This window comes from Tympanuchus pallidicinctus, unplaced genomic scaffold (assembly GCF_026119805.1).
Source record: "Tympanuchus pallidicinctus isolate F22 unplaced genomic scaffold, pur_lepc_1.0 scaffold6, whole genome shotgun sequence".
Classification (NCBI taxonomy): Eukaryota; Metazoa; Chordata; class Aves; order Galliformes; family Phasianidae; genus Tympanuchus; species Tympanuchus pallidicinctus.
The window spans coordinates 34,007,975-34,296,332 of NW_026294780.1; the positions used below are offsets into that span (position 1 = coordinate 34,007,975).

General features: G+C 37.0%; 1 long non-coding RNA gene across 2 annotated transcripts; it reads right to left on the bottom strand.

Annotated features, from left to right (window-relative positions):
• Positions 1–44,560: 44,560 nt before the first annotated feature.
• LOC128092124 (uncharacterized) lies at positions 44,561–171,432 on the bottom strand. 2 transcript variants are annotated; one of them, XR_008211635.1, is made up of 4 exons: positions 171,164–171,432; positions 47,034–47,229; positions 45,597–45,692; positions 44,561–44,910 (listed from the first exon to the last, which is right to left on the bottom strand). It is a non-coding gene; the product is annotated as an uncharacterized LOC128092124 (long non-coding RNA). The 2 variants fall into 2 exon arrangements; XR_008211636.1 differs by lacking the exon at positions 44,561–44,910 and having other exon boundaries at positions 45,457–45,692.
• Positions 171,433–288,358: the final 116,926 nt, after the last annotated feature.

A 288,358-nucleotide genomic window follows, 5' to 3' on the forward strand; every position in this document is an offset into this window, starting at 1 on the left:
TGGGTTGCAATGACCATGCTCTGGTTGAGTTTGTGATCTTGAGGGCTGTGGGTCTGGCAAAGAGTGGTGTCTGGACCCTGATCTTTGGAAGAGTGAATCTTAAGCTGTTTGGTGGGCTGTTGGCCAAGATCCTCAGAAATGTTCTCTTTGAAAACAAAGATATTGAGGAGAGCTGGCTATCCTTCAAGGATGCCTTCCTGAGAATACAAGAGCTATCCGTCCCTCTGAATAAGAAAGTTGGCAGAGGAGGTGGGAAACTGGCATGGCTCAGTAAGGACCTGCTGGGCACGCTGAGGGTAAAGAAAAGTGTGTACAGGCTCTGAAAACAAGAGCGTGTCACCTGGGAAGAATACAGGGATGCTGTCTGGACTTGCAGACATGGGATCAGAAAAGCCAAGGCATAGGCAGAACTGAACTTGGCGAGGGGGAGGCAAAGCAAGTGTACCTCCTTTGGTAAACATAAAAAGAGAACTGGCTTCAAGGGACCAAGATAAGGCTGAGGTACTGAATGAGTTCTTTGCCTTGGTCTTCACTGGCAGTCCGGATTCTTGTATTTCTCATGTTCCCAAGCCCTGCATTCCTAAAACTCTAGGTGGTGACTGGGACAGTAAATTACCCTCCACTGTAAGGGCAGAGGAAGTCCGAGACCACCTCATCAGACTGAATGCTTACAAGTCTATAGGGGACAGATGGCGTACATCCCAGGATTCTGAAGGAGCTGGCTTAGGTGGTTGCCAAGCCACACTCCATCATAATTGAAAAGTTGTGGCTTGAAACTGCTTGTAAACACTTGAAACTGCTGTAAAGGCCTATTTTTCCTTGCAGCTTTTAGGAGAAAAGATGTGCACTGAATACTGATATTGGGCATGGATGTTACTTAGACTTAATTTTATTTTGATTAGACAATTGTGTTACTTAAAAAGTGAGAATGATTCACTATCTTCATTTTTAAATTGACTTTTTACTATGGTTATTATTTTGTATTTAAGCAGGGAATTTCAATCATCAGGATATCTGCTGGGAAAACAACATGATGACCTGTAAGAAATCCAGGAAACTCCTGGAAGTTGTTGAGGATAAATTCCTGGTCTAGGATTTGGACTAACCAACCAGTGGTGATGCATTTCTTGGTGCTTACCGCTGTAGAGAAGACCATTAATGAAGTTAAGTTTGGAGGCTGTCTAGGCTATAGTGACCATATCCTGGTTGAGTCTGTGATCTCAAGAAATTTGGTTCTGGCAAAAAGTGGAGTCAGGACCCTGAACTTCAGGAAAGTGAACTTCAGACTATTTAAGGAATTCTTGGTGAAATCCACTAGGAAACTGTCCTTAGGTTGACATAGGAATGGAACAGAACTGTAAGCTTTTTAATGATACCCTTCTGAAAGAGCAAGAGCTCACCATCCCCCAGCATAGAAGTAAAGCAGAAGAGGTATAAATATTGCATGGTTCACAAACGGTCCTGCTGGTCAAACTGAGGGATAAGAAGGAAATGTACTGGCAGTGGAATCAGAAATGAGTGTCCTGGAAAGAATACTGGGATTCTGTCTGGACATAAAGAGATGGGGTCAAGAAAACCAAAGCATAGATGAAACTGAACTTTGCAAGAGGTGTGAAAAATAACAAGAAGGGATTCTGTGGTTATTCAGAGGGTGGTGAGGTCCTGGAACAGCTTGTTCAGAGAAGTTGTGGATGCTTCATCTCTGGTGCCATTCAAGGCCAGGTTGGATGGGACCCTGGGCAGCTTGATCTAGTGGCTGGCACCCCTGCCTATGGCAGGGGTATTTGAACTAGATGATCATTAAAGTCCCTTCCAACCCAAGCCATTCTATGAAGATTCTCTGAGAAGGTGGCTAACAAATTGATGATAACAGGAACACTTGAAAATCCCAAACTCTCATTTTCTGGAGACTGATTACAACTATGTACTGAGGAACCTTCAGTATAGTAAGAAAACACTGATGGATATAGAAATACATAAATCTAAGATATCAAGAATGTCAAGATGTTGTTGGGAGGTTGTAGAGTCTCTCCTCGGATATCTTCAAAAGATTACTCAATGTGGTCCTGGGAAACATGCTCTTGGTTTGAGGAGCCTGGGGTGAGCAGAGGAGTGGTACCAGATGATGCCCGGAGGTTCCTTCCAACTTTAACCATTCTGTGATTCTGTAATTAAAGTTACAACCTGAATAAGTTTTTTTGCACAGTACCTTGCCAATTTTTTTAGAAATGTAAATGACCCTTTGACACTAAAGCCAAAATTTTCTTAAAATATAAGCATTTGTAAAATCCCAGAATTAGTATTTAAACAATGTTTCATATGAAGTGAATAAACAGTACTTCTGACTGGGAAGGTTTTGGGACAAAGGGCTTGTTTCATATTTTTCTTTCTATAGTTCCGGTCCATTAATTTATTCTGAATAAACTACTATCCTAGATTTTTTTGTTCTCTTTCCTACCCTCTTTTTCTAAAGTAGCAGCATCAACCTCTTATTCTCAATTAATGTGTATTTTTTTGCATTTTCTTTTCACCTTAGTAGTAAGATAGATTCATTTAAATTACTGTTTTGAAATAGATAGTACAAACATTTGAAATAAAATGTAAATTATTCATAAGCCTTAGAAAATCACACATTTTCAGAACAATGTTTGAGTTGAAAGCTACACAACTAATTTTTTATTCTTCAAGAAGATTGAAAAATGCAGGACCATTTTATCAAAGTTGTTCATGTGTTAGACTTACTTGCCTAAGTAACAGCAATGAAAAAAATGTTGTCTTCATTTTTTTGTTTGCTTGTTTTTGAATTTAAACTGCAGTATTTTAAAATATTTCCACAGTATCACTTAGCATCAAATATTTTCACAATCAAAATCATATTTTAGAGTGTACTTAGAGCCATAATTTCAGATTTTCAAACATAATGAGGGTCAATACATATTTTGATCAAGAGCTCCAGTTACACATTGAAATAATAAACTTATAGTTAACATTGATTAGTTTATACATAGTACACCTATTATGAGGAAACCAACAACTCTTTTGATCATTTTTCTATGGCATTTTTCCATTTATTTTAACTATATGCAAGTTTATTTCTGTTGTTTTTGCTTGTTCATGTTTTCATAAGAAAGCCTTTTTTTTTTTTTTTTTTTTTTTAACCAATAATTCAGGTCAAATGGACATTCATTATAAAAATTAGTAGCACTTTTTCCACTTTGTGTGAATATGCTCTTGAAAATGTTGAACATAATACAAAGTTATGAAGAAATGGTTTTATTTCAGTTCCAAGTTTATTTCACCTGCTTAACAATAAACTTGGTACCTAAGTTATTTTATTCTACCTAACTATAGACAGGCTAGTAATGTGTTGCTCTGAATGTGTGCAGTAAGCAGTGTACATTTGTTACTGATAACAGCTATAACTGTTTCCCTTTTGTACCATATTTTTTATTTATCTAAATGGCTAGAAAACAGCTCTATATCTGCTTTGAAGAAAAATAGAGAAAGTAGACAAATGTCTAAGCTCTAAAGCAATAGGAAACCAATTATATTTAAATCTTCACTATAAATATTTAAACAAAATTAGCATCCCTTTGCCAATTCTGAAAAGGTACCAAAGATTAATGGACTTGAAGTGCAAAAAGCACTCAGCAATTTAACCAGCGCTATCAAAATTTTATAAGGCAAACATGTTTCTTAATCTTGACTGTATCAGCAGACAGACAGTTTATTGGTGTTAATGACTATTAAGTTGAAGAACACAAAATGAGAAACTACTATATACCATAAAGGATTTTTTTTTTTTTACTTTTGCTATGTTGGTCTGTCATTGAGTGTTTCATCTTACCACCACTTAGTTCTAAAAGTCAAAACTCACTTTGATCACTATTTCTAAAACATCTTGCATACTTCTTCTCATTATCATAGAGACATAGAAGTTTGGGCTGGAAGGAACTTTTAAGATCATCTAGTTCCATCTCCCCTATTATAGGCAGTGAATAACCTTCCTTTAGAGCAGTTCAAAACCTCATCTGGCCTAGCCTTGAATGCTTCCAGGGAGGGAGCATTCACAGCTTTGCTGGGCAACCTGTTCCAGTGTCTCACCACCCTCACAGTGAATGATTTAAAATTTTACAAGTATAGTGTTCCAGTGTAGTTGAAATTATTGTTAAATTTAAGCAGGCACAATGAAAGCTTTCTGAAAAGCATGAGTGGCAAATGAAAGAAAATGAGGGAATAATAATCTTATGATAATAAGATTAAGCATTAAACATTAAATATTTCATGTGTTAGGATAAGTTTACTTGTGTTGCTTATATGGGATAGATAAACAAACAAACAAACAAACAAACAAACAAATAAATAGAAAACTTCATTTTTCTTCCTAGGAGGTACTACAGAAGAGCAAGTGAAGGATAAAGTACTCATGTTGTAGGAGCCACATACTGTGGCAAGGAACAGAGAATTCATAATTGCTTCAAGTAAGACGCAGGCTAAAACAGTTAAAAAACATGGCTTTATCTATTTAGCTTATGTCAGATACCTTCTACAAGGTATCTGAATTTTCTTTTAGTACATAAAAAACTGCTGACACTCCATTTCATGTTGCATTTGTAAATGAGTGCTTTAAGTTCAGAAGTAAGCAGTTATTTGTTGGCAGAAATCTCATTCAGCTGTCAGGAGAGGAATATCCTATGAGTACCTAATAAAATAATATTAGAGTGGTTAGAGCTTCTATTTGTAAAATAAGGTTGAATCAGGCACGATACTTAGCAATCAAGAACTCATTATCTTTTCAAAACTTTATAAATGGATTTAAAGAGAAAAAAATCTAAGTACTCTATAAACCAAAGATAAAATATGCAGGCTACTGTGAAATTACGGAGATTGAAGATTTTCCCATAATCTATTAGTGTTTTGGCACTTCATATTATTTATTAAGGAGATGGTAATAGTGAGGTTGTCTTGTGTAATTACAGCACATTACATTATTAAAAACAAACACCTAATCCATTTGCATTATCTTAGGAAACAGGTTTCTTATTGCTAGTTATTTATATTCATTAGTTTAGATACCAAAATATTTTTATTTAACACAGAAAAGGTGGTATGATTTTGTTGCTGTTGTTGACAGGTAGGATTCACATTACTTAGCATTTGCCTGCAATATAGATATAAGCTTCTTTATAATAAAAGGTATCATTCAACATTTTCTGAACAGCTCTTTAAAGAAAAGAACTATTATGCTTTTGGATTTCCTTATTCTGTCCATAAACCATATAAAAACCTCAGAAACACTACCTCGTCATATTCAAGTTTTTCTATATTATGTGCTTTAATCTAGCTAGGTGAATCTTAGGTCGAGGTCCCTTCCTTCTTGCTATATCATTTTAAGTTAATGTTTGCTGGGAAATCTTTTCCTCATGTCTTGGCATAAGATAAGGTATATCTCTACTGATCCTTGCAATGAAGTTGAAATTCATTCAAATCCTAAAGATTCTCAAATCTAATCAAGGATGAAGACAGATTTAGGTTTTCACAGAACTGGCCAGTTGGATTTACCTCAAATCATTTTGAACAACTGATTAACCTGAAAATGAAAACAAACATATGAAGTGTATATACATTATTAATCACAATGTTGGAAGCTGTTTTAGTTTGTTGTGTACCAGCTGATGGTCAAGTGCCACAGCCAATCTCTCCCTCCCATGACTCTAAAGAAAATGTGATGAGAAAAGGCTTTAGGGTTGAGATCACTTGCCAAATAATGTCACGGATAAAACAGACTCAGCTTGGGTAATATTAATGTAATTTTTGCCTACTGAAAACAGACTAGAGCAGTGAGAACTAAGAGCAAATTAAAAACACCTTCCAACCACCCATCTTCTACTACCTCCCATGAGCAGTGCAGACAGGGAATGGGAGTTGAGATCAGTCCATAACACTTCATCACTTGCTACTACTTCATTCTCACTCTCTTCCCCTTCTCCATATGGTTTGCAGTCCTTCCCAACTGATCCTGTTTGGGTTTCCCACAGACCGAAGTTCTCCAAGCACTACTGCAACATGACTCTATACCACAGCCCCATCCTTTGGGAGAGCAATCTTCCCACATAGATCCCCATGGGTGGAAGCTTCTGCAGCCCTCCTGCCCCCACCGTGTTCTTCTTTCTACGAGCTGCAGCTCCAGCCCAGGGCCTTCTCCTGTTGGGGGCTCTCTGCAGGCCTGGACATTTTCTCTGACATGACACACCATGAGGTGCAAGAAGACTGTACTCTGGTGGTTGAAGCACCTCCTCCCCTCCTTCTGCAATGACGTTGGTGTCTGCTGGGTTGTTTCTGTCTATTTTTCAGAATTGTCTCTCCCAGTTTCTCTTGTATAGCATTTTTCCTTTTTCCTAAATTTGCTTTCATTGGTCCAGACCTAGCCAGCAGCAAGTCCCCACAAGCAGACACTTGTGCCTGGCTCTTGCCTAAACTGATGACGATCCTTTTCTGTTCTTACAGAAGCAACAACTATGGGCTTCTCACCCCGAACAACATACCAAACAAACCCCGCCCCAATACTAAAGTCTTGACACATAGCTTTCCTTAAACACCTATGGTATCTCCTTTAATGGGCTATCATTCATTCCAAGGAAAGAGAGATTTATCAGCATGTGAAAGAGAAAAGCCTAAAAATAACAAGGTAGAATGAGCAAAATCTTACAGATCAGAATAAATAATTACTGAGTTTGGATAGAATGAGACTGTGATATGTCTTTCAAATTCAATTTTTTAAAATCAATTGCATTTTTAACACAGTTAATTTTAATCCAAATGAAACTAATCAAAACTATTTTAGAGCTTGGTCAAAACCAAAAGGCTTTGATTTCATTGAATTTTCTTGTCCCCTTAGTAAAGTTTATTTTATTTTCTTATCAATATAATTGAATTTTAGATGGAAAAATACTGACTTGAAGCAAGGTATAGTATGTTTTTGTATTCAACATTTTAGATCAGAAAAAAAGTTTGTCTTTTTCTCTATAATTATGAATAGTTTCATTCTTCTAAAACAGCTGGGTTCCAATTATTTATTATTCATGAAGATATTTTTACTGAGCAGTATTTCTGTATCAATTCCAGTACAGAACAGGAGCATACTTGAAACTGTAAGCTTTCTTAACACAAGATGATTTTTTATCCAACTCTGCCATTTACCCATAAAATCTTATCAATTTTCTGATTTGATGAGACAAATATCTTATTCCATAGTCCTGTTTAGTGCAGTTGGACACTGCTCATATTTTTAAAAATGATTTATTTCCTAATTTTTCTTTGAATGTATAATTTCTCTCTGCATCATTTTCTCTCATCACTTTTGTGATGCATAATACAAATTTGTTTTCAGTGTTTTTAATTCTTTAAAATTATTCTTAAATCACATACTATCTATTATCAATATTTCACCATCTCTCTCTAGTTTGCTGAAGATGTCCAGCCTCTATTATCTACCAGTCAAATTGTGAATTAAGAGTATATGAGATTTCTCTTAGTTATTTACTTAAACTTAGTAGGAGCTATCTCATTTTCCTCCCTTGAATTTCTATCTAAAGCCTTCCTTTGCCTTATTGCTTACAATAAATTTTTCAACATTCAGGTAAGAATTCTGGTGAGCTGATAACATTGACTTTCATAATGTCATCCTTTACTTTGTACTCCCTTCCCATCTGTTTCCATCTCTGACAGAGGTCAAAGAGTCAATAGCCATTGTTTTGTGCTTATAGAGCAATTTTCATAAGACAATTTTCTTTTAGTAGATGACTTTTTATCCAACTCTGCCATTTACCCATAAAATCTTATCAATTTTCTGATTTTATGAGACATATCTTATTCTATAGTCCTGTTCAGTGCAGTTGGACACTGCTCATATTTTTTAAAATGATTTATTTCCTAATAAATGCTCTTGTTCATCACTGGAAAAAATGCATAACTAATAGTTATGACTATGAAAAACAAACAAACAAAAAAACAAACAAACAAAACTGATTTGTAGATGAGAATTTGAATTGAATAGTTTCATTATATTGATTGTTGTTTCCATGGAAAAAAAATCAGGAGGCATTACTTTCAGAGCAATCTATGTATGTAGCTTTCTATAAATAACAGCATGAAGAGCTATCAGATTGTAATAAACAAAATTTGAAAATGTGAAAGCACTGTGCTTGAAGATATAAATTAATTTACACATTTTTTTAAAAAGGGAAAGAGAAAATGACATTAACATTGGAACAAATAAAACTCATTGCGATAATTTTAGATGATTTGATGAATGCATCACCTTATCACACCTATTTTGAGTGACTAAATATTGGTTGTCTTGTCTACACTAACTGCTTAGAATATTCTTCCAGTAAACAGAGTGAGACAAGTATTTTAAAATATGGCTCAAGACAGCTGTCTCAGAAACCAAAAGTCACCATCAATTAAAAATTGGTCTGAAGAATATGGTAATTTTAAAAGCAGAACTTTAAGTCCGTGATACTTACAAGCTAAATGATATTATAACAAAGGTGAAATATGTTCAGTGAAGAGCCTGATTCAGAATTGCATTCAGTACTAGAAACTAGTATTGCTAAATTATAGGATATTAATGCACATTACAGTCAGATTTGAACTTTAAATGTTAACAATAAAAATGGAGCAATATACGTATTCTAAAGCACATAATAAAGTAAAAGTTTGAACAGATATTCTGAAGTATTTTTAAAATGTTACAAAAGATTAAAGTGTTATAAGTACAACACCATTATTTATGCATAACTGTGAATTGTGTTTGCAAAGGACAGTGTTCTTTCATGAAATTATTCCTATCCACAAAGTGTTTATGACTGAACAGATGCAGAAAGGAAGGGACATGTATTGTTGCCTCCCCCCAGAAAAGATAGATTACATATATAATAATGTTCTAAATACTTAAGCAGAGCTGGCAATAAAAGCTCCAAGGGACAAATCAGTATTAAGGAAAAGGCTGAACTTGAGATATTACAAAGACTGCAATAACTAACAATAACCACAATAAAAATACCAATAAATAATAATAATGACAATTAAACTACTACTTTTGTGGAAAGAATGCATCACTGAGGTCTCCAGTTTTACTATCATAAGTGCCTAGATCATGGGACCCATGAAAATTTGCCATCGTTCACTCAATTTTCTGTCTTTTTTTCTTCTGAACATCAGTTTCTCATCTCTTAGAGTAGATAGGGCATAAATAATAATAATAAAACAATAAAATAAAAACAAAACAATAAGAAAACATAAATAACAATAATAAAAATAATAATAAAATTGTAGGTAAGAAAATTTCCCCTTGATCTTCAAGAAGTAAATAACAAATGTAGTGTATCTGGAAACAGAAGTTTCTGTCTTAAAATCTAGATATAATTTCTGAAAAATAATTCAGGGAAACTTGGACAGTTTTTTAAACTTTCAACTAACATAAAGGAAATTCATTTAGATTTCCAAAATAAAATTGAAATATTGAAATACTACAAAAGTACCTACAATTCCTGTTTAATCATTTCTTAATCTGAGATACCTAATTCCTCCTTTCTAATAAACTATAGATGCTGCAAACACTGACATGTTCATTTATTCATTTGTTTAAAATCTAAAAAAAAAATGCAGAAATTGATAAAGACCTTTTCCAAAGTTGTTATTATGATATTCTACTTTAATATGTATGAGAGCTCATTACAAAATAAAAAAAATCTTAATTTTTGTTGAAATATGCAGGAGTATATGATCAGGACATATTTATATGAATTACACGTTCTATCTTGGCATTATCATTTTGTTAAAAGAACCCCCCCCCCCCAAAAAAAAAAAAAAAAAAAAAAAAAAAAAAAAGAAGCAATGAGGCCATAAAAAACATCCTGGTGAGTACAGTAACAAAAATGTTCTGCAAATAAATTGGGTCACAGCAGGAAGGACTCTGTGTGTAAGCAGCAGGCTCTTAAAATTGATCATCTGTCTTACTGAAAGTTAATGGAGCTCTCTCAATATAGAAACAATATAGTCAATCATGCTTCATAGTATAATTAACTACTGATTAAAATTGAAATGAGTTGAAAATATTTCACGGGTGTGGCAGAAAGGCTAGCACAGTTGATTATATTCCTGCTTTTGTAATGCCAATAGGAGATGTTGAATGTTTGTATCAAGATGCAGTGTACCAAAGCAGAAAAAAAAAAAAAAAAAAGGAAAAAAAAAATCAAGATACAGTGTTTAATTATTTTTATATTGGTGTTAAAGTTTTAAAAGAAATTCTTCCTTCTACATATGTTGATACTGCCAGAATTTCAAATTACATATTCTATCTCCAGTTGTGCTACTTAGTCATGATGAATAAATCTAATCCTTCAAAACTGTCATTCAAATTATTGAATGTCTACATCTTGATAATTTAGAAATGTACGTGTCAGCATGTCAGCAGAAAATAAAACATCGGGAGATAATCATGAGCTGTACTTGAATGAATATAGCTAGAGGCAAACAAAAAAAAATTCTAAGACAGTAAATGATAGACTATTTTGATGACGTATGCAAATAATTGAGTCTGGAATCATGAAGTGCTACTGAAATGTCCAGAAGAAAACTGCAATAAATCCTAACAATATGTATCGTGATTCCAAACAGATATTTCAGCAATGCGAACTGGATGAATTCAAAGCTGAAACTGATTGCGCACATTATCACTATATGTTTCTACATAAACTATAGCTGAGTGGTCAGACACTTTTGAGTAGCCTTTGATAATAAGTGTTTCTTTAAATTACATAGTGTATTCAAGATCAACGCTTATCAGAACTATTTTCCAGTGGTAAAGCTTTCATGTTGGTAGTGGTGTCTTGTTATTGTTTTTAAATTAATTTATTTATTTGATTGTTTAAGTAACATGGGACACTGTTGTGAATATTTGGAGTCTTGAAACAGGAATAACCATTAATAAAGGCACCCAGATCAGGGAAAATCAACAGACCAGAAAGCAAGGACCTGCAACAATTTTCTTGATTTCCATGATTAACATTAGAGCTAACAGCAATTGTATAAGTTAAAAATGCTTTGTTAAGCATTGTGAATTTCTTTAATACAATGAATGAATTTGGACACTAATGCCGTGCAGAATCAAACTCAATATCCCACATAAGGTTGTAAAGCAGGTATGCTTATTGCGGAGGCAGGTGTGAGAGGGACATCTCCTAACTCGCATACTGAGAAAAGCAATGGTTACATATTTAAAGACATAATGTATATATATTCATTATGTTCCAAGAAATGCTCTGGAATTTTGAGAAATTATTAACATATTGTCCCACCCTCTTGAGCATGCATCCTAAAAATGTGATGGAGGTCTCTGATTGTCGTTGGATGAAGGCTAATAATCTTTCTCCCTGTGAACTTTCAACCTTTTTAGAAGGGGGTAGGGATAGACCAAACCAGCTCAGCCCAGGTGTTGTGTTCAGCTGAGGCATCTCACTGTCCTGTCTTCAACAACAGGAAATCCATTCTTCTTTCTTATTGTTATTTGCCAGCAAATTTCCATGGACTCTGCTTTCTGTTCTTGAGCTTACGTGTATGCAAGCATCCTGTACTTCAGCTTGTATACACTCAAGTTATGTGAAAAAGCTGTTCTCACAATATGGAAAAGCTGTTCTCATGATTCACTAAGTATAGGATTTCACTTTTGAAGTTAGGGATAGATTTAAAGTTGACAAAATCTCTTCTGGACTGAGACTTTTTAGATTTAGGGCAGAAAAAAAACAAACCATTCCAATGGAGGGAAAAGTGCTGTAGAGCGCCTTATGTTGAAGGTATATTGCATGTTGAACCTACATATGATTTGAGTGCAGCTTTTTCTCAACAAGGAATTCTGTCCACATTAACCTTGACACATGCTTCCCTGGAAACAGCCATTGTGACATCTTTTGACCATGTCACTCTCATTCAGAGTGTACTGGTATAAGAGTATAAATGCAAATTCTTATTCAGAGGCAATGCTAGTAATGAACAGAAAGAATGTTAAGCTTTAATCAGGAGTGTTTTTATTTTAATTTCATTACAGTTTATCTTGTGTTTATTGATAAGAAGCAAAGATGCAAGATGGGGTTAGAAAACGAATGTAATATGATACATATATGGATCATTATCTTTCTTGATGTGGCAAATAAATCTAACCTAGGCATGAATAATCAACACTGCATAGTGTATACTTTGGATAGGCATGAAAATGTGTGTGTTTCTGAAGCTTACTGAACTTTCTAATATACTATTTCTTGTTAAAGAAATACCAGCTGATTTGATGTTCTCACTGTGTGTGATCCAAATATGCAGAGACATTCAAGTTGTAACATCAACTAATTACATACATGCATCAGAGCTTTAAGATAATAAGGAAACAATGAGGGGGAAAGCTAATCAGCTTTACTCAGTTTATGGTATGAGGCTTTTCTGTAGGGTTAAGGGGAAGTGGATATATTCTAGTATTAGGCACTTTCCTTGTTCATTCATTCCTCCTGATGGTCTTGATACACATACTCTTGCAAGGACTTAATGGATTTGAAACTCCACTATCACAATTATAAGTCAGAGCCCATAGAAGGGTCCAGATAATGTAGGGAAAAAATAGTTCTCTGAGAGAAGACATGGGAGAGACTTCCTTGTTTATAACTTTTTTTACCTTAATTTCAAAAAGAAAGGAATAGAGTAAGATTAAATTCAATTATCATTTCTTTTAATAAATGGCACACTCTTAAAATCTACTGGGGAGTCGGTGTTTTTAGGACCACCACGCCAACTTAGAAATTTCCAGTACAGAACACAGCGTCTGAAATTCAAGAAAACAATTTCCTTCCCAGCTTTTCTCATTTTCTTCTCATCGTTAACATAAACATAAAAAAATTCAAGGCTGTGAATAAGCAATATCAAAGTATACAAAGTTTAGAATTTCTCTTTATAGACTTGTGATTTATAAGTAAATGTCCTTCTGTAGTACTTGCTGAAACTACAGAGGAATTATTTTCATTGACTTCACTGAACAATATTTAGACCTTGAATTTAAATAAAACATAAAAGTGGAAAGATACCACCAAAAAATGACCATTGTGTGAATAAAATTCTTTCAATGTAGAGCAGAAAAATATTTAAAATCTTTTTCAGAAAAAAAATAAATCAGTGCTTCTTTTCCTCTCCTCTTTATTTCCCTTTGCTCTTATAAACACCTTGCATGTGTTCTTTAAGTCTTCATGGATGAACAATGAGACCAATAATTCAGTCTCAGATTTTCCCTGAACTAAATAACCTAAAATCGTATGATGGCCCTAAATGTATAAATACCAATACATATATTTTTATAAATTCTGTTCATAGTTTTCCCCAAAGCAAGGAACTCCGGTTCTATGGATTTCTACTAAAAACACAATGCAGTTAGTAATTATTCTAAATTTTGTTTCACCATCCTTGGTGAAGTAATTTCTTTTAATTCAGCAGCACTCTTATGTGTGTGTGTGCATGCATTTGTTTGTTTTTTAAATCAAATTTAAATTTAAATTAAAGGTATTAAATCTACATTAGAATTGTTAAAATGGATTAGAAAAAGATTCAGAAAAATATATGCAGTCACAAAGGGTCACAAAGATGATATCCTGCAGCACCTCCCTTATGAGGAAAGGTAAAGTGAGCTAAGTCTGGTCAGACTTGAAAAAAGAAGACTCGAAGGGGATCTGATTAATGTTTATGAATATCTTAACGTGGGAGTCAAAGAAACATGGCCAACCTCTTTTCAGCAGTCTGTGGGGACAGGATAAGGAGAAACAGCCATAAACTGGAGCACAGTAAGTTCTGCACCAACATGCAAAGGAACTTTTTCACAGTAATGGTGACAGAGCACTGGAACAGGCTGCCCAAGGGGGTTGTGGATTCTTCTTCTCTGGAGATATTTAAGATCAGCCTGGACGCCTATCTGTGCATCCTGCTGTAGGGGGCCTGCTTTGCAAGGAGGTTGGACTCAATGATCTCTGGAGGTCCCTTTTAGGCCCTACAGTTCTGTGATTCTGTGAATCTGTGATTCTGCGATTCTGTGATATTAAGACAATGTAATTTAAAAAAAAAAATCTTTCGAGCTGAAACCAAACATAGCACGTAGAACTTTAAAATGTTAGTGACTGTACTGTAAAGAATGCAAAGAAAATTGCAGGAGGGTTCTTCTATGATCTGTGAATTACTGAGGAATTTTCCAGAGGACTGCTTTTTTGACCTACAGAAAATAACTTATGCTAAAAGAGATTCAGAAAAAGTTATACATGCTTGAATCCACCTAAATACAAAGCTACTTTTAAGTTCTAACTATGAATTTACTTGACTTATCTCAGGTTTTTCATTAATATACAATAATACATACATATTTGGATGAATATAACAAGCAAATCATTTCTACTTAAAATAGCTGTAATAATATGGCAAATCTAGACATAGTAGTCTTAGTGAAATCAAATTATTTGATTAATTGCTATTAATTCATAACTGCATGACTACAGCATACAAAATGCAAGCATAGAGTGTGGAAATTCTGTCAAATGCTTTTTTAACTGTCTATCTTTTTAATAATAAATAGATATTTGTTGAATTATCATAATCTTCCTCCAAAATGTACACTGTACAAAATAATTACATAGCCTGGCATGGAGAGTGTTTCTGATCTTTGGTTTTCATATCTATTCTTCAGAGTAAGACACCATATTGAATATATCTTTCACTATGCTCTGCCTTCAAATATAGAGAAATCATTCATCTGCGGGAAAAAAGTCAATTAACACAAATGAATCTCAGACAAACAGACTGTGGCCTATAGGTGGCAAATTGCTGCAACTGTGAGGGAAATGAGAAAAGAAATGTGATATACAGCTGTTCAATACAGGTCATTTTGTAAACAGATAAGGCCACAACTCAGCATCTTGCCTCTGTTACAACAGATGTTCAAATGTTAGGAGAAAAAAAAAAATTAAGTGTAAGAAGTTACATTATCTCATGCTTGATTAGAAGAAGTGAGCTTTAAGGGCTTCAGTTACATTTTCAGAGATAAACCTCCACTTCCAGCTGAGACAACCTGTATTATCCAAGACTTCTGCAGAACTGCGTGTTATTATATAGGCTTGGTGGAAATACGAGTTTTTCTGAAGTGATATCTAGAGGATACCCCATATCTATGGTTTCATTAAATGCTAGATTAAGTGATTGAATCACTTTGTAGTAACTAGCTTTTTCTGAAGCAAGCAACGCTGGTTTTTTTTCTAATAAAGGATAAAAGGAGAGAAGGCCTCCATGTCATGTGGATCCGGGGAAAAATATATGCTAAACACAGAGTGTGTGACTGTTCTGTCCTTGGAACAAGCCCCCCTACCTCGGCTGTGCTCAGACAAATTTGGTAAACCATAAATTTTTCTACCAAGTATGTTACCAGGGCTTCTGTGTTACTGTGTTGTGGAGGTGGGAAAGAGGACTTGTACATAGGATCTCCACAACAAAGCCATTATAGACTTTGTGGGTTGTGATATAAGCAAAATGATAGATTGCATTGGAAAATTACCCAGAAAATTAGCTGGAAGCTCTTCTGTGGGAGGGAATGTTTCTATGGAATGTTTCTATATTTTATTTTTTATCTCTCCATGGTTAAGAAATCATTCAGACGATCCTTGATAACTGGTCATTCCACTTCAACATAAGTGGATTACACTAATATGTACGAGAACAGTATGTTTGTGTTTTAGTTCATACATATATATATACTAATACATACATACAATTACTTAATTAGAAAGCTCTTTTCTAGTGAATTATACGGTATAAAATGGGAATAATTCAAGAATAGTGTCCAGAGTAAAAAGAATCTGCTGCAGAATGTCTGGCTGTGAATTATATAGAAAATATATAGAAATACTTAGAAAAATGAAATACCAACTCCAACTCTATTTAAGATGATCAGTGTATTATATTACTCTGCACCCTCCTATCCTAATTCCAATTTATGCTTTTCTGGGCATTTTTTTGTGCAATTTTTCCTTTAGTTTTTCTGCCTATACTTTAAATCTCTTTATTTCCATTCTGTGCATTTACTTCTTTGTCCTTTTGTCAGTTATACACTACTTTCTCACAGGAAAATGGCATAGTAGCATTATTTTACAATGTTGCTGCCAGTAGGCTGGGAAGGTTCAAAAGACAGCTTCAAAGGACTTGGGAAAGGTTTTTTTATTTGTTTATTTGTTTATGTTATTATTTTGAAGAACTGTTTTTGCAGATTTTTTTTTGTTTTAACAGAACAGAAGCACAGTAGGGATCCTCTGGTCACAAAACAGCCAGACACTGAATACACAGAACTATGACTGCAGATACAGTGATCCTCATACCATTTTCGTATGTGTATGGCTGTTGACTTCAGCAGAATTTTTCCTGATTTATTGTAGCCTAGCTGAAAGCGTATTCCAGCCCAGTTACAAAACATCTAAGGAAATAAATGCAAGTGTGTAATACTCTCACAGTTGATATTTTATTTCTTCTTCTCCACTTTCTCTTTTTGCCCCTAGTTTTCTTTTTCCCCTATCCATGCTTAAACAAAATTTTAATTAGGTTGTTCATCATTATAGCATGAAAACAGTCTCTCTTTCCAGTAAGAAATTTTTTTCTGGATATGGCATTCAATCTTACAACGCTGCATATTTTTGCAGTAAGTAATGATTATTCAGGATTATCTGAGAACACTATCTTGAATATTTAAACATAAAAGAAATATGTTACTAGGAAAGAAATTTTGAATTCGGGTATGTTTCTCCAGAAGTAATGCCTCCATTTATTTCCAACTACATGGAAACATGTAGTTTCCATGGGAACTACAACAGATAAAAAGAGCAAAACTACACCATTTGATAAGGCCAATTCTCATCTACAAAATACTATTTTTCAACAGAGTAATCACCATTAGCTATGTACTTTTGTCTGTGATGAACAAAAGCCTACAGTCAATTTTCTAATTTGCCTTCATCTACAAGAAAAAATTCTAGTGATTTTATTACAATGTACATAAATATATAAATAAAATCATTTCTATACAACTTTCTGTACAGTGTCTGGTACTTCATTTTCACATGTGCTTAGGCATACAAATCCACAAGACAAAACCTGCTGGAGATCTCTACCAAGACTAACAACAACAAAAAAACTCCTAATAGTTTCTTCTGAAACTATTTACTTTTTACTTTCATTGCTTTATTAGACAGACAAATAGTGAATTAAGTCCAACATAAAGTAAAGTCTGGTATTAATGAAAAAAAAAGAAAATCACATTAGCTTTTTTTGAAATTACCTTTTTTTGCTTCTTTTTTTTTTTTTTTTTTTTTGAATGCACTTTAACTCGGGATTTTAAATCTGTGGAATTTTGAGAAGGTGCATCAATTTTGAATTTCATCCCTAACAAATGCATATTTATGTATACATATAAATATTCATATATATTATAAGTACTAACCTATTTCAAGCTAGAAACTATTTATGGACACTTTTCTTGAAGCACAAGGTAATTTTGTCTTTAGCAATTGAACGCAAAAAAATCTGTGAAAAAAATGTGTATATTGGAGAACTATTATCAGTATTTGGCTTAACAAATAAGAATGGAATGAAAAACATTATTTTTCTACTGCACACAAAGATTTGGCAGCATGCACAAGCAAAGCAAAATAAGGAAGTCATTTAATGTGTTCCACCAGCAGATAGCTACTCAGATATTTCAAGAAAAGCAGGGCTATATCACATATAATGTTTAACTGGGAAGCAGAGGAGAGTGGCAAACTCATGTGTGTAAGCTGTGCCCAGGTGGAGGACCTCTTGCAGCAGCTGACTGACCTGAGAGGACAGTCAAAAGTCTGTGTGCCAACAGGGAGGCAGAAATAGAGAATCAGCCGCATTCACGTGGAGCCTATATTGAATTCACTGTCTTAGACCAAACAGCCCAAAATTCCCCCACTGGCATATTCCCACTTGGTAGACAAGAATGATGAGAGATGGCAAATTGCCACGAGAAAGATGAACACGAGAAAAAAGTCTGCCTCAATGCTGAGGTGCCTCTGCAGAACCACTTCACGGTTCTCCAGGCTGAGAAGGAAAAAGAAACACTAACAGGTAAGTAGTCAGAACAGAGTAAGGCAGCCAGGCCTGCTCCTCCCTACATAACAACTACTGTGACTAAGAAAAAGTGACAGGCGATAGTGATGGGTGATTCTCTTTTGAAGGGTACAGAGACACACATTAGTCATCCTGACCTGCTATCTAGAGAGGTCTGCTGCTTGCCTGGAACCTGAATCAAGGATGTGACAGAGAAACTACCAGACCTTGTACATCACACAGGCACCAGTGACACAGCTGTCACTGAAGAATATGAAGAATATAAAGAGGGACTACAAGAAGCTAGAGGCAGCACCAAAGAACTTGGGAGCATAAGTAATCTTCTCATCAATCTTCCAGGTTAGGGAAATGGAGAGGGGAAAGGCTGAGAGAATTATGAATATCAATAAATGGTTAAGGGAGTGGTGTCATGAACAAGGCTTTGGTTACTTACGCCATGGAACTAGCTTTGAGAAATCTGGTCTTTTGGGGCAGGATTGGGTGCATCTGCCAGACAAGGGGAAGACCAGCTTTGGCAGCAAGTTTTCCAATGGAATCAGGAGAGCTTAAAGTAGAGTTGCTGGGGGAGGGGATCCATCTGATGATGGTAATGGATGCCCTGGGCCTAGAATTCCATCAGGGCGGTGTTGCCCTCTACATCAATGACCACCTGGAGTCCATGGAGCTCCACTTGGGGATAGATGTGGAGCTGACGGGTTAGGGTTAAAGAGAAGGCAGAGGAAGGAGACCTTCTAGTGGGAGTATAGAATCATAGAATTACTCAGTTAGGAAAAGACCATAAAGATCATCAAGTCCATGCACAACCTAACCACACTCCTCCAACAACCCGCTGCTAAATCATGTCCCCGCTGCTAATTCATGTCCCTGAGCACCACATCTGAACAATTTTTAAACACATTCAGGGATGGTGACTCAACCACCTCCCTGGGGAGCCTATTCCAGTGCTTAACAACCCTTTCAGTAAAGAAGTTATTTCAGTATCCAATCTAAATCTTCCCTGGGGCAATCTGAAGGCATTTTCCCTCTTCCTGTCACCAGTGAGAAGAGACCAGCCCCTCTCTTGCTGCAATCACCTTTCAGGTATTTGAAGAGAGCAATAACATCTCTTCAGCCTCCTCTTTCCCAGACAAAACATCACCAGTTTTTTCAGTCTCTCCTCATAGGGCATATTCTTCAAGCCCTTCACAAGCCTTGTTACCTTTCTTTGGACCTGCTCCAGCACCTCCATGTCCCTTCTGTAATTGAGGTGCCCAAAACTGAACACAGTACTTGAAGTGGGGCCTCACCAGTATGGAGTACAGGGGCAGGATTACTTCCCTAGTCCTGCTCACCACAACATTTCTGATAAAAGCCAGGATGCCCTTGGCCTTCTTTGCTGCTTGGGAACACTGCTGACTCATGTTCAGCCAACTGTCCATCCGTACACCAAGGTCCCTTTCCCTCAAGCAGCTTTCCAGCCACTCCTCCCTAAGCCTGTAGGTTGAATGGGGTTGCTGAAACCAAAATGCAGGACTCAACACTTGGCCCTATTGAAGCTCATACAGTTTACCTTGGCCCATTGATCCAGTCTATCCCTTTCTTCTCCCAGGCAGATCAACACTCCGTCCCAGCTTGGAGTCGTTTGCGAACTTACTGAGGGTGCACTGCATCCCCTTATCAGGATCATTAATAAAGATGTTAACTACAAGTTGCCCGAGAACCAGACCCTGGGGGACACCACTCATGACCAGCCACCAACTGATTTAACTTCAAAATTCTTTGGGCCTGGCCAACCAGCCACTGTTTCACCCAGCCAAGCATATGCCCATCCAAATCACAGGCAGCCAGCTTCTCATGAGGGTCTTGTGAGGGAGAGTGTCAAAGGCTCTACCGAAGTCCAGACAGACCACATTGGCAGCCTTACTTTCATCTACCAAGCAAGTTACCTTGTCACAGAACAAAATCAAGTTTGTGAAGCAGAATCTATCACTCATGAACCCGAGTTGATTATTTATTATTATTGTTTATTTTTATATTAGGAGAAAAAAAGAGGGAAAAAAAAAAAAAAAAAAAAAAGGAAAAGAAGATAATATTGCATTATTGGTACTTTAAGTTAAATATATAATCTTCTAAATATTGAGAGATGAAAACAGATCTTCCCAGTAGTGTAGCATGAATCTGAAATATCTGGTTTCAATTTACAGAGAGAATAATTTTTTCTTGAAAGTCTCAAGTAAAATTAAAAATTTGCTAAGATTATAAAATCTTTAATGTGATAGCATGTGTTATGCCTCACTTCTCATTTAACATCCTGGAATTATTATCTTTGGCTGTCATTACTGGTGTGTATGTGTTATCCAGGGATTTTGTATGTGCATGGGTCTGGTGGTATCCAAGAGGGAATATCTACATATAAGCAGAAGGAATTTTTTAGACATGTTATTCATTAACTGTTTATTTTTATTTGCACTTTTTTTTTTTTTTTTTTTTTTTTTTTTCAACTCTAAAATTTTCCGGCTTAATCAAGATCTCTGTGTGGGTACACTCAGTCTTAATTTTACGGATCTGCATTCTGCCAGAAAAGCTGAATCCTGGGAGAAACAGAGCATTGCTTAAGGAGTGCAGTATCGCTTTGTCTTTCTTATCCTATTTTTGTTCCCTCTTAACACAGAATATCTACTAGGATGCTTGTGGCTCTGCTCAGAATCTTACCACTGTTACTACCATGTCTACAAGTGAGAAGTTTTGTCTTCTCTGTTTTGTTCCTTAGTATGTTCTCTGCAGTATAAAAAGCTATCGCTCTCCATATCTAATCAACACAATGAGTGGAAATTTAAGCTTGTTTAGGTAATTTCTTGTCGGTGGTTTACAGGCTGGTTCAGCCTGGTTCTGTGACCAGCGGGGTGGATGGATTTGCAAATCAGCAAATATGTAGGTCCCTATGAAAGTAATTTGTCTTATTTATTTCAATGGGAGCTACAATGGATACAAAGAGCACAGTGACACAGTCTGATAGAACAAATTTTCATATACAAAACACTAGTTTTTATCATTCTCATCACCATTAACTATGCACTTTTGCAAGTGCTGTACAAGAAGCTATAAGCCACTCTTGTAAAAACCTGCACCAGTGGAGTTGACCCGCTATTGCCACTGCTGAAAAGCACCACCTAGCACCTCACTGTACTCACATCAACTATTTACTCTCTGTAAATGCTTAGCAAGCATGTCAATGAGTGCAATTTTTATCTTCATAGAGGAATTCAGTTCTGCACCTGTGTTTCGTCTGTCCTTTTGTGTTAGATGCCATTTTGTCAGCCTGCCCCTCTGCTGCTGTCTGTCACATAGCAACAAAACGTATGGGAATATTGTTAGGAAAGTTTAACCTGTTATCATAGCACCAACACCCACCTCTGATGTTGTGAGCCAAAATACCAAAATACTAAAATAGGCAGTATTACTCTCAGAACAGACCTCATAAAGCATAGTTTGTATATAAGTAATAAAACATTTTACTATTATAAATTTTTAGTAAGAATCAAAGCACTTAAAAAAAAAAAAAAAAAATAACAAATGCACAGAACTAGTGGGCTATTTGACTTTATTTTTGTGAAACTAATGCATCAGTCTTGTCCAACAGCAGTAGTTACAATGCTCATATAGAAAAGAAAAAAAAAAAAAGAGAAAAGAAATGGAGCGTTTTATAACCTGTTGAAACCTGTTATAACCTGTTGAAAGAAATCTTAAAATATATCTTGGGATGCCTACCAATAATAAAGGAAGATCTACTACTGAGGTTAATTTGCACAATTTACCAACTGATGATTGCTCTGGTATCACACTCCAACCAACCAACCAACCAACCAACCAACCAACCAACCAACCAAATAAACAAAACCACATAAATAAAACACTGAAACATAAAAGACAAAATAAAACAAAAACTCCCACAAGTAGCCCTTGATCAACAAGGTTAGCTGCTTTGGAGCTGACCAGGCCAGAACTGCAGCAACTGATGGTGAAGAGGGGTTTTGTTGGTTCCTTTACCAGAAGAACCCCGAGATAATAGATGGCCCAGCAGCTCTTGCAAGAACAGCTGATGTGGCATAGGCGTTGCCAGGGCAATGGATGCACATCCATGCCCTTTGCTTTAGAAAAAGCTTCTGGGAAGGCAGCAATGCATCCAGGTGCAGTGGGGAAAAGGCAGCACTTGCGCAGCACCACAGCATACTGCAGCAGTAGGTGTGGCAGCTTGTGCAGCAGGGTGCAGATGTACTGTCCCTCCTTGCTCAGGAGATCAGCTTACCTATAGGCAGACACAGATTTACCGTGGTCTCCTGCAGGAAATGAACAAACCCCAAAGACTGTGGGGACCCAGATGGAGGCCCTGCCCAAGAATGTAGCTGTTCAGCTCTCCAGCTGAGAGGACTGCCTGAGCCTGCTGCTGTCTGGGGAGGGTGGCAGGAACTCCAACTGTGTGAGGTGTGAGCAGGTAGAAGATCTGCTCAGCATAGTGGCAAAGCTCAAGGAGAGTGAAGAGGTTAAGAACCATCGGGGAGTATGAGTGGGAGATTAGTGGAATAACTCCCTGGCATGCCAGAGAGAAAGGCATCAGGGAGACAGCACCCAGAAAATGAAGGACCCCATGCCCCATCACTGATGGGCACAGAGAGGGGACGTGAGAGAAAGGGAGGGTTGGAAGACAGTCCCAACTCAGCACCGTGGGTGAACTCCTTCCCTGCCAACCTCACTTCACTTGCTCAGGTGCCCCTAGGGGATTTGAGGCACTGGTAATTGAAGGGGAGGGGAGCAAGGAGGCACAGGAACATCTGCCTAAGGCATTGCCAAGGGTGAGGTGGTTCACTCTGTGCCTCCAGGCTCCAGAGGCTCATCTCCAGACTGCCTCTGCTAAGAAAGACAGAAGGGTTATTGTCATAGGTGATTCCCTGCTCATGGGAATGGAGAGTCCCATAAGCGGACCAGACCCGAATCAATGGGAGGTGCATTGCCTCCCTGGGGCCCGGGTCAAGAACATAACTAGAAAACTTCCAGCTCTGGTTTACTCCTCTGATTACTACCCATTACTGATAGTTCAGGCAGGCAGCAATAAGGTAGCTCAGAGAAGCCTGTGAACTATTAAAAAAGACTTCAGGGATTTAGGGAGGTTAGTTGAGAGAGCGGGAGCACAAATGATATTTTCTTCTGTTCCTTCTGAGGAGGCAAAGGACACAGAGTGGGCTAGGAAAACCCAGATAATGAATAAGTAGCTGTGAGGGTGGTGCCACCACAGGAACTTAGGGTTTTTTGACTACAGGATGATTTACTCAGCGTCTGGTCCAATGGGTGTCACTTTCCTCTAAGAGGGTAACAGACTGCAGCCCAACAGCTAGCAGGGCTCATTGAGAGGGCTTTCAGCGAGGTAGGAAGAGGGAAGGGGATGCAATGAGGTTTGCTAGGACAGAGAAAGTACTCTGGGATTTTATACTAGATCTGATGGGAGAAGAGTTGAGTGTGGTGGGACAGAGAAAGGCTTGGTGTTGCTGTCACACCAGAAGATCACTGGGAAGAACCTCTGAACTGTTCTATAGGATCTCTGGCAACTCTTCAGAGGAGGTAATGTTGCTTACCCCCTGTCCAAAACCTTCTCATGTCCCTCTAGGAAGCAGTGGGGAAAACTTCAGATTTATGTTGGAGGTTTGAGGGAGGGCCACTCTAGAAAGGTAGTGTGCCAGAAAGCACAGCTGAAGTGCCTTTATACTAATGCATGCAGTGTGGGAAATAAGCAAGAGGAGTTGGAAAACATGATGTGCTTGGAAAACTGTGATCTGGTTGCTATCCTATCATGGGAATTTGGTGGGACAAATCTCATGACTGGCATACTGTTATTGAGGGCTACAGGCTCTTCAGAAGGTGACAGACAAGACAGGAAGTGAGGCAGAGTTGCTCTCTTTGTTAGGAGGTGGATAGATTGCAAAGAGCTGTGTCTGAGTAAAAATCACGACCGGGTTGAGAACTTATTGATTAAAATCAAGGAGTGGTCCAGTAAAGGACATCTAGTGGTTGGGGCTACTACAGGCCACCTGATCAGGAGGAGGCTGTTGATGAGGCCTTCTTGCTTCAGCTGCAGGAGGTGTCATGCTCACAAGCTCTTGAACTGATGGGGTGTTCCAACCACCCTGACATTTGCTGGGATAGCGACATAGTGGGTGGCAGACAATCCAGGAGATTCCTGGAGTCTGTTGAAGATAACTTCCTGTTCCAGGTACTAGGCCCCAGGCGAAAGCCTTACTGGACCTGGTGCTCACTAATGCAGAGGAAAGCATTACAGAAGTTAAAATCGGAGGCAGAATGGGCAACTGGAATGGCTGAGCAAGGACCTGCAGCTTAAAATGAGGGAAAAGAGAGGAATGTACGTGAAATGTACATGTGTACATATGTACATGTGTACAGTGTACAAATATTGAACATGAGATTCAACAATGGCAAATGCCGGGTCCTGCACTTTGGCCATTACAACCGCAGACAACGCTACAGGCTTGGGGCAGAGTGGCTGGAAGACTGTGTAGAGGATGTGAACCTGGGGGTATTGATTGATGGTAGGCTGAACATGAGCCAGCAGTGTGCCCAGGTGGCCAAGAAGGCCAATGGCATCCTGGCTTGCATCAGAAACAGTGTTGCCGGAAGCAACAGAGAAGTAATTGTCCCCCTAAACTGGGCATTGGTGAGGCTGCACCTGGAATATTGTGTCCAGTTTTGGCCTCCTCACTGCAAGAAAGACATTGAGGCCCTGGAGCGTGTTCAGAGAAGGGCAACAAAGCTGGTGAGGTTATCTGGAGCACAGGGCTTATAAGGAGTCGCTGAAGGAGCTGGGATTGTTCAGTCTGGAGAAGAGGAGGCTCAGGGGAAACCTAATTGCTCCCTATAACTACCTAAAGTCAGGTTGTAGTGAGCTGCAGGTTGGCCTCTTCTCTTGTGTATCTAGTAATAGGACTAGAGGGAATGGCTTCAAGCTCTGCCATGGGAGATTCAGGCTGGACATTAAGAAATACTGCTTTTCTGAATGAGTGGTCAGGCACTGGAATAGGCAGCCCAGGGAGGTGGTGAAGTCACCGACCCTGGACAAGTGTTCAAGGAACATTTGGACATTGTGATGAGGGACATGGTTTAGTGAGAGCTATTGGTGATAGGTGGATGGTTGGACTGGATGATCTTGAAGGTCTTTTCTGTTTCTGTGATTCTGTGATTCTATGATCTGAATACAAAAGCCAAATCACTACATTTTCAGACCTATGAAAATATGAACGTAGCAGAGAGTATTATTTTATGAACACTGAGAAATGCAAATCATCAAAAGAGAGTTTTATAGCTGTTTTAATTTCTAAAACAGAAAAATGTATATGTAGTATTGAATTGCAGGCGAATATATCTACACAATTACTGATACAGATTTTATACTTTATTGATTAATTATTTCCAGTTCTCTTAGCATAAGTGGGAAAGGCATGTATACTGATTTTTAAATAAACTGTAAAACTATTTAGGATAATGCATATGTAATCATATTGTGTAAGCATATTGGTTCAGGAAACAGTCACTTCAGCTGTTTTAGAAATGAAAATAAACCACTGCAAACATTCAACTAGGGACTCTATTACCTGTTTTGTGAATCACTTCCTTATTCGTCAATTTGATGAATGAGTCTCTGTTGGAAAACTTTTCAGTGCCTGTTTCCAATACACTTTCTTTGAAACCATTAGAGCATCTTTCCAGGCCATAAGTACCTAGCGCTCTGTGAAAAGTGAATATATCTTTCCAGCCACTATTTGGTTCTGAAATTGAGAAATTAGTGTCAAGGTTAATTATCCCATTCAAAACCAGTTCTCACCTGAAGGCTTTCCAAAACATTTTTTAAGTACTAGAGACATTAATTTCTCAGACAAACTGTGTAATATGCATATAGATGTGTTAATATAGTATTCATCATGTATCTGGGTTCCTAAATTTTATTTCTTATGTAAAATCTTAGGGCATATATTTTCAGCATTTGCTGTTGCATGTGAAAACCTAATAACAATGTAAAACTGGTGAAAGAGCTAAGTAATAGCAAAAACATCTCTGAAAATGTTCTACCAAACACAAACATACCATCTGTTTTGTGCAGTCATTTTCTTTTCCTGTGCTTGCTGTTGTTAATATTTCTTCTTACCTAGTTAATAGATAATACATTTTGTTCCATCTTCCAACTAGTTCTAATTTGCTAGTTTCAGAATTATATTAAAAGTAGAGAAGAATTCAATCAAATTATAATGGTATGTGAAGATGAAGAAAAGTTATGTTTTACTAAAAATTAATTTTTTAATAAGATTTCCAAGCCCAGTATACAACTCCCTTGGAATAAGATTATTGGAATAAATATGTGCACTATAATTTATATTGTTTTTATAAGCTAATTATATTTTGAAATTTTTCCTTCCTTATTTTAAAGAAAATTCCTAACATTATAATTAAATTTCTCCCACAGGATTCCCGTATGAAATCTGAAAACTAATTTCTAAATAATCTCAATAAATTGCCAGCACATTCAAAATCCATGCTGAACATGATAGTTCTAAGTTGACCTTGTATTTTTAACCATCATCAATATGGCTTCAGCGATGTCTCAGTCCTGAGACTGAGGATTCCATAATAAATGTGATGAAATGTGTTAAAAATTCAGTCTGCTGCAAGAGACAATGCAGCATAAATGTTAAAACTTAAAGATGTTATTTGAGGATTGCATGAGCATCAAGGTGGAAATGAACAGCCCTGAGCACAGTATAAGTATGTGGGTGCTGACATACACAGATGCCACAATAGTTCTTAATCACATTCACTATTCAGACAAATGGTAAGCAAAGCAGCATAAGATCAGCAGAGCAGCCAATTGTAAATTCTGAAGTTTGTTATGTGGAAGCCTATAGGCAGTAATGAACTGAATTTTCCCAAATGCTAAATTCTCTAAAGAAATAAGAAGAGACTGCATAATTCATCCCTAGTCATAAAAGCTTTCATCAGTTCCCCAAAATTCTGCTATGCCATAGAGATTGCTATTACTGTCATGAAACTTAGTATGTAAGATTATGGGAGTGAGCATACTCAATCTTTTAAAACACAGTGATACTTGTTTGGAGAGTTGACATAGTGTTTCTTTGATTTCACCTTGTCATCAGCTCTAACATATCAGTGGATTACAACTGAACACCCAGATAATAGAAAATGTGATATGTTTACGAAAATGTTGTCTTGAGAGTTATATTTAAATTTAACACAAATTTGATCAAATTATTTTCCATGCAGCCAGTACGGATTGTTGAATAAATAAAATTGCTGGGGAAGGAGAAAGGAAAATGAACACAAGAAAGAAAGAGGAGGAAGGAGATCTGAAAGGACATTAGCCTTTCGTTGTTTCATTCCTCATTGACCTCACAAACCACAGCTCTTCCTTTATCGCTTTCAATAATTAAATTTGTGAAGCTATTTCTTTCCAGCGCCTACATCCAGATAATTCTGAGAACAATGAATTAGTCCAGCTACACTTTCCAAGCTTTTTCTTGGAATAACTGAGACAGTTAAAAAGAAGGGATTGTTTGATCAACTTACAAATCTGAAACTTTTCAATTCCTGTAATGACAAAAAGTAGTTCTTGCTGAAGTAAAACTGAAAAAAAAAAGTTTTAATTTTTCAGAACTTGACTATATGTTTGGATAGCATGTCATATTTTATTGCTGAGCAAAACATCATGTCATATCCGTTTGATCATAGGTGATCAGCTGGCAGACTGTGTCCCCATTCAACATCTCACATGCCAAACTGCTTGCTGGCAGAGCAGTGTGAGAAACAGAGTAGGCCTGTATCTGTGTAAGCGCTGCTCAATGGAGACTAAAACTAAAACTTGATGTGTTATCAAGTGTCTATGAAACAAATTCAAAATTTAGTAACACATGACCACATGAAGAAAATAAATTCTGTTCTAGATAAAATCAGTACCAAATAAACATGCAAACTAGCAAAGAATAAAACAAATCTCAGAGAGGCTTTTGAAATGTTCTCACAACATATTTCTACTTCTAGATTGGAAGGATATGGATTTGAAGGGTGGATTATTAGGTGGAAAAGGATTTGGTTGGATGATCAAAGCCAGAAATTTCTGTTCAATCATTTTTATGTCTAGGTGGAAGCATTTCAGGAGTGGTGCCCCCAAGGGGGCTGTACTGGGACCAGTGCTCTTCTGCACCTTTATCAATGACTTGGAGCATGGAATTCAGTGCATTCTCAGCAAGTTTGCTGGTGACACCAAGCTGAGTGGCACAATTGAAAAAACAGGAAAAAGATTCCATCCAAAGGGACCTGAACAAGCTTGAAAAGTGGTCCAGGTGAACCAAATGAAGTTCAATAATGCCAAGTGCAAGGTGTTGCACTTGGGCCAGGGCAGTCCCAGATATTACACCTTCTTCCTTGAGAACAAACCAGCCGAGAAGTACTTGGGGTTCAGATGTGAGCCGAAAGTGTACAACTGCAACCTGAAAGGTCAATTGTGTCCTGGGCTGCATCAAAAGAGCAGAGAGTGAAGGAGTTGCTTGTCCCCTCTACTCCGATATTTTGTGTCTGATAGTGATATTGGTGATAGGTGGATGGTTGGGTTGGATGATCTTATAGGTCTTTTCCAACTTTGGTGTTTCTGTGATTCTGTGGTTCTGTGATTCTGTGACAGGACAAGGGGGAATGGTTTTAAACTTAAAGAGGGTTTATGTAAATCAGATATTAGGATACTTTTTTATACTCAGAGGGTGGTGAGGCACTGAAACAGATTGTCTAGAAAATCTGTGGATGCCCCACCTCTGAAGATGTTCAAGACCAAGTTTGATGGAGCCTTGCGTGGCCTGGTCTTAACAGTTGACAACCCTGCCTATAGGGGGGAATTGGAACTAGATGATATTTAAAGTCTCTTCCAACTCAAGCCATTCTAAAATTCTTTGATTCACTGAGTATGATTCTATGATTCTTTTTCCAATATAATTATTCAGAAGGAAATTAATTTCGGAGGTTCTGTTCTTTAAGATCTCTTGCTTGTCTTGCTTGTAGAACAATTTCTGACATTTCTTGCTACAGCCAAAACTTTAAATTCTTGCTTTTATGGAGTAACCTCAGAATATATGTCCAGAAGGAAAAAAAGAAATATTGGAGTCTTTTCAATGTTTGTTGCTATTAGCTATGTAGCTATGTCATATACCTTAAGATTTCTTTTTCTTTTTTTTTTTCTTTTTCCTTTTTTCTCTTTTCTTTTTCTTTTTTTTTTTTTTTTCTTTTTTTTTTTTTTAATAGTGGAAAAGAAACAGGAAAAACTTAATTCTTAACTGTCTTATCTGATTAAAAAAAATCACTTCAGTGATAGCATGAATCTGATTCCTCAACATCTTTAGCCTGGCTAATAGACTCAATGTATCTATTTAAATTGTAACTATTCAATTAAATATTTTTTTTTTTTCTTAGCAAATTACTCTTCTAAAAAGTTACTAGAAAATCTTCAGCATACTTTTCTGGGTGGCGGATTAGCTTAATTTTGCTGATATAGTAACAATTAAATATTAAGAATAAGTTTTATATCTGGAAACAAAATAATGTATATATATATATATATTTATATATAAAGTAGGCTGTTATGGATATTTTACTCAAGACAAGCTTTGGAATAAAAGGATACCCAGCTCAAGACTTGCAGTAATTTTGTAATTTTGTGACTTTACACATCTGTTCATATGTCCTCTAGAGTGCATTTTTTTTCCTGAGAATCATGACTAAATAAAAATAATTTATTTAAAGGCCATTTATTTTGAAAGATTACATTTGCAGATAATTCACATAAGTTAGAAACATAATCAGATGCTTTATCAATGGATTAATTCTATTTCCTATGAGAGCTATATAGTAGAGTACACTGGGCTATTGCAATAGTCACTCTAATGGGATGTTAAATGATACTAATTAAATCTCAGAAAATAACTGTAATTCATCTGCATTTTATCAGATGTCCATATGCCTATTTCTTAATATTTGTTTGGCTGCTTACTCACCTTACTCTTATTAGTGATTAAGAACAATCATGCAAAAATCTTTGTTACTCAATAGTGTTACTCTTCCTTTGAATATTTTCAGCTGATTAGTCAGGAGGAATAGAAACATACACACAAATATTGAAGTATTGAGGGGCTTTTGCCATTTTTCTGTGGACTGAAAACTGTTAAAGAATGTTATTCAGTGAATATTTAGTCATGTGTGAACCAGGAAATTTGCAAATACATCAATCACTCCAAAAGAAAAGCAGCATGCCGTGCTTGTAAAAATTTGCCTGGATGTTCAGAACAATGGCTTGTCTTTCACAGTGCTGTTACCACTGCTGAAACACAGTGTCAATGAATGCAATTTTTTCTGAATTGAGGAATTCAAAGACACAATTTTGCTTCCTGCACACTTTCATGTCAGATGCCATTTTGTCAGATTTCCCCTCTGCTGCTATGTGTCACACAGCAACAAAATTTAATGGAATATTGTTGGTAAGGTTCAACCTTTCCTTCAATATCCACTTCTGACATCATGGATTAATTGTCATGCTCCAGTTCCTGGTACCTATCCCTGTACGTCAAGGAAGTTATGGGATCTGGCCCCTCCTCTTTCTTGCTCGCTTTTAGTGCTTTACAGGGGAAGTGTGTGAGAGTGGAGTGCTTCCTAGCCATCCCAAGCTTTCAGGCTTCCTCAGATTTGGAAATTCTCTCTCTCTCTCTTATTTAATTTGATTTATTAGTCTCAATTTAAATTAGATTGTATTATATTGAGTTATATTGCATTCCAATATCATAGTTAGTAAAATAAGTTTTCCTTCTTAGATCATCGCTGCTGTTCTGTTTTATTCCTTGAGCCCAGCTCTGATCTCCCTACCCCTTTTCCTTTTTCCTTCCCATTTTTGGGGGTCAGGGAACCCATAGGCCTACTGCATCACTGTCACGGGCATAGATTGATCTAGTAAAACTTACTCTAGATCATAGATTGACCTAGTTAAGTTTGTGGAACACCACAAACCAAAAATCACAAAACCATGACACTGTTTCAATTTACTAAATAGTAACTGTGTTCTTCTAAAAGGTATTAAGTTGATGATTATTGTCTAATTTTTTAGAAAATAAATATTCAGGAAACAATTGTTTCCTGAGAAACATGCTCAAGATCAAAAAATTTCCAATCAAGAAAATATCTTTGTGAAGGCTATTTTATTCATTGCTTCAATAACGGGCACACACCCGCTATTGACAAGGGAGAAATCGCACAACTAGTCAGTGAAATCCATTCTGTCATATACTGTGACTCTGATACAGGTAAAGCCTCTTCTGGCACTCATTGGTTGAGCGTCTCAGGCTCACAGTCTTCCAACGCTGTTACTACATTCCACTTCCATAGCTATGTTCACATTTCCGTAGGTATGGTTACGCTTCCACAGCTAAGGTTACACTTCCATAGCCATGGTTACACTTCCATAGCTACACCTGTTGCCAACCCATTGTCTTTGGGTAAGTTCTAGACTTCTATAGCCACAGGAGGATAATATTTCATTCATTCTGTCTCTCCTTTACCCTGGTGCTTGTGCCAATTCTACCTAGGTCGGAATGCCACAGTCTCAACTTTACTCTATTTAGTAGTTTTCTCTATCTTATCCTATACCATATACAGAAAATATGGGAAACTTCCATTGCAAAAACACAATCTACATCTCACACAATTATGCCAAATTCTGATATTGTTAATTGGAATCTTGGGATTTAATTATACAGCTTCTCATTATCTTAAGACCATATATAGAACAGAAACATTACAAGTAGTATTTATTACATACATTTTAATTAATATTTTTAATATTCTTTAAAACAATGGCTCACTATAAATGAAGTCATGATCTAAAATCTAAAATGCCTGCAGTAAAAATGTAGCCATCATCTGAAGAAGCAACAAAGTTAAGCAAACATAGCTCTAAAACATGAAGAGCATGGTAACATATCTTTCTAAAAAAAACTTGATAACAGTAGTAACAAAATGTATATGCCAAAGACTAGAGAAAATAAAGAGAAAATATGACTATGACTGGGTGACCAGACTGGTAGATGAGGGAAAGGCAGTTGATGTAGTCTACCTAGACTTCAGCAAAGCCTTTGACATGGTCTCTCACGGTATCCTTCTGCGGAAACTGGCTGCCCGTGGCTTGGACAGTTTTACCCTCTGTTGGATAAGGAACTGGCTGGAGGGCCATGCTCAGCAGGTGGTGGTCAATGGAGTGAAGTCTAGCTGGAGACCTGTTACAAGTGGTGTCCCCCAGGGGTCGGTACCAGGGCCCATCCTGTTCAATATCTTTATTGATGACCTAGATGAGGGCATTGAGTGTACCCTCAGTAAGTTTGCAGATGACACCAAGCTGGGAGGTTGTGTCGATCTGCCTGAGGGCAAGGAGGCCCTGCAGAGGGATCTAGATAAGCTGGATCGCTGGGCTGAGATGAATGGGATGAGGTTTAACAAGGCCGAGTGTCGGGTTCTGCACTTTGGCTGGGATTGTTCACCAATGCCACCACAAGCACTAAACCATATCATGCAGCACATCGTCCACACGCCTCTTGAACACTACCAGAGATGGCGACTCCACCACCTCCCTGTGCAGCCATTCCAGTGCCTGACCACTCTCTGAGAGAAAAAAAGTTCTTCCTTATGTCCAATCTAAACCTCCTCTCATACAACTTGCGGCCATTACCCCTTGTCCTGCTCATTTGCCTGGGAGAAGTGGCCAAAGCCCTCTTCACCACAACCTCCCTTCAGGAAGTTGTAGAGTGCAATGAGGTCTTCCCTGAGCCTCCTCTTCTCCAGACTGAACAATCCCAGCTCTCTCAGCCGCTCCTCATAAGACTTGTGCTTCAGACCCCTCACCAGTTTCATTGCCCTTCTCTGGACACGTTCCAGGATCTCAACAGGGATCTCTGCAGGGCCTCCTTGCCCTCAGGCAGATCGACACAACCTCCCAGCTTGGTGTCATCTGCAAACTTACTGAGGGTACACTCAATGCCCTCATCTAGGTCATCAATAAAGATATTGAACAGGATGGGCCCTGGTACCGACCCCTGGGGGACACCACTTGTAACAGGTCTCCAGCTAGACTTCACTCCATTGACCACCACCTGCTGAGCATGGCCCTCCAGCCAGTTCCTTATCCAACAGAGGGTAAAACTGTCCAAGCCACGGGCAGCCAGTTTCCGCAGAAGGATACCGTGAGAGACCATGTCAAAGGCTTTGCTGAAGTCTAGGTAGACTACATCAACTGCCTTTCCCTCATCTACCAGTCTGGTCACCCAGTCATAGGAGGAGACGAGGTTGGTCAAACACAACCTGCCTTTCATGAACCCATGCTGGCTGGGCCTGATCCTGATCCTTGCACTTGGCCTTGTTGAACCTCACTAGGTTCTCATGGGCCCACTTCTCCAGCCTGTCCAAGTCCCTCTGGATGGATTCCCTTCCCTTCAGTGTAGCAGCTATACCACTCAGCTTGGTGTCATCAGCAAAACTGCTGAGGATGCACTCAATGCCATTGTCTATGTCATTGATGAAGAGGTTGAAGAGCACCAGTCCCAAGACTGAGCCCTGGGAGACACCACTTGTGACTGGCCTCCACCCAGATAGTTGATCACAACCCTTTGGCTGTGCCCAGCCAACCTGTTCTTAATCCACCAAATAGTCCAACCTTCAAATCCATACCTCTCCAATTTAGAGAGAAGGATGTGGTGAAGGACCATGTCAAAGGCTTTGCAGAAGTCCAGGAAGATGACATCCACCACTCTTCCCCTGTCTACCAATGCTGTCATTCCATCCATCATAGAATGCCACCAAATTGGTCAGGCATGATCAGCCTTTGGTGAAGCCATGCTGGCTGTCTCAGATCACCTCTTTGTGTTGATTGTGCCTTAACATGGTAACAAGGATGATCTGTTCCATGATCTTCCCAGGCACAGAGATGAGGCTCACTGGCCTGTAGTTCCCCGGGTCTCCCTTTCTCCCTTTCTTAAAAAGGGGAGTAATGTTTCCCTTTTTCCAGTTACCAGGGACTTCACCAGACAGCCATGATTATTCAGTATGATGGAGAGTGGCTCGTCAACCACATCAGCCATCTCTCTCAGAACCCTGGGATGCATATCATCTGGCCTCATGGACATACATACATTCAATTGCATGAGGAGGTCCCAAACTTGTTCCACCAATACAGTGGAATGGAATCTGCTTCTCTCACCTTCACCTAGAGGTTCAGGAGTCTGGCAGACATGGGGAGCCTGACAATCAGTGAAAAATGAGATAAAGCACTTACTGGGCACCTCAGCTCTTTCCACGTCTGCGGAAGACACTTCTCCATCCTCATTTATCAGAGGGGGAACACTCTCCTTGGCCTATCTCCTCCAGCTTATGTACCTGCAGAAACCCTTCTTGTTATCTTTCACATCCCTCACCAAATTTAGCTCCATCTGTGCCTTGGCTTTCCTGACTCTATTTCTATATTTGCAGACGTCCCTGTATTGTTCCCTGGCTACACAACTCTGATTCCACTTCCTGTACATTTCTCTCTTTTCCCTCATCTTAAGCTTCAGGTCCTTGCTCAGCCATTCCAGTTGCCCACTGCCTCTGATGAATTTCTTCTGCTGGGGGATGGAGAGTTCTTGTGCTTTCAGAAGGGTGTCCTTCAAGAGCTGCCAGCTCTGTTTTGTTCCTATGCCCTCAAGGAGACTTTTCCGGGAGATCCCATCCGGCAGTTCCTTGAGCAGCTAGAATTTTCTTGCTCTCCTGAAGTTCAGGCTCTTGACTCTACTTTTTTTGCTAGGCCTGCATTTCTCCAGATCACAAATTCTACCAGGATATCATCACTACAACCCATTCTGCCTCCGATTTTAACTTCTGTAATGCTTTCCTCTGCATTAGTGAGCACCAGGTCCAGTAAGGCTTTCGCCTGGGGCCTAGTACCTGGACCAGGAAGTTATCTTCAACAGACTCCAGGAATCTCCTGGATTGTCTGCCACCCACTATGTCGCTATCCCAGCAAATGTCAGGGTGGTTGGAACCCCCCATCAGTTCAAGAGCTTGTGAGCATGACACCTCCTGCAGCTGAAGCAAGAAGGCCTCATCAATAGTCTCCTCCTGATCAGGTGGCCTGTAGTAGCCCCAATCAGTAGATGTCCTTTACTGGACCACTCCTTGATTTTAATCAATAAGTTCTCAACCCGGTCGTGATTTTTACTCAGACACAGCTCTTTGCAATCTATCCACCTCCTAACAAAGAGAGCAACTCTGCCTCACTTCCTGTCTTGTCTGTCACCTTCTGAAGAGCCTGTAGCCCTCAGTAACAGTATGCCAGTCATGAGATTTGTCCCACCAAATTCCCATGATAGGATAGCAACCAGATCACAGTTTTCCAAGCACATCATGTTTTCCAACTCCTCTTGCTTATTTCCCACACTGCATGCATTAGTATAAAGGCACTTCAGCTGTGCTTTCTGGCACACTACCTTTCTAGAGTGGCCCTCCCTCAAACCTCCAACAAAAATCTGAAGTTTTCCCCACTGCTTCCTAGAGGGACATGAGAAGGTTTTGGACAGGGGGTAAGCAACATTACCTCCTCTGAAGAGTTGCCAGAGATCCTATAGAACAGTTCAGAGGTTCTTCCCAGTGATCTTCTGGTGTGACAGCAACACCAAGCCTTTCTCTGTCCCACCACACTCAACTCTTCTCCCATCAGATCTAGTATAAAATCCCAGAGTACTTTCTCTGTCCTAGCAAACCTCATTGCATCCCCTTCCCTCTTCCTACCTCGCTGAAAGCCCTCTCAATGAGCCCTGCTAGCTGTTGGGCTGCAGTCTGTTACCCTCTTAGAGGAAAGTGACACCCATTGGACCAGACGCTGAGTAAATCATCCTGTAGTCAAAAAACCCTAAGTTCCTGTGGTGGCACCACCCTCACAGCTACTTATTCATTATCTGGGTTTTCCTAGCCCACTCTGTGTCCTTTGCCTCCTCAGAAGGAACAGAAGAAAATATCATTTGTGCTCCCGCTCTCTCAACTAACCTCCCTAAATCCCTGAAGTCTTTTTTAATAGTTCACAGGCTTCTCTGAGCTACCTTATTGCTGCCTGCCTGAACTATCAGTAATGGGTAGTAATCAGAGGAGTAAACCAGAGCTGGAAGTTTTCTAGTTATGTTCTTGACCCGGGCCCCAGGGAGGCAATGCACCTCCCATTGATTCGGGTCTGGTCCGCTTATGGGACTCTCCATTCCCATGAGCAGGGAATCACCTATGACAATAACCCTTCTGTCTTTCTTAGCAGAGGCAGTCTGGAGATGAGCCTCTGGAGCCTGGAGGCACAGAGTGAACCACCTCACCCTTGGCAATGCCTTAGGCAGATGTTCCTGTGCCTCCTTGCTCCCCTCCCCTTCAATTACCAGTGCCTCAAATCCCCTAGGGGCACCTGAGCAAGTGAAGTGAGGTTGGCAGGGAAGGAGTTCACCCACGGTGCTGAGTTGGGACTGTCTTCCAACCCTCCCTTTCTCTCACGTCCCCTCTCTGTGCCCATCAGTGATGGGGCATGGGGTCCTTCATTTTCTGGGTGCTGTCTCCCTGATGCCTTTCTCTCTGGCATGCCAGGGAGTTATTCCACTAATCTCCCACTCATACTCCCCGATGGTTCTTAACCTCTTCACTCTCCTTGAGCTTTGCCACTATGCTGAGCAGATCTTCTACCTGCTCACACCTCACACAGTTGGAGTTCCTGCCACCCTCCCCAGACAGCAGCAGGCTCAGGCAGTCCTCTCAGCTGGAGAGCTGAACAGCTACATTCTTGGGCAGGGCCTCCATCTGGGTCCCCACAGTCTTTGGGGTTTGTTCATTTCCTGCAGGAGACCACGGTAAATCTGTGACTGCCAATAGGTAAGCTGATCTCCTGAGCAAGGAGGGGCAGTACATCTGCACCCTGCTGCACAAGCTGCCACACCTACTGCTGCAGTATGCTGTGGTGCTGCGCAAGTGCTGCCTTTTCCCCACTGCACCTGGATGCATTGCTGCCTTCCCAGAAGCTTTTTCTAAGGCAAAGGGCATGGATGTGCATCCATTGCCCTGGCAACGCCTATGCCACATCAGCTGTTCTTGCAAGAGCTGCTGGGCCCTCTGTTATCTCGGGGTTCTTCTGGTAAAGGAACCAACAAAACCCCTCTTCACCATCAGTTGCTGCAGTTCTGGCCTGGTCAGCTCCAAAGCAGCTAACCTTGTTGATCAAGGGCTACTTGTGGGAGTTTTTGTTTTATTTTGTCTTTTATGTTTCAGTGTTTTATTTATGTGGTTTTGTTTATTTGGTTGGTTGGTTGGTTGGTTGGTTGGTTGGTTGGAGTGTGATACCAGAGCAATCATCAGTTGGTAAATTGTGCAAATTAACCTCAGTAGTAGATCTTCCTTTATTATTGGTAGGCATCCCAAGATATATTTTAAGATTTCTTAATAGATAAATATACTAGTCTTAGGTAACTTTCAACAGGTTATAAAACGCTCCATTTCTTTTCTCTTTTTTTTTTTTTTTCTTTTCTATATGAGCATTGTAACTACTGCTGTTGGACAAGACTGATGCATTAGTTTCACAAAAATAAAGTCAAATAGCCCACTAGTTCTGTGCATTTGTTACTTTTTTTTTTTTTTTTTTTTTTTTTTTAAGTGCTTTGATTCTTACTAAAAATTTATAATAGTAAAATGTTTTATTACTTATATACAAACTATGCTTTATGAGGTCTGTTCTGAGAGTAATACTGCCTATTTTAGTATTTTGGTATTTTGGCTCACAACATCAGAGGTAGGTGTTGGTGCTATGATAACAGGTTAAACTTTCCTAACAATATTCCCATACGTTTTGTTGCTATGTGACAGACAGCAGCAGAGGGGCAGGCTGACAAAATGGCATCTAACACAAAAGGACATACGAAACACAGGTGCAGAACTGAATTCCTCTATGAAGATAAAAATTGCACTCATTGACATGCTTGCTAAGCATTTACAGAGAGTAAATAGTTGATGTGAGTACAGTGAGGTGCTAGGTGGTGCTTTTCAGCAGTGGCAATAGCGGGTCAACTCCACTGGTGCAGGTTTTTACAAGAGTGGCTTATAGCTTCTTGTACAGCACTTGCAAAAGTGCATAGTTAATGGTGATGAGAATGATAAAAACTAGTGTTTTGTATATGAAAATTTGTTCTATCAGACTGTGTCACTGTGCTCTTTGTATCCATTGTAGCTCCCATTGAAATAAATAAGACAAATTACTTTCATAGGGACCTACATATTTGCTGATTTGCAAATCCATCCACCCCGCTGGTCACAGAACCAGGCTGAACCAGCCTGTAAACCACCGACAAGAAATTACCTAAACAAGCTTAAATTTCCACTCATTGTGTTGATTAGATATGGAGAGCGATAGCTTTTTATACTGCAGAGAACATACTAAGGAACAAAACAGAGAAGTGATCAATAATAAGTGGAAATTAAATCATAAAGGAAATTATTTGATTAGTATGCAAAGCAGAAACTTCTCTCTTGTAGACATGGTAGTAACAGTGGTAAGATTCTGAGCAGAGCCACAAGCATCCTAGGAGATATTCTGTGTTAAGAGGGAACAAAAATAGGATAAGAAAGACAAAGCGATACTGCACTCCTTAAGCAGTGCTCTGTTTCTCCCAGGATTCAGCTTTTCTGGCAGAATGCAGATTTGTAAAATTAAGAGTGAGTGTACCCACACAGAGATCTTGATTAAGCCGGAAAATTTTAGAGTTGAAAAAAAAAAAAAAAAAAAAATTGCAAATAAAAATAAACAGTTAATGAATAACATGTCTAAAAAATTCCTTCTGCTTATTTGTAGATATTCCCTCTTGGATATCACCAGACCCATGCACATACAAAATCCCTGGCTAACACATACACACCAGTAATGACAGCCAAAGATAATAATTCCAGGATGTTAAATGAGAAGTGAGGCATAACACATGCTATCACATTAAAGATTTTATAATCTTAGCAAATTTTTAATTTTACTTGAGACTTTCAAGAAAAAATTATTCTCTCTGTAAATTGAAACCAGATATTTCAGATTCATGCTACACTACTGGGAAGATCTGTTTTCATCTCTCAATATTTAGAAGATTATATATTTAACTTAAAGTACCAATAATGCAATATTATCTTCTTTTCCTTTTTTTTTTTTTTTTTTTTTTCCTCTTTTTTTCTCCTAATATAAAAATAAACAATAATAATAAATAATCAACTCGGGTTCATGAGTGATAGATTCTGCTTCACAAACTTGATTTTGTTCTGTGACAAGGTAACTTGCTTGGTAGATGAAAGTAAGGCTGCCAATGTGGTCTGTCTGGACTTCAGTAGAGCCTTTGACACTCTCCCTCATAAGACCCTCATGAGAAGCTGGCTGCCTGTGATTTGGATGGGCATATGCTTGGCTGGGTGAAACAGTGGCTGGTTGGCCAGGCCCAAAGAATTTTGAAGTTAAATCAGTTGGTGGCTGGTCATGAGTGGTGTCCCCCAGGGTCTGGTTCTCGGGCAACTTGTAGTTAACATCTTTATTAATGATCCTGATAAGGGGATGCAGTGCACCCTCAGTAAGTTCGCAAACGACTCCAAGCTGGGACGGAGTGTTGATCTGCCTGGGAGAAGAAAGGGATAGACTGGATCAATGGGCCAAGGTAAACTGTATGAGCTTCAATAGGGCCAAGTGTTGAGTCCTGCATTTTGGTTTCAGCAACCCCATTCAACCTACAGGCTTAGGGAGGAGTGGCTGGAAAGCTGCTTGAGGGAAAGGGACCTTGGTGTACGGATGGACAGTTGGCTGAACATGAGTCAGCAGTGTTCCCAAGCAGCAAAGAAGGCCAAGGGCATCCTGGCTTTTATCAGAAATGTTGTGGTGAGCAGGACTAGGGAAGTAATCCTGCCCCTGTACTCCATACTGGTGAGGCCCCACTTCAAGTACTGTGTTCAGTTTTGGGCACCTCAATTACAGAAGGGACATGGAGGTGCTGGAGCAGGTCCAAAGAAAGGTAACAAGGCTTGTGAAGGGCTTGAAGAATATGCCCTATGAGGAGAGACTGAAAAAACTGGTGATGTTTTGTCTGGGAAAGAGGAGGCTGAAGAGATGTTATTGCTCTCTTCAAATACCTGAAAGGTGATTGCAGCAAGAGAGGGGCTGGTCTCTTCTCACTGGTGACAGGAAGAGGGAAAATGCCTTCAGATTGCCCCAGGGAAGATTTAGATTGGATACTGAAATAACTTCTTTACTGAAAGGGTTGTTAAGCACTGGAATAGGCTCCCCAGGGAGGTGGTTGAGTCACCATCCCTGAATGTGTTTAAAAATTGTTCAGATGTGGTGCTCAGGGACATGAATTAGCAGCGGGGACATGATTTAGCAGCGGGTTGTTGGAGGAGTGTGGTTAGGTTGTGCATGGACTTGATGATCTTTATGGTCTTTTCCTAACTGAGTAATTCTATGATTCTATACTCCCACTAGAAGGTCTCCTTCCTCTGCCTTCTCTTTAACCCTAACCCGTCAGCTCCACATCTATCCCCAAGTGGAGCTCCATGGACTCCAGGTGGTCATTGATGTAGAGGGCAACACCGCCCTGATGGAATTCTAGGCCCAGGGCATCCATTACCATCATCAGATGGATCCCCTCCCCCAGCAACTCTACTTTAAGCTCTCCTGATTCCATTGGAAAACTTGCTGCCAAAGCTGGTCTTCCCCTTGTCTGGCAGATGCACCCAATCCTGCCCCAAAAGACCAGATTTCTCAAAGCTAGTTCCATGGCGTAAGTAACCAAAGCCTTGTTCATGACACCACTCCCTTAACCATTTATTGATATTCATAATTCTCTCAGCCTTTCCCCTCTCCATTTCCCTAACCTGGAAGATTGATGAGAAGATTACTTATGCTCCCAAGTTCTTTGGTGCTGCCTCTAGCTTCTTGTAGTCCCTCTTTATATTCTTCATATTCTTCAGTGACAGCTGTGTCACTGGTGCCTGTGTGATGTACAAGGTCTGGTAGTTTCTCTGTCACATCCTTGATTCAGGTTCCAGGCAAGCAGCAGACCTCTCTAGATAGCAGGTCAGGATGACTAATGTGTGTCTCTGTACCCTTCAAAAGAGAATCACCCATCACTATCGCCTGTCACTTTTTCTTAGTCACAGTAGTTGTTATGTAGGGAGGAGCAGGCCTGGCTGCCTTACTCTGTTCTGACTACTTACCTGTTAGTGTTTCTTTTTCCTTCTCAGCCTGGAGAACCGTGAAGTGGTTCTGCAGAGGCACCTCAGCATTGAGGCAGACTTTTTTCTCGTGTTCATCTTTCTCGTGGCAATTTGCCATCTCTCATCATTCTTGTCTACCAAGTGGGAATATGCCAGTGGGGGAATTTTGGGCTGTTTGGTCTAAGACAGTGAATTCAATATAGGCTCCACGTGAATGCGGCTGATTCTCTATTTCTGCCTCCCTGTTGGCACACAGACTTTTGACTGTCCTCTCAGTTCAGTCAGCTGCTGCAAGAGGTCCTCCACCTGGGCACAGCTTACACACATGAGTTTGCCACTCTCTGCTTCAGGAGAAAGATCCAGACACTTCCCACAGATCACAGGTCTGCACAGATGCATCTTCCTTCAGCTGCTCTGTTTAAGTGTAGTGTCTGGTTACGTGGGGGTTGGTGGTGCATACCACCTACCAGAGCTGTAGGCTTAGCTTGGCATCAAGTTCTCACTATACTGCTTTTAGGGTAAGTTGGAGTGAGTGCCCCTCGCTTCTGAAGATTGCAGAGACTTAGTGCCCTGCCGTGTGACCTACTGCTCTGGCTGTTAAGCACACCATATGTGTGCAGGTGACACCCATGCTCTGTTTGCCTGCCCTGCAGGCTAGTCATTGTTTTCCCTGAGGCTTCTTTTAGAGGCATGGGTGTGGTCTCCGTTGCCCTGGCAATGCCTATGCCACATCAGCCTCTCTCACAAGTGGTGGCCATTGCTGTAGAGTCATTCTGCTTTCTCAGTGTTTCCCTGGCAAAGGAAACCCCCTATATCCCTTTGTATCTTGAAATCAGTTGCTCTGGTTCTGGCCAGTCCGGCTCCAAAGCAGCTGCTCTTGAGAACTGTCATCTCTTTGTAGTCATACAAGAGGTCACTGACATAATTACACTGAGTGTATATCTTTGCATGGTCAGATAAATGAAACATAAGATACTTAGATCGAGTTAAGAAAAAGTCAAAAGCCCAAAACTCTTTCAAAATGCTTGTTCCTATGTTATAAAGACAAAACAAAACATATCTATTAGAACAAATGAACACAGCCCAAGTAAACCATAGAAACTGTTGCAAAAAGATACATACTTCCATCATTGTTTCCTACATCAAGTAAACAGATAGAATCATCTACTTTTTGTTCAAGTTGGAATCAATTAGCTGCAATCTGGAAAACAGTGTTCACTTCCTAAGAGCATTATTCTCTTGACTAAGAGTTGAAGCAGGAGTTTCAAAAATACCAATTAATGATAATGTGGTAACCCTAAGAAATATTGACACATTTTTTGTTCAGTTTCAACTTGAAAGACATTGCACACAGAGAGCTACTTGCTTAGATCTATTCACTGAAGTGCTAATGAAAGAGAAAAGAAGATGTAGTTGCTGTTCTAATGTACACTCAGGTATTCTCTCCCTTTGATATTGAGTGGTTACACTAAGTTATGACATTATTAATCTATGGCAGCAAGGTAGGCCTTTAAATATATATATATATATATATATATATATATATATATATATATATATATTGCTAAAACCTAGCTGACAGAAGATTCTTGAATAATTTTCAAGGAAAAGAAAAAATGCCTAAAACTTTTTTTTGTCTTTTTTTTTTTTTTCCTAGTAATTTAAATACATTTATGGACTACATCTCTCAGAGAAATCCTGATTATGAAAAGGGTAATTTTCATTACAACCTGGCTACTTGAAGAAAGCCAGGATAAAAAACAAAATGTTAAAATGCAGGTTGTTAGATGTTACTTTAGAATTTCAGAAAAATGAGAAATAATCAAATGTGTCAAATAATACACAGCATGCAAGAGCCAATTGTGGAAATAAGTGCCCAAGGTTAGATTGCTAAAATATTTTTAATGCAATAAATATTAAAATCAATGTATTCCTTGTCCAGTATGTGGCTATCACAAGAATTAAAGAGCTCAATTTTTTTTTTTGTAATCACCATCTAACTGTTCTGTTATAAGACCTACATTTCCCTGTAGGACTTAACTTCCTATAGGACTGTAACTGCAAAGACCTCCAAAAGTCCAAATCTACTTTGAACATTTGTGTAACTTGATTAAGAGATCAAAGGTGGAACAATTAGTTTTTATACACGTTCAGTTGAAAATAATTGACAAAATAAACTCATATTGCTGCAGCACTTTGCAGAAGAAAATCTTTCTGTCGAGCGTACCTCACTTCATTCTAATGGAAGCTTAAAAGTGCTGTACTGTAATTACATGTGTTTAGGCTAGAAATCTCTAAAACAAACAAACAAACAAACAAACAAAAAAAAACATAGCTCCCATTCCATTTTTATTTTTTGCTATTATTTCCATTTGAACTGTCATTTTGTTTTATCTGAAAAGCTATATCTAATGAAAATAGACAATGTTTTAGCACAAAAAAATTCAGCTAAATTTCAGATATCATTCAATTTTTTAAAAATCTAGGCAGATTTGCTGCTTGAGTAATGCTATAGAAAATACATTACTGCATTCAACATGAATTTAAATGTTTATTTTAAGGACAAATATTATATTCTATTTTACTAAACCTCTATTTTTGTAATTGATTTGTTTATTTTGTATGTATTTTGACAATAAACTTTTAAGTGAATGAATTATATCAAAATGCGCCTTTTGTTTTTCTTCTCCCAGATTTCTAGAGGACTGAGACCTGTAACCACTAACTCCAATGACAAGGTTCATCTAGTCTTGTCACTTTCTCCTTATTTAGCCATTTACTCTGCAAATATAATTAAAATGTAACACTTTCAAGCTCAGAAAAAAATAAAATAATGAGCAGACCTGGTTTAGTTTTACTAGCCTCTAAATGATACATAAAGAATAATCAGTAATTCATTAAAATATGTAATGTAAATGTAAACATAATGTATGTAAAATATGTCATAAGACATAGATATCCACTGTATAAGTTTTAAATAGATCTCAGTGTGTGGAATAATATTATTACCTGGTCTCATAAAAACATCTCCAGCATTAGGTAAGAGAGCGACTTAAAATTGCCATATTTGATTTTGTTAGTTTAATATTTTTGCCAGAATTGCTGTATTCTACAGTTCACTGGGGTTATATTAGTACCGAATCACAGAATCATAGAACTATGGGGGCTAGAAGGTCATCGAGTACAATGCCCCTGCAAAGCAGGTCCCCCAACAGCAGTCTGCACAGGTAGGTGTCCAGGTGAGTCTTCAGTATCTTCAAAGAAGGAAAATCCACAACCTCCTGGGCAGCCTATTCCAGTGCTCCGTCAAAATGTATTAGACAGACACTAGGAGAATACCTGTAAAGCAAACATTTATTTTTCTTGTTTTATATATATATATATATATATATATATAAATTATAGAATCATAGAATCACTCAGGTTGGAAAAGACCTTAGAGATCATTGAGTCCAACCATGACCTAACCGTACTACCTTAATTCTAACAACCCTCGGCTAAATCATGTTCCTGAGCACCACATCCAAATGGTTTTCAAACACATTCAGGGAATGTTTACTTACTTTCACGTAGTCTAAAAATTTTATTGCCTGTAAAGAAGATGACTTTCTACTTGTATCTCAGAATTTAGAAGTAAACCAAAAAGCATATGGAACTGGCAATAGACATGAAAAAAAATATATATAAAAATAAAATCCATTAAGTAAAAGAGCCATATCTTCTGAATCATTATGGCTTCCAAAGCAGTATTACATTACATATTTGTTGAAGAAAAAGAGAATCTTTGAATTCTTTGAGCTTCTGAGTACCTGATGAATATACAGGGGTTATACTGCATATAAAACTAATTAAATATAATACAAATTTATTTCCAAGCTTACTATATAATGATAAACACCAGAATCAATCATTTTATTTCATGTTAGCACTTATGATTTTAGCATATGTAGTTTTAAACACATGCCAAAAAAAAAAAAAAAAAAAAAAAAAAAAAAGATTTAACGTGGTCATAAAGCTTGACACACCTCAGTTAACAGATGGTAGCAGTCTCATTTCCACGTCACTGTGAACAAGAATCATTTGCAACCCAAAATCTCCCTTTTTGAGATAGTAGCTATACTCTGAAAAAAAGAAAAAATAAATAGCAAATAATTAAATATTTCTTTAAAAATTATAATAATAAAAAACCCTACATTGAAAAAATATCCATTATATTTCATACATCAGTTAGCAGAAGCAATGTTCACTTCCATGTGTAAAATCTCCTATATACTATAGCTTGCTTTTATGTATTTAAGTAACAAACCACCATTACTTCTTCTGGTTTTACAAAGAAAATAATAGATTACACCAAGAGTGGCACTGTCATTTTTCTTCTTTTAACTCAGACAATTTATAACATCATGTCCATTGCAGAGAAAAATATCTCCAATTGTTAAATAGCTCATATCTTGATTTCTTCTTTCCCTCAGCTTTCTGAACAAAATGTATGCTCATCTTACATTTTTCTGTTTTCACTTAACGTTTCTTACAAAATAACATATTCAAAAAGTCTATTAATCTTAATGCTTCAAAAGATCTTCTGAGCTAAGGTCAAAAAAAAAATGCCTCCAGAAGCGGTCTGATATTAACTTCAGTTGGGTCATTTATTTACTGCTCTTTCTCTGAAACACTTGATGCAACACATATGGGAAGCATGATAACCATTCTAAGGATGTTGAGTGATACTATTTTTAAATTATAGAGTAGGCTTCTGAATACAGAGATTTTATTAGTTTGTTTTACGTGCTGAGGGCAAAGACTGTTTGTACTGTATTCTTTTAATAAGACAAGTGATAATTTTATTATCTTGTTTTCTTTGTGTTCTGAGTTTCTATAAGCTAATATTTTCTTTAATGAAAACAATCACATCAAACCAGATAAAGTTCTGATTTTCTGAGTCTGAGGAAAAAAGTTTTTTCATGCTAAAGATGAGTAACATATGTATCCTATAGAGTAAGCGTAATATGGTTAGGTTGCTATGATCTTTAAGGTCTTTTCCAACCTGAGTATTTCTTTTTTCATAGAGGAGGTGCTCCAGACCTCTGATCATATTAGTGGCCCTCCTCTGGACTCACTCCTACAGCTCCACATCTTTCCTTTATTGAGGGCCCCAGACCTGGACACAGTACTCCAGATGAGGCCTCACAAGAGGGCCCCCAGGGTAGAGAGAGACAATCATCTCCCTGTCCTTGATGACCGCCCCTCTTCCAATGGAGCCCAGGATACTCTTGGCTTTCCCAGATGCAAGAGCAAACACTGCTGGCTCAAGCTTTTCATCCACCAGGACCCCCAGGTCCTTCTCTGCAGCGCTACTCTCAAGGAGCTCTCCCAGTCTGTATATGTATCTGAGATAACTCTGACCCAAGTGCAAAACCTTGCATTTTGCTATGTTGAACCTCATTAGATTCACACAAACCCACCTTTCAAGTTAGCTGAAGTCCCTCTGGATTGCATCCATTCCTTGTAACATGCCAATCATGCCATTCAGTTTGGTGTCAATCAGCAAACTTGTTGAGGGTGCACTCACAGCCATCATTGATGTCACTGATGAAGATGTTGAAGAGACATCATGTGAGAAGGAGAGTTCATATTGAGGTACCAATACTTTGATATAAACTAATTAGAGAAAAAAAAAAAAAGTTATTTTTGTTTCAGAAAGGTATTGCTATATTATAGGTACTGAATTATTTAACAGAGCTTGATAGTAAATTTTTCTTGGACAACTGAAACTATCCATTGAAAAATAATTGAAAAATAGATTTAATAGCCATATGCAGATGGCAAGTGCAAAATCTCTTTAACTGCAAAAAAAAAATATTATTTATATGTATTTTGTTTTGCTTAGTTTGTTGTTTTTTTTTTAAATTATTTCTATCCATAATATAGAAATCTGATTTAAGCAGAAGTTAAACTGTGATTCAAACGAAGGAAAAGAAAAGAGAAGAGAAGAGAAGAGAAGAGAAGAAAAGAAAAGAAAAGAAAAGAAAAGAAAAGAAAAGAAAAGAAAAGAAAAGAAAAGAAAAGAAAAGAAAAGAAAAGAAAAGAAAAGAAAAGAAAAGAAAAGAAAAGAAAAGAAATCATCTCCAAAAGGCAACAATAATAAAACCATTTTTAACTGATTTATTATTCTTGATGAAAGATTTAGACCAATTCTTCCAGTGTTTTTTTGTTTCCCACTATTATAATAGACAAAATATTCTCATTATATTTTCAAGTGTTTGCTCTTATTTTTATTACAGGACAAGTGTTGTGCTGTATTTATAATACAATTTGATGTCCTTCATACCGGTAAACTGTCCCTAGCTTTTACACAATACTCATATTTCTAAGTATGTAATGTAATCTACCCAACCTCCATTCAGAGAAATGTGATTGCATTAAAGAAGAGCTGTTTTTGTCTCTTCTCTTAAACAAAAATTGGTAGGACAAGATAAAATGGCCTTAAGTTGCACCAAGTCAGTTTAAGTAGAAAATTAGGAAAAAAGAGTTGTGAAACATTGGAGCAAGCTGACCAGAGATGTAGTTGAATCACCATCCCTGGAGGTATTTAACAGTTATGAAGATTAGGTACATGGTTTAGTCGTAGATTTGGTAATGCTAGGTTGATGATTGGACTTGATGATCTAAGACATTTTTTTTCAATCTAAATGATTCTATTTCCTGGTGCATATCTCTGAAGGAAGGTAAGAGTAAATGACCAGGTTATCTTCCTCTTTGGTTATTTTTTAATCCAAAAAATCACTACTATTTTCTAATTTATCTGTTTAACTTCAAGTCCTGTTACAAGGACTAATTTTAATACCAACATGTCTCTTGTTTGCTTAAAGAATGTATAAATTTGTTCTAATTTTCTCCATCCCCCCTCAAAAATGATGTGTCAGGATTACACAATAACTCATTAAAACGTGTAAGAATCTAAATATTCAGTAAGTGAGTTTTAAATAGATCTCAGAATGTGGATTAATATTATTATCTGTTCTCATATAATTGTTCAAACAAAGCAACTTAAAGTTGATCACATTTGATTTTTTTTAAATTTATTTTCCTCTCATTCTTTTGCCTGAATTCTAGTATTAAGTATTTTATCTTGTAAATAATTCATTGAGTTTATCTTAGTGCAAAACTTATTCCAGAAAGAATTTGGAAATTTAAAGCCAAATATACATAATGAAAGACAGAATACCTTACAACACATTCATTGTTGCATTTATAGAAACATTAGATGCCTCAGAAACTATGGCATTCTAGGTTATTATAGGTATATCAGCATTTTTGCAATTAGCAAGCAGAGGTCAATAGTGAATGCTGAAAATCAGTGCAACTTTTATATTATTCATAATCATAACCTCATGTATGGTTTATGTGAAGTAGTCCAAAAATATATTTGTGAGAACCAAACACTAACTATGAAAAAATTAAAAAATATATGCTGCAAAAGTAAAGAGATGTGATTATTCAAATAATTCAGATTCAGTATCATCAAAGCTATACTTATGTTTTAGGTTATCATATGTATGATAAAGTATCATACATATGATACATACATATATGTATCATAAAGTATTGAATTCTCATAATGCACAATTTTTTAACAAAAGAAATATGCCTCTGTGAAACTTTTTAGGACTAATGTCTGCCCTAATGCTACCTTATATGCATGAAAGAAAAATTTAAACATCTGTACTCTTCTTCAGCTATGATAACGTAAAATCACAATGTTTATAGATTTCTTCATTTCAAGCAATATGCTAAATATGACAGGAAAATAAATGAAAAATTTGTCACTGTAATATATACCCCCCCACACACCCCTTTTTTTTTTTTTTTTTTTTTTTTTTTTTTTTTTGCTATATTATCAAGCTACTAAAAACCAGAAGTTGGGAAGTTATCAGAAACTTGGGATTACATGTAAAACTCAAAGTCAAATTTTTACTCAGTTTTTAGTTAATCATTCAGAGAAAGGCTTTTTGGGTAACTTAGTTTTCTGGAGGGAGTCGTGAAATAGATCTAAAACAGTTGATTGCCCTTTATGGATAGTATGTTTGAAATTTATAACATATAAATTTAGAAGTCTGAAAAAGAGTCATCTGGCTTCCCTTCATATCTCATTCAGAGAAAGAGATACTTCTAGCTTAATGTGACCTGTTTAAACCAGCTCCCATTCATCTGTGCCAAGGAAAAAAAAAAAAAAAAAAAAGCAAAGAAAAGTAAGGAAACAGCTTGTTGTAGGTCATATTCTGGGTTACTGCATTTGGGCCAAGTGGATAGCAATCCAAAAACTTTGTGGAGTGTCACTGACTATACTATTTTGTCTGAACTATTAAGGCAGACAGCATTCCCTGTAGCACATCTGGCAGAAAGAATAATGATAGACTATTACTGGATCTCGTAATATAAACTCTATAACATCACTGCTGTGATTTAATGAATCAGGAACAGGCATAAACGTTATGTGGTTAACATCTTATTTGAAACAGATTTCAAAATTATTTGATTAGAAAGAAAATGCTGTACACTATGCTGTTATAAAATTGTTCAGTTTCACAGTCATCAAGATTTTCCTTTGAATTATGGGATCAAAGTAGATAAATATATTTGTCATATTGATTTTTTATTTTAGCTAATATTTGATTTTGTAGCAGATGACAGTATCAATTAGAAAATTCTCAAAACAATTTCAGTAGTAAGAGGTTTAGTTACCTTTTTGCTATGGCATCAGAAATGTTGAACAAACAAATAAAGAACAAACTTCCTATATTTTGTTATGAGAAACTATTTATTCAATTTTTTGTCCTGTGATCATTGTATTCATCCACTCTTTTCATTATTTCTTAGTCATATACCCCTACAAATTTGGTATGTTTTCCATTTTCCTTAAACGTGCTTATATCTGGTTACAAATTAAGCAAAATTTTATGTTAAAGACAAAATAAAATCAATTCAGGCTGTGTTTGTACTATTAGGTTGCTGGCATGTACTCTTAGATCCTGGTCTCCTGATTGCCAGTGCAGGAAGGAATTTGTCATAGTCCCTTACCATATGTCTGTCTCAAGAAACAGAATGAGATGTAGCCATGAGATACAGGAAAGAGAGAGAGAAAACTGACGATGAATGCACTGATGTACCTCTTTTGGAGTATGTACGGCCACAACATGAGCTGAAAGGAATTCAGAAGATTTTCCATATCTGGCAGATTTAATCTGATGTAAAATACTCTGGTCACAAATCTCTTGATTCTTTAACTATAGTCACAGGCAAAAATGGTGAGGTTTATGAAATGAAATAAGAAGTTTCAGGATACTCTAAAATATTTTTCTAAATGTCGGTAATACCTAGTATTCCGAGAAGAGAAGCAGTGTGCATTTTTATGTTTCTCTGTGAAGACTATATAAGCTGAGGATCTTGTCTTAGAATTGTAATAGAAATGCAACAGACATTACAGAAGTCCAAAGTGGCAAAGCATCTACTCCTTGGAAGCAAATAGAAACATAGTTCGCCATCACACAATTTGGGTATTTATAATAAAGAAAGAATACTGTGATTGATTTGTATAATTGGGTGAAATGTATGGTCTACTGATCTGACTAAATGATTTAACAGTCCCTCTGGCCTTAGAATGTAATTGAAGACTATATTTAAGTTGTTAGTCTGATCAGTCTAGTATGATTTCAACAATAACAAAATATTAATGCCTTCAGAAAAAAGAATACTTATCTCAAACCAAATCTAACAGTATGAGTATTATTCTATGTATGAAACTTGGAAAACAAAACAAAACAAAAAATGTGTTTTTTTTCTGCTCCAATATGAAAACACTTTCTGTTTGTTCCAAAAAAATTAGTTTTAGTGTAGTAAATTATCGTTTGATATATGTTATTGCTCCAAACACAGAAAACCAACCTTTAAAAAGAATTTCATAGGATTATATTTCACCTGTGTTAGTATATTGTTAATATTGTCTTTTATATATATATATAATTTATATTTTATATTATATATTATATATAATTATATATATATATAATTTCCTTTATTTACTAGTCCTTTACATTACTTCATAGTATTGTATGGAAAAAAGAAAAAATCAATGTCACATGATCCACATACTTTTACTATGAACTTCAAACACTAACAGAAGTTTAAGACAAGCTAGTTCTATCCTCTCTACACTTCTGTAATATCTCTCAGCATTCCTTGTGTTTATAGGACATGTTAATTATGCTTGTGAAAGTAGTAGGTGATTGATTATAAGGATCACTTCATCTAGCATTTTAATGAAGTAAGTCCTCAAGATCATAACAGGGCAAATGAAGTAACAAGTCAAGAAGAATAGCACATCCAACACAAAAACTAGAAAGTATGGGTGGGAAGAGAATCATTATCCAAGCTGAAATGAAGTAATGACAGCGTGAACTAGTCTAATGAGTAATACTATAGGAAATTTTGTTTCCTAGTTCTCAGTTTTGTGTGCACACGCAAACAATGGCACAAAAAGTACACATCACCAACAAGGTAATTCTCAGTATAAAGCAAAGAACAAAATAATTATATATTCCTACCTTAAGTAACAAAAAAAATTGCTGTAGCATTTTTTTAACCATAGCTTTGAATTATGTAGAAATATTAGACACTGCACTAAACTATTAAGGATAGAATTTATCACATCTAACCTCAGTTACCTCAAGTATAGTCACATAGACTTAATTACCTCCTTGTTCAGTTAAGATTTAATACTTTCTCCTTTCTCTCTTATGCCCCTCATTAAAGAAGCTGAAGGTCTCTTACGAGATACACAATATTTAGATAGCTATCATTAATGAATTATCTCCTCATGGACTGACCTCTCCTGAAGTCTTTGCAATCTAAATTAAAAAAAGAAAATAAAGGAAAAAGGAAGGGGAAAAGGAAAGAGAAGATGAAAGGGAACGGGAAGGGGAAGACAAGACGGTGTAAACGGTTTACGGGCTGGTTCGGCCCGGTTCCGTGACGAGCGGGGAGGAGCGATCTGCAGATCCGCACCTCCAGAAAAAAAGAAAACAGGGGACCCCAAAATAATTAAAACAGCGGCAATGATCTGAGGAGAAACAAACTAATTTACTAAATATAGTATCGGAATGCAAGATAACACACTATAATACAATATAATCAGAATTGAAGCTAATAAATCAAATATAATGAGAAAGAGAATGTCCGATAGGTGGATAGGCCTCACCACAACACGGAGGTGAGATGCGCAGTCCAGTTGAGCAGCAGGGAAACGAGGCAGCGCCCACGAGGAAGGGCAGGCGAGAAAGAGAGCGCATCAGGTGACCTTGCCAGGACTTAAACCTCCTCTCCCTGACCGCAAAGTCCTCTGGGGAATGGAGTTCTTCTTCTCTTCTGGGCAGGTACCCAGGACTTGAGCACTGACAGTTAAAGTCCCAGTGCCCCACATGATGTTATGATGTGGAATACCGAAAGGCAAAAATCACAAAACCATGACAGACGGGAAGTTTGGTTTACAGCCTACACTATCAGTACAATGCCCTGTATCATGTATGCTGCAGTTTCTTTCAGTTTTCAATGATTTTCAGATGCTTGGGCGGTATCTTGTATACTTATCTCTATTCTATCTTCCTGGACCCACGGAAATGGCCACACGTTTTACCAGAGGAGATATAAATTAGATATAAGGAGAAACTTTTTGTCTCAGAGAGTGGTCAGGCACTGGAATGGCCTGCCCACGGAGGAGGTGGAGTCACCATCCCTGGCAATGTTCTAGAGGTGTCCAGATGAGGAGCTATGAGATAAGGTTTAGTAGCTTGTGGTAGTAAAAGTAATGGGAGAACAGATGGACTAGATTATCTTGTAGGTCCTTTCCAACCTTGTGATTCTATGATTCTATAATTCTATGTGTTATAGAGAAATAAGTATTTTCTCATGAGTAGATATGACAGAATATATTTCTTACACAGCCCACGAGGTTTAAATGTATCATTTCTTCATTTTGTCAGGCTTAAAAATCACTTTCTTGTTATTAAATTATAATATAAAGCCAATTCAACATTTTACCTAACTTGTTTAGACTAATATGTAGCCTGCAGTTCAGCATGATTCCCTGACAGTGTTGTATTACATATGTGATTACACTTGGCCTGAACACATGCTGCCTTCTTTGATAAAAGTCTTTTGGATATTCTTGTCTATGTGATGAGACAGCTGATAGCATAGGCAAAATGTTAAGGCCTATATATTTGGCAAAGAAATATACACTCAAGTATACTCAAACGGGGAAATATTCCCCAGTCTCTTATTAGAATTAGAATTCCGTCAATCGAGAATTTGGATTTCCTTTATGAAAAGCAAAGTACTGAAGTGAAAAATGATGTTCAGGACAAGGAGGATATGTCAAGAACATTTCATTGGAACTTAGATTTTCAAGTTCTTGAGTTGGTGGTTCTGAATGAGCTTCAGTGGGGAAATAAAACCGATAAAAGTGTAAAATAGTTGTGTGTTGAAAATCAACAAGTTGTGAATTTCCAGAGGTACATTTATTGAAAAGATTTTGTGAAATGTTCCCTATTTCAGTGTGATTTGAAAAAGAAACATGTACGAGTTCTTTCAATCCTCCACATCTTTCCACAAACTAATAATTTTCAGGATATAGTTCCATAGGAACTATTCTTTTACTCTCTTATAAAATATTGCCAAAGGGAGTTGTTTTGTCCTTCACTCTCTGAACTCCTCCAGTCCTTGCTATACATTTTAATGCCTTATTTTCCCTTGGCATGAGTAGATAATCATGGGAGCAAAGTTTGCCGATTATGAAGTGTAAGATGGTGGTGCAATAGATGCATATAAGATAATATAAGTAAGTTTTGATGTGTGGAAGGTTATGTCTTTCTACAGAATGTCCTCCTAAATTTCCTTTTTCCCCCTGTATCAAGATGTTTTTTTCCATTGCAAACACACAGCAAATTTGGTACACAAGGAATCTTTCTCCGAAGCCATTGTTTTTTCTTTTCTCATTTGAAATATAAGAGAAGAAAGGAAAAAATGAAGTTTGTGCTGAACCAATACGAAATGAAGGGACATTTTTTTTTTTTGTTTTTTTTTTTGGCATTCAGTACAGAATAAGAAAAAAAAAATACTTAAAAAAAAGTAGAAATAGTAATAAAAATCATTCTAAATATTCTAAAAGTAAAATAGAATTGCTTTGATATATTGTCCTCTTAAACTTGTGCTGGTTTCACACTGATGGACAGCTGAACTCCACCACAGTGTTCTTTCACTCTTACTCCTCCTCAAAGGAACTAGAGGAGAAAATTCAATGAAAAAGGGCTCAAGGGCTGTGATAAGGTTAGGGAAATCACTCAACAATTAATGTCATGGGCAAAACAAATGGGGGAAAGGAATAATAATGTAATTTATTGGATATTACTAACAGACTAGAACAGTGAGGACTAAGAACAAATTAAAATAACCTTCCCTCCAATACTCCCTCTTCTAACTGTTACCCCCAGGCAATACAGGGAAATGTGAAATAGGGGATGTATTTTATCCATAATACTTCTTCATTAATGCTCCTTCATGGTCACTCTCTGCCCTTGCTTCAGTATGGAGTCCTTCCCAATGGATGCCATCCTTCCTGAACTAATCCTGCATGTGTTTCCTTTTTCTTTCCACTCTTTTAATACACAATATTCTTTCAGGCAGAGAGGGCACCAAAAAATAAAGATTTGATACCACTCATTTGATACCACTGAATACTTGTTCCTTGAAATATAATCCAAAAGCAGAATGAAAACACATGCATTACTGTTACTCAGATTGTATGTGCTGGCAAAGCTGTCTTAGATTTAAAGACAAAAGAAAAAAAAAATGTAATGTGAATTGAATTGATGCTCAAAGGAAGATATTTTCCCAACTTCATATTTAAACTTTGTACTTCTTTAAAAGTGATGTACTTTAAGGTACCAGACAGTAGCAAGTTTTGAGGGTAATTGATAGATAAATGAAAATGACAGCTGGAAATAGGATCTAAGGGGGTGTTCATGTGGTGCTCATATGGAAAGGTCGTTACTATTTTCTTGTGCTCTTCCTTAGACATTTGATTATGGCCACAGTCTCAAAGACAAAATGCTAGGCTAGATGGGCCTTTACTCTTTCTTCTGCAAATCTTTAATATGTTTCAAAATGGAAATATATTTTATATCATAATTAATACACCCGCACTTACTTGAGAAAAATTTGAGAAGTAAATTTCTCTGTCATTCTCTCTGTGATCCTCAACATTACAGAAGGTGGTGGTAGATAAATAGAGCAAAAATAGATAAAAATTATTTTGAATTAAACAAGAATAAATGAACTACAGTATTTCAGTGTTATGAGCCTCTGGGGCATTTCACATTTGCTTTCTTATTTAATACAAACATACTGAAATGATAAATTCCTTGGGAATATCAGCAGCATGTTTTCAAGAAGTTTCTCTACTAGTAAGACATTAAATGCTTAAGATATTTATGTAATTAAAAACAGATTTATAAAATAAAAGAACAGATTTCACCTAAACATGAATACTCTTTTTTTAAAACAACTAACACATAAATAAGCATAACAAAGTGATGCTGAAAATGTGGAATTCCTCCTAATACTGCAAGAAATTCAGATTGCTGATCTTGCACTCAATTTTCACCAGTCTACAGGGAATTTTTGACTTTTATATATCTCATGTAATTACTTTCTTGGTTTCGACTGGCGATATTTAGAACAGAAAGCACCACAAATGTTATCTAAAAGAAAGAATTTATTACAATTTTAATGCAAATACTGTAAAAATATCATGACTTTTGGTATAATGGTGAAGTAAATAATTACGTAGAATGTTTTCTGTATATTGTTATAGTAGTGATTCTGTTAAACGACAACAAAAACAAAAACAAACAAAAAAACCCTGCTCAAGTAGCAACATCTAGATTGTTTACAAGTAATTTTTATAGATAAGTAATCCTAAGCATGATTCAGCACACTAAATTATTCTCTCTATCTGTCCGCTGATTTTCATTGTTATAGAACAAGTCTAGGGGCTTCAATGAGGCACTTAAGTGGTTCTTTTTAGGAATGGATGACTCCACAGTTTTGCAAGACAAGTTACACTTTTCTTATGTGTTGAAACACCAATAAACCGCCAGAAGATCAAGGATACATATTTTCTTAAGTACCAAACACGATTGATTTAGTTTCTCATTCAGTACTTTTGCAGCTATATTCTTGATGCAGAGATATTGACGTTTTAGTAGGGACGTAGTAGGAATAGTCACTTAACTGTTTGGATCTTTTATGGTGTGTCTATGTGTGTGTGTGTCTGTGCGTGTGTGTGCTCTTTTTGCATAGGACAGAGAGGAATAGTTTAAAACTAAAGGAGGGGAGGTATGGATTAGATGTCAGTGGGAAGTTTTTACTGAGAGTGGTGAAGTGTAGGAACAGGTTGCCCAGAGATGTGGATGCCTCATTCCTGGAGGTATTTAAAGCCTGCTTGGATGGAATCCTGGGCAATCTGATCTGGAACTTGATATAACAGTTGGGAACCCTGCCTGTGGCAGGGGAATTGGAACCCCTGGGTTCCCTTCCAACCCAAGCCATTCTGTGATTCAAATTGCACATGGTTCAAGAAGGCCAAGCACTTGGCATTGCATTTGAATCAGGGTAATCCCAGACATGAGTAGAGACTGCAAGAAAAACTGATTGAGAGCAGCCCTGTGAGGAAGGATTTTGGGTTTCTGGTGGATGAAAAGACTTGAGGAATGTTTATTCAACATAGGTGTAGATGACATACGTGGTTCAAGAGGCCATACGCTTTTCTGCTGAATCATATCTACAGATAAGCACAATAGTTTCTAATCAAGAAAGAGGAAGATTTCTAAGAGTGATCATCTGCAATCTTGTTCCAGTGGCATTACCTCATCTAATTGTTGGTTGTTTCTTTAATTTCAAAATTTAATTTTGAAGATTACAGGTGTATAGAATTTTTACAGGGAAAGTTCTACAGTTCTGAATGCATTTTAAGTATTACTGAGAGCTTCTGAAAAGGAAACAGTGTTTAGATATAATGCTGAATATATATGTTGTTGAACTGATTTCAAAAGAAAAAAAAAAAAAAAAACAAACAAAACCAATAAATATAAACACCTAATATAGGTGTTCCTGCTCAGGCAGGGGGATTGGGCTAGATGATCTTTCAAGGTCCCTTTCAGTCCCTGACATTCTGTGATTCTGTGATAAACCACTCCTCTCACCAACCCCTCACTGCCCTCCTTCCCCCTCAAAAAAAAAAAAAAAAAAAAAAACCCACAAAAAAGAACCACTGCCACCACCACCCCCACCAAACTAAACCAAACAAAAAAACAAGAAGTGAAGAACTCATACAATCTACTAAAATATTTTATTTTTCTCCTGTGGCCTTTTTTCATTAAGTCAGTGTTCAAACACATGCCAGAAGTCTAAAACTCCTGTTTAGTATAAATGTTTCGTTAGTAGAGATTCTAGTGACATGAAAATGCATAACAGTTTAAAACTGAAATAAAGTTCTTCATGATTAAAGTGCCGAGGTGCTGGAACAGGTTGCCAGAGAAGCTGTAGATGTTCTAGAAGTCTTCTAGAGCAGCTTGGATGGGGCTTTGTGCAATCTGATCTCCTGGAAGGTATCCCTGCCCATGACAGAGAGCTGGAACTGGATGATCTTGAAGTTTGCTTCTAACACAGAAAAATTTTCCTGTTCTACAACTATCTCTATGCAAAAAGAAAGTATAAAGAGCGTTAAAAAGTAAATGTGATTTAATTCTCTAATGTTCATACCATCTATAAGAGCCGAATAACAATGAGTATTAAGCTTATATTGAGCACTGCTCAAGGACAAGAATAAATAACTCTTGACTTCCTAGTTTTCATAATTTTGTTTCTTTAGACAGAAAGTACCCAAAGGATGTACAATGTCATTTTCATTTTGCACAAACAATATTTTTTTGTTTGTTACTTTTGTTTTAATTTAGAGGTTGGACTTTACAAATCAGGCTATATTCACAGAATATAAGATACAGTCCATTCAAAGCAATTGCACAGTATCTGTTCTTCATTAGGACAACATACAGTACATGTGGATTAGATGCAATATTATTGTTTGCTGCTCCTTCTTGAAGACTTTGAGTCCTACAGTAAAACTTGACAATACAGATAGAAAACAACATCACTTGAAAAATTAATTGATTTGAAAGGAACTATAGTATTCATGTCACCAACAAATGTGTTTCCTCTTCTTTTATGTTATGCTGGTACTAAATGACTTTGTTGTATTATTCAAGCCTTAATTTCTGTTTTCAGAAATACCATCTGTGTTGTCATTTCCCGGGACACATTTCTCATTTCACTGCTTTCTGCTTGAGTTGAAAGGAGCTTGAACCAGTAAAACAAGAACAGAGATTAAAGCAAGAAAGACTAAGGGAGTGTTTGTGTGGAATTGCTCAAGGAGGGAAATCTTCTTAGGACATAACTGGAGTTGTAGAGCCTTTTTCCACTGACATTACAAGTGCTGCACAGATGCTGTTATACAGCAAGGTGAATACAATAAAGCCAAGTTGCAGTGCTAATGGCTCCATCACCCTATTAAATCATAAGGCCTTCAGAGTCATACTCAGATAATGATGTTACAGCTGTGGTTATGGTTTATTTATTTAACCAAGGGCAAAGTTGTTGAGGCACAATTTAATTTTTAAGGAAGCCTGACAAGGTAGGTGGCAGTAATGGTATAGGACAAATGAACTTCTTCACTAGCCAGCCAATAAAAAATAAAACACAGCTCAGAAGGACTGAGTATGTGTTCTTAAGAGGAAACATAAAGCAATGAAATGAAATATCTACTGAGCATTAATAAACCCATTAGTGAACATTAATAAAATAAAAAGGTTCCCTACTTTACAGCCCCGGGAGTAAGCAGTTCTAGTCTCCGTGAAGTATTTAGTGGGGCTGGAAGAATGATTTGAGGGGGAGAGCTAGGAAAAGAGTAAATCAGGTGGAACATTTCAGCTAATGGGTAGGGACTGAATATAGCTAAAGGCTGAATCAGCTGAAGTGAAGGTTGAAATGAGTCTATGAGGAAATTAATAATTCTGTATACAGAAAAAGGTTTCAACAACATGCAGCAAATAAAGACTAGGGACATGTCCTGAGCAGTGAGGAAGAAACAAATCATTGAATAGCTGCAATCCCCAGTGTCACTGTCTTTCCTGCCTACATGAGGCAAAGGTGAGGTAGAGAAAACAGTAATTGAAGACCACAGCAGAATGAGATGGTATCAAGGTTGGAGGTTTCCTTGTTTAGATTTCCCACTCCAGTCTATTACTCTGCCAAACTCTGTCTGGATTTGTACAATCTTCACTGTTTCTTATTTCTCCTCGTCTGTTCTCAGCCTCTGATCTTTACGACAGAGTTCCTAGAGTTATTCTCTCCTACCATCTAACTTGGGCACATCTCCTTCCAAATCCAGCTGCATGCAGTCCTCAGACACCATATGCATAATTCTTATTACTCCCTTCTGCTCAAAAGAGTGTCATACAAGAAATTGAAGAGAATTGATCTAATTCATTCAGTATATGCCAGTAATATCTTTTTCTTTTTTTTTTTTTTGTCACAGTAAGGGGATTATAGAATTCATAGAATATCTTATTTTGGAAGAGACCTTAAAGATCATCTCATTCCAACCCCCCTGATATGGACATGGACATCTTCTATTAGATGAGGCCGCCAGGGACCCATCCAATCTGGTGTAGAATGCTTCTGGTTTAAACTTTCTTTTTCTTAAGTTTTAAACCATTTCCCCTTGTTCTGTCAATACATTTGCTGACAAACAGTTTCTGCCCAACTTTCACATAGGCCTTCTTCAAATACTGGAATGCTGTTATAACTCTCCTCAGAGCTTTCTCTTATCATAATCCCAAGAATCCCAACTTTCTTAGTTATTGCTTATAGGAGAGGAGCTCCAGCCTCCTGATCATCTCTGTGGCCTTCTTTTGACTTTCTCTACTTGATCTTTCTTATGCTGCAGGCCCCAGAGGTTAATTAGATAACAAATTTGAGGCAAACCTGTGCAACTAGAGAAGGTATGAACAATAAGATCTTGAGAAAAAGTCAGAAAAATTTTGTTTTTCCCCAAATTTAGCTTATATTTGGAAATTCTATTTATTTATTTGTAAATAGGGAAAAAGGAATCAAATGAAAATTTGTCTTTATGAAAAAAAAAAAAAAAAGACTCCAAATGAATCACAAAAGAATGTTTTAGATGAGACTTAAAAGACCTCAACTTGAGTACAATAAGTAAATTGGTCTCTCCAAAAGTAATGTCTCCTAATTATTTCCAGGGAAACTACAACAGGTAGAAAGAACACAGTTACAGTATGTGATAGAGAAAATTCTCAGCTACAAAACATTATTTTTTCAGCAGTCACCACAATAAGGAATTAATGTTTGCTAGAGATGATCAGGAGGCATACCACTCATATAAAAAATTTGCACCAATGCAGGTGATCCACAATGGCTCTTGCCCCTGCTGGAAAGCAGCACTGTTATCTAACTGCTTACATCCACTGTGTGGTCTCCAATAAATGTTCAGCAAGCATCTGTGAATATCAAGGAGCAAAAATTTTTCTGCATACATACTCAGTTCATATGCACTTACATGTCAGGCACTATATTGTTGAGAAGGTTCAGCCTCTACTACAATACCACTAACATCTGTCTCTGACATTGTTAGACAATATAATAAAATATTAAGTTCAGAGCAGCCCTCACAGAATTAATTGGCTTTTTTTTCCAATACATATTGTTGATTTTATTTTTCAAATACAATTCAAGAAGTTTTCCAGTAAATTTAAGAACAGTAATAAAAATGTTCATCTATTTTTTTCCAGAAGTTAATATACAGTTTCCTATCCCCACAAGTTTTACTCAATTCAATTTTTTGCTAAAATACATATCTTTCATCCTTGGTTGTTCTATTTATACTTAAGCAATACTTTTACATTTGGGAGATGATGCAGTTGGTAGCATGCTGTTATATCTAGTAAGTCAAGATTTCTTTCAATTCAATAATAAAATTAATTCCTTTATTATGTGACTAATAAAAAAATATCTTGAGAAGTGGTGGGAAAAAAAAGGATGAACCTCCTATTGTGAAAGAGTATTTGAGTGACAGATATCCAGACAGACCAGCATAAACAACTCTAAAATATGTTGATTATATGGAAGGTAACTTTCAGCCTCCTTACTGAGTGACAGAGGCCTAGAATACAGCTGTGGGAAGTAGAATTTCATTTTACATATGAAATTATCAACATTACTTGTATTTCTGGCCCAAGGGATTTAAACCTCAAAGTGTGCATAAGATTTTTGTATAACATATTCTACATCAAATGGCCAAAAGCATATTGCAAAGCTTCTAAGTGTGTAAAAATCAGTTTCTTAGAAAAAAGGAATAAAAATAATTTATTACAGAAAAAGTAGATATGATTCTCTTCTTGCTTACATTAATGTAAATGAATCAGATAGAGCTAGCACAAAAAGTTCTATAGGAAAAGAGTAATTCTCACATATTTCAGTTGGCATATAACAATGCAATGGAAACCTTCAAGAAGGAAATACTTTATTATCTTATATCATTTTTTTCCTATATATATTTATAATAAAATGAAAATATAAGAATTAAGGTATGTCATTCTCAGCAAAGTCGCAGTAGAAAAAAGACACTGCTGCTGTTGGCTATAGTGGTGATTAGTGTTACACTGTTAATTCCATATATATGCTTATGTTAATAACAGAGTAAAAGCTGACTTAAGTGAGACACACTTCAACACACACACACACACAAATTTGTCTTTTCAAAGATTCATGAAAAGATCATTTTTCAGTGTATAACACAAACCTTATAAAATGCAGTAATACTATATTTTAAAAGATACATGTGTATGTAGAATCTACTGCTGAGAAAAACTTTTCTGCTTTTAATAAGTGTTTCAATTATTTTTTCATAATTTTGCCGTTTTAAATGTCTTTTTACTACTAACAAAAATTCCTATATTTGTTTTGCTCATCACTTGCTTTTATTACTATCAAACAAATCTGGTAAAATGCTTAAAAAAACAACTTGCTGTCATGTTTGAAGATGGAGAACCAGATTTAAATGCGTTTTGTTTCTTTACTTGTTCATTTATTTTAAAATCTATGTCTTTTGGTCAACCTATCAGAGCATAAAGCACAATGTCACAGTTCAAGATTCTTTGTTTCCTTTTATTTTCCAAGGATAACCTTTTGTCATGGGGGTATGCAGATCTATCTGTGTCTGTGACAGATGCACAGCAGGACCACAGGCCCAAAAGGGGCAAGGGAGTAGTTCGTGGGCTGGTTCAGCCCAGTACTGTAACTACTGGGGTAGGGGACTGTTTGCCCCTTTCCCTGAGAAAAAGAGAAAAGAGGAAGGGTAGGGAGAAGAAAGACAGCCCTAAAAACTAAACAGTGGCAACAATCTGAGAAGGAAAGTTAATTTACTTAATATGATACCAGAATGCAAGATAGCACATTATAAAACAATGTATAATTGGAACTGAGACTAATAAACCAAATAAAATGAGAGTTTGAAACTGAAGGCTTTACTCTAAAATGAAGGCAAAATTGCTGGGGAGCACATCCACACACTGACAGGCAGTGAGAGAGAGAGGCAGCTTTATCTTCCTCCTCTGAACACAAAGTCCTCTGTGTTATGTAGTTCTTCTCTTCTGACTCAGGTATTCAGAAAATGGGCAGTCTATGGAAGCAGAGCATTAACTCTTTCACTCCCAGTTCTTTACATGTTGTTGTGATATGGAATACCAATAACAAATCATAAAACTATGACATCTTTTTCTTCCGGATTACTTAGAAATTACAAGAAATTAGTTAATATAACTTCACTCGTTAAGTTTAACAGTTACTAGAAGTTGTAAAAAAATAACACTATATGTGGTCTTTACACATGATCAAACGTGTAAGCACCTCACTTCAGCACTAAATGTTATGTTCCCAGTCATCTACACTACATAAATAAAAATTCTGTTCTGAGATATCATCTGGAATGATATGAACCAATGATGCAAGTTTCTTTAATAATATAGCATACCTACACTGCAGTATGAGCATTCACCTGTAATTATGTGAAGCTATAGTTGAAGTGGTTGGATTTTTCTGATGTGGCAAAGTGGAGCCTACAACTATATAAAATGAAAGCAAATTACAGGAAACTAAAGTCAAATCCTTTTTGGTAGTGATTAATAGTTACACAGAGCAGTGGTCACAGATAACTATTAAAGTATCAGCTTGACCATAAGGGGAAAGATTTCTCTGAGAGGAACATAAACACAGTGGGACCTTTGACTACAGATATTTTGAGACCAAGGCAGAGAAAGGTATGTTTTACCTGATCCGGTGCTGACAATAGGGGGAGGTTGAACCAGAAAATATTTTGGAGTTCCCTCACCTGATATTTCTCTGATTCTGATTACTCCATGCTCAGAACAGGTGACCATCGAAGATTACTGTTACAAATTGAGGCACACATGAACCACATAGTTTGTATACTTACAGCCCATTCTGACTTGCCCATGCATTCTAATGTATGTTCTTCCAGGAAGAGCCATGAAATCCACCAAATGTTTGTTAGGCAAGATTCTTCATAGCAGTGGGAAGTCAAGGGACAATTTTTACAGTGAGAGAAGTCCATACTTAATAGAAGTAAAAACTTAATCACAGACAGTAATGGAGTCCGGTAGTGGATCAAGTTTCTAGATATTCTCTGTCTTTTGGAGGTTTTATAGACAGAACAGGAGAAAGCCCTGAGCAGCCTTGTCTGATCTCATAGGTGACTCAGCTGTGGGAAGAAAATCGTAGCAGAGATCTGTCCAAGATCCTTATTGCCTGAATTATTCTATGATCTTATGCTCCTGCAACAATGTTGATGTATAAAAGTAAACTACTGTTTCATGCTGATCCAATCTCTAGCAGTGATGCCTTCATGGTATTCCCATGGGTCTAGCTCCAATTTATGGGAAGGAGATGAGGTTCTTTTAATATCTGTATACCCAGCTAGAGATTAAGAAACAACGGTTCATATGTTAGTCCAACCTGTTTATTACAAAACCTAATCAGGGAGATGGGGAAGGGAAGGAGGGCGATAGGAAAGGTAGGAAAGAAGCAAGAATTGCGTAAAGTAGGCATAGTCACCACCAGGATCCTGCAGCGGTCCCATTGCACAATGTTTGAAGGTCTGAGGCAGAAGCAGCAGGGGGGGAAGCAACAGTGTGGCCGGCCTTGGACAGCAAGCAGGCAGCGGAGGCAGTTGCGGAGCCCCAATCCTAGAGGAAACAGCAGCGCTCAAGCAGCAGGCCCAGGAGAGTTTGTCAGCATACAGGCATCACTTCATGAGGAATCCGTCAGTCAGGAATCCTATGTTCTTCTTCATGAGGAATCTGTTGTCAGAAATCCTCTGTTCTTTTTCATACGGAATCTGTTTCCAGAAAAACTAGCCTCGTGGTTTTCGATTCCCCTTTTATCCTACTTGTTCTCCCGCCTACGTGACAAGGATGGGCTTTGAGCAAGAATCACTGAGTACCCCCTGAGATGGCCATCATCCTGAGGTAAGTCCACACAAAAGACCACAGCTATTTAGCTGCAGCTCATCTCTCTCTCCTTGCCCCTGGACTTTTCCTTCTGTGTCCCCCAAAGGATTTCACAACTCTTGCCCAGGACTTGTCCATCAAAGCTCTCCAGAGAAAGGATTTCACAACCTATGCTCAGGACTTACCTGGACTTGTTCATCTGTGTCCCCAGCAAGCTTTGAGACAACATTGTAAAAGAATAATCTATTACATCATATAATCTAAATTAAATTATTGATGGTAGGAGAGCAAAATATGAGTAATTCTATTCACAAATTTTGGTACAGTTCTGCTGTGGAAAGAATACAGCTGCAAAGATCTACAATCTGATTTCTTGCATGCTCCCCAAAGAGGTGTCAAAACAGGAAGATGTGACCATCAAATCAAAGATTAGTGTTTTCCTAAGAGAGAGAAAAATTATTTTCACTGAGCAACTTTGAAATCTTTTGGAAAAAAAGTCAACAACATGCACAGACATAAAAGCTACTATTTTGCTGTTAAAGAGCGCTAATGTGAGTTTCCTCATTTTGACTACTACCCTTCAGCAACTGAACTACATTATGTGCACCTTATATTAACATGACAGTACAGCTTCTCTCTCCCCTTTCTTCTCCTTCTATTAGACCTCCCACTATCTTGGTATGATTCTTCTCTTTAGACAAAAGACAGAGAAAACAGTACGTGAAAACATTCCTCCTTGTGCCTAGCACCTATCCTCCCAATAATTACCACAAGCTGTAGATCAACTCATTAAATCACCACACCCTCTTCACATATCTGTCTTCTGCCCCTCCTTCCACCACTTAGAAGTAATTATACCTAACTCCTTCTCCTCTAATCACATGAAACAATTATATCTGATTCTTGCTTCCTCCCCCTTCATCTGGGAACAATCATCTCCTGATAGCTAATACATCTATGCCTGGATCATGTTCCAAGGAGGAAAATACAGAATTTGTAAATCTAGCAAATTCTGGGGTTTGCTCAACTGGTGGAAAGTGTCAGAGTATTTCACCATCTAGGGGGACTAGTATGGAAAAATACTTGATAGAAATAAATTATCTGAATCTTCATGAATAGCAATTATAAATGAGATCCTTCAAGCTTTCAGGGATTACAGAAGGCTTGATCTCCCTTGAGCTTCTCCCCTAGCTTGAGTACCTCCTGTGTACTGCCAAATCCTTGAAGCAAAGTCATTCTACTCAAGTGAGTCACAATCATCACTCATTGATGAATGCTGACATACTGTACCTGCTGTAATCTTAAACAGAGGGAAATTCAAAGTATAAGTTAGCTCTTCTTTTATTTAGTTCCCTACTGTTTTAATAATATACATTTGTTTCACAAGCGAGAATGTTGAGATGTTTGTACTTGATCTGCATACTTGTCTTTATCTATGATGTAAGTATAGATTTCACAACCGAACATTGATTTTTAGGATATCCTGTTAGTAAGCTGTGAATCTAGTGTAAATCTTGTCATCCATTAACCTGTAGTCAGATTTCAATTTCACGTTTCACCAAATCACCTTAGTAATATACAAATTAGTTAATGAATAAGTGGTACCAAAACTTAATTATTCAATCTATCTCATAATATCAATAAAACTTAAGTAACATAAATAACTTAAATACTGCAAAACATAGTCACGTGAAATATTTGTCATCTTCTGCAATAATAAGTAGGATGCCACTGAAATTTTTCTGTGTTTTTCTAGAATGCTCTGCAACATGTGCCCATTTTACACATTATGACTTACATCACTTTGGTGATTGGTGAATATGGTCTTAAAGTTGAGTTAGTAGGAGATCTGCATTTCCTATTACTTTCTTTAATTTAAATGCAGTAGTGTATTTAATCCACAATCATGTAGGTTTGGGGGAATGTGAAGTTTAAGAAAAATAAAGTCAGCATCACAGAACTGCAGGGGTTGGAAGAGTCAAGTTCGATTGTATTACGTACATTATGTACTACTAGGCCATGCTGCCCAGGGCTCCATCTAGCCTGGCCTTTAACACGTCCAGAGATGGGGTCCACAACCTCTCTGGGCAGCCTGTTTCAGCACCTTACCACTCTCTCTGTGAAGAACTTCCCCTTGATATCCAACATAAAGCTTCCCTTCCTCAAAACTATTTCCCCATTTCCTGCTATTCTCTATGCTTGCCAAGTGTTGACTTCTCTCCTCTTTGTAGGCTTCCTTTAGCTATTGGAAGGATACAATGAGGCCACCCTGTAGCGTTCTCTTTTCCAGGCTAAAAATACCAACTCCCTCAGCCTGTCTTGGTAGGGGAGGTGCTCCAGCCTTCCGATTTTTGTAGCCTTCCTCTGGACCCTCTCCAGAGATCTGATTCTACAGAATCAGAATGCTTCAGCCTTTGAAATCAAGACTCTACTACTACCTCTTTATTCATTATTTATTCATATTTATTCATCCCCATTTATCTCCTTTTTAATGATCTTTTACGAAGATGCTTACTCTAATCTTTAAATTTGCCCAGGAAAAGGGCTTGAAAAACTGAAGATAAGACTATACAAATATTGTTGTAATTTAACAAACTCTTAAATAGATGTCATAATTCTTTTGCCACTGTGAATTTAATTATTAAATATTATTTAATTTTAATGCCGAGTGCTACCGATTGAAAAAAGGTTTTTTGTTTGAAGAAGTCTTACTAATACTTAACTGTTATTAATACAGTTCTTTCAATAATTTACATTATCTATTAGTTACTACTGGTATTTTTTCTGTGAGATATAGGAAGTTGTTTGCTGAAGCAGGTCTTCTGTTATGATAATAAACAGTACTACTCTCAGGTTCAATTTATGTGTATTTTGCCTTATACTACACTGTCTGGAGTGAAATAGCATTACTGGATTTTATAATGTGGACAATTTAATTTAATTTTATTTTTCTGATGGATTGACCTTTTTCTAGCTTCCAGATGCTCACTCAACTGTTCTCTCATTCTCTGTCTTCAGAAAGGACAAGGGGAAGCAAATAAGATTAAAAATCTTGCAGGTTAAGGCAAAGGTAGCATCACTTAACAGCTACCATCACAAGCAAAAATGAATAAATAAATAGGGGGTAACTGATACGATATATTTCCAAGTGAAATATATTTGAGTAGGAAGAAATGAGGAAAGTAATTAAAAAAAAAAAAAAAAAAAAAAAAAAAAACCCTCCCCTATTTCTTCATAGGCTCACTTCTTTCAATTCTTCACTCCTGACCCTTCTCCCCCATCACAACCCTAAGTAGCATGAAGAGGCTTATGATCAGCCCATGGAAGCTCCTCTCTGCCACTCCTTCCTTCTCACAGTTTTCCCTACTCCTGTGTGCATCTCATCACAGGCCTTAGTGAAAAGAATTCTTCCAGCATGGTCTCTTAGTAAGCTACAGTTCCTTCAAGAAATATTTACTTGCTCTTCCATGCACTGTGCACATGCAATGTGGATATCTTCTCCAGCATGGTCCTTTCCACAGGCTGCAGGGAATTAACCTGCTCCACTGGGGTCTTCTTTATCAACATCAAGGAAGTCTTTGCTCCAGCATCTGGAGCACTTTCTCCACCTTCTTTTTCCCTGATTTTAATGCTCACAATGTTGCTTCTCTCCCATTTTTCCATAATTATCTCTCTCATCCACTGCTGTGCTGCATTTTGCCCTTTCTTCAATATGCTTTCCCTGAGGTGCCACCTTAGCTGCAGGATCAGATGAACCCTGCACATGTAGTCTGTAGTTGAAGCTGGTTGGAACTGGTACTGTTAGGGCGTAGGCAGTCTCTGTCTCCTCACAACACTCCTAAAACCGCCTTCTGCCAGTGCCTGAACAACTGTACTCAGTGTGTCCTTTTTCTTTTATTGAATTTAAAGCAACCTTCTCTAGCTGATCCCACTCTGTGCATGGGTTTAGACTAGGTAATCATCAGAAGTGTCTTCAACCTGAGCCATTCTGTGATTTTATTTTGTTCAAGTTCCACCTCTATAACAGAAATTTTGGTTTTTAAAAGGACAAGGACTGACAATTTCCTAGGTAGCTGTGAGTTGCCTAACAATATTTAGATTTCCGTAGGCATCAAAAAACCACAGAAATTAAAGGATGGTAACATCAATACTTATAAACATTATTATCTATATATATAGATAGATATATAAATTAAATAGCATTAGTGGCAATGCTACCATACTTACTCTGCTGTCATGAATTACATGATCCCTTTTAATACCTTAATAATCTCTCATTTAATTGCATACTATTGTATTTTCTTCAGAAGAGGCTCTGCTCAGTGATTCAAGTCACAGTACGAAAAATCTGAAGCCTTATGTGCATTTTCATTTCCAACTATCTGATTGCATATGTGAGAGTGCAGATTCTAGTATGGTGCCTTTGTTTAGCAAATTACTAAATACATTTTTGGCATTTGGATAGTAATAAAAACCACCATAATGGCGAACTGTGACAGTGTGTTCCATCTGTAAAGTGGCATGTACATCCACATGTACAGTGGGTGTAAATTAAAACCATGCTCCAAGGGCAATATGCTACATAATCTGAGCAACTGAAGAGTTGACATCATATTATGACACTTGAGCAAATTTCATGCTGCAGTAGAAAGATTCGAAGCACAAGTTCTAAAATCTATTTTTATGAGGTTGTCCAGGATGATAGGTTTTCTGGAAAATTCTCCTAGCCATTTCTAACAGATGCTATGTTATGTTGCTGTCAGTGCAAAGCTTGCATTTGTTTTGGCATTGGGAACTCTATGAGTAAGTTGTTTTTCTAAGGCATTCAGTTGACACTAAATCATATTCCTTTTTTTTTTTTTCCTTCATTCTTCACTTCTGGCAAGAAAAAAATTAGGAAAATACCGTTTTCATGGCTGCTAAAGTAAATGTAAGATTTTAGAGCTGCAGGTATATGATTACTCATGGGATGAAAAGGAAACACAAGAAAATTTGGGTTTGTACCAATAGTCTTGGGCAAGAAAAGTCATTACATTTTGTGTATAATTTCAAATTGCTTCTCTGTGTTGATGAAATTCATAAATGTAATGTAAAGCATATATATTTTTTAACAACAAAGCTAAAGTTACGTACCTCAGCGAATGGCAAAAAAAATGTTTTGCTATCTTGCAATTCTTATAGTATGCATTAAGGAATGTGAAATAAATATGTATGCAGAAATAAATTGGAAAAAAATTAAACCAGAACAAATCCAACTAATGAACATCCTGTAGTAAATTTTACATTTTATGCCCAGAATCATGTTATATGGAAAGAGTTAGTGGTCCTTTTATTTTTCATATCTGGAAACCTTGGTAGTATAATTTAAATTGGCCTTGTTTTGTTATTATTCCAAGATCACAGATACCATATAATGGTATCGTTCCAGGTGTACTTTATTCAGCTTACCATTTGCTGAATATTTGGATTCAGCTGTAAATGTTGATACTCATGCCCTATTGGGACTTCTTGCTGAGCAATCATATACCTTCCTTAATAAATTTTGAAAGTTAAATTATCATGTGTGTAATCTAACTTAGAACAATATATGTTAACAACTTGATTTCCGAAAATAACATTGTTGTAAACAAATGTATAATAATTATTATATTATTATAATTATTAAATTTTGTCATACAAATAGGCACATGTCAAAACTACTGCCATTATAATGTTTTTCTGTCTAACCTCACATAAATTATAATTGCAGAATGTTCACAAGAACAATATTAATAGAAGTCACATTAATTAAATAAACCAGTCACTGTTTGAGGTGCATAGATTTAAAAGATTTGTTCACAGAGAGAGAAACATTGTCTTCATTTTCTTTTATAATAATCTACATCGCCTGTTGTTCTTTTGCTCTTTTTTTTTTTCTTCGTTTTTTTCTTCTACAGTACTTCTCTATGTTGGAAGCAAATAATAGCTTCAGTAACCATATATTATCCAAGAAAAAGTAAGTAGGGATACTCACTCTTGCAGTAGGTTAAAATGTTGTGTTTATATTAATTTGATTAACTCAATTTGTATGTATTAATATTATTATTATTTTATCACTGGAAGAGTAATAAAAAAACTTATGGGGGTTCACTAAGATGAATAAATATTTGTCTATTCTTAGGTCTTCTGTGTTGTTGTTGTTGTTTTGTTTTTGTTTGTTCGTTCTTCCCGGAAACAACTTAATCTCCAAGTGTGTGCATTTGCCCATGTAGCTTCTGAAAATTTGCCCAGAAGTTACTTTGCTTGTTTCAATTGATACTGCTAACTAGAGTTTTTAACATCTGAATTTGACAGAGATGTTGAATTCTTTCAGCTATGCACTGAATGATTGCATCGCTTTAAATATTAAAGAGAAAAAAGGAAAATACAAATTTTAGCTAGGTTTCTCTCAGAAATTGTAATTGTGAATGCAAGTATCTTATTCTTCTCCATTTCTTTCATCCTGTGTGATCTTGGGTAAACTATTCTTTTCACTATGCCTGTAAGCATGTCTTCAAAACAATGCAGATTAAACAAGCTGTGTCCATGTGACCTAACCAAGAATAAGAAGCAATGAAAAGAATAAAATACTGAAAATAGAGCTGTACCATTTCCATATACAATCTGGCTCTACAAAATGGAGAATTATGTGTTTTGTTAAATAGTATCTCTTAGGATCATTCTGGAGTTCTGATGACAAGCGTATAGACCAGACTACAGCCAGAATTCTTAGTGCTAAATCTTTATAATACTGATCACCTGTATGAAACGGAATGAAATGGTGGATATACTACAGGGCCTTGCTGCCATCCAGGAAGACCTCAGCAGGATGGTGATGTGGTCAGACAAGAGCCTCATGAAATGCAAAAGGAAAAGTGTAAAGTTCTGTATGTGGGGAGGAATGACCCAGGCACAAATACCTGTAGTACCTAGCTGGAAAGTAGCCTAAGAGACAATATATAAACATTTTTTACTACACAGCTAAAGTAGTTGTATATACAAAATGAGTATTGGAGTACTTGATGTCTTCTGGCGCTCCTTTTTTTACTAGCAGGGATGTGTAATGTGGGTATGAAGTATTTTACTCACTGAAATCAGACAGTGAAAAATGTGTAGTCAAAAGTTGTTGGGTTTTGTTTTTTGTTTTTTTTTTTTTCTCCAAAACCATTTGTAGATGGCGCCAGCATCCAAAGTACATTTGAAGATTCACATAAGCTTGTTTCTGAGTAATGCAAAAGATCTCTTTACTGATCCAAAAGTAACTTCTTTGTGTCAGAAGAAAATAGTAAAGTGATGATCAACTGAGAACTATCTGGACAGAAAATACGTGATTTTTAAACATATTCTCTGTGCATTCTCTTATGTTTAATATAATGTCAATGAAAGAAGCAGAGCTTAATAAATTGTGCTTTCTTTCATCTGAAGTTAATGAAAAAAAACATTTGGCATTTCTTCTCTTTTACAGACATATGGCCATCTTCTTCACTTATAGCTTTACTTTTAACCCCTTCAGTTACTCATTTTAATTAATAAATATACTTTCTGTGTCTTTGTAACTCACTTCACTTTCAAAAAGTTAAAAAAAAGGAAGTATACATGAATTTTCAGTCATGTGAATATATGATTTAAGACAATCAGAAAAATAATTCCTAGCTTACAACTAACAGAAAAAGTGGCGGTGGAACAAAAGGTTAAAGAAGACTTTCAGGTAGAGTTAGATCTTCCCACTTCCTCTAAAGTTCTAGAAGTACACAAATGCTGCTCAACATAGCAATAGCTTCTTCCCTAATGCTACAGAAGAACTTTTAGAGTAGCTTTGTTCCTTTTATGTGATATGTTGTGATACATCTGGCTATATATATGGCTTTTAGGTGTCTTCAGTTCTTCCAGAATTTTCATATTTGAAAAGAAATTTCTGTCCTCATAAATGTAGTGTCCTTTGTCTTTTAACTAGTCTTTTATTTCTAATCTAAATCTCTGGCCATTCAGTATCATATGTAGTGCCATTTTCCCCCAATCTATAGTACATTTTGCTTAAATTGGGAATACAGTGCTTGAAATTTCAGTTCTAAATGATCTATCTAGGTATTAAGGTTGCATTTAAGTACTCTGTAGTGATGGATAATTGATCCCTTAAGTTTCCTCTGCCTTTTTGTTACTGGTTTTCTAGAGTTCATTTGAAGGTAAAGCATCATCAATGAGAGATAATTGTGGGGCACTGGTTGAGAGTGGAGCATACAGTAATTTACAAAATCTAATGCTCTAAAACCCTGAATATATTTTGAGAGAGTTCTGTCAGGGTAACCAATGTAAGCTTATTGTGGGTATAGAATTATAGCTACTATATTGCATTAAAATCCCCACAGATAGAAGGAGTGCACACATAATTTAGGAAATAATAACTACTAAATTGAAGAAATGCTGCAGTTGCAGTTTGCATGTACTGTGGTCACAAAAGAATAAACTGAAATATATTAACCTTTTTAAACAATTACAGGCAAGATTGTAGTGTCTTGTACTGAAAGCCTTTTTAGGACATGTATGTAATGTATTTTGGATTCATGTTTTTTAACTATAGCCCATTAAACAATATGATATCATAAGAATTACTACAGCACTGTATAAATTAAGTTACCTTGGGGACTGCAACCTTTCTTATTAATAACACATTGTGGAGCTTGAATACTTTCTTCTACATTTTGCAGACAATAAATGCGTCTGATAATAATTAAAAAGAATAATCTCAGTTTCTGTAAATAATACAGTTAACCAAGCTTAGATATCAAGTTTCACTCAGACTACAGGAGTTTTAGATGCTATATTTTAAAGCCCCCACATGTCTGTAGTGAGAGTCCAGAGTGGATTCTCTGTCACATTTAAAATATTGTTAGATGGGTAAATTAAGACCGTGGAACCACTAAACTCACATGGTAGTGAATCTGAATCCAACTGAGTTATCCAGTTATCCATAGTTTCTCTGTGCTGTGATTGTCAAGCTAATTCTCTTTTCTCATGCTTGGCTGTGAGTGGATCTAGCGAAAGAGAGCTTAACCTGATTTTTTTTTCTTTTCAAAATTGCCTTTAAAAACAAAAACAAAACACTACAGAAGCTCTGGCAGTCTACTGCAAGAAGAACATCCAGAAGGAATAAGTTGAGACTTTTTCACTGATGTAGTAATCCCAGTTCTATGCCTTTGTACATCTAGAAACTCAGCAGATGAATTTGCTTGCTTTTGATTGACCAATTAGGGTTTTTGTTTTGTTTTTCAATTATGATTAATTTACTAACATCTCTTTGCATAACTCCACTCAGAGAAGAACTACATGACCTAATTACACAAAGCCTATTTCCAGTGTACACTCCTTCCATCCTGATTCCTAACTGTGTTAACAAATCTGATCATCTTGCAGATATTCACATTTTAGATGTTCTATTAATTTGTTTATTCACATTTTACTAATTGTTCATATACAAAAACAGGCACAGAAAAGTAACTTCATTTCAATGACTGGAAAACAATTTGTTAAAATCAGCGGGATCTGTTTCAATTTTCTCATTTGAACTAATCTCTTTCAATCAGAACTGTGGAAATCCACTTATGTATTCTATGTTCTAATAACCATTTTTAATAGTTAGCACATTCCATAATTTAAACATATTCCCAGATGAATCCTGAAATATTGTTCAATTTTCATATCCTGACATTTTATTACAGAGACTACAATAGCATTTAAATCATATCACAAAGGCTGAGGTGGCACAAGAAAATAGGTTTGCAGCAAATATAATGAAGATGAAGTGCTCAGCGATATTTTTCCCTTAGTAAGATTTTCTGTTAGTAAGTATGTACATGTGATAAGCATACAAAATCAAGACTTCTTTTATTTTAGTCATTGTTTTGGCTGAGGAAGGGAGATCTGGGATCTCTTACTCTCCGAGTAAGAGAGATCTGGGAAAACTAAATAGATATTGATTCCTGCAGCATCCATTGTGGGATGTTTACTAAGTCTGGTAAAACAGCATATATTAATTGTGAAGAATTTACACTACACACTCAGACAGGATAGGCAACCAGCCTATAAACTGGTAAAGAGAAGGCTAGAGACAGTATAGTTTTGGCTCTTCACTGCAGGAGATGTTGAGGTCCTGGAGCGTGTCCAGAAAAGGACACAAAACAAAACTGGTGAGGGGTCTGGAGCACAAGTCTTATGAGGAGCGGCTGAGGAAGCTGGGATTGTTCAGTCTGGAGAAGAGGAGGCTCAGGGGAGACCTCATTGCATTCTACAACTTCCTGAAGGGAGGTTGTGGTGAAGAGGGATTTGGCCTCTTCTCCCAGGCAAATGAGCAGGACAAGGGGCAATGGCCGCAAGTTGTATCAGAGGAGGTTTAGATTAGACATAATGAAGAACTTTTTCTCTCAGAAAGTGGTCAGGCACTGGAATGGCTGCACAGGGAGGTGGTGGAGTCGCCGTCCCTGGCAGTGTTCAAGCGGCGTCTGGATGACGTGCTGCGTGATATGGTTTAGTACTTATGGTGGCAATGGTGATGAGGAGACGGTTGGACTGGATGATCTTTTAGGTCGTTTCCAACCTTGTGATTCTATGATTCTATGATTCTATTAATTCAGCAAAGACCTTCATTATATATATGTATGCCTGAGACTTTGAGAACTATTTTTTAAATAAAACCATATTGTACTTACTTGAAGAATGAATGACCCACTTCATAGAAGAAAAAGAGGGGGTACTTCTTTGAAATTAGTCTGCGGTAGAAGAAAACAAAGCTAAAAATATGCAAAGCATCATCCTTAGGAATGGTACTGAAAACAGCACAGAAGATAGTATTTCGACAGTGTATCAAATCTTGATTTGCCTCAAAAACTGTGCAAAGAGTTTGACATAGAAATAAATATTTTGAGGTAATCTTAACCTTCAGTTCTTGAAACAAATATAACCTCAGTCTCACTTTCCTGTTCTTTTTTTCAAATATGATCTGCTAAAAGCAGATAAACAGATATTTGTGATGATTAAATTGAATTGTGGGTTTGAAAATGTTTTAATGTAGAGAAAAAAATATGTGATCAAAAAAACATATGATAGTTGTGCTAAATAATTATAGGTATTTTTGTAAGTTTGAACACAACAACAACAAAAAAAGCCAACAAATAGATGAGAGAAGAAGGAAATATATTATTCTACTAAAAGATGGGATAAAGAAAGAAAGGAATTGTACAATATTTAAAATACTGCTGAATTGAAATAAAACTAGAGTGCTAGAGAACTCATAACTGCAGTCCTACTACTTAGCTTTTTCCAGTTCCAGCATCCCCCTTCTCCAGAATAGTCAGTCCAATGTGAAAAGCAAAGTTTTTTGGCCCAGCGTAAGTAGTAAAAAAGTTACAGACTTCTTTATCTCCTTTGATCTGAGTTTAAGATGTGGCCATTTTGGTAGGATATTTCTAACTTTTTTTTTTTTTTTTTTTCAACAGCAGACCATAGTGGATTAAGTATAGAACTGAATTTTGCAATTTTGCATTTTAAATAGTTGTGATTTTTCTAAACATTTACAAAATTTCTTCAGAATTAAGATCATTATAAAGAAAAGTGCAAACATTTCTTAAAAATCTAAACGAACAATGAAAGTCGTTATTACTGGCATAATAATTCAGGTCAGTCAATGTTTTTCATAATTCATGAATGGTAGAGATAAACAGGTTTGTACTCATTATTAGATTGTCAATTTTCCACATTTTCTTAAATTGTACTTCAAGAGAGAACTTCCATTCAAATTAGCTTAATATTTTATTTAATCAAAGTAGTAGCTACTCTACCTTGCCTTATCTACAACAAAGTTAAGGAAAATGGAATTAATTTGTTTTGTAAGGTTGTACTTTCTTGTTCTCCCATTGCTGTAGTTGCTCATCAAGGAGAAAAATGTGAGGATATCAGACCCATGTTCTCATTAGCCTACTGAGAAACAGATGCAAAAAGGTTCTGTTGGTTATTTTTTTCTGCCAGCAGGCATTGTTATATTTTTGCTAGCAGGCATAGAAAATAACTATGAAAAAAAATTAATAACTATAGATCTGCTCTGTTGGTTAGAAGGTTATAAGTATGCTGGGGTGATCAGCAATACATTCTCACAGGAAACTGGTGGTCTAAGTAATGTGAGGGTTATTTTACTGCAGTTAATTCAACTAAAAATAGGAAGAATCAAATTAAAAGGAAGTTGTTTCCACCAGGTGACCCATTAATAAATAAATAAATAAATGAACCAACACAGATATTAGATGATATTCTATGCTTAATAATGATGAATCTTAAATATCTTACTGTTATGAAATAAATAAACAAACAAATAAATAAATAATCTAACCCCCACCCAAAACCCTTTCAATCAACTAAAATACTTTAACAGATGTGTAAATATATTTGTATTTACTGATTACTGAAGATAATGAAGAAGATTTAGAAAATGGTTTCTGTTTCTTCTCTTTCAGATCTATGATTTGTTTCTGGTGGAGTCACTTTTAAATGTTTAAACTCAGAAATAGTCTTTTGTCTTGAACTGCATGATAATATTCTGAATTTCAAAGTTTGGCAAAAGTTTGCTTTCTGGAGATATCTGCACTTTCTGAGATTTTTTTACAAGGAATTGTATGTACATACTGCATGCACCAAATTTTGAAAAAGTGCAGGCTATAGCTGGCTGTTCAGACATGGAAACAAGCTGGAGTCTGTGGTACATCTTATCAAACTCATACATTTCAACTTCCTTTATGCTCAGTTCAGGACTTAATGAGGAACAAGAATGAATCTAAATGCATGATCACGGATCAAGTCAACCAGGCCCAGGGCATATTCTCAGATCAGATCAGGCAGACTGAAGATGCTGTCTAGGACACTAGTAGAGATCCAAAGATCAAGATGATGCTTTCTTCATTTTGCAAACATTTATATTTCTTTGGAAAAATATTGGAGTCATAAATAAATCTGAAAATAGATAATTCTTCTATGAAATGAAGACATGAGCCATTTTGAAACTTGAAAATACAGAAAGGTGACAATGATAATGTGCAGTAAATACATGGTTCAGTACTTCAAAGTATGTTATTAACATTTCAGCCAGTTCTGGAACTACTTTTAGATCTTTTACCAGTATTGAAAAATAAAAATAAGCCTGTACCTATTACAGAATCACAGAATCACAGAATTGTAGGGGTTGGAAGGGACCTCCAGAGATCATCGAGTCCAACCCCCCTGCCAAAGCAGGTTCCCTACACCAGGTCGCACAGGTAGGCATCCAGGCAGGTCTTGAACATCCCCAGAGAAGGAGACTCCACCACCTCCCTGGGCAGCCTGTTCCAATGCTCCGTCACCTCACTGTAAAGAAGTTCTTGCACATGTTTGTGTGGAACCTCCTATGCTGCTGTTTCCCCTTGTCCTGTCTCCACTCACCACTGAAAACAGTCTGGCCTCGCCATTCTGCCCTCCACACCTTAGATATTTATAGACCTGGATCAGGTCCCCTCTCTGTATTAAGCTACATATTTTCAATCTGCTGGAAAACAAAACAAAACAACAAAAAGCAACTTATATAAAGGCAAAAAATAATCATTAAAAGTTTCATAACCTGGATCCACTAAGACTCTATGTACTATTTTTAAAATCAACAAATTCAGACTATACAGAACCGGCTAAATAGATGTATTGTGAAATTAAGGTTCTGGTTTTTAGCAAAAGTCCACTGCAAGTACTAAATGTACCAAAGCATGTCCAATTTTCTTTGGGTAATTGAGCCAAGGCGATTTGTTCAACGTAGCCAACTTCAGAATCATGAAGTGATGAGATCTAAACTAATAATAAACCTGGAGAAGAGATAAATTAAATTTTAAAATTTACTAAAGATTAGCTTAGATAGTATGTTACAGTCTTACAAGAGAATAAGAGGATTTGGAAAACTGTAAGCCATGATATATTAAAAAAAAAAAATAATAAAAAATAGAGCTACACAATTTACTTATGGGTAACAGTATTTCTTTTGTTTTTAGGCTTGTCATTGCTACAGAGAGTAGACATTTGATTTTCTACCAATTCTCATTTTTTAAATTCATACCTGCGATTAATACATTTAGACATGATTATATTTAGATGTATTTACATTCACAAGTGATTTAAAACAGAGTGTCTATACACTCAGTGGGACAAAATAAGATTCATGATTACCATTTTAAACAAAATTCTGAGTTTGCTACCATTGTCTTGTATTGTTAAATATAAGAAGAGTTTAGTTTTAAACATCCATTTCACGGATTCCATGAACTATTTTTAGCTGTTTTAAAGGGTTCAGTTTTCTTCTAATCTTAATTGATTTTCCTTGATGCTTTCCATAGCTGTAGTTGTTCTGATTAAATCCCTAACTTTTTAAAGTAATCATGATGATCTAATTAAGATGTTATAGTTAATCTCTGGTGGTGTTTTTTTTGTTTGTTTGTTTGGTTGGTTGGTTGTTTTTTTTTGTTTGTTTGTTTTTGCTTGTTTCCTAATAAAGGTCTTTTATGTAAGAAAGCTTTAATCATTTGTAGACTCTTGTTGATGCTGATCTCTACCTCCTCTAATTTTATCTTCCATACTATTTTTTGTTTTCTCTTATTGTCTCTCAGCAATAAATCAATTTACACTTATTCTTGCCTGCATTGTAAAGACCAGAAATTGTATTCTCACAGCAGAATGACTCTCTTATGACAGCAGAATCCTGGAGATTTAAAAAATGAGCTTTGACAAAAAAATGTAAAAGGGTTCAGCAATAAACTGTATTTTGACTATAAATTCAGGAAAGTTCTACATTTCTTAGATGCTTTAAATCGCAAATCTGACATCAATACATTTACATTCAGGTTGACACACTCTGGAGTTGAATGCTATCCTGTTCTTTTGCACATTGAAGTTAGATGCTTTTGAAAATATTGAATTAAATTTACTTTGGTAAAAAGTAAGATGCCAAGAGATTAATTTCAAAGTACGGTATAAAGTAGCACCCTCTATTAGCCACAGAACAAGAATATAGTTTATTATTATTATTATTATTATCATTATCATTATCATTATTATTTCCAAACAGCGTGTGGAAAGGCCTTATGAGGAGTCGCTGAAGGATCTGGGATTGTTCAGTCTGGAGAAGAGGAGGCTCAGGGGAGACCTTATTACTCTCTATAACTACTTGAAGGGAGGTTGTAGTGAGCTGGAGGTCGGCCTTTTCTCTTGTGTTTCTAGTGATAGGACTAGAGGGAATGGCTTCAAGCTGTGCCGGGGGAGATTCAGGCTGGACGTTAAGAAATACTACTTTTCTGAAAGAGTGGTCAGGCACTGGAATGGGCTGCCCAGGGAGGTGGTGGATTCAATAGCCCTGGAGATGTTCAAGGAACGTTTGGACATTGTGTTGAGCAACATGGTTTAGAGAGAAATGTTGGTGATGGGTGGATGTTTGGACTGGGTGATCCTGTGAGTCTTTTCCAACCTTGGTGATTCTATGATTAGGGAAAGCTGGTGTGCATGACATGATTACAATATGTTGATGTTTTAGTAATGGTATACTCATAGTAAATTTAGCAAAAATTATGCTACATTGTGTCCTCATATGAAGCCTTGAACATTTGATTACATGTCTAATGAAATCTCTGTATACAATTGTCAACATTTTATGGGCTGGTTCGGTCCACTAATAGGGAAGGGGGACTGATAGACCCTCGCCCTAGGAAAAGGGGAAAAGGGTAGGGAGACGGGCCTAAAAACAAAACAATGGCAACAATCTGAGGAGGAAAGCTAATTTACTAAAAACATATTGGAATGCAAGATAACATAATATAATGCAATATAATACATTTGAAGCTAATAAATAAAATGAGAGAGTGTCCAAAAAGCTGAAGGCCTTACTCTAAGTAAGCTGAGGTGATATGGCACCCACAACAAAAGACAAACTGAAGATCAAAAGAAAGAGATCTCATATCTGCAAATGGATTTTATCTTTCCCTCTGAATAGAAAACGGTAACAGAACAGTGAACAGTCCTCTGAAGGATGTAGTTCTTCTTTTCTTCTGGGACAGGTGTTCAGAACTATTCATGATTCACAGAACTGGAGCATTAACTCTTTAATTCCCAGTGCACTACATGGTGTTATGATGTGGAATACTAATAACAGAAATCATAAAACCATGACAACAATTTAGAGGAGATATGACGATTCAAAAAGGGTAGGAGGCAATGATGACCCTCATATGCAAATGACACAGTATCACATGGTACTGTCTTTTTTGGAATCATCACATTATCTTTGCTGTTGAGTAATGTAATTGACTAACATTCTGATCTGATGCTCCAAACTGTGGAGCAAAATCTTCTGATTAGCTGTGTTACATGGATTTCAATACATTTTACAGACAAATTCTGTATTGTTACAATGCATTGTCTTTTTTTTTTTTTTTTTTCTGTAGACATTTCTCTAAAAATCTCTCACTTGTTAGTATTATCAATTCAATGACATGAAGATTCACATCCACATAAAATTATTCACATTATTCGTTCTTGGTTCATCTTAAACAAGTGCTATTCAAAAAGGAAATTATCTGAAATTAAGAATGTATGTCTTGAATTTAATCTTCTAGAATGAGGTTTAAATATGATTAGGAAAAAATGAAACGTGGGAGCATTATTTTCATATATTATGATCAGATTAGAGTTGCTTCCATAAATCTCTTCTGCTCGAGACAAAAAGGGAAACTTTCTGATGTATGTTAACATCATTTTAATTTTGTTAACATCAGTATTCATGTGTAAATAAACACATTATTATAGTGCATTTGCAGAGAAGCATGTGGTTTAAATCTAAACCTGATGTAAAAAAAAATCTCTGTTGAGTGGAATGAATAATATGAAGGGTAAGAGAGGAAGGAGCAGAAGTACCAGCTGAATTTATTGCAGGAATTTTATATCTGTGTTCAGTTTTCTCACTTAAAAACATAAAATTTGACAAAGGTCTGTAACAAGGCTTGGAGTGATTGGTACATCAGACTGATATTCTGAAAAAATAAAGCTAGTCAAAAGCACATCAGATGTTTTATCATAGAATTATAGAATCATTTGAAATGGAAGAGACACTTATAGGTCATCTAGGCAAACTTCTCTCAATGAACAGGGGCATCTATAACTAAATCTGGTTGCTCAGAGCCTGATTCAGCCTGTCCTTGTATGTCTGCCACAACTCTGGGCAACCTGTTCCAGTGCCTCACCACCCTAATTGTAAAACACTTTTTCCTTATATCTAACCTAAATCTACCCTTTTTTAGTTTGAAAAAAAAAAAAATCATTTCTCCTATCACAACACACGCTGCTGAATGGCCTGTCTCTTTCCTTCCTTATAACTTCCATTTAGATATAGAAAGGCTGCTGTCAGGTTTCCATGGAGCCTTCTCTTCTCCAGGCTGAAGAGCCTGTCCTTGTAAGAGAGGTGTTTCATTCTTAGGATCATTTCTGTGGCCCTCGTTTGGAGATGCTCAAACAGGTCTTTCCTCTCCTGATGACTGCACATCTGGATGCTGTACTTCAGGTAACGTCTCACCAGAGCAGAGTGGGGAGGCAGGATTACCTCCCTCAACCTGATCACTCTTCTTTTGATGTGGCCCAGTATTTTGGTTGGTTTACTGGGCTATGAGGGGCACATTGCTGTCTCATGTACAGCTCACCATGCACCAGTACCCTCAAGTCCTTTTCAGCTGGTCTGTGCTCCATACTTACATCCCTCAACTTGTACTGATAGCTAGGTTTGCCACTACCCAGTTGCAAGACCTTATACTTGGATTTGTTGAATTCCATGATGTTCATCTGGGCCCACTTCTCAGGCCTGATCTCTTTCTCTCTATATGGAATCCCACCCCTCAGGCATGTCAACCATACCACACAACTTGGTATCAACTGCAAACTTGCTGAGAATATACTCGATCCTACTGTAAGTGTCATTGATGAAGATGTTGAGGAGTGCTGGTCCCCTAACTGACCCCTGAGAAACACCACTTGTCACTGATCTCCATCCAGACACTGAGCTACTGACCACAACTCTTGGTATGATCTCACAAGCAGTTCCTTGTCCACTGAACAGACCAGCCATCAAATAAATATCTTTACAATTTGGAGAGAAGCTTGTTGCGGGGCACAACATCAATGCCCTTAGTGAATTCCAGACAGATGACACGAATGGCTTTTTCCTTGTCCTCTGATGCAGTTATACCATCATAAGAAGTATTGTTTGGTCACATATGACCTGCCCTTGGTGAAGCCATGCTGGTTATCCTGTATCAACTCTCCCTTTTCCATGTGATTTAGCATAGCTTTCAGGAGGACCTGCTCTTTGATCTTCTTCTGCACAGAGGTGATACCGACAGGTTGTTAGTTCCCTGGTCATCCTTTCTACTGTTCTTAAAAATTGATGTTATATTGCCATAACTTCCCAAATATCATGGAGAGTTGTCCTGTGGCATGGAATATCCCTTTATATCAGTTGGGGTCAAGTGTCACAACTGTGTCCCACTCAGTGTTCTTTTCACTCTCGTTTAGTCTTGGGATGTTAGTTAGGAAAACTGAAAGCCTTGATGCTATGCAAGCACTGTCCACCAGACATTGGTGTGCTATCAACACTATTTTAACCACAGACATAAAACACAGAACTATACAGACTGCTCTGAAAAAAAGTTAATTATCCCAGACTTATTTAGTACACTCATAATCAAATAAAATAAAATGAAATAATAAGCCTGAGTCACAGAGAATAAAACCATAGAGAGTTAATTATGACAAAAGTGGGAATCTCACATGATTTTAGTGATGTGTTTAGACTACCATAATTTTGTAGAATCACTTTTTAATAGAGAGGCCTAAGTGCCTAAGCATAACAAATGTCATGGTTTGCCCTTTGCAGTTGGGTGTCCCTTTTCATTTATTATACAAGTAGTGTAAGAGAAGAATTAATTTAACATAGACAACTAAGCTCCTTATGTTTTCTTTAAAGTCAATGAACAGAAAAAAATCTCTGCCACAGAATCAAAGTCCTATTTATTTATCATTTTAGAGTAAGTTGGAGCACATCCTGGATCCAGCTTTTTGAACTGTTGTATGACATTTGAATACAAGAGTTTTGATGTAAGCATTTGGTTTGTATTTATTTGAAATTAAGAGAAATTATTCCCACCCTAAATAATTACTAAGAATAAAAAAGGAAAAAAAAAAAAAAAAAAAAAAAAAAGAGAAAGAAAGAGAGAAAGAGAAAAGAAAGAGAGAAAGAGGGAAATAGAGAGAAAGAGAAAAGAAAGAGAGAAAGAGGGAAATAGAGAGAAAGAGAAAGAGAAAGAGAAAGAGAAAGAGAAAGAGAAAGAGAAAGAGAAAGAGAAAGAGAAAGAGAAAGAGAAAGAGAAAGAGAAAGAGAAAGAGAAAGAGAAAGAGAAAGAGAAAGAGAAAGAGAAAGAGAAAGAGAAAGAAAAGGGAAGGGAAGGGAAGGGAAGGGAAGGGAAGGGAAGGGAAGGGAAGGGAAGGGAAGGGAAGGGAAGGGAAGGGAAGGGAAGGGAAGGGAAGGGAAGGGAAGGGAAGGGAAGGGAAGGGAAGGGAAGGGAAGGGAAGGGAAGGGAAGGGAAGGGAAGGGAAGGGAAGGGAAGGGAAGGAGAAAAAAATTACAACAAATAGAATAAATAAAATAAATGTTACATAGTGCAATTGCATACCACCTTCTGACCGATGTACAGCTGAAAAGTTGAAAAGTCCTTGACAGTGTAAGCACTGCTCCTTAACAACTAAAAGATCAGTGTGTTATCAACATTATTCTTATCCTAAATCAAAAACTCAGTCTTGTGCCAGGAAGAAAATTAACTATCTCCAAGCCAAAACCAGGATAGAGAGAAGGAAGGCAAGGAACTTGGCAGGGAATAATGGTATAAAGGTATAAAATCATGTCTGGTCATTCTGATACTCCTATGGTGATTTACATGAAGAGGTTCACAGATGGGAGCAGGAAGTGTGCTTTACTTCAGTTTTAATTCAGGTTTTGACCCATAATATTCTTGTACCAGTGTTAATACATTGCAGTCAGAAAGAGTGGACCATGAAATGCATAAAAATGTGGTTGAATCATCAGGAATTGATTAAGGTTAGTAGATCTTACTCCATATGCTTTCAACAAGAGGGGTACTTGATATGTACACATGTACTGACATGTTTCTTGTTCAACATGTTTATTAGTGATCCGAAGGAAGTTACAAAATGCACTCTCAAATATTTTGCTGATACCAAACTGGGAGGACCAGTAAATATGATCAAGGACAGGCCTGCTTCTCAAAGGGACTTAGGGAAGATGGAGGAATGAGCTCATACTGAAATTACGAAACTCAGCAAGGACAAATGTAATCTTACACCTGGGAAGGTAGATCCCAATAGTGTTGCAGATTGGGGACTGAGGAACTAGAGTACAACCTTGAGGAAAGTTCTGAGATCTTGCAGGAAAGTGATTGAAACTGAGCGGGACTGTATCCTCACAGCAGAGATGGCTAACAGCATCCAGAGCTGTGTTAAGTGGAATATATACAGCAAATCAAAGGAAGTGATTATCAACTTCTCTGCATTCATTAGACAACATCAATTAAGAAGTATTCAGCTTTGGGAACCCTGAGAACAAGAAAGCTGTCAATAACTCAAGCAAGTTCAGCTGAGGACCATCAGAGCTGAAGTACTTGCCAATTTGAGGAGAGTTTGAGAAAGTCAGAAGCAGCAGCTTCAGGAGACCTAACAACATCTTCTATATACCTACAGTGAGGTGACTAAGGAGACAAAGCTAAGCTCCCATGCATGGTAGGAGGATTAGAAGCAATAGACAATAGAAGAAATAGACATTAAACAAAAGAATTTAAATTTAAGATTTATGAGAAGAAACTGGTTATGGTTATGAGAAGAAACTCCTTTTATTTATTTATATTTTTTCCCTGAGAAGACATTAAGATAGAGGCTTGTATGTCCCAGAGAAATAAAGCAGTCGCCAGATTTGGAGGTTTTCTAGACTTGGTTAGCTAAAACCCTGACTTGGACATCCATAGCTGTATCTTGAGCAGAAATCTATCATAGATTCGTATCGTATATCTCTCCTAACCCATCTTATCAAGAAGATATCGATATCCTATGAAATTTTGACATTATATTTGATTCTTTAGGCACATAACTTGATAGAGTTTCTCTGGAGACTTTTAATAACAGAGGAAATGTTTATGTGTGCATAATTACTAGCACTTTTCTACCTCTCCTTAGAGAGAGAAAGACTATTACTGAGACAGAAGCAATTGCATCTTCTTACTAAGTTATTAAAATGAATATCGTTATTTCTTACTAATTGAATTACGTGCTAACTAAGTCACCTTTGGGTATATCTTTTTTGTTGTTTTTGTTTAAAATAGCAGCATTTAGTGATTGTCATCCTCTATCTTTGTGAGCTTGTAAACAGGAGAGAGATCATATTTTTATAGGATTTGATAGTGATAGAACAATGGGGAATGGTTTCAAACTGAAAGAGGTGGAATTTGAATTAGATATAAGGTGGAATTTCTTTAATATGAGGGTGGAAAGGCAATGAAACAGATTGTTCAGAGAAGTGTGGATGCCCTGTCCCTGGAGGTATTCAAATACAGGTTGAATGGGGTCCTGGGAAGCCTGACCTGATGGATGGCAACCCTTTTATAGCAAGGGGGTTGAAACTAGAGGATCATTGAAGTTGCATCCAAGACAAGACATTTTGTGACTATAATACAAATAATGTCACTGTAAAGGAGATGTCTACTTAGTACTGATTTAGAGCCCCCCGTCTAGATAATCCAGTAGATATTCTGAAAGCCTTTTTTCTAAATAAAATACACAATTAAAAGTTTTCTGAAGACTACAAGCTTACAAGTGAGGGTAACTAAGGAGAATTGTAACATACTTTATTAAATGAGAAAAACTAGCAAGTCAACCATAGAACAGATTTACAAACCCTGTCCTCTTTATAAAAATGAGTATGAGTGCTTCTTGCAGATATTTTCACACTCTTAAATTCAGATTAAAGTCTTAATTAAAGTCTTGCAAGCTATTAGTTTACTTATTACATTAATTATATCGGATCTATGTCAAATGAAAATTATAAATCTGATGTTTTGTCTCTAGTTTCACCATTTATAGCTTCATTATAATAATTAAGGCATAAAAGCCACAATTAGATTTCATTGCTTTTGCTGATATGTGCTAAAATTTTAGTGTTAGCGCTAGAGAAATGTGTTTTACCAGTCTTTGTATGTGCCATAGTACAGCAGTGAATATCTGTACTTTTTGAGCTTAACATCATTAATGAGGGCATTAAAACATTTCATGCATATCTTTTCGATTCCAATGACATAAACCCAACCAATCAGCATCATGAAAGTATCAGCACTAAATATCATGTAATTAGAAAAACTGTTTATCTTTCCTTACAACTTTGAAGAGCTATCAGGCAGTTAAAATAGATTTGCATGTAAATTTATACAGCTTCAGTAATTTTAGCATGTTAACTTGCTTAAAGCTTGTGAAAAGCAAACGAACAAACAAAATACATGGATCAAGTCTGGTAAATTGGATATTGTTAAACATACCTGATTTTTTTTTGTTTGTTTGTTTCAATTATTAATGGTTAAAATAGCTTTAAGAGGAACTAAGTTATGCCAGCTTTCTGTTTATTTACATTACCTGTCTTATTGCTGTATTATAAATCAACCTTAGGAGAAACTAGGAGCAACCTAGGTCCAGTGTGAAGAGCTCATTGTTTAACACACTTGATTATGCAATACTTATTTACATAAGTGATTTTCAGTTGCAATATTGGGTTGGCATTCACCTTTAGGCCATGAGTATCCCACTTAGGAGAATAAAAGGAGATGACTTCATAGAAAACAGGATTCCAGTTCAGTAACTCTCAAACAGGTGTCCATTGCCATCTGAAATATCCCATAGAAACTGAGGCATCCACATAGAACTGCCATGTATCATAAACATACAGTTTACTAGAATTACAGCTGGATCTAATCTTCCATATATGATATAATCAAACCAGGTACAGTCACTCCCATTTACATGTGACAACAGGCAAATGGTGTCTCTTACTGTATGTATATGCACTGTATTCGTCTTATATATGTACATGTATTTTGAGCTGCTAAGGTATCTCAAGCAAAAGGTGTATATATTTTCTTTCTCAAAAGGTATCACTGCACACCACTAGTATTATTTATTATTCCACCTCCCCAAATCTCTCACCTGAAACATTTGGAAGATATAGATACTACCTTGTTCTTCTAAAATTGGGTACAGCTGAAAGATGGTTCAGCATTCTTACACAGATGCCATAGATAACTAATAGGTACATTCTAATCCTTAGATTAATCTCTCTAAGAAATGTAGAAATTCTGAAAGAAGGATTCTCTTTTGTGCTACTGTCCAATATACTAATTTTTGTCAGGGATTATCTGGATATCTGTGTTTATCTGTGTCCGTGATAGGGGGACAACAGGCCCACAGGCCCACCAGCCCCAAAAGGGGAGGGGAGGGGGATTGTCAAAGGTTTACAAGCCAGTTTGGCCTGGTTCTATGTATAATGGGGCAGGAAACCCTTTTCTCCTTTCAATGGGAAAGGGGAAAGGGAAAGGGGAAAAGGTAGGGAGATGGATGAAGGGTCTAAAAGCAGAACAGTGACAATGATCTGAGGAGGAAAGTTAATTTACTGAATATGATATCAGAATGCATGATAGCACAATATAGTACAATGTGTGTTGGTTAGAAGTGAGAATGGGACTAATTTTTATCTTGCTTATACTCCCTCCTTTTTCTTTTTTTTTTTTTTTTTTTTTTTTTTTTTTTTTTTTAACACCATCTACTAGGAAGATTATCATGTTGAACAGTTACAATACCTTATTTCTACAAAAAAGTTACAGCACATGAAGTTTGCAAGGTTTTGTGCTGAGTTTGGCTAGGATGTAGTTAATTTTATTCATGACAGCTGGTAGGCTGCTGTGCTTTGGATCTTTGACCAAATCAGTTCTTTGAGTCCTGCCAGCTGGTGAGAGATTTGACAGGGACACAGAAAGTACAGCTGACCAAATTGGATAAAGAGTTATTGTATACTGTGCTATTTTTTGTTCAGAAAAAAATCAGTATGTATTTTGCGGGAGGAAAGGGAGGAGGGGGGGTTATTTCCAGAGAAGCCACTGCATGGGTACCAACTGGGCAATCTATCTGCCAAGTGTTTTTTTTCTATCCTCACTTGTTATATTGCAGTCATCTCAGCCCACAAGTTCTTGAACTGAACTGATTTTGTCTGGGATAGAGTTAAGTAACATAAAAGATACTGTGTTTTGGATTTGTGACCAAATAGTGTTGATAACGTGTGTATATTTTAGTTGCTGTTAATCAACTTATGCTAAGTCACCATCTCTTCTGCTTCTCATTTTGCCTTACTAATGAGGTGGCTGGAAGTGCAGAAGAGGATGATAAGTCATATAGTCAGGACAGCTAACCAAAGGGATATTCAATACCATATCTCATTATCAGCAATAAAATCTGGGAAGAAAAGAGGAAGGGATGAGGGAGGAGGGAAAAAGAAACGGAAAGGGGAAAAAAGAGGAGAGAATAAGTATGACTATGGCATTATGTGTGATGGCATTTTTCTTCCCAACTAATTATTACAGGTGATAGAGCCTTGCTTTCCTGGAAATGAATAAAACAAATCATTTCCTTGTTTTGGCTTGCTTGCACAAACTTCTTGCTTTATTTATTAAACTGTCTTTATGCTAATAACTCAGAAGATTTCTCACTTTTGCCCTTCCAGTTGTCTTCCCTATTCCACTGTGGGGGAGTGAGCAAGCAGTTGTGTGGGTCTTAGCTGGGTGGGACTAGCCCACCACATAAATTTACTACTAGCATGAAACAAAACAAAGCAAACAAATAAATAGCACTCTAGAAAGAATCTGTGTAATTGTAACCATGTAATTCTGACTTTGGACTCTGATGAAAGGATATTGACTGTTATAGAATACCACTGAGCACCTGTAGAACTCAGGAAGACAATGCAGGAAGTCTGTCTCTTTCCTTCTCATTGCAGATTGTGTCAAAAAGCACATCAGTGAAGGAGCTTCAGTAGACAAAGTATACTATTTGGTTTTTCTGACAATTTTCCTTACTAAAAGTTATTACAGAAACAAAAGTCACAGAAAAGCTTCAGAGTGTTAACAATGCCCTATCCCTGGAGGTATTTGAGGACAAATTGGATAGGACCATAGGCAACCTGATCTAGTGTCTGATCGGCACTGAGTTGGCAGCCCTGTCAGTGGCAGGGGAGTTGCAATTAGAAGATCTTTAAGGTCCTACCAACCCAAGCCATTCAAAGATTCTATAATAAAGTAGAACATCTAGGAAAATCATTTTGTTAAAGATCATAGAACTATAGAATAGAATCACAGAATTGCTCAGGTTGGAAAAGATCTTAAAGATCATCGAGTACAACCACAGCTTAACCATACTAGCATACCTCTAACAACCCTCTACTAAATCATGTCCCTGAGCATCACATCCAAAAGGTTTTTAAACACATTTAGGGATGCTGACTCAAACACCTCCCTGGGGAGCCTATTTCAGCACATAAGAACCTTTTCTGCAAAGAAGTTTTTCCTAATATCCAACCTAAACTTACCCTGGTGCAAATTAATACCATTTCTCCTCATCCTGTCACTTGTCACCAGTAGGAAGAGATCAACCATGCTCTCGCTATAAGCACCTTTCAGATATTGGAAGAGAGCAATGAGGTCTCCCCTCAGTCTCCTTTTCCCCAGACTAAACACTCCCAGTTCCCTCAGTCGATTTTCGAAGGGCATATTCTCCATTCTGGCCAGCTGGTCAGTGCTTCACCCAGCAGAGTGTACGTTCATTCAAACAGCCTGCTTCTTCATGTGAATGTTGTAGGGGACAGTGCCAAAGGCTTTACTGAAATCCAGGTAGACCACATCAATGGCCTTACCCTCATCCACTAAGCAGGTCACCTTGTCATAGAAAGAAATCAGGATTGTCAAACAGAATCTACCATTTGTAAACCCATCCTGAATGAGCCTGATCCCCTGGTTGGCCTTTAATTGGTCCATTAGGGCTCCTGAGATTATCCGTTCCATAATTTTTCCTGGCACTGAGGTGAGACCGATAGGTCTGTAGCTACCAGGATCATCTTCCTGGCCCTTTCTGAAGATGGGCATCACATTTGCCAGTTTCCAGTCCACTGGGACATCCCCGGATAGCCAGGACTGCCGAAGAATGATAGAGAGTGTCTTGGCAACCACATCCACCAACTTCTTCTGCACTCTGGGGTGCAATCCATCCATCCCCATGGACTTGTGAGCATCCAGCTTTTGGAGCAGATCCAAAGACATCTCATCATGGATTATGTAGGGCCTATTCTGTTCCTCCATCCCTATCTACCAGCACAGGGGGCCTTGTTCTAAGGAGTAACAAGTCTTACTGTTAAAGACTGAGGCAAAGAAGATGGCTGAACTCAGTTAGTAAGCAGGTGAATTGAGCAATGTATTATTTCTGGTCTTCACGTCCAACATCTATAGCAGGAAACAGCCTCGAATGCACCCCAGGAACGTGGCTGTCATTTGCACACCACTGTATTTTCCTATCACATGTTCAGGTAACTGAAGTTACCCGTGAGGACCAGATTATGTTGGTCTTAGTCTTCCTTGAGTATCTACAGTAAGGTTTCATCAGACTAATCATACTTGTTAGGAACTCAGTAACGTATACTTAGCATAAGATCCTCTAGATGATGAACCCTCTAATTTTGGTCCAATAGCATTTGGATCAAACAGTTTGCACAGCCACAGTATTTACATATCACTGGAACACTGCAAAGACGTCATCTAAAAGAAACTCTGAGGCAAGTGCAATGATAGTAGTAACTATAAAAATAAATTGAACTAACTTAATAAATGATTTCATGGAATTAATTGTAGTAGTGGTTATTGAATACAGATCCTGCTGATACAACTGCTGAACTTTAAAAGATTCAGCTCAGAAAAGCAATATGCACAAACAGAAGTCACAGCAGGTGACTATTTCTTTACAAATGGTGAAACTCAACCAAGCAAGCTGCATTAGTTATGAAGAGTTGTTTTACAAATGACTGTACAATCTCATCCCAAATCTATTCCCTGGGGTGACAACCAATATGACTTGTAATTTAAATAGACACAACTAAAGACTGAGACTAAGTGAGTCCGATTTAATCACCCTTTTTTTTTAAAGTAATGAAAATGAATTAAATATGTTCAAATACTCTGATATGTTTGCATACTGGTTCATCTGAATATCTTAGAGTGGAATGACATCATAAAAGTAACATTACTACATCAGTTTTGGACCATGTTTCAAAGAATAAAAGAAACGAAAGGCTGTCACTTGCTGTCAAGACCTCAGTTTTTCTTCATTCACGTTCTTTAGCAAAGTCAAAGGCCAAACAATGAAAATACATTTTTAATTGAATTTTAAAACTATACAGCCTAATGAAGTCAGTGAAGTGCATACAAATCATATCCAATGCAGCTAGAAGCTTTGATTCATTTTGCCTTACAGCTAAAGAAGAAAGTGTGCTCATTGTAGTAGTAATAAACATGGGTAATTATGCACAATTATGGAGATTCCTTTCCAATTAAAGTTTAATTTCTGTAACAATTTTATCCAAAAGTCTTTTAAGTTTTTTAGTAGCAGTAATGAAGGTAACTCAAGGTAATAAGGATTCTTATGATAATAGTCAGAAAATAAATAAATAAAACTGCAGTCCTGGGTAGTATGAATGCTTTGTCGTCAGCATTAAATTTTAAACTTCATACTTACTTTTGCTTCAGCACTTTAAACAATTCCTTATAGAATCATCATAGGTCAGAAAAGTGTATTCTTAGATTACATATACATAGAAATATTCTGCTGGACTACTGAAAAAACGTTTCTTTTTTGTTATGTTTTGCATTTGATAGAAGAAAATTAGGAGTATTTGCAACGCAATTATTTATATATTTGCCAGTCCTGTAAATCTTGTTCCACCTGAATTCCTTTATTTTACTTTATATTAACTACTTTAATGAATATATATATACTTAATATACTTAATATGCTTAAAATATTTCTCATTCTATTAATAAAAATAATACTAAATTACAAAAATATAAATTATGACAATTAACATTTCCACATAACATTTTTTAAATTTTTTTCCGTAGTAAGGGTAGTGGTAAATGGCTCAATGTCCAAAAGGAGATCACTGATGAGGAGCGTAAATGACAACCAGAAACAGGTCAAGGATGGTGATTCTGCTTCTCTGATCTGTGCTGATTATAACTCGTATGGAGTACTGTGTCTAGATGTAGAGTCTCAGGTACTGACCTGAGAGTTGAAGGTTGGAGAGTTGGAGTCCATCCAGAGGAGGTCCATGGGATGAAGCATGATTTGATCCAAGGATGAAATACTTATGTAATGTTCAGATGATTTTTTTTTCCCGAGCTTTTGTAATTTCAAGGTCTTGTTGATATCAGTGTTTTCAGTTACATATGCACATAATTATTTCCATTATGAATTAAAATAAAACAGGTTAAATTTTATGTAAAATGAAACTTCATGAAAATAGGACTGTCCAGCATAAATCAAAATATATTTGGATGATTTAATGTATTTTATTTTATGTCTATAAGAACATAAGTATGAATCTTTTTGTTTGTTTGTTTGTTTGTTTCTAAGTGTAAGTAAATATGTCATTTCATACATTTCATCATTTATACGTATATATATATAATTTTATCAGGGTGTTTGTTTGATCATAATGGATTTTAACAACATGAAACCTGGTATTTTCATGTGGAACAGTTATATTATATCTCAACCAATAAGATAATTGCAAAGTTTCTACACATCTTTTTTGTTCTGTTGCATTTGTTTATTTGTGCAATTGGGTTTTCTAAGTCTTATAATACAGGGTCATGACAGAAAAGAGATTAATACCTTTTATATGCAGCTATAGCTGTATGTATCCTGATCTTACATCATTTTTGCATACTGTCTATATTTAGATATGATGCCATGTTATGCATGACATTGCCCTTTTATGCAGGAACCTAACCCCAAATGGAAATCTAGACCTGCAGATTTTTGCCAATATAGAATACCAAAGCCATAATATATATGAGGTAAATAAGGCCATAATTGATACCAAAATTAGCAGCAGGACACAATTAACAAAAGTAATAGAATTGATAATCATACCTGACTGTTAATCAAGGTCACAGAAGATGTGACCCTTAAAACTTCAAGAAAACATAGTTTCTTTTCCTACAATTAGTATGCATAATTCAACCTTTTCTAACATGACCATTGTTATATTAAAGATTTAAAAAAGAAGCATATTACTTGGTTATTTACTGATAATACTCAGGTTGAGAGGAAAACCCATTTTTGTTCCTTTCTTTCTTTTTTCTCTTTCTTTCCTTGTTTTAATTCTTTTTAATTGATTCTTGTTTTAATGATATTATTGTCTGAAATTATGATACAAATTTAAAGGCAACAAAAGGTTTTTGCCAAATTTCTGTTGGAGAAATGAAATTGAAAACTTAAGCAGATGAGAAAGACTAGGGATGGTTAAAAATACGACAAATGGAGATTACATTATTTTATTCGCTGTCAGCGTAACACATTGGATAAATCTGTTAGGATTCATTGTCTTGTTAAGGAGAAGCTTTGTTTCCTTTTTTTATAGAACAAGTAGAAATTTTGGTACATATGATATGATAGCAAGTGTTCCGTATAGTAATGTATGATTTAGAATAGGGTATGATAGTGCTAAGGAGCTAAAAAGCAAGTTGTGAATGTGGCTCTACCTGTTCAGCCTGTAATACAGAAGATTACTAGTAAAAATGGTTTGTAAAGTAGTAATAGTGAGAACATAATGACCATAAAGCATGGTCTACAATTTGTTGATCTTTTCCTGGTAAACACGTTCTGATTCGATGACTCAATCAACTTTGTACATCTCACTTTTCAGCTTTCTCCTCAGTTGCCTTACAGTTTCTTTTTAAATATCACTGACATCTTTATAGGTTCATTACAAGGCTATTGCAATGGAACCAAATTATTGTATTTAAGAGCAACAATGTGGAAAGTCTATAATACTTTATTAACACTGTTCAGCAATAACTGTTGAGTGAACAGCTCACATTTTTCTGAAGGAAAACATGGATGAAGTATGCTACAGCTTGTGGTACAATGATTTTAATTTTGCCTGAAGAAAACTGGCTTGATTATGCCTAGTAAGACACTATGCAATAACTTTTTTTTTCCTATTCATTGTACACAACTTTAAAAAGTTGATATAAAACATTATGAATAAATGGAAGGACATGCAAATGGATATTGTATTAATAATACATGTGCATGTTTTCCTTCAGTATCTCTTGCAGAAGTACCATCTTTGAGATTCTAAGGTTTCCCAAACATATTAATTTTTCTGATTTGACTGTGTTGGAGTCAGTCCTTGGAAATGATCAGACTTCAGATTCTCATGATTTGAAAGTGATTCAAATGTAATTATTGTAATTTAATAGATATTAACTGAAAAACAAGGATGTTTTCATGTTTGATGAATAAATAACAAAACAGTCTCAAGTAGTGCTGGGACATGTTTAGATTGTAAATTAGGGAGCATCTCATCATGGAGAGAATGGTCAGATATTGGAGTGAGATGTTCATGGAAGTGGTGAATTTCCCATCTTGCGAGGCATTTAAAAGAGGTGTGGATGTGACAATAAGGGACAGTGTAGTGATTGGACTCTGTAGGTCAGGTTGTCAGTTGATGACCTTCAGAAGATTTTTTCCCAACTTAAATGACTCTATGATTGTGAAAGTAATCTTAATGTATAGTGTATGATAGCACTGCCATTCTGATATTCTGAGCAAAACTGTGTGGTATTTTAATCCTGAGGAGGAAACCTTGTGTTAAGGCACTGCGACATATGCCTATCATATGTGCTCTCTGCTCTCTGTCTTTCTCTCCTTTCTTTCCATCCTCTCTAAAACAAAAGGCAAAATAGCTGTTCTCAACAGAATAAGATATTCATTTTTAAATATATTGAAAAAATATCTATTGCAATTTTCTTGTGGTTGAGATACTCTTGTTCTTCATTTCTGTTTTTCTGTTTCCTATCTGATTTAATATCTTAAGACTTTTTTTTTTTTTTTTTTTTTCAGGAAACATTATAGGTTAAAATTTGAATGAATAATACAGAATGTTATTCTTTAGTTCCCATCTTTTTTGTTTTCTTCATGAACAGCTGAAGGAATATCACTTAGGAGTCAGAATGACTATTACTGAATTTGTGTTCTTGCTTCTAATGTTTCTGATTTCTGTTTTATTCTCTGTCTTTATTTCTCTTTTTGTATAAATATTTACTGTAATTAAAATGTGATATCAGTATGTTTCACCCCTCATTTTTAAAAATTAATTAATTTATTTTTAATAATCCATCCAACAAACTGGCTGTGTGACTTTCTCCATCTTTCATGAAGATACTGTGAGGTCATAGCAGAGTTCTTTTTTTTTTTTTTTTTTTTTTTTTACTGTTTATTTCTGAGCTTTGCATTCTACCTAAGTATATTTTAAGTGATTGTTTTAATTATGCAAATCTGTTTATTTCAATAACTCAAAGGCAAGAAATGTTTTTACTACTTTACTATTCTATATGTAAAGGAATAAAAAGGCAAGAGGAAAATCAGAAGTACGAGCATTAGAAGTTGATTCGTGCTGTCTAAAAATAATACATAAATATACAGTGACCTAACTCCTATTCAAAAATGATGTTCTTAAACTCTACTTACTTGATTTTCATAATCAAATTCAGATTTCATAGAAATCATTTGACTAAACTGAACAAATATCCTTCGTAGTCACTGCAGAGAATTTGTTTTTCTACAATCTGTGTCTTCCAATCCAAAGGAAGAAGTAGAGTTGAATGTAAATACAAATTTGATTAATTGCCTACTAATAAATAAATGCCCTATCTTTTTAGTGTAAATGTGAAGTGTGCACTTCTGCATATGAACTTAAAGGAAAGTAGGAAAATTCACTGAGCCTAAAACACATAAGATGCCTATGTTTAAGATCTTGGGCAGTGGCTCCATGTCCAAGTGGGGACTGGTGACAAGAGGAATTCCTCAGGGATCAGCTTTGTTACCAGTGTTATTTAACATTTTTGTGGCAACATCGACTGTGATTGCACCCTCAAGAAATTTGCAGATGACATCAAGCAGACTGGTGCCGCTGACACGCTGGAGGGAAGAGATGCCTTCCAGAGGGACCTGGACAGGCTTGAGAAGTGGGCCCATGGCAATATCATGAAGTTCAATAAAGCCAAGAGCAAGGTCCTATACCTGGGTTGGGGCAATCCCAGGTATTGGGATCCCTATACCAGGGATTGGGGCAATCCCAAGCACAGATACAGGCTGGATGGAGAATTGCCTGAGAGTAGCCCAGAGAAGAAGGATTTAGGAATGTTGGCTGATGAAAGACTCGACATTACCAGCAAAGTGCACAGCAGCCCAGAAGGCCAACCATATCCTGGGATGCATTAAGAGAAGTATGACCAGCAGGTCAAGGGATGTGATTCTGCCCATCTACCCTGATCTCATGAGACCTCACCTAGAGTATTGCATCCAGACCTGGGGTCCCCAACACAAGAAGGACATGAAGCTGTTGGAGTGGGTCCAGAGGAGGACTACAGAGATGATCAGAGGGCTGGAGCACCTCCCCTATGAGGACAGGCTGAGAGAGCTGCAGCTCATCAGCCTAGAGAAGAGAATGATCTTGGGGGTACCTTAAAGCGGTCTTCTAGTACCTGAAGGAGACCTGCAGGAAAGCAGGGAAGGGTTATTTTTATAAGGGCATGTAGCAACAGGATGAGATGAAATGGTTTTAAACTGAAAGAGGGTAGGTTTAGATCAGATATTAGGAAGAAATTCTTTACTGTGAGGGTCGTGAGACACTGGAAGGGTTGTCGAGCAAGGTTGTGGATGCTTCCTGCCTCCTGGAAGAATTCAGTGCCAGGCTGGATGGGGTTTTGAGCAACCTGGTCTAGAGAGGTGTCCCTGCCTATAGCAGGGAAGTTGGAACTAGATGATATTGATAGTTTCTTCCAATCCAAACCATTCTATGATTTCATGAAGTGAATGCTGCTGTAGTAACTAAGTAAAAAGCTTAACGTGTTTAGATCAAGAACTTTGAGGTAACATGTAGAAGGAGTGTCTCGCTCCAATTTCTAGGAGGGAGAGGAGGTTCTTTTATTATCTGTATACCCGGCACGAGATTAAGAAGCAACGGTTCAAATGTTGATCCAACCAGTTTATTACAAATCTTAATTAGGGAAATGGGGAAGGGGAGGACGGACACTATTATGAATTAGGGTAATGGGGAAGGGAAGGAGGGCGATAGAAAAGATAGAAAAGAGGAAGCAAGGGGTCTTTATAGGCAGCAAGAGAGAGATAGTCACCACCATGGATCCAGCGAGGTTCGTAGTTCAGTCTTTGATCTTCAGTAGCGGTGGGTCGTCAGGCAGAGTTGTTCTATTGACAACGATGACAGTGAGAAGGATGACGAAGCACGACAACCATGGTGATGATGGCCCCTTTTCAATAGTTTCAGAGTGGTCGAGTCAGCTGTCTTTAGAGTGACAGCTCAAATCCAAAGTGGTCGAGTCAGTTGTCCTTTTAGTGGCAGCTTCTGGCTCTGGGATCTCAGCAGAAACTCCTTTGTTCCCATCTTCTGGGCCTTGCCAGCAAACAAGAGGGAGCAGGGATGCCCATCTGCATCCTGTTTTTCACAGAACACGATGGTATCATTCCCCAATTTTCCCACAACTAGCTGGAGCTGTTTAGTCACAGGCCAGATCTTCCGCCAGTAAACACTCCTGAGCACTCTCATCCGCTCTTCTACAGAGCAAGCAGCTCTAGAGGAAGGGGCTTTCAAATGTTCCCAAAGCGATATCGATTGTCACACAGTTAGCACCCATTAGTTGCCTCCTCAACAAATCACTCAGAGTCTTATCACAAGAAATACCTCAGGAAGCAAGCTTTGAGCCAAAAAACAAAGAAGGATTCTCACAAGGAGTCATATATGTCAGCTAAATTTCTGAGTCTCTATTATTACTCAAAAAAGTTCTAGGGCATTACTTGGTTACATACTAATAGTTGTGCAGTCAATTAATGTGCCATAAACATTACTCTTTTATACCATTGCCTCAAAGCTTGATGAGGACACAGGTGAACAAGTCCAAGCAAGTCCTGGGCAAGGGTTGCAAAACCCTTTGTCTGAAGGACACGGATGAACAAGGCCAGGAGCAATGAGAGAAAGGTAAACCACAGATTAATGGCCAGGAAGCAGCCTTTTGTGTGGGTTTATTTTGAAGAAGATGGCTATCTCAACAGGCGCTGCACATGACTCTTATCCAAGTGCCCAGGAATCCCATGCTGGCAGAAGGATAAAAAGGGGACCTACGAACATGAAGATAGGTTTTCTGACAGCAGATTCCTCACGACCTGAGACCTATATGTTGAAGAAAAACAAGAAGGGTTTCTGACATGAGAAGCCTCACGACCTGCCTCTCCCTTCCAGATTTGCTCTGTGCTTTACCTGCTTGCTGCTCTTCCCCGGCAAGGTGTCTGCCATCAGGTTCCTCGCTACTGAATGCCTGCATGCTGACGGACTCTCCTGGGCCTGCTGCTTGAGACCTGCTGCTTCCACCTGGACTTACCCAGTGGCTTCTTCCTAGACCTACTGCGTTGCTGCACCTACTTGCTGACAAAGACCAGCCACACTGCTGCTCCTTTCCCCCTTTTGCCTCAGACCATTGGAACGGTGTGCAGTGGGACACTGCTGGATCCTGGTGGTGACTCTTCCCACTTTATGCAATTCTTGCTTCTTTCCTATCTTTTCTATTGCCCTTCCTCCTATCCCCATCACCCTAATTCTTAATAGTTGCCATCCTCCCCTTCCCCATTTCCCTCGTTAAGATTTGTAATAAACTGGTCGGACCAACATTTGAACCGCTGTTTCTTAATCTCACACCAGGTATACATATATCAAAGAAACTCCTCTCCGATCACAGAATCACAGAATCACAGAATTGTAGGGGTTGGAAGGGACCTCCAGAGATCATCGAGTCCAACCCCCCTGCCAAAGCAGGTTCCCTACAGCAGGTTGCACAGGTAGGCATCCAGGCAGGTCTTGAACATCTCCAGAGAAGGAGACTCCGCCACCTCCCTGGGCAGCCACAGAAATAGTGTTAGGTGCGTATATATGGAAACAAAAACAAACAAATAAACAAACAAACAGATCAGTTTTATTTAATTTATGAAATCTGTGCCAAGGAAGAAAGGAAAAGGAAAAGGAAGAAAGAAAGGAAGAAAAGAAAAATAAAAGAGGAAATGTAGGAGGAAAGAAAAGGGAGGGAGGGAGGGAGGGAGGGAGGGAAGGAAGGAAGGAAGGAAGGAAGGAAGGAAGGAAGGAAGGAAGGAAGGAAGGAAGGAAGGAAGGAAGGAAGGAAGGAAGGAAGGAAGGAAGGAAGGAAGGAAGGAAGGAAGGAAGGAATTACACATTCAGTTGTCCATTTCTTTTTTCTTCTGCCCTTCAGCATTGAATTGTCTAGGTTGCCAATGCCATATGGATTTATAAGCACAAGGGAGAGACAGAAAACAGACCTGTGAATCAAAGCTCAATACCTAGAATACTTACAGAGAGGATTATCCTGTATGCTACTGAAATGCATTTAAAGAACAAAACCATTATCAGACATGATCAATATGTGTTCATGAAGAGAAAATGCTACTTTATTAATTTTATCTCCTCCTTTGATAAGTTCACCAGATTCGTGGATGAAGGAAAAGCAATAGATGAAACCTTTCTGAATTTTAGTACGGCCTTTGATACCATCTCTCAGAGTATCTTTCAAGACAACTGACTAACTATGAGATAACAGTTTCACATTACAGTCTGCAGTTAGCAGGCTGAATGTCAGCTCAAAGAGTAGCGAATGGAGCTACATCCGATTTGTGTCAATGTCTCTGCTCTGCTCTGCTCTGCTCTGCTCTGCACTGTGCTGCTCTGCTCTATTCTATTCTATTCTATTCTATTCTATTCTATTCTATTCTATTCTATTCTATTCTATTCTATTCATTTCCTTCCATTTCATGTCCTTTTAAATTTTATATTCTATTGTATTGTATTATATTTTTTATCCTATCCTATCCTATCCTATCCTATCCTATCCTATCCTATCCTATCCTATCCTATCCTATCCTATCCTATCCTATCCTATCCTATCCTATTCTATCCTATCCTATCCATCTGTTGCTCTCCACAACTACCTGAAAGGTTGTAGTGAGTTGGAGATAGGCCTCTCCTCCCATTGACTGAATGAGAGGTAACAGAATCACAGAAACACTAAGGTTAGAAAAGACCTACAAGATCATCCAGTCCAACCATCCACTTATCACCAATATTCTCACTAAACCATGTCCCTCAACACAACATCCAAATGTTCCTTGAACACCTCCAGGGTCAGTGACTCCATCACTTCTGGACAGCCTATTCCAGTGCCTGACCACTCTCTCAGAGAAGTAGTAAGTTGTGTCAGGGGAGGATCGGGTTGGATATTAGGAAAAAAAAAAATTATTCTCAGAAAGAGTGGTAATGCATTGGAACACACTGCCCAGGGAGGTGGTAGAGTCATTACCCCCTGGAAATATTCAAGAGAAGGGTAGATGTAGCACTGAGGAATATGGTTTAGTGGGTGTGATGGTGATAGGATGACAGTTGAACTAAATAATCTTTTTTTTTTTTTTTTTTTTTTTTTTTTTTCCCACTATGATGCTATGATTTTATCCTATCCGATTATTTCCTATCCCATCCTATTTATCAGATGTCGACCACTGCTATGGATCCTGGATGCTAAATAATTATTTGAACTCTATGGATCCTGGATGCTAAATAATTATTTGAACTCTATTAGAGAATTCTAATTCTGGAACACATTATTGAAAAAAATATTTTTAACTTCTAGTATGTTCTACTAGACATACAGTATAAACCTGCAAATAGATTATTTGGAATTAACAATTTTTTATTAAGTTTAAATTGCACTGAAACTGTTTGGTCCCCATTATTCCATCTTGCTCTTTTTTTGGTTTCAGTTATGAAGTCCCAAATATTGATGAATCTGCCTGAGAAATGAAATTACAGTTACTATTCTTGCATCATGTAAATTAGTGAACTTGAAAATCCTGATGAAATAAAAATTTAACCATATTAATTATGTGTGTGAATAATATCACTAAGACCAGGATTGTAATGAACCTATTCAAGCACTGTACAAAGTTCTTCCTTTCACACTTTTTATTTCTACAAAAACTTGAAATTCTATCAATTCAATTACATATAATGTACAATCAAATATACAGAAATTAACTTTTATATATGCTTTTTCTCCATCAGAAATAGCTATGCAAAACTTCTGATGCTAGTGCTAATTCAAATCATTAATTCTTTTAATGTAGTTAAAAATTCACATTCATTAATTCACTCCTGAAAATATTAACAAATTTGTTAAGTAGATTTGGCCCCTGGAACTGCTTTCTAGGGAAGTATGTACAATATTTTTTATTTTACCTTGCAGTCATGTATACATTTTCACTACATATTCTTAAAAATACTACTTGTATAATATTGCTAGTCAAATATATAGATGTTAAAGATCTATTGCTTGAATTTCAATTCTTATTCTAGCTCATATAAAGGGAACAAAAAAACAAATATACAAAGAAACAAACAAAGCAACCACAACAACAAAAACAGCCAACCAATATTACATAGTTTACACTTAATAGGAGCAGGGGCATTTTCAGTAAACCATGTGAATAACACGAAGTCTGAAATTGATAGTAAAAATCAAAAGAAAAGGAAGTAAAAAAGAGTTACAGGAAAAAATAAGAAATACATCTGAAACTATCATCTGTTTAATTTATGCAGTAAGTATTAGCTCCCATTTCTGTACATGCCAGTATATACTAGCAATATTACTGTTTGAGGTAAGGTGACTGGTGCCGATTGCTCTCCCCTTCACAAAACTTGGTCTCTGGTGGCTAATTTCTAATACATTTCAGATGATATGTTTAGAGAAGGTAAACAAATCTTTAGTTCCTTCAAGGAGAATATGTGAGATTCTAATTTTGTATGTGTCACTTCAATAGCTAAATAATGAAAGGAGTAGATGGGATCCAAGTATCAGAAACCTACACTTGCATAAATGTGCAGTTCTAGTATTTCTAATAATCAAATATTTTCTTTATCATGCTTTCGTACGAGAATAATGCAGTTCTTAATAGATAAAAAATTCCGAATCATTTTAGGCAATTAAAACATCAGGAAATTGAGCAGACATTCTTCACTGTCCTCTATCAAGCTCCTTGAAAATGGAACAAGAAATTTTTAGGTAGAAACAGGTAACAAACTTTTTAATAGTTAGTGATTTATTTTTTTATTATTATTTTTTATTTTTTATTTTTATTTTTTTTTTCAGAGCACCAGTGAATTAGAATATTCATATGATGATTTTTATTATCTTGCATTCATGCAAACTTGTCTACCAGACCTCTTTGATCCTGGATTTTTATATAATTATCTATATTTTTTTTCTGATTTTCCTTAAGAAGTTTTCTTTACCCAACCTTTTTCTCCTTTGTGTTTTCATTTATCTTGACATTGCACTACTGAGCCTGGGAGCCTTTTCTGGGTTAATAGGTCCAGGTGGATTAATTTGGCATCTGAGCACACAACTGTTTTTATATTGCTGTGAGCTTTTCAGGGTCACATTAGGAGAACTGTGTTCAGATACTTAAAAAAATAATAAATCAGAAATATATTTTCATTATTAGTTTTCTTAAATGCTGTGCACAGTTCAAATCTCTTTGAATGCAATGGCTTAATTCCCATTAACTTCATTGGCTGTATTATCAGGTCTGAACCACATAAATACATGTGTCTTAATTAGCATATTCTAGACAGTGCATTAAAAAGTGTACACTGAATTGGTGCTTTGTTTCCTTCTTTTTCTTTGCAAGAATACATATTTAGATACCAAACATATCCTATTTCTGTAATTTCACTCTTAAAGTATTTGTAAATCTTTTTTTTTTAACTTCTGTGATCAATATGCATGGTCCTGGACACGATATTCCCAGATTTTGTGAATAAATAAAGGCAGCATTTGTACATTATATGCATAAATGCTAAGGCTGTTTATTAGATGGATGTGTATTATCAGTGATAGATTTATCCAGCAGTTTATCTTCTAATCATTAGAGATGATGCAGTACTCAGAAAGGGAAGTGCTATGATACCAATGCATTAATAAGAGACAAAGAAAAGGTTCAGATCATCTATGCAATACAGTTTAAATGTTTGGATTTATTATTATTATTATTAATTATTTTATTTCATTTTTTTGTATTTCGAAATTTCTTGATGTGTAGATAGTAATACAATCAGAACCAGATATGTAGATTTAATTTTGCCTTTTTCTACTAAACAAAAAGAAAAATTTTGAAAACTGATTCTTAAAAATAGATCTAGATATGCATTTCAAATATTTCTTCAATAAGGAGTAGAGACTTTTGTGAATTTCTGCAAAAAAAGTCAATATTTCTTCACAATAAATCACCATAGTTTCTGTTATATGCTTTTTTTTCAGAGTAGCTTGATCCTTAGGCATCCATAATGGTTCTGTGTAGCTAACAGAGAACATCTCCTGCTCCCATTGCTGATATCAAACTTTATTATATACTTTAAATCCCATTTATTTTACCAAAAATGTCTATTCTCAGTCATACTTTTGCCACTGATGATATCTTCACATAATTACAATGCAAATCGTCAAACCCTTGTTTCAGAGCAATGGTAGGTAAATCTCAAGATTTTTGAACTGTGAGCAGTTGTTTCTGTCTGTGCACGTATAGGCTGTGTAAGGTATAATTACTCTTGCAAGAATGAATATAGTTTAGGGAAATAAATTCATTTAACGAATACTGTCAAATGGTGCCAAAGGCACTGAGGAGAAAGATGTAAAATAAATACTTCATTAATTAGCTGGGATACAGTAGGGATTGAAGGTAGTTACTACTTAATCTCCATCAGAACTACAAGTTGCCTAAAATTTCTTTAGTTCTTTGTGGTTGGGGCTATGTCTTTGGAAAACCTTAACTTTAATAACACATTTCTTAACATGTTTTTTTTTTTTTCTTAGCCATGTACACAGTTCTAGTTTTGCAGAAAAATGAAAGCTGGAAAAAACAGGACTCACAAGATATGAGACCAGGGGAATGATGCTTGAGCTGGGAGTGAGGCAGATTTCTCAGCTGAAGTGCATCTACAGCAACGCACGCAGCATGGGCAACAAGCAGGAGGAGCTGGAATTGATTGTGCATCAGGCTAACTATGACCTAGTTGCTATTACTGAAACATGGTGGGACCACTCCCATGACTGGAGTGCTGTGATTGATGGCTACAAGCTTTTCAGAAAGGACAGATGAGGAAGGAAGGCTGGTGGTGTGGCTCTTCATATTAAAGAGTGTTTTGATGTTGAAGAGCTTGGGGTTGGGAATGATAAAGTTGAATGTCTATGGGTAAGGATCAGGGGGAAGGTCTGTTGAAGCTAGCCAAGGCAAATGCATTTGAAAGGAGTCAATATGTATTCACAAATTTTTAGCATTATTCTCATTGTAGACTGCCAACATTCCAATATTCTATTTGTTCCTTCAGTGGCTCAAATTCAAACCATTCAAAGTAATTGATAATTTTGATATTCAGCCAATAAATGCAATCAAATTGAATTGAAATAAATTGAATAAATGCAATTGAATTGAATCCTAGAGTAGGATGGTTGTAACGAAAATGTGTTTCTTATGAGTATTATGGAGGGAAGTCTTGTAAAAAAACATTTACTAAATTTGATAGAATAATAATATTTTCAATCTGGAGACATGAATTTTATTAATAGTGAAGGGTTAAGCTTAGTATTTAATGATGTTTTGCTTTTAATATGTTACTTACACTAGATGAATCTCACCTGCTGTTCTTTCCAGTTCTTTATCAACAGAATCTGCAATAGAGCAAAGTCAGGGGGATACAACAAGCTAACCTTAAAATAGATATCTAGCAGTGATTTCTTAGAAGGGACTTTAAAATCTGTCCAGGAAACAGTAAATGAGTACATTTGGTTCTGTGAAGCTAAGAGGTGTTATGTCACTCACCCTTCTTATGCAAAAAAACTAAATCAAGGGTAGCCCAATTTCACATATGTACTTGTGGGCATATTGTAGTAATCTCTATAGATTACAGTATTCTGAAAAAAATATCCACAAAAAGATTATGATTTTCTACATACAGCAGAAATTCCACAATATTTCTCTGGTATGATTGTTAGTTCCTAATATCCTTAGATTGTTTACCATATCATTTTGCTCATCTTTATTAATATTGGATCACTGAATTAGAGGAACTTTTTCCCTAGCTAGGGAACTTTCTAAATGTTATATTATTTTGTAATGTTAGATTATTTCATGTGAAACATGTTGAAACTACTGTCAAACTGACTTAATCGTTTAGGAAATTAAGCTGCATTATCTCATACAGTGCAGACTTCTTATAAAAGCAGCAAAGCAAATCTAGTATGTAGCTGTCAGGAGATAATCACCCCCCTTGGGAATTATAGATATTCTGCTAAATCCCATATCATTTACAATCTTAGAATATGATTATATTATGACAAGTATACCCCTGTTGCAGCACTTACATTTTTTATCCAAGGACTACCCACAATGATCTAGTTGAAAGACCCTAAAAGAGCATTTATTTATGCTATTAGATTCCAAGTTTTAATAACAAAACTAACTAATGAAGTGAGAAAAAATCCACGATTTAGCTACAGAATTCCATAACTTTGTTAAAACTTTGTTAATGAAATAATGTTTCTGTAAAAATATTAATATTATTAAATATTATAAAAAGAAATTAAACAACGCCAATGACTGTCTATAATCAGAATCCTACAAGCAATTGGAACAGTATTAGTAACAACAGAATTTAAAATTTTAAGTTAGAAAAGATACTGAAATTTTAAAAAGTATTATTTATTTTTGGTTTTCAAAGATTTAAACATACATAACTAATTTCAAGATCAAGCAGTACCTCTGAGCTGAATAGAAAACAATAATAGGAAAACTGAATTGTAGAATTCTGGTACCATTTTGACTATGACTGTGTCTGAGACTGGAAGGAAAAGTCTAAAATCAACATGAGGCAAGAAACACACTTTGTGGACCATTTTACATTTGAAAGCATTTCTTTGTAGCTGTTTGCCTTCAAATGGGAGGGAGGAGGAGTGCAAAGCTTAATTGTAATGCAAGTTGAAATACAAAAGGAATGGTTTTCAGAGGCATCTGTGAAATAACAAACAAAAGGCTTTTAAAATAAAAAAGGCCTTAGTCTCATTTCGATCATGGAGAAGTAGTGGGACAAATCTCATGACTGGAATATTGTCATGGATGATTGCCTTTTCAGGAAAGACAGACCAGAGGGGCAAGGTGGTGGAATTGTTCTTTATGTGAGAGGGCAACTAAAATGTATCAAGCTCCAGGTGGAGATGGATGATGATGAAGTGGAAAGGTTGTGGGCAAGAAATAAGGGGTAAGCTAATACGAGTGACACCATTGTGGATGTGTACTACAAGACATGTTATCAGGAGGAGGAAGCTGATGAAGTCTCCTACAAACAGCTGGAAGCAGCCTTACAATCCTGGGCACTGTGTTATGATTTTAGGATTATGTGGGACTTCAACCACCCTGGTATTTATTGGATAAGCAACATGGCCAGACATGCGCGGTCCAGGATGTTCCCGCAATGCATTGAAAGTAATGTTCTAATGCAGGTTGTGGAGGAGCCAATGAGGAGATTTGTGTTGCTGGATCTTGCTCCACTAACAAGGGAGTTCTAGTTGGGGATGTGAAAGTTGGGGGACAGCTTGGGATTCAGACATCATGAGATGGTGGAGTTCAGGATCTTGTGTGGAAGAAACAAATAAGTAGGATTGCAATCCTGGACCTCCAGAGAGTCAATTTTGACCTGTTCAAGGACCTGTTTGGAAGTATCCCATGGGCTACAGTTTTGGAAGGAAAGGGAGCCTATAAGAGTTGCTTGACAATCAGACACCACTTCTTTCAAGGTTAAGATCAATGCATCCCTAAGAGTAAGAAATCACGAAGCAGTGGCAGGAGAACTGTGTGGACAAGCAAGGAGCTCGTGCATAGATTCCAAACAAAGAAAGATGTCCATGCAATGTGGAAAGATGGCCTGTCCACTTGAGAAGAATCTGCAAATCTTGTCAGGGCCTATAGGGCTACAATGAGGAAGGCTAAGGCCCATTTGGGATTTAATCTGGAAAAGGAGGTAAAGGATAACAAAAAAGGTGTTTTTGTTTGTTTGTTTGTTTGTTTGTTTTTTAAGTATGTCAACAGTAAAAGGAAGACTAGAGAAAATGTGAGTCCGCTACTAAGTGAGGTGGGTGCCCTGGTAATAGCGGATGCTGAGAAGACAGAGATTCTGAATGCTTTCTTTGCTTCTGTCTTTACTACAGAGAATTCCCTTTGGGAATCCTGGATCCTGGAGGTAAGAGAAAAAATCTGGGGAATAGAAGACTTCCCTTTGGTCAAGCAGGATATGATCAGAGACCATCTAGCCAAAATCAGTGTGCATAAATTCATGGGACTTGATGGGATGCAACCATGTGAGCTGAGCAAGGGGTTCTCATGGTTTTGTGATTCTTGGTTTTCAGTATTCCACATCATAACATCATGTAGGGCACTGGGAGTTTAACTGTTAATGCTCAAGTTCTGGGTACCTGTTCAGAAGAGAAAAAGAACTACATTCCCCAAGGGACTTTGCGGTCACGGAGAGGAGATATAACTCCTGGCAAGGTCACCTGATGCGCTCTTTTTCGTCCTCTCTTCTTCATCGGCTCTCCTCCCGTGTCCCTGCTGCTCAACTGGACTGCGCATCTCACCTCAGCATTATGGTGAGGCCTATCCACCTTTCGGACATTTTCTCTCTCATTATATTTAATTTATTAGCTTCAATTCTGATTATATTGTATTATAGTGTGTTATCTTGCATTCCGATACTGTATTTTATAACTTAGTTTTTTTCTTCTCAGATTGTTGCCACTGTTTTTAATTATTTTGGAGTCCCCTGTTCCCTTTTTCCAGAGGCACAGATTTTGCAAAATCTCTCTGCCCCGCTGGTCACGGAACCAGGTAGAACCAGCCCGTAAACTGTTGACATCAATGACATGGATGAAGGGTAGAATCCACCAGCAAGTTTCTTGATAATATGAAACTGGGAGGAGTGGCCAATATGCAAGAAAGCTGTGCTGCTGTTCAGCTGGACCTGGAAAGACTAGAGAGTTGAGTGCAGAGGAACCTGATGAGGGTTCAACAAAAGCAAGTGTAAAGTGCTGCGCCTGGGGAAAAATAAATGCATGCATCAGTACAAGTTAGGAGACAATCCGATGGAGAAGAGTTCTGCAAAGATCTAGGGATTCTGGTGGATAACAAGTTGCCATGAGCCAGCAGTATACCCTTGTGGTGAAGAGGGCCAATAATCTCCTGGGGTGCATTAAAAATAGCATGTACTGCAGGTCAAGGGAGGTGAGCCTCCTCTATTCTACCATGGTGAGGCCATATGTGGAGTACTGTGCCCATTTCTGAACTCCTCAGTTCAAAAAAGACAGAGATCTCCTAGGAGTCCAGCAGGGGGCTACAGAGATGATACCGTAACTGGAGCATCTCCTGTATGAGGAAAGACTGAGACACCTGAGTTTAAAAAATGTTTAAAAATATCTAAAGTGCATGAAACAACTGGATGAGGCCAGGCTCTTCTCTAACACAGGAGAGCATCAAACTGGTCTCCATCAATAGTAAAACCACAGCTTGAAATTGATTCCCCCCCGATATGGACCCTTATCCTCCACTACTCAATTTCCATGCCTGTGTGGGAGAATGAGGGTGATGATGATACAAAAAAAGCAGACCTTCAGGAAAAGGCTGCTGGGCTGAATACAGAATAAAATCCCTTACCTGCTGATCACAAACTTCAGTTAGGACATAAGAAAGACATTGGGCATACTGGGCACTGCAGCTCCTATCCTTTTTGTCTTACAGCTGATTTTAGACTCTGAAGGTCCCTCAACAGTTATTCCAAGGCCACTAATTCCCGCCACTCTGCTAGCAACCAATGAGGCCTTTGGATGATTTATTTATTTATTTCCAGTGTGTGTCCTTTACCTCTTGTCCTGTCTGCAAGAGCCACTGAGATGAGTCTGGCTGTATCTTTTACAGTAATTTCCATCAATTTTTTGCACTCATCACTGAGATTCTCCTTCTCTTCTCCCAGCTGAATAATTCCAGCTCTTTCAGCTTCTTCTTGTACATAAAATTTTTCAGTTTTTTAATCATCTTAATGACGCTGAAGTCTATTCTTAATGAAAATGGTGACATGTTTCTGACAATTATTTATTTATTTATTTTTATATAAGTACAAATTCCACCACAAAGATTACAAGTTTTTTAATTATTTCCATTTTTTATTATAGAATCACTCAGGTTGGAAAAGACCTTAAAGATCATCAAGTCCAACCACAACCTAGCATACTACCCTAACTCTAACAACCCTCCACTAAATCATGTCACATCCAAGCAGTTTTTAAACACATCCAGGGATGATGACTCAACCATCTCCCTGGGGACACTATTCCATGGGCAAGTTTAATTCAGCTTTACAATACATAAATGATTTTTTAAATAAAATACAAGTGGTATTACATTTTTCTTGTTTTGTTTTCTTATGATATTACAAGCAGGATTCAAACTTTTTTAAAAAAACTACTAAGTGAATGCTATTAAAGATTTTAACTTGATCAGAAGTTGACATTTCAGTTTCTGTTCTTGATGTCTATATACCATATTAGCAGGTTTACGTTATGAAATACGGTTTGTGTTTTAAAAACAAGATTTGGAGAGCGGGAGAATGAAACAACATCAGAAGAAACTGTGAAATTAACAGTGCAGTAATGTAACCCAAACAATGTTATTAAAAAAAAAAAAAAATCTAATGTACTGGAAACTGCAGTGGATAGTTCATTAACACCATCAGATCTCTTTTATGCTATGTTGAAATTTGTCAAAAGTTGAAATAAGAACTAAAGATATCAATACTGAATAAATTTCAGTAACAATTAAGTTGCTATAATCTCTTTTGAATTAAACATATTGATATTCCAAATATGAGATACCTACACTAAGTTACTTAAATGCAATATCTAATGAATGTCTATTCATTTTAGCTGCATGATAGTCAACAGAAATCTGATCAAAATTCTAAAATCCTATTCTGCTATCCAAGTATGAAAGTCTAAATTGTTCTTTCAACTTGTCTGCGTACACGTTGTGAAAATATCTGAGATTTCATAACTTTTTTTTTTTTTTTTAAAGGCAACCTAGAGCATAAATGAAGTTAGTGAAAAAATAACAGTAATGATAGTAGGTATATAGTGTGCACATATGTTAAAATAATGCAGGCATTCTGCTGGTCTGTTCAAAGAAGAGAGAAGCATTCTGATTCTAACAAAGACAAGTGTGCATTCTGGGGAAAAATATACTCAAGACAATCAATTAAAAGTTAATAAAGCCAGGTACCAATTCCTGGGATGGGAATCAGTGTATTTTTAACTGTTGTAATTGATGGGAGTAGCACACACCCAGTATTATTTTAGCTAGGAGTAGGAGATATACACAATTGAACTGCAAGCTGCTGGTCAAATGGAATGTCCGTTTTTTTTTAGATTAAGCTTCTCATTCACACCTCTCCTATCTTAGTTAATTTTTCCACCACAGTAACAAGCTCTTTTACTCCACAGCCACCTCTCAGCCATAGATATACATAATGAAGATTTTATAGCATAAGACAAAGTATCAAAAACAAATTCAAGCTTAATGATATCTGTAGGATTCAATGTGCTATATTTTTAAAGGCACAGTACATCCTATTGCAATGAATGGTGATAAAAGTACTTACGTTGCTTTCTGTTGGAACTAGTTTAGAAAGTAAACGAAGTAGCCAATTTTTGTGATTTGTTTGTTTGTTTGTTTGTTTTGGTTTTAATTTGTACTACCTGTATACCCTTAATATTCTTATTTCAACTCTATTTGTGTAGACAGGAAGGCTGCTCAATCTCCAAGACAAACCATAAACTGATTTTGCAACATATCTTCTTTTAAAAAAATGTACAGCTATTAACATCCCATTCAATTTATTTCAGTTGCTATAGAGATCTCTACAGGAACACACATACACACATAAAAAGGTAAAATTAATCTACCTCATAGCTTAGTTGCCTAGAGTGCACCCCCTATAGAGAGAGTGAAATAATTAAACCTTATTTACCGTTATTTCCATTAACTTTTGTTGTTACTGATTATATCATTGCCTGATTGATTTTTCAGGTGTGGAAAACAACAGCAAAAAATTGCTTTAATCTTAATGAACAAGTGAGATGTGCATTGTGAGCTGCAACACGAAATACTTCATGAACCAGCTGGAGCTTTTCTTCTTGCTCTTCATTTTATTTCATTGTATTATTGAACCTATTTTGAGACAGAGAAAATTGTTTCTATCCACAGTTTTTTATTTTGTATGTGATCAGTGTAAGAGAGAGAATGAAAGGATTTGTACCTAAATTACTGTTACACTACTATGTTACAAAATAACAGCAGGAAAAAAAATGTTTTTTTTTTATCACCAGGAAATGTGTTTAAGGAAAACAGTGGAACGGATTTTACACTGCACTGAATTCTAATTTGTGGTACTAAATGAATCAAGCAAGATAACAAATGGATTTCACAATCTGTTTTACTGCTTCATTAGAAATATTTTACATATGTATTTACTATAAGAAAGGGCATGCATCAGATTTTTTTTTTTCTCATGCTCTACTGTTATTTGCAATACAAAATTTATTACCATATAAATATTTTATTCAGAGCTACATTTATTATTACTTTCCTGAAGGAAAAGACTCACGTACTTTTACGAGACTTCTACAAGATATGTGTATTGAAAGTACTTGAAATATAGCTTAAAAAATACTTTTTAAAAAATGAAATACAATTCTAAATGGAATTGTTGGAAAGCAATACAAGATAATATTTTATGTAACTAAGTAATAGCTGATATATTCCTTTCTCTGTATTCTGTAGGTAATGTATTTTGTTTTCTATCCACAGTAAATATTGTTACATCTTTCCACTACATGCAGCATATGTGCAGTTGCAGAACTATTTAAGCTTTACATGCTTAATCATAAATAATTTTTGTGGCAAAAGCATTTAAAGTTTGAGGATATGTCTAGAACCTCCACACCGAAATCCTCAAGGTGACAAAAAATATATTTCAGAATTTCTAAAGACAAAATTGAAAGCAGTCACTTGGTCTAGACAAATGCATCTATAAGAACAGGCAACTTAAAAGAAAACATACTCAAAAGGTACATCTGCTAAAATTCTTTAAGAGCTAGCCTTGTGAATTCAAACATAAGAAGAGGTTATGCTTTTGTTATGCAGCACCTCAATTTAGCATAAAGAGTAGGCAACACTCATGCATACATCTCATACAAATAAGTCTATTTTATAATCACTGTGGCCTTCCAGTACTTGAAGGATGTATATAAACTGGAGGGGGAACGGCTATTTGCAAGGGTAGATAGTGATAGGACAAGAGGGAATAGTTTCAAACTGAGACAGGGCAGGTTTAGTTTAGATATTAGGAAGTTTTTCACACTGAGGGTGGTGATGCACTGGGACAGGTTGCTGTGAGAACCCTTTTTTGTTTTCTTGCTCAAAGCTTGCTTCTTGAGGTATTTATTGTGATAAGACTGACTTTTCTAGGAGATGAGAGGTGGGTGTTGCTGTGTGGCAATCAACATTACTGTGTGGAACATTTTATATTTAAAGCATTTCTTTGGAGCTGTTTGCCTCCGGAAGAGAGTGCTCAAGACTGTTTACTGACGGAAGATCTGGCCAGTGACCAAATAACTCCAGTTTGCTATGGGAGACTGGGGGATGATACCATTGTATCCTGTGAAGGCAAGATGCACGTTGATGCCTCCATGCTCCCTCTTATCTGCTGGCAAAGCTTGGAAGATGGTAACAAAAGGAGTTCCTGCTGAGATCCAAAAGCCAGAAACTATTACTCCAAAAGGAGCTGACACAACTACTTTGGACTTATTTACAAGTTGTACTGCCATTGGAAACTGTCACCATGGTCACAGTCATCATCATCAACAGAACAACGATGCCCAACAACCCACCACTTCTGAAGATCAATGGCTGAACTACGAACCACGCTGGACCCATGGTGGTGACTATCTCTCTCTTGCTTCTTATAAAGACTCCTTGCTTCTATTTCCTATCTTTTCTATTGCCCTTCTTCCCTTCCCCATCATAATAATTCATAATTCATAATAGTGTCTGTCCTCCCCTTCCCCATCTCCCAGATTAAGATTTGTAATAAACTGGTCAGACCAACATTTGAAACACTGCTTCTTAATCTCATGCTGGGTATGCATATATCAAAGAACCTCCTCTTCCTTTAAAAAATTGGAGCAAGACAGTTGCCCAAGGAGGTTGTAGATGCCCCATGCTTGGAAGCATTCAGGGCCAGACTGGATGTGGCTCTGGGCAGCCTGGTTTAGTGGTTGGCAACCCTGTATATGGAGGTGGGGTTGAAACTGTATGATCACTGGGTCCTTTTCAATCCAGGCCATTCTATGATTCTATGATAATAATAGTTTGGAAATATTACTGTTTACTCTTCAAGAATGTTATAATCATTTTATTTGAGGACTTCCAATATTTTATAATCATATTGTCATGAAAAAATCATTTGTCTTCATATTTCTTCAGGATCAAAATGAAATTAATCTTCAGTCTTCAAGGAAAAGTATATTAATTTATGTGTATTTATAAGTTTGTTGCATTTACAGGCTGGCTAAGAAGTATGGCTAGAAAAATCAGAAAAAGATTGTAATAATTGCAATTTGAAAGTAATAGCTATTGTTCTTTATCTATTAAAAACTACTACTAATAACAAAAAATACACAAGTGTGTAGGGAACCTGCTTTAGCAGAGTGGTTGGATTCAATAATCTCTTGAAGTCCCTTCCAACCTCTGCAATTCTGTAATTCTGTGAAAAATGTTCAGCCACTTCCAGGAAAGTAGGTTCCATCACATGTTGCAATCTCTTGGGAAGACAAACACTATTCTGAACATCCTCTCCTTCTCCCTTCTTTACCATTTATAAGGGAACTGCTATGTCACAGCCTGAACTGATGATTGGGTACGAGGTGAATGGGGTGGCTGGCCCAGGAAGCACTGGTGCAAACAATTCACTTGTGCTTCCCACATGACTGGAAGAAGTGGACTCTGGATCATATAAGGGTTAGCAACCAAAAGGAGAATGTGTCTTGGATGAATGCTACTTCCTGGGAAGGAGTGTGCTGTAACTAGAGACCATTATCATCAGTTGAGTGAGTCAACTTTTCAGTGTATCGGTTATCAATTTTTCTCAACTACATTTTGCCTTATACTGAGGATGATACAGTATGGAATATCCCTTTGGTCTGTCTGATTCGTCTGTCCTGTCTGTGTTATCTCATAGCTCCTGCACTGCTGATAGGGCAACATGAGAAGTACCAGATATGCCCAAAAAGTAATCCTATGCCTCCTATCTTTTTATGTTGGCCCACAGTATCAGAGATGGATGTTGGAGGCATGGAAGTACAAGGTGAACCTTTTGGTCAACAACCTGTTAAATTTTGTTGCTGCACTACAGATAGCAACAGAGGGGAAGTCTGACAAACTAGTGTCTAACATGTAAGTGCATGCGAAGCAAATAAGTGTAATTGAATTTCTCTTTTTCTTGGAGAAAAAGCTGCACTCATTCCCATTCATTTATGCCTGCTGAACACTTACAGATACCAAACAGTGGACGTGAGCAGAGTAATTCAGTAGGTAGTACATTTTGGCAGTGACAACATCAACAGTTGGTCATTTCTCCTGATGCAAATTTGAACAAGAGCTGTGCTCCTAAATTGCTGGTGAAAATGCACAGCTAATGGTGGTGACTATGTTGAAAAACAGTGTCTGGAAGCTGAGATTTTGTTCTGTCAAATAGTGCTATTATGCTCTTTGTATCTGTTGCAGTTTTCATGGAAATAAGCAAGAATCATTACTTTCAGAGTGACCTATAATGAAAAGTTCTTGGCTCAGTTTAAGCACTGCTCTGTAATAATTAAAGTATTAGTGTGCTAACAGCATAATTTTCATCAAAAATCCAAACCACAGCATCATGCAAACATGTCCTTTCAAACAAAATTAACTCTATCTCAACCAAAAGCATGATACAATCCAAGAGAATAAACCTTCTAAAATATGATAGGGCAAAATGTTCTGACTGCCTCTCCTAAAAACAGAAACTGAGAGAGTCAGGCCTGTTCAGTCTAGAAAACAGGTGGTTCAGTGAAGATCTTATCAATGTCTATAAGCACCTGAAGGCAGGGTACAAAGAAAATTAGTATTACTCAGTCTCTCTTTTGTCAAAGTGAACCAGGAACAATTCTGCATGTCATTCCTGTCTGAAGCTATTTATACAAACCAAAATGCATATTACTTATGAGCAAAAAGATAGAAAAATGCTACCATTTCCTTCCTTTTTGTAATATTTTCTGCTGTGTATATGCAGTTGGATTTTTTTTTTCTTATTTGCATTATTTTTATTTTATCTTTTAAGCCTCCAATAATTCAAAAAGAATTTTAGCTGAGAAATGAAAGATCATTATCTCTACTATTCTTCACCAAGCCTTGGGTATTATGTTATATTTCCACTTTTCTGAGTTTGCAGGGTTCTCCAGTTTTGTGTGGAAGGGCATTTAGTTGAAATTGTTTATAGATTTTGGAAGCTGTAATTTTAAATATGCATTCCAAAATACGGCTAAAACGTACTGACATTAGAACTTTATTATACTTTCCACATGAGCCTACTTTAAAGTGCAACAAACCAAAGTATTAGTTTTGATTCTCTCTAAAAATACATCTTATGAAAGACACTAGAATAAATTACAAATATGAAATTTTCACTGTTTGCTCAGATTAATTTAAAAAATAGAAGAAAATTTGAAAATGCAAATGAAATAAGCTGCTGTGCTCTGATAAGTGACTCGGAGCAACTTCAAATATTTCTATTAAAGTAAATCACTGTACTTCCTGCAGCTGACTCACTATCTATTCCGCCTCTGAAATGTGGTGTCGTTTTTGTTCTATGACATATAGTACTTGCCTGTAGAAAACACATTTTTTTAAAATTTGTTTTGTTTTCTTTTCTTAGCAGTAACAGAAACAAGGAGCTAAAAGTTGCATTAGCAATTGTTTTATCTTCTGAAGATGCAGAAATTGTACAAATATCCATTGTGGCAGTAAATATTTGGTGTTTTAGAGCAATCAAAATTTTTATTTTCACCATATATGATATTAGTGTCTAAAATGACTAACACAAACTTACAGGGTCAAAAACAACAGAAAGAAGGGGTAAATGACTGGCATAAACTGAAACAGCCAACAATTATGACATTTCAAACACTTCTCTGTGTATTCAGCTAAAATGACAGAAGCAAATGCATAAATCTTGCTCAACGTTTCCTTTTTTTTAAAAAAAAAAAAAAAAAGGAGAGAGAGAGAGAGAAAGAGAGAAAAAGGTGATTTTTACATATCAAATGTTGGAATAACAGCTCTGCTGTATAATTCAAATCCACTGATAGAAAAGAATAAGGAGTACTATGAATATGTCCTGATGGACAAAATGCTGACCATGAGCTGGCAATGCACCCTTGAAGTGAAGAAGGTCAATGGATTCCTAGGGGGCATTAAAATGTGTGGCCAGCAGGTTGAGAGAGGTGTTCCTCCCTCTCTACTCTGCCCTGGTGAGGCGACATCTGGAGTACTGTGTCATTTCCTCAGTTCAAGAAAGACGGGGAGTCTTAAGAGTCTAGCAAAGGGCCACAGAGGTAATTAAGAGCCTGGAGCATCTCTCTTATGAAGGTGAGAGACCTGGCACTGTTTAGCCCAGAGAAGAGAGGACAGAGGGGTTCTTACCAATGTTTATAAAAACCTAGTGGGCAGGAATCAAGTAGATGAAGCCACGCTCTCTTCAGCAACAGAACAAGGACAATGGACGCAAATGGAACATACTAAGTTTCATATAAACATAAGAAAAAACATTTTAATGTGGAAATAATGTTCTATATTGTGAATATAGTGACTACAGATTTTTTTCTGCTTTTGGCTGCTATTCTCATAGGTACAACAAAATCCATCTGTTTTCTTTTACATTATAGCTTGGATTATTATAGCACTAAACTTGACTTATAGAGTAGTTTTCAAGTTTTGTGGTGTTTTTTTGTTTGTTTGTTTTGTTTGTTTGTTTGTTTTTGTTTAATTTTTATGGCATTTAGGTACTCACTCTCATCTCACTCTATACTTCATTGGTTAATCCTGGATTTTCTCTCAAATATTGCATCTAATTTCCGGTAGTTCTCTTGAGATATTAACTAATTGAACTCAAACACTATCTTGACACTTAATTGGTGTTTAAACTCAATTCAAAAATCTTTTTTGACTTTAACAATCTGACGTCTTGTTTTGATCGCAACAGCCTCCATCAACAGCCTCCACTTCTTCTAAATTGTCTTGTAAGAGAGTTTAAAAAAAAAAAAATTGTTCAGGAAGTGACTCATTTTAACACCCTTGTTAATGTCATAACCCTCATTATTTAAGCACAAGTTTCTATCCAGAACCCTGAAGTTTTATTAAATCAGTGTAAAAGTAAATGTTAAATCAATCATAAATAAGCTATCAATCATTTACATTAATATGTGCAATATTTATTATTAAAATGTCAATGGTTTAAGGGCTGGTTTGGCCTGGTTCCATGGCTAGTGGGGCGGGGGAACCCACAGATCCACACCCTGGAAACAGAAAAGGGAGAAGAAAAAGGAAAAGGGTAGAGAGATAGGCCTAAAAACAAAACAGCAGCAATGATCTGAGAAGAAAAAAATTACTAAATAAGATATTGGAATGCAAGATAGCAGTACAATATATTACAATATATATACAATATAATACAATGTAATTGGAATTGAAGCTAATAAATCAAATTAAATGAGAGATAGTGTCTAAAAGCCAAAGGCCTTACTTGATTGCTGTGACAAGACAGAACCCACAACAGAGAAGAGCAAGATGATCGAAAATGCAGTAAGGTCAAGTGACCTATGAGAGGCTTTTATCTTTCACTCTGAGTAGAAATGGTAACAGAACAGCACACAGTCCTCTGGGGGACGTAGTTCTCTTCTGGGACAGGTATCTAGAACTGGAACATTAACTCTTTAATTCCCAGTAAACTACATGATGTTATGATGTGGAATACTGAAAACAAAAATCATAATACCATGATATAAAAGTATTCCAATGTAAGTACATATAAATTAATTGGATAAATATAGATATTTTCACTTACTTCTAGGCTTCTTTTTATCTTCTTGTGCACTTCAAGGTGCACAAGTACATGAACCTGAGGTGACTTATCCATAAGCTCTGAGGGAACTGGAGAATGAAGTTACCATGTCATTAGCTGTTATTTTGGAAAGGTCAAGGCAGCTTGGTGAAGTTACCACTGACTGGAAAAGGAAAAATGTAATCCCCACTTTTAAGAAGGGGAAAGAAGATTCAGAGAACTACAGGCCAGTCAATCTTAACTCAGTGCCTGGCAAGATCATGGAACCAGAAGGCCCTACTAAGTCATGTAAAATAAAAATGAGGTAATTGGTGGTTTGACCAAGGGCAAGTTATGCCTGACAAACTTGGAACCCTTTTATGATGCAGCATCAGTGGATAAAGGAAGAGCAACTGATGTGATCTACCTCTACTTGCACAAAGCATTAGACACTATCTCAGACAACGTCCTGGTCATCAAATTGGACAAAAATGGATTTGATGAATGGACCACTATGTGAATAAAGAATTAGCTGGATGGCTGCACTCAGAGTTGTGGTCAAGGTCTCAAAGTCCAAGTGGAGACTGGTGATGAGCAGCATTCCTCAAGGATCAGTGCTGAGACCAGTGTTATTTACCGTCTTTGTAGGTAACATGGACAGTGGGATCAAGTACACTCTCAGCCAGTTTACAGATAACACCAAGCTGAGTGATGTAGTTGACACATTAGACAGAAAGGATGCTAGCCAGAAGGAACTTTACAGGATTGAGAGGTGGGCCCATGCCAACCTCATGAAGCTCAATAAGAGTGAGATCCTGTATCTGGCTCAAGGCAACCCAAGCACAGATACAGGTTGGGCAGAGAATGGCTTGAGAGCAGCACTGAAGAGAAAGATTTGGGAGTGCTGACTGATGAAAGACTCAGCAAGAGCCTGCAGTGTGTGCTTGCAGTTCAGAAGGCCAACTGTATCCTGGGTTGCATCAAGAGAAGTGTGATCAGTATGCTGAAGGACGAAATTCCGGTCTAGAGGGAGGTATATCTGCCTATAGCAGGGTGGTTGGAATTGGATGGTCTTAAAGGTCCTTTCCAACCCAAAACATTCTATGCTGATTCATTAATATTTGATTTTTGTTTTATGTTGTTGCAAATTCTGTTAACTGCTACATGTTTGTTCTGCTCTGAGGAATATATCATTGAAATGCCAAAATCGCTATTAAACATATAGAGCCCTCCACCCAGTTCCATCTATAATATGAGGATTTATTGAAAGATGAGATTCTTTAGGAACACAGAGGAAAAAGGAAAGGAGGAGAAGACTTCCTGATAAAGAGTAAATAATCAGTGACAGGAAAACAAGAGTAAGGAGAGAGAAAACATTTGAAAGTATGCGGGAATATTTCAAGAAACACTGTCCAAAAACTTAATAAATTTAAAGAGTTAGGTTAATGAAGAAAAGTTCGGCCTCAAAAGAGATCTTTAGCCATGCTCTTCAGAGGAGACATCAAATGAAAAAATTATCAAGATGAAGTTGGTGAGCAATAAGTAATTTAACATAATAAATATCAGGCACAAATAAGTGAATAATAGTTTCTAAGGACTAATAAGACAGTATTTGCTTGATAGCTTCTTAGAAGTTTTAAAATGGCAGATGAAATAAATTATATATATGTATATACAGTAAATAATTTTGGAATAAAACTTTCTAAGTCAAGAAAATTTTATTGTGTTGGTAGAATTTTGTGATTAGTATCTATAAACAATGGAATGCAAGCAATAAACAGTAAGATTAGTGTTTATACTGAAGCAAATAATTTTAATGAGTGTTAATACTGTAAAAAAAGAAAAAAAGAAATACAGAAAAATTATGTTAAGAAAAAAGTAATAGCTGTGAAAAATTAGAAAATTATATCTTGCATTCCAATTAAAATAAAAATCCTAAAATCCTACCAAAGAGAATGTGACGTATGTCTTGGCACTTTCACTCTATTTGAGAATAGAAAATAGTGCCATTTATTTGTTAAATGACAAAAAAAAAAAAAAAAAAAAAAAAAAAAAAAAAAAAAAAACTTAAGAAAAAAATCTTGTCATTATGTAATAAATAAATGACTCAGCATCAGTAACCACATCAAATATGCTTTTTACCAACAAGTGGTCAGTTCAAGTTCAGGAAGAATTACATCTCACTAATTGTGATCCCACTGGAGTGAAAAGTCCTCATTTTTTAAAGAGGCTAGAGACATCACTTTAAATTCTAATTGAATATTACTGATGACCAAATTATAAACCAAACTCTTATTATGTTTAAGTCTCCATGTTTGTGATTAGTTTCTTGGTTTTCCTTTACAGATGTCACATTTTTCTTGACTGTGTCTTCACAGATTTTCAAATGAAATCTTATCCTTCATGTACTGTCGCTAACATTTCTCTAGCCCTTCTGAAATAAATCATTGTATGTAATGGTAAGTTTACGTTTCCCTTTGGTGTCTTCTTTTATTTTCTCTGATGTCTTCCTGTCATCGACTTTTGCCTGATGATTCCAAAAAACAAATCATATGAATTCTAATCATTTTTAAATGACTAATTTTGAGATAATGTGACATTCTTATTCATTATATTTACACATTCAACAGATATGACATTTGTTTGAGTCTAATATGTTGAATGTATTCTATAACCTTGGTACAGATTGATCTATGGAATATTTATATATGATTTCTTTAACAAATCTGGCCATATTTCAAAATAAGTAATTCTAGTGTGTAAGATTTTGTCATATGACAATGATTTTACTTTTTCTGTAAGAACGTTATCAGTGGTCAGAGAGAAAAAAAAACATCAGCAGATGTATTATCCCACATGACACATAATCTTTGATGTATCCACACTTACAAGTCAGATTCTGAGAATAGCAGGAGGATAGTTTGCTTTAGGGCTTTTCTGCATGATTGGTATCATTCTGCTACTCTAGAAAGTGCTACCTTCCTTCTAGGAAGGAATTTTAAATCTTTCATGGCATTATGTTAAATAGTATCCTAATTTCAGTAAAAAAATTATTATCATAGAACAGCTTGGGTTGTGAAGGGCCTCAAGGATCATCAAGTTCCAGATATGGTATTACACCAGGCTGCCCAGGGCCCCATCTAACCTGGTCTTGAACACCTCCGGAAATGGAGCATTCAGAACTTCTCTGGGCAGCCTGTTCCAGCATCTCATCTGGACAAGCCCAGAGAGACCATCCTGCCAGGCAGTGCTTTATGAGAAATAAAAAAAGACTCTAATAGGAATACAATGGATACAGTTTTCATTTAAGGAGCCAGTTTGTTACACTGCACTTGATATCAGTTTTAGCTCTGAAGCATGTTTCTTGGATGCTGACAACATTAAGAGTAGTTGCCATTGTTTCATAAACTCTTGAAGAGCCTATGAAACTAAACGTGTGATGTAGATTCTAAGATTACAGTCTAGAAAGTAATTGGCGTACTCACAATCACCTTTCTCCTATTATAGGCCTATAAAAATGGTAAATGTTTTTCTTACATTTGGTGTAGATATTATTTTATTTTCTCAAATTTTTATTCTGACATATTTTTCAAATGAAATATGTAAAGCCCAAATTCCATTAGTAAAAGACTTGGTTAAAAAAAAAAAAAAAAAAAAAAAAAAAAAAAAAAAAAAAAGACAACAATTTAAGAGTGGCATACTAAATTCCTTCTATTAATAATGCCAGATGTCAGCCAGGTTCTTCAAAAAGGATTCCAAAGTAGTAAATTTAACACCTAAAATTGACCTACTTTGCAAAGTACTTTCTGCTCTCCAAGCCAAAAAGTACAGAATCACTAAATCCACAGACAACATAATACTACAAGAAAAACCTGCTTAAGTCTATCCTGTGCACTACTTGGCCTCACAGAATCCCTAACTCCTGTAACATTAAGGCACAGTAGTTATATTTTGAGTCTTTTTCTTGGTTCAAAGTGCTTTAAATCATGTGAAAGTAATACTGCATCTCTCTTAAAGTCACACCTAATACCATCAAACTGAAAGCATATATGCTATGCTCTGGGATGTTGCATCGAGATTGGTAGATGTACTTCAGGACCAGAAACTCACTGCACAGATTGAAAGGAATCAAACATTTCTGTTTTTCTTCATGCTAATTAATAGAGAAGGTTTATAAACTTGTATCATTCAGGCAGGAGTTTTAAAGATTATGTATAATGTAAAGCATGATGTTAGTTTTGCCTTTGTTCAGTTCTAAAAGATGATAATGAACCCTGATCTTCTGAAAACACACCGGATCCCTGGATCTAACTGTATGGAAATACTTCCCTTTGATACTAAGCTCCACTTTTACAACACTGTTACAATGTGGGAGTCCAGACAACTTCCTCTGTATAGCTGCTGAATAATTTAACTGGTTAACTCTAGGAACCTTCCTGTTTCCAGAGACTCACAGCTGTGACCAATTCTTATGGCTTTCTTCATGAACAATTTGACATTTAAATACAAAATTGAAACTTGGAAAGAAATCTCACTTAAATTTCCTTATAAAAGTATTATTAAGATTTTATGAAATTTTTAAAGAGAAAGGTGAATGAAATCTCAGTTTGGATACTTCAGAAAAAACATATACGTATAAATGGAAATGTACATGTTTTCATGTATTTTAGAGAGATACAGACAGAAAAACAAAACAAAACAAACAAACAAAAAAAAAACAAATAAAAAACACAACCATCGTATCTAATAAAATGTTAATTAGGTTTGAACATATTTGCAATTAATTGAAAATAACTATGAACTTAGAAAACTGTAATCTATAATTTGGAGTGTGCAAACCTGTCATTTATAGTTTGTTCATCAACTCTTGACATTTCTGTTATTCATGTTTTGTAACTTTTCCTGTCATTCTACAAATCAACAAATATGTATAATCAGCATTACTTTGCTCTAGATCAAGTTCAGACTACAGAATTAGTTTAGATTATTCTGTTGTAATTGCATTCACTATTTTCCCCAAAGCGTTTGCAATGTTATTAACATAAATAGTCATAAAATTGAATTAATGAATGCTATGAAACAAAAAGCAAACTGAAATAAGATAATTATCTCTTTCAAATACATTTTGTCTTTCCACTTCTTACTCATAGCTATAATTATTTTCTTGGAAAGGCTTTTTATTTCAGCAAATTCAAACGTTACCACTGAGAAGTATTGCTTTCTTCACTTCAGCTAACTATTCATAGCAGGCTTATAGTAGCATTGTCTGAGGTACTTGTCAAGAGTTAAGTTGTAAAATATCGCATAACAAAGTAAAAATTAATCTTCTTGGCTTATGCACAGACAATATTAATAATCAATGGTTGGGTTGTTGCTGAGTGATGGGTGCATGTCTAGGACCAGACAAGGCTTCTCAGCTGTGAAGAGACACCAAAATTATGGCAGCTAATTTCTTTCCAACATAATAGAAAACTCTGTCATTCTATCTTCCTGCTGGTTATTCCTAATGAAAATAACCCTTTTCTCTTAATCTATTGGATGGTTTCTCTGGATATAGGTCAGGTGTATGGGATATAGGCTGTCATACTTACATATGTTGCTTGTTTCTACTGTTTTGTAGAAACTGTTGCTTGTTTTCTACTAATACATTTAGAGCATTTATTCATACATGAGTATATGTCAAGCATACATGTAAGAGAAAGTTAAATATTTCCATCTTTCTGTATGAAGATGATGTATCTAAAAAAAATTACACTGGATAAATATGGCAAATGCTACTAATTATGCTATGCTCATTCGGTTCATCCAAGTTGGTCACTCCTAAGAATTTGAATATAATCTGAATACTATAAAAGCTTTTTCATTGTTATCTTAAATTTGCTACAGTTATAGTGAAATTCCCAACTTTTAAATTGAATAAGATACTATGCTGCTCTTAAAGTACTTAAAGGAACATAAAACCGACAACATAGGGTTAAAATGGATTTCTGTATTGTACCTTAAGCCAGATTTGTAACTTTTTTTCTATCTTCTTAGAGAAAGAGTTTCATTTTCTGGTTCAGTATAAAATATAGATAATATTCATGCAAATCTTTTTGTTGGTTGAGACAGATAATTAGATTTTAATCTGTGCTGGGATTACCACCAAACTTGGGATAGCTTCACAATGAATATCTACAGTTAGGTAAGTCATTTAGGTTACATTTAAGTTAATAGATAGAAATAGACTCTTTATTGTTAGTCCAATCTTTCCTAGTGTTCTCTGTTTGGCTAACATGATGTGAATTCGAGAACTATTCCTTTCTCTCTTGATTCCATCTCAAACAAGACTATTTATGATTCAGATAATCACATGGAAGCATCCTGCAAACATCTCTTAGTGAGAAGAATCCATTCATTTTAGATCACATTGCATCAGTAATAGAATAAATGAAATAAATAGAATAAACAGATTTACATATGCTTGAAAGATTCAGGCTTAATTCTATGGAATATGTTGACAGGTGAAAATATTAAAACAGCTGTTTGGATGTCCACCTGAGCGGAAAGTCAACAAGTCTTAACATTGCAAAGAGATTTAGAAATATTTACGCTCTCGAAGGTGAAAATACTGGCTTGACTACTTCTTTCTTTTTAAACTTCATGGAATCATAGAATCATAGAATCATAGAATTGCTCAGGTTGGAAAAGACCTTCAAGATCATTGAGTCCAACCACAATCTAACCAAACTACCCTAACAACCTTCTGCTAAATCATATCCCTGAGCACCACATACAAATGGTTTTTAAACACATTCAGGGATGGTGACTCAACCACCTCTCTAGGGAGCCTATTCCAGTGCTTAACAACCCTTTCAGTAAATAAGCTTTTCCTGATATCCAACCTAAACTTAAGCTGTCACAACTTAAGGCCATTTCCCCTCATTCTGTCATCTGTCACCAGTGAGACCAACCCTGCTCTCATCGTAAGCACCTTTCAGATATTGGAGGAGAGCAATAAGGTCTCCCCTCAGCCTCCTTTTCCCCAGACTAAACAACCCCAGTTCCTGCAGTCGTTCCTCATAGGGCATATTCTCCAAGCCCTTCACAAGCCTTGTTGCCCTTCTTTGGACCTGCTCTAGCACCTTAATGTCCCTTCTGTACTGAGGTGCCCAAAACTGAACACAGTACTCGACGTGAGGCCTCACCAGCGCTGAGTACAGGGGCAGGATGACTTCCCTAGTCCTGCTCACCGCACCATTCCTGATACAAGCCAGGATGCCATTGGCATTCTTGGCCACCTGGGCACACTTCTGGCTCATATTCAGCTGGCTCTCCATCAGTATACAAAGGTCCCTTTCCCTCAGGCAGCTTTCCAGCCACTCTTCCCCAAGCCTGTAGGGTTGCCTGGGGTTGTTGTGACCAAAATGCAGGACTCAACACTTGGCCCTGTTGAAACTCATGCAGCTTACTTCGGCCCATCGATACAGTCTATCCAGGTCCCTCTGTAGTCTTTTCTCCTCTCAGGCAGATCAACGCTTCCTCCCAACTTGGTGTCATCTGCAAACTTACTGAGGGTGCACTGCATCCCTGATCATTAATAAAGATGTTAACTAATAGTTGCCCCAGTACTGAACCCTGGGGGATACCACTCATGACCAGCCGCCAACTGGATTTAATTCCATTAACCACTACTCTCTGGGTCCGGCCATCCATCCAGTGTTTCACCCAGGAAAGCATACACCCATCCAAACCATAGACAACCAGCTTCTCCATGAGAATGTTATGGGAGAAAGTGTCAAAGGTTTTACTGAAGTCCAGGTAGACCACATTGACAGCCATACCTTCATCTACTAAGCAGGTCACCTTGTCATAGAATGAAATCAGTTTGTCAAATAGGATCTACCATTCATAAACCCATACTGACCGGGCCTGATCCCTTGGTTGACCTTTAATTGGTCCATGATTGCTCCTGAGATTATCCCTTCCATAATTTCTTCCCAGCACCAAGGTGAAACTGATAGGTCTATAGCTACCAGGATCATCTCTCCGGCCCTTTTTGAAGATGGGCATCACATTTGCCAGTTTCCAGTCCACTGGAACATCCCTGGATAGCCAGGACTAAGAATGATGGAGAGTGGCTTGGCAACCACATCTGCCAACTCCCTTAACAGTCTAGGGGGCATTCCATCCAGCCCCATGGACTTGTGAGCATCCAGCTTTTCCAACAGATCCAAAACCATCTCATCGTGGATTATGCAAGGCCTATTCTGTTCCCCAACCCTATCTACCAGCACAGGGGACTGTGTTCCCAGGGAGTAACAAGTCTTACTGTTAAAGACTGAGGCAAAAAAAGGCAAAAAAAAAAGGTAACAGCCTTCTCATGATCCTTGGTCACCAAGTTGGCCTCGCCATCCAACAAAGGATGGAGATTCTCCTTAGCCCTCCTCTGATGTATTTAAAGAAATATTTATTGTTGTCCTTTATCTTAGTGGCCAAGTTCAATTCTAGCCGGGCTTTGGCTTTTCTAATTTTCTCCCTGCACAGCTTCACTACATACCCATAATCATCATGAGTAGCTTGCCCACTCTTCCACATAACTTTCCTTTTGCTCTTAAGTTCCAGCCAGAGAACTCTGTTCAGCCAGTCTGGTCTCCTTGCCTGTTGGCTCATCTTCTGTGACCTGGGGATGGCCATCTCCTGCACCTTTAAAATTACTTTCTTAAAGTATTCTAGCTTTCCTGGGCTTCCCTCGCTCTCCAAAACTACCTCCCAAGGGACCCTCTCAACCATGGTCCTAAAGAGGTTAAAGTCTGCCCTCCCGAAGTCCAAGGTGGCAGTTCAGCTGACTCCCCTCTGTGGTTCAACAAGGATCAAGAAATCTAGCATTCTGTGATCACTATGTCCCAGATAGCCTCCAACCTTTACATCCCCTACAAGACCTTCTCTGTTAACAAACAGCAGGCTCAGGATTTTGCTTCCCCTTGTTGGCTCCTTTACCAGCTGTGTCAGGAAGTTATCTTCCACACACTCTAGGGACCGTTCCCTATCTGCTGTATTATAAATCCCCCGCAAGAACAATGGGGAGAGATCTAGAAACCTCACCCAAATGTCTATAATGTGTCTTGTCCACCTATTCATCCTGGTTGAGTGGCCTGTAGCAGAATTCCATGATAAGTCTTATTGGCCTTTGCTTTTATTCTGACATATAAGCTTTCAACCCTAGCACCACCATCATTAGTTTCCATACATTTGCATTCTTTCTTAACATAGAGGGCTACACCACTGCCTTTCCTGCCTTGCCTATCTCTTTTGAAAAGTTGGCAGCCATCCATCACAGCACTCCAGCTGCGCAAGTCATTCCACCATTTTTCCATGATGGTGACTATATCATAGCTTTCTGAACAGACAATGACCTCTAGCTCCTCCTGTTTATTACTCATGCTGCATGTGTTAGTGTAAAAACACCTGAGCTGGGCCTCCTTTTGAGTGACAGTAGTCCTAATACCCTCACAACCATACTCAACCACTCAAGTGTTTCAATAGCCACAAACCTCACACCAATCCTCATGTTCATCCTACAAAAGGGTGAGTCGTACTCCTCCTTCACCAAGACTGTGGGATCTTACTAGGACAGCCCTCTCCTACAAGCACTGGGACTTTACATACAGGCTCCGTTCTAGTAACTCCAGTTACATCCCCACTCCCTTTGTTCCTAGTTTAAAGTTCTATCAATGAACCTTCCCAACTTCTGTCTTAAGACCTTTTTCCACCATTGGGAGAAGCTACTCCTATTGGTTGCCAGCAGGCCTGGTCTTGTGCAAACAGAGCAGAGGTCAAAAAATCCAGTTATTACCAAATTGGAGCCAGTTATTAATCCGCTGACCCTTCATATTTAGTCCCTCAATATCCCCTGTAACTGGAGGGATAGAGGAGAACACAACTTGTGCTCCCAAACCTTTTATCTATTGCCCCAAGGCTCTGAAATCCTTTTTCATAGTCTTCAGGGAAGTTCTTCCTGTATTATTGCTGCCTACCTGAAACAAAAAAAGGGGGTAGTAATCTGAGGGCCAAACTAGGGGAAGGAAGTTTCTTCCTTACACGTTTAACCCGGGCTCCTGAGAGGCAACAGACCTCTCTGTGTAGAGAGGTAGGTTGTAGGTTGTAATATGTAGACTGTGTAGGTCTACATACTGGCCCTTCTGCTCCCTTCAGCAGAGTCACCAATGACAATGACCATCATTTTTTCTTTGCTGACAAGGTTTTAATGCCAAGATCTGGTTAGACTTTGATAACTACCACTGGGGAGAACCATCATCACAACCATTGTCCAGTTGTCCCTGCAGAGCACTGTACCTGTTCCACAGGGGAAGCTGGGGAGGCAGGGAAATCTCTAGGAAGGTGTGCCTGCCTTGCTGAGCAGGGGTATTTTGCCACTTCCCCACGCCCCCTGATGCTTCACCGTTGTTGCTACGGGGAGGAGAGGACAGGCGACTCATGGCAGCAGGAACACTGCCTGCCTGCTGGTTCCTATCTATTGCCTGTTTGCGAGATGACAGAGGGTGACATGCTCCATGTTGAGCCTCAGCTGGCTGCCAACATCTTGGGGCCGATAGTGTTTGGCACCACTAATCAATGTCCCTCTCACATTCCTTTTTGCTCCTCAGCCTCTCCGCCTCCTCCTTCAGGTCAACCAGAAGGCTTAGTAAGTCATTTAGCTGGCCACATCTTACACAAGTTCTGTCTCCCCCACCTAGCATTGCAAAGGCCAGACTTTGGCACTCACTACAGCCAGAGACCTGCACACCAGCATCTTGTTTAGGAACCTCTGTCTGGGTCTCTACATTTTTCCTAGCAGTAGCCTTCCGCCAGGGTGCAGTCATGGCAAACCAGTAGACTCACTAGCACTATTCGGGTAGTCTTAATGAGCTGCAATGATCAGACTTGCCCTGCTGCCTGTAGTGTTGGCATCATCCTCGCCATGTTACCAGCCTGTTAACAGGTGCCCCTGCACTTATCTCTTCACGGTGATAACAACCTTCCTCACTGTGTAGTCACCCAAAGAGATGATTCTCCGCACTTGAATGGCTCATGTGATTCACACACCCTGACTCCTCCTGTCTGTCCCTGAGGCTTTCTTAAGGCAGTGGATGTGGATGCAGAGCTGTTGCCCTGGCAACGCCCACTTCACATCAGCCACTCTCAGGAAAACTCCTGGGCTGCTCTGTTGTCTTGGGGTACCCTGGATGAAGGAACCAGCCAAAACCTCCCTGTACCTCGCAGTCAGTAGCTGAGGTTCTGGCTGGGACAGCTCTGAAGCAGCAAACCTTGGCAATTCAGTGACAGAACACTGTCTAGATACTAGTTTTGAATCACAGAATGATAGAATTGTAGGTGTTGGAAGGGTTCTCCAGAGATCATCAAGTTCAATTTCCCTGCAAAGCAGGCCCCCTACAGCAGGATGCACACATAGGTGTCCAGGCAGTTCTTAAATATCTCCAGAGAAGGAGAATCCACAACCCCCTTGGGCAGCCTGTTCCAGTGCTCTGTCACCATTACTGTGAAGAAGTTCCTTTGCATATTGGTGCAGAATTTCTTATGCTCAAGTTTATGGCCATTTCCACTTGTTCTGTCCCCACAGACTGCTAAAAAGAGGTTGGCCATGTCTCTTTGACTCCCACATTTAAGATATTCATAAACATTAAGCAGATCCCCTCCGAGTCTTCTTTTCTCAAGTCTGAACAGATCCAGTTCGCTCTGCCTTTCCTCATAGGGGAGGTGCTGCAGGCCTTTTATCATCTTTGTGGCCCACTGGGATGTACTGGAGATCCCACAACTGAGTACCATACTCCACAAGAGGCCTGACCAGGGCAATGTAGAAGGGAAGGACCACCTCCCTTGACCTGCTGCTTTTAATGCACCCCAGGATCCCATTGCCCTTCTTGGCCACTAGAGCACACTGCTGGCTCATGGCCAACCTGTCATCCACCAAGACCCACAGCTCATTCTCCACAGAGCTCCTCTGCAGCAGGTCATGTCCCAACCTGAACAGATAGTTGTGGTTATTCCTTCCCAGGTGCAAGATTTTGCACTTTTGTTAAACCTCATCTGGTTTAATGCTGCCTAGCTCTCCAGTTCAGTTCTTGTTGAATGCCAACACAGCCTTCCAGTGTGTCAGCCACTCCTCCAAGCTTTGTATCATCAATGTATTTACTGAAGGTGAAACTATTCCCTCACAAAAGTCATCAATGAAGATATTGATTAAGACTGGACCCAGAACCTACACCAGGTGAACACCTCTTATTACAGGTCAACAACTCTTATTACAGGTCTCCAACCATATCCTGCTTCACCAATCACAATCTTCTGAACTCAGCCAGTCAATCAGTTTTCAACCCACCTCACTATCCTGTTTATTTCCCCTGCTACTCACATTTTTACCCACTTAAGGAAAGCAGTAGGTGCAGTTACTCCTAGAGGGACACAAGAAGTTTTTGGACAGGGTATTGACAATATGGGCTTCTCTGAGGAGTCCTCACATGATCCTATGGGAAACCCCAGTGGTTGTTCCCTTCAATCTATAACTGTGACACCTCTCAGCCCTTCTCTGTCACATCTAACTCCCCTCCCCCTTTGGACCTAATTTAAAAATAATCACTCCATAGAGTTTGCTTCCTAGAGCACTTGTGCCCTCCTTCACGAAATCACAGAATCACAGAATGGCCAGTGCTGGAAGGGACCTCAAGGATCATGAATCTCCAACCCCCCTGCCACATGCAGGGCCACCAATCTCCACATTCAATACTAGACCAGGCTGCCTAAGGCCCCATCCAACCTGGCCTTGAACACCTCCAGGGACAGGGCAAATAACAACATAGTAATAAAAAAGAAAAGAATGAATGTAATTGTCCCATCTGATGCTGCAACTGGGGTGTGCAATTTTTTTTTTTTTCATTGAGGAAACTGAAATATTCTTTTTTCAAATATTTTAATACTTATTTCTAATCTTAACCAATGCTAAGTTATTTTATTTATACATACATATGTATAGTTTTAATGTAAATTTTATTCTGAAATTCTTTATGTTTGTCTTAGAATTTTGGGAATAAAAATATTTGTTTTGGACATTTTTGTTTGGCATGAGCATAATATTTTCATATTGATAATGTGTAAAAGGGAGATTTAAACAAATGCAATCTATGCATGAATTTTCTGTGGATTGGATGGATTCTACACCGAAGAAGCGTTTTTTCGACAGGAATAGGGAGTAGAATGAAAACATGAGATTCTAAAGGTTAACTGAAGAAATACTATCCTTGGAGAATCCTCGTAGCATTCATAGTGTACGACAGCTTTTGTGCTATTTCCACATTAGAAATGCTTATTAAAAAGAAAAATAAAATTATTCTAGTGTGAAAGAGAATAAAGCTGAAAGCTAATGTATTTATAATAATATTTCACATTTCATTCACATTAGCATGTACTATCTCCTATGCATAGACACAAAGCACAGACCTCCTGGGAATTTGTTCATTGTGATTGTGCTATTAATTTTTGCTTTGTATAACTGCTGTACAATGAAAGCTGACTTAGAAACTGATGAGAAGACTGAAAAAAAAAACAACTATGAATGTAGGAAATTCTCTCATTTAATCCCCATTGACTATGTAGCCAAGGGACAGGAAGGATTTTAGTCTATTTGCACTTCTCATTACATCTTTGCATTTAATACATGGATTTATAATTACAAGAAAACTCCCAGGGAAAGATGACAGACCTATTGTGTATGCTTAATGCTGTTTAGCAATTTTTTGCACATCTGACAGAAGAAGCAATAGTGGCATCAATTGAAGTGATACATAGGTCAGTAACATATAAGGAGAAAAATTAAAATTTTTCCAATTAAGAATTACAGAAAGACTCAGAATAATACGACTGGGGCCTAGGAAGACATCTATCATGTTTTATGTATTTTTCAGCTTTTTAAATTCTTTTTTCAGCTTTTACTTTTTATGTTTTTTCAACTTCTTACTTGGAAGAGTAAATGGTTGTTCCATAAGAACTCTTTTAGCTCCACCAGTCTTAATTTATTAGAAAAAAATACATTTTGAAATCTCATATGGTCTCCCTTTGGATAAGTAATCTGCTCCCAAAAATGAGTTCCTGTAAGTGTTTTAAAATAAATTGCCTCCTGAAAATGTATATTTCTGTCTACACAGTATAAGATTATGGTAAACGGCTCTGATTTGTATGTATATATATTTTGACAAATGTATGCATGTGTATAAATATATATTAAAAAATACTGAATAGTATGAAAATATGTAATTGTGTAATTATTTAAAATTATAATTAAATAAAAATGAGTGTCTACTTATGTTCTGGGGAGCCTTAGACTATTAGGAAAAGTGTGAGTCAGTGAAACTGGAAATATATTCATATTTAATTTTTGGTGTGGTCCAGTGACTATCTCAGCATCACACTGCACTCTGTATTAAATGCTTATCATTCCCTTTCCTATGATATTCTTGTGATTTACCACTGGTCTCATACCATTTCATTAGGCAAAGAAATACTACAAACTTTCTCTGTAAATTTGTGCCCTTCTCTATCCTGAAACATACACTGTGTCTAAATTTCCTTCATTCACAATTTATTCATTCACAATTCTTTTCCATAAGAAAAGATGTCCGTCCTTAGAATGGCACTGTCCATGATTATAGAAAGAGGTGTTAAGTGGCCCCTCACTGCAAGAAAGATATTGAGGCCCTGGAACGTGTTCAAAGGAGGGCAACAAAGCTGGTGAGGGGTCTGGAACACAGGCCATATGAGGAGAGGCTGAAGGAGCTGGGAATGTTCAGCCTGGAGAAGAGGAGGCTCAGGGGAGACCTCATTGCTCTCTATAAACTTCCTGAAGGGAGGTTGTAGTGAGCTGGGGGTCGGCCTCTTCTCTCGTGTCATTAGTGATAGGACCAGAGGGAATGGTTTCAAGCTATGGCAGGGGAGATTTAGGCTGGACATTAGGAAATATTACTTTTCAGAAAGGGTGGTCAGGCACTGGAATGGACTGCCCAGGGAGGTGGTGTAGTCATCGACCCTGGGGGTGTTCAAGGAAAGACTGGATGTTGTGTTGAGGGACATGGTTTAGTAGGAGCTATTGGGAATAGGTGAACGGTTGGACTGGATGATCTTTTAGGTCTTTTCCAACCTTGGTGATTCTATGATTCTATGATTCTATGACTGATGTGGAAGCTGTAGTGTGTTCATTCCTCTGTCTTCTGCCAATGTGGTTAATGCTTCCTATCATCTGCACATTAGAACAGTTGATAGTATCTGGTTTTATTGTTTCTTCACAGGATGACTGAGCTTCTTCTTGAGACTAAAGTTCTAGCTCTCTCATGAGGTGAGGTGCTCCAACTTTCACCATCTTTCATTGGATGTCTAAGGTAGCTCAATCTCTCACTTGTGCTGAGGCAACAGGGATGGGGAAGAACTGGACAGTATTCCAGGTATGGCTCACTTCCATCTCCTTGCTGGCACTACTTTGCCTAATGCAGCCCAGAATACACTTAGTCTTCTTAGTAATAAAGGGACTTTTTGACTCATGTTCAACATGAGTCAACATGTGTTCACTCTGGTGTCCATGTTAAGACATGTATGAGACAAGGAAGTGATCTGAGAGAACCAGAACAGCTTCAGAAGAACAGATCATTCATGATCAATCTGGTGGCTTTCTACAATGGAGGAACATCATTAGTAGACAAAGGAATGGCAATTGATGTCACCTATCTGGATTTTTGTAAGGCCTTTGACATAGCCCCCCATCGCATTCTTATCTCTATACTGGAGAGGTATAGATTTGAAGGCTGGACTATTGGATGAATAAAGAATTGTTTGGACGATTGAAGCCCACACTGATGAGCAACAGGACCAATAAGGCTTCACCTCCGCTCAGTCTGTTCAATACCTGGACCAGGAAGTTTTCATAGAATCATAGAATGACTTGGGTTGGAAGGGAATTCAAGGATCATCAAGTTCCAACCCCCTGCTGCATGCAGGGCCAACAACTTCCATATCTAATACTAGACCAGGCTGCCCAGGGCCACATCCAACCTGGTCTTGAGCACATCCAGGGACGGGGCATCCATAGCATTTCTGGGCAGCCTGTTCCAGCACCTCACCACTCTTACCATAAAGAACTTCCCCCTAACATTCAACCTAAATCCCTCAACTTAAAACTATTTCTCCTTGTCCTGCCATCATCTGCGCTTGTCAAGAGTTGACTCCCCTCCTATTAATAGGCTCCCTTCAGGTACTGAAAGGCTGCAATTAGGTCACCCCGCAGCCTTCTTTTCTCCAGTCTGAATAAGCCCAGCTCCCTCAGCCTGTCTTCATAGGGGAGGTGCTCCAGTCCCCTGATCATCTTTGTGGCTTTCCTCTGGACCCCCTCCACCAGTTCTCTGTCTTTCTTGCACTAGGGGACACTGACCTGGATGTAGTAAATAGAGAGAGGGAAAATCACATTCCTGGCCCTGCTGGCCACCCCTCTTCTGATGGAGCCCAGGATACCATTTGCTTTCCAAGCTTATGTAACTCCATTTACTAACCCTTTGATCTTGACCCATTAACTGATTGTTCACCCATCACCTCATGTTTTTGTCTACATATACACTGGACTTTTTCTCCAGAATTATGATGTGAGAAATATTATTATAAATTTTCCTGAAATTCAAAATGTTCAAATTGATTTCCCTTGTTTAACTAGATGAATACCTTGTTATAAAAGGAAATTAAATTAGTTAAATAGGAGTTTCCCCTTGTGAACCCATTTTTACTATAACCAATGACTGCAAACAAATCTGATTTTAAATGAAATAAATAAATAAATAAAAATCTTAAATATAATTGTAATGTTGAATAACAAATGAAAATAAACAATATAATTTTGACTATTAAAATTTGTTTTAGTGCTGAGTGTAACAGCGCAGAAAAAAAAATGGTTGAAATATGACCCGCGGAGTTTCAGTGATACTTAAATATTTATCCCAAAGTAATAACACATAAGTGAAAATATTCCTATTTTGTTAATGACAAACTAAATGCATATTCCTAGCAGTCTCAGCAAGGAGACTCCATTGACTCCTTGTCAGTATGTGTACAGTTTCATCACCATCTGAGGTAACAAAGCTACATGAAAATAAATTGAGTGGAACATTTAGTATCTGTCAATGGTTTACGGCTGGTTTGGCTCACTCCATGTGGGGGGACCCATGGACCCACTCCCTGGAAAAGGGGAAAGGGGGAAAAAGGGAAAGGGTAGGGAGATGGGCCTAAAAACAAAACAGCACCAATGATTTGATGTGGAAAACCAATTTACTAAATAAGATATCGGAATTCATGATAACAAAATATAATATAACGAATTGAAGCTAATAAATAAAATGAGAGAGAATGTACAAAAACTGAAGACTTTACTCCAATGCTGAAGGCGAGCAAATACTCTGCTGGGATGAGCAGAAAGGGAAAAAAGAGAGGCACCTTATGATCTGTGAACAATTTTTATCTTTCCCTCTGAACAGAAAACAGAAACGTGAAGTCCCCTGGGGTATGTAGTTCTTCTTCTCAGAACCAGGTACCCATAAATATCAGCAGTCCATGGAACTGGAGCATTAACTCTTTAACTCCCAGTGCATTACATGATGTTATGATGTGGAATATTGATTTATATATATATATATATATATATAAAACCATGACAGTATCCAATCTAATTCACTCAAAACAGTACACTTTTCTACATTCAGAAAACAATAGCTATAATCAAACGTTCTTCCAGGAATTCTCATTGGAACATTTTAACTCCTAAACTCCTCCTGGCAATCATTTAAGAGAGTTCTAGTCAAAAGGACAAAACCAAGAAGTCACTAGAACTAAACACTGCAGGGATCATGCTTAATTTACTAAAAAAAAAAAAAAAAAAAAAAAAAAAAAGAATATTAAATTTGTATGGGCTACCAAACAGGAAACAAAAGAAGGGCAACAAATTGTACTGCTAGGTAGATGATGAAAAACTTGAGTAAGGGCAGCCTATTGCCTTTAAGAATTTGCTCCTCAGACTTTGGGAAGTTCACTCTGACTTATCTCGAGTAGCTAGCGCTACAACAAACTTTAGCTGAAAAAGCTGTGGTCACCATTTGCCATCCTCTCTTCAGTTACCAGTAGAAGGGGTTTTGCTTGATTCCTTAGTGACAGGAGAAATACTGAACTATTTAGATAACATTATCTGTGTTACACTAAAGTCATAGATATGCATAATTTCAACTAATATTGTCATTTCAGGTAACATCAGCTTTGTACTTTTAATTTAAAACTGATCCTCATAGCTAAATAAAAAGAATTATCAAATCAATGAAGCTCAATAATGATTAAAAAAAAAAAAAAAAGATTTATTTTTTTCTTATAGGCCAAGGCCAAGTTAGCATATTCAAATAAATAGAAATGGATATTGGAAAGTGATGGTTATTTTCCATGCAAAATTTCAAAGGACGCTGTAAATACCAAAACACATTGGAAAATGTAGTCTTTTTTTTCTTTTTTTCTTTTTCTTTTTTTTTTTTTTTTTAAGAAAAATATGTTGATTTTCATTTTCAGTTAACAAGTTTTTCTTTAGTTACAGAACTTTCATCAAATAAAACTTCTGAGATTTGAAAGGAACAGTAATTTCTCCAACTTAAACATCTACAAGAAGCAGAAACTCAGCCCGCTGAAGACCAAGAAAATCAGGCAACTGTTACTTCAGTGGAAGATAAAGCTGAAGCACAACATCAATTTATTCAAAAAGGAAAACATTTAGCATCTATTTAAGAAGGGAAGTGGTGCAGAAGCAAAGGATAGGAGGACTTGTGCTTGTGCTTGCCTGTAGATATAGTCAGCAGGAGAGTTCTTTCTGCTGAAGTAATGAATAATTAAAATATGTTCAGAACCTAGCATATAGGGAGACAGGATGCTATCAAACTAACTGTTGGAAGCAACAGAAATGGCATCCTGTTGTCTACTAATTTGGAAGCACGGAAAATACTGGAACTTAAAGCATTACAAGAGAGCTGAGAAACCTGAGGGTAGGGCTTTATTTTCTGAAGTTTATTACAGCAAGCCAAGCTATGAAGGTAACATTATAGTAGACAAAAATTCCCACCATCATGGTGACTTAGAATAGTTGATACTACCTTGGGATAGAGAAATAGAGTAGCTGATATCTTATTATTTCTTTCAAAACTTTATCTTCTTTTCCCAATGAGAATTGAATAAATAATATAATTTCATTTACTTTTATATCCACTCTAGTGCCTGAGAACAAGAAACATTAAATTTTAGTTAAACATGTTAATGTATTTTTCAATTGACATGTAGAGACTTGTAACTATTAATCAGAACAAATAGAGAAACGTCAGGATTTAAGTCCTTAGTCTTCCTTCTTTAAAACTGATACAGCATGATCCCTTTTCCCAGTCTTTGGGGACTGGTAGCGAATGGCATGTACTTTCACAAATAAATGACAGCAGTGTTGAAGTTTCATTAGCCAGTTCTTCCAAATAACTTTAAATGATTTTAAGGCTCAATAATACACTAAAAAAGAATTAAAATCTTCACAAATTCTGTACAGATCTTTTCTTTATAATTCAGTTTACTAAAAAGTTTCTTGCTTAGTCAAATATACTTTCTGCCAAAAATTTCCAGATATCTTGAGTGCTTGCCCTTCATCAGATGATGAAAAACAGTCTTCTGACCACCTCTCATCTTAATCCCTATATACAGAAAATATACCTTTGATTTCATACTGCACCACTACAACCCAGAGACCTTTTTTACATGGACTGTAACTCTCTCACCTCTTCTCTACTTATACTTCAACAGTCTAAAGTCATAGAATCATAGATTCATAAACTGGCCTGGGTTGAAAAACACCTCAAAGATCATGTAGTTTCAACCCCTCTACAATGGGCAGGGTAGTCAACCCCTGGATCAGGCTGCCCAGAGACACATCCAGCCTTGTCTTGAATGACTCCAAGGATGGGACATCCACAACCTCTCTGGGCTCCTGTTCCAGTCAGCACTCTCTGAGTTAAAAACTTTCTCCTAATATCTAACATAAAACTCTCTTGTCTCACTTAAAAACCATTCCTCTTGTCCTATCGCTATCAACCCACGTAAAAAGTTGTTCCTCTCCTGTTTATATGCTCCCTTCAAGTACTGGAAGGCCACAATGAGGTCTCCCTGCAGCCTTCTCCAATCTAAACAAGTTCAGTTCCCTCAATCTTTCTTCATAGGAGAGGTTCTTCAGCCCTGTGATCATCTTAGTGGCCCTCCTCTGGACCTGCAATAAGAGCTCCACGTCCTTCTTGTGTAGGTTGTGTGTACTTGATACAGTACTCCAGATGGGGCCTCACAAAAGCTAAGGGGGCCACCCCTTTTATAATGCAGTCCAGGATATATTTGTCCTTCTGGGGTGCAAGTCCTTCAAGAGTTTCTTGAAAGTCCTAAACACTGTGATTCCCATCATGACACAGCCTTGTGTCAGCACACAAATTTTGAGTTCTTTCTCTTCGATTCTCTGTGTACTTTGTATCAGTATAAGAAAAGCTTCTGAATGTCTTTCAAAGAGGAACGTAAAAGTTTTCCTTAGTTCACAAGAACCTCTCCTTTCGTGCTTCATCTTTACTCTACCTGTCCATCTTCCAGGCAATGTTAAAGCTCTTCTCACTAGGTTAATAAATAATCATTCCATCTTTATAAGATATATTTTCATTTACTGTCACTAGAGCATCTCCTTCAGTAAACTATGTATAATTGTTGTATAGGCTAAAATCATGTTTACTGACACCAGAGGGTGGCTTGCTGAGAGAGCTGCTCTTACCTTACTATTCTCTCTAGTCTGAAAATATTGTCCAAACAAATAAATAAAATCAGTTCTTTACATGTTCTCCTTTCTCAGTTTCAAGATTCTTGCATATGTTTTCTAGTCAGTTACAAGTAGAAAGCAAACCATCACTACCAAACTATCACTAGCAAAAGTAACCAGCCATTTGAGGAAGCTTTTTATATCTTTCCATCCTCTGTTATGGGGCTTAGGCCACTGTCTCTGTCAACTCTTTTTGGAGATTCTGTTTATTTTCTGTCATTCTCTTGGGTACAAAAAAACATGTTAATACTTTCTTGCAGTTTTCTCAGTTCCTCCATTCCTAGAGAAATGAAAATTGTAGTGAGAGGAAGAGAAAAACAATACTGCATATCAAGGCTATTAGTAAATATATTTATTTCCATTATGTTACCTTTAATCTGGATTTAAATTATTTTGGAATTATATTGATTGAGTTTTTTCAAGCTAAAGAGGAAATTGGTGAAGAAATGGTATAAGTATATAATAAATATGTAAAATTTATAGAATATATAAATATATAAAAGCATATATTTGAAACCAAAGTGGAAGGAAAGTAACACTAAAAAGTAGTCTGGTAAATCTAAAAGAATAATAATAATATTTCTTCCCGTCAGAATGTCAATTTCGCACAATTTTCTTAATAACATTAAACAAGTAATTTGTATTCAGCTATTATCATCATGCTTATGTTTGTTTAGAAAGAAAAGATATTTTAATTAAAAAAAATTTTAATTGTTAACATTCTATTTTAATAATATATAGCCAAATCACTGTTACTTCACAGTCTGCAATAAATGTAAATTAAACTTATACAGAAAATAAAAGCGGTATTTTTATACTTCTACATATTCTTAGCAACATCTGCTGGAATCATGAATATCACTTCAAAAAAACCTTGTTTAAAGTTTTGACAAGTAGAGAGTATCAATTTTGCCTGAATGAAACAGAATCAATCAAATCAATATATTTGAAAAATATAATTTCGTCACTAAAGGACATAAATTTGCTGGCATTTCTCCGTTGTTTTTGTTTGTTTATTTGTATGTTATATAAAATTAAATCTATGCAGCTCAGAAAAGACTTTTCTTTGTAAAAGATTCATGTAACACTCACACAAATTAACAAAAATTGCCACCATGTGTGGGTGTGTTTCATTGGTTTGTTCTTTGTTTATTCTTGTCTTTGTTGTTTGCTTCAATCTTTTTTTTTTTTTTTTTTTTTTTTGTACTTTATGCATTTTCTTTTCAATAAGCTTCCTTTGATTCCATTCCCTTTTTTATGCAATTCTTTCCTCAGTGCCTATCACCACTATTTCCAGAAGCAAAAACACAAATTTATGGAAATGTAGAATAACTTTAGTCTAAATATTCTGATAGACTCTTGAACATTGGCCGTATAAATTCTCCTTATGAACACTGTCTTCTTTTTCTTTGCCTATAAATAATTTAAATAGCTCCAGGTTTTTCCTCCTTCATTTTTTTTCTCAACAATTAACAACAACAGAATGTCTCATGATTATGGAATATCCTTTATTTTATTTTATTTTATTTTATTTTATTTTATTTTATTTTATTTTATTTTATTTTATTTATTTATTTTCTTTTACTGGTGATATTTACAACCTGTATTGAAAATGAGACTTCGTTTGAAATTCAGTTTCTTTTTACTTCTCCAGGTTTCCACTGGATTCCTGATAAAATATGCCACAAAGAAATAATGATAATTGGCAATAGTAGTTAGATTTACAAAATTCTCAAAAAGGCATCCGATTTCTTTAGGCTAAGCAGGAAAATATAGTAACAAGCTAATTATAATGGGAAAGCAAGGAAGACATTTAGTTCCTGATACATTTAGATGGCTTGTCTGGAATTTTGACACATTTGATATAATAAATTAAGCCAAGGGTCAGATTAGTTCTATTTTACATCTGGACATTATTTGCTTTTAATTTTGAGAAAGATATAAATTAGTTCTTAGCCTTGAATATAAAATCAAATCCTCATTGTATGTCTTATTCAGAATATAATATTGGAAGCCTAGTTACTGAATGAATTCTGAATTCCTCTTATAAATGATGACTGCCTTCCAGCAATGCCTGATAATTCAGCATTTTCAATTTTACTCCTTTTTGAGTCACAAGAAATTGTAGTTCCTCTAACAGAGCCAGAAAACAAATTTATTCTTGAGCTTTATAAAGCTTAGGTCTTTATCTTCACAAGCCTAATTTAAGTATTTTAATTAATATTCTAATTGTTCGTAGATAGATTATTTGCATGAACTTATGGAAATAACATATATCTGATTTACAGCACATTACACAAACCAATCTTTCAAACGCTGGTTCAGAAAGACTGAAGTTAATTCAGTGTTACTGAAATGAATATTGTAACTGGTGAGATTTTAACAAAATCACTGCTGTAAATGTGGTATCCATTTCAACACGATATCATCTAATTTGTAAGTATATGAAGCTGCTCCAAATGTAATGCCTCCTTTTTTATTATTTGGCTTATTATTTGGAGAATTTGCCCCATCAAACTGTAGTATTGTTCTCTTTGTATCTGTTACAGCTTCCATGGAAACAAATAGGAAACACTGCTATGTATATATAAGTTCACATGGACATAGATCGTGAAATAATCAATATGTTTTCATTAGCTATTCATACAAATCACTATTTAATCCTCTATTTTTCATCAAATTATTGCACTTTGAACTGACACAGGGTATAAAAATTAAACAAGTATCAAAAGGGTTTTGAAGATAACAGTAGGCTGGGTTTCAACCCAAATATTCCTTCCTAGAAACTAGGGATACCTAGCATCATGACAGTGAGTATATTATTAAGATAGTAATAGGATCACATTGGGATTGTGAGGTAATTTTGTATGGTAATGCCTCTACTTTGTTAAGTGCAGTTTATATTCATAATTTCATCATATTTTGTGTCACTTAGCTAAATCAGAAATCCTATGTAATATTTACTATGCCTAATACACACACACACATATACATACATATATATATATATATATATATATATACACATGTATTAAACATTGCACCCTCTATGCACAGAACACCTAAAAGTAGCTGGTCCAAGAATCTGGAACTCTGACACTGCAACCCAGTAACCCAGAGGAATGAGTCAAATATCTCCCTGTCATGGTTTTATGTTTTTTGGTTTTCAGCATTCCTCATCATAACATTATGTAGTGCACTGGGAGTTAAAGTATTAATGCTCCAATTCCAGGTACTCATCCCTATACATTATGGAAGTCATGGGATCTGGCCCTTCTGGGCGGGGCAATCTCTTACTGCCTGGCAGTGGGTGCTGGAGGGTGCTTTCCTAGTTTCCTAGCTTTTCAGGTCTGACTCGGTCTCAGGAACTCTCTCTCTCTTCTATCTTATTTGATTTATTAGTTTCAATTTCAATTAGATTGTATTATATTGTGTTATCTGGCATTCCGATATCATAGTTAGTAAAATAAGATTTCCGTAAATAAGATTGTTGCTGCTGTTTCCTCCCACCTTTCCTTTCCTTTCCTTTCCTTTCCTTTCCTTTCCTTTCCTTTCCTTTCCTTTCCTTTCCTTTCCTTTCCTTTCCTTTCCTTTCCTTTCCTTTCCTTTCCTTGCCTTGCCTTGCCTTGCCTTGCCTTGCCTTGCCTTGCCTTGCCTTGCCTTGCCTTGCCTTGCCTTGCCTTGCCTTGCCTTGCCTTGCCTTGCCTTGCCTTGCCTTGCCTTGCCTTGCCTTGCCTTGCCTTTTTTTCCCATGCATAACGAAGAACCCAGCCTATATGTTTTACATCTTATTTTCTTACAATAATCTGAAAATTAATGCTGAAATCAAGTAAGTATGATCTTCTGAATAAAGAACATTTTCTTTTTAATATGGTCACTACAGTATACTGTATATAGTTCTCATTTGTTAATTAAAAAAAAAATCAACATCAAAAAAGTACATCCTAGATGAGTTCTAAAAATATATATTCCTGAAAAATCTCAAAATGAAACGTTTTTAAGTATCTCCGTCTCTCCTCTGTGTTTTCTGTAGGACTGAAACACCTAAAAGTGTTGAAATTGTAAATCTCTGACAGGTTTTCAAGCTTGCTATTGTAAACATACATTTTATATTAATACAAGGACAAAAATGTAAAAATACTAACCTCTTAAAGAGAACAGAAAACTTAGAGGACAGAACCAATTAAAAACATTTAAATTTCTGTTCCAAAGTGAAAACAAAAGATTCCTAACTCTTTCTCTCTCTGAAAAGTTTGAGTTGGAAGAGATCTTAAAGATTATTTAGTTTAAGCCCCCCAGGCTTTCAAAAACAGTCTTCTAGATCAGGGCTCTCAAGGACCCACTGAACCTGGACCTGAATGCAAACAGTGTTTTTTTTTGTTTTGTTTTGTTTTTTTTTTTTTTTCCTTTTTTCTCTTCGTAAAATGTATGTATCATACCTTCCAAGAATATACAGGAAAAAAAAAGAGCTTTGAACTACAGGTCAGATTCTGTATAGTTAGTAATTCAGAGTGCTGAAGGTTATCTTTGAGATATTAACTGTACTACATTTAAATTTCCATTGATGAAACGTTATTTTGAATGAAGAATATGAGCATATGAATATTTCAGGAGTAATTTCTTTTTTTTCTATCTGATTTATGTGTATGCATGAGGATAACAATTCACAAGAGATGTACAAGCAATTTATTTCCAACAACTGAACTAAAACTGGACAATAATTTCTTTGACTTTCGATGTGATGCTGTTGCTAAGAAATAAATGACATTGAGTGATACTTAAGAATTGTCATTTGGTATTTATCTTTGACTCAGAGCACTTTAATATCTATTTTTCTCGCAAGACCCAATTATCTCTCCTTTTACACATATGTGGAAATACAAATCAGATATTAAATGGAAACCAAATAAGCAACAGTCATAGTTGATTTCTTTTATTTAAATTAGACTGCTACAAGCTGCAATCAAAAAAGACTAAAAATATGATAGTGTTATGAGGTACTCTGCACAATTTAATGCTCTTATTATCCTTGCCACTCTTTATAATCAGTGTATTTCAATCTGTGCAGAATTTAATTTCTTTTTCTCTGTAGAAATAAAGGACTTCAAATGTGTACTGATTTTATTCAGTATATTGTAATAACATATTTTTGCATATTGGTGATACTATTTGTATTCCATGAAATATTTTGTCAAGGATGGATTTAATTTCTCTATAGCTGGACATGCAATGGTATACTTTGCATTTTAGATCATATGGATGCTTTAGCTATTGTTAAGCAGGGCTTACATAGAGTCAAGATCTAATCTTCTCATGCTGCCCTTTCAGTAGAGAAGCTGGAGAGGCACAAGGATCTAGGAAGGGACAAAGCCAGAGCCTGTGAACCTAGTGGATGAAAGGGATATTATATAGCATACAATGTCACACTCAACAATAAGAACTAGAGATAGAAGGAGGAATGTGTTGTGTTCAGTTAAGGCATTTGTCTTCCCAAGTAACCATTACACATGATAGAGGTTGGCTTTTCTGGAAGTAGCTGAACATCTATCTGCCTGCAGATGGGAAGCAGTGAATTAATTTTATACTTTGCTTATATTCACAGCTTTTGCTTTACCCTGGATAACTTGCAAAAATCAATCATGAAAAATAGAGTTCCTGTGCTTCTTGCTCGGACAAAACCTGTGACTCCTAAGAGGATCTGTGAACATTCAGAATGACATCTTAAAATGGAGCAGAGTAACAATAATTGCATTAGAAGTTCAAAGTCACTCAGAATATCTGAACAATTTTTATTGGGATTCCAATCCTGAAGAGCATCCAGACTTGTTACTAAGTGAAAAATTCTACTAAGTCAGGAGGAATTATTTATACATAGTGCTCAGGGAGTTCTGGTTAACAGGAATCACTGTGTTTGGCTTGAATAGAGATATTTTCTTCAAAGCAGCCTGTGTGCTGCTGTGATATCTAATAACTTGCTAATATATTGGATATTGCTGAACAGTGCTTGTATGCCATCAAGGCTTTATCTGTTTCTTATTCTGCCTTTGCCACTTGTCCCTCTCCAAACAGACAGAATAAGTAGGCTGAGGGTGCACAACAAAAAACTGAGAGAACACTACCAGGACAGCTGTTCCAAGCTGACCAAAGGGATATTCCATATCACGTGACATTGACATCAGAAATAAATTTTCAAAGAAACAAGGAGGAAGGGAGTATATTTATGGTTCTGATATTTGCCAAGTAACTGTTATGTGTGCTGTGAGTCTGCTTTTCAAAAAGCAATTAAATGCCTGTGTTCCTAGGGAAAATAGCAAATAAATTCCTTCTTCAATTTTCTTACCTATGCAGGTTTTTCGGTGTTTTTTTTTTTTTTTTTTTTTTTTAACCTATTGAATTATTTTCATGTCAACCTGTGAGTCTCCTGCCTTCCTTTTATTTTCTGCCCAACCTGCAGAAGAGGGGACTAAATGAAAGACTGTGTGGGTGTCTGCTTCCTGGCCAGTGCCAACCCACTACACGCTGTGAAGGTTACAATTCCATTCTAGGTTAATTATCTGTATTCTATTCAGATGGCATTTTTCCTTATCCTGAATGTCTAACATGCACAAGAAGAGTCATTCTCTGGTGTATAGAGACTGTATAGAATTACTAGAAAGTTAGCACAGTGTACAGTCTGATCTTACTTTAATTAAGGTAAAGAAGTTGAAGTATCTTTATTCTTCTAATAGCAATCTTACATTCAGGTCATAGTACTGAGATTAAATAGCTAGTAAGTATGTTTAATTATTGAGAAAAAAAAAAAAGGACAAAAGATTTATTTCCTTTGTTGTTCACAGCAAGGAGCATTAGCAAGCTTACAAATGAAAATATTTGAGATAGACGGTTTTATAATGTGCAATGAAAATTGTATTAAAAATTGCTGGTATATATCAGATATACCTTAAAAAAAAAAAGGGGGGGTGGGGGGGTGGGGGGGGTGGGGGGCGGGGTAATAGAGAAGTTAATCAAGAAACTAGAAAGAAAAAGATAACATAAAATGTACTTCTCAAAACTTGGAGCAGGGTATATTTGGATACATGCCATAGGGGAAAGATAAGCAACAGCTTTTGATTCTACTCAGCATATTTGAACATTGGTTTGTATTGGTAATATATAGTCTCTGGAGGAGTTCCTAAAAAACACTGATTCGTAATGAATATCTGTCTAATCCAAGTGTTCCATTACTTATTATCAAATAACTTATTTCCCAGGAAAAACAGAACACAAGGCCAACTATACAGTGACAGATAGTACTGTTCCCTGAGATTTAATGAACTTCAGAGGCTCACGAGAATCAAAATTTTTCTGAACTATTGTTGATATATTTGCAGTGAAAAGTTCTCCAAGATTTCTTTTTCTGAGTTTGTCTAACTGCTTACTGAACTTGTTTACACATCATAATCTATTTCATTGCTTAACTACACATTACCATGAGCTTTAATTTTTTTACTAGTATATTAGCCTTATGGACTAAGGTTTTGGTAGTGGAATTCCACAGAGGTGGTCTCTGTGAGAAGAGTCCGGATGCTCCAGATTATATAAAAGTTCCAGATGGCTACAAAAGGAACCCACCACTCATCAAAGCTGAGCCAATGTGAGACATTGTTTGCACCCCTGTGATAGCATATTAAAGGACAAAACTCTTGCCCCATAGCTGCTGGGAGAGAGTAGTGAGATGATATAAACAATCTTACACCAAGGTCTATGTAGGAACAGGAGGAGGAGGTACTGGAGCAGATGCTTACCTGCTTACCTGCAACCTGCAGAAAGGGAGTGAAATAGTAGAGCAAGGGAGCTTAGATATTTATTAGTATTAAATCATTACAATTTGAGAGTTTCATGTTTTGGTCTCCAGTTCATCATTTCATTATTTTAAAAGATGCTAGTGTGATGTCTATTAAAGCACATAATACTGCCAGCAGTGACTTGTATAATTCATATTATTGCTAATAACAGCTATGCACATAAATTTCCTCTGATCTGAAGGAATAAATGATTTTGAATTTTTGAAAATGTGTATTACTTAAACAGCAGACTATAACCAGTCTTCAGAAGTCATAACACTTCACTGAGTAAATTCCTATTTAAGCATTTCATGGTGGCGATTTTTTTTTTTAACTTCTCAACAAAACCTCTCTTCTTAATTTACAGTAATTATAAATTATTGTAACATTAATGTAATTTCTAACACAGTTCAGTTAGATGACTATATAGCTCCCAGCTCTGAATATCATTTCTCTGAAGGTAAACTTGCACACTATTGGTAGCATGATTATGCCTATGTTTAGTGAAATTCATCAAACTAGAAGTATGCTGGGAACCTTCTAGTCACCCACACATAAAACCTCATACAAGCCAAAAATGTACTGAAGGGTATCTACGTAATTTTTTCTGAGTCTTTCCCTTGGTGCCTGACTTTTCAGACAAGCAGAGTTAAAAAGTAAAAATAAAATAAAATAAAATAATAGAAAATCCTTCTGTGATAGGAAAAAGACATAGCTAGTTTGTTGGTTTGGTTTGTTTGTTTGCTTTCATTTGAGTGATAAATTTACAAGTAAAATAAATATATTTTTTTCCAAGTGACATTTTTCTAGCTTTTTTTAGAGCTAAAGAAGAGCTAAATAAACTAATATCTAACATAAAGAATCAGGGGTTCCTTTCTCCCAATTTCCTTCTTTTCTAGAATTATGGCAATAGCTGCCAGTGGAAGTATTTACACAACTGGTTATGCAAAACTGCAAACACACATTAGACTATGTCAATAGTTTATGGGCTGGTTTGGCCCAGTTCCATGACTAGTGGGGTGGAGGGACCCATAGATCCATGCATTAGAAAAGGGTAAGAGAAAAGGATATAGAGATGGGCAAAACAGCGGCAGTGATCAGAGGCAAAACAAACATTAACCAAATAAGATATCAGAATGCAAGATCATGGAATCATCATAGAATCATAGAATGGCCTGGGTTGAAAAGGACCACAATGATCACTGAGTTTCAACCCACCGTCATGTGCAGGGTCGCCAATTACTAGACCAGGCCCAGAGCCAATCCAGCCTGGCCTTGGATGCCTCCAGGGATCCCTCCTTGGGCAACTTGTTCCAGTGTGTCACTATCCTCTGAGTTAAAAACTTCCTCCTAATATCAAACCTTAACCTTTCGTCTCAGTTTAAAACCATTTCCCCTTGTCCTATCACTATCTACCCTTGTAAATAGCCGTTCCCCCTCCTGTTTATACACTCCTTTCAAGTACATGGAGGCCACAATGAGGTCTCCCTGGAGCCTTCTCCAAGCTGAACAAGTCCATTTCCCTCAACCTTTCCTCATAGTAGAGGTGCTCCAGCCCTCTGATCATCTTAATGGCCCTCCTCTGGATTCCCTCCAAGATCTTTACACCCTTCCTGTTCTGGGGACCCCAGGCCTGGACGCACTACTCCAGGTGGGGCCTCACAAAAGCTGAATAGAGGGGGACAATCTCCTCCATCTCTCTGCTGGCCACTCCTTTTTTAATACAGCCCAGGATATAGTTGGCCTTCCGAGCTGCAAGTGCACACTGCTGGCTCATATCTAGCTTCTCGTTCACCAGGACCCCCAAGTCCTTCTCCGCAGAGCTGCTCTCAAGGAAATCTTCCCCAGCTTGTATAAGTACCTGGGATTGCCCCGGCCCAAGTGCAGCACCCTGCACTTGACTTTGTTGAACCTCATTAGGTTTTCATGGGCCCAATTCTTGAGCCTGTCCAGATCTTTCTGAATGGCCTCCCTTCCTTCCAATGTATCATCTGCACCTCTCAGCTTGGTGTCATCTGCAAACTTGCTAAGGATGCACTTGATGCCATCGTCATTGATGAAGATGTTGAAGACCACCTATCCCAAGACCAATCCCTGAGGGACACCACTTGTGACCGGCCCCCACCCTGACAAAGAACAAGTAATCACACACTATAATACAATATAATACAACAGAGTTAGAATTGGAGCTAATGAATTGAATGAAATGAGAGGGATTATCCAAAAACTGAAGGTTTTACTTTAATGCTGAGATGAGACATGTAGATGGGACGAGCAGCAAGGAGGAAAGCATGGTCTCGTGACATTGCCAGGGGCTTTGCTTCCTTTCTGAACACAAAGTCTTCTGGGGTATGTAGTCTTCTGGGTATGTAGTCATCCTTCACTTCTAGGACAGGTATGCAGAACTGGAGCATTAACTCTTTAAATCCCAGTGCACTACATGATGTTATGATGTGGAATAACGATAACCAAAAATCATGAAATCGTAACGGACTACTTTCATGAAATACACATTTTTCCATACGTCTGCTTCCTGATGAAATAAGAAATTCCATTTTAGAATCTTTTAACATTAGCCTGTTCCTGATGCATGCTGAGGGATTTGAAAACTTTGTTCTCTATTGTCCTTCAGGACATAATTGCATGAAAACCATATCACAAGGCAAAATTTTATTCATCTTTTAGTCTTGGTACAAACTGATATAATCTAAATGCAGAGCTGCAGTTTGGGAATGAATTATCTGATAACATTTTGATCCCAATTTCTATGCTATTCTATTCTGTAGTAAAAAAAAAAAAAAAAAAAAAAAATCTATTTGGAATGGATACAATAGGAATCTTCAATCTTTTCTTCATGAACGATATCTTTTATATTCTTTTCCAGTTAGGAGCAAAGAAGGCTTACAAAGAGAGCAGCAGAGGAGTTCCTGACTTAGGATTGTTCTTCCATAGAGAAAGGCCATAGGTCTGGCTGCTTTTAAATAAAAGTCCCATTCCTAAAGTTTTGTTTTGTTTTGTTTTGTTTTGTTTTGTTTTGTTTTGTTTTGTTTTTTACCAGTTATTTCAAGGATTTCAAAAGCCCAAGCTGCTCAAAGCTTAATTTCTTGCTTGAGGTGTAGTTCACCTGAAAGTGAGTTGATCCACTTGAAGACTGCAAAAATTGGCATATTAGGCGATATCATGTCTCCTCCTTCTTCTCCAGAGGGCATGGAATATTCATCTCTCAAGAAAGGGAATGAGAGGATGTTTTAGTGATGAAAAATGTAGTGGTGCTGCCACAGATGCATTCAGAGTTAACAGCCATCTCTCAACAGAGAGCCAAACTACTGAAATACAAAAAAGGAAAACTTTAATCAAGTGCAAACAATTCCCTTTAATAATAATAAAATAATACTTAGTTCTGAACACTTGATTCCAAAGAAGTAACTACTACGCAAAAAGGTGTTGTTGTTTTTTTTTTTTTTTTCTGGTAGTGTTATATATACTTAAAAAAACCCTCCAGTTTCCTGCTTGTTAAAACAACTTCACTAAGGTTTTGTACAACAATAACCATATTTATTTGTTGTTCCATTTAGCTCCATGCTATCTGCTTTCACCTCATTTCTGAACTTCAGAAATTCAAGGCTTTTACTGTCTTGCAGACCTGGAGAAACATGCTTCCACTGTAAATCATTGTTGCTCAATAATTCAGATGTTCTAACTTTGCATGTATTTAACTCCTTAAGAAAGTTCTGAGAGTAGAAATGAAAATGTTGAAGATACTTTACATGGACCTGTTATGTCTGACATGAACATTGCTTATATCAAATAGAAGAAAGCTTCATTGAATTAATTTGCTGACAGTATTTAGCAATTATGGAACTCATTCACACTAAGCAATCCTCAATTGTATCTTCATTAAATAGTTTTAATACACATGTCACAGAATCACAGAATTGTAGGGGTTGGAAGGGACCTCCAGAGATCATCGAGTCCAACCCCCCTGCCAAAGCAGGTTCCCTACACCAGGTCGCACAAGTAGGCATCCAGGCAGGTCTTGAACATCTCCAGAGAAGGAGACTCCACCACCTCCCTGGGCAGCCTGTTCCAGTGCTCCGTCACCTCACTGTAAAGAAGTTCTTGTGCACATTTGTGTGGAACTTCAGATGCTGCAGTTTCTGGCCGTTTCCCCTTGTCCTGTCTCCATTCACCACTGAAAACAGCCTGGCCTCACCATTCTGCCCCCCACACCTTAGATATTTATAGACCTGCATCAGGTCCCCTCTCAGTCTTCTTTTCTCAAGGCTGAACAGACCCAGTTCACTCAGCCTTTCTTCATAGGAGAGATGCTTCAGGGCCTTCACCATCTTTGTGGCCCTCCCCTGGACTCTTTCCAATCTGAAATATATCTGAAAATAAGGACAGATAATCTGGGAGGAAAACAGAAAAGCTATATGAGTAGTCAGGGCTCAGGTTAGGAAAGGCAAAACCCTGATGTAATTAAATCTGGCCAGGTATATCAAGGGCAACAGGAAATCTTATGGGTATGTTAGTGATAAAAGGAAGACTAGGAAAAATGTGGACTCTCCCCTGAAGGAAATAGGAGAACTAATTATCCAGGATATGAGGACGGGTGACTTTTTTGTCTCGTTCTTTATCAGCAAGTGCTCTAGCTGCACTGCCTAAGTCACAGAAGAAAAAGGCTTTCTGTGAGAATGAAGAACCACCCATCAGATCAGGTTCAAGACCATCTAAGGAACATGAATGTATGCAAGCCTACGGGACTATGTGTGATGCATCCATGGATCCTGAGTGAATTGGCAGACAAAATTGCTAAGATACTGTCCATTATAGTTGAAAAGTTGTGGCAATTGACTGAAATTCCCACTAACTGGAAAAGGGAAACGTAAGGCTCAGTTTGAGAGGGGAAAAAAAAAAAAAAGAAAAAAAAAGAAAAAAAAGGGAAGACCTGGAAAACTATTTTTCATCTCTACCATGTTGCTAATCAACATTTGGAAGACATAATTTTGATCACTTATGCCGTAGCATACATTTTCAGAAAACAGCAATGGACTTCAAATTTTCAATATTTTTCCTCTACATTATTTGATTCAGTTCTTTTCTGTGGTTAGCACTGTTCCACCTAGTTATTATTCTAGCCATTGATCCCCTCTTTACAGTTATATTAGTAACAATATCCTAAGCGGGGGGGCGAGTGAGGGGGAATAGAATGTATTATTAACTTATTGTCTTGAATTAGTTGCTGTAGTTGATGGAAGACAGTAAATTTTTCTACAAATCACCACCAACAGCAACTTTAATTATCACAGTTGGTGGTAGTTCAAGCAGAAAGGCTTGAACTGAAAAGACAAAGTATTCTGGCTATTTGAGACAAACCTTCAGATGAAAAAATTGAAACATATTGGAACAACAGTGTGAAAGAAAACGGTGTATCTTCTCCCTTTGATGAATGAATTACTTCAAATCACTGGCTTTTAATGAACATTTGAAACACTTTTACATTTTAGTGCTTAACTAAATATTTTTTATTTGGTAGTTAAGACGAGAATTACATACTTTTAATCAAAATTTAAATGTAAAAAGCATATTTTTTCAATAGTAGATGTTCATAATTCTATCTTCGGATCTGTTCATTTAAAAGTGTGCTTTTCAAAGGTGTAATAGATACTAGTGAAGTTGGTATACATTTATGTGCCACCAAAGTTCAGCATTCTGATCCAATGAGAGAGCTGCAGATCATTTTTAAATATGTATTTGTAATTATGAAACATTGCTATGAAAGCCAAGATGTCATGAAAACTTTTTCGATAGAGAATATTCACTAAGTCTGAAAACATTTGAAATGTCTATCTTAATGCATATACACTGGCTCTGGAGATTGAAAGTATACTTCTCATAGGAAACTATGTATGTACAAATAAGCACAAGATGTAGCTATTAAGGCAATCCACTTTTAAAGCAATCAAGAACAAAAAGGCTTAGTATATATGACCCAAAATTGAAAACAATGTGCCAGTTTTATCCAGTATTTGTCAGCCTTTCCAGATGATGTATCATTTCAATGAAATAAAGAGAACTATAAAAATGTACTCTTGTGGCTATTAAGAACATAAAATGGAAATGAGTTAATATACAGTATGAAAAATACAAAATCCTATTTTTGGTTGGAGTTGGACACATGTCTCACATGGATGTGCATGTGTACTAGTCAGTAATAGAATATGTGGAGATTGTAAATGAGATAAACAGCAAACTAGAATCAGTCAAAAGGGATGCACGGGTATTATCAGTTCCTGGCTCCCTACAGAACTACTCAAAAAGTAAACCACATGTCTTGAGATCATTTTTCAAAAGCTTTTTGAACTCCATCAGATGTAGCACCATGACGATTTCCCTGCAGAGACTGTTCCAGGTCCTCACCATCTTCTCAATGATAAACCTTTTTTTGGTACCCAACATGATGCTGCTTCCATCAGGTCATGTCTTTAGGTGTGCCAGCGAGAGGAGGAGTGCCTTCCTCTTTGCTCCTATGATGAAAAAGCAGTAGAATAAGATGAGATTTCCCCTTGGTCTCTTCTCTAGGCTGAACAAACTAAGTGACTTCAGCTGTTCCTCATCACACAGAACAGCAGGATAGAGCCTTTCCCTTGGCTAGCTAGAAATGGTGTGCCTGATGCATCACAGGGTACAGTTGGACCTTTTAGCCTCCAGGGCACACTTTATATCAACTAGAACCCCAAATCCATTTCTGCTGGACTGGAGAGGTTAGTGATTGGCCAGCTCTGTAATTTATAAAAGTATTGAAGAGAATTTGCCCTAAAAATGAAGGCCTGGGTCATCCAACTAATGATTGACAACCAACCAATGATTGACAGATCTTGCTAGCACACAGTCCCTGCAGTTTTGGCATGCCATCTCATAGCATATCACTGGTAAGCACAGTTTTATCCAATACCTCCTTCAGATCTAGTTTAAATCTTTTTCAATCTGTCCTGATATCTCCTGCAATATGCATGTTTTCAGTGTAGGAAGCTGTAGGTTAAGGCATTTAGACCTAAACATCTTCATAGAAGCACCTTTATCAGACACAGTTTTCATTCAATTTCCTAAACATAAGGCAGTTAGTACTACTTAAGATCACAGAATCACAGAATAACAGAATCACAGAATAACAGAATGGCCTGGGTTGGAAGGAACCTCAAGGATCACGAATCTTCAACCCCCCTGCCTCAGGCAGGGCCAACAACCTCCACGTTTAATGCTAGACCAGATTGCCCAGGGCCCCATCCAATTCGGCCTTGAACACCTCCAAGGATGGGGCATCCACAGCCTTTCTGGGCAGCCTGTTCCAGCACCTCACCACTCTCTCTGTAAAGAACTTCCCCCTGATATCCAACCTAAATCTCCCCTCCCTCAACTTAAAGCCATTTTCCCTTCTCCTGCCATTATCTACCCTATCTAAGAGTTGACTCCCATCCTGTTTGTAGGTTCCCTTTAGGTGCTGAAAGGCTGCAATTAGGTCATCCCATAGCCTTCTTTTCTCCAGGCTGAACAAGCCCAGCTCCCTCAGCCTGTCTTTGTAGGGGAGGTGCTCCAGTCCCCTGATCATCTTGGTGGCCCTCCTCTGGACTCTCTCCAACACCTCTCTGTCTTTCTTGTACTGGGGGCTCCAGACCTGGATACAGCACTCCAGATGGGGCCTCACAAGAGCAGAGTAGAGGGGGACAATCACCTCCCTGTCCCTGCTGGTCACCCCTCTTCTGATGGAGCCCAGGATACATTTGCTTTCCGAACCGCAAGGGCAAACTGCTGGCTCATGTTAATTTTTTATCTGTCAAGACTCCCAGGTTCTTCTCCACAGGGCTGCTCTCAAGGACCATTCCTTCCAGTCTATATGGATGCCTGGGATTCCTCCAAATGAAGAGGCATTAACTGTGGTTATAAAAAAGACAGGGTGACTTCACTGCAGCCTTTCAGTACCTAAAGGGAGCCTACAAACAGGATGGGAGTCAACTCTTAGATAGGGTAGATAATGGCAGAAGAAGGGAAAATAGTTTTAAGTTGAGGGAGGGGAGATGTAAGTTGGATGTCAGGGGGAAGTTCTTTACAGAGAGAGTGGTGAGGTGCTGGAACAGGCTGCCCAGAGAAATTGTGGATGCCCCATCCTTGGAGGTGTTTAAGGATTGGACTGAGGCCCTGGGCCCTGGGCAACGCGGTCTAGTATTAAATGGGGAGGTTGTTGGCCCTGCATGTGGCAGGGCGGTTGGAGCTTGATGATCCCTGAGGTCCCTTCCAACCCGGGCCATTCTGCGATTCTGTGATTCAAGGGCCTACTTAACAGATTAGTAAATGAAATATTACATAAGAGCACTGATGATGTATTTCTGCAGGTACAATCATGGATTAAATATATGTTCTAGAGCATTCACATCTCTATGTGGATGAACACCATTAATACTGCAAAGGATTGGACAATTCATAGAAAGATGAATTCAAGAGAATATCAGAATGTGTTAGTGCTATGCGTAGCAGACATCAATCACATGAGAATATAAATTGCTTTTCAAAGAGATTTCAGAATATTTATGGTAAATAATAAACTATATTGACAAGTTTTTTGAAATGATGGAGATTTATCACAACATTAAATTGGGCCAGTGCAAGTATTTGTAAAAATCAGAATTACACCAAAAATACTGCTAATATTAACTTAGATCCTTACATCAGTGAAAAAAAATAATTATTTTTCAGCGAGCTCCAGCTCTTGACTCATTATGCAAAGTTAGACAAGTTATGGAGTTAGCATAAGCAAAGTGGTACTGACAAGGGCCTTTAAACAGTTAACAGCTAAAAAGTATTGTATATACTGGAAATATGAAATAATCCACTGTATTTTCAGTTTCACTCTTCCAATTTGGCTTACAGAACTTGTAATATTAGGTTGATGACCTAATATTTTCATTTTGCAGAACAAAATTAATGGGATAAGCAAATGATGTGTGTTTCACAGTACAAATGAAGCATAAAAAAAACCTCAGTAATATATGATCACATGTAGTATATATTTTGAAAAATGAGCATGAACAAGTCCTTAATAAAGTCATCATTTCTCTTATCATAAATCAGGAAGGATTATTTTTGCCCAGTAGATATAAGCCAGTCAACGACAACTCTTTAAATTTTGTCCTTGCTTGTAATCTACTGCACAAGATGTTCCACAATTTTTTATTTTTTTACTAGTACAGAGCAGTAGTACGCTATGTGTTATTATGCAGTGCAAATCATTTAGTAAGATAAATAGAATTTCCACTCTAGAAAGTGCTTGCAAAATACTATCAGTGTGAAGTTCAAAGTACCAGTAAAGAAGGTACAATCAAACGTATAAACTCTACAAAAATTGCAGTTTATCTGTATTAGAGGACAAATTTTGACCATACTGTTTGTGTCTCATAGTGACCATTACTGTCTTCTTTGGTCGCTGTTAACGAAATCTGTGGTAATTGCTGTTGTATGAGTCACTGAGTCTGTTTAGTCTCTTCTGAATCGTAAAGATTAAGAATCTTGGCCTGTACCTTATTTCACAATGAAAAGTTTAAATAAAAAAAAAAAAAAGTGTCTGTTTATCATGACAGATTTGATTTTTCTCCTATTTTTGATGCTTTTTGAAGGTTGACCTCTCATCTTTTGAGAGCTTTTTGAGAGTTTAAGCTTCTTAGTTACTAAGTTAAATTCCCAATGCAAAAGAGGCTGCCATGTAAGTACGAGGACTCAAACTAGGCATCCTTGCTGTTTGGAATATCTTTTTTTTTGGAATATCTTTATTTGGAATATCAGATTATTTATCAGATTAGTATGATTTTCTACCAGAACATAAGACCTCAGATGCATTTATGAAAAAGCTTTACTTCTGAAATGCAAAAACTGCTGTTTACAATGATATGTCATAATCAAAGGTTTTCAGAATATCTGTGCAAGGGTAATACTTCATAACCGTAGTCTCAATAGTCTATTTCTGAACAGTGAGAATCTAAAATTAGTCCACACATTTGTTCCAGGAGGTTAAATAAGGAACAACAACTATCTTAATCTCCTAAAATGGATACAAAGATCCCCTGATATTTTGGTGAAGTTGATTTTTTTCTCCTTTTTTTCTTCCATTCTTTCACTCATCCTAATCACCCCATCCTTGTGCTCCCTGTAGTACTGCTTTCTGCTTTAAGAGACAATAAAAAGCAATTTCTTTACATAAATTTTAAGTAGATAAGCAAGAATTAATATCTTCCCTTCACTCTCTAATTCTCATCTTGTATTGAAATTTCTGCTTTACAGTCTTTCTGTTTAAAACAGATAGTTAAAAAGAGTTCAATATTCTTTTTTTAAACAAACAAACAAACAAAAAACCTGACTGCAGTCTGTTGTTTTGTTTCATCTTCCTCATATATCTATTGCACATTTATGTCTATCTCTGACTTCAGTACCTCTGTTTTCATTTCACTAACTCTACTTACTTCTTAAAGCAATAGCATTTCTATTTGAACTCCTTCTAGCTCTTTCTATCTCTTTTGAAACGCTTCATGATTGCCTAAAGCTTTGCTTCATAATTTTTTTTTTCTTCTTCATTTCAGCTTCTATATCTCTCTCCTGAAGGTATGTAATATTTACTAGTAATATTTATTAGTAAGAAGTATGAATCACAGCATGAAATTATCATGAAATTTTAGTATTTTTTTAAAGCATCACATTTCATAAGAAATGACCCTATAAAGTATCTGTATTTGTACAGCTTATGTTTACTAGTACTAATAAATCATTCTTTTTCATAGTAACTAGGAGATTCAAGAAACTTCAATAATTGATGTATTTTTTCTTAATCCCATTGAGCACTTACTAACATAATGGAGACATCATCATAACAACAAGGCTAGTTAATTTAAACATCTACACTGGGATAACTTTGGTAATCTTGAAAGTATTCATATTCTTGCTATTCTCCTTCTTTCAAAGAACTCTGAGATTACCCCCAGTGCTTTGAAATGTCCAGTTTAACTTATGATTATCCATATCCTTTGATCACTGCTACTGTTTTCAAGAATTTCTGCTAAGGTACTGGACTACACCATTACATCCGATATCAATACAAAATGATGCAAACAAAAGGAGATAAAAACATCACATAATGTTAAAAAAAATATACTAATAAGTGATGACATTACATTGTGAATAATATAAATATAATATCAACAAATAAATTCATATTATAAAAAATACAATTCTGCCAGATTTTGTACATGGGATATAGTAATACCAGACACAAGTAGGAACTGGGAAATTCATGACTGAAAAGCAGCTCAACAGAAGGAGACTTGGGGTTGGCAACTGACAACAAGCTCAGAATAAGCTAGCAGTTTGCCCTAGCAGCCAAAAGGGCAAGCCACACATTTGGGGTGCATTAAACATAGCACAACTGATCAAGAGAGGCAATTCTCCTATTATATTTAGTGTTGTTGTAGCCTCACCTTGAATGTTGCTTGTAGTTTTGGGTTTTCACAACATAAAAACGACTCTAAGGTCCTTGAAAGCATCCAGAGAAGGCCAAAGCTGGTGAAAAAAATTTATAAGGAGGAGATGAGAAAATTTTGGTTTAGTATGGAGAAAAGGAGGCTAAGAGGTGACCTCACTGATTCCTCTGATTCCCCAAAGGGGAACAGGGAGGGAGGTGCAGAACGCTTCTCCCTAGTAATGGAGAAGCATTTTAAAGCCCATCAAGAGCATCAATTCCACCATTTTAGCAAGGACCCTTCATGAATTGACTGCAATGAGGGATCCTAGCACAGAGGTAAATCAGAAACAACCCCCAAAACTGTGGCTTGACCCACTGTGCAGAGCTGTTTGGTCAGCACAGCCCACCCTGAGCAGGCAGGACCCATGCCTGTGCTGATGTGGGCACTGACACAGTGTGGGCAGAGGCAGGAGTAACAGCAGCCAAACCCCCTGCCTGTATAAATGCAGCCTTTATTGAGCGCAGTGAACCAGATGTGCAAATAGGGCGTGCTTGGCAGTTAGCACAGGCAGTTCATGCATGTCAAGGAGGGTCCTCTTTTCTTCTCTCTCCCCTCCTCTGAGAACTCTAGGGTGTTACTGCCTCTTTATTTATCGTGATGGACATCTGCCGCAGTGGCTGGGCTGAGGCAGCAACACAGCCTCTCTGGTCTCATTCATGCATGCAGGTGGACAACCCCTACTGACTGTGTGGAGCTCTGTAATCTGGAGATCTCCGTGGGTTCTGAGGGAGGAGAGGGCTGTCATGGCTGCAAGTGTGTCCTGCTCAAGGAGCTCCTTGAGCAGATGGCCTGGCTGCAGAGAGATCAACAGACTGAGGGGCTCTCAGGGATCTCTGAGGGAGACAGATAGCAGGAGGTGTGAATCTACTCCCTCTGCAGACACGCAGCCTCCTCCTAAGTCCCTGCAAGTGGAAGTAGCCAATCCAGCTGCTCACATGCAGGGTTAGACAACGCACAAGAGGAAAGGGGCTGGATCCTCATGGCTGCTGAAAGCAGGAGACATCGCCCCCAGCACCCATTGTCTCACCAACCCCTGCAGTTTTCCTGGAGTGTCCCTGAGTAATAGATTTGAGGCTCTCAGGCCAGACAGAGGTGAGGGTCTGGAAAGTAGTCCAAACCCATGCCATTAGAAGCACATTGAGAATACAGGGAGAATACTGGAGCTGTAGCTAGTGAAGGAGCTGTTGTTGTTGTTTTGTTTTGTCTTGTTTTGTTTGTTTGTTTTTTAAGTATGTTAACATCAAAAGGAAGACTAGGACTCCTGGACCTTGGAGGGAAGAGAGAATCTGGGAAATGGAGAGCTTCCCTCTGACTGAGTAGGGGGTGGTCCAGGAGTGTCTAGGTGGTGTCAGTGTGTACAAATCCATGGTTCCTGATGGGATGCAACCATTTGTGCTGAGGAGCTGGCAGAGGTGACTGCCGAACCGCTCTCTATCAGATTTGACAGGTCTTGGAGAACAGAAAAAGTGCCTGAAGACTGGAGGATAGCCAGCATTACTCTGATCTTCAAGAAGGGCAAGCAGGAGGATCCAGGAAGCAACAGGCCAGTCAGTCTCACCTCTGTCCCTGGAGGACAATGGAACAGCTTGTTCTAAATGCCATCTCCAAGCAATTGGAAGAGAAGGTGGTAATCAGGAATAGTCAGCATAGATTCACCAAGGGAAGATCACGCTCAACCAACCTCTGTGATGGTATCTCCAGCTGGGGAGATGAGGGGAGAGCAGTGGATGTAATCTACCTTGGCTTCAGCAAGGCTTTTGATACTGTCTCCCACAACATCCTTATAACAAAAGTGAGCAAGTGTGGGACAGATGAGTGGACACTGAGGTGGGTTGAGAACTGGCTGACTGGCTGAGCTGAAAGAGTTGTGGGGCAGAGTCTGGTAGGAGACCTGTGACAAGGAGAGTTCCCCAGGAGTTGGTGCTGGGTCCAGCCTTGTTCAATATCTTCACTGATGGCCTTGTCCAACTTCAGTAAGTATGCTGATGATAAAAAGCTGGGAGGAGTGACATACACACCAGAAGGCTGTGCTGCCATTCAGCAAGAGCTGGACAGACTGGAGATTCTGTGAACCTATGACACAGAGGAATGGCACAGTGCTGAGGCAGGGGAGGTTCAGACTGAACACTAGGAAAAACATTTTCATTGTGAGGGTGGTCAAACACTGCAACTGGATTTCTAGTGAGATGGCTGTTGTGCCATGCCTGTCAGTGCTCACGGAGCATTTATAATCTCCTCAGTAATATGCTTTAACTTTTGTTTATCCCTGAAGTTGATCAAGTGGTTGGACTTGATGACCTTTGAAGGAAGTTCTATCTGAACTCTTCTACTCTATTTGAAAGTTAACAGTGCTTAGCAACTACTGTTCACATGTTCTAATTAATAGGAAAAGGTTTCAGAACACTTTGCTGGATGTAAAATACAGTTTAAAAAAAAAAAAAAAAGTGTTTTTGGAGATTAATCTGCAGATGAGAATGTTTAAAGAGAATGAATACAGAAGAAAACTAAGTGATCTTATGGCAGAACTTGTAAAACAGGTAATGTTTTACTATCTATTGACAGGAGATAGAGGCAAACACTACCTGTCCAAAACAGTGAAATCTAAATCTTCACTTCTTTATTTCACACATCTGATAATAAATAGGGAAGTAAAATATTTATACGGGGGAAAAAAAGCATATTATTTTTGCCTTAAATGAAATTGTGGAGAAATCATATACATATATTGTGTGGAGGAATGAGATGACACAGTGTTTAGATGCTCTCATGCATTTCTTATAACATTTGTCATTTTGGAGTTTGGTTAACCTTTCTGCATAACCTTCTCAGATTCTGTTTATATCAGTATAAGTTGAAAATCTCTGGTGTTTTAAATTAAGGTATTTTTCCCTAGGTAATACTGTTACTATGACAGCACTTTCAATAGTTTGTTTGTTTTTCCACTAAACTGAATACTGTTTTTTTATTTATTATTATTGTTGCATTCAATTTCTTGACACTAAAAGATAGGGAAATAATATGCCCTTCCATCCTTTAATTGTTTATTTTGAAGAATGCAGAAATAGTTCTTAACTAATAGCTTTCTTCATTTCCTTTACAGAGGACCAGCCTCATGTCTAGGTACAGCAACATGCTGCTTTTTTCTTTCACCATTCACATTTCTTCATCACAGTTACGCAACAGATGGCTTCTCTTTACCTTATTAATGCCTGATCCAATTTGATTTGCAACATGTTTAGAGATTGTTATAAAGGTGGTATCAACTTAGTCTAGGATTGATTAAGAACCCCTATCTTCCTGTGCAAGCCCACTGGAACACATACACACTGCAATGAGCAATCTCTCATCTCAATTTCCGGAAACAACACAAACTTCTATTTCAGCATTACAGGCTGCTTCAAAATGACAGGCTTTTCCTTGAATTCAGAATCCACCTTTGTCTTGTAGGACATTACAGGTTATTCCAGCACTGAGTAGAAATCCCCTCTCTTTAGAAAGTAAAAGGAAAAAAAAATGTTTTCTGAAACAAGGAAAATAATATCCATGAATTCCTACCAACTATTGTCTCATTCAGGATGTCTTATAAATCCACCGAGAGTTATATGTGATCGTGTTACTGTGGAGGGTGTGAGTGGTAAATAATGGATAAAACTTGTAGATTCGTTTTTTTTGTAGACTGAAATTAATTCAGTTAAAGCATATTAGACATACTACGACCAAACTTACCAGTTCACAACAAAGAACAAAGCAAACAAAAGAAATCCTTAAAACTGAAAACATCCTGCACAGTACTAAACCTTTCAATGGCTGATTTCTAAACATTTTTAATGGCTTCAGAGATTGTTGTTCTTGCTTTTTCTTGAGGTACAGCTAGACTACTGTATACGTATTAACGTGCATTTTATCAGTTTATACCAGTCATGTCTGATACTGCAGAAACAAGATTTTGACAGAAAAATATCTGTTTACTCAAATATTAGTTCCTATTATTCAGTCATAATTACACAAGTTTGTTGTAAACAGCATTTTTCAGAGTAAACAAAATTTTCTTTTGTCTTGTTTTTTTCTGTGGTTCTATTCTATAACATAGGTCAGGTGTTTTTTTTCTGTATTTGAAACCACAACTCAATTTCATCTAAGTATATGATAACTGTATGGCAGTGTCTAGAGCCCTCACCAGTTTGATCAAATCAGGAAAAGAAGGCCACCCCAGTTCCAACTTGCTGATAAGGATATACAGTTCATTTCATAGGAAAGCTTACAGCAGTGCTTATAGATCAGAAAGCTAACCTAGCAACTTCTTATCATTTTAAATGATTGTTTTTGCGTTCCATAACACCGAGAACACCCATAGAAGCAGATTATTTAAGAGACACAGGAAAGACATAAGAGTATCAGCTACTCTGAAGTAGTTTCATAATACCCTTCTTACCTGCATCTACTGCATTTCTTATTTATGATTAGTAGCAAAAACTGTGTATGTATATGTATATACATACATATATAAATATATGTATATAAATACGTATATATATTCTGAACATTCATGAGACTACCTTTAGCTGTAGAGAAAATGGGGAGTAAGGGCTTAGTCTGTTATTCTTACCATTTTCATCATAACTAATCTCAGTGATTTTTTATTTTTAACATAGTCATATTAGCATATATACACATAAATAACCTTATTCACAGACGAAAAAAAAAAAACCCACATTAAGATTAACTCCAGTGTTTACACACAAGTAGGTAGCGTTTGTAAAAAAGAAAATTAAAAACAACAACAAAACAAGAGAATCTCTAGGAGGCACACTCTAAGAGAAGTTTTATAACAAGAAACCTGCCTGATGGAGGATTATTTCTCATTACATAGCTGTCACAAACAGTATGACACTAATCATCCTCTACAGAAGTTTAACAAAGCAGCTGTGTTAAATGGATGTATAAAACACTCTTTGGATACTGATTCATAATTAACAGTGTGGGAAGAAGAGAATACCCTTTCTTTGCAGCTACTTTTCCAACAAGTTGACATTTCCAGAATTGCATATAACTATCTATATAAACAGCCCAACAGTTACCACAGTAAAAAAGTAAGCCTAGATTCAACCTACTTTACACTAGAAAGCTAAAACTATGGTTTAATTAACAATACTGCAAGGCTATGTGTAAGGAGATTGTCTGCTCCTTGAGTTTAGTCAAGAACCATTTTAACGCAGCAAGCAAAAACAGGAAAAGAAGGAAACCATAAGGAAGTTCATGCATGAACACAAACCTGGCTGACAAGTAAGGGACGCCAGGACGAGAACCAAATCTGGTCAGAAGCACTAATTCATGAGGGTGGATAGGAGTGTCAGAATTTATGCTGATCAGATGTTACGTGATCAGGAAAACAAAGAAACAAACCACCACCAACAAAAAATTTACACACACACACACACACACACAAAAGATAAGAAAACCCTAAAAATGAAAGAAAATACAAGGTAGATAATTGTAGATCACCTTGTAGATGAATGCATCCTCAATTACTATTTTGTTTTATTTTTTTTTATTCAATGTCCCTGCACTGTCCATCTAGGAAACTGTACTGCCTTCGCACCTATTTTGAAACAAAGCCTTCAAATAATGGTGGAAAACATTGGTACAGGGAAGATAGGAATAACACTTACAGGTACTTCCACTTTGCTACCACACTTCATAAATCCTTCTATATTACCTTTCATTTATTTCTTCTGCTTCCTTAGCAGTCTTGCTAGATCTCAGAGTTCTCCAGGACACCATTAGTAAAGAGTAGTATTAATAGAGCCTCTTCTGCATACTGATGATAACTGTAACTGACACCTGATCATCACAACTGAAATGGATCTAGCATATCAGGAAGAAATTATCAGGAAGTACCTAACAATCTTAGTGTTTTTCTCCTTCTTTGTTGTAGATTGGAATATGAATAGGGTTTTTTTTTGTTTGTTTGTTTTTGTTTCATTTTGTTTTATTTTGTTTTGTTTTGTTTTTCTTCTGTCCTATAGGTCAAGCTTTTATGGTTGTAACCTAGTCAAGAAATAAATATAGTAATTTTTATTTGTTTTGCTAATAAGACATGTTTTCTTTCATCTGTAAGTAGGATTCTTCTGTGTTACTTATCTTGATTTATCCATTCAGCAGAGCAGACACAGAGGCTTTGCAACCAAGTAGACAAACTGAATTTTTCTGTCCTAAACATGAGAAAATGTGAAGTGTTAGGTATAAGCCTGCTATTGCAACAAGAGCAGATGATTGAGTATACTCAAGTCAGGGGAAAGGAATGAAAATTATGTCTAGAAGAATGGATTTTGTTGTTCCTATGGGGATTTTAAGGTTAGTTATTAGTGTTGCTGTTAGAGAGTATATTTGCTAACAACTGCAAAACTGCTGTTCCACATACCTGAGATACATCTTCAGCAGCTCTCATCCCAGTTGATAGCTTGGTTTACCAGCTGCTTTAAGCAACTACCTTGCATGTCCTCTTCATATCAAGCTGTTTTTGTTTGTTTGTTTGTTTGGAAAGTGAATACACTATTGTCCTAAATACTATAACTGGTTGTGAACACTGAACCTCCATATCTAACAGGCTGTCCAGGACCTCATCCAATTTGGCCTTGAACACCTCCAGGGACGGGGCATCCACAATCTCTCTGGGCAGCCTGTTCCAGCACCTCACCACTCTCTCTGTGAAGAACTTCCCCCTGATATCCAACCTAAATCTTCCTTCCCTCAACTTATAACCATTTCCCCCTGTCCTGCCAGTATCTGCCCTTGTAAAGAATTGACTCCCCTTCTGCTTCTATGCTCCCTTTAGGTACTGTAAAACTGCAATGCGGCCACCCTGCAGCCTTCTTTTCTCCAGGCTGAACAAGCCCAGCTCCCTCAGCCTATCTTTGTACAGGAGGTGCTCCAGACCTCAGATCATCTTTGTGGCCCTCCTCTGGTCCCTCTCCAACAGCTCTCTGTCTTTCTTGTATTGGCGGCCCCAGACCTGGATGTAGCACTCCACATGGGACTTCGCAAGAGGGCCCCCAGGGTAGGGAGGGACAATCACCTCCCAGACCCAATTGGCCAGCCCTCTTCTGGTGGAACCCAGGATACCATTTGCTTTCTGAGCTGCAAGAGCACACTGCTGGCTCACGTTAAGTTTTTCATCTACCAGGACCCACAGGTCCTTCTCTGCAGGACTACTCAGAAAGATTGCTTCTCTCAGACTGTATATATGCCTCCAGCCCAAGTGCAAAATGTTGCACTTTGTTATGTTGAACCTCTTTAGATTCATCTGGGCCCACTTTTCGAGTCTTTTGAGGTCTCCCTGAATGGCATCCCTTCCTTCCGTTGTGTCAACATATGAGATGTGCTCCAGCTCACTGATCTTTGTGGACCTCCTCTAGACCTGCTCCAACAGCTTCACATTCCTTCTGTACTAGGAGCCTCAGGCCTGTACACAATACTTTAGATGGGGCCTCCCAAGGGCAGTATAGAGGGAGACAATCACCTCCCTCACTCTGCTGGCCACCATCCCTATTGATGCAACTCGAGATACTACTGTCTTTTCAAGAGTAAGAGCACACTGCTGGCTCACATCCAGCTTTCATTCACATCATTTCAGGATTTCTGAATCCTTCTCCACAGGGCTGCTCTCAAGGAGTTCTTCTCTTGGTCTGCACACATATCTGGGATTGCTTCAACCCAAGTACAACACCTTTCACTTGGCCTTTTTAAACCTTATTAAGTTCCTGCGTGCCCACTTCTTGAGCCTGTTCAGAACCCTCTGGATGGTATCCCTTCCTTCTGTTTTATCAACTGCACCACTCAGCTTGGTGTTAACACCAACATTTCTGAGAGAACACTCAATCCACATAGTCACTGAGAAAGACATGGAAAAACACTAGTCCAAACATGGACCTCTCAGGGACACTACTCACAGCTTGCCTCTACCTGGACCTAAAGCCACCACCACCAACCCTCTGGCTACAAACATCCAACCAATTATTTATTCACTGAATAGTCCAGACTTCAACTCCACCTGTTTCCAGTACAGAGAAAAGGCTATGGTGTGGGACAGTGTTAAAGTAGTTATTCAGAAGGTGAGAAAAGTTGGTACCCTTTTATATTCCATTTCAGTTCAAGCTGAAGAGAGCTCATAAACTCTGTATATTTAGTGGATCATAGCTTTGGGAGAAATCAAAAGAAATCATCTATGGAAGCTGAGCTTAAATTTAGAAAGTATATTGGTTGAAGGCTGATGCCACTCCTCTGTCAGGCTGGCTCATCAAGAGTACTTTCGGTCCCATCCAGAAGTTGACTAAAAAGAATAAGGGATGAGGATAGTGAAGTGAGGGGAAGGGCCTATGCTCTAGTGCACTGCGATGGTTAAAAGCATGAATGAATAGATTAGCTACTCATGTAAGGGATGTTGTCTGTTGGAATGTGCTGAATTCAATTTATAGCTACTGTAAATAAGTAAAACTACAGTTGAATAAGATTTTATCAGTTCCAGGTTCTTGTGTTGTTTCTCAGATTTCAGTTCTGATCCTTCACATTAGGTCAGGACCTTCTTTCTGTTGTGTTGTTCCTTCCTCTGCAATGTCTATCAGTCATGCATTATAGGCTTTTAAGTATACATGGAATGAATTTCTTCCACCCAGTCACAGTCTTTATTGCATCTTCCACAGATGGCTGACCTTCACTTTGCCTTCCCTTCTACATGTCTTTAAACTGCTTCAATCTTGTTTATGAGTTAGGTTAAATACCTGTAGAATATTTTTTGTCACAAGGTCAGCTTTTCTCATTTTCTTGCTAGTTTACTTGGCTTGATAGTTCGGAGGATCAGCAATCTTCTCTGAATAACAATACCATCTATAGTTTGTGTAAAGTTTATTTATAAAATATATGCTTTTTACTGAATTTCATTTCTCTATTTCAGATTATTTTTTCCCAATTTACATAGCTTATTTTAATTTTTAATTTTCCTATTGTTTATGCCCTTAATTTTCTGACTTCTCCATGGGACATGCCAAAATGTTATAATTTTACAATTCATCCAAGTTTTGGAAACAAAAGCAGTAATAAATTGAATGACATCTTAAAGACTGTGTTTAAAATACTATTTAAGTTTAGTGGGAATTTCACTATCAGTGATATTTTGAAATTATATTTTCTTTTTCCTAATTGGCTATGCTTTTGCTTTAGCCACTTAAACCGCCTCCTTTTTAGGAGTACTGACAACGCATGATGTATTCATTTTGTATGAAATCTTGAAATACTTCACTTATATAAAAGTCAAGTGACATAAATGAAGCCATAATTTCATTCATAGTTCCTTTCTGAATCAGATCCAAATTAATTCACTTTTTTGAAATCAGAGCCTATTCAGTATAAAAGGGAAGGAAAAATATTTCTTACTCTTATTCATTTCATAATAACCTTTGTCACACAGATTCTTAGAAAAGTTTAAGAAAGATCATCCATACCAAGGAACCTCACAAAAATTCTAGTTCTGTCATTGCAGCTGTTTCTTTCACAACTATAAGGAACATAACTAGAGAGTTAGTTGAATGCACCACATTCTACTACAAGTGGAGATACTGGCACCAAATAAAAGAGAAAAGTATGTACAATACACGTGGACTTATTTATTTATTTAATTTCTCACTGTTCTGCTGCAGTTGAAATAGTCCTTGCTTAATGGGGTATCATCTTAAGCTGTTTCTTCATATTACTGACTTGGTAGCTTCTCAAACTTACTATGATAGCTATCCAGAGGTATCTTTTTTTTCTTACATTGATAATTGAATTCTTTCACACCTTCAATATTTGATGTAAATAGACTAGATATTCCTTTTTAAGCTTTACATTAGCTAAAGAAAAACAAAAGAGAAAATGTAATAATTAGACACATTAATATTAAACAACTAAAAATTTATAGTTTTATATAAAGTTAATTAAATACTATATTAAATAGTACATATTATTTAAATAAAAAAAAAAAAACAGAAAAAAAAGAAAAACAAAAAAAAACAAAAAAAACCCCACACGCCTTTGAACAGACAAGTCTGTAAGGAAGTTAGAAAAGTAAGAAAAGCATCTGTCAGAAATCATATAAACATAATTATTATGCTTTTGGCTAGAAGTTAAACTACCAACTTTGGTAGTTTTTTTCTGTTATTTTAAGCTACTAATAGTGGAAAATCTTCCCAATAAAATAATCAAACTAATTACAAAGTAAACAAAGTAAAAAAAAAAAAAAAAATTAAAGTTATTTAGTAAACAAATAACTAATCTGAGCTCCTGTAAATCATTAACATTTAGAAAAGTCATTTTCCTGAAGACTGCATTTCTGTACTTCTGAAATGTTTCACAGATTCCGATGTTAGTTTGTATGATGTCAACGGTTTACGGGCTGGTTCGGCCCGGTTCCGTGACCAGCAGGGCGGAAGGATCTGCAGATCCGTGCCTCCAGAAAAAAAGGAAACAGGGGACCCCAAAATAATTGAAAACAGCGGCAATGATCTGAGGAGAAACAAACTAATTTATTAAGTATAGTATCGGAATGCAAGATAACACAATAATACAATATAATCAGAATTGAAGCTAATAAATCAAATATAATGAGAGAGAGAATGTCCAAAAGGGTGGATAGGCCTCACCACAACGCTGAGGTGAGATGCGCAGTGCAGTTGAGCAGCAGAGAGACGGGAGAAGCGCCCATGATGAAGAGCAGATGAAAAAGAGCACATCAGGTGACCTTGCCAGGAGTTAAATCTCCTCTCCCTGACTGCAAAGTCCCCTGGGGAATGTAGCTCTCCTTCTCTTCTGGGCAGGTACCCAGGACTTGAGCATTAACAGTGAAACTCCCAGTGCTCCACATGATGTTAGGATGTGGAATATCAAAAACCAAAAATCACAAAACCATGACAAATGGTTTGATTTTGAATATAAACATTAGCACAACAAAATGATGACAGGACTTTTATCAAAACAAAATGTCTTGCTCTTGAAATCACTGTCCTGGGGCTCAGCATTTTTGTTGATGGATACATCTTTCTTGCTATGTTATGGTGAAATAGCCCTTTACTGGCATAGTGAACTTTGAAGTGGATTTTGTTTTTGAAAGCAATTTAACGTTTGCTGATAACTTTGATTGGTACTTTGTCAGTGTTAGCTTTTAAGCTTCTGTTCTGGTCTGCTTAATTTTTTGAAATAACTTATTTGATTAAGTGATGCCTTACCACCAGCAGTTCCACTGGCTTTTTGCTGATAACTGGATTTTCTCTCTTCTGTGCTATTTTACACTCACTGAGTCTCTTTATCATCAGAATTAAAAAATTACTGCTTAGATTCAGACCACTTCATTTCTTCCCCTCTCTGCTGTTCTTTTACCAGATACATCCTATCACATAGTAGTACATCCTATCACATAGAATCACATAGTCAATCAGTAGTTACACTAGTACTCCTATCTCTCTAGATGCAGGTACATTTAGGATGCAGTTTTTGGCCTCATCTGTTATCTTGCTTTTCCCAACGTATATTTTGTACTTTATAGTAAAATTTTCTAGTCTAACAATATATTTCCATTTCCAGTTTAAATACATCTTTTACAACAAAAAAATAATCATAGAATTTGTTATATTCTATTTATTTTGAATTTATTATGTAATTAATAATTCAAATAATCTCACTGTATTCAAAGGCTAACTATGAACAGGAGAAGGTTCAGCAATCTAAAGATTCAAACGTATAACAGCATGGCAGCCTAGCATTAGTATTTTATGTGAAATGAAGTAGATAAACAACACTAATATTCCTAAATACTTCTTAGAGGTGAAGTTTGAATGTCAAAAATTAACATTTTATATATGAAAAAAAGCTTATTTTTAAGTGTCTGTAAAACAATACTGCTACAGTAAATTTTTCAGATAGCAGCCCAGATGCAAACTATGTTCTTGGCTGCATTGAAAGACAAGTGGCCAGCAGGGAGAGTGAGGTGATTGTCCCCCTTTACACAGCTCTTGTGACGCCCCATCTGGATTACTGCATCCAGGCCTGGGGTGCCCAGTACAGTAAGGACGTGGAGCTCTTGGAGTGGGTCCAGAGGAAGGCCACTAAGATGATCAGAGGGCTGCAGCACCTCTCCTACAAGAAAAGGTTGAGGGAACTGGGTTTGTTTAGGTTGGAGAAAAGAAGGCTCTGGAGAGACCTCATTGTGTGCTTCCAGTATTTGAAAGGAGTGTACAAGCAGGAGGGAGAACAACTGTTTATGAGGGTGAACAGTAATTAGACAAGGGGGAATGGGAATGATTTTAAACTAAGACAGTGGAGATTTAGGTTAGATATTAGGAGGAAATTTTTCACACAGAGGGTGGTAACACACTGTGATAGGTTGCCCAAAGAGGGTGCTCCATCCCTGGAGGCAATCAAGGCCAGGCTGGATGTGGCTCTGGGCAGTCTGGTTTGGTTGGTGATCCTGCCTGTGGCAGGGAGGTTGAAACTAGATGATCTTTGAAGTCCTTTTCAACCCAGACCATTCTATGATTCTATGATTCTATGATTCTTTGATTCTATGATTCTATAATTCCCTGAAACAGAGAATGGACTTTTGTTGTGAAACCTAGCCCAGCACACATCTTAGAAATTTTAGAAAAAATGGCTATTACTCTTGGCAGCAGAATAATTTTTCAGCTAACAGGAAAACTAAATTTTGTGAAGATAGATAAATATACCCACATCGAAAATAGTTAAAAATTATTTGGCAGCATTTATAAAAGACTGTTATGGTAGAAGGTACTCTCAATATTTCAGAAATAGTAATCATAAATGAGCACACAGAACTATTACAAATACCAGCTCTTCAACCACTGACCCTTTCAAATGCAATGACTTGAAATTGTAGTTATTATAATGACTAACATTTTATGATTATATACCATGGCAAAAATGTAGAAGAATACTGAACACAGTTTTCAGCTTGCTGAAACACAAATAAATGAGCTCAGTCTTTCAGGCATATGATTTGTCTGAAAATGAGTGTCCAATTCTGTCTTTACTTCAAAAAGAGTGTACTTGATTTCTGAACAGTCCAAGAACAGTAAAAGAAAATATGGAAATAATATTAGATAATTTTTCTCATACATAAAAAGGGTATTATAATTTGTCCATAATTTACAGAGGTTGAGCAGTTCAGAATGAATAATTTCGGTAAGCAGGAGAGGTTAAGAGAGCGAGAGTTCTGAGTGAATTACAAGTGGAAGAATAATAAGTTTGTTTTACTCTGCTAAACTGTCCTGCTGAAATTACTGTGTTAACAGTGAACCATTTTTCAAGATCTTCAAGAAATGTCCAGGGTTCTATATTGGTCAGGATTCATCCCTCCTTTAACAGATTTGTCTCCTTCACCTCTCAGTACACTTGGAGAGAGAAATGCAAACTAATAATAAGTGATTCAACTCACAATCTGTGATATTTGTAAAAGGTTAAATTTCTAAAAATGTTTATGGGCGTGGTATTTGAAATTGGTTGATGTAAAATCAGGTTCTGTCTGAAATGTTTTTGAGATGTTTAACTCTTTGCTATTGCCACAGAATCACAGAATGGCTTGGGATGGACATCAATGAACAGATAGTTCCAACCACCCTTTTGTGGGCACGGCTGCTATCCACTAGGTCAGATTACCCTGGGCCCCATTCAGCTTGTTCTTGTTCTTCTCAGGGATGGGGTATCCACAGTTTCTTGGGGTATAATCTTCTACTGCCTCACCCACCTCCAAGTGAAAGATTTACTCGTAAAATGTAATTTAAGTCTCCCTTCTTTAGCTTCTAGAACATTCCCCCTTGTCCTTCTGGTTGTTTAAAGAATTATTGGATTAGGTTTCCTGGGAAACTGTTCTTAGGGACAAAGGAGTAAAGCAGAGATGGCAGTTCTTTAAGGACACCTTTGTGAAAGCACAAGAACTCTCCATCCCCTAGCAAGAGAAATCAAGCAGAGGAGGCAGTAAACAGGCAAGGATGAACAAGGATCTGCTGGTCAAAGTGAGGGAAAAGAGGGAAAAGAAAGACAGTGGAAGGAGGTATGTGTGACCTGGGAAGAATACAGGGATTCTGTCTGGACTGCAGAAATGCAAACAGAAAAGCCAAGAAGCAGATGGAACTGAACTTGGCAAAGCATGTGAAAAATAACAAGAAGGGATTCTACAGGTACACTAGTTAAAAAAAATAATCAAAAAACAAAGACAAACCTACAAGGAAAGTATACTCCCTATGAGAAAGGAGAAACAGAAACAATTAACACATTGAAGGCTGAAGTACTCAACAAGTTCTTCATCTTCACTGGCAGTCAGGTTTTCCATGTCTCTCACATCCCTAAACCTCTAGGCAGGGTTATGAGAGTAAAATCACTCCAACTGTAAGCAAAGAACAAGTTTGAGACCACCTGATGAGACTGATATGGGGCTTGATAAAATACACCCCTGGGTCTTGAATGAACTGGCTGATCTGGATGTCAAGCCACTATCAAATTCAAAAAGTTGTGGCTGTCAGGTGAAGTCAATGGTGACTGGAAAAAGGAAAACATTGCTCTCATTTTTAAGAAAGGGAGAAAGGAAGATCTGGGAAACTACAGGCCAGTGTGCCTCATGTCTGTGCCTGGGAAGATCATGGAACAGATCCTCCTGAAAGCTACTTTAAGGCACATGCAAGATAAAGTGATCTGAAACAGTCACTATGGCTTCGTCAAGAGTGGGTTGTACTTGACTAATCAGATGGCTTTCTACAATGGAGTGACAGCATAAGTAAGCTAAGAAAGAATGACTGATGTCATCTACTTGGATTTGTACAAGGTCTTTGATACAGTCCAATATTGTATCCTTATCTGTCAGTTAAAGAGATATGGATTTGAAGACTGGATTATTTAGTGGATAAGGAATTGTGTCGATGTTTGCAGCCAGAGGGTTGTGGTCAATGGCTGCAGGCCTGGATGGAGGTCAGCAATGAATGATATCTTGTGGCCAGTGCTCTTCAATGTCTTTATTAATGATCTAAACAACAGAATTGAGTGTACCCTCAGGAAGTTTACGGGTAACACTAAGATGAGCGGTGCAGTTGACATAAGAGAGGGATGCCATCCAGAGGGATCTGGACAGGCTGAAAAAGTGATAAGAACCTAATGAGATTAAAATAATCCAAGCACTACAGATTGAGAGAAGAACTCCTTGAGAACAGCTCTGAAGAGAAGGATTTGGTGGATGAAAAGCTTGATGCTGAGTCAGAAGTGTGCTCCTACATCCCAGAAGGCTAACAGTATCCTGGGCTGTACAAAAGAGGAGTGGCCAATAGAGCAAGGGAGCTGATAGTTTCCTCTCTACTGTGCCCTTGTGAGAATCTGGAATATTGCATCTTGGTCTGGGTCTCCCAGTATAAGAAGTTTTTGGAGCTTTTGGAGGTCATCTAGAGGAGGGCCACAAAGACGATCAGAGGACTGGAGCACCTCCTTTATGAAGAAAGTTTGAGGCAGCTGGACTTGTTTAGCCAGGAGAAAAGAAGGCTCCAGGGAGATATCATTGCGGTCTTTCAAAATTTAAAGGGAGCTTGTAAACAAGAGACCAACTTTTTACACAGTTTCGTAAGACAAGGGGGTGGTTTTAAGCTAAAACATGCTAGGAAGATTTGTCAAACCACATTCAGTTCATGTGGGCGTGCTCAGGTTTGTTTAGGTAATATTCATGGTAAATAGGAAATTACACTAGCTTCTACACAAACACTGCAGTGGAGTCAACTCTTTGAAAACATAGATAACAGCAGGACAAGGGAAAATGGTTTTAAGTTGAAGGAAGAAAAATTTAGGTTGGATGTGAGGGAGAAGTTCTTTCCTATTGAGAGTAGTGAGGTGCTGGAAGAGGCTGCCCAGAGAGGTTGTGGATGCCCCATCCCTGGAGGTGTTCAAGGCCAGGTTGGATAGGGCTCTGGGCAGCCTGGTCTAATATTAAACATGGAGACTGTTGGACCTGCCTGTGTCAGGGGGGCTGGAGATTCATGATCCTTGAAGTCCCTTCCAATCCAGGTCATTCTCTGATTCTGTGTAATTCTATGATTCTGTGATTATTTTGTTTGGGTTGTTGTTTTCTTTTTGTTGTTGTTGTTGTTCTCTTCCTCTTTTCAAAAAGCTTGAATCTATCTTTTCATTGTTAACATTTTGAGAAAATTATGATACATTATGATTCATTAATTTATTTAAATTCCTTTTTTTCAAATCTGATTCTTCTTTGTTTGCTAGTTTTAATACTAAGAATATTTCATTATGAATTATAACAACACAATACACTATACAGCATACAAGAGTACACTGAAAATTTTTATGTTTGCTCAAGCAACAGCACACATATCTATGTATGACATCCAAATGTCAGATTGTAATACAGATTGTATTCTCTTGAAGATACCATCATTTCATTTCTAGCAGAAAAAAAAATCTGATTAATGGCTTCAGTTTTTGTTAGATGTTCATAGAAATTTTCCTGCATCATTGAAACAAAGTATAATAATCTTTCAGACCAGATGCAGCTCACTTTAGTACAATGTTACAAAGTATTTTCATTGTTTATCATGAACAAAGCTTATTCATCTACCAATGTGAATACATCATCAACATATTTTTCATCATATTGCAAAATAATATCCTGTATCTTTCTTACCAGTAGGTTGAAAGTAGGTCAGACTTAATAGAAAAAAAGACAAATATTTGATAATTATACAATTAGTAATTATAGTTAAAAACTGGGCATAAGAATACTTGCAGAATTTTGATTTTGTATACATTTAATACTGTTCATAAGTGTACTGCAGTCTAGAACATATGTAAAAATCTTTTCAAGAAATCACCAGGTTTAAGTACATGTGGCCTCTCTGACTTCTTCTGAATTATAAGATACTTCGTATAATGATTCAAAAGCTGTATGCAGACTGCAGTTCAGTAATTCAGCTAACGCATGTATTTTTGATGTCTATTTTCAAGCTGCTTCCTGAAGAGCCATTGTATCTACTGGAATATTATATTTTAATCTTACGTTTTCTTTCAAGCCAAAGTGGTAAATTCTAAAACATAACAGATTCATGTGTTTTGTTGTTGTTGTTTATTATTTTTTTCCACAAAGGATATTTTCCAAGAGCTCATAGTAAAATTTAAGAGCACTTCTCAAAGAAGGTAGTCTTCCCCTTGTTTTGATGAAGACATTAAATGGTTGCAAGTTACTTAAAGGTAAGAAAATCTGCAGAGTATTATTGTTATTCACATTTATCTATAAAATCCCAACTGCTCTTTAAGCACAAATCTTCGTGCCTTCTGCTCCGTTTCAGTTCTTACGGGAATAAAATGTATTTGTCAAATAATTTTCCTGACACAGAATGAAATTTGTACTTATTTTCTTTATGGACATATCTTTATGTTTGTATTTATTACTCAAAGGAGATTTACAAATAAATAAAGTAAAATTGTACCTGTTTTGCTCAGTCAGCAATCTCCAACTCAGAAAGTGTTCCTTGGTGTGAATAAAATGTATTTGAAAGTAAAATTTTGCTTTATAATTGGTATATCTGAGTCACTTTCTTGCGTCAGGCAATATGCTGACAAGACAGTGGTAGAATACTGCCTTCTACCCCTTCTACTAAGAAAAACAAACAAACAAACAATAGCAAAAAAAACCAAACAAACACTCAAACAACAACAAGAAAGTTTTTAATATTGCGCTGATGTATTAGTTGATGTTAGATTTGAATTTTCTTCTCTACATTGCTCACCAAAGAGGGGACTATGGGTTTACATGCACAGAACAGACCCACATTAATTGTGACAACTAAATGAGACAACTAAATGAGTAATTCATTCTAGAACAAGACAGCCAGATAAAAAAAGATCAATTTGTGTGAATAATAACATTTGGACCTTTGAGTGTGGGCAAACAGAAATCAAGTATTTGTGTAGTGATTGATATCCCAAGTATCTTTCAGTATTTTATTTTAGAGGGTATGTTTACACACTATATTTAAAACAGCTGTCTGCCATCTCTGACCTGCACAGAATAATGCTGACCTCAGACAAACAAATGTTAATTGTAAACTGATATTTCATTTAAGATTCGTAGGAAAGCTGCTGCAGAAAACAATACAGGTGTGACAATTAGTAGTTCCAATAACATTTTATCAATTTTAAACAAAGCTATGGCTTTTGTATAGATACCTACAGCAAATTAGGGTCAGTATGACATTATTACTATTTTCTTTAATGTTGATTACAGAAACATTACAGAAATAAAGTTGTTCTTTCGCTATGCCACTGTTGAGAGATTGTAGCATATTGCCTTTTTATACTCTTGTCAACAGTTTATGGGCTGGTTCGGCCTAGTTCAGTGACTAATGGGGCAGGGACACCCATGGACCCATGCTCTGGGAAAGGGGAAAAGGGGAAAGGAAAGTCTAAGGTGATGGGAGATAGGCCTAAAAATAAAACAATGGCAACAATCTGAGGAGGAAAACTAATTTACTAAATAAGATATAGCGGAATACAAGATAACACAACATAATACAATATAATTAGAATCGAAGTGAATAAATCCAGTAAAATGAGAGAGAGTAAAATGTCCAAAAACCAAAGGCCTTGCTTTAATGCTGAAGGTGAGACAAGCACATGTACTGCTGGGATGAGCAGAAATGGAAAAAGAAGAGAATGTCTCATGATCTGTCAACAGTTTTGTTTTTACCCTCTGAACAGAAAACAGAAATGCAAAGTCCCTGGGGTATGCAATTCTTATTCTTTTCTCAGAGCCAGGTATTCATAAATATTGGCAGTCTGTGGAACTGCAGCATTAACTCTTTTACTCCCAGTGCACTACATGATGTTATGATGTGGAATACCAATAACAAAAAATCAAAAAACCATGACAATCTTCCACTTTTTCTTAATGAGAATGTGTATTTCAATATGCAAACACTTTCACTTTAATGCTAGCATCATTAGTAAGGTCACTGGAAGATTATTTGGATTTATTATCTGAATACTTTTGTTGGAAGAACATTGATTCCCTTCACTTGGAAGGAAAGAATGTTGGTAACACCATTATTCTGCTGCAGTATAACAGCTGGAAAATCTAGGATTAGTACTTGTCTATACTAGCAAATCAAATGTTACTAAGAATATTCTTGGACATAGAAGATAGCTAATATGGCATGGCCCCTATGCAAGCTGTTTCCTGAGTACATTACAGTTGTTCTAGTTTCTGAGTAATGTCATGGATAGTTTCTGATGGAACTAGCAGTCACAGCTCCTGGAGTGTCAAGGTGCCTTCTAACACCTCCACAATATGGTCTATTGATCTATTGAGTAGTGATGAACTTATTAGTATAGCTAGGAAGTCCGTGATGTATTTCCAACTTTGCAGAGTCAAATAAACAGAAAACAGACCACTGCCACTTACTGACATAAAATTCGGCAAATCCATTGAGTAGATTTAGGTGCTAGATTTTTTTCTGTCATTCAGTAGATTATACATCTGATGATAAAAGGTAACATAGATACAAAGGGCATGGCATTTTCAGCACTTTTTTTTTTTTTTTTTTTTTTTTTTTTTCCCCTTGACAGTGGCATTTGAAACAAAACACGTGCTGCTCTTTAACAGAAGAGAAAGCACAAGTCATAAATACTTTACTTTGATTGTGCACTCCAAGCATATCGAACCAAATCTTACCACAACCTAGAGTATTGTCTGGCTTGCTGGAAGCTTGTTCTCAGCTTTAACCATAGTAAATATGACAATATGAATTCCTGCTCCATGTCCAGATGGGTACAATACTTGAGAACCTATGCATAATCTAAGCATTTTGGCTAGGATTATGAATTCTTCTAAACTGCAAAATGTTGAAAAGATAAATACTGCTATATTGAACCTTTGTCATGGTTTTAAGATTTTTGGTTATCAGTATTCCACATCATAACATCATGTAGTGCACTGGGAGTTAAAGAGTTAATGCTCCAGTTCCAGGTACCTGTACCAGAAGAGAAGAACTACATACTACATACCTGAGGGGACTTTGCATTCAGAGAGGAGAGAAAATCACCGACAAAGTCATGGCACCTCGCTCTCTTCCCTTTTGCTTGCCCCGACTGCATGTCTCACCTCCGCACTTGCATAAGGCCTTCAGTTTTTGGACACTCTCATTTTATTTTATTTATTAGCTCCAATTCTAATTATATTGTATTACAGTGTGTTATCTTGCATTCCAATATCTTATTTAGTAAATAAGATTGTTGCTGCTGTTTTGTTTTGGGGCCCATCTCTTTACCCTTTTCCCTTATCTCTTCTCCAGGGTACACATCCACGGGTCCTTCTGCCCCGTGAGTCACAAAACCAGGCCAAACCAGCCCGTAAACCCTTGACAAGCCTTAAAGAATCAAACTCGATTTTATATATCTAACCCCCATCTTTAACTTAATGAGACCTTTTCATGGCTCTAGGAATTTGTCCTGATTTTGTACACATAAACTTCAGTGAGAAATGTCATCATTTTCAGTTGGAGCATTTTCAGGATTAATAATTCATTTATTCAAGATGTAGTTTTCATTGCTGTAGTTGTAACTGTTTGTTTTATACTTCCAAATAAGGGATCTGTAGATATTTATGCTATTCCAAAATAATAATACAATTCTGCAATTCATAATAAAATAATACAATTCCGCAAACAGAACTGGTGAGAAAATGCATGCTTTCTGCTGGAGGCTTAGAACATGGCACTGTGGACGGCAGTTATCGTCACTTCAGCTATCCAGAAGGCAGTCACATCTGTGTTATCATCTTAGGCCTTCATTTGTCATAAAAAAAGAAAAGTAAGTACTTTCTGGACAATATTTTTCTATCTCATTTAGGTTTCTACCTTAGAAATAAATTATGTTCTATGTGTCTTAATTTGTCACACTTTATTTAAAATGGCATATAAATAAGTAGGTCAAACTGTCTGTAGTGCAGGTATTTACATTTACTCCAAGGAATCTTACCCCAGATTTCTAAAATAATAGTGCATTTGAAGCCCAGGACAGCATAGTACCAAGAAAGAACATAGTCATATTGTATATTCAGTTTTGCCATTGCCATTTTATGCCTTCTTAAATAATATTAACTTTTTTGACAGCTTTAATTAGTCTGTAGATAATTCTATTCTTTAAAATCAGCAGGATATAAATAATTAGTGAATTATAAATTATTCAGGTAATACGTGGGGGGGGGGGGTGCTCTTAGAAACCATACTTCATCAACAGTGAGAAACATTGCATCAAGGATTCCAGCCATCTTCCTAATAAGAGAATTAAATATGTAGTCAAAACATGAAAGTCTGAGACCTGACATCCTTTCAGAAATATTAATAATTTATCAATTTATCTATCAATTATCTATTCAACTCAATCCTTCAGCATGTTCTTCAATTTCTGTAGACAGAGATGACATAACTCAGATAATTACAGAAGACTGCTAGCATGGCCATGCAGCTTGAATAAACTTCCTTGGCTGTTTGTTATTCAGATGGTGACAGGAGCACTTACCACAATGTACTTTCAACAGTATATTAACAGGGATTAGGTGAAACTTTCCAAATTGTTCTAATTCATATAGTACAGGCAACTAATGGTTCTACACCACTACTTCAACAAATGTACGATCTTTGTGCATTGTCTTATGCTACATACAAAATATCTCTTTGCTGTTTCATTATATAAAACAGACTGAAATGACCAAATCTGCAACACTACAAACATTTATACTAGTCTATCAGCACAATTAAGTTCACAAATAGCACCTACAAACTCACTGAGGTAGAGTCTGGGAGAATGTCTGTACCATTTAATCAAATACTTTATTTGAGAGTACTAGGAGTTCAATCAAACATTTTCTCTCAAGTCAATCTGCTGCATTAAATCAGTGGAAACGAGCTGAGGAGTTTCTAGACAACATAGGGAACTGATGGCTAAGAGCAAGACCATGTATATGGGAACAGGCTTCATACCCAGCTGAACCACAGTTATAACTATACAGTGAACATAAATTTTATCCTTGTACCACAGTTACAGCTTAAACTGCATGCCTGCAGAAATACACAAGTCACAGTTAAGTGTGTAAAGCACAGAAGAGCTAAAAATAATGCTCAGGGATACCTCTTGAAAAGGGAAATGTGCTATTTCAGTGCTCTTCAACCCTCATTCTGAATTCTGTAATAGACAGAATACTTGGAAATCATAAAACAAGAAATTGCTATCCAACTGCATTCATCACTATACTAGCCCAATTCAAGAATTTCTGGAGAAATTATGTGTTAAAAGTTGAAGGGTAATTTTTTGACTTTTTTTATATGTCTTAGTACTTATATACAATATTAGAGTCAATATCAGCACTTCCAACCCCTTTATTATGAACAACTTTTTCTAAACATGGATAAAAAAAAAAAAAAAAAGCGTTCAGCTTTATATCATTTGTATTGATTATATTGTCTTTCATTTGTTTTATGTGAAGTAAAGTAAACTTGGGAAATATTCATTCCTATTGTTCTTACACTTTTTTTCACAGTAATTGTTTTTATTACAAAACTAATTAAATATCATTTTGAAATTCTCTCTTTTAAATGCAATTACCTTTTAATGAAATGTGCATGTATTTCTCTCTAGTATTGGTTAGCATTTAACTACTTTTTCTATTTCTCTCTCGTCTGCTTTTTACCACAATTACACTTTGAATTTACTAACACGAAAATCCTGAAATTGGCAAAAAAGTGCAGTCTTTACAGACTGAATAATCACTGTGTTGTTAGATTCTACATTTCAAGAACAAGTCTCAGATTTTTACCTTAACATTTTGATCCTTCCTTATCATGCTTCATCCTTTCTCACTCGAGAATTCACGTATCTTGCATTTCTGAATGACACTGGAAATATCAATTCAATAATCTGGCAGCACAGTAAACCACTAATCCATACTGAAGTTGCTCTTGTAGGTTTATTTTTGAACAAGTAATCTGATCATGGCTGTATACAATCATCTCTACCAATTTGTTATTAGCATCATTTGTTTTGTGATAGATACATTCAAATTTGCTTCAGCTCATTTCTTTAGGGCTAGTGTTTCCATTGTCTTCTGAGCAATAAATGGGTGCAAATACATGTGTAAAGTATTGATTCAGTGTAAAAGAATTTAATGTTTATTTTGTGGTCAAGCAGAAAAATATATAAAAGTTGTCTAAAGTTTTTTTTGTTTCTGTTTTTGTTTTTGTTTTTAAGAAATGAGTGATTAGAGGGCTGGAGCATCTCTCCTATGAAGAAATATTGAGGGATCTGGGCTTGTTTAGTTTGGAGAAGAGAAAGCTCCAGGGAGACATCACTGCAGCCTTCCAGCACTTGAAGGGAGCATATAAATAGAAGGGAGAATGGCTGTTTACATGTGCTGATAATGATAGGACAAGGGGGAATGGATTTAAACTGAGACAGGGAAAACTTAAATTAGATAAAGTTTTTAACTCAGAGGGTGGTGACACACTGGAACAGGTTGCCCAAGGAGGTTGTGGATGCCACATCCCTGGAGGCATTCAAGGCCAGGCTGGATGTGGCTCTGGGCAGCCTGGTCTAGTAGTTGGCAACTGTGCCCGTAGCAGGGGGATTGAAACTCAATGATCACTGTGGTCTTTTTTCAACCCAGACCACTCTATGATTCTGTGATGAAAAGGAAAATTCACAAATCTGTCTGTCTTTCCTGAAGCAATATCACCTGTACATCTGCATAGAGGTTGGCTTTTGCCAGCACACAGACACATCAGCTCCTCTTCTGTTGAGATGTTTAATTATTCATCACATCTACTGCACACTGATGTTTGGCTAACACACTATGCAGAATGTACAGAGAATTTTGTTTCTGTAGAAAGAGTTTGCAGGTGGGTTAAAGACTGAATGACAGTTTACAAACCAAAATCTGTGAGGTGAATCAACAATTTTAAAATTATGTATGATTGATTACTAGCATAGGCGCTTATTTATTAGTGTGAAAGACGTGCATGAAAATTGTCAGCTATATATCACATTTGGATTTATATATTTGATCAAAAAGCTTTCATAATCTACACAGCATTAATGTGTTTCTGGAGCTGACTCCCAACTCACTTTTCAAAGCTCTTTATCTGAAAACAAGAAGTTTGACTGCTTTGGCAACTGGTCACAATTATCTGTCAAATAACGCCTCTCTGAATTTTTATATGAATGGCTGGAAGGAATGCTGTTTTATAAAAGCAGTGAAGTGGCAAAGAAACAACGCTTCTTAACAGCTAAGTACATGAAATCACACAACACAGAATCTTGGACTGGACTGCTAGTTCTAACTATAAGCAAACCTTTTATTTCTGAATTTTCTGAATACAATGAAGAAAAATCTCAGTCTTTCACACCTGTGATACAGAGTTGTATTAATTCTTTATGTCTAAGGATGTCAGACTGTTTAAAATTTAATAATCAGAAATGTAAATGAGCAGTTGGATAATAACCTGGACAGCAATAGTGAACAGTCAGAAAAACACGTTCTAATGTTATCGGGAAATTACTTTTTTCGTCTGCTTATGAAAGAAATGTTTTTTAATTCCCAGTCAGTATTGGAACGAGTTCAAATTATTAAATCAAAATAAAAAAAAAACTCTAACTGGACTCTTTTTTTTTTGTTGTTTTTTTTTGCCAAGACAAGTAACAAGGCCAAAACCAAACTACCAAAATGCATTTAAAATCTTATGTGAATTAACAGATAATCATAGAATATCCAGAATTGAAAGGGACTGACAATGTCAAGTCCAACTCCTAGCTCGACACAGGATCACCCTAAAATCAAACCCCATGTCTGAGTGTTATCTGGATAAGCAAATTTAAGAATGCAAGAAACATTCAGAATTGTAAACATTATTCCAAGATTCTCTTCTTAATGTTTTGAAGATGACTATTCTAAACTGCAATAAACTCTTTCAAGTATGCATAACAGTACAGGTATCAGTGGAGTTACATTTGCCAAGATCTGGAATACTTGAGCAGCCAGAAAGTTTTTTTTTTCTTTTTGACAAGTACATTAAATGTGCATACAGGGTTTTTTAAAATTCTGTAGAGCTATTTTCACACTATTTTTAATGTAGGCTGAGGACATGGTACATTACTTTTGCAGAAATATCACCTGGTCATCTATATGCACAGGTTGTACACATACATTATCAAAACTAGGGTAGAAAGCTACAGTTTGCAACTCAGCAAGAGCATGCTAAATTATGGTGTTTATGTGTATACAGAGAGGCTGAATACATTCAGCAGTTCATTCTACTGCAAAAATACATGACTTACATGGTTACTCCCTTTTACTATAATGTGAGCTCCTGGGTATTCTTAACCAAAGGAGGATTTAATTTTCTTCCTCCCCCCACCTCCCCCAACACACACACACACACCTCGGGTTTCTTCCTCTTCAAAAGATCCCTAAGGCAAAAAAAGATATAGGAGGGCATTTTGATTGAAGAAGACCTCACTGAGGAGTAAACGCACATGTGAGGAGGATGAAGAAGAATAGTTAAGACCAAACTCCTCTCTGTGCCTCTCAAGTTTAAGGCAAAGATAGCATGAATTATGCAAATTTTAAGGCTGTGCTTCTTAAATTTGTCCAGATAGATGCATTTAAAACATATTTTGTAACACTGAAAATAGAAAATCCTGCACCTGCCCTCTGTTATTGAGCTACGCTATAGCATGTACATCATGAACATACTCTGTGAAGAAATCCTGGTGATAATATAAGTTAAAAGATTTGTGACATTTGTGATGTCCAGTAAGATCATGTTACCATTCATAAACAGAGTGTTGCTGTTTAATACTTGGTCACTTTTTTTCTTTTTCTTTCTTTTTTTATTTTTTCCCTCAAATGTAGTCAGTGTGTTTTACAGTCTTCCCATACTCCCCATACTCTGTTGAATACATGGTCAGCTATGCAGTGTATAAATATGTAAAAGCAATCCATATTATCCTCATGGTTTATAACCTAGTACAAAGAAAATATCAGTGCTACAGGAAGCAATGCCATTTTAAAGTCCAAAAGCTTCATCCAGCTTAGAATTTGCATCTTCAGCACCTACTATAGAATCCTGAGAGCCCATCATCCCTGACACCTTCCCTCAGGCAAATATTCTCTCTCATAAAAGGCATGTGATGCTTCACTTATTCCCATCTATTCAAATCTAGAAAATAGCAGTCCTCAGTTTTAAACATATTTTGACAGATGAAGAGTGGACCAACAACATTCAACCAGTAATCACAATGAACTTCAGTCATGCTAAAAGAGAGCAAGTTGAGCAGCTCCCTTCCAAAGTAACATCCACCATATTTCCAACACAGGATTTTCAGATTGTAGGCCTATACTAGCTCTTTGATTTCAAGTTGTGAACCATTTCGGGACAGAAAGAAAGATTTATTGCATCAGACTTATCAGCCTTACTGAATCGCCAAGGGGACCTACAGCCATGAAGTGAGGCTTTCTGGCAACAAACTCCTCATGAAGAAGAAGAGGTTTCTTCCATGAGAAGCCTCACAACCTGCCTTTCTTCCTCATGGACTTGCTCTGTGCTCTACCACAGTGCTGAAGAAGAACAAAGGTGTCTGCCATCAGATTCCTCACTACAGAATTCCTGCATGCTGATGGACTCTCCTGGGCCTGCTGCCTGAGTCCTGTTGTTTCCTCCCAGATTGGCTCTACAACTTCTTCCTGCTACCTGCTTGCTGCCCAAGGCCGGTCACACTGCTGCTGCTCTTCCCCCCTGCTGCTTTTGCCTTGGACCATTTAAAGAGCGTGCAACGGGACCCATGCTGGATCCTGGTGGTGACTATGACCACTTTACGCAATTCTTGCTTCTTTCCTATCTTTTCTATCGCCCTCCTTCTCTTCTCCATCTCCCTGATTAAAATTTATAATAAACTAGTTGGACCAACATTTGAACTTTTGTTTCTTAATTTCATGCCGGGTATACAGATATTAAAAGAACCTCCTCCCCCTCCTATAAATTGGAGCGAGACAGCAACCCTGCACATAGCAGGGGAGTTGAAATTCAGTGATCACTGTGGTCTCTTTCAACCCAGGCCATTCTATGATTCTATGATAATATACAACAGAGATCATCAAAATTCAGCATTCTGAGTAGCAAGCACCAAAAGTCAGCCTAACAGCAACTGTGTTGGAGAAAAATATATCTCAAATTCCACTTCTCACAGTCATTTTGCTCTATATTGGAAATGGATTATCTTGTCTGGCTCAGAGTCACTATCATAATGTCTACTTTTTCATCTAAAATGAAGGCAAATTTTCTCTCATAATCTCAGCTAAAGCAAGAACAGTCATATGGATATCTGCTGATCCAAGTTATCTTAGGATTTATTGGTGAGATCTTCAGTTCATCCAAAGATTTTTGCACAATGATGTGGGAATCAAATGTTGTTTCTGCATTAGAATTGGATAATATTTATTATTATTATTATTATTTCGTGATCTCCGCTGTCATAGTTCCTTTTAGGAGTCTTTCTACTTCACTTGGGGAGGATGTCTGATAGTTTACATCACTTATCCTCTAGACAAACCTTGCCAGGAATGCAGACTCTGTATGTAGGTGTATAATATATTTTGTTATACACATTGCAAGAATATCCTGCACAAGATTGATCAAACCAGAGAACAAATCATGGCATGCCCAAGGAAGTGCCTGAAGAGACATCGGGAGACCTGGCATCACCCCGCCTCGTGGTGCGCTTTGTTTAATGGAAGACTTTGAAGAAAGTCACCATATCAGTACAACAAGAAGAGCACTGAGGAAACACAGGATGGCTACCGACTACCAGATAACACATGAATTAACAGATGTACACTTTGATAAGATTGTGAACATGGAGTACCCAGCCAACGGGGAAACAGGGCAGGGGGATGGTAAAGGGAAAAACAGGGTATAAAGACATGTTGTCAGGTTGTGTCCATAGGCGCTCTCCTGCTTGCGGGACGCCTGCCATTGCAATTGTGAATAAAATCTGCTTTTGTCAGAGATACCGTCCTGAAAAAATTATTTGGATATTTCCAACAATGAGAAGGCTAAAATACTCATGGGAAAGGCTCTTGGAAAAGGGCTGAAATGGTCATCTCATAAAGTCACAATTGACACAGAAAAAAATAATTATAACCATGTGTAATAGTTTTGGAGGTTACTTACTGAGATGCCCCCATCTATAGAGATGGTACAGTGCCGAAGAAGCCGCTAGGGTGAGATAGAGTAAATATGCAAATAATCTTTTCTGTGATTATTCTTAGGCAGCATAACCAGCAGCTTTTGACTTGGCAGCACTGAAGGATCTTGGTGTGCTGACTCTACAAGAAACAGCAAAGAGGGTGGAATGAAATGTGAAACTTCATAGCCAGGCTCTGTGATAACACAGCAGGGATGGGCACTTGACGGTATTATTGAATGATAGACTATGTAGTTGGTACCCTGAGAGAACAGCTTTTTTTTTCTTTTTCTTTTTTTCTTTTTTCTTTTTAGTTTAAACATCCCTGGGTTATCTTTGCTCATTATAACCTTATTATTAATGCCAAAACACACTTCTATCCCAAAGGCTACCCATTGCTAAGGTGCAACCTCACTGAGCATGCACTCCGAATTTTTAGTCTTTAAAAGCAAGGCAAGATTTTACACCCATGTCAACAGAAATTATGAATGACTGGAATCATCCAAGCTCCACCTGAAATTAAGAAAACAGTATAAAAATGACTTAAAAGAGAAGAATTTAGGTAAGACAGAAGCACAAACAAGGTGGGAGGACATTCCTGACTTCTGGGATACCTTTCCTCCACAGGGATACCTCTTGAATGAGACTCTTACACAATTTTACTGGCTGCTTCCCCTGAAAACTTAGAAATCTTTACAACTTTATTTAATAATTTAATGTGCTTATGGTCAGCTATATGTTCACGTTCTTGTTGCTTTCACATACTCTGCAGACAATGTATCAACAGCAATCAAAAAGAATTTCTGTTCTGTTGCTTTGATAAACAGTATTATTCACTAATCTAATTGTGAAAGTTCTCACTGAATGCTATCAAACTCCTTAAGAGGAAGGTCAAGTTTGTTCACTTGAGTACAACTATGTTGAAAGTGCATCATGCTATTTATGCATCTGCAATCGTAACATTTCAATATATTGAATACAACCAGATTTATAGTGCAAAATTGATTATCACTCAGATTCTCCCAGCCTCTGATATCTAAGGATGAGCTGGAATGAAAGGGGGTGTATTTCCTGCTAGCCTTTTACACTTTAATGCAACAAACAATAGTTTTGAAGATAAAATATTGTCTTTAGGTACTAATACCCTCAAGGTACAGAGATAGTCCTCTCAGCAGTGGATTCAATAGCCTGACTTTTAATAACAGAGTGACTACCATATGCCAGACACTTAAATAAAACTCACTGAGCATGTAAACTATAATTCATACTAGTATTCATTCATCTATGCTCATTGCTCCTTGTGCTATACCACACATAGTCAAGCAAAATATAAGCATTTATTGTAGCTCTTTACAACACCTGTAGCAGTTCATTCCTTTCCTCATGTAGCATGTATTTCTGACTGCTGTGTGTTAAGCTGAAGCAGGAAACAGAAATGGAGAAAATATTTTAGTAGTTATGGCAACTACTGTGCAAAACCAAGAGTTGGATAAAGCATGTGTCATATAATAATGGAGTTCTATTGTTTCCTAATGCTAGAAAACTCAGTTGTTGTTGCTGAATATTGATTTAATGTCTTCCTTCTATTTTGTAAAATGGATTTAGTATATACTATCATCTTGTTTACTAAAAAGAAATTGTAGATTTAGTGGTGAGTAGCAGGGAAATATCACTGTCATATTTACAGACCAATAGGAATTTCCTTGGAACATCAGGATCACCATTTAAGATACGAGTGGAAGAAATCCACCACTTCTATAAAACACCCACATCAGTCTTTTAAGAACCAGGAACACCGACTCATCAGGATCACAGAATCCCTGTTTAAGAGGTCATATCACCAAGTCAAACCACTCAAAAGGAAGAATAAATACAACTGAATCTCCCTAGTTATCCCTATTGATTCTATCTTTTAAAACACCCAGGAAATAAAATATTAATAATATTTTTATATTTATTATTACAAATAACTCAGGCAGAAATTAAAAATAGTTAATAAGTGACTGAAGCCCACACTGTATAGAAAATTGCAATTAACCTACATAGTTTTGTCTGTCTGTTTTTTCTGATATGAGCATATTCTGTAAGAAAATACGTATGAATTTTTAATTTTCTATGTTTCATTAAAGGAGGCTTGCAGAAAAACCATTAGGAATATTTCAAGAATTAGGAATATTTCTAAGTTTCTAATAGTTCTACTGCTCTATGACAAAGTCATACTAGATAGAGTTTATCTGAGTAATGGTAGATTCATCCTATAACAGCTTTCTAATAAAGGAGGGAAGAATTACATCTCTAAGTGTTTAACAGCACCTTGTGTAAAGGAAGCTTAGGTTAATTACTTCAGATGTAGAAGCCTACACCATTATTATCTGAAGTTTGGTGAGAGAAATCCAGTCCTATGGCTTTTAATTATATGGCTCAAGCTCTTGTTTAAGAACTGAATTCAGAAGCTAAGCCATTGCGCAGCCGGCAGTTGGGTGTGGAAATGGGGAAACTACTGAACTTGTCTGGAATAGAGATTATGGGCAATATATTACATGTGTTTATTTATTTATTTTGTTATATTTTGTATACAGCAATCACTGATAACTTCTCTTTTTGCTGGCAGCCTTTTCTGCAGTGGATTGATAATTCCCAAGAGGAAATAAAACTATGAAAAGAATAATTTTCAGGCTACAGAAACTTTTTTATTTTACTTTTAATGCAGCCCAGAACACAGGTGGCCTTCCTGGCTGCAGTCAGACTCTGCTTATGCCCAGCTTCTTGTCCACCAGAACCCCGAAGTCCTTCTCCTCAGGGCTGCTCTCAAGGAGATCTTCCTTCAGTTTGTATATATACCTGGAATTGCCCTGACTCAAGTGCAGCATCCTGCACTTGACCTTGTTGAACCTCATTAGGTTTTCATGGGCCCACTTCTCCAGCCTGTCCAGGTCCCTCTGGATGGATTCCATTCCTTCCGATGTATTGACTGTACCACTCAGCTTGGTGTCATCCACAAACTTGCTGAGTGTGCTCTCAATGCCATCGTCTATGTCATTGATGAAGATATTGAAGAGCACTGGTCCCAAGACTGACTCCTGAGGGACACTGCTTATGATTGGCCTGCACCCTGACAAAGAAATGTTGATAACAGCCCTTTGGCTGCATCCAGCCAGCCAATTCCTAATCCACTGAATAGTGCATCCTTCCAATCCACACTTTTCTAATGTAGAGAGAAGGATGTGGTGAATGACCATATCAAAGGCTTTACAGAAATCAGGTAGATGACATCTATCACCCTTCCCCCATCTACCAAAGTCGTCACTCCATCATAGAAGGCCACCAGATAGATCAGGCGAGATCTGCCCTTGGTGAAGCCATGCTGGCTGTTTCAAATCACCTCTTTGTCTCCTATGTGCCTTAACATGTGCCTTTTAGGAGGATCTGCTCCATTATCTTCCCAGGTACAGAGGTGAGGCTCAGTGGCCTATAGTTCCCTGGGTCTCCCTTTCTCCCTTTCTTAAAAATGGGAGTAATGTTTCCCTTTTTCCAGTCACCAGGGACTTCACCCCATGATTTTTCAAATATGATGGAGAGTGGCTCAGCAACCACATCAGCCATCTCTCTCAGAACCCTAGGATGGATATCATCTGGTCCCATGGACTTACACATGTTCAATTTCATGAGGAGGACTCGGACTTGTTCCACCATTACAGTGGGACAGAAATCACTCCCCACACCCTCACCTAGAGGTCCTGGCACACACAGGAAGCCTCATCACCCATGAAGTCTGAGGCAAAGCACTCATTGAGAACCTCAGCTTTTTCTATGTCTGAGGAAGCCAGCTCTCCATTACCTTTCATCAGAGGGGGAACACTCTCTTGTCTTGTCTCCTCCTGCCTATGTACCTGAAGAATCCCTTCTTGTTATCTTTCACATCCCTCACCAAGTTCAATTCCATCTGCGCCTTGGCTTTCCTAATCCTATCTCTACACACGGACAACAGCCTTGAATTCCTCCCAGGACAGACAACCCTGCTTCCACTTTCTGTACATTTCCCTCTTTTCTCTCAGTTTAAGCTGCAGGTCCTTGCACAGCCATGAGATGGTTGCCTGCCTCCCCTGCTTGACTTCTGCTGGGGCAGAAGTGCCTTTGTGCACTCAGAAGAATGTCCTTAAGAGCTGCCAGCTTTGTTCTGTGTCCATACCCTTGAGGACAGTTTCCTAACGGAAAACTGGGAAACTATATTTTAGTATATTTTAGTATATTTTATTTATATATTTTTATTTATATTTTATTTATATTTTGTACTATATTTTAATATATTTTAGCTCCTCTATACATTAAATGTCAGGCATTTTGTTCCAAGCTCCAAATTTTATTTGCTACTTATCTGTGTATAAAGTGCATACCACAAAACATTATAACTTGTCTTAGCTTATTTCTTCAAGAATCTTCTGGCCTTGTTAATCTTTCTGTGGTAAGTATAAGGAAAGATCCTGTAGAGGGAGAAAAAGACCTCAGTATAAGTATATTAACAGCAATTGCATGCATAAGCAGAGATAGAAAAGAGTTGTGGTTGTGCAGTGAGTCTTAGCAACAGAATTTTCTAACTTGTGTATTTGAATCTGTAAACATAATGCATTTGTAAACTTCTCTCACCCTCTCCCCTTTGCCTTCCCTGTCCACTTCCCCGTCCCATACATACATACATTTAACTTTGGTTATTATCTGTAATATCTAAATATATATACAGATAACGGCATTTTGTAGAAAACAAATCTTTCTCTTGACCGGTTCTTGAGTAGTTTCGGTTTCAGTGAAATAAATAAATAAATAAATAAATAAATAAATAAATAAATAAATAAATCTTATTTACTAACAATTCTTGATGGATGGAGACATCTCCATCCCTAGAGCCATTCAAAGCCCGGCTAGATGTGACTCTGAGCAGCCTGGTTTAATAGTTGGTGACTACGCACATAGCAGGGAGGTTGAAACTCCATGATCATTTATGGTCCTTTTCAATCCAGGCCACTCCATGAGTCTATGATCTAGTCCTTTCTTGATTAACTAAGTATAATATAAGCCCCGTTTAACACAGGCTCAACATTTGTTCCGAAAAATTCTGTGATACACTGCCTGTGTGGATTTTTTTTTTTTTTTTTTTCACTTCGCACCTTTTTGTGAGCACAAAGTTATACATACATAAAGCCAAGAAAATATTACTGGTGTACTTTAAATCTGGAGTCAAGCTAAGGTACAGTTAGCAGTTACTAACAATCCAAACAGAATGATTTTGATACAATAGCACTTAGAGTACATAATATCTAATTAATAAACATTTGTTAATAATTCAATTGAAACTTTTAGGTAAGAAACAACACACACAAGAAAAAACTGAAATGACCAAAAAACACCACCAAACATCATAACATAATATCTTAATATCTACTTGTAATGAAATGTCACCAGCACTTCTGTGTAAGGTTTACTGATCCCAAAAAAATATACACGAAGGCAAGTTAACAGTCATTGGTTTAATAGAGAAGTACTCATGTTACCATGGGCAGCCAGATGGTACAGTTTCTGCCAAGTGCTCACTACTGGTGGCAGCTAGCTGTTAGATTGGGATTCCCTAAGCACATAACAGTGGCAGCAGGCTGGCAAGATGCAACCCTTAGCACCTTGACCATGTGTGTAACAGTGGAAGACAAAGTGTTGCGCATCAAGATAAGCAAGGTCATTCACAGAAGGCAGGGATGCTTAGATACAACTACAGTGCAATTTCTCATAACGATTTTCTTCTAACTACATTCAGAAGCTATAGACAGTTTACTTGTGTTCCCAAGCTAATACCAGACCTTTCTCACAGACTAGTCATTCATTCGGAGTGTGATCTGTGTTTTTTCACACACTATCCCATTTTCTATCATATTATGCTCATTCTTCCTCTGCACTCTAGGCAGTTTAAAGGATCTTCAGAAAAGGGGACAAGGACACTCAAACACTCAACAGTCATCGTAATGCAAGGAGTCTGTTGTTTTAATGCATGTATTACCTTGTCCTGTTTTTTGGGATGAGATCGATGTTTTCCTTCTCCTTGCTCCAGGACCCACTTAGAGCTATTTTTATATATTTCTAATGCACTTAATTGAATCGCTACAACTTGCTATATCTAAATTCAGCATGTATGCTTCATTTTGCACATATTAGACAATTGTTTCTTGCTCTCTTTGTCACTAAACTGCTTTTCTTACATCTCTTCTGTAGCCATGAAAAATTGACCATTGATGATCTGCAGCTTTGGGGAACAGATAAGTTTGGAAACAGCTACTTGTCATAGAATCACAGAATGGTAGAATCACAAGGTTGGAAAGGATATACAAGATCATCTAGTCCAACCCATTACCATTGCTACTACAAGCTACTAAAACGTATCTCGTAGCTCCTCATCCAGACGCCTCTTGAACACGGCCAGGGACGGTGACTCTACCACCTCCCTGGGCAGGCCATTCCAGTGCCTGACCACCCTCTGAGAGTAAAAGATCTTCCTTATGTCTAACCTAAACCTTGTCTGGTACAATTTGACGCCATTTCCCTGGGTCCTGTTCATTGCGTGGGAGAAGAGGCCAAACCCCACCTCAACACAACCTCCCTTCAGGAATTTGTAGAGTGCAATGAGGTCTCCTTCTGAGCCTTCTCTTCTCCACACTAAACAATCCCAGCTCCCTCATAAGACTTGTACTCCAGACCCCTCACCAGTTTCACTGCCCTTCTCTGGACATGTTCCAGGGCCTCAATGTCTTTCTTGTAGAGAGGGGCCCAAAACTAAACTAGAACGCACTCAAAGCATGAAAAGCTTTAGCTCCAAGGATTGCCAAGTTAGCACAACTGTAGCCTTTCACTAGTATTGGCACTTGTTTAAACATTAGGCTAAGAAATATCTATGACAATAACTTATTTATTTTCAATATGGAAAATATCTCTTGCAATATTAGTGTTAGAAAGAATAATTGAGTCTTTGAACAAAGATTACATTAACTACTATCTGTCAGTGGGAAAAGTTAAAAAAAATAATGGCAGTTCATGAGTTGTGAAAGTTCTTAAATGGGACAACATCTAAAAATATCCTAAATCTAATTCTTACTGTGGAATAAAAATATCAGGAGAAAAAAAAATCATTAAAAATATAAAAACAGATTACAGAAAGATTTTAATATGCATTCAGCCAAGCTGGCTACCTCATTTCGTTTTCAGTAGTTACCACCCAGCGTGTTCTCCTGAGTCACAAATATACACAGCTGAAATTACTGTCAATTTAGTCAGCTGTAAACTGCATAACTTCCCAAGCTGTGCATGGTTTATATAGGTGTTATCCCTTCAGTATATTGGCAGTATCACTCTTATAATAACTATATTATAATAATATTATAATAATAACTTATAATAATGCTGCAACTGAGATAAAAATGTGAATACTCACATCCACATTTTGAGTGTGAGCTCAAAGTTTTTCAAGAAAGAAGAACTTTCTTTTGTTTATAGCATAATAGTTCATTGTTCTCTAAGTCTCTTATTTTAACTAGGGATAGGCTGTCTACAAAAGTTTGCAAAGATGTAGTGACTGTTTTGCCAATCGGCTTTGGGGATTATGTTGCAGCTAGGACCAAAATGTGAAATATAAAAATAGAAGTATCACAGAATCAGCAAATCGCAGAATCATCCAACCCCCCTGCCAAAGCAGGTTCCCTGCACCAGGTCATGCAAGTAGGTGTTCAGGCAGGTCTTGAATATCTCCAGAGAAGGAGACTCCACCACCTCCCTGGGCAGCCTGTTCCAGTGCTCCGTCACCCTCATCATAAAGAAGTTCTTGTACAGGAACTTCCTAGCTGCAGTTTCTGGCCGTTTCCCCTTGTCCTGTCTCCACACACTGCTGAAAAGAATCTGGCCTCGCCCTTCTGCCCCCCACACCTTAGATATTTATAGACCTGGATTAGGTCCCCTCTCAGCCTTCTTTTCTCAAGGCTAAGTAGGCCCAGTTCACTCAGCCTTTCTTCATAGGGAAGATGCTCCAGGTCCTTCACCATCTTTGTGGCCCTCTGCTGGACTCTTTCCAAGAGATCCCTGTCTTTTTTGTACTGGGGAGCCCAGAACTGGACACAGTACCCAGATGAGGCCTTGCCAGGGCAGAGTAGAGGGGGAGGATCACCTCCCTCAAGCTGCTGGACACGCTCTTTTTAATGCACCCCAGAATGCCATTGGCCTTTTTGGCCACAAGGGCACACTGCTGACTCATGGCCAACCTGTCATCCATGAGAACACCCAGGTCCCTCTCCGCAGAGCTTCTCTCCAGCAGGTCATCCCCCAACCAGTACTGGTGCATGCAATTATTCCTCCCCAGATGCAAGATCTACACTTGCTTTTGTTAAACTTCATCTGGTTTTGTTAAACTTCATCACGGCCTTCAGGCGTGTCAGCCAATCCTCCCAACTTCATATCATCAGCAAACTTGCTGAGGGTGGCCACTATCCCCTCATCAAGGTCACTGATGAAGATATTGAACAAGACCAGACCCAGCACCGACCCCTGAGGAACATCACTGGTTACAGGCCTCCAACCAGACTCTGCACCACCAACGATGACCCTCTGTGCTCTGCCAGTCAGCCAGTTCTCAACCCACCTCACTGTCTACTCATCTATCCCACACTTCCTCAGTTTTGTTATAAGGATGTCATGGGAGACAGTATCAAGTGCCTTGCTGAATATATATGTAGAAAGTAGAATGTTGTTAATAACAGTGATGGAAATTTAAAGAGGCCTAAAAGAATTAAGGCTCCATTTTAAAATTGCAATGTACATAACATTCATATCTTATCCCACCATTTCCTAATCAACGCTGTCCTCCAGCCCTTCGTGTAAATGCCTAATGCATTTTTAGGAATGTGTAAGTACAGACGCAATCTACCTATACAGAAACTGAAAAGGCTCATGAGTAGAAGGAAACAGTGGAATAAATTAGTTCATTTAGTTTGTCTTTGATGAAGTAGTTATCAATAATTCATTCTTTACCTGCAATAAGGTACCATCAATGCACGCTGGGGAACTGGTGGGTTTAATCCTATTCATTACTGATGTAAAGATTGCCTCTTACATTTTAGAATGATGCAGATAAGAAAACTTCAAGTTCTGAGTAGAACAAAAACTGGATTTGGTTGGGACCAACCAAACATATCAATGGTCTGAAATGAGCTGGATGGGATTAAATGGAAACAAGGGCAACATGCAGCATTTAGTATCGCCTTCAGACCCATGCAACTCAAGGAACTAGCACACCAGAAGTTTTCATAGTATAGAATATCACAAGTTGGAATGGACCCAGGAAGATCAATCCAACCCCTGGCTTCATTCAGGATCATTCAAAAATCAAACTGTATATTTGAGAGAACTGTCCAAACGCTTCTTGGATTCTGGCAAGCTTGCTGATGCAACTACTTCCCTGGGAGCCTATTCTAATGCCCAACCACACCCTCTCAGTGCAAGTCTTCTTTTCTAGAAGAAGAAGAATCTATTCTTAATATCAAACCTGAACTTCCCAACACAGCTACACATAGCTCCTGGTCTCCAGGGCTCCCTGTTTGTGGCTCAAGATTCTATGTATAGTCCCCAGGGCCATGAGTCCCAGCGTCAGCAAGGCCAGCAGCTGGGCCAGTCTCCAGCACCCACAGCCTTGTCCTTGTTTGGCCGTGAGCCCTACAATGCTGGATCCACCTGCCAGCCCATTTCCCTGCCCAGCTTCAGCCAGGATCTGTCCTCAGGGAGGTGTCTGCCCAATGCCCTAGGGCTGTGGCTGCCCTTCTTCTGGCTGGATGATGGAATGGGATGGGTTGTCAGGCCCTGCACTTACAGATGCTGGAGGTGCTTCCAGTGCCCAATCTCTGGTCTACAGAGAGACACTGGGACCCACTGCAGAAAGGTTTATCATAGGCACTTGATATTAAACTTCATATATATTCGCTAAAACTTCACAAATAAAACATTATCTTTTTTTGCATGTAACAATGTAAGAAGTTTTCTCTCTTCCTCTCCTTCCCCTCCCCCTGATAAGGGATAGTCAGAGTAAAAAAATAATAATAATAATAAAAAAATCAATGTTTTCCTTTAAAAAATATATATAAAGAAAAAAAAAAGGATTTGGATATAAATATATAATGACTCCTGAAATGTTTTCTATTATATTTCACTGAAATACACAAGTCCTTTAACATTTTTCAAGCAGAGGAAAAAATACTATTTGACAAAATTAAGCTATATTTAGAGACTTATACTATAATAAGTATAAACTGAATCTTTCTACCTGTTTTCAGATCCATTTTATTCATCATTTCAGCAAGGAACTATATCATAAACCATGGTAAGATTAATGTTTATTTTAAAAAATACATTAGGCAATGTTCAGTATAAATTATCCAGTTTTTATGGCTAATTTAATGTGATGTCTGTAATGCATCTATTTTTTTTCCATAATATTTTGTTCATTATTTATAAATGCAAGGAAATGCACTTGATTTTTTGCTATGTAAAATAATTTTTGCTAGTAGAATAAGAACCAAAAAAAAAAAAAAAAAAAAAAAAAAAGGTCATTACATGAGTTATTTTTGTTATCAGTATCTTTTAAATTCTTTTACGGGTGACTGGTGTCTCAGGGATTGCATAAATTATAATCTCTTTCAGTACCAGTATTCCACATTCTCAAACCCATGCAGTGATTTTTTTTTTGTGGTGTGTTTGTTTGTTTGAATGCTAACTTGCATTGCAATTTTATGTGCTTTTTGATGACTTCCCCTTGTATTTTCTTTCTCTCTTGTTGCACATCTTTTTAAAAATTCTGGTATTTTGCCAATAATGTTTTTTGTTGCACTCTATATATTTCCTAAGATAGATATCCACTGCAGTTCCTAATGTATTGTTTGACACCTTCTACTCTTCTCATGGAATAACATTCTACTTAAAATGACTTTTATTTCACTTCATATGATTAACTTTGTAATAAAGGAAGAACTGAAAACAGAAGGTGCCTTCTGATTACAGATATTTTCTCTCTGCTAGACTGGAGAAAATCAGTGAAAAAATAGAAATAATATTTATAATAAGTGAAATATCCCACATAGTTTTACATCTGAAGTAATAGACTCTCTGCTTTCAAACCATGATGACTATATGCAAAGCCCTGCTGCAAATGGTCTCTGTACATACTGAATGCCAGAAAATTCCAGGGAATTGCTCAGAAGCTTGTTTGTTGGAGTAGGATAAATATACATTCGACAAGGGTGCCTACTTACATTTCAGTTTGGGCAGAATTTACTGTTTAAGTACAGTTACAACATTTGTGCCTCTACGAACCATTTCTCCATCAAAATGATGTGATGTGTGTGCATGAATACATTTGTAGGATTATTTTTTCATGTTAGATAAGCTGGGAGAAATTTTTCTTCTACAGTTTGTTACATCTAATAGCAAAGAAATCAAACTCGCTTTGTAGAAATGAAGCTAAAATATTTGCACAGAACTTTTTTTTTTCTTTTTTTTTTTTCTTTTTTTTTTTAGTATTTACTTCTTTCATGCTCTGTCATAAATTTTAGATTAGAAGTGTAGGAGGAAGTAGAGTCTGGCAGTATCAGCAATTACAATAAAAATGAATCAAGGCCAGGAACTAACAGACAGTATGAGAAATTCCCTGTCAAGCAGAGAATCTTATAGAGTAATCTCACAGCTGGCTTCTAACTTATCTGGCATCTAAGAGTACCAGCAACCATGACTGATGCAAAGTCTGTGTATAAGCAATGGAAACAGTTAATCTTGCAGTCAGTGCATTGATTAAAGTAAATAAATAAATAAATAAATAATCTAGAGATGAGTACTAGTCACAGATAAAGCCTGCAGTAGCAACTATGCATCAAAGGATATGGTCTCTAGCCCTACTTGGTGTATCCAGTTTAGACCATTAATTACGATCTCTTGGTAGTGCCACTGTCATTACAGCCTCATACTGTAGGGAATGACTGGTGCCTCAACAGTGACAATTTCACCTGTAGCCCATGCCATCTGATACAGATACAGTTCCTTCACCTGGCATTATATTAGAGAAACCATGATGCAGATTGATTACACTAGAGATGATGAACAGGATACAGATGAGGTTGCATGAGAAAGAGTCTAAGCTCTGTACAACTCGGAGGAAAGGTATGATTCATGCCAAGATGCTATTTCTTGTAGCAAGAAAAAAAAGGTTTTTACTGGATTTCTTTTTTTTTTTTTTTTTGCCAGTGTTAGATTATGTGATTAAAAGCTTACCTGAAAAAAATAGATGGCAATTGATGGAACCCCTTTAAACTAACTGGAGCCCTGGCCCAAAGACTATCAGTGTTGTCGAGCTATCAGCCCATTGTCTAGCTGCGAAAGACAATAACATGCGTTAAGTGACAGCTACTCTCCTGTTCACCTGAGGGAGAACTGGGAGGTTACTAATTACAGAGGTAAATGGGGAGAGAATGTTCAGATTGAACAAGAGTTACTGAGTTTGTTTTTAGTGAAAAGGACCAAAGGAAAGAACAGGAAAAGAACAAAGTAGCTTGGGGAGTAGCTTTACAAGTAAGGTATGTGGCCAGGAAAAGTAAATGAACTTGTGCAGTTTTATTACACTAGTGATGACTGCCAGAAAGTTCAATGAAATGTGCAAAAACGTTCCTATGTAAAAGAAGGACTAGAGTATTCCAAAGGCATCTTACATTTTCTATCTTTTTTAAGATGCAGGCCAAAAGCCAGATTAAGATTTTCATAGAAGTGTATTAATCTGCCTCTCAGAAGATAATTAAATTGCTGTGTGAAACTTAGGAAAATAATAGTTTGCTAACTCTGTATTTCTGTAAGCCAAAAGTTAGCGTTTTAAAAGCATTCACATTTGCCCTGACTTGCTCTCAAAGGCAGATTTTTTTTATTCCTTTAAAATGTGCACAAATGTCAAGCCAAAAGATGTATCATTCTGTTTTTTCATGTAGGAAGTAGACAGGGTCATCTTGGACTAGGGCCAACAACTTCAGTCAGTTACCCTGTGGTTCGTGTTAGAATTGTAATTACTGCGTAACATCCATTGAAATTATTCCATGAAAACAATTTCATACAGCTTGATTACCACCTGGAGTCTCCTGATTGTAATTGGTTAAGTGGTAAACATGGAAAAGAATTAAAAATAATAAATAAATCAAAATAGTCTGCATTCCATCAAGGACTCCCTGAGGAATCAGTCACTAAGTGACTGAAAAAAAACAACAACAAAAACTGACCAATACCTCAGTTATGAATATGTATCCAGGGTTGTGGTTGTACATCTCCTTCCTTCCTTCCTTCCTTCCTTCCTTCCTTCCTGCCTGCCTGCCTGCCTGCCTGCCTGCCTGCCTTCCTTCCTTTCCTCCTTTTGAGGGAAGAAGTGGTCATTCTGTAAATATTTCTATGCAATATTCCATGTCATGTTCAAATTGTAACAATTTGTAGGATAGGCAAAGGGTAAAATCTTGATATGATATGAATCCTTTATGTTAGTCTTCATTATTCACATTGATGAGCTAATGATTATACTCATTATTACTCATACCATAGATTTTACAGAGTTGCTCATTAGTCAAAACATGAGCTTTCTTACAGATATGTAGAACATAGGGCAGACAACAAGAGCTAGCAGTAACCAGTCTTTTCTTAGGACTGAAATACTCTTATCTTGCTGATGTTGCAGACTATCTGAGCAGACAAGCACTCACAGAGACACTGCAAAGTAAGGCTGTTAAGTGAATAACATCATAGTGCTACAACCATGCCAGTTAAGCATGAACTAATTTTTGTATTTTAATGTGAGGTTCAGTGGCAATTAGTGAATCTGCTGTATTCAGATTGTGCTATTTAAATTATTTCTGCATATGACTCAACTACATGATCAACAGCCAACCGTTAGCCCTGTCCAAAGTTGATGAGCAAAGGAATTGATGCTAGTAGGTCTGTTTATATAAATACATACTTCTGAATTGGTTCTTTCTTCTGGTCATCAGTTCTGTAATTTAGTCAAAGCTATAAAATATTATTTTGAAGAAGCTAAAGGGTCCTCAGATGCTTATTCACTAGTTTATGCAATTTTCAGTAGCTTTGGTGTTACTGTTTGTACAAACATAAAGGATAATTTTTCTGTTACTAGAAATAGTTTGTATGCTTTCATCTGTTTTGTGATTAAATTAATAATAATTATCCTTTAACTGTGAAACAGTCCAGCTAAAAGGTATATGACTACAGTGCAGATATACATATTTTCCTCTTTGTGGTAATTAACTTCTGCAAAGATTCCAAGGCCTAGAGGAATGTGGCTGAAAAAGAAAAATAGTACATATCATAAAGAAACAAGCAAACATTTCTTGCTTCATGCAAAGTCTAAATAAGCTTTGTAAAATCAGGAAGATTTGAAAAACACCATGTGCACATTCAAAATAAACACTTGCTTGACATGTATTGCCAATCAAGAAGCATGTGGATGGGAAAGAAAATGGTGGAAAACATAACTAAGTATTATATAACTCCATTTTATTTACTCACATATATATACACAAAATATTCATTTCTGGGTACAATGTTTCAGAAAGCTATGGATAAGGACTTAGATTTCAAATTGGGTGACAAAAGCAGTTGGAAATTTCAAATGATATTTACAGTGAACAAAAATAAAAAGGCTGGGATTTAAAGAAGTTTAGAAAGGAGATGAATAATAGAAAATGTGACAAGGACACACAGTATAATAGAGTGAAATGAACAAGCAGATTAGTACATGTATATACGCATATAATGGTCCCTTCTAAGTGGTAGCCGCTCCTGGGAATATTATATATATACTCAAATCATACAAGAGAGAGATCTGTACACAATACCAAAGAGAAGTTAGATTAAAATATCTGTTATAGTGATATTATATAACCAGCTATTTCCCATGAATATGAAGGAAAGAAAGCGGTGGTTTTTTTGCTGTTGCTGGTGGTTTTTGTTTTTTGTTTTTGGTTGTTGTTGTTTTTTGTTTGTTTGGTTGGTTGGTTTTGTTTTTAATCCAGGAAAATCTAGTAGAGATATTCTAAAAGTTCTGGCTGCTGTGTTGCTAACAGTATATAGAAAGACTTTCTATGTTTATTGTTACAAGAAAATTAATACACGGGAGCAAACAAAAGATTTATTAAACATAGTAATTGCTGAAGAGCACTAATACTGACTTGAAGCTCCAATTTATTCTACCTATCTTAAGGCAAATAGCTGAGGGAGTCTGGAGTGTAAGTGTGCTCAACTCCTGTGTAATCAAGGATGAGAGAGAAGTAGATAGATTAATTCATGTCTTAGTTGGGTAAAATCACACGCTGCAGGTGTCTGTCTCCACTGGGACTGTATGCAGCTAATATCTTCTTCTGAGGAGCAGTTAGATCTTATAAATCAATGCAGAAAAATACAAGCACTTTGTAATTAAGTGCTATAAAGTTCAGTGTTTGTGGAGGTGTGCAAGCCCTTGAAAACACTATTTATTGGATGGTTATTGTAATATGGAAACAAAGCATGTTTGCATGTATAAGTTTAAAGTTGTATTTTTTGCTTACTTGAAGTTATTGGTAATGTTTGTTTTTGAGAAAAGTGTAATAGAGTAATAGTAAAGATTTATGTATGATTCTTCTGTAAACTTTATCTTGCTCACTGTATTAGTTTATAAAAGCAATTACATTTTGAACTGAATTGTTTTTCTGTTGTTGACAGAAGAGACAAATCTGAAAATTCTTGTGTGTGTTGTTAATTAGTCGTGTGAAAAGGCTAAGATTTTAGACACAGTTTATCTCTCTGAGTAAACATAAAATATAGAGGGTAGCCAGTCAGACATTTATTGAACATACAATAACCAGCACCCTTGAATAAGTAGTGATCCACTCAGTCTCACCAGCCATTTCTTCTGTTGAATACTTAATCACCAGATGAATATATCTCCTACTCCTATTCCCTATGTATCACTATTCCATGTTTCTCTCCTCACAGTGAGCCTTCAGACTTATTTCTTGTTTAAAAATATTCTGCTGTTCTCACTTCTCGCTTCTCTCTCCATTTTGACTTTCACTGAGCAAAAAGATACTTTGAATAAATCCTGTTTATGACAATTTGTCCATTTATATATTACTTATTAAAATTCAATATATTATTTATACATAAATGTGAAAGTTACAGTGCTTTCCCCTACATTGTTCAGTGTGTGAAAACCAAGAAATAATCTTTCCTGATATTTCTTCAGTACAGTCTTTTTGGTGAATTAACAATCAACAGGTACCAGTCTAACTTCTTCCCATGACAACTTTCAATACTGCATTCCACAAAGTATAATGGATCACATACTGTAGTAGTGGTTGAGATTAGCTGAACATTGTTAGAGGGCTTACAAAGAAAGTTGATAAAAGCTGCCAATTTTGTGAAATAATTTCATGGTACTCAAGAGAGAGTAGGCAAGAAATAAATAAATAAGCAGTGTGGTTTGGCAAGAGGAGCAGTTCCTCAGTACTAACTGAGAAAGTCTGAATCCTCTTCAGGGTTACAGAATCAGCGAATCACAGAATCGTAGGGTTTGGAAGGGACCTCCAGAGGTCATTGAGTCCAACCCCCCTGCCAAAGCAAGTTCCCTATACCAGGTCGCACAAGTAGGTGTCCAGGTGGGTCTTGAATATCTCCAGAGAAGGAGACTCCACAACCTCCCTGGGCAGCCTGTTCCAGTGCTTCATCACCCTCACAATAAAGAAGTTCTTGCACACATTTGTGCTGAACTTCCTATGCTGCAGGGTTACCGTACTGATTGTTACCTTGTACTACAATTTGACCAAAAAAGAAAAAGCTAATGTATTCTCCATAGTAGAAAGCATCACAGAATCACAGAACAGCTTGGACTGGAAGGGACCTTAATGATTATCTAGTTTCAACCTCCTTACTCTGAACAGGGTTGCCATCCACTAGATCAGGTAATATATACTGTCATAGCTTTAAGGTTGATATTAACAAAAGGTGTTTGTGGCTTGTTTGTCTGTTTCCCATTTAATACAGAGCAGTTTCAACTTTCTTTTAAATGTATTTAGCTCCTATTACTCCCTCCTGGTGTGAAAACTGCCATATCTTTTGTGCTCCTAGAATACCAAAGCACACATATTTCAAGATCATAACTGCTATTCATTACTGTGCTTTACTGTTACTGTTACAGGTTTGTCTTCACTTTTAAGAGAATAGCAGTTTTGCTACAACAGTTCAGTAAGAGTCAAAGAAAGTATTAAAGCTCACAAAAAAATCTAAATTTTCTTTTGTCTTATATTTAACTGAAAACATTTTTTAAAATTATTTGAATATGAAAATTGAATATTGAAAACTTTTACTGATATTCCCCATGTTATTTTAACTACACAAATACTCAAAAGTAAATTAATTTTGAAAATTCTCATATTTTATTATAATTCCTGAGATGAATTATTGATTTATCAACCACATCTTGAATTCATTAGAAATGTTTTCTCTCAGAGATCAAGTAAATAAGAAAAATGGAAAATGCCTGTAATAAGAAAAAAAAAAAAACCCCACACACATCATTTATTCATATTTCTGAATATGAATAATAATCTCTGAATTAAATAAATAGAACTCATAATATGTCTGTTTTTGTTTGAGTCTTCACTAATGGAAGATCTTACATGCTGAAATAAGCAGTAAAGTCAATATCTGGAATGATACGGTCTTTATGAATACCTCTATTTTCTGAGATAAATCATAATGCACATCATTTGAATTTTGGTGTCCTCAATCTAAGTGAGGCTTTTGGTTCTAGATCTTTGAAAAGAAAAAGAAGATTGTTTTATTTCCATATAAGCTGTAGATACAAAAGATATTTATTTATAACATCACTGCATTTAAATAGTGATTATCCGACCAATTTCAGTGGCATGCCTAATCAATATATGGTGTACCTTCTCATTCTGAAGGTCTATGCATTTGTGTAAGAAATCAGTCACTCTGTCATGACCAGAATTAAAGCAGACAGTTGCCTCTGTTTTTGCACTTTGAGGCTTTACAGCTTCACTAAATCTAAACTACATTTGGTATGATTTCAATGTTCACGATGAATAATTGATGCAAGATTACAATCTCAAGTGAAACACTCTAGAAGTATTAGTCAGAATTAGGTATACTGAAAGGAACAAAGTACAGGAGTCCTCACAGTTGTCGATTGTTTCATCTCTATCTTGACCTGCAGCTCCCTTGATATTCCATTCCCTGCTTTCCCTTAAGGAAAGACTGACAAATATGCCAAATAGTAACAGATTGTGCTGCACAGACATCTCTCTATCTCTCAAGAGTTTATAATTATAATTACAAAATAAACATAAATGAATCCTAAGATAAAACTTGAAAAGACAGAGATTTTAACTGAGATCTAAGATAAAGGAACAATTCCAAAGTACAGAGTAAGACTTATATCCTCATCTCAGTATGTCTACAAACATTAGTATTTTAGATACTTCTACACAATGTTCATTGTGAACAAAATACAGGTTTGCTCTCTTATAAAAGCTGTGTTAACCATATGTGGGTTTTTTTATTTATTTATTTATTTATTTATTTATTTATTTATTTATTTATTCTGTGTGCGCGTGTGTGTAGATTTAACTGTTCACCTTAGTCCATAAGTTTATATATTCTGTTCTCCTGTGTTTGCTTTTACAGGCTTTTCTCCCAGACTGAATATCCATTAATGAGGTTTATCCCCATATTTTCAGGTGCCATTTAGTTATTTCTTTTCCCCCTTTCTCTAATGCTGTCCTTTCCCATAATTTTAAGCTTCTTTCTATTTTCTAATTTCAGAATTGATCCATCAGCTATGATATCACAATATCATAGAATAGCTTTGCTTGGAAAGAATCTTAAAAAATATTCCAACCCCACTACCATAGACAGTGTTGCTAATCATGATGTTAGGCACTAGATGAGGCTGCCCAGCATGCCATCCAACCTGGTCTTGAACACCTCCAGGGATGATTCTTTCAGACAGGACAAAAGCTGAAATTATGTGAAATAAGGAAGTGCTATAAATTGTGCTGAGGGAGGAAAAGGAAGAGGATAAAAAATCCAATAGTAATGGTTTCAGCTTCTTGGAAACCATTTAAACCTGGTTTGATCCTTTTAAAATTGCCAGTAATATTTCCTTTACTACGTGTTGCCTACAAGTAAGGTGCAGGAGAAAATGAGGAATGAGAAAATGAGAAAAAGTGGAAGCACTAAAAGGGTACTTTATTTATCCTAGGATGCAAAACAGCTTTTGGTGGCTGTGTTGTCAGAAGCTTATTGTTTCTTAGCAAGTCAGTTTCATGAAAACTGTTTTTATGGCCTCTGCAATAATGGTTTCCTTGCTTTTGAGATATAAAGAAATGATACTTAGGAGAAACTATAACCCTTGTGGAACTTACAAATATATATATTAAAAAAAAAAAAAAAAGACAATGTTCTGCTCTGAGCAAAAGTGCTGACATAAGTGGTGATTCATTAAGTTTACTGCTGCTTATCCTAGATTAGTAAGCACAAAACTAGATATCACTAAATAGTGAAGGAGGAACGTGCTGAGCATATTACTAGGGACTAATATTGAATTATTTGATTTTAGGTGAGGCAGAACTGGTTCCTCAAATGCCATGCATATGTACAATTTCATTTATATCCAGTTACTATTAAACTTGTAAAACATATTCTCTATGTGTCTATAAGATGGTAATTTCATAGCAGAATCCAATTCTCTTAATTCTGAATCTTTGTGTAGTTTTCAGCAACGTAGTGTGAAAATATAAACACAAATTCAGCTTCCTCTTAAGATCTTCTCATGCAGAAAATTTTCAATTTAGACCCTTTACAGTAATTTTCATTACTAAAAGTATAATTTCACTAAGGCTTGTGATATGAAAACAGGAGTTGTAATTTTCTAATTCCAAAGAGGTGTTTGTTTTTGCCCCCCCCCCCACCCTCCCCCTTTAGATAATGGTAATATATTTCTGAAGAAAAAACATTCAGTAACAGAGAACATGAGTTATTACGTGAATGGTTTCAAACATATGTTTTGGGCAGCATGATCTGTTTTGTTTCGGTTTGTTTTTTTTTCCCTCCTCTTTCTCTTTTTCCTAGACCTACTTTGATGTATATGTCTGAACAGACTAGACAAGCAGAGAAAGATAAAACACTTTTCCAGCCAAAAAACATCTATAGGAAGAACCTGAAAGTAAACTATCAATGAAGCAATTTCATGCAAACTATACTACCTTTTTGGAGGATTAAACAAATTCACCACAAGATGGCTCTCCAGTTTCTCCAAATGTCCTTTTTTTTTTCTTTCTTTTTTTTTTTTTTTTTTTTTTTTTTTTTAAATCAAGCTACTCTCCACTGAAGGCATTGATTATCTTACTGAAGTCTGGAGTACAGCTGAGCAGGCTGTGGATTAGAGCTATGTCTAATAAAATAATAGCTATTTTTACATTAAAGCCCTGGAGATATCTTTGAAAGGTAATTCTGTTACTTTAATTTCTGTACCCCATAAAAGGCTGTTATCTAGTTTGTGCCTCTGTTCATTTTTTTTTCTAACAGACAAAGATTGGTTCAGAGAATTCAAACTGATTTAGAGTTTAAGCCTCCTGCTTTTAAAGGCTAAGTAGCTTAAGCTCCTATACTTTCTAAGTTTCAAAAATATATTTCTGAATAATACATATATATGTTCCTATATATAAATTGAATCACTTTTTTTTTTTTCAGCCATTAGTTTTCAAAAAGTAGAAGTAAAATAAAAGGATGTATAGAATGATATAAAGTTTTTTAGGACAAAGTATTCCCCAAATTATTTGAAAATGTGCTAGAATAAAAACTACCCTCAAGTAAAAGACAAGGTAATGATTTGTGGATTTCAGTCTGAAAACAAAATAAAAGCACTATACCAGTTACTTAACACAGTTTGCATACTTTTTAGAATAGAATAGAAAAACCTTGGGAGGTAAGGAGTGGGAAATGTATAATTAAATAAGTAGTTCATAACAGCAAAAAATCTTTTTTGGTGTACAGTAAAAATATAAGCTTGTATTTATTCAGAATAAGAATCTATATTATTTCACAAAGTATGTCTGGAAGGCTTTTCACACAGGAATCATGACTGCATTGAAGTTTTCTGCAGTCTGCAAAGCTACTAGAGAGTGGTATATTCCTGAAAATTTTCACTTCTGCGAGGTCAGAGGTGCAAGTTATGTTCATTATGTCTTCTATTCCTGGTTCCAAATTTTTTTTAGGGTCAAACTCACTGATTGAACACCTTCTCTATACAGGTTCACTGAACCATAGGGTGGCTTTTTACTGGTCAAATTTGATCCTTATACTTAACAATGTAGTGATGAAAATGAGTTCCCTGTTCGGCTCTGGAAAGCTGAATACAAGCAAGAGAAATATTTTATTAAAACAAAGCTGCCACTCTCAGTTATACCAGGGGCAGAACATGAAAGAAACTGGAATTGAAAATAAATTCATAAAACTGAAGGAAAATTTCTTGAAGACATAGAGTAGAAATAGAAAATCAAGTGCTATCAAGAAGACTAGTTTTGGGTATAACTGTGTTCAACACAGAAGGAACCTATAGCTGTCTCTGATATTCAGTTTAAATACATATCTATTTCTTATCTGCCTCTTATGCTGGTAAGTGTGAAAGAATAAAGCTCATGTTATTAGGGTAAGCAGCAACCCCTGTTAGTAGCAAACTCTGCCCACCCATTTTTGAAGCTGCCTACCTATACTATTAAATCTTACACAATACTGTTTTCCATAGACAAAAGCTTTCTATCCAATTTGGTACAATATGGGTGCAATACGATATTGACATCTCTAAGTCAGACCAATTCTACTTGCCTCTATCAGAGAAAATAATAGAAAAAGTTTCCATTTATGACTCATGTCTAAGAACATAAAAATGTGGCGTGCTTTGTGACTGTAGCCAGCAGAAAGTGCAAAAAAGATGGAATACGAAAACCCCAAGGCAGGAAAAAAGAATACAAAGTCAGAAACTTAAGACATTCTTGTTGACTTTTGCACTGAATTTTCAGTGTCATTGCTTTGTTTACAGTCTCCAGATGCCATAATATACTTAAAAAAGAAATTTTTGACTAAAGTTTTTATGCTTCCATTGTTTCCTTTTCAAAATGAGAAAGTTCATATAAAATGTATTCACAACTATTTTGCAAATTATTTGGTACATCTGGATCTCAGTCAAGAATTGCAAATGCAAAAGTAAACTGCAAATAGTGAACTCATTGACTTACTGAGACATTGAAGTCCAGCCTGTCAGCCTTAATGTGGTCAGCCAGAAAGACATGTTTCTTTAGCAGTGTTGAAGGTGCCAGAAATTCCTTAGAATGCAACAGAGTAAATTTCTGCCTCAAGAGCAAACAATTCTAAAGGATAATGCATCTCAGAATCACAGAATCACCAAGGTTGGAAAAGACCCTCAAGATCATCCAGTCCAACCATCTACGCATCACCAGTAGTACTCACTAAACCATGTCTCTCAACACAACATCCAAATATTCCTTGAACCCCTCCAGGGTCAGTGACTCCACCACCTCCTCCCTGGGCAGCCCATTTCAGTGCCTGACCACTCTTTCAAAAAGGTAGTATTTCCTAATGTCCAGCCTTAATCTCCCCTGGTGCAGCTTGAAGCCATTCCCTCTAGTTCTATCATAAGAGAAGAAGCCGAACCCCAGCTCACTACAACCTCCCTTCAGGTAGTTGTAGAGAGCAATAAGGTCTCCCCTGAGCCTCCTCTTCTCCAGACTGAACATTCCCAGCTCCTTCAGCCGCTCCTCATAAGGTCCTGTGCTCCAGACCCCTCACCAGCTTTGTCGCCCTTCTTTGAATACGCTCCAGGGCCTCAATGTCTTTCTCGCAGTGAGGGGTCCAAAACTGGACAGAGTACTCAAGATGCAGCCTCAAATCTGGGGCTGTATTTATTTAGTCAGTTTCAAAAGGTGGTATTTTTAATTTCATGGAATGGCCTGCGTTGAAAAGGATTTCAAAGACCACCTAGTTTCAACCTCCCTTCTATGTGCAGGGTCACCAACCAGTAGACCAGGCTGCCCAGAGCCACATCCAGCCTGGCCTTGAATACTTCCAGGGATGAGGCATCCACAATCTCCTTGGGCAACCTGTTCCAGTGTGTTACCACTCTCTGGGTGAAAAACTTCCTCCTAATATACAACTTTAAACCTCCCCTGTCTCAGTTTAAAACCATTTCCTCTTGTCCTATCACTATCCACCCTCATAAACAGTTGTTCTCCAACCTGTTTAAACGCTTCTTGCAAGTACTGGAAGGCCACAATGAGGTCTCCCCAGAGCCTTCGCCAAGCTAAACAAGCTCAGTTCTCCCAACCTTTCCTCACAGGAGATGTGCTTCAGATCTCTAATCATCTTAGTAGCCCTCCTCTGGACCCATTCCAAGAGTTCTGTGACTTTCTTGTGCTGGGGGCCCCAGATCTGAACACAGCACTCCAGATGGAGCCTCAAAGAGCTGAGTAGAGAGGGACAATCACCTCCGTTTCCCTGCTGGACACCCCTTTTTTAATGCAGCTCAAACACAGTTGGCCTTCCAGGCTGCAAGTGCACATGGCTGGCTCATGTCCAGTTTCTTGTCCACCGGGACTCCCAAGTCCTTCTCCTCAGGGCTGCTGTCAAGGAGATATTCCCCCAGTTTGTATAAATTTCTTGCTGCGGAGACTTGCTTCTGAGCAGGTAAGTCTGTGTAGGCAAGGGATCGGAGTAAGAAAAGGCCAACCAAAAAGCTCTTTTTAAGGCTTTTTTAGGACTTTTTTTGAGGCTAGCATCAGCACTGCGCTTGAGCTGGGAGCTGGCAGGGACTTCACCTGTGCAAGGTGTGAGCAGGTGGACGAGCTTCTCAGCCTGGTGGTGGAGCTCAAGGATGAGGTGCAGAGACTTAGGACCATCAGGGAGTGTGAGTGGGAGATCTACTGGTGGAGTGACTCACTGGCTTACCTGAGGGAAGGGCCCCGGGAAAAAAAACCCAGACAGTTTGTGGACCCCCTACCCTGTCACAGTCGGACAGACCTCACTGATGAGGAAGGTTGGAAAAGAATCCCGACTCGGTGTCACAAGAGACACCCCCGCCTGCCTAGCCCAACTCCACAACTCCCTCTAAGTAACAGGTTCCAATTGAAGAGGAAGTGACTGGAGAGGTGATGCAGGATCAGCCTAGGAGAGAGCCCAGGGCAAGGCTGTCACCCCCATGCCTTGAAACTGCCTCTGATAGTAAAAAAAGAAGGGTGGTCGTGGTGGGTGACTCCCTTCTCAGAGGAACGGACGGCCCCATATGCAGTCCTGACCCAGGCCGTTGGGAAGTGTGCTGCCTTCCTGGGGCTCGGGTCAGGGACATAACCAAGCGACTCCCAAAACCGGTTAGGTCAACTGACTGTTTTCCGATACTTGTAGTTCAGGTGGGCAGTGATGAAATCACTCAGACAATCCTACACACAATGAAAAGAGGTTTCAGGGGTTTAGGGTGTTTAGCCCATGGAATGGGAGCTCAAGTGATCTTCTGCTCTATACCTTCAGGGCCAAGGAGGGATTCCGACCAGGATAGAAAAACACAGACGATGAATAATCGGCTCGGAGGCTGGTGTCGAGCCAGAAACTTTGGGTTCTTTGATCATGGGGCAGTTTACTTGGCCCCTGGCCTGCTGTCTGCCTGTGGAACCCACCTATCTTGAAGGGGGGAACAAATACTAGCTCAGGAACTAGTGGGGCTTACTGAAAGAGCTTTAAACTAGCTATGAAGGGGGAAGGGGACAAAACAGGCCTCTCAAGAGATGAGCCTAGGGGAAAGATGCTCGAGCAGGGGATGAGGCAGACGACTAGTCTGAAGTGTGTCTTTACCAATGCACGCAGCATGAGCAACAAGGAGGAAGAGTTGAAAATGATTGTGAGTCAGGCTAATTATGACCTTGTTGCTATTTCCGAAACATGGTGGGACCACTCCCCTGACTGGAGTGCTGAGATAGATGGCTACAAGCTCTTCAGAAGGAATAGATGAGGAAAAAAGGGTGATGGTGTGGCCCTTTATATTAAAGACTGTTTTGATGTAGAAGAACGTAGGGTTGGGAATGATAGAGTGGAGTGTCTATGGGTAAGGATCAGGGGGAAGGTCTGTAGGGGCAGCATCTTGGTGGGGGTCTGTTATAGATCGCCTAATCAGGACAAAGATTTGGACGAGGCATTCTATGAGCAGCTTGCCGAAGTCACGTGATCGCCAGCACTTGTTCTAATGGAAGACTTCAACTTCCCTGATATATGTTGGAAATATAATATACCGCAGAGGAAGCATAGGAGGTTTCTAGACTGCGTGAAAGGTAGCTTCCTTACGCAACTGGTAGAAGAGCCTACCGGGGGCGGTGCCCTGCTGGACCTGGTCTTCACTAACAGAGAAGGACTGCTGGGAGAAGTGAAGGTTGGGGACAATATCAGGCAGAGTGACCACAGAATTGTAGAATTCTCTATTCTTGGGGATGTCAAAAAAGTGACCAGCAAAACTACCTTCTTGAACTTCCAGACGGCATATGTTCAGGGAGCTTGTAGCGCGGGTCCCTTGGGAGTTGCTTCTCAAGAGTAAAGGGGCCCAAGAAGCCCGGATGCTCCTCAAGACTGAAATCTTAAAGGCACAAGAACAGGCTGTCCCTGAGTGCCGTAAGGCGAGCCGCAGGGGAAGACAACCGGTATGGATGAGCCGGGAATTACTGTTGAGACTCAAGGAGAAAAAGAGAGTCTACATCCTCTGGAAGAAGGGACAGGCTGCTTGGTGAGATTACAAGGAAGTAGCTAAGGTATACAGGGAGGAAGTTAGGAAGGCAAAAGCCCACCTTGAACTCAGGTTGGCCAACTGCAGTAAAAGACAATAAAAAAATCCTTTTATAAATATATCAACGGCAAAAGAAGAACCAAAGATAATTCTCTTTCTCTACTTGATGCAGCTGGGAATGTGGTCACTGAAAACAAGGAGAGGGCTGAGGTCCTCAATGCCTTCTTTACATCTGCCTTTAACAGCCAGACCAGTTATCCTCTGGGCTTTTTATGACCCGATCTGGAAGTCTGGGACACGGCACAGAATATGCCCCCGCAATTCCGGTGGAGAGAGTTAGAGAGCTTCTCCTCTGTCTGAACTGTCACAAGTCCATGAGACCGGATCGGCTGCACCCTTGGGTGCTGAGGGAGCTGACAGAGGTAATTGCCAAGCTGCTCTCGGACATCTATCAATGCTCCTGGTTAACTGATGAGATCCCAGAGTATTGGAGGCTTGCTGATGTGACTCCCATCTTCAAGAAGGGCCGTAAGGAGGATCTGGAGAACTATAGGCCTGTCAGCCTGACATCAGTACCAGGGAAGGTTATGGAGCAAATCATCTTGGATGAGATTGCACGGCATGTGCGCAGTGTCCAGGGGATCAGGCCCAGCCAGCACGGGTTCACAAAAGGCAGGTCGTGCTTGACCAACCTCATCTCCTTCTATGACTGGGTGACCAGTCTCGTAGATGAGGGAAGGGCTGTTGATGTAGTCTTCCTAGACTTCAGCAAAGCCTTTGACACGGTCCCTCACAGGCTTCTTCTGGGGAAACTGGCTGCCCGTGGTCTAAACAGATATACACTTATTTGGGTAAGGAACTGGCTACAGAGCCATGCCCAGCAGGTAATGGTGAATGGAGTTAAGTCCAGCTGGCGACTCGTTTCAAGTGGTGTCCCCCAGGCTCGGTACTGGGGCCCATCTTGTTTAATATCTTCACTAATGACATAGATGAGGGGATTGAGTGCACCCTCAGTAAGTTTGCCGATGACACCAAGCTTGGAGGTGGTGATGATCTGCCTGAGGGTAGGGAGGCCCTTCAGAGGGATTTAGATAAGCTGGACCGCTGGGCTGAGGTGAATGGGATGAGGTTCAACAAGGCCGAGTGTTGGATCCTGCACTTTGGGCACAACAACCTCATGCAGCATTATAGGCTTGGGGATGAGTAGCTGGATGAGTGTGAAAAAGAGAAGAACCTGGGGGTGTTGGTTGATGCTCGGCTGAACATGAACCGACAGTGTGCCCAGGTGGCCAAGAGGGCCAAAGGCATCCTGGCCTGCATTAGAAATAGTGTGGCCAACAAGAGCAGGGAGGTGATCATCTCCCTCTACTCAGCACAGGTAAGGCTGCACCTCAAGTACTGTGTTCAGTTTTGGGCTCCTCACTACAGGAAAGATGTTGAGGTCCTGGAGTGTGTCCAGAAAAGGGCAACAAAACTGGTGAGGGGTCTGGAGCACAAGTCTTATGAGGAGCGGCGGAGGGAGCTGGGATTGTTCAGTTTGGAGAAGAGGAGGCTCAGGGGAGACCTCATTGCACTCTACAACCTTCTGAAGGGAGGTTGTGGTGAAGAGGGATTTGGCCTCTTCTCCCAGGCAAGGAGCAGGACAAGGGGCAATGGCCGCAAGTTGTATCAGAGGAGATTTAGATTAGACATAAGGAAGAACTTTTTTTCTCAGAGAGTGGTCAGGTACTGGAATGGCTGCACAGGAAGGTGGTGGAGTCGCCGTCCCTGGCAGTGTTCAAGAGGCATCTGGATGTCGTGCTGCGTGATATGGTTTAGTGCCTGTGGTGGCAATGGTGATGAGGAGACGGTTGGACTAGATGATCTTATAGGACGTTTCCAACCTTGTGATTCTATGGTTCTATGAAATACCTGGGATCATCCTGGCCCAAGTGCAACACCTTGCACTTGGTCTCGTAGAACCTCATTTGGTTTTCATGGGCCCACTTCTCCAGTCTGTCCAGGTCCCTCTGCATGGCTTCCCTTCCTTCCAATGTGTCGACTGCATCGTTCAGCCTTAGTGTTGTCAGCAAATTTCCTGAGGGTACACTCAATGCCATCATGCTATGTCATTGATTAAGATGTTGAAGAGCACTGGTCCCAAGACCAACCCCTGTGGGACAACGCTTGTGACCAGTCTCCACCCTGACACAGAACTGCTGATCACAACCCTTTGGCTGTGTCCAGCCAATGAATTCTTCATCCACCCAACAGTCCATCTTTCAAATCCATACCTCTCCAATACAGGGAGAAGAATGTGGTAAGGGGCCATGTCAAAGACTTTGCAGAAGTCAAAGAAGCTGACATCTGTCACCCTTCACACGTCCATCAATGCCATCACTCCACCATACAAGGCCAAAAAATTTATGATAATTAAATGGGATTAGCTTCCTCTAAACTTGTCTCTGTAGACAAAAAAGGAATAAGAAGACCAATTAAACAACAATTAACAACCAAGTTAAATACTGACAGTGAAATATGATGTGGATCACCAGTTATCTGAAACTTAATCTGTGTCATTATGGTACAGTGACTTCAGGCCACTATGTTGGCTTTAAGTTCCAAAGAAAAATTCTGTCCCTATATCTCAGAGAAGTTGATAGCATTCCCTTTTATAAAATTTCTCCTGGTGTAGATTTTAAACACCTACTGGATTAGCTAGAGGAAAAAATAGTACACAGTATCACAAGAAGCATTAGTAACTTTCTTGAATTATTCATTAATCTCATTTATATAACATATACAAGAATAACTAGAATATGTGGGGAAGGCTTAACTGCTCAGAAACAAAGTATGAAAGTGTTGTTTAATTATAAATAATAACAGCAATTTCTGAAAAAGAATATTTCCTTAAATTCCTTGAGTAAAATACTATCCCTAGATAAACCAAGTAAAGTTATTTCACTGGCTTTCTGAGCCATAGTTTAACCTCATGACTTCATTAATGTTTCTACCATTACATATAATGTTTCCTTTACTATGTTCCTGCAAACATAAAAATACTAAACTGTATAAATTTAATTTACTCAGCAAGGAGAAATATTAATTCTTTTTGCTATGAAAATGTTACTCAGTTGCAGGAAAAATAAAAAATAATTGTACTGCTATCTAGTCCATTCACAGGATACACAGATGGGCTCATGCATATTTGCTAAGGATTTCTTCTGCCAATCAGAGCAGACTGAGCTGTTTTACATATAAGATAGCTACATATGTTCATGTATATTACATACTATTAAGAAGACAGTTGACAAACAATTTTTGTGCAAAATAGAAGTCTGAAAAATGTAGCTTTTTCTAAGATTGACAGTGTAACTGATTTTCTTTTTTTAATATATTTTAATGAAATGTGTATAAAAGCTATTCTTTTTACATAAGGTTTTCTTTAAAATAAATGAAGATGTATATCTTATTTTATTAAATCATGCGTGCAAGTGGGAAACAGTGAAATGTGGAGTCTGTACAGGTGCATTTTCTTCAACTCTTTATGGAGCTGAACTTGTTAAAAGTTCACCTGAAGCTCTCTGAAATTCATGGAAGATTTTGATCATTATAGTCTCTGTGTATTTGAGATCAGCAAGGAAATGACACTTTAAACTAATTTTTAAAGAAAGCAAAACTGCAGCCATGTTTTGATTCAAGTATCCTTAACCTGCTAAATATATCATCATTTTAGAGAACTAAATAAGCAAACTCTTCAAACAAATAAGCTCCACTATTTTATTTACAAAGACCAAAGCTAACCTGTATCTCTTACATATATTTAATTTTAGTTGAAACTAGATTTGTATTGTTTCACGTGAATGTTGAAAATGATAACCATTCTGTATAATTAGAAGATTATTGGTTTTACACTCAAAAGTTTTTAGTGCATGGTGATAATGAAGGTTGGTTTCACTGACTGGCTTTTGTATAACTATCTAATTGATTTCCTTAAGCTAGATAATTAGAAGATTCTTTACCACGTTATCATGTCAAGCTATGTCATTTTTTTTCATTCTACTATTTTAAATTACATTCTAAATAGAAACATGGAATACAATAATGTATTTTGAATGGTACAGGTTGAAAATTAATAGATAATTAATTCTCCAGAGCCTTACAGTGAAAATATTTCTCTAACCTCTTCAAATAATCCATGAGCAAAAACTTCTCACACATTGCAGTTAGGATTCAAATAGATCTCTGTCTACTCAAAGTGGAATTGTGTTAGATTTAGTCACTGAGTTGAACAAGAGTTCCTGGAACTTAGCTATTACTTTCTTCTGTTTCCATAGAAACACATCACATATAGGCATGATGAATATGAAGAAACGCCACGTTAAAACAATCTCAATTTTAAACATAAAAGGAAAACAAACTTGTCTAAAATGGCAATTACATTAAAGCATCTTCTTCTATTTTCATTTAATACAATAGCAGTTGCCATGAAAGAGGGAATATGAGCAGTAACCACAGCAAGACAGCCAAACATCTTCAGTTTGTTGAGTCAAGTTAGTGGGTGGAAACAGAACCTCATGGATTAAGACAAAATCCAAAAGTTTGCATAAGCTTCAGATGTCTTTCAAGACTGCAGTATAGCACAATAGCTCTATAAATTAGTCTTGATGTTTAAACACAAAGTCTTCTGGAATATTAGTTCCTCTTTTTGATGCATTCTGTGACTAACACAGAAAGTTAGCACAAGTGAATAAAGTTAGCAAATAAGCCTTCTACTTTGTATTCAAAATAATTGAAAAAGGAAAAAAAATTGAAAGTCATTTGACTCCTACATTGCTTTTTTTTTTTTTTTTTTTTTTTTTTTTTTTCTTTTTTCTTTTTTCTTTTTTCATGTATCCAGAGCTATTTTGATCCATAACACTATTCAGAATTTTATCTTGGTCTCTGAACAGAACAGATAATGAAAATAATGACTACTGATGATCAAAAAAGGCTTTATACTACTGTAACAATCTAAATAGAATCTTTACCTTTGTACTGTAAGATCTGTCTAAATTGTAGACCAAGATCTACAGAAGTATATGCTCTTTCATGATGTCTGCATATCATTTACTGACGAAGCTTTTAAGGAACAGACAGTGTATACTTCACTTGTATTTTAAACATTAACAGCATAATAGGTAGTATTCATTAATATCCTTGCAATGACAGTAAATTGAACGAGTAAACTTATTCTACATGTTTAGTGATTGGTTTAATGAAAGTTTGCCAATATTATGTTAAAAACATAAATTTTTATTTATCCATAATAAGATTGCCAGGTTTGGGCTCTGTATATTTCTTCAGGAGCAATACTTTTGAAAACAGCCAGTCTTTCCAATGGTTTCTTTGAAAACTGATATACTCTGGGCTTTGTGGGAGACACAAAATCAGATCATATTCTTGTCTCCTGTATATAAATCTTAGACTGTCTTCTCCAAAAGAAACTGTGGGAAGTTCACTGAGATCCAAGTTTGCTTCTATATATCTGAAAGTAGGAGATTTCTAGATTTTTTAGCATTTATATCTCCTTCTCATATATATATATATATATATATATGTATACAATGCTTTAATTTTACCTTATACTTTTGAAACATTACATGATCATGTCTTGCTCATGAAAAAGCAATGGGCTTAATATTTGGTTTTATATTATTTTGATTATGAACATGAAGAGATGTGATTCTGCCCACTGGCAAAACTCTAAATGGCTCTTTGTGTAATTGAAGGCTGAGCTATTTTCCAACCATAAAGGACAATTATTGAAAATCAGTGTATTTTCAATATTTCTCTTCCACAGAAGACAAAAAGTGATTTAAACAAACAAGCAAACAAACAAACAAACAAACCCTCTGAAATCTCACTATTACTTTATCATCATATTTATCATAATCACCATCTAGGTATGGTAAGAATACTCTCCTGACTAAAAAAAGAAAGACAACACTTAGACTGTAACTAATCTGTGGAATTAAAAAGCAGAAATCCTAGCAGGCATAATGGAAACAAAGTTGTCCTTATGTCTATTTCAGTAAGTTTCAATGACATGGTGAAATCATAGAATCATAGACATTGTCGGTTTAGGTAAAAGTTGATCTATCTGTAGGAAAATTAGTTCTTTAGATTAAAGAAATTGCATTATATCCCAGACAGTAACTTCCTCATCTAGAATAGAATGAAAAAGATTATGTTAGATTCAGCATTGAAAAAGAATCGATTTTCATTCTCAAATAAGAGTAGCCTCCATATGAGACATATTTGGTTCTTTTCTACTCAGAGAAAATTCACTGAAGGAAAAACTACCACTAGGTAACATGAATGATTATTCAGCAGGAACAGCAAAACATGACTGAAAGAACACAAATAAAACAAACACTCTATCAAACACACACAAATACAAAAAAAAAAAAAAAAAATAAATCTGCAAATGCATTAACTAACCTGTTGGATTTACGTAGCTTTATCTTAATAATTCTGAGAACATATGATAGTTCATGCTGTTTTGGGTATGAGCTCAGGAATACAGCCTGGCTTATTAGAGAAGCTCTTAAACTATCAGCATCCTTGCTGAGAAAAAGATTTATGGCTAACCTTTGCTAGGTCATTGACAATGAGACTGGGAAAGTATTTTTTAGAGAAAAGGCAGTCAGATGGTACAACATGAAATTAGATATGTTGCCAGACTCAGCAGGTAGATGATAATATGACTGAAATTCAGAGTATGTATAAAGAGAAAATTGTGAGAGGCTTGTAGTCTGGGTCATAAGAAATATGTTTTCTCCTGTGATATTTTCGACATCCTGCATTTATTTGAAATATACATACATTACTTTTTATCCACTATGGAGCAGAGGCTATTTGTACAACACTTCTAGACATCGTTTTCAACTGTGCTTTATTGAACTAATGTGTTTTGCTCCCATCATCAATGTTGAATACTGTAAGTACAGTCAATACATTTCTAGTAAATAATGCAATGATCCCACAGGTGGATCCTAAAACTTATCTAAAATATCCTCAAAGTAAATGAGAATTTGACTGGATTAAGGAGATTTGGAGAGTTTTCAACACTTCCTATCTATCTTTGTAAATATATAAGAAGTTTTAATGAACGCTAAAACATCAGTAGCTGGAGTCAGGAAAGGTATACAAATGAAAGTCATTTTTATATTTTATACTACTTTTCCTTAGGTGTCTTTTACAAGACACAAATTAATACTGATCTAAATGGGACTGAACAAAAGCAAGGTGGAGAATGGCATTTTTTTTGTTGTTGTTATTGGTGATCATGGAATATGCCACTGATTGTAACTATAGGAAATTAAATTATTTAGATTTAGGCCAATAGGAAGAGTGAGATATGATTTCTGTATGAATAACTTGTTCAAAATTGCTGTTTGTAGCTATCAGGTAGGGAGAGCACAGCTACGGGGACTATATCCTTCAAATTACACATGCTTGTGACTACTCATTGGCACTGAAAGTCATTAAAGAAAGGCACACAAGATAATTTAAACTCCTTTACTTCTTAAAATTATTTACCCGTATTAAAGTGCCTGTTAGAAATGATCCATATTTTGAATTTAATACCCGATCACACCTGAAAAAATACTTCCTGGCCAGAGTTGAAACTAAGCCAGGAGATATTCTAACAGTTTTAAACTTACCTGAACTAAAGGGAACAGACTGCCTGAAAGAAGCACCCAGGAAGCGAATTCATCTGATCAAATATTTGCATCTGTAGTACAGATATCCACATCTGATTTAGATATTCAGACCTTCTTTATAATCAGAGGAGAGAAATAGCCATCTCTAAGGGAATAATTCACTCTATCATAAAGCAGATACTTCACATTATCAGATTAAGTCTTCCTTTCAGAAGCTCATTTTTCTCTCTTCACTATTAAGAGAATTCAGAAAGACAAATATACATGTCTCTGTTGTAAATAGTTGAAGATAAGACAAATGAATTCCACACTAAATGCACGAAGATGGGCTGACTGAGTCTGTGTCTTTCTGCCTCCATAATTCAAATTCAGATGGAGTAAGCCTCAGACTAATAGACGACAATAATTTATTTCAATGCATGTAAGTATAACGTTCCTTCACAGATCCCCCGCATTTTATTTTTCACAATAAATATATGATCTTCTGATTCTGAATTGGAAAATCAGAATTTAATTATATATGTCTATTTTGAAGAACCTGTTTATTGTCATTGTAGAGGCTTATTTTCAGCTGTTGACTTTTATTTACTCATAAATAACTAATTAATGAAATAAATGCAGTAAGAGAAATTTTCTAAGGAAAAAAAAAATGAATCAAATATTTTTCAGATCTTGTAACTTTCCAATAAAGCAAGAAGATGTTTTTCATGCAGGAAGACAGTATCTTTTCTAACAGTCCAAGGTTATACTTGTTTCACACACAAAACAGTCAACAATATACATACTAAGCCAACGTCATCCATTAATCAAGGCTTCTTTAAGTTAATGGTAGTTACAGCAATGAGCTGTGAATTATACATCTGCCATCCTTGAAATCCAATAAATAGAACATATCTGTTAATAAACAAACAAAAATATATACATACATAATCTCATGGTTAAAACACTAATAATAATTTTGCCGGTCATCAATTCCTGTCTCCTCTGTAGCTTTCCAGTGCAATATATTGATTGGTGGCATTCAGAGTCATTGAGTATTACCTCTCCATAAATGAACAGTATTTGTTAATATTTTTATTTACCAATAAGTGATTGTCTGAAATTTTGTTGTCAGAGTGAATCTGGCATTATTTTATATATATATTATTGCATCAATAAAAATATCTCAGAAAATTTCAATATTCCCAATTATGTTTTTATGGGAGCATTCTACTAGTTCCTTATCTTTTTTCTGCCGCAAAACAAAATCAGATGAGACGAGATTTGAGCAGCCTGAAGACAGACAGAAGATATAAGAAATTTAGATTATTATTAGAAAATAAGTTATCTAGGTTGATTGTTTTGGACCTATCCACATATGTAAGTACTTTTCTAAATTAAAGAAATTACAGAAATGTATCTTCTTCAAGTTAAAATAATAATCCATTTCCTGTGAAGATGTTCCCATAAATCATGGTGCTATTGTATGTCAGAGATTGTACGTTGATTTACTTATTAAAGAGACAATTAACTTTGACTCATAGATTATAAAGGTCATTTCATTCTTATATTTTATATTATGTTTTCTATATCTTCAACTTCTTCTAATTTCCAATGTAATGATAAATATATGTAAGATATACATATATAACTGCATGAAAAATATAAATTAAGTAAGAAACAGTCATTCACATGATACAAATGAGAACTTATTCTGCCTTTTGCAATTTTTTTGATTTGTTGATTATAAACATGACAAAGTAAGCAAATAAATCCCTGAACTGATGAGTGAACTCACTGAATTTTGTCAGACTAAGCCTCATTTCTAATAAATGTATGACATACACAAACTGTCCAGAAATATCTTTCATTTTTTCTCAAGTTTTCATTTTTTAGAGACTGACTTGTTTGCTGAACAGTTATCACTTCACTTAGATTTGCTTGGACAAAGATTTAGGAGTTCAATTATTGTTTTGAAGTATTTATTTCAATATTCCCAAGTAAGTTTTCACAAAGATGAAAAATGCTTTTTATTATATAAGTTAACTCCTTTCAGCGTTCTTGGAGTTGCTTAGAAGTATTTAATTCTGAATTAGGAAGCTTATTTCTGTTCCTTGCATTACAGCAATTACAGTGAGTTGCTGCAAACATATCAAATGTAGATTTATTTCAATGTCCATTCAAATACGGATTTAGAAAGATGAGGAGGAGGGAACAAGTTGGTATTTTTCTTAGTAGAACTCAGTAAACATTAAGTGCCCTCACCTAAATGTCATGATAAAACATTTATTTATTTATTGTTAATAAATGTATATGCTTTTATAATTTACATAGTAGAAAAACTGTATGTATATATATTTATAATTTATCTATTTTATTCAGACAAAGTGAATTGGTTAAATTTTTTGGAATCTGATTAGTTGCACTCAGATTATTCATTTCCAATATTTTTGATTTGTTGACATAGGATTGGTACCTTATGTGTTTATAAATAGTATTTTATAAATATTTAAAGAAAAGTTTTGTCACATGACCTTCTAGACAAACAATTGCCATTCAGACAATAAGAAATTATTTGAGCAGCAACTAAGCAGAGCTGGATTGCTTTCCAGGCATTCTAAAGCATATAGAAAACCTCTTATTTTTGCAAAATCATGCATTATATACATGATGCCAAATATAATGATGTATCATTTCAGAACTTATTTTTCCTTACCTTACTAGCAAAGCAGAAACTTTGCATTTTGCAGTAGGTATACAAGCTTCAGCTAAGGATGGAGGAGGTATGGAAACTTTCAGGAATTTCTAGGTTACATCAGATGTATTTTAAAGTTTTTATCTTAAAGTGACTGAGAATCAGCAAAAAACATAACTTCTAAGTCATCCTGAATCTTCTCTTAGAAAGTAGCTCACCAGACATATAAACTATTTTTTAGCATTTTAACTTTTTTTTCCTTTTATCTCTGTACTTTCTCCCCTCCCCCCTGGGGGTTTTATTTGTATTTATTCTATCTCTTTCAAGCTCTGTCTAATTTGGTAAGAGGAAAATTACATACTAAGAAGTACTATTTGAAAATTATGAAATCATTAAATAATATGATTACACTAACAAGGTAATCTTGATATCTTATTTACTCCTATCACTCCAGCATTAAATCAGGAGTTTGTTAGTGATATTTACAGTATCATAAAATCATTGAATGACTTAGGTTGGAAGAGACTTTAAATATTCTCTAGTTCCTTCTACCTGCCATGTGTAAGGTTGCCAGCTGTTAGGTTGGGCTGCCAAGGGCTCCATCCAATATGGCCTTGAATGTCTTCAAGGATAGGGCATCCATAACTTCTCTGAGCAACCTGTTTCAGTGCATCACCACTCTTTGATTAAATAATTTCCTCCTAACAACTAACCTAAATCTCCCTTCCTTTAGTTTAAAGACTAAAATTCCCCCTTATCCTGTCATTATCAGACCATGTACAAAGCCCATCTCCCTCCTGCTCCTCATACACTGATTGGCTGCAGTAAGGGCACACCAGAGCCTTCTCTTCATCAGGTTAAGCAAGCTCAGCTCCCTCAACACTCCTTCAAGAAGTATTAATCTTTTACATTAATTTCATCACTATTTTGAAAGAAATTAAGTTTTTGGAATGGATATTTGAATCACTGTCCTGATAGACTTCAAAATTGTATTCAAACCTTTAAGGGTTTTGTTTTAATTTTATAGCTTTTTAAAGATAAATTCAGATGCAGATAGTTGTTTGCTCTCTATTTTGTTGTTGTTTTATGTCTTATGATTGCTTGTTGGGCAGAGCATTTTCAAATGTAATATTCATCCAAAAGCTTGTTTTAACATAGCTTGCATGTGGAACGTTTATGTTCAATTAATACCATAAATCACTGGAGGTTAAAGCAAATGCACAGAGAATAATCTGACAAGATACAGATTGTATTATTTAATTGTCCTCTGTGTTTATAAAATGTGGATGGTAATGTGCAGTGACGACACATCAAATAAGGCTCATAGAGGAAAAAGTGTTAAATATGAATAACAAATTATATGAAAAGGCAGTGTAAGAGATTGAGTTAATGTCTCAAATACATTTTTTTCTTAGTTGCAATATTCAGTTGTACTTTTTAAGAAAAATGACCCAGTTTTCTAACAACATGTTGGCAAAGCCTCAGTAGGGTAAAGAAAAATACTTACTATGGATCCTTTGATTTCACTGTTTTTCTTAGAAGGGATATGTTTTTATACTCATGTTTCTTCTAGCTTGGTTTCATTTTGCCATGTTCTTTCTTAGATGGCCTGGAAGTGCTTAGTGAGAGAGGGAAATATATTGTGTATTTTTTTGTTTCTATTTATTTATTCATTCCCCACCTTTTCTCTGCTTTAGTTACACTAGTGTAAGAAATAATAATAATAATTAAAAAAAAGAAAACAAAAGAAAACTTAGAGAGTGTTTCATTTTTTCAAGAATGAATATTGCTTAGTCTGGTCCATGTATTTTAATATCTGCTTTTTTTTTTTTTTTTTTTTTTTTTTTTTTTTGTGGCATTTTTTTCTCAATTGAAATATTTTAAAACATGTGGAAATCAAGAACTAAAATCTAGTTCACTTAGCCACATTATAGTTTCCATATCAGAATGTCCAACCTATTAGGAAACAGTTCTTTTTTATTTCCAATTCTGAATGCATGCAAGACATAAATCAGAATCAAAGTTACTTTCTCATTCCACAGAGAATCCTGCTGTTTCAGGTGGAAGTTTCAATAAAATGAGGCATAATGTAATACATGGGTTACTAGGTTCACCCTGTAAGTATAGATAACTAAGTCACAAGTCTCATATAATGAGATGATGTAATCTAGCAGCAAAGCTAATACTTGTGTCAACCATCCTAAATTACTCAGTGGGTGTTAGAAGTTTCCAGGAGTTTGAACTGGGATGACTTTTCACACAGTTGTTAGATTCCAGGTAACATCCATCCTATCATTTAACAAATACCATATAACCCCCATTAGAGTCTTTTTTAAAAACATGACTGCTTACTACTATTTTCTACATTCATATCACTGTTTTAGCTGTTCTTATCTCCTATGGAATGACACATAGCTGAGTATAAGACATGAAATAGGTAGATAATGTTTCTTTTAAATGTGGAAAAAAGCTAAATGGAAGAAAAGCTAATTAGCAGTGCTTGAAGGGTTGTGCTGTAAAAGCAGTTTTCTTTTTCTTGACCTGAGGCTTGTCCTCTGGCTGTGTCCTAACTACAGAGCAGAATGAGATCAAGTGCATACTTTTCTTCCCTTTGCTTCATGGATGCCTTTGCACAAAAGAGCACGCAGAAGAGCGCATGCGGCAGCCTGAGCCAAAAGATTAGGTAATATGATGGCAATTAACATGATCTACTTGACAGAGAATGTGTCTGTCCTGCAAGTTAGATGCATCTGTTTCCTCATAAAACCAAACCAAAATAAAACAAACCAAGAACACCTGTGTGAAGAAATGCAGCAGATAAGACAAAACACTTGCTTCAACAAAGTGATTTCATCAAAAAGTCCTAGCATTATTCCTTGTCTACAAAGTGCCTGAAATACTGGTAGCACTTTTCAATAATTCAGTAATTAAATAAATAAATAAATAAATAAATAAATAAATATACATTAAAAAATTAAAAAGCAAACAAGATTAAAAAAAGAAAAAACACACACAAAATCATATAACGCAAAGTCTTCATAATCAAGAACCAAGAAGGAAACAATCTTTATATGGGACTGTTAACTAATTGCAAAACAGATTAATAAATATTCTTCTGAAACTGTATAGAAATGAAGAATTCTTTCTAAGCAATAATATCTGAATATATAAATGAAGGAAAAAAAAAAAAAAACAACAAGCAAACAAAAGCATGTTTCATGAAGCGAATGTTTTAAATGGCTGTGAGATATTAAAGTGGACTAGTATGATTTGGAATGCTATAATTATTGAACAGAAAAAGAAAAGTGCGAGACCTGGACAGGCTGGAGAGCTGGACAGAAAAAAACTGGATGAGGTTCAACAAAAGCAAGTGTAGAATCTTCCATCTGGGGAGGAATAATTGCATGCACCGGTACAGGTTGCGGGATGACCTGCTGGAGAGGAGCTCTGCAGAGAGGGACCTGGGTGTCCTGGTGGACAACAGGTTGGCCATGAGCCAGCAGTGTGCCCTTGTGGCCAAGAGGGCCAATGGCATTCTGGGGTGCATTAAAAAGAGCGTGGCCAGCAGGTCGAGGGAGGTCCCCCTCTACTCTGCCCTGGTAAGGCCTCATCTGGAGTACTGTGTCCAGTTCTGGGCTCCCCAGTACATAAAAGATAGGGATCTCTTGGAAAGAGTCCAGCAGAGGGCCACAAAGATGGTGAAGGGCCTAAAGCATTTCTCCTATGAAGAAAGGCTGAGTGAACTGAGTTCAGCCTTGAGAAAAGAGGAGATCTGATCCAGGTCTATAAATATCTGAGGTGCGGGGGGCAGAATGGTGAGGCTGGACTGTTTTCAGTGGTGAATGGAGACAGGACAAGGGGGAACGGCCAGAAACTGCAGCATAGGAAGTTCCACACAAATGTGTGCAAGAACTTCTTTACAGTGAGGTGACGGAGCACTAGAACAGGCTGCCCAGGGAGGTGGTGGAGTCTCCTTCTCTGGAGATATTCAAGACCTGCCTGGATGCCTACCTGTGCGACCTGCTGTAGGGAACCTGCTTTGGCAGGGGAGTTGGACTCGATGATCTCTGGAGGTCCCTTCCAACCTCTACAATTCTGTGATTCTGTTATAAAACAATAAGAAAAAATAAGTTAAAGAGGAGCATTGCAGAGAATTATTTCATGAACATAATAAACACTTTGTTAGGAACTCTTTCACAGGACTTTAGTATCAAAAAGTGTTTTATTTTTTGATGGTAAATTTAAACACATTTTCAAATTCAATTAAATTTCATAGAATCATAGAATCAACAAGGTTGGAAAAGACTTCCAAGATCCTCCAGTTTAAACCGTCCACCTATCCTCAATATTTCTCACTCAACTATGTCCCTCAGTATAATGTCTAAATGTTTTTTGAACACCTCCAGGAACAGTGACTCTACTCCCTGGGCAGCTCTTTCCAGCACCTAAACATTCTTTCAGAGAAGAAATTTTTCCTAACGTCTAACCAGAATCTCCTCCGGCACAACTCAAAGCCATTCCTGTAGTCCTATTGCTAGTTACATGGGAGAAGAGGCCAGTTCTGGTCTCCCTAGTTCAAAAAAGACAGGGAACTTCTGGAGCATCAAATTCTGGCCTGAAGTATCTATCTTATGAGGAAAGGCTGAGAGACCTAGGTCTCTTCACCTTAGAAGGCTGAGGATCTTATCAACAATCATAAATGTCTGAAGGAAGCGTGAACTGGATGGGGCCAGGCTCTTTTTGTGGTGCCCAGTGAGAAGGGCAACGGCACAAACTGGAACACAGAAAGTTTCGTCAGAACACAAGAAAGAAGTGTATACTTTGAGGGTGATAGAATACTGGAACAAGCTGCTCAGAGATTATGTGGAGTCTCCTTCTCTGGAGACATTCAAAACCCCTCTGGACGCTTCCCTGGACAACCTAGTTGAGAGAACTTTTAGAAGGGGGTTGGACCAGGTGATCTTCAATCCCTAGAATTTTGTGATTCTGTAATAATATGATCTTGATTATATCAAAGTGAAAATTTTCTGTTTTTCTGTTTAAATGTATTGAGAATGAAATTCAGATATAGATTTTTAGACACAGTATGGGACTTGTCTACCTAAATACTGCTTTCTGGGATGACTATGCTTCTAATGTTTCTTCATGGTGGTGACAAACATGACAGTATACAGAATATAATTTTTTAAAAAGCAGTTGGAAGCCAGGTGAGATATATTGAGAAATTTCAAATACTACTGGACGTCATTTGTATTTAAACTAATTGAGATTGAAAGTATTCTTGTAAAAGTAGTTAAATATATCTACATTAATAAAGTAGTCAGCATAGAGCTTGGAATTAATTTGTCCAAACATACTTGCTAATGGAGTTCAACATGCTATATAGTATTGAAGATGTCTTATGCTGTTATTATATTGACACAGAAACAGAAGGAATGTCCTTCTGTAGCAGTGGTTGAAGTTTCACAAGATATTCTATGATAACTCAAAGGCAGTAGACATCTTTGAGTTAGCAAGAGTTGAGTAATACACTGAAGAATTTTGATACGACATCTATTATAATTTGATGGTTGGACCAGATGACCTTAGTGGTCTTCTCCAATCTTAACGATTTTATTATTCTGTGTACTGCAGGATCAAGATGTTGATAAAGTAACTGAAAAAAATCTAAGACTGCATAATTAATGGATATTAAGATGTTACAATCACAAAATAAACAAGAGAGTTAGGCGAAGTAGATTATGATAATTATGATAACAAAAGAGAATAAATGGAAGGCTTACCCTTAGTTGGGCTCGCCACAAAACACCAGAAATAGGGATCTCCAGATGAGATCCTTCTCCACTCGTAGCAAGCTCTTAAATAGGTCTAGGAGCACGGGTGAATTGCCTTCACCTGTGCTCCTCTGGCTGACTCATGGCTCACCTCAGGTGGTCAATCAGAGGTTCAGGCCGTGACTCAGTAGTTCCCATACAAAGACCAATACAGATAAAATAATAATTAATACAATATATAGAATATACTGTAGAAAAAATGAAGAATAAATAAGTAAGTAATCACTGCTATCAGGAGATCAGCAAGATGATTAATACCTGGCGCACTAAAAAGAGAAGAAAGTATTCAGCATCTCACACTGACTTGATAGCCACTGACCTAAGTATTTAGCAGCACTCTGTCTTACAAACTAACAAACTTGATGGTACTTTTTTTTTTTTTTTTTCTAAGTAAGAGAATCAGCAACTTTTCTTATTAATAAAAAAAAAAAAACAGTCTGGCATTTTCAAAAATGAAATGCTACTTCTGGACAAGATGAAAAATCGTCTTTATGGATTAAGTCATATGTCTGAATGTTGTAGAGAACTATTCTCTTAAGAATGTACTCCAATATTTGTGAAGAATAATAAACAAAATATTTAACAATGCAACTTGGAAATTCTGAGGCATATTTGTAAGCTAGAAATTTTCTCTACATTCTCATAGCAGCAGCCATCACTGAAATATATGTGTGAAGTGAAAGACATAATAACTAGTTACCAAAGTTGCACTGAAAGTAATGTGTTTAGTTATCATTTTTTTAAATTATTTTTTACTTATTTTTAAAGCCTTATTGCTATAAATACTATAAGAAGAAATGAGGAATATAGACTAGGGGCTGTAAGAGATTATTCTCTTACATCATTGTCTCAAAGCTTGCAGGAGACACAGATGAACAAGTCCAAGCAAGTCCTGGGCAATGGCTGAGAAATCCAAGGGTTGTGAAATCCTTTTCTGAAGGACACAAATGGACAAGGCCAGGGGCAACAAGAGAGAGATAAACTGCATTTTAATGGTCGTGAAGTGGTCTTTTGTGTGGGTTTATCTTAAGGAAAATGGCCATCTCAGGAAGTGCTCCACATGACTCTTACCGAAGTGCCCAGGAATGCCACACTGGCAGAAAAAAAAGGACCTATAATCATGAGGTTTAGGTTTTCTGGCAACAGACTCCTCATGAAGAAGAAGAGGTTTCTGCCATGAGAAGCCTCACAACCTGCCTTTCTTCCTCATGGACTTGCTCTGTGCTCTACCACAATGCTGAAGAAGAACAAAGGTGTCTGCCATCAGATTCCTCACTACGGAATTCCTGCATGCTGATGGACTCTCCTGGGCCTGCTACCTGAGTCCTGTTGTTTCCTTCCAGATTGGCTCTGTGACTTCTTCCTGCTGCCTGCTTGCTGCCCAAGGCCGGCCACACTGCTGCTGTTCTTTCCCCCTGCTGCTTTTGCCTTGGACCTTTTAAACAGCATGCAATGGGACCCATGCTGGATCCTGGTGGTGACTATGACCACTTTATGCAATTCTTGCTTCTTTCCTACCTTTTTTATCGCCCTCCTTCCCTTCCTCTTCTCCCTGATTAGGATTTATAATAAACTGGTTGGATCAACATTTGAACCGTTGTTTTTTAATCTCATGCCAGGTATACAGATATTAAAAGAACATCCTCTCCCTCCTATAAACTGGAGTGAGACAAAGGCCTAGGCAATCAAAGTCTAAACTCCACTGAACTTAGGAAACAAGTATATGTTCTCTGGAGCTTAGGAGGCCTAGGGCAGCAGCAATGAGGCAGTTTAATTCAAATTTTCTGTAATGCTAGTGAGGGGCAAAATCAGGATGAACTTACTTGCATTTTCTTCTGTGGTGAACTGCAAACATTTGTGATAAGTGGTACAAATAAATCTCTGTCCAAACTTAGATTCTGATACCATTTTTAAAATAAGAAATGCCTTCTCATCTGCCAGTTGCTTTGGATCAACAAACACTAACATTGGTATTTTAGACAGTTTTTGTATGTGTTTGCAATAAAGAAATAATCAACTTCCGCCACCCTTTGATTCTCTGACTATTCTATGCAGTCTATGAGAACAATAAAAACTTGCAGTTCATGAAATATTGGAATCTTCCCTTGTGCCCTACCCCCCACAGCCCAAATAAAATAAAACTCAGAGTTTTATATCTTAAAATGTAAGAAAAGTCTTTACTAATAGCCAGAATCTTTTGAAAATGCAGGTCTCTTAGGTGAATTGGCGTTTCATAGAAGATAAATTATACTAAGAAGCCAGCAATCCATTCTAGCCTTAAACTTCACAAAATTTCACAGATTAATCTCAGTATAAATTTAAACAAGAAAAATTACACAAGAATACTTGAGCAGTAGTGAAGTTGGAAACAGCAGAAAGTTACTAAATGAAATATAGATGAAAATGTATTCAAAGATAAATGATGTAAACTGACAAACCTTTAACTGTAGTTAAAAATATAGAGGCTTCTTACATTTGTAGACCTTTTTCTGCATCTGCCCAAACCTTCATTTTGCTACATGCTCCCAGCTTTCCTCTTTCTCAGTCCCTTTCTTCCAGTTTTCATTCATCTGCAAAGCTCTTCTTCTGTCAGAATAACTACATATGTTGCTAGACAGAAGGGATGGAATGGGATTCTCCCAGGGAAGCTAGGGAGAAATACATAGAAATGTAACAATTCATATGAGGACAAGAACCTCGTTGACCTGCTTGCACAAGATAAAAATTAGGATGGGGAGGGGTGTGTTTATAGAAATAGGAATAATCCAGTAAATCAACTTATTTAATACCATTTTCCCTTCAACTGCTTGACAGCTCAATTTTCTTTGATTTTTGGAATACTTTATTCTATTATTTCATATAAATTTTAGATTTTTTCTACATCAGTTGGAGAGAAAGAGAAGCTGAGGCTGCATCTTTGTTGCTGGTAAACAGCTTGAACAGCTTGAACTATTGAGAAATAACTGTACGCTGATTATGCAAATCAGATAAACTCAACCAATCAGTGTGCAGAGAAATGCATAGCTAAGGAAAAATCTATACAGGTACACATCAATGGCTGTTCAGTTACTTGTGCTCTTATTGGCTAGAGCAAGTCTATTTCTATGTGTTATTCTTGAATTGGTGAAAAGCTAAGAGACATACAGGACTGATTCTCAAAATGTTTGGACAATTATCTTGATTGCCTAAAGTATTTGTCTGTATAAATGCACAAGAGACAAATTTAGCCACCAATTTATTCTTTTTCATGAACTAGATTAGTGCCTTTTTATATATTAACTGCTTACAGCTGCAATTCAGTTGAGAAGGTGCACAATTAATAGCTTAAATTTTATTTGGAAAAATTACCTCAATTCAATGGGACAACATTGTCCACCATTGCATTATAAGCTTTCCAAATTTGTTATTTAAATTATCTGAATATTTCGTAAGATAAAATTTCCATCTATAGACTTCTGTTGGATGTGAGTTGTACTTCATTTTAATATCTTACATTCTTTAGTTAACTTTCAAACTTACGTGGAGCAAGATTGAGGTTAACCAAAAACTCAAACACCAAAGAAACCCTGTGTTATCAAACAAACCATCAAAGAAACAAAAAGCTTTTGCAATAATTCTCAAATACATTAAGTTCCTAAATCCTACAGCAACACAGCGAAACTAATTTTTTTTTGTTAGAAGCAGCAACAAACTAATTGTAAAGCAGTACTCCTTTGCTGTTTTCCTACAGAATCATGTATTTGCATTCCCAGGACTTCAATATTTTATCTTTATATTTTCAGTTAACATGTGTAATGAATTTTCTAGCCATGAACTTTGTGCTAATTTTATAAAACACAACTTTGAATTTGTAATCATACAAGTATGTACCTTGATTGGCTGCTTGGCTGCTTTGGGGCAAGAAGAGATTTCCCCTACTGATACCAATGGCCTTCAGAATAACTTTTACATCTAGTTATTTTTCCACTACTACCCTCATTATTTTTCATACTATTAACTATTTAAGGTGAGAATAATGCTCCTTTTTGTGTGGCTATCTGCAGGCAGGCTTTATACACAGTGGGAGAATGAAACAGTGGAGGAGCAGAAAAAAAATCACTGTATGGTACTCTAAATACTATAATTTATTTCTGAAACAGACAGTATGATTTTTTAATTAATATGTTACAATATCAAAACAATTGATGATTAGAGACTAAGGCTGGAATATGGTTCTATTTTAAATACAGATATTGTAGATTTCAAAGCCTGAATCACAGCACAGTTAAATGTCTTCTGTTGGAAAGACATCAGAAAACTTTATTTTGAAAATATACATACACTCTCTATCATTACATATATACTATTAGTAAAAATGACATAGTCAATATATAGTTGTCGCTCTGAATTTTGTGAGAATTCTTATATTTTAACCCTTGACATGAATTCAATAAAAAATAGTTTCTAAAAAGTGGGTCAGTTCTGGCTGTCACTGATCAATGAGACTATGTCATACCTCCTTTTATATTTTTTGGCTTACTCTAAGCTGAATATGTGATTTCTCTCATACTGCAGAGAAACTGTATTTGACCAGTGAGTTCAGGGGAATCAGAAGTGGGTCCTCACAGTACTAGAAACGTGATACTGTCATCTGTATTGTTGTGTGTCCATAAGAACTTAACTAATAAATAGTTGACTCATGGAATCAGACTCCGCAACCCCAAGTTAGATTATGAAGCAGATACGTTTTAATCAGTGCTGCACAGACACTGCATACAAGAGTGATATTTCCGTCTATCTTGCCCAACATAGGGCAAAAGCTTGGTACAGATAAAGGCTGAACTAATACAAAAATCAGTGATTTTCCAGGGATTTGTATACATATTCATTACATTTCCAAGAACCCATCGGCATATGGTCCCTCCCTCTTGCACGTGCGCCATGGGCAGTGGGAGTCTCCTTCTGGTGATCATGGGATGAAGGCTCATTGTCTTCAACAGAAGTAATGCGATCCTGACCCGTTCCTTGTGTAATGTTTGTTCAAGTTTACAATAGAGTTTCGAGATGTTCTTTTCTTATCTGGCCTCACACACTGCTTACCTGCAAATCTATACAATAGTTAACCCTTATCTTGTCCACTCCTTACTCACTTACATACGAAGTGCACAATAACACTATTTGATTGAGCAGAATCTCAGCTACAAAACAATATTTTTCAACACATTCAGTTGACTGTCCATTAGCTATGCATTTTTGCCAGTGATGAACATGAGCCTGCTATGCTTGTAAAAACCTGTACCAGTGGTGGTGACTCACTGTCACTGTTGCCACTGTTGAAATGCACTAACCACCACCTCACTGTACTCATAACCACTGTTTGATCTCCATCAATGTTCAACAAGCACCAACGAATGTCAGTAGATGCAATGTTTCCTCACGGAGGAGTTCAATTACACAACTTTGCTTCGTATGCATTTCTATATCAGACACCATTTGATCATACTGCCCCTCTGCTGCAGTCTGTCACAGGGCAATCTGATATTACTAGAAAAAAAATGTACGTGTAAATGTGTAGGAAGAAAAAATGTGTTTTCATTACCATCTCCAACAAAATGTAGTAATTCAGTTTAAAATTTATGGTTCAAATAAATTGATCTACAATTTTTTTATTGCATATCTAAAAGAGATCACGATTTGGTACTACTTCAGCAAAAATATATATATATATTAATAACAGTAATAATGAACAATTGAGATATGAATACAAGATCTAATTCAAACTATAATGTTGTCGGCACTTAGTTGAGTTAGAGAGCTCTCACAGTCACAGTAGCATCAGAATAGTTCTCCTTTATTGTGTTCAATGTACATCTTATATACCATTCACTTAAAACAAGAAATTCCTGTTCCTCTAACAGATCCTCTAATCAGTTAATTGGCCCTAGCTTCTCCCAAACAACAGTGATAAAGGATGAAAGGTATCTCAAGTGTAACAAGATTAACAATGCATACAAAAAGAACCTCCTCTTTACCCTGAGAAGCAAACAAACACCATTTACTCTCTGTCTTACACTCCAGTCTCCCAGGGTTTCACAGTGATAGGGTCTATCAAGGAGTATTATAAGCTCTTTGGTGATTCACTGAAAGTTACATCTCCTCCCACATAATGAATTATTTAAAACTCCACTAAAAAGGGTATTTTCTCACCTCCAAGTAGCCCATACGGAGTCAGTATTGTCAATAACAGTCTAGATGTTAAACTGTTATGTTTACAATGAATTTCAAGACAGCACCTGGGAAACTACAGTCCTGTCAACCTCACTTTTGTCTCTGTGAAGATGATAAAGAAATATATTCTGGACGTCATCTCCAAGCAGGTGGAAAAAATTAGGGTTATCAGAAGTAGTCAACATGTTTACCAAGAGGAAATTATGCTTGACCAACCTGGTAGCCTTCTATATATATAATGACTGTCTGGGTAAATGAGGGGAGAGCAGTAGATATAGTGTACCTTGACTTCAGCTGGGCTTTAAACAGTTTCCTATACCATCCTTCAGAAGTCCCTTCCAACAGCTATTCTATCATTCTGCAGTAGCTTACTGAGTAAGGTGATGACTGATACGACGACAGTTTTGGTATAGCATATACTGATTATTCAGACATTTAAGACAGTTTGTGTACTGTTAATAATTGTATACAACTATTTTATACATACAGTATTAATAACTGTCAGTATTATAATATGCTTTAAGAATTTTGTAAGTGTTGAAGGCGGATGACACAAGAGAATGATGAAGCCCATGAAAATCTCCTTTCTCACACAATAAAGCAGAGTCTGATGTATTCTCAGCACCCTCTCCAGCAAGGAAGAAGACAAGATGCTGTGATTCCCAGACCCAGCTCTAGATAATAACCATATTGAACAAGTTTTCTTCAGCAGTATGCACATGCTACATATAAGTAAGGTCAGATACACACAGCAAAACAAAAGGTAGCACCTACCCTCATATCCACATGAAGAATTGTATGGGAACTTGACGCAGACACGCCACCATTACAGTGTCCCTCATCGTAGGGGCTAGTGATCTCTCCTTGCTCTACCCGCAATCACTCCTCGCTAGGACCATTGCAACACAGGCACCAATATGGAGGATGCTGCAAAATGGCATTTATTGAAATTCAACAGTATCTTATAGACCCTCCAGAGTCCACTTGTCAGAACCTTATTGGTGGGTATCAGTCCAGGCTGCCCAACACCAGTCCTACCATTAGCCCTTTATTGTTACATTGTTCCATAGTGGCCATCTCCAGGTGGTGTCCATCTTCTTGTTCCTTCAACTCCTTCTTCCTCACTTAATTTCTTCCTTAAGGCCAATGGATGTACTGTTCCAAGCACCTAAATAACTCCCATATGTGCTTATCATGAAACAGTCCAACTGCCTGCACCATAACAGCCCAAATCCCCAGTTAGTTGCCTAATAACAAACCCAGCAGGAACTACTGAATCATGGCCTGAACCTCTGATCACCTGAGGCAAGTAATGAGTCAGCTTCAGGAGCACAGGTGAAGGCAGTTCACCTGTGTGATCAGAAGGAGTGCAGCCTGGCTCCATTTCTCCTAGACCCCATTTAAGGGCTGACTGCCACTGAGGAAGGATCTCTTTCTGGAGATTGCTTCTCTTGGACTCTTTTTCTATGAGTCCAGGATATAGGTAAACTTTCCATTCATTTCCAATTATCTCTTTCTAATGCAATAATCTTTCCAGCCTAACTTTTCTGTATGCTTATTGATTATATATGTATATATGTGTTGATTATACAAGAATGTAATCCAATCCTATATCATTTCACTGTTAGATAAGAACTGATCAATTATAGAATAAATACATCTCCTTAGAAACAAAATGAGTATCTTCAATAGTTTCCCTGTGTGTGGACCACAAATCTCACTCTCCTTCAGCTGATGATACTTAAACCTGCGTGTTCCTCTGACTTATGATCTCTCACTCTGGCAGCTGGCATTCAGTTCTCTTACTGGACTTGCCAGCTAGTCTGACATAGAGTTAACTAGTCCTCATGTGCATAGACTCATTATCAAGAGTTTACTCACACAGAACATAGTTAGGAATTAATGAGAAAACAGAATAAACTGTGAAGATCAAGCGTAGATCTCAGACGAGCTTAAAGAGAGCTCCCTTTCCCACATTTCAATCCTTTCTTTAAATAGCCTATGAAAAAAAATTGCATAATCCCAGAATGTTCTCTAATCTGCTCCCACATTCCTTTTCTCCTTATACTTAGTTGTGTACCCCTTTTGTTTGCATGGCATTATGAGGGGAATTTATTTCATCAGATCTTCTTGGTAGGTTTTCTTGTGGCCAATTCAGTGTACTCTGTTTTCACAGACCAGGTTACTAAAATTCCTCCACCTGGTTGTGTTTGTTTGTTTGTTTTGTGTGTGTACATATATGTGAGCTTACTATGCTTAGCCTTTAGTCAGATATTCTAAGAGTAAACAGCAAATAAAAAGAAATCTTGTCAAACCACAAGGAATGGGCTAATGAAGAAATGATTCTGTATTTGCCTTTGAGTCTGCTATTGTGATTCTTCTAAAATGTCTATCTGCAATGTCATTTAATATATCCACTATATAATCTTCCGCTGACCCATACAAAATTTCCATGTTTTTCTAGTCAACCTTAAAAAAAAAAAAAAAAAAAAAAAAAAAAAAGTCTTAGTTCTTCATGCTAAAGTAGTTTTTCATAGGCTTATGCTATAATTTATCTTTACTTGCTCTGTTATGTTAAAAATTGGGAAAGAAAAAAAGCATCTATGGAAATTTTGAACCTCTAAATTTTAAGCTACACTAAGCTAATATTTCTCATGCTAGACTTTTAATATTAGAAATAATTTGATGTAAATTATTACATGCAAATAAGTTTTACTGCTTAGTTATCTATTACGTATTTTACTAAGTTCCATCCTTATTTGAATTCTGATCTTATAATTGTCATTTTATGACTAGCTTCTCTCAAGATGATCTGGAGAACCTGAATGAGAAAACCACCTAAATCTTGTGAATCTGTCTGGTTTATAGTACAAATGGTCAGAATAGATTTTCCTAATAGTAACTGTAGTGGAAACAAGAAATGAAAGTCCAGATGGCAGCTATCTTTCTTCTGTGGAAACAAAACTGAAGATTGGAAGATAGCACATATTCATTGACCATAAATCAGATTTGGAAATGTCTGGGAGAAACATAGGAAGCACTAAAATTACTTCTAGTTTTACAGGATGATTATTATCATGTCTTCAATTATAAAATCTCATTCTTTAGTGCATGGAGAAGGCTAATCAACTAAGAAGATAATCCATGGAAATGAGTAAATTGATGAAGAGAACTGATTCTAGAATTAAATTATTCTAATGGTGATTATGATAGTAGATACAAAGGTAGCTCTGAAAGCAATGCCTCCTGTTTATCCTGGACATTACTACAGATATGTACAATGCAATGTCACTATTTGAAAGAGCAAAATCTCAGTTACAAAACACTATTTTTGAGCATAGTCACCATCAACAGCAATGCATTTTTTTCAGTGATGAGCAAGAGCTGGCATTCTATGCTTGTAAAAGACTGTACCAGTGGAGGTGACCGACTGTTTCATAGATGGCATGATGATGTTGTTGAATGTTGCTGAAACGCACTATCCACCTCTTCACTGTACTCACATTTATTGTTGGTTTCCATAAACACTCAGCAGGCATCAATGAATGCCAATTGGTGCATTTTTCTACATAAAGGAGTTCAGTTATACACCTTTGATTCATATGCACTTCCATGTCATATGCCATTTGTTATGACTACCCCTCTGTTGCCATCTGGCACACGGCAACAAAACATAGTGGAATATTCAGCCTCTACTGTCATGCCACCAACACCTGCTTCTGATATTGTGGACCAGTATAATAAAATAGGAGGCATTAATTTTGGAGCAAGCCTCATACTTTGAATCTACTCAAAATTCTACTATTTATGAGTTAATTCCAGCTGACAGATCAGTCCCATACAGCTGCTTTCTAACTTGGATAAGGAAGAAAACTGAGAAGGTAAAACTGTCATATATCCTGAGGAAGAGTTAGTCTCATCTAGCCCATATTTCAGTGAGGAATTAAGTTTATTTTATTAGACATGACTTATACAAAATGGAATATAGCATATTCAACATCTATTCTTTTTTTTTTGCCTAATTTTTATTTGCCTACTTTTAAAAAATTTATTCACTTCTATACTTTTTCCAGGGAAATAAATAAATCAGTAATTATATAATAGATGGGGCTTTGAATGTTTGAACTTCATAAAAAACAAACAAACAAACAACAAAACAGTGCAAAACTTCTAAGGGAAAGAAGCTTCCTCAGGAAAGAGCTTGCTTTTAAATTTTGCACAAAGAAAGTGTAAAGCATAAGTGATGTATAGCTTGAGCAAATTCAGGAAGCACTTCATCCAAATGTCATAGACCATCAGGCTTCTCAAAGAGACAGGAAGAATCAGTGTGACAGTGGTGGATTTGAGAGGAGTGTGAGTTCCTTGTAGAGCAGCCTGGGAGCCCAGAAGCCAAACATTGTTGCCTCAGATGTTGAGTGCTGCAGCTAAAACAAGGTCTAACCACATGTTTGCTGGAGATTAGCAGTGCCAGTGCTCTGCTTGTTGGTCAAGACTCCTCATTGAATTTTCAGCTCAAGTGCAATGTGTGACCAGCTTGTACCTTGAAGCTGTGTATTATTAAGCCTGTCCTTATACAAACACTTATCCTACTGCATTTTTTATCACAGTAACATCAGTATTCACACAGGAGTAGTTTTGACTGCTTATAATAAAAAAATAGCTGCTGGCTTTCTTTATAACACCTTTGTCTATGCAGTTATTGAACACTTGACTGTTTCATTAAATGGCAAGGAAGAACAAACCACTGATGTAAATATGTAAAGGTCAGTAACATGAAGTTATTGCTCTGAGAACGTGGCAGACTCTCTTTCTTGTAAAGTCTCCTGCTGAAAATCATTAGATAAGAAAATCATTGGCTTGAAAAGGAAAGAAAAGGACATGACAGAGTGCATCAAAGCTGGCATTTTGCAGAAGGGAGGTAGGACATATGTCACTACTAAAGAATTAACAGAAACACATTTTTCTTCATGAACAGAATTAGAAATTTGTGCTGATAGAACTGAGAGCCAAACTGGCTGATAGTTTGCTTTTCATTCATCACAACTAGTCCTCAGGAGCTAGTAGAATCTTTATAAGAGGTAGAATTTTTAGAAGGTTCTCTTCTGCTTTATGCATATGTTGTGTTATGCTTGATGATAATTTTGAGTGTTTTATCACCTGTTTACAACAGGTGTTTACAACCTGTTTACAACAATTTTTTCTTGTTGTTTATATAACATTGGATGTTGATCTCATGGCATGGACTCCCACAGTGAATTAAATACATAGTGATTATGCAAATGATTCCCCCTCAACTAATTGAAGTGTGGTAAATTGCACTGATTATAAACTGCGCAGACATGGGTCACTAGCAAAATTTTTACCCTCAAGAAGGCTGAAACAGTAGTATTTCTAGGTGCATTTAACTATATTCCTAATATTTCTACCAACAGTATTTATTATTATGTTCTGTGATAGAAAAATATCCAAACTTGTTCAAAATCTTATTTTTTCAAAATTTTAACGATTTTGGAAATAAACAGATGGAAAATATGTAGTTAATATTATCATAAGATCAAACAGACCTCAAGAAAATAATTTACAGGGCAAAATCTGTATTAATGTATAAAATGTGCATTCGAAAGTATTATAAGAAAATCTTGAACAACTTTTTCATAATTATAATAGGTGTTCATTATAAACAACTAGTATTTGAGAAAATCACAAATATATATGTTTTTATATATGTATGTGTATAAGTATTGTAAGAAAAAATGTCAACATTAATTATATATACTCCTATTGGTATAGCAATAAATGCACATAATTTACATTGTCCTGCATTGTTGCTACAACATTCTTCTGCAGCATCAACAGCAACTCACGCAACATACCCTAGAATTATAATTCCAATTGTCTGACAGTTCTTATCTTAACTTCCTAGCTTTTATCATTATTCTAATTGCAAATGGGCCAATTAGGAGAAAGCAAGGTCTAAGAAGATAGTTGTCAGAAATAGGCTTACAAGCATAATGCGATTGAGAGTTAGCTAAAAAGCTTTTGCAATTTGGTACAATATAAAATATTCCCGCATTTAAACTGTCAAAAGAAATCAAATTTTGGGAATATCTTATATTTTACTCTTTACTGTTTATATTGTAGAAATATCAAATGCATGAAAACTCATAAAAAAAAGTTATGCCATAACCTGTAATTGAAATAGACAGTAAAACAGAATAGACATAGATGCTTCAGGTCATACATGAACTTTCCAATTAACTTTCTAAACAACCTGGAACAATTGATTCTGCTGAATAAAAAGCAGTAAGAGTAATTATATTAAAAGTAACAGAAAAATATTAATATTAACAAATACTGTTAATATTAGTATTAACAAATTGATGTTTGATTTGTAAGAACTTTCTGTCTTTTCTTTTGATTTCCCAGCATTATTCTCACTGAGAGTGTGATTCAATATCAAAAAAAGAACAATGAATTTATGTGGATAAATAGCATATTTTAGACTCAACTGTAGTAATCATGCACACTTGGAGGACTGCAAGGAAGAAAAACAAATGGACAAAGAAAAAGAAGCTATAATCGTTATTTAAAAAGATAAAGTTCAAATCTAGTTAAATAATTATATACTGCAGTATATTCTAAAGACCTCATAATAGATTTCTTACAGAGGAGAAGATGCCAGCTTCTATTCTTATTCATTAAAAACTCAAAGGAGGACTGAGGATGTGTCAAATGCATAAAGGTTAGGTTTTTGTGTATGCCGTATAATGGATGCAAAAGCAGAGTTGATTTGTCACTTGAAAAACACCTAGTCTAAACTGGTTTTCTCTGGTGGACCTAGTCACAAGTGTATCTGCTATGTCTTTTCAACCCTATTTTCTCCTTGTATAGTTGCTCAGTGCTTCTCAGTACTGATCGAACGTTACAGATGAGACAGATAATTGTAAATATTCATGACACTGGAATAGAAAGAATCAGGCTTTGAGCAAACAGAAGTTATTTAAAAGCTTAATAGGACGTTCAGACTATTCTGATATGAGAAGAGTCTAAGACATTATTTTGATTGGATTTGCATACAGAGGAAAAAGGAATGTTGGTGACCCTTTCTTTTCCATACATTCTTGCTATCACTTCTTCAGAGATTATGTTTTCGCTTCAGCCTACTCGCTACTCTCCATAAAGAAGGTTTTTTCCATGCTAGAAATAGCCCATGAACAATTTTGTGAGTTCCAAGGAAGACGGATTAGAGCTGTTTCTAGTATAACAGTAGCACAAAAAGGACTGAGTACTAGAAGAGAAAGGTAGAGTTTTTTTGCTTTGATTTCTACAGTGACGAGGATGAAGTGAGGAAGAAGAAACATGCACAAGCACAAGGTCCTTTCCTTCCATCTCGGTAGAAAGAGGAATAGCCCACATTAATAGAAGGTGGAGAAGGAAGAATTCAGTCTAATGGATCCCAAACTTCTTGACCAAAGGTAAAAAATAACTGGTTGTGTAAACATAAGGCAACTTTTCTCATGGCACGGGGGTTAGACATATTTATTTCTTCATAAGAAAATATCCCTCCTCCCTCCTTCGTATTTTCATTTTTCTCCAAATCAAGAAAGTCAGTGTTATTCTTTTCTTCCTAAAAGCTGCACCCACCCAAAAAATAACTGCTATACAAGCCCCAGATAGGACAACTTTCCTTTGGTGACAAATGCGCTGAACAATTTATTTTTGCAATTTAGAATAACATCATCGTGCTTTCAGCCAAAGTTTCAATTAATAATATGTGCATAGAAGGAGGTTTTTTTTGTTGATGTTGTTTGTTTTCTTTTGTTTTACTTTTGTTATATTTTTGTTTTGTTTGTTTGCGTTGTTTTCTCTTGTATATAAAGAAATAACATATTCTAGGACTTATTGTTCTGGGAAGCCTGGAAAAAATGGAAGAAACATGAGTATGAGGGAATTGAGATTTTAATCCATGCACAAAGAAACCAAGAGTAAAGTTTTAGAGAGAAAAAAAGAAAAAACCCTATGCAGAGCAGACCTATAATTATGTTGGCTGAAAGGAGGAGAAACATTGGAAAAATCTGCATAGAAGGTTAAGATATATGTGTGGAGTTAGCCTGGTAGTCAGAGCTATACGAAAACCTTTTCAGTAGTCCTGCTCTTGGGGTAATGCTGAGTGTTCTGCCATTAATGAGGTAAGTGTTGTGTGTAGTGTTAGCATATGATAAAATCTTGCAATCTATCACTCTCCGTGAGGTGAATACAAAGCACACGCCCACCTTGTGATTTAACTAGAAAGATATATGTAATTACAATGAGAAATATATGGATTACATTTGTGAAGTTTATTTAAGTCCTTGCATTTGAATCAATTACAAAAAGTTATGATTGCCATTTTTATTTTCTTTTAATTTGTCAGATTGATTTTCAGAGTTTTGAGCAGGATTATAAAGTAGTTAAAAAAAAAGTATTGATGATGTCATTTTTTACTATGAGAAAAGACAGTAAAAATAATTTAGCTTTTTAATAACAATCAAAATAAACTCTAGTAGGACCTTTACTCATTTTTTTTTAAATCTTTCTTGGTAATAAAGTATATACTCATGGATTAAATTAGTTTGAGTGAGAAGATATTTTCCATTGTTAAAATAATACTGCATTAGGAAAGATTTGGCTCATCTAAAATAAGTGAACATTTGTATCCTGCCATTTCTTCCTCTTGGAAATACCTAATTTTTTTTTTTGTGCATGCTCACAATTGAAATTGTGAAACAGCACAATTTGTATCAGTGCTAATAGTTGTTTCTGCACATTTCTAACTAGACAGTCTGTCCCAGATTCCTCCATGCGTAGCTTTTGCTTTCCTAGAGAGGATGTTACATCCATTTTTTTAACATATTGACCTCTAACGGATTTTTTAACACCTTTCATAGTTTTTAAATCTTACTAGTGTCTTTGTTAATTTTTCCAGGGTCTATTCTCATGCTTATTAATCTCATATATGAATGTCCGTAATGATTACTAAACATATCATGAATATTAAGAGTTGGATTCACAGCAGTTTTGCACTATATGTTTATCATTCATACCTATATAACATGAGAGTATAATTGACAAGAAATAATGCAAGGTAGTGAAAATTTAGATGATAGATGTGAAATTATATTTAAAAAGAAAATAAATGAAAAACTCTTCCAAATTACAGCAACACATATAATGTGAAATCAATAAACTGTACTTTTCTTTAAAGAATTAAGTGCAAAAAGAAGCTTATTGTCATGCCTTCAATGTCAGAAAACCTGAAGTATATTGCAGAAATAAGCAGTGATTTCCAGAACCAAGGGTAAAACACTGCAAATTCTTTTTAGCTCTGATAAAATTGAGGTTAGTCAGGTTGAAACTCACGCTAGATTTCAGTCATTACTGTCTGTTACAGAAGATCTTCTGGTTGCCACGGGACTACTAGACTAAACAAAATAAACACAAAATATTCACTTGTTTCCCGAAATTAAAAGTGTGACAGATAATTGGAGAAAATAAAAAAAGAAAAAATGCTATTCTTGTTTTTCCTTTTAATATGTTGCATGATTAAATAAATGTTTTCAGTTAAAATATTACAGCCATGAAAACCTGAAAATATGAGAGGAAAGTAAAAAGAATTAATGCATAAGTAAATGAAATCATGATAAGCTGACTGTGCTGCAAATTCCTGCTGTTCATTCAGTAAGAAGCTCTGTTTTGAAATGTTTTAAAACTATCAAAGGATTCTCTGCATTCACATTGGAGCACTGCAGAATTTCAAGCACCTCACTCAGAATTTTAATCCAGCTTGCCACATAGTACACACACATAGAGACTGTAGAGAATATCAACAACATTTATGGACCACAGTTTGCACAGAGACTCTCTAATTTCCAACAAGAGGTTGGAAGGAAGTGAGCTTTCAAATTAACGACATGGCTGGAAACTGATGGATTGAAAAAAAAAAAAAAAAAAAAATCAAAATCAAAGTACTGCTTTTTGAGATGGAGAATGTTCTGTTCAGGGAAATCTTTACATTTTGCAAATGTGATGTTTAATACTGATTAGGACAATATGTATGTCAACTACTGCAAGAAGTTAGAAGAAATATAGTTACAGCAAGCAGCCAGCAAGCTGAAAAGACAGAGCAACATAGAGGCAACATCGTGAATATATCAGCTATGAAGAAAGCAAAAGAAGGAGTTTAAAAAATATTAAGGGAAGAACAAGAATAAATGGCAGATAAAAGTAGTCTGGCTTAACAATAAGATCAGGTGTGATCAGGCCCAGTCTTGCAATGCCCTCCGAAGAAAGGCATTATAAGACATTGGTAATTATGATTGGGAATTCTGTGCTACTGAAGTTACTACCATGGGACTTCATGTATGAAATTAAAAAACATGGATACTGGGAAGAGAAATAGAATGAAAAACAACTACAGAACTAAGCAGAGGCAACAAAAACCCAGGAAATTTTAACTCTCTGGTACCATCTGTGTCCTAATGTTTATTGACAAAATTAGCATTTTTTTTCCCTGGCAGTTAGATGAATCAATGCACAGAAGATGAAATTTCTGAGATGTGAATATATGAGATAGGCAAGAAAGCACAGACACTGTGAAGTAAACGGGAGAGCAAAACTGAATAGTTTCTTTTGCACAATAAAACATCTCAAGTTTTCTCCAAAAGTTATTGCCTATCAATGTTTAGTGTTTCACCTGTCTCTGATTCAGAATTCATGCTCCTTTTCTGTAAGCCAGTGATAGCAATTGTCTTGCCTTCATGTTGCAAAAACAAACAAACAAAATACTTTAGTAGAGTTTCATTCACTATGTGTCCAATTAGGAAATTTTTGAGTGTTCAAGGTGTATGCATTCAAGCAGAAGCAGGAGAGCAGGTTGGTGTTTACAATTTACCAAATGGGAAATTTGAATGATATGATCTGTGTATGCAAACAATGACTTAGCGGAATAGACCATTCAGAGAGCTCTGGATGAATGTGGAAGGATGAATAGAGAAGATAAGAGGAAGAACAACTGAAAGCTAGAGCTGAGATGGAAAAAGAAATTTTTGGATACTAAGATGCTTATTGCAAAACAGATCTTGCTAAACAGAAATTGTGGAATAAAAAATTATGCTTACAAAAACCAGTTAAATGAAGAACAAAGAGAATGAATGGATTTAACAGAACACTTTTCTACAGAAAAAAAAAAAAAAGAAAAAAAAAGAAAAAAAAAGAAAAACGAAAAAAGAAAAAAAAAAGTAAAAAGTAAAACCCAAGAGTAATAACAACAAAACACCATCAAAATACAGATACTATGTATTATTGATTGAAAACAAAAATCAGAAATGAAGTTAAAATATAAAAAGAGATGGCTGAAAATGTTGGTTGCCAAAAATTACCTAAAGCACCAGAGTGTCCTCAGAGAGCTTAGACTACAATGTTCCAAAATAATTGTCATCTGATGTTTGCAAGTGATTTAAGTATAATTACTTTACAGCACATATTACTTCAAATGACATGGTATATGTCTTGCAAAAACACCCTAATTTTTTGTTTGTTTATCAAGAACTTTTTTTTTTCCTCTACATTTATAAGAAAGTACATTTTCAGGATCTCAGTTCTTCCGTGGACGGAATATTTGGCTACAATATAAATGCGTTTCCATTTTCTGTTTTCAGTAGTGATAGAGTATTCCAGAGTACTTGCAACTGGAGATCTCTGTATTCCATTTACCTGAGTAACATGGGGTTTGTTCCTAAACGATCTGATCTCAGAAAGAAATAGGAACTTGAGTTACCCCTTTATTTTCAACAGAACAAGAAATAGGTGCCTAATAGAAAATGAATCTATATCTCCCTGAAAAAATGTACATCTCAAAGGTGATTTCTATTTGTCTAATAACAGATCTAAGCTGTAAAAGTCTGCATCTGAGTTAGTCTTCTCAGCTCAGTGGACAGAAATAAGCTGTTCTAGAACACAATTCATCTCATCATAAAGCAGCTAACTAAAACAGATCAGCTATATTATTTCTATTTCATATAATTCCTCCTTTATTTTCAGAGGATTTGAAGGAAAGAATACAAATTTTCTTTAGAAGTAAATCCCACCCAGCCATTCTGGCACAGGAAGTTCCTACAAGATTCCTGATAAAATAGTGGCCTAAATGTCAAATGGCATCCTGGAGTTCATTAAAAAGAGTGTGGCCAGCAGGATGAGGGAGGTGATCCTTCCCTCTACTCTGCCTTGGTAAGGTCTCATCTGGAGTACTGTGACCAGTACCGGGCTCCATAGTACAAAAAATACAGGGATCTCTTGGGAAGAGTCCAGCAGAGGGCCACAAAGATGATAAAGGGCCTGGAGCATCTCCCCTATGAAGAAAGGCTGAGTGAACTGAGTCTGTTTAACTGGGCCTTGAGAAAAGAAGGTTGAAAGGGGACCTGATCCAGATCTATAAATATCTAAGGTGTGGGGGCAGAGTGGCGAGGCCAGACTATTTTCAGCAGTGTGTGGAGACAGGACAAGGGGAAACAGCCAGAAACTGGAGTGTAGGAAGTTCCACACAAATGTGTGCAAGAACTTCTTTATGGAGAGGGTGATGGAGCAGTGGAACAGGCTGCCCAGGGAGGTTATGGAGTCTCCTTCTCTGGAGATACTCAAGACCCACCTGGACACCTACTTGTGCAACCTGGTTGTCATGGTTTTGTGATTTCTGGTTTTTAGTATTCCACATCATAACATCATGTGGGGCACTGGGAGTTTAACTTAAGTTAATGCTCAAGTTCTGGGTACCTGTTCAGAAGAGAAGAAGAACTACATTCCCCAGGGGACCTTGTGGTCACAGAGAGGAGATATAACTCCTCGCAAGGTCACCTGATGTGCTCTTTTTTGTCGACTCTTCTTTGTCGGCTCTCCTCCCATCTCCCTGCTGCTCTACTGGACTGTGCATCTCACCTCAGCTTTATGATGAGGCCTATCCACCTTTCGGACATTCTCTCTCTTTCATTATATTTGATTTGTTGGCTTCAATTCTAATTATATTGTATTATGGTGTGTTATCTTGCATTCCGATACTGTATTTTGTAAATTAGTTTGTTTCTCCTCAGATCATTGCCACTGTTTTTAATTATTTTGGGTCCCCTGTTCCCTTTTTCCGGAGGTGCGGATTTTGTGAAATCCCTCTGCCCTGCTAGTCATGGAACTGGGCCAGACCAGCTCATAAACTGTTGACACTGGTATAGGGAACCTGCTTTGGCAGGGGGTTGGGCTTGATAATCTCTGGAGGTCCCTTCCAATCCCTATGATTCTGTGATTCTGTGATTCTGTGATAGTGGGGAAGAAAAATGCCTCTTTATTTTTGAAATAAAGGACCAACAGTGGTAAGAAGAGCTTTTATATGCTGCCTCAATTCTTGACAGGACCATATCAAATGTTATTCTCATCAGGGAAAAAGATGACATGAGACCAAAAAGAAAATGGAAGCCATAATCGTCAGCTCTGTCCAGATTCTGCCTTTCCACTTGACATCTATCACATCTATTTACTGAGTAATTATTTTACTCAGTCCAAGGATAACATCGTGTTTGATTCACGTGCTTACCATCTGCTTTGTGAAGGATTCTTAGTTTGCCTATTCCCATGTTAGATTAACTACTGGTCAGCATTTGCTTCAGTTCCTTTCTCAAACTTATCTATTACTCAGTACTAATCAGTTGACAGTACATGCATCTTGGCTCCTTTACTAGTAAGCGTATTAGTTCATCCACAGCTATTAGTTTGATTAACATTAAAACACAACTGATATAGCTAAGCAGGTAGTTAATAGACCACTTTAAGAGTCACTCTTGCTTTCTATGGCTTTGCTTAATATTTCCTCTTGATTACAGCAGAGAAGCCTATCTTTGGCAAATGAAAATGTCTGAAAATTTAATGTACAATATAATCTTTTCCTTCCTTCCTTCCTTCCTTCCTTCCTTCCTTCCTTCCTTCCTTCCTTCCTTCCTTCCTTCCTTCCTTCCTTCCTTCCTTCCTTCCTTCCTTCCTTCCTTCCTTCCTTCCTTCCTTCCTTCCTTCTCCCAACTCTGTAGAAAAGCTTAAAATTAAATGCTAAAGAAGAATCAAGGCACTGTGAATTTTTTTTTTCCTGACTTTCAGTAGGCATATGCTATCTTGCATTTTCACAAATGCATTTATGGGGGAAAAAAGGAATTAATGAAGGGCTTGCATCTCCCTGGTTCCTTTGCAAGTGCAGATTATACTGAAGAGACCAATAAAACTACTTTAGCATTTGTGGACAAAATACCACATATTTTCCACAGACTGAATCCAGCAGAGCAATTTAGTTTGTTCTATTTTATTGCTTAATTTCCTTGTTTGTCTTGTTTTTCTGGGCTGCTAGAAAAAATATTCTTCTAATGTAAAATGTTTGCTTTTTTTTTTTTTCTTCAACAAAGATTTCATTATTAGTTGACAGATAAGCTTCCTGAAATATACCATGAACTAGAACCCACATACACATACAATATCTGCTTACAATTACTTGTCATCGGTTCAGGATGCTCGTAGCACAGGTCCTTTGGGAGTCATTTCTTAAGGGTGAAGGGGTCCAGGAAGCCTGGACGCTCCTCAAGATGGAAAACTTAAAGGCACAAGAACGGGCTGTCTCTGAGTACCATAAGGAGAGCAGTGGGAGATGACCGGTGTGGACGAGCCAGGAATTACTGTTGAGACTCAAGGAGAAAAAGAGAGTCTACATCCTCTGGAAGAAGGGACAGGCTACTTGGGGAGATTACAAGGAAGTAGGTAAGGTATGCAGGGAGGAAGTTAGGAAGGCAAAAGCCCAACTTGAACTCATATTGGCCAACTGCAGTGAAAGAGAATAAAAAATCCTTTTTTCCACTGGCAAAAGAAGAACCAAGGAGAATCTTCATCCTATACTTAATACAGCAGGGAATGTGGCTACTGAGGATAAGGAGAAGGCTGAGGTCCTCAACGCCTTCTTTACATCTGCCTTTAATAGCCAGACCAGTTATCCTCCGGGCATTTTACACCCTGATCTGGAAGCCTGGGATGCTACTCAGAATATACCCACAGCGATTCAGGTGGTGACAGTTGGAGAGCTCCTTCTCCATCTGGACTGCACAAGTCCATGGGACCAGATGGGCTACACCATCGGGTGCTGAGGGAGCTGGCAGGGGTGACTGCTGAGCCCCTCTCAGCCATCTATCAGCGCTCCTGGTTAACTGGAGAGGTCCCAAAGGATTGGAGGCTCACTGATATGACTCCCATCTACAAGAAGGGCTGTAAGGAGGATCCAGGGAACTACAGGCCTGTCAGCCTGACCTTGATAGCGGGGAAAGTTATGGAGCAAATCATCTTAGGTAAGATCATACAGCACATGCATGGTGTCCAAGGGATCAGGCCCAGCCAGCACGGGTTCACAAAAGGCAGATCGTGCTTGACCAACCTCATCTCCTTCTACGACTGGGTGACCAGTCTGGTAGATGAGGGAAGGGCTGTTGATGTAGTCTTCCTAGACTTCAGCAAAGCCTTTGACACAGTCTCTCACAGGCTTCTTCTGGGGAAACTGGCTGCCTGTGGCCTGGACAGGTATACCCTTCTTTGGGTAAGGAACTGGCTAGAGGGCCGTGCCCAGCGGATAGTGGTGAATGGAGTTAAGTCCAGCTGGCGACCCGTTTCAAGTGGTGTCCCCCAGGGCTCGGTACTGGGGCCCATCTTGTTTAATATCTTCACTGATAACCTAGGTGAGGGGATTGAGTGTACCCTCAGTAAGTTTGCAGATGATACCAAGGTGATGTCAATCTGCCTGAGGGTAGGGAGGCCCTTCAGAGGGATTTAGACAGTCTGGATCGCTGGGCTGAGGTGTTATATGGTAGAATGATTTCTTTTCCTGTGATAAATTAATTAGACATAAGGATGGAACCTTCTTTTTTCTGAGTGGGACAATAAGACTAGAGAATATATGTAAATACACTCTCTCTCTCTCTCTCTCTCTCTTAGTTGTGAATGTTTAAAAAAATTGTGATTCAGAAGGTAATCAAAATGTTTTTGATCTTACATCCTATTTTATTTATAATCTTCCATTTTGCTTAGTATTTTCTATTTAATGAAATAGTAATGAATGCAGATGAGATTATACTTACAGTTCACCTTTGCATTCATCACAGAGTGACAAATCATGATCCACCTTATCTGTGGATCTCATTCTGTAAGCAAATTGCCATGTATGGTATTTTGGTGCTGCATGACTGTACTTGATTTGTAAATCAGGTCAACGTTATAGGCCATATTCAGACCATTTTATGGTTGTAACTTTGTTTTGAATTGTTATTTACTGTTACTTAGTATTTATTTTTCAGTATTTTATTTGCTATCTAATTTGTTTTAAAAAGCTCCTTCATACTGAGCTTCAATCCTTGTTAAAATTCACAGCTGTCTTCTCTTTACCTAGTCAATTGGTCTATAACAGTATAGTATGACAAACTGTTAATGAACCTTTATCAATCTGATGTTATAGGATGCTTTTGAATTTTTAAACTGCTACAATCATACTCTTGGTGGAGCTTTTGTTTTATTTATCCGATTTTGCCATGTATTGGTATGCAGTTTCAATGTCAGTAGAGGAAAAATGATCTAATAAATCTTACTGTTTTTCAAAGAGAGAATTGTGTCATACACAATATCATAAATAAAAAACCATTTATTTCCGCATCCAAAAATGTATTTCTACAGTGACTATTACTTTCACTTTTAATATTTGTAAAACACAATTTTTTAGAAAAATGTCTACTTAACTGCCAAAATTCATTGCTTTAGAAGAAGATATTGGAACTGCTTCAGGAAAATTGAAAACTTGAAACTATGAGAAAGAGATATTTAAATATATGCATAAAATGTTACCTAATGTTTTAAATGAAAGCGCCAAAGAATGTGGAACTTTTCTTTCTCACAGGTTTTTTGCCGTGTTTTGTGCTAGAGGAATCTTATTTCTTTTCATGGAGCAAGGCAGTTCTTAGCCAAAAATCAAAAAGCCACCCTATTTTCATGCATATGAAAAGAGTTAGTACTGAAGATTAGAGGATATGTCAGGATTTTTTTTCAGAAATGATTCAGTTTTTTTTCAATTAATCAAATCCTCACTGAGCAAGAAGAAACCTAATTGAATATCCAAATATTTGCATACTTACCTATAGATTGCTAAACATGGAAGCTAATGTTTCCACACTGAGTATTCTTGGTATTTCTCTTTCAATTGTTCACTGAAGCATACAGGTGAGTACCCTAACCACCAGTTGAAGAGTTATGGTTCATTTTTATCCCAGTTTATGTTTAATATATTAAGAAATTGGAACAGCTTTAACATAAGAGAACGAGTTCACCCAACAGTCACTACCACTGCAAAATGCTTTCTATCCTAGTGCTCTTAGCACTTGGGAAATTGTTTCTCAGTACTACCTGTGAAAGAAAAGAAACAGCTTTAAATCTCCTCAGGCAGACAAAGAAGACATGGGCCAAGGACAGACTAACTCAGCGTGACTTTGCACAGCAATAAGGACGTGTGCTAGATCACTCCAAAGTATCAGTAATTAAAAGGATCATAGAATGAGATATTTTCTGTGTTAAAAGGAAGCAAAATAAATAAATAAATAAATCACTATATTCAGCTTGCTCTTTAATTTTATACTGAATTTATTTGAATAACCTTTTTTAATTAAATAGATAAAACAAGTCATAAATTTTACTAGGATTTAAAATCTGTTTACATGCTATTATGTAGGATCTCTCTGGGAACAGTTTTGACTTTCATAAACTGAGAACAACAGAAATTGATATAAGTTCACTGAAGTGTAAGTGCAATGGAGTGTGAGAAGAAAAATATACATAAATATTAATTTAATTTTTTTAACCCTATAAGCTGTTTAAAACACAAACTGCTTATATCTAAATTGGTTAAGAAGAGCTTTAAATGCACACTGTAAATACATACTTAACTAGTTTATTATATAAATATGTATGTAAGAAATATACTGTTTGTAAATAAATAATCTCACTTAAAATTTTGTATGAGATTAAAACTCAGTGAAAAAAAAGAAGAAAGTGGAATGATAAAGAGGTACAAAAAACATTGTCTACTGCATAATTTCAATCTGATAATTGTGGTTTCATAAGATAAATTTCCTATTCTGACATGTGAACACCCACACAGTTAAGAAAGAAAAAAAATAAAATGAAGAACTGAGTTTTGCATTAAGGAAGGAGGTGTAGGAGTCTGCACATTGTTTCTGCTCAGGTGTCAGCCACCAGAAAACTTCAGTCTTCAGAGTAGATGCAATTCGTTATATTTTCTGCACTTGGGAAATTTTAAAATTATATTTTCATTTTCCTTCCTAGGAGATGAAGGGAATCTTTTTTCAGCAAATAATGAACAATAGGTTACAACACTGAAAATAACCAATATATAATGCCATTTTTTGCCTTTACCAAATTGAAAAGAAAAAAGAAAGCAAAAAACCACATACTACTAATGTACCCAAGAAACAAACCAAAGAAAAGAAAGCTGTATAATCAAATCAACTATCTGAAGTTCTGCAGACAATTCAGTAACATTTTAAGAATTCTCAGGTGTGTAAAGACGAAGAAGGTAAGACTGATCTATGTATTAGTCATGGATCTGCAGTGAGTGATTCATTACCCCTCAAAACACTGATCTTGTCAGTATAATTTGTTGTGCTTTTATCTGTGCATGACAATTCAGTGATCCATTACTTCTTATTTCTGATTCATCTGCATTGTTCTTTTGAAGTTGTCAACAGTTTATGGGCTGGTTTGGCCCAGTTCCGTGACCAGCGGGGCGGAGGGATCTGCGAATCTGTGCCTCCCTAAAAGGGAAACAGGGGACCCCAAAATATTTGAAAACAACGGCAATAATCTGAGGTAGAACAAACTGATTTACTAAGTATATTATTAGTAAAGTACAATGAGAGAGAGAGAGTTTGTCTGAATGGTAGAGAGGCCTCACCACAATGCTGAGGTGAGAATTGCAGTCCAGTTGAGTGAATGAAGAAAAGCAGATGGCAAAGCGCAGATGGCGAAGAGCAGGCGAAGAAGAAGGAATCAGGTGACCTTGCACAGAGTTATATCTCCTTGCTGACTGCAAAGCCTCATGGGGAAATGTAGTTCTTCTCCGTCGGACAAACATTCGGCACTCGAGCATCAGAAATCAAACCCCCCAGTGCATTACATGATGTTATGGTGTGGAATACTGATAACCAAAAATCATAAAACCATGACAATGGAATTTTCAGCTTATCATGCAATTATAGAACTACCTGGGTACAAAAGGACCTCAAAGATCATCTAGTTTCAACTCCTCTGCTGTGGGCAGGGTCACCAACCACAGGCTGTCCAAAACCGCATCCAGCCAGCTCTTGAATGTCTCCAGGGATGGGGCATCCACAACCTCCTAGGGCAACTTGTCCCAGTGCATCACTACCATCTGAATGAAAATTTTCTCCTAATATCTAACCTAAATCTTCCCAACATTGGTTTAAAATCATTCCCTCATGTCCTATCACTATTCACTCTCGTTAACAGTTGTTCCCCAACATGTTTGTACGCTTCTTTCAAATATTGGAAAGCCACAATGAGTTCTCCCCAGAGCCTTCTCTTCTCCAAGCTAAACAAGCCCTGTTCCCTCAACCTCTTCTAATAGGAGAGGTCCTCCAGCCCTCTGATCATTTTAGTGGCCCTTCTCTGGACCCACTCCAAGAGCTCCACGGTTAGCCTTCGGGCTGCAAGTGCACTCTGCTGGCTCATGTCCAGCTTCTCATCCACCAGGACCTCCAAGTCCTTCTCCGGAGGGCTGCTCTCAAGTAGTTCTTTTTCCAGTCTGTATAAATACCTGGGATTACCCTGGCCCAAGTGCAACACCCTGTTCAACCTCATTAGGTTTTCATGGGCCCACTTGTCCAGCCTGCAATATGCTATGGAAAACAAAATGAGGAAAAAAAATTAACATGAATGCCCCCTCAACAAAACAAAACAACAGCAACAAACAAATAAAAAACAATTTAAAGACAATTAAGCTTTTAAATATATTATTATGAATGTTTAAGTTAATTCTACATGCTTTTGAACTTAAATATAACACAAATTTTTCTTAGATTAGCATAATATAAAAAAATTAGAATTGTACTAGGCAACCTTAGTGATTTTAAGAAGGCAGTCATCCCTGTAGATCTTACAAACATCTTTTATCTGGAGTGATGAACAGCAGCTCACATATGCTGGTAAGTGATCTGTCTGTTCACAATATTCATACTTTGATTATCCATTATTGCAGTTCCAACTATAACTTGTAAGAGGTATATGTAAAATACTGTATTTACCAATGTTGAGAGGATAAGAACTTTGAAAGTAGAATTTACATTTAATATATATCGTTCAAGTTGATACTTTCCTTTTTTTCTTTTCATCATTTCCTTTAGATGAATGGGAAAGAACAAGCAGATTAACAAACGGAAACTTGTGATAGATCCTCAGTTTTCAGTGAAAAAATGAGGAGATAAATATATCTGATTAAAAATCAGATGACTAAAATTGACCTAATCATTGTAGGTTTCTTTTATAGCTAATGATGACACTTCTAAAGTACAATTTAATTCACTTTGAAGTGGAAATCTTAAATGAAAATTTTCAAGTTGCAAATTTACCTGTTTATTTTATTACATGGACTCACATGTTCAAAAAGAAACAAGCATATAGTCTCTCTTCTGCAGCCATTTACTGAAACATGTCTTAAAATTCATGCCTACTTTTTGTGTATATAAGCCAAGAAATTTACGCTGTTTTGTAAAGATTCCACTGGCTTGTATTCCAAGTCTGCGAGTAAGAAATTGTGACACTGACTACAGCTGATGTTGAGCATAAAAACATAAAGCCAGGTGAAACTTTCCCTTTGACCTCAACTAAGTGAAATACATATTTTTTTAATGGAAGCAATTTAATTAGTAGATGCTGTTACACTCCACTGTCATTTTCACTTGTACATTTCTGCTGCAACAATATAAACTTTTATTTGCACCCCTCAATCATCCTGTAAAGACAATGTAAATATATTACTCCCATATCTGCTCTGAATTAGATTTAACAGATTGCAAAAATAAAGAAAATGAAGATACAGCACAGGATGTTCCTCATTTTATGTCATTTTCTCCAGTAGTGAAATTGTTATTAAAGGTAGTCAGATTAAGGTCTCTTTCTGTTCAATTCAGCATATGTGTGTTAAGGTAAGTTTTATCCCTCCTTTTAAAATAAATTAAACTGAATTCTAGATAAGGCTGCATCTCTCCATTGACTCTAAAGGAGTTACTAACTGAAATGAGGATATCTATTCTTCAGCTGAATACATCCAACAGAACTAACTGAATCATAGAGTCATAGAATAGTAGAGGAGAGAAGGGACTTTTGGAGTTCATCCAGTCCTCCTCAAGCAAAATCATCCAAAGCAGATTTTCCAAGACCACGTTCAGATAGCTTGGAAATATCTCCAATAGTGGAGACCCCACAAGCTCCTTGGACATCCTGTTCCAGTGTTTACTCACACTCACAGCAAAAACATGTTTCTTGTAGTTCAGTTTGTGCCCGTTGTCTCTTGTTCTGTCACTGAGCATCAACCACCTAAAAGAGCTGACTTCACTCTTCCTTACATAATCCCATCATATACATTGATGAACTAATCCATGAGCCTTGTCTTCTCTCTCAACAGTCATAGCTCTCAACCTTCACTCATGTGAGTTTCTCCAATCCGTTAATTATCTTTGTAGCCCTATGTTGGACTCCACACAAAGAAACTGTAAGATGTTTGATAAACAGAAAGAAATATTTTCAGATGTTCTACTAGAGTCCATCAATTAGTGAGATTATCTACCACCAAGGAGTGTCTGTACTGCAGATACAAATAACCCTTCAAAGGTAGTAGCTTTTCTGAATCTACTCATTTTTTTCTTCATTCTGTCCTCTATAGAGTTTTTCTGTCTTTTTTTTTTATATACTTCTTATAGAAGAGGTTTAAATTTATCTTTAACAATTAATTTATCAATTACCTTTCAATTTTGATTCACTTTTCAATTTTTCCTTGAATAAATACAAATTATTATTCAAATGAGTTGCTAGAATTTCTGAATCATTTTCTCTTTGTACTCTTTCTGGCTTTATATATTTTTTATAATGCAAGTCTTTAGTTCGCAAAGCATTTTCATGTTGTTACACCATGCTAAATCTTTTAATTATTCAGTTCAAATTTTTGGGGGCTGACCTCAAGAACTTATTTTCTATGGCTATGTTCTTTCACATATATGTATGGCAATGACTTCAGTAAATAATATTAATTACATTATTTATGGAAGAAGAAAGTAGCAGTATGTTATGAAACATCTCCTTACTCACTGTACTTGGACTTTTTTGCACTAGGAGAGCTGAGTTGATATACTACTGAGCCTGGCTGGCTGGAGTTAATCTTTTTGTAGCAGTCCATACAATGCCGTACTTCCAATTTGTAACTAAAACAGCACTGATAACAGCGCACTGGTGTTTTCTTTTTACCACTCTGTTTCTGCAGAATGTAGATGCAAGGTACACGAGAAACTAGAAGGAGACACAACCTGGGACAGTTGACTCAAATTGGCCAAGTATATTATCTGTATCACAAGACATTGTGCCCGATAGTGAAATCTTGGGGAAAGAAGAAAGAAGTGGGGATAGTTTTGATTGTTACACCTGTCTTTCCAAGTAACCATTACATGTGTAGAAGTCGTGTATTCAGAATTCAAGTGGCTAAGAATCATAGAACTCTTTGGAATTTAAACACTACTCTACGTGTATGCTATCTTTGGTAGAAGTAACAAAAAGAACCTTAAAATGATGGGAAAAAAAAATCCTTAAAGCTGGTGAAATATAATAAAAAACACATTGATATAAACTCAAACTCTTATTTAAAAAAATCACTCTATACTAACCCTTACACAAATATTCCAAGATATTTTAATTGGTTTGTAAATCAAACAAGCCTTTTAACTTTTTTTTTGTGAGTATTTTCTGGCCTACTGTTTTATTTTACTGAAATCCTTTTTTTCATCATTCAACTGTTACTGTTCATGAGTAAGGCATTATCAAATTTGGAATTAAGAATGATGATATTTATGTGGGGGTGTCATGGAAACTTTGCCTTAGTCCCATCTTTGATGAGTATAATGCCTAATATTACTGCTTTAGATAAAGCCTTGATATGACTAGATTGGCAGATTTAAGATGGAAATGAAACTCCAGCTTAGCATGCTAAATTAACCACAGTAGGTTCTTAAAACACTGAAGCCATGGACCAGAGGTAAAAAATGCACTGCCCAGTGTATCTATTCCTAGTGTTAGAAAATAAATATTTGTTCCAAGTTTTAAAATAGTTTCTGCCTTACTAAGATGTCTTCTTCAGTATGCATTACTAATAAGTACCCCTAGGAGATCTGTTAGATATATTAAACGCAGAAGATACACTTCCAAAAATAGTATGCAATCTACTATGTGATATGGGATTTAACTGACCTATATTTAGATGTCTGTGTGTGACCTGGATACCAACACAACTACTTTTGACACTGGAAAATTAGTCAATAACTTCAGTGGAGTCTAGAGAACTGTTCAGTTTACCCTAAAGCAGGCACTCCCATGTGATGTCTAGACACTGTATCTCAAGACTTCATCAACTGTATTCATTCAATTCTAAGACCTCCACTGAACATAGTTGGTACTTAATATGTAGTTCACATGTAGACCTTTCCACTATAAACAAGAAGTTAGAGACACCTGAATCCCACCTAAATTAGGGTAATTATTATTATTTTACTTGTCAACTTAGGAAGATAAAATATTATTATGTGTTTTAAATATGTTATTTTGAATAGAAGGAAAGAGGGAAGACTGATAGAACTGAATTGCTGCTAGTTTGATTACTGGAAAAGGATAGTATCTCTAATAGCATGACACAGAGCACTATCACTTGAATAAGAAAAACAAAAAAAATTGTATACATTTAAACTGTGAGAACAAGACATATGTCTTCTATGTCTTAGTACACATTCTGCTTCTTATAGAATTTTGCAAGTGTGTTCCAAAACTATTTGCTATCTAAGATTAAGATCTAGAATTCTTGCTTTAGGGTTTGTATGTATATATATATGAACAATAGCGTATATATATAAAATAACAATCATATGAAGAATTTAGCTATCATTCTTTATTCTTACATTTATAACACAGTCTGATTGCTAGCAGTGAAGTATTAAACACAGAGATGAGATGCTTGGTATACCAATTTCTAGTGCAGTAACAGAACTTGTTAACTCTCATTGACTATTGAGTGAGATAAATGATGCAATGAGAGACTACACTCAAGTTTTCTACTGTTATGATTATATCTCTCCCTTGTTTTAAGCAATTCAGCAACTGAATCTATATTATCATGCAGCTTCATCTGGCTTAACTGCTTCCTGTTCATGTAATAATGAAGGATTGAGCACACTAGTATGAATGCCAATCCAGAGCTGTGCAGTTTAGCAGAATTCAATATCTACGTGAATGTTTCCAGAACTTCCATTCTGTATTTGCAGATAAACTTTGTGTTCTTGTCCTACTTGGAAAATTCATATGGACCTTTTGTCATATTCAGAAAAGATGAGAGTGCTCAATTTTGGTTTTGTAACATTTATTTATTGATTAAATCTCAGCATCTGTAGTCATGTTGTGCTGCAAGCTTCCAACTTTCATTCTAGTAAAACTTACAATAGTTGATTTCAACAGACGCTTAACAGTGAAATCCAAGTTATCTTCTGTTTCTAAATAATTAACCAATAAAAAGAATCAAATTTCATATTATTTTAAAGTCAAATTTATTGAATATGTTCTCTATTTTTTTAAGAAAGTATAGCTATTTTATATGTGACTTTTCAAAAATATATTATCCAAACTTGAAAACAACTTGTGAGAACAAATAGCGTTTTTCGCCAAATTGAGAATAACTGGAAATTGGACCTCACTGTGAAGTTATGATGAATAGTCTGCTTCTACAGTCAGTACTTCTTGTGGAATGTTGGATGCAAAAGTAACAATGTGGAGTACTCATTAGGAGATTCTTCAATGAAGTTTTGCTTTTCACAGATGGAGTTGTCATTGTGAGTATGATGTTGGAATGTATGGCTCTTTGGTTATATCTGCATTTTCCAAAGAGAACTGGAAGATGAGGATGTTTTCCTACACATGTATATGTGTATATTAGCTGTTGCCACACAGCTCTGAAAATACCAAGGCTGAAATTGAACCTTCAACCATATCGGCTATATAGACAGAACACTGGCAATATCAAATAAAAATATGAAGTCCTGGTTTATCGTTGATTATGAATATTTATTTTTCATGCAAGACAGTGGGACAGAGTGTTGAAAAAGAGGCCAGAGCTCTGTTTACTACAGTAGTTGCCATGGAAGCCAGAAATGTAAGAGATGTGATGAACCCCTGGTAATGTCAAAGATGGTAGTAGAGATTTGGCTGTGTCAAATGGTTACTATGGAACACTGATTTCATCAGAGATGAGATTAAAGCTCTGACTGTGTCAGAAATGAGAACAGAGTTCTGAGTATCTCATTATTTGCCTCTGATATGTGGATGTATTATAGATAGATAGACAGGAATGGACTGTTTCAAATTTGAGCAAAGAGCTGTGGCTATGTCAATAGTTGCCTTTGAGTTATTATTTTATCATCATACAGGAATACATTTTCATCATATCTACTATTTATCTTGTATGTCAGACAGAAGAATAGATTTACTTTTATATATATATATTTGAGATAGAGATAGATATCTTACTGTGTCAAAGATTTACAAGGATCTCTGGGATCAACATTGATATATCAGAAACATAAAGTTGTATCCATATAAGAGCACATGACAGGAGCTGCTTGTTTATTAAACTATCTTATACATAGAAAGATGATATAATTGGGAGGATAGTACACACAGAAAATTTAAGAATGTAAGAATGAATCTTTATACCTATGAAGAATTAAGCTTGTTTTTGTCTAAATCATGCGTATGTACCAAGTTACATTAGTACAAAAATCTAATTATGTACTGGTCATTTAATGCCTGTTTTGCTGAACATGATAATGCTTATATATGAAAAATAGGAATGTGTTCCTATTTTTGCCAGATGTGCACTTGACTATCTTTTCTCTGCTGGATTTCTTGTTTCCAGAGAGCAGCAGGAAGCTCTTAAAGTGATTTTGTCCTGAAACTGCAATAAAATGCATATATTGAAAAAGTTTTAATAGAGTTTCTGATTTTGTTTTACAAATATCTCTGTACCAATAAATGTAATGGGAATCCCCATTTTCAATTAATTAATTAATTAATTAATTAATTAAATCTGAACATCCTCATTAAAGTTGTTCAAGATTATGAAATAGTTAAGATAGCAAAAGATTTTTAGGAATTTTGTGTATAAAATAACAGCTGTACAAATCTACATTTGAGGAGGCTGGGTTATGAAAACTTAGGCTATATCAAGGATGCCTTTATAAGGCAGTGATTGTTTTAAAATAAATTAGGAATAAATATTTGGAAAGAAAAAAATAATGAAATGTATCTCCTAACAGGCAAGGAAGATGGACCTTTCTATGTGGAAAAAAAAAAAAAAAAAAAATAGAGTAAGAGAGTTCTGTTAATATTTGTTATGGATTTATTATGGTTCTTATAAAATATGACCAAACAACCCCAAATACTTGAGGTATACTTAAATGTTCTGTTTCTTCTTTTTTTTTCCCAAAATTACTGAGTGTTTTCTCTAGCACAAATAATAATGGTCATAGTTAAATTTTTGGTGGAAGATGTAGTTTTGTTTTCCTCAGTTGAGCCTAATCAGTAATTTTGCCCAAGATACTGTATATGACAACATTATGACTCCTATTTCTCTAAAAAACTTCTTCTACTCTACTTTTAAACATCACTCCAGTGCAGAACTGACTGGAACTCAAAGGAAGACAGTATTGGGAAACAAATAGTCTAGCTGAAAAAAAGGTAACTTTCTGAGATGAAGAGAAGAGAGAAAGGTCATGTTAAGCTTTCCTGTTCTTGTGCAATATTAATTTATCTTTTTTGTTCTAAATATAGAAATTAATACAATGCATATGATTAACTGAATTTTGAATTGTTGTGGTCAGATTTATGCCAGATGACATTGCTTTGTCAGATCTATGCTAGGTAACATTGTACTATATTATGTGTACTCGTTAAGACAACTATTTAAATTGTAAATAAAGCTGAATTAGAAGTACACAACATGTCATTATAAAACTCATACTTTTCACTTTATTAATTAGTACTTTGGGGTTGTTTATATTTATCCATCAGCTCCATCTGGGCCAGCAGCAAGGTACCTCATAAAGGTACAGATAATGAGCTGTTATACTTCTACATAAACATCTTGTGTTTTGTTGTCAAAGTCTGTTTGTAAGCATGTTCAGATTTTCAGATTGAGGTAGTGTGATACAAAAGAGAAAATATGAAAACAAGTAAAATTTTCCCTCCTTTTTATAATGAAGTGATGGATTGAAGTTAAAAGGCAAAGAGGAATTCTCAAATTCACAGCCACTGAAAATTCTCTGTGGAATTTCTTCATCAGCAATTTTCCATTTTTTTTGTGCATGTGTGTCTGAAATTAGCATTTTGAAATCCATGGCTTGAAGACTAATTAAAAGGCAATATTAGATTCAACCTTCTCTTCCTTCAGAATCAAAACATCCATCTGTTCTTGGACTTAAGGTTTATGCTGTGTTTCTCTATCAAATATGACAACTACGGAAAGATTCTTCCCAAACTCAAGGAAAAAAAGTTTTCCAAAGATTTTTGTATGATTCTTAAATATATGACTGTGTTTTGCTTTTAATATGGATTAATGACAAAACAATATGGCAGAGTACAACTTTTCAGGATATGTAGGTTTTATTCCCTGAAGCCATGTTATAGTACTCAAACTGAGGATAAAGACCAGCCTTTCCAAATGACAGTGTATATAAAATAAGTAAATGAAAAATATTTACACTGGGCCATTACGACCTCTATGCTCTTTGTTTTACATCACTTGTCTAAAATAAAGTTGTATACTATATTTAACACTGTTCACCTGTATATTCTATTATACTCAGGTGCGTTTGCAGTGACAATTTCTATTTATCAAGCAACCTGCATTTTTTAACATAGCTGCAATGGAAATTAGAAGTCAATAGAAAAAGAAGCATTGCAGAGGAAAGTATAGTTCTGATACTAGATGGCAGGAGTTTGTCTTCTGACATTAGAAATTAAAGAACTCACATGCACAAAAGAAAAGTATGGCATACTTGCTCAGAATACATTTCTCTGACAAGAGAAGAGAAAACCAATAGTCATATAACTAAGAATTTTTTAAATTGAATTATTTTCAGCTATGAACTCCCAGAAGAAAACTTGGTCAAAAGAAGACAAAAGAATTAATGGCAAGAGATAATCAACAACCAAACTAATTTAATAGTCAGAGGGTAGAACAAGACAGATTGAATTACTGACTTTATATACAGGTTAGGCCTCAAAGTTTGTGTTGTCATTTAAAACCATCTCTGTACTTAAATCCTTTAAGAATGATGTTTCAAAGGGTACTTTGTATCCAAGGTGTTATTTATTTCTTTCTCCCTCTTTTTTTCTTCAGACACTGTTTTAAATATCTTATTTACAAAGAAATAAACATATTTATCTGACCTTGTACAGTTCAGTACAGTCTGATTCTTGCAGAAGAAGATAAGATTCTAACAACAATTATACTGTGTGAAGCCTTTCGCCTGCGAAAGACCTCATACAGGTGTTCGCGATCGTTAGGGACTCATCGGTCTGTCCATTTACCTCGGTGCACACCAATGTGATGTATGGTAAAATGGCGTTTATTTGATCACAACAGAAACTTATATAGCCTTGTACAACTTCGTCTACGCCCCTCTGACTCCACGTACAACTTCCCTATCTGGTTACTATTAGCAACTACCCGAGGGTGGAATGCCTCAGGGTCGTCTCCTGGCCAATGGACATGTGGAATGTCCTGTTTCCTCCTTATTTGGTTTATCTTGTTCTTCTCCCTTATCTTCAGGCCATTTGTTGTCATGGTTTCGCAGGGGCCGAGGGGCCCCTGCCGACCCTGTTCGGCAACATTTCCCCCTCCCTATGCATAAGCGTAACTACTACATTCTGAGAGGACCCTAACCGCGTACAACCCGAAATCCCCGCATTGCGCCTATACATGCCATTGTCCTCTCAGTTAAGCCTTGCCCCGTTACATTGTAATGCACCAAATAATTCTACTCTAATAACCCTATGACCTATTAATATAAAAATCCTAATGTCTTAAGCGTGAGTTCTACATAAAGTTATATATTGCATTCTTAGACGATGCTCATTCATTCATCTTAGCGCTTCCCACCAGTGGTGTTCTCCGTCCTTCTTTCCTCTCTCTAGGACACGATGTATCTCTTCTGTGTCGTGGTGAACGGTGATCAAGGTTTTCTGTCCATTGTCTCTGACGCGTTTCAACAATTGGTGCAGGTCATCATGTTGCAAAAGCTTCCTTACCAAGTTCCTTCCTTGGTAAGCCAAAGCGAGATTCATCCCACTTGGAGCACGTGATAGGTCTTTAATCACCACGTAATTATCCTGCAAAAACTAATGTGATGTCGCCGACACTTAATAATTAAAGCCACTTCCTACAATACTAGTAAAGTTATAGGCAGAGAGATTAGAGATTAGAGTGATTGCTGATAGCTCTAGTGGCACTATCTATGCCCAATATATACCTACATTGTCTCAGGTACCTGTTGGAATGTACCTCAAAAATAACAAACATTTGTTCAATATCAAGGCAGATGTCTCAAGCCTTGAGAGCATTGCTCTCACAAACCAACCATATGGAATTGCTTGTTCTCCAGGCCTCAATCTGGCCACCTGTCCATGAAGGGAACCCATTCTGATGCCCACAGTGCATACTGCACTGGCTTAAGCACCATGCACATCAAATTTGTTACATGCTGAAAGAGAAGGCCTGATGCTGTCAGGACTTCTAATGCATTTAAAGCGAGGAGTGATTTCAATTCCCGTTTCTCTGCACAATCTATCAGATGTGTGATGCCTTTCAGATCAAGAAGTACCCCTTCCGGGTCTCTGTTATCATTCCCTACTATCGGGAAGGTCTCTAGTGCTCTTCCTTCCTTTATCAGGCTAGATCTAAACTTCCCACACTCGGTTAGTGCATCTCTCTTAACTCCCAAATGCGAATTCACCTCTCTCCTTTTGCTATCCTTTTCAGACACAGCTGGAACCTGAGGGCTCCGCACTGCTCCCACTGTGCCCATCTCCCTTTGACCATGCACTGATTGTTGTAGAGGCTTCTGATTGGTTGCATGCACACTCGATCTTGTAAAAGGATATGTGGGTCGAGTCAATGGGTCTGAACACTGTGGCAAAGAGTGGGTCCACAGACTATCGTTATTTCTTTCTCCGGCGGGTGCAGCCTCAGCAGAGGGTGCCGGCCGGACGCCACCTACACCTTCAGGTGCAGTCAGGGTGGACAGTGCTAGCCGTACACTATCATCCAAGCACCTGTAAGTTACATCTCTTCCCTTTCTCTCTGCTGTTTTTTCTTCTACCGCCTCCTTAACTTTTGACCAATCCATACCCGAGCCTTGACCGTAGTTCCCACCCCCCTGAGTGTTGCTGCATTCCACCTCCTGAGAGGAGACAGTAAGTGTCCCATCCCAGCTAACTTCTTTCCCTGCCCCCGCAGGTGGTATTAGATTACACAGAGACAGCGGTTGTTGTGGATACAGTGGAGGGGTTTCAACGACCTTGCATTCCTGCACTTTAGCCGTTTTGCAAGACAAACGCGCAGACAGTTGAATGCCTTCTTCTACTTGTTTATGCGAAGCTGAAGTCGAGGGGGGGGTGAAGTGGGATGCCGAAGGTGCTGATGAGATGTTAGTCGCTATAGCTGAGGGCATATTTACGGTGTTCTCTTCCTCAGGGGACCTGCAAGAAAGTACGCTCCCCGCACAAGTAAGCATGATCCTGCCCAAGGGACGCTCTCCCATTCCCATGGTTAACGCCACTGTGGGCGAAGGGCTCACTGTGGTACGAGACCCCGACCTTGGGTAGGCAGAGCCGCATTGTCTGGCCCATTTGGTGTTCCGGGGGAGGGGCCCTGGGCCTAAGGCACCCTCCCTTCCTCGTTTCCCTGCGGCACTATGACAAACTTCTGACATTGGCGTACAGTGTGACTTGATCTCCCGCAGGCTTGGCAAGCCTGGTCTGGCCCTGCTTCCCCTTTAGGACATTGCGCCTGGTAATGCCCCTGGGATCCACAGGAGTAACAACGCCCCCGAACGCGATCACCCGATCCACCGCGTCCGTCCCTTTCCTTGTTGACTATCGCCATGACTAAAGGTTGGATGGCCGACGACATGGCCGCAGCTATTCCCTGGTCCGTGAGTGGAGCAATCTTCTGTCTATCTAAAACATATTTAATTATCTCTCCTGGTGTTGTTAATGTGGAGGGCGCTGCTCGTATAAGTTGCTGGACATCTGGGTGTGACTTCTGCCTAAAGCAATCTATAATCACGGGGTCCCGTGCTGAAGATGGAAGATCCGACCCTTCAACCGCCTTTATGAGGCGATTGGCAAAATCCACAAAGGACTCAGATGGCCCCTGTGTGATATCTGCCCAAGGTTGTGTAGGCTCCGCTAACCGGGCGATTTCTCTGAACGCCTGGAGAGCTGACGCCGTGATAGCAACCAACTCCCCCGGTCTCAAAAGCACGGCCTGGCCCTCTGGATTCCCGGCCATCCCATCCGCCAGGCCCTTTAAACGATCCAAGTTGGTCCGTTCCCCCCGCCCCTGGCCATTCGCAGGATGTCGAGGGTCTCGGGTGGCCGCCGCTATAACCGTCTGTAGCTGGACACTCCACGCATCCATCCACAGAGCGTATTGTGCGGGACCTAATATGACCCTCATTAGATTTGTGACATCATGCGGCAGCAGCGGGGAAGACATAAGAGCTTCCACTTCTGCTATAGTGATTGCGGATCGTAAACCCTTGGTTCTGACCGTGTCGGCCAACCGCGTAATCAGTTTTGGCTCCAGAGGGGTCCAAGCCGGTCCCTCTGTTTTTATCACCACAGGCATAGCCACCACGGACGGGGCCGCCGTTACAAGCTCCTCCCTGATTCTCGCCCAGTCAGTCAGGGCTGGCCCGGGGGCTGAGCCAGGGTATCCTGGCTCCGCCCCTCGTTCCACCCTTCGGGGCGTACTGTCCCGCCCCACCGGTGACATAACTACACCCTCCCCCTCCGGCCCTCCCAACCCCTTCAAAGAAGGATATAGGCCACTCCCCACATAAGGAGGAGGGGCGGAGGGGGCTGCAGTGGCACAGCTGCAACCAATATCTGTTTTGCAAAGATAACAGGATGTGCCAACGGTTTTTTGCGCGGTCGCCTCAACGGTTTTAGGAGGCGTGGTCGCCTCTCCCGGCGCCGTCTTCGTTTCTTGCTGCGCAGCCATTCCCTCTTTCTCCTCACCGGCCTGAGGCTCCGCGGTTGGCTTCCCTGTGGGACCTGTGGGAGAGACCTCCCCTCCCCCCAAGCCCAACAAAAACTTCGCCTGCTCAGATGTAACCTGTTCCTCCCGCACTGCCTTCAGCGCCTTCAAAACCAGTCCCCAGGTCCTCAACTCTTCTGACTTCCCGAGTTCCATCACCCGCTGGGAAAGCGCTGCGGTGATGGGATCCCAGGACCCCGGGGAATACAAATCTGAGGGAGATGTTGGCAGTCCCTCCTTTTGTAAAAGAGACAACATTGCCCCTATTTCCTTCTTAGAAGGAGAATTTTTCCCGCAATGGGTCTTACACGCGGACGAAATCACCTTTATGACGGCCTCCATAGTCACTCCGCCGGACGTCTTCTCCCACGGATCACACAACCACCAGGCACCTCTTCCGATGGTTTCTGGGTCCTCGGCAGGTTGAATGGGCTCCCGGCCGCAGAGCCCCCTCCGACGCTACCCAGCTTCCACTCTCCTAAGCCGCAGCCCCCTCTACTAGGGTCATCGTCTCCTTCCCCAAGGGAGACGGAAGAGAGCAGGAACGCCACGCCGCCTGTGGCCGACCACTATTCCCTAACGATCACGTCGGGGTCACCAGATGAAGCCTTTCGCCTGCGAAAGACCTCATACAGGTGTTCGCGATCGTTAGGGACTCATCGGTCTGTCCATTTACCTCGGTGCACACCAATGTGATGTATGGTAAAATGGCGTTTATTTGATCACAACAGAAACTTATATAGCCTTGTACAACTTCGTCTACGCCCCTCTGACTCCACGTACAACTTCCCTATCTGGTTACTATTAGCAACTACCCGAGGGTGGAATGCCTCAGGGTCGTCTCCTGGCCAATGGACATGTGGAATGTCCTGTTTCCTCCTTATTTGGTTTATCTTGTTCTTCTCCCTTATCTTCAGGCCATTTGTTGTCATGGTTTCGCAGGGGCCGAGGGGCCCCTGCCGACCCTGTTCGGCAACAACTGTGTTATCATCTAGCATTTTTTTACAATTAATTAACTAGGAAGAAATAAAGGAGAGTAAGAACAATACTGTGATGGCTAATTACAGGGTCTTATTTGCTAGTTTGTCAAATTTTACTTTTCTAGCTTTTCTATTCTAGACTCTTATAAAGAGTATTCTGAAAGAAGCCAGGTTGCACCCTCTTTGCACTCTTCCATTGGGTCTATAGGTACTAGATCTCCATGATCCTCTCTTCTATGGGCTCAACAGCTCCAAATCTTTCAGACTGTCCTCAAAGGAGAGACATTCATGTCCCATAATAGTCCTAGAATCCTTCCAGTACATCCAGATCACTTTTGTACTGAAAGAGCCCAGAATAAATGCAGTAGTCCAAATGTGGCCCCACCAATACCAAATAGAGCAGAATACTTTGCCTAATGCATCCAGAAATAACATTAGCCATCTTTGTGGAAAGGTCACATTGCTGACTCACATTCAACTTGTCTACCAGAAATCCTAGGCCTTTTTCTACAAAGCTGCTTTGCACCACAGTGACTCCCGGAATCTGCTGGTGCCTAGGTTTGCTTGTTCTCAGAAGGCAGGACTTTGCACTTGACCCTGTTTAACTTCATGAGATTCTTGTCAGTCAATTTCTCCAGCCTTTCAAGGGTGGTGGTATGGCCCTCTGAAATATCAACCACTGCCTCAAATTTGTATCGTTTTCAAATTTAGTAGAAGTGAACTGTAACCTACTGTCCAGATCATTAAGTCAGACCAGACTGTACTTAAAAACTTAGCGAGTTCTACTTCCTGAGCTGCTTGATCACAAAATACTTGTGCTCAATTCCTTTCCCTAATGAAATTTCTACATTTGTCACTGATTGTATAATACTGAGTTTCACTGAAGAAAACCAAATGAACTATTTGTTATCCAGCATATACAAGTAGCTATGTTTGTCCAGGAATATTTTTACACAAATTTTTGTGTAACCGTACGTGTGTAGTATTTAGTCAGTCCATGCTGGCTAGGGCTGATCCACTGGTTGTAATTCCTTATAATTCCTTTAACCAAGAGAATCTATGATTTGGAACTTTCATGGTTATTTTGGAATATTATTCAAAATGATTTTTACTCTCAGTCTAGGTAGTAGTTTTTATTCTTTTCTGAGTATCTTCATCTCTCATTTGAATTTTTGAGGCACTTGCTTCTGCATCTTTAAAAACCTAATGTAAGTGAGACAAGCCTAGAATTTTGGTAGCTGTCTCTTCAAGTATCTGATGAATCACAGAACTGTTTAGTTTGAAAGCAACAACTTCAGACCATCTAGTCTGAGTTCCCTGTCTCTTGTGCCTCAGGAAATTGTTGCTAGGTCATAGTTAGCTTTCCATCCACCAGGACTGCAGGTTTTTCTCCATACAGCTGCTTTTCACCTGCTTGTTTTTACATGAATACTTGTGCAGGACTTTGCTCTCCCCCTTGTTGAACTGCATAATGTTGCTATCGAATTGTTTCTCCAGCCTCTTGAGGTCACTCTAAATAGTGACACAACCATCTGGTGTATTGTTCATTCCTTCTTCTGTTGTATCAGTTGCACTCACTTGCTGAGGGTACTGTACCAACATCCTGGTCACTAAATAAGAAGTCAAGCAGTATTACTGAATGTCAGTAGTAAGTTCTGGGTTACACCGTTGGTGATTTGTCTCCAACTGGACTTTGTACCACTGATCATAAGCTAGCATCTGACTTTAAAATTTAAAACTATCTTAGGAGTATTGATCTTAATTCAGTTTTCAGTCCACCTTACTGCCTACTTATCTTTTATTTTGTCAACTTGTCTATTAGGGTATCACGGCAATCATTGTTAAAGGGCATAATGACATTGAGGGAAACCATATCCACTGCTCATCCACCAAGTTAATAACTACATTGTAGAAACTTATCAGGTTGATTGAGCATTATTTCCCTTTCATAACTGCTAACTATTCTGATTACCTTTTTATCCATGTGTTTGGAAACACTTTCCAGGATAATTTTCTCCATCAGCTTTCCAGGCCTATAGTGAAATATACCCTTTTGTAGTTCTCCTAATCTTCCTTTTTGACCTTGAAGATAGTAGTGATATTTGGTCTTTTACAGTCTTCAAGAACCTCTCCTCGTGACCAGGACTGTTCCAAGATAATTGAGAGTGGCTTTGCCAAGTGACCAACCAGTGTCCTCAGCAGTTGTGAGTCTAACACATCAGAACATGTGATCTTATAAGAATTCAGTTCGTTTAAGTGCTCTCTAAAAGATCAGCTTGTGATTTTTTACTGGAAAGAACAGTACTTACAAAGAAAGAGGCAGAACTATAGAGGAATAAAACATTAAAATTGCATTATGGCAGAGATACTTCTCTCCACTTTCTCTTATTTATCATATGATTTCCTGATAGCATGTTTGGTTTTGTGGATCAACTAGTTCTTCAGCACATAGTTACAAAGTTCTCTAAAAAAGTATTTTGATATTTCAGACATTTACAGACTGGCTAGAGAGTCTAACTTCTCTGCAATAAAGTGCATGTGCATATGGCAGGTTTTTTTTCTACCGCCTTTCTCTTTTTATTCTACCAGCAGAAGATGTGAAGACATTCCATCATATCCTAATCTGTTTAGTATTCTATTTTATTCTGACTACCCAAGATTCTGTCAAGCATTTATGGTTTCACGTTTATTCCCCTCCTGTTTTTATTCCTAGACACAAATTTGGATTTGTTACGCAGTCAGAATGTACAGTATATTCTCTCATCAACAAACTCAAAGGGGATTCAGCTTTGCTGTACACTTCTATGCATTTGTTCTCTGATAGCATAAACTGTTTCTAAAGTATTCTCTTTTTTCATTGCTTTCTATATTCACAAACAGTCCTGTTGCTCTTGAACAATTTTTATTTTTCAAGAAAAACATTTAATCTATAAGCTGCATTACACTGACTAAAATTATTTGTCTCAACAACTAATTGCATATCTTTTTGTAATACATAATAAACAGCATCTTTTTTCTGACAGTCTTTTTTTGTTACTACAAATACGTAGTGGAAAGGGCTTGTCTGGTTAACAACTCAATGAAATTTTGGGGAATCTGCTGAATCTATATTCTAATTAAATAAAGTTATAAAATGACTATACTGTAGAGCTATTTCTACACCATTGCTGAAAATGCTACAGCCTGCCTTGAAATTTGTATGTCTCCCACAGACTTACTCTATTAATGATTTTCAAGTAGAAGTGGTTTGGGAAATAGAATATTCCTACCAGAAATGGAACCTAAGAACAGCAACACATCCAAGCAGAACATAAATACAGAACATAAATTCATACAGACAGAATTAATGGAGATACAGACTTGAAAGTAAAGAAGATTCAGTACAATGACTGAGGGAATCTAGCAAAATAACCAGATATTTTTCTGAGCCTAAGCAATGCTCCAGAGCAGTGCAGAGTAGATTGTTAAATCTACATCTATCTATGTAAAGTCTTTTAAAAAGGAGACTGCATTAAATTGTAGTTTTTGGTCTGCTTCTTTACAATCTTTCCTCGAAGAGGTACACTATTGCCTCAGAGCACTTGTGTTTTCAGTTCCATTTATTTATTAAATGTCCTGAAACACTGGAACTAGTCCCATACAAATTTCAACTATAGATTTATCTAGATTTCTCAATCTCAATTTGGGATCTTTACAAATTTTGGAGTGAGACCAAGACAACAGGGTCTGCAGAAACATCTTTATTATGTTCATGAGCAAATAGAGCTCTGTCAGAAACAAAAAATATCCTCCTGCAATTCAAAGATACTTAAAAGAGACATCTATGATCCGCCAGTTGACAGTTCAGTAAAATTATATATACTGTGGCTGAATCGAAAATGGGAAATTCAATTATTAGAGTCTTACATAACCTCTTCTGGAAGTCAGTAGAAAATGGTAGAAGGTAAAGAAATGCCTGAGCTTAACTGACTGCTATTAATTGCTATGATGAGCTTAGAGAGACTTACAGGCTTTCTTCCAACACCTCTTGGAATTGTTTGGAATGTTTTTGTTTGTTTGTTTTTGTTTTTATGTGATATTTATGATGAATATGACTTGATAGTGATGCAATGAAATCAAGTTAGTACTTTATAATACTAAATCTTTCAATGACTTTTTCAGCTTCATTTCAAGCTGATTCAACTTTAGACACAATTCCTTGGGAAGAATGTCAGCCTCATGTGATATTTACATCTCAGTGTTTCAAATTTATTTCTTGTTGATTAGACATTCAGTAGAAGAACATACATACTAGCTCAGGTGTCAGGTCAATTCAACAAGTATTCAGATTCCATCATGGCCACTTGCATAACATGAGTATAGGAAAAGAGCAAGCAGAAGACAGTTGTGAACACACAGTTAGGTTCAAACTATTCACTTTCACATCAGAAAGGGCTTCATTTCCCAGTTAACATTTATAAACAGTATTTCAGACAACAGGCTAAGCAGCACCTTCTCATATCTTACGTTAAATGTTTTTAAAGATCAGGTCTTTTCAACTCATTGCCATTTAAATCTCTTCACATAACTTTTATTAAAGTTATCTGTATACACATGTATATGTGTCCATTCACAGCATTTTAAGTGAAGATGAAAAGTAGAATATTTTAAAAATCTTTGATGAATATTTCTTAGTGTTCCAGATTTTGAATAATGTTATAAAAAGAAGTTGTTTGATGTATGGTACCTATTTCAAAATGTCAATCAGTGTGTACACACCCACACAAAGTTATTTACATACACTAATATATGTTTGGCTTTCATTGCTTTGCAGTGAAGAATCCATTAAAAAAACTGGACCAAGCAGCATGTATTTTTATTTATTGAGTATGAAAAGAATTTGTTTTCTACAAAGCAGAAATTAGAATGAAATTTTAATTATATGTAAGCACAAATAGGTATCTAGTGAAACAAACCATAAAAGAATTTTTGCCACCTGAAAAATTATTCTCATTTAGGATAAAAGCTATATTACAAGGAAAAAGTCATGATTGAAATTAAAATAACACTAAGGTTAAATTACAAAGAAAATACTTATATAATATTAAAATAACTAAGGTAATGAGAATAAATTACACAAGTTTGCCACTGAGAATGTAAAATTATAGATCAAGAGCTAGAATAAGCAAACATTTTTTTTTTAAATAGAATTATAATGTTGATTAACTTTTCATATAAACTTTTTTTTAAAAGATATCTTAATCCACATTTTACTCATTAAATAAGAGTTTGTATACACACACAACTCAATTATGTTTTTCAGTAATCATCTAACATTCTTAAATCACAATGGTACTAAAAGGAGCAGCATATTATTTCAGAAGTGTGCAAGTTGCAACAAAGATAATGAAAGAGACAAAATATTGGATAGAGAAATTAAGACAGCATTATATTGCATGGCCTGCTTTAGAACCACAGATTCTACATGTAATTATGCAACATTGTTGTGTAATACAATAAATATTCACAGAATGATTTGTCTTGATGTTACAGAAGCAGCAGGACTCTACAAAGGCAATAGATACTTCAGTACTATTTTATTATGTATGACTATACACATATAAACATAGGCATTTAGATATATATCGATCTCTCTAAAAGGTATGCCTCCTCTTTATTTTCGTGGAAACTAAAACAGATACTTAGAGCACAATAGCACTACTTGATTGAGCAGATTCTCAATTACAAAACATTGTTTTTCAGCACAATCCCCACTATTAGCTATGCATTGTCTCCAGTGATGAGCAAATCCTGCACGCTACACTTGTAAGAATCTGCACATGTGTTCAGAACAAATTTTATCTTTCATGTCATGAACACCACTGCTGAAATGCACCAGTTCTGTGGACTGAAGATTTCCCACGTACCTGATTCTCAGAAGAGAAGAACTACTGCCTTCTAAATGAAGAAAGACTGTTAATGTTTTAGCATCAAAGTAATTAGAAATTACCTAGCCCTACAGTTTATCTTACAATTTTTGCTCTCATATTCTTTTCTAAAAAACTGAATTCTTTAAATATTCTGTTGGCATAAAGCATTTTAAATCATAAAGCATTTTAAAGTTGTGCAGTATTTATTTCAGCTTATATTTAAATGGATGTTGCCTACTTTTTAAAAATTGAAATTACTCATTATTTGAGCACAAGCATTCTCAGTGTAAATGAGATTGAGGCACACATCAACACTTTAAAAGGACATGGCCTTTGACAGGTCAGGCACTGCATCCTTATCTCTAAATTAGAGAGATATGGATTTGAAAGGTGGATTATTTGGAGGATAAATAATGGTTGGATGGTCACCATCAGACTGTTGTTGTCAATGGCTCTATATGTAGGTGGATACAAGTCACAATTGGTGTCCCTGGGGGTGAAAAATTTAGTCTTAGAGAACAGAAGTAAACATGTATTTAATTAGTAATTTGGTTGTGCTGATACAATTTAAAGAGATTTCTCGGTTCACTATGCCCTAATATGGGAATAAAATAAGATATAAGTGATTTTACACTAATACCTCACATTTCAACTCTTTTTGTATTATCTTATCCAGAAGTGACTGTAATAACAAAACTGAGCCCATGTAGTAGAAGGTCACCAGAATGGAAGGTCAACTTTTTTTCTCCTTTCTCCCATTCTCTCTTCTGGTTCTCTTGTTATAGTTAGCTTTTTGTCTTGCTGAAGTTCATAGTGAGCTGATACATCTCAACAATCTGGCAGAAAAATAACCAAATAATAATGTTTTTTAAAAATAAAAAGAATACTTTTTTTCTGATTTAATAAAGTAGAGCATCTATCTGAACAGAGTATACTGACAGGAGCAGGAGAGAAAAAAGTTAGAAGGATGCCAACTTTTATTGATTGCATGTTGTTAAATCACCACAGCTACATAGTCTGAACACATTCCGAATGATCTTTTGAAGTCTCAGTATGGGGATGGTTCATGAGAAATCTGGGAGCTTTTCAGTGTAATTAAATTAGTCTCATGTTAAAGTGTTCATGCTTCGTTCACATAAAGGTAAAATGTTTATATACTTGTATCCTTATGAACAGAAAATAAAGTCAAAGAAATTATTTCAAAAACAAAATAATTATTTATGCTTTTTTATCTTTGCTGAAAATAGAACATTTGAATTACGTCTTTGAAGTATTTCTTTTACTGTGCTCTTGCCAGTGTTTGTGTGTGCATGAGTGTGAGGAATTCACAGTAACAAACATGGCAGTTTATCTAAGTCCTTTTTAGCATGAACAGTGGGGAAAAGTGCCTAAGAGTAAAAAAGAACATTGCCAATTAGGCTTTTGTCAAGTCAAATTAGCTACAGACTGTATAAGGAAAGCAGGATTGGATGGAAGTGTAAATGATGAAAACCTTAAGTGTATAGCTTCAAAGCTTATTGATAATGCTTACAAATGGAGATCCAGATTTAAAATCTTTAACATCTGCTAGTGGATAATGATTTATACTGATGGTCCTAGTCAAATTAATTAGATTTTTCTGCAGAGTTACTGATGAGGGAAGAAAGTTTAAAATTGACCCTTATTTTGCACCTCTAGGCTTCATCTTAGTAAGGGGAGTATCACTTTTCAGTCAGTATTAGAGATCTTTTTGAAAAGACTGCTTTTGTACCTGATTATTTTGGAACAAGATTTTCAAGACTAGAAGAAAAATCTTGCAGTTCATTTTACAGTGTAGAAATATCATTACACTTTACTTTGAAAGTGTAACAGAGTGCCCTCATTGCAAAAGGCAGAACTGACAATACTACAATTTTCAGGGAACACACAGATTGTGATGTTTCTTGAGAAGAGAAACTGCCTACTCTTTAATAATAATCAGCAAAGTTGTTGTGGAAAATATATCATAGTATATGTATGACCATGATTATTTTTTTAAAAAAGTAGAGTATGTATTATTTAATTATTAGTTTTGTAAAGAAAAAATATAACATCTTCCTCTAACAGAGTAGTCTTTACTGTCAGTTTTTCCTCAGCGATTCGTTCTGTAAACACAGTTTCTGACCTTCAGTGTTGTACTATTCTGGTTTTAAATACTGTTTGTCATAGAAGTCAAGCATCCACAATTCAGGCTTTATATTTATCATTAACATGTGGAATCACTGGAAAAGTGCCAAGCAATACAATCTAGTCTAAAAACACATTAACAGAAAATAAATTGTACAGTTAAGTTCCGAGAAGTCAGATAATGTCAACACTCAGGCACTAGTATAACTTTGTCTCTTTGTTTTCAAATATATGCATTGTGAAACATGCTTCAATGTTATAACCATATCCTATTGGTTTAATACAACTGTTTTCACATACACTGAACAGCAAACTGGGAAGAAAAAAAAAAAAGCGCAGAAATTATATCTTTATGTTTCAGTGATTTATTAGAAGAGGAAAAGCGGTATTTCTTACCTAAGCAAAGTGATACACATCACTAGATATGCAGCTTGTCTTTTTTTAGCATTAAAACATTTTTACATATCTAAATAGATATATTTGATCTTATTTGTGCTTGTATGCACACATACATCTGCCCTTCATTTACTAAATGCCGCTGAAATTACGACATTTCTTCCAGAACAAAGACATAGAAAGAACAAAAGTAAAAGCAAATTTTAGTACAATACTTTTCCTGGTTCTGCTGCTACCTTAGATGAACACAAGGATTCCACTATGGCAGGTGATATAATCTTCAGTTCCACAATCCATAGGTAATATCTGATTATTTTCTAGTTGCATTCTGAGCTAGAACTTCATTATTTATTGGAGAGGTTTGTTCTGACAATGTCAAAGTTTTCTTAAACTATGGGCTTTACTGATTCCACTCTGACATATGAACATTCAGTGCAGTAGGACAAAGTGTCCTATAAATCACAGAACTCATGCTGATAAAGTAATAATGCTGCCTTACAGTGGCACTGTATTTCTCACATGTCCATATAAATAAATACTCTTAGTGGAATAACAGCCTTGCAGCAGTGTAGTCAATGGGAAAACTCATTTATTTCAGTAGGACATAATTAAGATTTTTGTTAACTATCCCAACATGGGCTGACCATAATTCATGTTATGAAAGTACTAGCAGTTTTTATGTTTGAGTATGATTTGCAAAGACATAATCTAGGATTATTATTCTTTCATATAACCACTTAAAAATTTAGTACTCATGCAACAAGAATAAATACTGATTTATATCTATGAAAGAATATTTGAATGTGGCAAAGTATGATAGTACTGTATCTATTTACTAGAAAATATTGCTAAGAGTAGAGAAAGAACACCAGTTCACCTACTAAGGCTTTCCTAGAGCTGATAAATAATCAGTGTAGTATTCATCTTTATTTATTTTGGCTACTTTTTTTTTTTTTTCTTTTCTTTTTTTTTTTCCCCACTCAGTTTTATCTACAGTGTTGTTTTTCACTGTTATTTCTCCACAGATTTTTTTAACTCCTTTTTGTCTTTGTGTATCCTTAGGGACATTACTCTGGTTCTAAGCAACTCTGTTACTTAAGACTCAAAAACAGACCTTTCCGGTAAAGTATGTAGAAATTATGCTGTAATATACTTTTCCAAAAGGTAGTGAAACATCATTCTCCATGACAGTATAGAGTTAAACAGTTGGAAAAGAGAATTTATGATGAAAAAACACAATTTAAACATTCCAACTCAAGCACAAGCTTTAAGCTTCGCTGCTTTCCAATGTATTCTTGTGCGTCTCATCATTCATTTCCAGTTCTTTAAGCAGATTGTCAGGTATTTGGGTCAAGGGCCCTGGCTTCAAGTCTGATCTGGGTCTTCAAAATTGTTGATGTAACAGAACGTTGCTCATGTGAGTCTAAGGAAAGATGTGGACCTATATCTGTATTTTAATAAAATCCTCAGGAGGAGATCAACACCTTTGCAGAGAAAACCTTCCCCAACTAATGAAGAATGACTATACAGATTTCTAAAAAGGAACTAAAGAACATTAAAATTAAAAATTATTCCTACAACATAATTTCCGTTATGTTTCCTTTTTTAATTCTACAGAATGCCTACTTAGTCTCTGAAAAGGAAAGAAGTATGCATTTCAAAATTGTTTAATCATGAATGTTATCTTCATGGATCATTTTATTCCTAAAAGAAGAATGTCAAGTTCCTAACTTTTTCTAAAAAAATAATTTCTTTATTTTCCTTATATATTTTCGTGAAACAATGTGCCAGTATCCTTGTCTCTGGGTACTTTAATAATTTAAATGCATTCCCTTGTAAAAGATATAAAACAGGTGCCAATGCCATTCTGAGTTCAGCAGTTACCAACTTACTACTTAAGCTTGTGAGTTAAAATGACAGTTGAAAGCAAGACATTGTAACGGTTAGCACCATGTGGTAAGAAAATTGAAGGTGGCATGTAAAATTAAGAAAGGGCATGATAGTACTGTAAGAACTGTAGAGATTGATGAGGCACAGTTGTTGGTTGATTTAGTCCATCAAAGAAAGCTTGAAAAATTGTTCTCTTCACTTATGCAGTGAGTTTTTCAATATGCAGTGAGTTTCACAATAGCACAATAAATATACCAATGATATTTTTGTGCAGTTATTTGAGTGACAGAATCCATTTAGGAATAACAAATAGGCCTAGCTAGCAAAATTCTTTCAAATAAAAACTGCATTCAGAAATCAGAATCAGATCAAGATCAAGTTAGGAGGACTCTACAGTGTTTAAAATAAATAAATATATAAACGAACGAACGAACGAACGAACGAACGAATGAATGAATGAATGAATGAATGAATGAATAAAACAAGAAGTTACTCGATCCTCATAATAACAGCAGCAACTCTACTCCAGGTTCAGTAAAAACTCAAAATATGATGGGTAGTATAAATAATGAATAGCATCAAATTTAATCTCTGTTTGGAGAACTGTAAAAATCTCCCAAAGTTGAAAAAAAATAATTCTCATTAATGAGAATCTTGAAAACACGGAGAAATCTGAAAAACTGCTGTTGACAGAGCTGGAAAAGTTACAGCAACAGCTACCATTTTTACATTAGTAACTTTTTAAATCACCTGTGCAGAGATATATAGGGGAAAAATAACAAGAAAAAGGTAACTGGAAAGAGTAAAAGGTGCTAACCTGTTTATTATTTTCTCTACTTGTATTTTGTATTCTTAAGTGTTCTGGGGAGTTTATCAGAAGAAAAATGCACTTTGTGTTGAAAAGTTTTTTTTTTAACATTTTTCTTCTGTTGTATGAAAGGACAACATAATCTGCAAGAAACTAAAACCCTTTGCATTACAGCTTGTCCCGAGATAGATATCAGAGGGGCAGAAGGGCTGAGCTTAAATTGTCAGGAATGTGCATTTGATGAATAAGTCTGGTTGCATTTAGTATGTGTATGATCATGATTCACAAATAGCATGTTGTCCAATTCATCTAATTGTATTTGAATGGCTCTCACAATGACTCTTGGCCATGCCCAATGAGAACCTCAAAGCTAAATTAGCTGAATCACTGGGCTGAGGCCAGTGGGATAAAGTTCAACAAGGCCAAGTGCCAGGTCCTGCATTTTAGCCACAACAACCCCAGGCAATACTACCAGCTTGGGGCAGAGTGGCTGGAAGTAGAGGAAACAGACCTGGGGGTATTTGTCAATGCTCAGCTGAACATGAGCAAGCAATGTGCCCAGGTGGCCAAAAAGGCCAATGGCATCCTGTCTTGTATCAGAAATAGTGTTGCCAACAGGAGCAGGGAAGTGATCATCAGTGATTTGTACTCAGCTCTGGTGAGGCGAACCTGTGTTCAGGTTTGAGCCCCTCACTACAAGAAAGGCATCAAGGCCCTGAAGAATCTTTTAGATTGACAGTGATAAATACACTGCCTGTACAGCATGTGAAGTTAACAAAGAATATGAATTATACAGATGTATTTAACATTGTATCAAATCATGGAATAAATCTAAAAAGATTTCTAAGTTTCCAGGGGAAGTGCTTGGCTGAGTGTATAAATCTTAACCAATAGGCAGCCCTATGCAGAGGGAAGAGAATCTCAGCCCATCGCCTGATTGCAGAAGCCAGTGGTGTCCTCCCAATTCATTTGTGATAGTATCTTCCCTGACATGCCCCCTCTTTTAAGACATTATGTTACTATTTCTTATTTTTCAGGTGGAGCTTGAATGACTCTAGTGTTACGTACCTTTGTTATGATTGGTGTAAAATTCTCTCACTTCTCATTTAAAGGTATAGACTCTTGGAGGTGGCTACCTTTTGGGATAGAGGTATGTTTTTGTATAATGACATTGTAATAAGCAAAGTTCAACTAAAGATCATGGAAGAAAAAAAAAAAAATACAAATTATTGACTCAGGGTAGAAATTATTCAGCCTACCAGCTCTGTAGCAACATCAAGTTCCCATCCTAGCAGTGTATTCACTTCACTCCACTCCATGTCACCTCTTTTAGAGTCAGTACATTGAGCTCCTCTGATGCTGCCAACAGCGAAGGTTGCCTAGGGAACTTCTGTTGAGTGGATTCCCTGCATACCCAAATGCACTCTGCTTTTGTACCATGTATGTGTTAACAGTACTGCACATTTAATATACATTTAATTTCTAAGTCACCTTTAGTAATTATTCCACATCTCAAGATGTTTTATGGACTTCCATTAAGAGCACAACATTTTTAGGCAGGCCTATTTAAGATAAGACATGAGCAATTATAAAACCTTGCCGAAAAACTTTTAAGTGCTAAATTCTTAACTTCTTTTCTTGTGTGTGAAAAATACTGCAGACAATCATGTTATTGTAAGTTGACTTCTTGTAATAAATTGATTTTTATGTGGGCTTAACTTGTAAGATTTAGTGAATGAAAATCACTTACCTGAAATTATTTACTATACAATTTTTAAAGAAAAAAAAAATATATATTATTTTTAATACTTGGAGAAGAAATTGTAAATTCCGAGAATGGGTTCTTCCTCACGTCTGTAATGGAAAGGCAGTACGAAAAGACTGGATATTTCGGTTTACCAATCCAGCACTGGAATAATAGAATCATCAGGATCATTAAGACCAGCTCCTGGCTGCACATAGGGCAACCCTGTCATGTAGTTAACTAGATCTATCTATGCCCATGACAGGGGGGCAGCAGGCCCCAGGGCCTCCACTGGACCCACAAAATGGGAAGGGAAAGGGAAAAGGAGTAGGGAGATGGGAGTTGGGCTCAAGGAAGGAAAAAAAAAACAGCGGCAACAATCTATAGAGGAAAACTTATTTTACTAACTATGATACCGGAATGCAAGATAATACAATATAATACAATCTAATTGAAATTGAGACTAATGAATCGAATAAAATAGGAGAGAGAAAGAGTTCCCAAGATCTATTCAAACCTGAAAAGCTTGGAATGGCTAGGAAAGCACACTCCAACACCCCCTGCAAGGCAGTAAGTGACCACCCAACCAGGAAGGGCCAGATTCCACAATTTCCATGATATACAGGGACAGGTATTATTATATCCTTTAAGAATTATAAGTTCTATGTTATACAAGCTGTCTTATATTATATTGTGGTGCTATTATTAAATACACTTGCACATGCATACATATGTGTATATGTGTATGTATAGGAATTACTATGAGCTATCAGGATGGTGTTTTAATCTAAACTACTAATTCAAATAACGGAGAGCTTGTTTAAAACTTAATGCTTCACATAAAAAAACACACAGATAACTCCCACTGAACTGATGTATGTCTAACCAAATATAAACATATATTTCATTGTATTTACATTTAATAAAATTTGATAATTTTTAAATAAGATTACATTTGATTGGTTAGAGGATGAAGATATGTGTGTTCCCAGCACAAAATTTTGTTTAACAAGTAAAATAATATTGCAGGGAATATTTGGAAAAAATTATCTTACTTTAATTATTACAACAACAACAAAAAAGAATTTTGATTGAGGTGTTAAATGCGTGAGACTACCCTTAAATCCAGAATTATCTTTTTAAAGTAAGTACTGGAACACAGGTGTTATAAAGATTAAGGCAGATACATGAAGTATATGTTCACCTACTTTGTGACTTATACTCATCATAGTATCTACTGACTCAGGCATACATTTCTATATAGCTTCTGAAACAAGCATTACAAGTCTTATAGTAAAATGTTTTAGCCCTTTAAAAATCCTACAGGACAGCACTGCATGTGATTGAGTCTTACAGGATTACCTCTCAGTCATCTAGAAATCCCTTTAATCCATCAGAAAACACTATAGGATTTGTTTTATAGAGGCACAAAGGGACACAGCTCTAACAATCCTGCTTCTCTCACAGAACAGCTCTCTTGGGATGTAAGAATCACATTCAAAATTTCCTGCAGTGTTAGTGGCATTTTCAGTTAGAATTACATAAATCTTTTTCTTTCTTCCTTTCTTCCTTTCTTCCTTTCTTCCTTTCTTCCTTTCTTCCTTTCTTCCTTTCTTTCTTTCTTTCTTTCTTTCTTTCTTTCTTTCTTTCTTTCTTTCTTTCTTTCTTTCTTTCTTTCTTTCTTTCTTTCTTTCTTTCTTTCTTTCTTTCTTTCTTTCTTTCTTTCTTTCTTTCTTTCTTTCTTTCTTTCTTTCTTTCTTTCTTTCTTTCTTTCTTTCTTTCTTTCTTTCTTTCTTTCTCTTTCTTTCTTTCTTTCTTTCTTTCTTTCTTTCTTTCTTTCTTTCTTTCTTTCTTTCTTTCTTTCTTTCTTTCTTTCTTTCTTTCTTTCTTTCTTTTTCTTTCTTTCTTTTTCTTTCTTTCTTTCTTCCTTCCTTCCTTCCTTCCTTCCTTCCTTCCTTCCTTCCTTCCTTCCTTCCTTCCTTCCTTCCTTCCTTCCTTCCTTCCTTCCTTCCTTCCTTCCTTCCTTCCTTCCTTCCTTCCTTCCTTCCTTCCTTCCTTCCTTCCTTCCTTCCTTCCTTCCTTCCTTCCTTCCTTCCTTTTCTTCCTTTCTTCCTTTCTTCCTTTCTTTCTTCCTCCCTCCCTCCCTCCCTCCCTCCCTCCCTCCCTCCCTCCCTCCCTTCCTTCCTCCCTTCCTCCCTTCCTCCCTTCCTCCCTCCCTCCCTCCCTCCCTCCCTCCCTCCCTCCCTTCCTCCCTCCCTCCCTCCCTCCCTCCCTTCCTCCTTTCCTCCCTTCCTCCCTTCCTCCCTTCCTCCCTCCCTCCCTCCCTCCCTCCCTCCCTCCCTCCCTCCCTCCCTCCCTCCCTCCCTCCCTCCCTCCCTCCCTTCCTCCCTTCCTCCCTTCCTCCCTTCCTCCCTTCCTCCCTTCCTCCCTTCCTCCCTTCCTCCCTTCCTCCCTTCCTCCCTTCCTTCCTTCCTTCCTTCCTTCCTTCCTTCCTTCCTTCCTTCCTTCCTTCCTTCCTTCCTTCCTTCCTTCCTTCCTTCCTTCCTTCCTTCCTTCCTTCCTTCCTTCCTTCCTTCCTTCCTTCCTTCCTTCCTTCCTTCCTTCCTTCCTTCCATGCTAGAGGCTGTTAGGTGCTGGAGTATAGTGCACTGTGAAACTTACTGAGTTCAATATGTAGTGATGATGAACATGTTAAGGAAAGAAAGATCATTCTGACTGATTGAGTGATAACTGCAAGACACTCCTAAACAGAGAGAAAGCATAAAAACTGTTGGGGAAACAGGTATAAACATATCACTTGGCTGTGGAGAATCAGAACGAACTGCCTGTAGCACAACTGTTCAAGGGCACTCATTATTACCCTCACTCATTTCTCTAAACCTTATTGTACCATACTGTCAAGCAAAATTTCCTCTGTAAAACAACAGTGTAAATGTCACCCACATGTTTTTTTAGTAGGCAAATACAATTTAAAATAAAATTCATTCAAAATATATCAAGCAATTAAATAATAATTAATACATTATCATGAAGAAATTGTCCCTAAGCTTTTGATTAAAACCTAGGATAGCAGGTAATTCTCTTTAAATTCATTTGGTTTCTGGTGCTATATTCTTGGAAGCCTGATATTATAATGGGAATCAAAAATTGAATGTCATTAATGCTCAAAGTGAAATTTGAGTTCCAGACTCTGTAACGAATCTGAGCATATAAATTATTGTCTTGATGCTTATGTTCTGGAAATGTATATTAAGTTTATTCTGGCAAATGTAATTATTTTAGAATTAATTTTGTTTAATTTGCTTATTATAATTAACAAAATCATTAGATGCTCATTATTTGAAAATCAGACACTAAAAGGAAACTCATTATACAATCAATTAGGAGCTTATTGAGTACAAATCTTACCATATTATTTGTAATTTAGAGATAGTCCAATATAGTGATGATATCTTGACCTTTTGTAGTTGCTGACAAAGTTTCATTTGGCCTTCCTACGGTAGCATTCAGAGTATTGCCTATAGTCCACATTAGGAATATTATTCAAAGATTTAATATTTTCCATATCTTTTCAGGTGCTTCTCTAGGAAATTTGCCAGATGATGTTTAATTGTCTTTCTGGTAATAGTGATTCAGAATTTAGAAATCTTCCAGTTATCAGGAGAATCTGGAAAATAAACCAGATAAAGAAGCATGATTTATCAAATATTCACTTTGTAATTTATCAATTTTTATAATGCTGACCAAAAAAGAAAAAAAAAGAAAAAAAAAAAAAAAGGGGGGGGATCTTTAAGGTAAAGAAATTAAACATGAGGTAACCAAGTGGTAAGTTTAATGCAGGATATTTTGAAGCCCACATCTCCTAACTCCTCTTCAAGCAGCTATGTTCTAAAGGTCCAGCAGCAGGAAGCTTATTTCTATTACAAAGAAAACTAGACAGGTTGTGAGTTGTTGGGTCTTGTTTCTTTGTGCCTGATCTTGCACAAAAATCATGTTTAGATAGAGCTATTATTACTATATGAAAGACAAGGAACAGTTAGAGGTAACACATGGATATACTAATAAGATGTAGGTTACCGATGGTTGTTAGTGAAACCAATAAAGTTGTTCAGGAAGTCAGTAAAATGTATCTTGTCTTGTTATGTTTTATATTTCAATGGAGTTTCAATTATCAGCCAAGTGTAGATATTTAGGGTTAGATTTTGAACCAACTGAAGACAATGCACCTCTCAACAACTGCAAAAATTCAGTCTTACTTCTGGCTACTTCACTGTAAATTGATTTGTTCTGAGAAAAATGTTGTGGTTTGAAACCTTAGCCAATTGGACAAAGATAAACCTCATCTTTTTCAGCAGCTTTCATAAGAAAAGACATATACTAGAATTGCAGTCTTTCTCTAATAAACTGTACTGCCAAAGGCCTATAAAAAGTGAATATAAACATCCTAAGTCTCTAAATTAGATAAAGAGATGTCGTGGATATTTAATGGACCAGATAACTGGAGGTGTATATTCAGAGGAAGAAAAAGTGCTTTCATGATGCTACCACACACATCATGTAAAATACAAATTTCCCAACTTTCTGC